The sequence below is a fragment of the Trachinotus anak genome, unplaced genomic scaffold (assembly GCF_046630095.1).
Source record: "Trachinotus anak isolate AG129_WGS33_773 ecotype Australia unplaced genomic scaffold, CSIRO_AGI_Tana_v1 ptg000010l, whole genome shotgun sequence".
In the NCBI taxonomy this organism is placed as follows: Eukaryota; Metazoa; Chordata; class Actinopteri; order Carangiformes; family Carangidae; genus Trachinotus; species Trachinotus anak.
Window position 1 is genome coordinate 26,749,167 of NW_027273861.1, and position 285,521 is coordinate 27,034,687.

The window sequence follows — 285,521 nt, forward strand, 5'->3', positions numbered from 1 at the left end:
GTTTACCAACTCGCTCATTTTATTTCACACAACCAAAGCTACTGTATGTAATGTAATATAATTTATTCTGTCTGCCTCTGTACTTATCTTCTGAGGGGAAAAGGTCAAGCAGTAAGCAAAACCCAAAACATTAGAGGAGTTGGAATGTGCATAGCAAATCTTATGGTAATATGCATTACAAACTGTGCAAAATCTTTTGTGTACAGCTGACATTTAGGCTGGTTAGTGCAACCCAGATAGAAATAATTTGTCCTCAGGGGAAGCATGAATGTGCTCAGTTAATCTTATGGTGGTGATGCTGGAGAAAAGGTCAGAGAATAATCAAAACATTACAACTGACCATCTGGGGGACTGTGAATGACATCCCGCTACTAATTGTTCAGATATTTTAGTCCTTTTTGAGACGCCCTGCTCTGAACAGACGAGCTGATCAGTATCTCCGTTAGGTTCTGCTGAGGACAAAGTGAAAACACCACTTTACCTTGAAAACAGGGATTAGAGCAACAAACTATTTAATATCTATGGAACAACCAGCACTAACACACTTGCACATCCATCTTGTCCAGATGCTGAAAACAAAAAACTGTCACTGAACTCCCCACAGTATAAACCCATCCTGTTAAAGAATTAAAACCTACTTTTCTTCATGTAGTCAAGAAGGTCCAGTGTTTGGAACTGATGAAGAGCTGATTCAGGCTCAGAGAATCTGTAGAGGATTGTAAGCTTGACGAAAAGAGAAACACCAATAACTAAGAGTTGTTCAAGAGTTGTTCAAAAATAAATACAATTTATTTATCATTTGTAAACATGTTTTAAAAAATCATTATGAATAGATCCAGCATATTTCATTCAGCACCGCAGATCATTTGAAATACTGAAAGACTGTTAAATCAGTTATATTCACTGTAAAAAAAAAAAAAAAAAGAGTTTGACTTAATTTACATAACATTACATGATCTAAACTCAGTTTCTTTATAAAATGTCACTTCGAATAAAGATGCAAGTCTCATTTACTGACGTGAATCAAAGAGACTGAAAGTGATAATCATCTCAACAAACAGACACCAGAAAAAGTGACACACAGCTCTACTGCTACTCTATGACTCAGGCCACAGTGATAGTAGCAGTAATAGATTACATACATAACTGAGTATGTAAACATACAAAAGAGAAATCTAGTAAACACTGATAGTTAACTGTAGTTACACATGGTAATAAAATCAATCAGCTGAATGATGAAGCTGAATAAAAGTGCTCACAGTCTAATACGGACATTACTTCTTTACATTTCATATGATTTTGCCTTCAGAAAGATTATAACATCTGCAGAGGAGATGAAAGGGGGTTAAGTGTATCTAGTATCCCTGAGCACAACCATCACCTCTGGGATCTGATCCCGCCCACAGCACCCTGGTTGGATGATCAGCTTGATTGACAGATGGGTTCCACCAATCCCCCACTGTGATGATCTGTCCGCGCCCAAACTGAGACCTCTTGTGGCCTGTGTGTTTGAATGAAAAGATAAATGGAGACAAGATGCACTGAGCCAATTAAACTGTCTCATTATTTATCTGTCACTATGTGACGAATCAGCTGATAACTATGCAGCACGGTATTTTTTCTGTGTTACAGAGTTTCTTAAAAAATGTTGTGTTGTGTGTCTAAAATGTTGCCCTGAGTGTGTTATTCCTGTTTTGATTCATATAGAAAATCCTGGATACATCTGGAGAAACCTCAGAACTAATATAATCCATACAATAAAAATAATGTTCATCACTGTTGAGTAGCACACAATAAGACAAACTATGCTTCCACGGATACAATATGAGATATGATAAATTAACAAATAAAACAAGATATGATAAAGAGAACGGGTATGAATTCATTTCCGAGTGAGACAGAAACATCGCTTCATAGGAATATTTAAAAATCTTAGAAGTTGTGAGATGGTGGCAGTTGGTGGTGAGGAAGACATTATTCTTCAGTGGTGTACACAGTGATGAGCAGTTTGACATTTGGTTCCTTAAATTGGAATTTCTTGTTAATGATTATCAAAATGTACAACAATTAGTGTCATAACTTAATAAATAAATAGATAACATTTAATCCACACACAGGCCAGAGAAATACATATAACCAGCTTCACTGGTTAACTTTTAGTATCAAAAGTTTACATCTAGTCAATTTGTTTGCTAATCATCAATATTTTTTCTCATACCAACATGTTTGTCTTTGCATGCTATCAAACTGAACCTGTTGGCTCGAGGTGTTAAGGAGTTACAGCAGTTTCTGGGAAATCTGTGTTCCCTCATCAATATGCAAAATTATTCAGACAGTTGCTCCAAAATCTAAGATCCTCTACTCCATGTTTAGTATCTGTGGTGTAAGTACAATGTTTTCCACTATATATCATTCATAAGGATGTTCATGTTCATAAGGATATGTTTACACAGTCACAGAGTCATGAACACCAGCATGATGACATAACATCCCTCATTCCATGCACCATGGTAGCAGGACATAATGACAATATAAAAAGATGATGGCAAATGCGGAAGAACTGGTTAATTTTGCTTTGTGTTTTTCTATAGATGACACCTAAACAAATTAGCAAGAAAGAGGAACAAATGAAAACGTCCTGTTTGCAACAGGAAGCAACAGTGTTTTGGGGAACTGTGGTCTAATCCTACTGATCAGAGACCACCAGTTTCACCGCCGGTCTTGTGTGTTTATGGCTATTACTATAAAACAATATAACAATTAATGTAACACATTAACTTTTGAGCAGGCTACATGCTCCACCTATTCATTATTACATATGTCACCAATGAATCAAATGATAAAATCTTCACTTGTATGAACCTGAGTGTAAAATTGTCCTTAGTTTGTGAACTTGCAGAACTGTTTGCAAAGATCTTTATTGATAAATGAAAGAGATAGTGATCTTTTTCCAATGAAATACTTCACATGTAAAAAAAAAAATAAATACTAAGCAAGCATTCAAAACCAGTTATTTTATAAATAAAGTACCTGTGACTGGCCAGTTGACTTTTTGACCCCGTCTTTTCAGCTCCTCTGCCACCTCTTGGTCAACCCCCTCCTCCAGATTAACCAACCAGTCCCCAGCTAGACACAGAAAGTTTGTGAAACAGGAGACATAGCCATGTTCATTTGTTTTTTTTATATTTACACAAAACTCCTATAATTCTCATTTGTTTACTAATGCTGTAGAGGGAGAAAAGCATAGAGCCAGGAAGCTGAACTCATGATTGGATAAAACTATTGGAAGTGAATAGAAATCACATTTATACCAACTCACTGCTTTCTGTATATGACTCCGCACGTTCTGTGCTTGTTAGTTAATCAGTTGCACCATGATGGACTGTTTATAATGTCAAACCACAGCAAATATAGGGATAAGTTACTTAAATTAATTCATCTTAAACAAATGTTGTGTCTATATACAATGTATTATAACCACATTAAATAAATGTCAGAATGACTTATCTAATCATGAGGCCTCACAAGAGGAAGTACACCACCATACAGTATTTTGACTAAACACATATAATCTTTAATCATTAATCAGGACATGGTGCTCAGCTGTAGGTAAGACATTTGAATGATGCTAAAATCAGTTTGAAGTTTGTGTGCATTTGTGTGTGCGTACTTTTTTGGTCATACTGTACGTAGACTCTCGGTGCATCCAGAGCTTGTTGAGGATTCATCCCGAACTCCAACATGTTCAACAACACCTGAACACAAGATCAACATTAGTGAATTAAAACACTACACATGTATGGCTGAACCAGAACCACCAGGGTTCCACTGTGAAAGCAAATGCAAGTCCCGCTAATGTGATGCACAGAAGAAAATTAAGTCATACAATGATTACTGTTTACTGTTTCTCCCATGCCTGACTACTGTGTGTACCTGGATGTGTCCTTGTGGTTGCATAAAAGCCCCCATCACCCCAAGTGCAGCGAGGAGTCTGGGTTTTTCTGACTTTGTTGCAGAGGCAGTGAGGAGCGCAGGTATTATGGTGTGATATGGCCGTTTCCCCCCAGCAACACAGTTAACATGGTTACGACGCAGAGAAAAGCTGGCACCGCGATTCTGTGAGAGGCAGGAAGAGTTTTCGTGAACATGTTATAATAATACTTACCATATATGAAGCTTTTCATTTTGTCCCTATGCATTTTCAAAGCATTTAAAGTTCATTATTTATTACCATTTATTACCGTGTTGCAACAACAGTGTGTCCTCATAGGTCTGGTTCATGGTTACCAAAAATATTTCCAGGTTGTTCCACTCACCAACACACTATTCACTCATTGTCTAATGTTACTATGTAAATCAGCATAATAAAATATGAAAAACTCCTCTTCTTCATTCATGTCTGGTGTTTTACATTTCCTTTCTGTCTTCGTTTCATCTAACACAGGCTGCACTCAGCTTGTCATCAAACAGTCCCACAGTTATGCTGTGGAACTGACACTTACTCTGCTCATCTAGTACACGACCGCTGTACTTCAGCATCACGCTGGAGTCCACCTACTGTGTTCATCTGTTAATACTGAGCATGCTTTGTTTATAGTAATATAATTTGATTTAAATATCATATGGAGATAAGCTAAGAAAACCAGTTGAAAGGGCTGTTTCCACACACTATCTTAATTATGTCTGTAGGATACTAAATTTTAGTTTTAAAACTGATAACTATTGGTATTTTCTGTGATTTACGGGCATTCATAGACTTTCAGTGAAAAAGGAACAAAAACAAGTTATGTGAAAATCACTTTACATTTAAATGGACTGTATTATAGTTTGATGTCTTAGATTCTTCTGTTGGATTTGTATCTATAAATACTGAAACTATATTTTCTACAACCTTGACATGTTCCATCATCATATTTTGAGGGATTATCACAAAAGATAAGTATACTTTTATAGGTGCCTATGTCATTTTTTTTATTTGTCTGGGGATCCTGCCAGCTTTAAAGTTTAGTTTTAAATGTGCATAATTGGCCAAAATTAACCAAAATGAATCAGACTTATTCATTAGATGTTGCCATCTACTCTGCAGTGACTCAACAGCTTGTTATTTTTTCACACACCCATTGCTACCTTTGCACACACACACACACACACCCTTTCTAACCCTTCAGACCTGGAGTGAGAATCCACAATCCTTCGGGACCAGCCCGCTCCCGAAGCCCATGTAGGTGCTGTTAACAAATGAGCAGGCATTCCCCTGACTGTCAATCACACAGAAATAGACTGTGTCACTTCCTGTCATTAGGCCAGGCTCCACTCCCTCCATGGCCCTACAAAAACACACACACATACAATTTAATATTAAAGGTGCAAATGATTAATGATGATTAAGTTTTTATCTTAATAAATAGTGGTGATGTTGTTATCATTATTATTATTATTATTATTATTATTATTGTTGTTGTGTTAAATCCAGCCAGAAATAACAGAACAGACACCATAGTTATATGGTCATAGGATGTTTTAAAAATGTCCTTCTTTTTATAAATGTAAAAAACCCTTTTGCAAACATAAATCATTACTGATGCCACATTATGTGCTTTAACACACTTAATAATTCTCTTTAATGATTTGCACAGTAGAAAATTGACCGGAAGGAATTCTTTCAATTGTTGAAATGAGGAGTAAAACATCATTTAAAGACTCTCTGTGGTTCAAAATGAGTCAAAGCTGTTACCTCAGTGGTGACTAATGAACCCTGTTGTATTTCCAAGAGAAATGTAAAGGAAATATTTTTACTGAATATTCTTTAGAGGAAGCACAACTGTTATAAATTGGATCGTCTTTACGACTGTGTGCTTTCTTAATACCGAGCCTTTTCTCCCCCAGTGTCATCAGCTAAAAATAAACGTTTCAGCATCATTCACCTGCAGCATCATATATTGCTAATAAACTATATGCGACTCTTGATTCATTGTAAATGAAGTGGGGCCAAGCTGCATGCAAACCCAGGTTTTAAAGTAACCAGGTTATTTCAGTGGAGGTACACATGATTTGTAATTTCCTGCTTTTACCTGATTTCTCTCAGTTACCTGGTTTATTATGAGCATGTAAACATAGAGACTATGAAGACAAGGACTTTCTTACAGTGTTAATGAGAGAGTCCAGTTTCCAATTCACATTTAATGTTGGGTTGGTTGAATCATTACAGTTGACTTATGTAATACTGGGAGTTGTGGGGTTAGTGTAAGTTGCTTAAAGCAGAAACACACCCTCAGTGATGTACAGTTATTAGAATATAAAACAGGACAAACAGCAGGTCTTTGTCCCACAGAGTGTGTGTATATGTGTGTGTGTGTGTGTATATGTGTGTGTGTGTGTGTGTGTTGAGAGATAATTATGTTGTTTTATACTTTTATAGCCTGTTTGTCTATTTGTCTTACAAATGATAAAGACTAACAGTTCAAAGTCTACAGCAGTGGACAGCAAATACAAATTGCTGCCAAAATATACTCAGAGACAGACACACACACACACATACACATACACACACACACACACACACACACACACAGCAGACAGAGCAGTAGAGAAGAAAAGAGGCATGAAAGGATGCACACTATGGTTGTGCGGAGGTAAAAGTCTACTGTCCTATCTTAAGTCAACAGGGCACGACTGGTACACACTGGTACTAATGCACACACACACCCATAGACACACACACATGCACACACACACACATACACACCTTTCCATGCTGATGAGCTTCGCTCGCTGACGGCTGTAGCACTTGTCCAGTAAGGTTTCCAGAGGCGGGGTCACATGCTCTGGATCGCCCAGGTAACGCAGAGCGTCTGTTAGAGCCAAACGCACAGCCTCCACCATAACATGGATGTAGTCAGAGCTGTTATGGCCCATAGCTACAGACACACACACACAAAGATGTGCACACAAACGGATGTGTGAATTTGTAGTACTGCAGTAATAAATCAACTTCCACAATCCTTTCTCAAACATCGCAATATTTGTGACTATTTTTTTATTTTTTGATGATAGGGGGAAGAGAAAAAGACAACAATTTCAATTATATTTCACCTTGATTTATCTCATATGTATTCTTAATGGTCCTGAGTTGCTGCATCTTGAAATATTTATCACATCATTTTGCATGTGCCATAGGATTCTTCCCTTGAAAGACCTACTAGACACCAAGTGTTGACAACAGCAACTTTGAATTAGGCGAATCACTCATTTGTTATATTGGCAATAGACAGAATAGCCAAACACACAGTTTACATCTGTAAATCTGTCCCTCCACTAGAACTCCATCAACTAAATTAAATAATGCAACAATACAGCTTCACATAAGTCTGTCCTCTGTCAGATCTTGGACTGTTTTTCATAAACTGTAGAAAACCTGATCTTATTCCCACAAAGAGTCAGCTGCATGTCTAATGAAAAGATATGTGAAACTGAAAAATCTATATGAGATACAAAAAAAAAGAGCTTGTGACGGTCACATTTCTTTAACTAGACATCCTCAATATATAACACTGATCCACTGGTCATCAGCTGACCTCACTCAAGGTTTTATCTGTAAATGTCTTGAGCTAATTTGTGGACCAATCTACCTCTTCACTCCCCGAGCTCTGTGTATCAAAAATGTGGTGTTGTCATGTGCAGAGATAATACTGCAGCAAAGTCTTCAGCCCAGTGTTTGGTTTTTTTTTCCCCGACCAGTTTGAGATGGTGGTCCAGTCAGAGGTGGATCAGAGCCAATAATGACACACACAACATGAATCATACACCTGATTGTATCACGCCCATGTCCACACAGTGAGTCCAGACACTGAGCTGGCACTGGTTTGTTGCCCCGAGTCAAATTCCAGGGCTGTCAGGATGGAGTCATGCCTAAGTCAACTGTATTTGTCATACGGCAATAATCGTAAGAACAATTAAGATAACTTCTGTGACTAATTGATCAATGTTGTGGGATATGTAACGGGACAAATGGGCCTCACTTTTATAAATTAATCATCTGAGGAAGTTGGTCCTGTGCTGTCATCTTCAAACACTCAGTTGAGGACATATTCTTCCACTTAATCCTATTGGTGTATAGCCATGTAGATTTTTGGTTTTATGTCTTTTGGAATGTCAACTGGTCCTTGCATAAACACTCCTCCCTCTACTCACTGTGGATACACTGCTGCTGAGCCTTTTAAAGTTTTCAGCAGCAGAAACAGAGGCCCATTCACCTATTGGGCTGGAGACATTAGTTTCAGGGGTGGAAAGCTGAAAATCTCTGTGCGTAACACTGAGCTTCAGTGTCCCTGCGGTTACCTCTGAGAGGGAAGTTCTCCAGGATGTTGAGCAGCAGCAGGGCAGCCAGTCCCTGACTATTAGGAGGGGGCTCCCACAGACACACGCCCTGAACACACAATGGCATCATTCACTCTGATGACCATGTCATTAAAACACAGATTCAATAAGCGTCTATGGATACCCACGTCACCTTGTATTCTGTGCTTATGGGGGTGATGACCTCACTGCTGTGGCTGCTGAGGTCATCCAGGGTCATAACTCCTCCATGTTGGCTGATGACGTCAACGATGGCTTGGGCGACTCTGCCCTGGTAGAAAGCCGGTTTTCCCCGTTCACCCAGCTCCTGTGAATACATCAGTCCATCACCGTTACAGTCAATCAATCTACTGGTCAATCAATTAACCCGCTGGAGAGTTTATCTCCTTGCATCCATCTTCATGTTTTCACAGCAGAAAGCACAAAAACATTAAAATTATAATGACTGGTATGATGTAAGGCCTGATTAATCCAGAGTTTTAAAGTTATACAGGTGACGTGTCAACTATTGTGAATACCTACTGATCAATCAATGTTATTGAATGAACAGGAAGGGGTGTGTGAATGTGAGATTTTGCACCATGAGGAAGTAACACACATCATCATCATCGCTGAGGAATGACCGCTATGATTCCATGGAAACTATCCATCAAAGAGGTTGAGGTCACTGCTATTGTTTCAAGTGTCAGGACCATGAGTGTGTGTGTGTGTGTGCGTGTGTGTGTGTGTGTGTGTGTGTGTGGAGCTGTCATAGGCGTACTTGGCAGTTTTCATGCATTATTGCATTCCTAATGAAAGAGTGTTTGATGCAGTTCTACAAAGGAGCAACAGCCAGTGGATGTTTTAATGGTGAAACACAAGCAGACAAACACACACACAGTGAGGTCAGCCATAGTTCGACTGAAGTTTCACTGACAGGAAACTACAGAGTGAGCACGGTTTTATGAATATTACATTGTCCACACATAGAAACAATCACGGACGCACATTCACAAAAGGGACGGGACAGTAGAAGACTGAATCTCACAGTGTCATTCATTCATATTTTGCTATAACTCAGAATTCCATATTGGAGTAATTATAGTTTAACAGTCTACATTCTTGTAGGTCACGTAAGTTTTATTCTAATGTTGCTGAACAGGCCAACTCAGAAAGGTGCTAATGTCTATTCACAGTTATGTGAAAATTCTCAATCAGGTTGAAATTAATGGTATATAACCTTAAGTTTTTTCTATAATTTACACACAGCCTTAGGTGATAATCCTCTTAAAATGCATACTGTATATAGTGCATGAGGCTAACCAGTAATGTGAGCTACAAACAGAGGGAATGTATCTTACCATATTTGGTGAAAACTTGACTGTTTGATTTATACTCATCACAGAGATAAGCTGTGGAAAAGAGGCTTTACTTATGTTTTCATTCTTTTCTGGCCATGGCCAAATTTGTCACCCTTGAAACCCTTTGAAATTCATTACAATTTGTTTTTTACCACCTCCTTCTTCACCCCTACTTATGTCCATCCCCTCTTCTACTCTCTTCTATTCTATCTCTCTCTGAACCTTCTCACTTTTGTTTTTTTTTTTTGTCCCCTCCCCATCATCTTTTCTTTGTCCTCCTTTCACTCCTTCCCCTTCACTCTTCCCTTTCTATTTACATCATTTGCTGCCCTGTCCTATTTTGCTCACCCCTGTCCAGTCTATATTCCTCCCTTCATTTATGTTCCTTGTTTTTCTTTCATGTCAGGTCCAACAGCCTAGTGGGGTCCATCCAAGGTCTTCCAACAAAGAAGACTAAGTCAAGGTTAGAAAAGCAAACAACCTCTGGGGGGATGTGCAAATGAACACACTCTCTGGTGGGTTCTACATTGTGCTGTTTCCTTTTTGTCTAAGTTCAGAAAAAATGTCCAATTGCTCCTCACATTCTGTGTTTTTCTGTTTTTTTTTTTTTTTTTAATAGTATTTCATTTTCAAGGATTTACCTTCAGTGTCCTTGCCAGGGCAGGGTTTCTAAATGCTTGTCCACATTTGGGCGCATTATGGTCAATCAGCAGGTCCCCACCTAGTTCCTTCCCAGCATCTCTCAGAACAGCCACCCAGCTTGCCCAGTGGTGAGCTGTTACCTCAGCAACAGGAAACCCCACCTCTGCGAGCTCCACCGCCCCACTCAGCACCTCCTGAATGGAGAGCTGGGGAAAAAGGCAGAGGAAACACACACTTATTACCTCACAGGAAAGCTCAGCGAGCAGGAAGTGTGAGTCATTGTTTTGAGAAGAAATATGTGAAGACTAAAACTGGTTTGTAATTTCCTCCAAACGATTTTCCGGAGAAGAAAAAAAAGGCATTAAATTCATTGTTAGCTCGTAGTTGTAAGTGAGGGGAGTTATTTTGGGATGAAGTCTTGCTGATGTGCCAAATTTACTTCAATATACATCAGCTAACTACAGTTCTACAACACATTTTGACAGGCCACTGTTAACAGTAATGTATTCTTCATTATACATATGTATTTGTGGACAGACACAACCTTTGTAATAGTAATAATGTATTTGCTCATTTCTGCCTCCATAATTGGAAAGAATCTTGTTTGTGTTTGAGGGACTCACATCAAAGGTGGAGCTTTAATGTTGATGTTTTACAGAAATGAACAACTGCTATCAAAAATCTATTGTAGCTGCACTGTTGCGATCACATTATCTACATTTATTTTTACATTTCAAGCAACAGTAAAACCTCTTAGACACCAAAAGATGGATGTGATATGCCACACTGATGATGCTTTTAATGTTGAAAGAGCTGTGGTTAAAGATTTGAGGAGGAACAGTGACGTTTGTTCAAATGCATGACGCATCTTATTTCCATGAGAATCTGACTGCATTTTTAAGAGGAAAAATACTTAATCAAAGTTCAAGTTTGTTTTTGTTTCTCCGCCACCAGATGTGCTTTCTTTGGAGCGGGTGGAGGTGATTGTTGCTTCAGCCATTGTCACATTTATAAGACAAGAGGTTATAATACAGGGTGTATTATAACCTCTCTACACTACAAGTAAAGGAATTCAGTTTGACGCTAAACTCACTCGTTTCTTGTTAGGTAAACACCCATTCCTATTCATTCAAGAATGTTGGCTATGTAGCAATGGCAAAACTTACTTATATCAATTTAAACTGAGACCCCTTCTTTTTTAAACTTTACCCATAGTTTTAAGAACATGGAGAAACGCTACCATAAATGGTTATATAACTGCTGTTTTGACCAAATATCGAGAGTTTGTCCACTCCTTGTTTATATATCCTTAAATGACCGTCAACACCACTGTTTAGAACAAACAAGAGTCAAGTGTCCTACTTCCAAGTGTGTTTGTGTTGGTGGTATGTGCCAATATGGCTCATTTTGCAGTGTATTTACATTTAGGTTGTTTATGAGATGTAGATGATTTTGTAAGATGGGCTGTTGGCTACCTGAGTGTTGCATAAGACACACACCCGCACAAACAGTTCTGCACAATGAATCACACAGACACACACAGCCAAACCTTGTGGCTACCAAACAGCTGTACAGCGTCACACCAACACGCAGGAGCCCCTGGCACTGTGACATTCAGTGCATCGAAAGGTGAAGGAGGGGCCTCTGCGGTGTAACCGAGGCCTTCCAGGAACTCCAGGGTCTGAGCTCTGGGCGAACGACCACTGAGGACAAAGAGAGAGGCTCAGCCACTTGTTCTGTATTAGGAACAACAACAGCAGCAGTGAGAGAAGAGTCTCCACCTGCCGTTAATTCCTCTGAGTTCTCCTGTGTTTCCATTGTAGAACAAGCAGAAGGCGTCTCCACCAGGACCGGTGCTGCTCGGCTCTGTTACAGCCAGTGCCGCCGCTATGGCAACTGCAGCATCTGCTGCATTACCACCACGCTTCAGAACATCTGGATGCAAACATACAGAGCCTTGGATTTACAGATGTGTTAACTAGTTTCAAGGCAACCACTGCTTCTCACCACCCAAAAATACAACAACCAAAACATCTTTTATCTCCCAGTTGTATTTATCTATGCAAACAGTTTAAGTTATGTTTGGCATATTCACTGCTGAGATGTTTACCCCTACTCTAAATTTCCCATGATTAGTTTGTGAGCTGCACAAACTTAATCCTATTTGCCTCCATTTATATCTTAAATCACAGACAGCCCTTGCTCAGTGAGGGCCTCTTTTATGGTGGAAAACAGTATCTTCTCCACCAGTGGCAGTGATTCGTGTCCATGCCTTCTTAATGAGGTTAAATGAGGTTAAATCACCACCACTACAGTTTCCCCAGTGGCAGCTGCTAGTGTGGAGGCTGCTCCACTATCCGCTCCCCGGCTGGGTTCTGGTCTCAAAGTGCTGCTGCTTGTGTTCACTCTTTTCTGTTTTTATGAACTGAAACAGAAAATGAACTTATCTGTTTGGAAAAACTGTGAAACATTTCCAAGAGACTGTTGTTTTGCTGCCTAACGTCCAACATCTCCACGGACCGGGTCAGTTTACACTCACCCAGTCCTGCGCTCGAAGCTAGCGGCTGGCTGGACGCTGCACAGCCGTGCAAACACACCACAGGAGACCGGCGAGAGGAGAAAGGCAAGTCGGTGTCCATCCCGCACGGACTATCAGCCACTGTTGACAACACCAGGGCGAAATAACAGGGGAAAACTAACCGCGCTGGAGTTTCAACTTCTGATCGATTACTCGGATATCCATTGAGTTTGGCTCAACAAGGACGGAGCACAGAGCAGCCGATGACTGATGACATCGATCGATGAATGCGGAGTTAAGAAAAAAAAAAGTTAACTTTTAGAAGGAGAAACAATACAGATAAAAATACTGATTTCTCACAGCATAAAAATGCAAAAAAAAAACAAAAAAAAAATCACAGTTTTAAAGGTAAATAATGTGATTGATCCTAAATTCACAAGGTCCAGAGGAGTCGATTTTAAATTAGGTATCCTGCAGCCTGTAGCATTTTATTTTTGGCTAATTTTCATTGACATTATAAATTTAAACAAAAAGTTATTCAGGATCATGATGGGATGACTTATATGTTGTGAAATATTTTGTCATCTATTGGTGCAGAAGTGTGTATTGCGTTTCATAAAGGCCATTAAGTTGTAAAACAATAACTGGAGCTCTAATGATTTTAAATAAGGCAGATACAACCACACATGCCATTGCATTTGGATTAGATTCTCATATAACTGTAAAATCAAAAATTCATAGTACAGTCTATTAAGTTTAGGATGGATGGCAGAATTTCTTAAGGACTTTAGCTCAACTCATATTTGCAAACCTTCTATTTGAAGTTTAAGTTCAGTTGGCTAACTGGTCATTTCATCAAGAATTTAGGTTTTTATACAGCAGTGTAAAAGAGTCTTCAGAAGTCTGACAGCCTGAGGGAAGAAGCTGTTGTTCTTTCTGGAATTTTAATCATAGACACCTCTCTGATTAAGAGATCCACTGATCATTAGGATACAAAATCTGAAAGTGATTTTATCTGCAGGTTTGTCTTTTTTACTGCACAAAAACCAAATAAAACTATAAACCCATTCTATTCTCATCAATGATTTTATGATGGATATCCTAATTTTCAACAAATATTAATTTTGAATTAAAAAATCAATGTCCAACTGTCAAATGTCTCAAATCAGGCAGTTTACACCACAACATGAAACATTATTTGTGGAAAATTAGTTGAACCCAGAGCGGAAAAAAGAATTAGACAATCTTAATGAATAACTAATGAAGAAGTCCTTCTTGTTACTCACTAAACGTGCGGTTGGTGCACATCAGCTCTGAGGGCCCCACTGTATCGACCAACACTGTCACTTCCTCTTCTGTCTCCATGTTAACAAAACACCTGGTGAAAAATTAACCACTGTGTCTTCACAGGTGTGTCTGTGTGCACAATCCCACATTAATGGATCTGTGGCTGTTTGCTTGTAGCCACACAGCGCGTGCGTGTGTGCCGGTAAGTGTGTGTGTGCCATTTGACAGCTGGCTGCTGTAAAAGTGAAGGAGTGAGATGACACAGGGAGAGAGGTGGGTGGAGGAGGGGGTCTATAAAGCCTCAGCTGTAGGGCCAGTCACATCTCTAGATACAGGATAGGTGAAGCAACAGCATCATTCAGTAGATACAGTAAAGAGCGCAGAGCAACCAAGAGATAATACGACAGTCTAACTCAGACAGAAAGGGCAACAGGTGGAGTTTTAAAGCAGATTTAACTCTGAGTGGAGCTTTAAAGCTCACAAGATACTTTAAAACCCAAGGAGTTGTTTCTGTCAGAGGAGGTTTGAGCATCAGTGTCAGAATGTGTTCAGGCGGTTTTGCCAAGTGTTTGGGGATCACTCTGATTCCTCTGATGCTTGTGTGTGTGCTGTGCAACATCCTGCTCTTCTTCCCCAGTGGGACATCTGTGGCGAATGAACACATCACAGTCCAGGTCTGGTACTTTGGAGGCATTCTGGGATCTGGCGTGTTGGTGAGTGCCGTTAACCAACAACACTGCCCGCTCACAGCTGGTGAAATCCACTCTGCCACTATTGGGTCATGTTTATCACACAATAGAAGCTGCGCACTGCATGATATCATCTGCTTTTATCATCAGTTAAGACACATTTTCTGGATTCTTGTGATGTTTTTGTATAGTTTTCCAAATTTTATTTCTTAATTCAATAGCACAATACTTTTTTGTCACCATGACAATATCTGTGTGTCTGTGAGGACTTATGAACACAGTAAATTATAAACCACGCAATGAAAATTCATTAAGCCTGAAACTAACAATTCTTTTAATTATAGATTAATCTGCCAGCTATTTCCTCAGTTGATACACAAATAGTTTATTCTTTAAAATCGGAAAACCTCAAAAAAACCTCATATAAAATTCAAGATTCAAAGGTGGTGTCTTCAGAGTGCTTGTTCTGTCTGATCAACAGTCCAAAACCTAAAGATGTCCAGTTTTCTGTCACATACAACAACTGATCGATTAATCAACCAAGTGTTTCAGCTCTAATATTTCTAGGGACAGACGTGCTTTACTTGACTTGTGTTTGACTTTGAATGTGTTTAAAATGTCCTTTAAATTATTCTGATGGCATGTTTGCTGAAAACTGAGGATATAACTTACTGATGATGAAGGGAAGTTAGGCTGTTTAGTTTCCTCCCGCATATTAAGAACACTTAATTCATCATCTGCCGTGTGTGTGTGTGTGTGTGTGTGTGTGAACTTGGGATGTGTTTTTTGTCAACAGATGATCTTCCCAACTCTGGTCTTCCTGGGTCTGAAGAACAATGACTGCTGTGGTTGCTGTGGCAACGGAAACTGTGGGAGGAGATTTGCGGTGAGGAGTTTCACTGTTCAATTTCTCATCATAATCAAGTGATTATTTACAGCTGTGGCTTTTAAAAACTTTGTGTGGGTGGTTCCAAATTAGAGTTTCAGGACGGGAAGATTAGAATGGGTCCCAAAACAACTATGCAGAAAATGATAAACATTCAAGTATTTAATGTGCGTGTCCCACTGCATTCTCGGGTACGTGCAGCACTGTAAACTTCATCATGCAGGTCAGGCTGTGTGGTAATTAGCGAGCACACAGTCTGAATGGCAGGTCAGTAGATCCACTAAATGCCTGTAAATCTATGAAGATGTCCTGAGCATCAGACATCTTCATAAAATATACTTTGAAGAGACCAAATAATAATATAAACCATTCAAATTTGCATTAAGATATTATTTTTCAAAAGTGTGCCGGCTAAACCGGAGACACTGTGACATTTAACCGTTGGAAAGCTGTAGTCAGTGGTCAGTTTCAGGGTTCTCTTTTTTCATGCTGGCTCACAAGTCAAAAGGTCTGTTAAGAAAAAAAACGTCTATGCACATGCTTTATGGCCACAGGATGAGCATTTTTTCCCTAAAACATAACTTGAGTGGTAATAATCTAATCTATGAATCTGATTAATCACTGTGAAAGTTTAATCCCTCCCCCAAAAAACAGGCTAAAACTGGATTATCATTACCATTTAGCTTGTCCTTTTCCTTCTTTTTAAATTCATGGTCTCCACATTTTTTTTCTTTCTATTACAAATAGAATATTCTGAGCTGCACTTTCCATGGGATTATTATAGTATTTGTTCTTGCTGCAGAAACAAAGCAGTGATATGAAATTTTAGTGAAAAAGAGTTTAAAACCCATCTATTGCTCTTAATAGTATTTTTGGTGAAATTGGATCTCAATGGTGACACTCACTGTGGAGCTGCTGTGCCTGTTATCTGCAGAATCAAATTGCTTTTTATCAGAAACAAATACAATTTCACCATGTACAAACACACACACACACAATTGATGAGATTTCGATCACTGGGATGAAAAATTCCTCTGATGGGAGTTTCACATGACTTCTTCGCACAGAGCGGGTATTGTGCCGCAGCAGACACACATACTGATCGATACTTCAGGAATGAGTAGGTGTGAGGAAAGAATCAACAAACAAAAGTCTGTCAGATTACCGCGAGCACACACACACACGCACCATCTCAGTGGCTCTGTGTTGGCCGTGCTCTGTTAATGACCCTGGGCCTGGTCTCTGCACCCCGAGAGAATAACCTCATTGTTGCCATTGTTTAAGAAGTTAAAAGCTGAATGTATTGATTCCCTTTCTCCACTCTCTCTGCAGATGCTGAGCTCCATACTGTTTGCAGCTGTGGGAGTTTTGGGGGCTGGTTACTCAGTTATAGTTTCTGCTGTGGCTATCAATGACGGCCCTCTATGTGAGACTAACTCCACACTGGGCCTGTGGGAAACTCCCTTCTCAAATGGGTGAGACACACAAAAAGATGAAGTATTTAAAACATTTAATTGTTGTTTTATATTATCTGTGTAACCACCGATGTACTGATGGATATGTGCTTTCTTTCAGTTAAGAATTTCAACCATATTCTCAGTTAATTGTGGATGTAAACAAAAAAAAAACATTTCAGAGTTAAAGATGTAATGGTTTAGAAGTTGGTTTATGCAAATTACAAAAACATGTATGTTTTTAAACTTACTTCTTGTGCAATCTGTGCTTGCAGATGCTTATGGTTTTATTTGCTCAGGTTCTGAGATATTTGTAAAATAATAATGATTTTAAAATTTCCAACAACATCCCATTACAATCGAGATGAATGGAACTTCATTTGTTGTGCTTAAGATAAACAGAATTTTAAAAAACTAGCGGTGAAAAAAAGGCATAATCTCCCTCCAGAAACTGTGTCCCTGTTACACTGGATAATCCAAAAACCAAAACTGGATTACCAAACAGGTAACTACACTGGGACCCCACATCCTCAGGGGCCCAGGGGACATTAAGTGTGGCAGTAAATGCAGAATTTGTTTGGTAATATTGCAAGAAATTGTGGGGACTTTAAGATGTCACATTATTATATAAAGTCCTGTCTTGTGGAGGGGCCTCAAGCAAAAATCTATGTTTAAATCTTTAATTGTTCTAGTTTTAGTTTAAACAAATGTTTGCTTAGTGAAGTTACCACAAAATAATTACTAAGAATTAAATACACAGTGCACAGACAGTGGAAGAAATGGGCGGTCAGCCGGGCTCTACAGCTCATTTTAGGCCTCACTGTCAACAGTTTCCATGTTGGGACTATTTCTTTACTAGAAAGAATTTCCAAAGGAAACTGCTCACAGTGTCGTGTGGCTTATCCAGAGTAACAGGAAACAGAGTATCTGGAAAAAGATGATGCCATTGCTTTTGTTGTGGGCAGCACAAATATTCACCTCTATTGTACTGAAATCTCAAGCACAGATATCTCTAGAGAAGAATCACGTTACATTCGTGTCATTTTCTATTCTATTCTTTACTTTACTTTAAGAAATAAATCTGTTTTTATAGGTTCTACCTTTGCTATAGTTTTAAACTAGTGTAACTATGATTGTAGCTTGACTATTACAGTGGCTGTAAACCACTGTGCTCACTCAATAAATAATTAGCTTGCCACCAGATTTTAAGTGTCCTCAGATAAAAATGTGTTGTGTCTTTCTCACCCTCCCTCTCCAGAAACTACCTCTTCAATACCTCTTTCTGGTCAGTGTGTGAGAAGCCAGATGACATAGTGTCCTGGCATCTGTCTCTGTTCTCTGTGCTGCTGGTCATGGGCATAATCCAGGTGGCACTGTGTGCTGTGCAGGTGGTGAACGGCCTTCTGGGAGCTCTGTGTGGGGACTGCTGTAGATGCTGTGACCAGGTCAGTACCTACTCTTATATGACTTAGTGTAGTTAGTTTAGTTCAGTTGAGTCTATTTATGAGAGGAATTAGATCAATTTGAGGGGAAATCTGAATGAATTCACATAATTTGTGTGTCTGTAAATCAGACTTTGATTTCAGTTATACTTTTACCTGGTTACTAAAGGAAAAAAAGAAGTAGTCCTGCGACTATGTGAGGATCTGTCAGGAAGTTAAAGAAGGTCACAAATACTCCATAAACCACTTACACATATAAATACTAATGATTAAAATCAAATCAATATACTGTCTATTTAATAACAAATTTAATAAACTTGGGTGGTGATTTGAAATGATCTGAGAGGAACTCACAAACTCAGATCCAGTGTATTATGTAACGTGTCACTTGAGGATTACATTCGTGTAAAAATGTTAATGTTTGTCTTTCAGAGCGATGGAAATGCCTGAGCGCTTCCTGCAGCTGGACGGAGAGGGGAGTCTGACGGTGGCTGATTTTCCTGTATTTATTTAGATTCTTGCTGTATCTACTATACGCTGCTGCAACTTGAGCTCATTGATTACAGTGTGTGAATTTTCTGTCACACGGGTGAAATGACAGAGCTTCAATTTAAAGGGTTTCACGTGAATGTGTATGTATCTCTTCTTGTCTTTTTAGTGATGTTCTGGAGTGCGATGGTGATATTCCATTAAACAGTGAATAAAGATCTTATTTTTATATACATATGAAAAGTAAATAGGAGAGGATAGGACCATGCAAATGTTCTGTTTTTATTATCCAGACAAAATTTAATTAAGAACCTGCTGCAATATGCTGAATTTCCCACTTCCATCTCATGAATGCCACCTGCTGGACGTTTTTAGTGTGTGTGTGCCGCCAGCAGTCTAACCACCCTGACCAAGCTCCAGTGTCCCTTACATTTTAAGACAGGTGTACAAGAAAGCTAAAATCACCACCTGTCAACCACTTAAGCCTACCTTTTTTGACATTGACATGCTGTGAACATTCATTACAGCCTGAATGAAAACACAAAAGGGTATATATTAAAAGTATTTATTTAATGTCTTATTTGCATATTATCTGTTCAACAGTGCTTGTTACATTTTATTTTCATTCCACACATTCTTTTCATTTCATATTGCTTTTCTTTCACAGTTTTTCTTTTCATTTTTACTCTTTTTCCTCTTCAGAAACGAAAATCCGCTGTTTACAGGACGGTTTGGGGTTTTTTGCAGGAGGAGTTCCCTCTCTGTCGCGTCCATCCATCTTTTATTATCGCGAGGCTAGTGACAGAGCTCAGGGCAGAGGTCAGGGGATGTTTTTTGTTTTACTCCGCCCGGGCCCGGTATTATTATTTTTTAATAACGCAGGTTAAAATACGGGATATTTACGGGAAAATACTAATACGGGAAAGAAGGGTAAAAACAGGAAACTTGACAGGTATGACCTATGCACTCAGACATCGTTATGCAACTGCCGCACAGCTGCAGGCCCGTTTACCAGATGTGAGGGGTACTAGGGTTTCCAGACAAACCGCCAGCACACCCCCAACTTTCTGTTCATGGACGGTAATGCTCCACCACATCGTGCCAGAATTGTCACAGCACAGTGCCTCATATGGTATGGCCAGCAATGTCCCCTGACCTGAACCCCATAGAGCACGTCTGGGACCAGCTGAAGCAGAGACTGGATGATCGTGCCCATGGATGTATTAAAATCAAAATCAGTACATACATTATCGCTTTAAATATATAATGGTGGGAGAACAAACCAAGGAGATTAAATGTACCACTGAACAACAAAATACACATGACTTAAGGAAATATAATGAGATAAACGACTCACTCAGGAACAAAGGTGAGGACGTCACTTCCTCGTCTCTCGTCACTTTGTCTGGGGCAGTGGCAGCAGCTTGTTTTACCGTCTGTGTCTTATATCAATACAACTCAATGGAAATTACCAGACACATGATTTAAAGAATTGATCTGTGGGCGTGAATCTCCATCAGCTGAGTCTGCTCCCTCTGCAGCTCCACCTTGATCCCTCACCTAAACGCACTCTTCTTCTCAGTCAGCAAGAGCTTGAATTCATTTCAGATATAAAGCCTGTAAAATGATATGAGGTTGATGAGTGTTTGATCACTTCCAGTGGTGGTTGCACACACAGTAAACTCAGAGTAACAAACCTAAATAAATGCAGGTGAAAGACCTTGTAAACATGTTTGTTGTCTCCATTGTGCAGCACTGAGAGTCACTCAGCAACAGTTTCTGACTGATAAATCAAAGTTTAGGAGGATGTGCACACAATGAGCCCACAGGAGGAAGCTCTTCTCTGAGCTGCAGGTCTGTGGTGACCTCTAGCGACAGGACTGAAGTGTTGCTCTGTGTCTGAACTATGTTCAACACTCAGAGGAAGAAAACAAGACAAGGTTCCTACTATTAAACCATAACAACCATATCATTTGAATAGGTTTGTTTGTTTGGTGTGTGTGTGTGTTTGGGGATTTTTGCTGCTAAAGCTGAGTAATCTTGCCCCAGAAACCTGCGAACTACTGTTGATTTTCATACGATTTTTAAAAAATATTAAGATGAGTGAGATTTTTTTTCCACAGGTGACCCACAAACACAAACTCCAGACTAACTGACCCTCCTTCAAAATAAAGAAAAGCCTCTGCAGCAAACTGAAAACGGCAGCTGTGGTTGTCCTGGATTTCAGTGGTGTCCAGTTTACAGTTTGAACCTCATCTGACACCTTGCATCGATCAAGACTTCACTGTTTGGTCATAAAGTCTGAGTGTGAAGTGAACACAACACAACTGCCAACATCTGAATCTCAAGTGAGTAACTAATCCAGCTCACCAAGGAGATGAGATGTTCAACAGGATAAACATGACTTGAGGAAATATAATGAAATAAACTACTCACTCTACACACTCAGGAACAAAGGTGGAAAGATGGAGGGAAGCAGCTCAGCTGAAGGCCAATCAGAGAATGAGCTCAGGACACAGAACAAAGAAAACTCAAGACACCTGTTCGAGCTGCCCAGTCAGCTCACCTGTCCTGCTCAGGCCAGCAGTCATGTGACCCCACATCCCACAATACACACCATTTAATGACAAAGAAAATGAAAAAGAAAATCTCAAGACGTTCCCAGGCCAGGTGGGATAAGGGATACTCCTCTAACAAGTCCATAACTCCTCTTCTCCAAGTTCAACATGCCAGGAGAACCTCTAAAGGAAGGTGCCCAGGGGGCATCCTAATCATATACCCAAACTACTTGAACTGGCTCATTTCGGTGTGAAGTAGCAGCAGCTCAACTCAACCTCCCTCTGAGCTCCAGGTCAACTCACTCTTATCTCTCAAAGATCAACTAGTAAATCGAGAGCTTTGTCTTCTGGCTCAGCTTTCACTTCACCACAACGGTCCAGTGCAACATCTGCATTACTGCTGATGTTGCACTGATCCGTTTGTCAAACTCCTGTTCCATCTACCCTCATTCATGAATAAGACCTTGAGATACTAGAACTCCTTCACTGGGGGCAACAACTCACCCCCAACCCTGAGGGAGCAGTCCACCATTTTCCAGCTGAGAACCATGGTCTCAGACTTGGAGGTGCTGACTCTCATCCCACTGCAAAACACCCCAGTGCACACTGGAGGAGTGGGAACGGTGTTCTTTGTTGTTAAATAGCTCTGATATCCCAGCTAACTGCTCAGCAAACCAAAATGTCATGTTTTCTGTTTCTGTGCATTAAATATACAAGATACCATGTGTAAACAGCTTCAGAGTTGTTGGAAGGCAGCTGAGAAGTCACTGGGCTAACAGTCTCCTGATTTAATCAATCTGAGGGAGTCTCTGGTCTTTAAGGACAGATTAATTCACCTCATCACCTAAAGAAAGACATATTTTCCAAAATGTTGGAGTATTTCTTTTATCTGTGGCTGTTGCTTTGTATTATTTGAAGGTGTACTTGTACAGTTACACACCAGAAATTTGGAGTCCAGGTGTGTTTGAAAACCAGTGGAAACCTCTGACGTCTTCTGGTGAACTCTGTGGAGAAAACATGATCCATTAGTGATGATGACTGGACTGATTCTATGTGTAACTGACTTACCTATGATAGCAGAGAAGAGAGTGAGATGCAAATATTGATATCAATCTCATATCATAACAGAATGAGGGACTTATAAAAGGTCAACAGTATACAGAGCTGTGGATGTTCTGGTCAGCCCAGCCTGTGTGGAGCTCAATGACTCTGACCGGAATCAGCTGCAATATAAATTTAAGATTCATAAAAAGTTTTTATTTTGGCTTTGTACTCCAGCACAGAGACAGTGACCTGAGTGTTAATGGTGTCTGACCACACTGTACTTTGTGATGATGTGTTAAGACACTCATGGTTAAGACTGGCAGGGAAGGAAGAGGATACAGTAAGAACCAGGCCTTAAAGTGCCTGTGATCTATGAGGTACTTCTGTGAAGGAAAATGAATAAAAAGAAACTTTAACTAGAAATAAAGTTACCAGGTGCATAATATTTAAGACAGATTGTGATAAATTAGAACAACGATGAAATGGAAAATGAGTCTGTGATGATAAACTACAGCCAGACAGATTTATATAAACACTTCAGTAATGTTAGAGTATAATATAATATACTTTCCCTTTCACAGAGAATTTGTGCTCAAAAAAAAAAAGTTCTGTTGACTTACTTTGAAGATGAATCCCGCTCTCTGGAAACAACAGGCGCATCTATAGACCTGCTACTGGCTATGGACTCACAGCCTGGTGAAGGAGAATTTGCTCCTTCCTGCTCCAGCCTGAAAGAAATGGAGATTTGCCAAAAGACATCCAGTCATTCCTGGTCTGTGGACTTGAGGCTCTGCTCATCAATATCAAAGCACAAAGGGACCTTTCATTGTAATTCCTTCTCAGTCAAGTAATCCTGTGAAAACTATCCTGAAAGTGAAAGGAAGCAATGAAGAGAGGCAATCTCTCTTTGTTTGAAAGTGATGCTGCAGAAATATGGACGTGCTGGAGTCCAGCTGGTGTTGGGCTGCATGTCCATTTAGTCACCGATCCATTTTTGGCAGGAGACCTTGGCCTGATAAGGTGTGTTTCCACCCAGCTGTTTTAATACACATGGTTTTGCTTTGTTTGAGATTTGACTGGTCGTCTTTTAACGACAAATGCAAACAAATTTGCATTTTCTCCGCACTGATTTTCTTTTGATTAAAATTTGCAATATATTTGGATGGAAACCAGACTACAGTGTCTGAAATCTATGAAATACTGTTGAAGAGGAAGATGAATAAAAAGAAACAAAGAAACTTTAAAATATAAAATAAACAAATCAGAATAACAGATGGAAACGAATTATAAACTATGGCCAGACAGCTTTAAAGACACAGTTCACTGTATTATATAAACTGTATTTATTCCTTTCCCAGAAAATTTGTGCTGAAAAATGTTCTGTTGACTTACTGTGAAATTAAACTTTGCTGTCTGAAGAAAATAGGCGCATCTTTAGACCTGCCACCGACCCCGGACTCACAGCTTGGTGAAGGAGAATTTGCTCTTTCCTGCTCAGGCCTGAAAGAAATGGAGAATTGACAAAAGAAAATGAAGTGCAAGCAAATGTTTAAGATGCTTTTAAAAAATGTCCACTGATTCCATCTCTCTGGGGCTTGAAGGGGACGTGTTGTCAACTCATGTAGCAATGACGACACATACCTCATATTAGGCAAGGCAAGGCAAGGCAAGGCAAGGCATCTTTATTTATATAGCGCATTTCATACCAAGGCAACTCAATGTGCTTTACATAAAGACAAAAAAAAGAACAGCATAAAACAGCATAAAAACAAAAGAAAACATAGAGTTAAAAGCAGGGGCAAAAAAGTAAAATAGAAGAAAATAGAGCTTTAAGTTCTTAAAAAGAGCTCAGCTATAAGCACATGAAAAGAGAAATGTTTTTAACCTGGATTTAAAAGTGCTTACAGTTGGGGCTGATCTCAGTTCTGCTGGTAGTTTGTTCCAGTTGTGTGCAGCATAACAACTAAATGCTGCTTCACCATGTTTGGTCTGAACTCTGTGCTCCACTATCTGACCTGAGTCAGTAGATCTCAGAGCTCTACTGGGTTTATACTCTACTAACATGTCATTCATGTATTCTGGACCTAAACCATTCAGTGATTTGTAGACCAGTAGCAGAATTTTAAAATCTATTCTGTAGCTGACTGGGAGCCAATGTAAGGTCTTAAGAACTGGGGTGATGTGATCTGATCTCTTTGTTCTGGTTAAAACTCTAGCTGCAGCATTCTGAATGAGCTGCAGCTGTTTGATACTTTTTTGGGGGAGTCCAGTCAGAAGTACAGTAATCAAGTCTACTGGAGATAAAAGCATGAATCAGCTTCTCCTGATCAGTTTGGGACATGAAACCTTTAATTCTCGATATGTTCTTAAGTTGATAAAAGGCTGATTTGGTGACTGATTTGATATGGCTGTTGAAGGTCAGATCTGAGTCTATCAGCACGCCAAGGTTTCGGACTTGGTCTTTAGTTTCTATAGACAGTGACTCAAGGTGTTTGCTGACAGCAACCCTCTTCTCTTTATTGCCAAAAACAATGACCTCAGTTTTTTCTTGATTTAACTGAAGGAAATTCTGGATCATCCAATTTTTGACTTGCTCTAAACAGTGACACAATGACTCTATTGGACTGCAGTCATCTGGAGACAGTGCAAGATATATTTGTGTCATCTGCATAACTATGATAGTTGACATTAGAATTCTGCAGAATTTGACCCAAAGGCAGCATATACAGGTTGAACAGAAGGGGTCCAAGGACTGACCCCTGAGGAACTCCACATGTCATAGCCACTCGATCAGATTGATAACTACCGATGGTCACAAAATAACTCCGCTCCTCCAAGTAGGACCTGAACCATTTTAGGACTGTCCCGCCGAGTCCTGCCCAGGTTTCCAACCTGTCCAACAGTATACTGTGATCCACAGTGTCAAACGCAGCACTGAGATCCAACAGGACCAGAACTGACACCTTGCCTGAGTCAGTGTTCAACCTTATGTCATTTAACACTCTAATGAGCTGTTTCTGTACTGTGGTGAGGTCGGAAGCCTGATTGAAATTTGTCAAAGAGTCCACTGGAGTTCAAGAAATTGCTGAGTTGATTAAAAACCACTTTCTCAACGATCTTGGCTATAAAGGGAAGATTTGAGATGGGTCTGTAGTTGGTTAAAATGGTAGTATCCAATGTTCTCTTTTTTAAGAGTGGCTTGATGGCAGCTACTTTTAGGGCTTTAGGAAATGTGCCTGATTGAAGTGAGCAATTTATTATTTGCTGCAGATCTGTTTGGACAGAGCTTACAATAGTTTTAAAAAAGTCAGACAGCATTGTGTCCAGACAACATGTCGATGTTTTAAGATGCTGAACTGTTTCTTCTGCAGTTTTTTGGTCAATTGCGTTAAACTCTGACATTACAGTTGATTTATTCCTAGGTGATTTTGGGGATTGCATGATTGTATTATTTTTGCTGGTTTGTGTTGATATTTAGCCTTATAGATTAAATTTTTTCATTGAAAAAGCAAGCAAATTCATTGCATTTTTCTGTGGAAAAGTGTTCTGAAACTATCTCTTTTGGGGGGGTTGTAAGCTTATCAACCATAGCAAACAGAGCACGAGTGTTGTTGATGTTCTTATTAATCATTTCAGTAAAGTGTTGCTGTCTAGCCTTGAATAACCCATGGTTAAAATTACAAAGACTTTGTTTGTAGAGATCATGGTGAATTTGAAGTTTAGTTTTTCTCCATTTACGCTCTGATTTCCTGCATTCTGTTTTCAGAGCCTTTACCATCAAAGTGTTCCTCCATGGTGTTTTTTGCCTGGTCAAGGTCATCTTAGATTTAATAGGTGCAATGGTATCAATGACATTTGAGATTTTGCAGTTTAAATTATCCAGGAGTTCATCAACTGTCTCTGCGCTCACAGATGGCAACATGGCTACAGCCTCCATAAATTTAACACTCGTATTCTCATTTATGTATCTTTTCCTAACAGACACAGAGGATAACTGAATGTTTGGAGTTATCTGTAAGTCAAAAAACACACAGAAATGATCAGAAAGAGCCAAGTCCTTGATATCAACAGAAGTAATGTCAACACCTCTAGTGATAACCAAATCCAGAGTGTGGCCTCGGGTGTGTGTGGGCCCTTTCACATGTTGGAAGAGGCCAAAAGTGTCAAGAAGAGAGCAAAGTTCTTTGGCATTTGTGTCCATATTATTGTCTATGTGAATGTTAAAATCCCCTGTTATGATAAAAAAGTTGTAGTCAGTACAGATAACTGACAGCAGTTCAGCAAACTAATCAAAGAATTTTCCAGGGTATCTTGGTGGTCTATAAATAATTAGGAAGAGAACTTTTGGGTCCCCCTTTACTAAAAAACAGAGATATTCAAAAGAGCTAAAATCACCAAATATAGTTTCCTTGCACTGAAATATAGATTTAAAAATGGCAGCAACTCCCCCGCCTTTCTTACCACTTCGACACTTATTCATAAAACAGAAATTTGTTGGTGCTGCCTCATTGAGAATAGTAGCACAGCTACATTCAGTCAGCCATGTTTCACTAAGAAGTAAGAAATCTAGATTATAGGTCATAATGATGTCATTTACTAACAAGGATTTGTTGGCTAGTGATCTGATATTGAGTAGAGCTAACCTTGTGGAGATAAAAGGACGACACTGGTGAGTTTTGAGGTTGACAAGCTATACTCACTAGATTGTTAGATTTAATTGAACCCTTTTTAATTCTCACCAGTTTGATCACTTTTCTGTTACCCGTCACCACAGGGATTGAAAAGGCTGCCTGAAATCCATAGGGCCCTGACTTTTCCTGGGGAAGAACATTGTTGATATCAGTATTGTAGCCTAGACCCGGCACATATCAGTCAGACTCAGTGATATGATGATTCAGAGGGGGTGGGGGGGCTCGGTGACTTTTGGTCGAAGGTGGCTTCTGACGTGGTGAAATGGGAGGGGGTGGGGTGGACGGAAGGGGTGGACGATGTGGGAGGTTAATGGGGGAAAATATGGGATCGTGGCGTGGTGTTAGTTGGATTCCAACTCCGAAGCTCTTCATCCTGTCAGGGAAATCCAGGAATGGGGAATCAAGACTGAGTGGAGAGAGTTGGGGGCTGGGTGGGGTCTTGGGGGGTGAAGGTTGGGAGTCTCCTGTTTGGGCTGGGGGAGACTCCCCTTTTCGGGCTGTTGGGGCTAGGGGAGACTCCTGGTGTTGTGTTGTTGTGGCTGAATCCACTTGTTGGGGAGAAGATGGTGACTCTGCAGGTTCTTTCTGAGTCCACTGTCCTCCGTTGTCAGTCCTTATCTCAGCGCCCTCACTAGAGCGCTGCCTTATCCGTTGTTTTGGATTGTCTTGTCCCTTGTCCTTGACAGAGACTGCTGGTGCCTGACGCAGATGATAAAAAATGTCGGAGCTTAGCAGCTGTACTCCTGACTTGTTAAGGCAAAATCCATGTGCCTTAAAGAGGTGCCTGCGTTCCCAAAAGATGTTGAAGTTGTCAATAAAGTTCAGTGATTGAGCAGTGCATGTATCTTTCCGCCATCTGTTTAGCATCATCAGCCTGCTGAATCTCTCATCTCCTTGCCGAACTGTTGGCAGAGGGCCACTGAAAAACACCTCAGTATTTAAACACTGAACTTTGTTTATCAGTTCCATGAAGTCTCGTTTTAATACCTCCGATTGTTGTTTCACAACATCAAGGGCTCCTGTGTGTATGATGAGAGATTTCAGTGTCGGATGCTCAGCAGCAATCTTCAGGATCTTTTCCGAGACATCAGACACCATGCCAGCAGAGTACTTTGGTGTTTTTCTTACTGCAAAAGCGTTTTATGTCATTCACAGCTCCGTCACCCACTATCAGAGTTTGAGGCCCAGTGGTTCGCTCTCTCTGTAGCCCTTTAGCATTCGATTTAGCCTCATACCTTTCTCTGGTCCTGGGAGATGAGCCTTCTTTGGGGGAGTCTGGGTCCTGTGAAAGTGGAGCAAATCTGTTCTCTAGTAGAATCCCTGCATCTTCTTGTTTAGTACAGCCAGTACTGGGTCTTTCATGTGGCTAACCCTCCTTCTAACCTGGAACCCTTTAGCCTACATGAATTAGCCTCAAGCAAAGAAGCACACTCTCCCTCTATCCCACACGGCGTGTGGCCCCAGCAGCCATCTTTGAGTCTGTGATTCGGTGTAGCTGCCTTTGTTTAGGCCATGTGGTAATAAAACTAATATCAAATATAGTGGTACATAGTTATAATATTACATAACGCCTTGTCTTTTAGCTGCCCTGAGATGGAATTTGTCTTTGTCTTAAACAAAATGCTTTGATTTGATCCGGCTGCTCCTCATGGACTCAGGAGAACTGAGGGTGGAGTCTGATCTCTGCTGCTGGATCCTGATGGAAACAAAAAGAGTAAATTAAAAAAGCAACGCTGAATCCAAAAACAAAACAGAAATATCTGCAAAAGTCCCTTCAGGGCTTCGATACAGACATTTCTGAATCACGACCGTTCTCATCTTACCTCTGAGGTTCGGTCTGGCTGTCATGTTCCTCAGGCGGAGTGGTGTCTCCCTCCCCTCCTCCACCTTTATCCTCAGACTGACTCATGGTAGAATTTTAAACCTTCACACAAACAAACCAAATATGCTGTGATAATTGTCATCAATCCCATCAATAAAATTCCCTTGAGAAAAATAACAAAGGTCTCTGAAAATAACAGCGTGAATTCCGTCCGTACACTGATGGCAGTGACCTACCATGCAAGATAACTGGACTTACTCAAGGATGCTCCCTCATCCACTGTCCAGTGTCCAATGAATTCAACTTGACACAAGTGGAATAAAGCTCTTTATACACTTGATGGATAATTAAAACAAAGAGGGTGCACCTGACCACAGTAGGGAGGCAAACAGTCTGACTTCTTCCGTAGAGTGATTTCTAATAAACATTTATAAAAAACATGTTTTCAAATCTACAACACTACAAAACCAGTAATTAGAAACTACACCTTAAAACATGTAGTGGAGTCAAACATATAATATTTCCCTTTGAAATGTGGTCAAGGGGGGAAAGAGTACTGGAAAACTGGAAAAATAAACTCTAGTCAAGTGCAGGTAAAATTACTTGTGTAGTACTCATATACAAGCACAGAGTATATCAGTTAAAAAGGTACAATGTAATGTTACTGCATAACATTTTAAAAGGAGGAAGAGCAGGTGTAAAACGTATGATGATAACAACAACATATGATAAAACTATTCAAGAACATCTTTAGGCTGCAGATGTAGCTATCAACATTAATATTTCATTACACCCTTGCCAGGTGAGGAAACGGAAAGCAACCAATGAATTCCAGCCAGGCACCTGCAGCCTGTGCACACTTTCTGTTAAACCATTAAACGATCGATACTTTAACTCAATAATTTGGGGTAAATGTGTCTTTTATCGTCGACAGGGACACAGTAGAAAGTAACAGCACAATCACCGGGACTTAGTCTAAATAATAATACCTGGCTGATAGGAACTACTTCTCCTTCCGCCGGTCATAGTCATATGAGCTGCGGCTCTTTGTGTTGACACCGAACACAAACACAGAAGAGTCTTTTTTCTCTGAGTGACGTCACCACTGTGTACGCGCACTCTACCCGCGGTCCCGCTGTGTCTCGGGAACGAGCATGGTTGCTAGGTTACTGCCAGCGTCGTCAGGACGAGAACGAGTTCGTGTGAAAAGTGAATAAACAAACAAAGGCGAGTTTTCTTCTACACAAACCGAGTTCATTGATTTTGTGATTTTTTTGTCGCATTTATTCGTCACTTCTTACACTTTTTTTCAGGAATGTAATTGTTTTTAATCGATATATTCGCCGCATCACTGGATTCACTGAGACGCCGCCATGATTGTTCTTCCTCCGTCAGTTTCTTCAGGTGTTTTAATTTCAGTCCCTGAGCTTCTGTGATAGTTTGTGTGATGTGTGAGCAGCAGAGTCTCCTCCTGACTGCAGGTCACCACCTGTCATCCGCCTCAGTATTTATAGATGAGGGACCTTCACTGTGTCAGCGGGTTAAACTAGAACTGAGTCCGGCCTGGACGCAGCGTCCTCCGGGTCAGCAGCGGGGGCCTGAGCCGCTGCAGCCCGCGGCCCCTCTCTGTCCCTGAGGGAGGAACCGTCCTCATCACCGCCTCTACCTCCCCACGTCCTTTTAACACATCCATGGTGGACAGTCTTCATCACTCCGGTCTCCAAGATTGAACTTATCCTGTTAGCACAAAGACAACAACCTGGTACTGAAGGTGAGTCCGACGGAGTTGTGGAAAGTTGTATCGACACTGAATAAAGATCCACTGAAAAATAAACGGGCATTAAATGAAATTACGGTTTTCAAGTGTTATTTAATTTTGATATTTTTATTATTCTTTTTATTCTGTGTAAATCCTGAGATTTTTTTCACTGTGTTGGAGCCCTCGTCATCTGTTACTTAAAGTTATATTCAAACCCCATTTTTGATCATATTTATGGCCCACGCATTTCTGCAATAGCTATTCATTGTATTTACATTCTGTAATAACCTTTATATATAGTAGTTTTCATCATTAGCAGTAGAGTCAGACATTCCCACCAACCAGGGCTAAAAGTTTAAGGATACAACTAAAAATACAGAAGCAACATTTTTCACTGCAACGCACAGTGTGCTCAATATCTTACCTGTTTGTTTTTTTTTGTTTGTTTTTTCAAAGATGGGATGTAGATGTTTTTAAAGATGTTGCAGATTCTGCAAACCTCAGATCTTCATGCAGAGATTTTTAAAGTTGATTCTCCAAAGCTCATCACTTTTAGTCATGAGGGGAGCAACCAGTGAAGCATTTAAAACGTTAACATTCACAGTTAAAATATTCTAGACATAATTAGAAACCACTGTGACAGCTCACCAGTCACTGCCGCACTGATATTTAAATGTATTTCTTCTTATTTCTGTCTGTAGGAACCTGACAGCGGCGGAGACAGCGGGTACCCCAGCGAGAAGAGGAGTGAAGGTGATCCAAATGACCACGTAGACGGGGTAAAGATTTCACCTTCCTTTGATCCGGTTTGGACGGTCAAGATGTTTTCTAGCAGTCAGTCAGAAATGGACAGAAAAAGGCCTTAATCATTGACATTATGGGCTCATACCCCCCTCCCTCACTTGACCTTTACAGAGATGAAATGTCTCACAGTTAACAAGTATTCATATTAAAATATACTTTAGATATATTAAAGCTCATTTAGATGTGTCTAAATTACATAGAAGTAGAAATATTTCTATTTTTTATACTTTTAGACACATTTCTACACATATTCTGACATTTTATTATCTTAAACAAATTAATTTTAAACACGAACTTAACTGACACGTTGGACTTTTCTTGTTCCCGTATGTACTTCATTCTTCTTTGTTGTCCGAGTAGCTGTTAGTGTCTGAACATTTCTTCTTCTCCTCATTGAGTGTAGACGTTTAGACTGACAGTTCTATAATGCATGTTGTATCGTCACACAGGCCCATCATTCATACCAAAGACATTGTTCCGAGTCGGATGAGGACAGCGTCAGACGGGTAAACAAACATAGAGGCATCAGTGTGCAAACGTCATCCTCACCTCAATCATAATCAAATAACTCATCCTCATCCTTTCCTCACTTTGTCTTCTCCCCTCTCGACCCTCATCACTTCTCTGAGAATCAAATAACTTCCTCACCTTTCTTCTAATCCAGCTCCTCCTGCTCTTTGTCTTCCCTCACTAGAGGAAGATGGCAGCTCCTCCAGGAGTCTCTGCAGACCTAAATTCAGCCACTCCTGACAACGAATGGGTGATTACTTGTATGGGGGCTCGTCAGCCAGCGCTGTGCAGTTTTGTTGCTACAAAGCTTTATCTTTGCCCAAAAAAATGCATCAAGCTTGAATCTTAAATTTAAGATCTGAGCCACTGAATTCACGAGCTGCAGCTGTTTCTGTGTCCGCTCCGCTATCTGTTCAGTTCAGTGAACAAAAACAACCCGAAAAAGCAAAAGTGCAGAGAAATTAAAACTGACGTTTGGAAACCGAAACACCATCTACCTCCGTTTCACCAGCTCTGCCATCTTGCTCATGATTCCCACCATAATAATTGTGTGTGTGTGTGTGTGTGTGTGCGTGCTCCTGCTCTAATGCTTTACATGATTTTGAATTCACTGAGTGTCGAGCCAACAGGGGTGTACTCCTCCAGCTCTGAGTGCAGGATGGGTACACCCCTGAGAGTGAAGTGTGATTTTATTTTTTTTTCATCACGATTTGTTTTCTGATCACTGGGGTGAAGAAGGGATGGTCACTTTCTCCTCCTCGTGTCTGTGTTCTGCTCTGTTTCTACCCAGCTGACAGAGGAGAAGTGGAGCAGCTCACACTCTGATGCAGAAGAAGATTGGCCAATCGATCCTCAGAAAAGTAAGAAAACTGAAAATGTTTTACTTTTTTTTTTTTTTTTTTTGCACGACAATCATTTTAACTGAGTCTTAACTTGTCTTGTGAGAATCTGAATCCACCTGTTGCTGGTTTTTAAGACGAGGGATCTCGTTCCAGGTCCAACTGGCGATGGTGCGGTACCACGAAGCGGGTGGTTTCTGTGAGAAGGATGAGCAGTGGGATCAGGACTCGGCCATGTTCCACCTGGAGAGGGCGGCGCTGTGTGGGGAGCTGGAGGCTATTGTTGCCTTGGGACAGTGCTGTCTGCAGCTGCCTCATCACATACTGCCAGACGTGGAGCTGCAGGTAACATGCATTGTATATTTTGCATTTTATTCCTCAGCTGCAGCTTTACTTCGTGCATTCTGACATTTTTGTGTTGTCGGCAGGATAATGCAGGAAACAGGATGAAAGGCTTCAAGTATCTTCTGCTGGCTCCTGAAGCTGGTGACAGATCTTCTATGATTATTGTGGCCAGAGCCTTTGATACAGGAGTCAATCTGTCAGCTGAGAGGTCAGTGAAGTCATGATAATCCTGCCCCCTGGTGGGGTTTTTAGAACAGGGTGAATTTGAAGCTGAAGCATTTTTACAGTTTCTGTTTTTATTTAATGTAGATTTGTGAAATCTTGCTTTTTTTTTATCTTTAATTAATCAGAAAGCAGGATTGGTACGACATGACGGACTATGACGAGGGGGGAGAGTTCGACGGGACGCAGGATGAGCCCCGATACCTGCTGCTGGCCAGAGAGGCTGAGATGTACCAAGTGGGAGGCTACAACCTCGCCGCAGACCCACAGAGAGCGGGTTCGACTCCACGCTGCCTCAACAGACCTCACTGTGCTGAACATACGACCATACAGAATACACTGCACTGACATCAGCCTGTGTCCTCACCTCTCATATCCTCCCCCCCTCCCCGCAGGTGATCTGTTTACAGAGGCAGCAGAAGCCGCCATGGCGGCCATGAAAGGCAGGTTGGCTAACCAGTACTACATGAAAGCTGAAGAGGCCTGGGCGCTGCTGGAGGAGTGATTCTGGACACAAGCTTGCATGTGAAAAAATGCTACAGGAGCTCATGTGTCTGACTGAGAGCCAGGCTCATTTTCACACATTCAGGACACAACCTGGATGGTTACAGTTTACATATTTTTTTTAATTTGGCGTGCGTGTGCGTCCGTCCTTACAGCTCCAGGTTTCTGTTCTCCCTTCTCTGTCTTTGTGAAGATGGTCCCTCTGACTCCCCTTTTCTTTTATTACCTTCAGGCTCATGACTGTTGTTGCATGATAGAGAGCGTCTGAAATCAAAGCAAAGAAAATAGTTTACTTAATTTGCCCCAAATGTTAACACACTTATGTTGGAATGTATGTACAAATGCTTGGAGTATAAAACTGTAAGATAAAGATTTAAAGATTTGCTTTTTATGGGTCAACGTTGTCATTATTGCTTCCTGTTGAGCTTGGTGGTATTAAAGTTCTGCAACAGTATATTACAGAAATGCTCCAAATCTACTTCAGTCTGCTTATTAGGTTGCTGCTAAAGCAAAGCCACTGTCTGTTCTTCTCAGGTTCAGAAATTCTTTATTATTCCACCATTTCTTGATTCGTATCTCCTACAGACATAGAAACTCCATTCAAACTTTAAAATGTTCAGCTGAAGTAGGACATTATTGGATGTTTTCAGTTTTTTGATGTATTTCATACTTTTTTTTTTACCATTAAGATGAATGCAATGTTCAAAATCTCCACTTTTCCACAACTTTTCATGCATTTTCAACCCAGTCTGCTCATTCATACTTTCAGGTAGCAACTCCATTCAAAAGTCAAAATGTTCAAAAACGTTCCTTCGTTGTTTGTTGTATTTAACCTGTGAATCTCAGTCATAGTTTTTACAAAGTGACAGTTCAAGTTTCATGAACATTCTTGGACCTTTCCAGATTTTTCCATTAGTGTGTATGTTGAAGAAGTGTTGGACTCAAGTGCTCTGTTGTTCCTACGTTTTGGAACGTTAAAAAAATGGTAAAAAAGGAAATATAATAAACACAACCACAACCTCAAAAAAGACAAAAAATAGATAAGTAAATAAACTTTGAAAACCCCTGATTTAGAAAATTCACCCAGATCTTATCATGAATACTTACTTAGATACTTCTGGGTCATTTAACTCAGTTACTAATCTTCCTAAACAAAAAAGACTAAGGTGTGAGTGAAAATCTGAGTGTTCTGAACATAATATTCTTACAGATGGACAGAGGTCAGTGGTTGGCTCCTGTGCAGAAGAGAGGAGAGAGGTTTAGATTAACTTGACTGGACCATTCAAACCAACAGGAAACGGACATCTTTGATTTCAAATGATAAAAAGAAGCAGGAAGATTAGTGGATGGAGAGAAAAAGAGGTGTAGTTTCATTTGAAATTAAAGGAAATACTAAGAGTGAATCATTTGTTTCTGAATCACTAAACTTTTGCTGTGATAAGTTCAACAAGCTTTTGGTTGAAGTTGTCTGATTTTCAGGCAGACAGGAGTTTGTCCACTTCATCGACCACATCTGTCCAGGTTTTTACAGTATTTTACAATCACAGGGTCAAAACCTCATTCAACATGGACACTTCACTGTGTTGATGACTTAAAAGTTGCAGAAAGTGTTTTTTTCACAAGGCAAAAATAAAATATCAGTTTCAATTTGCAAAACACAAACTGCTGCACTCTGAAATGAAACTAAAAACAAAGGATCTTTAAGGATCTTAATTTGACCTGCTGAGGATAACGCCATCAGCTTCACTTTTATAAAATTAAATGATGCTAAACATTGAAACATGTAAGAAAACCCAGGGAAATAAATCTTAAACATAGAAGATATGTTGAAAAACACAGTGGCTGATGCTGAGTGGTCAGTTAGAGAGACAGTGAGCAAATTTAGGTCCCACAAAATAAAAATAATTAATGCTTAAGTCCTTTGTTAATGTTTTATCAATCAATTAATAGTTTATGCAGTTAATGAAGATTATAATTATAACTAGAGCTGTAAATGTGAAGTGTTGATGCTAAGAGTTGTTTACTACTTTATTTTTAAGTTCCCATTCTGTTGTTTGCATGAAGACTCTCTTTGATCAGTGTACTGTGTTTAAATAAGATGTTTTGGCAATGACATGGCTGTGTTTCCATTCAGTGATAATGCACTGAATGTTGGTAAACCATTCATCATCAGATTAACAATTATAAATGTCAATTTCAAGTTAAAACACAACATTGTGTACAATACACTACATGCTGATGTGGTGGCAAATTATATTACCTTGCTCAATAATAAGAAGATCTTCACACGTCAGCTGTCTTTCTTGAGTTTAATAAACATTCATGAATGGAGTCACACAAACACTACCGAACAGCAGTACAGTCAGTGAGTGAGTGGCCTGAAGATGTTTTCCAGGGCCACAGTCTTATAGTCCCAAAACACATTCCACAAAGATGAGATACGATCCTCTCTTCCACCTGCTTGCCTCTCCCCAACACAATGTCACTGTAACCCACAGCTCTGTCTCCGCTGAGGTCGAACGAGACACCCTTATCATAATGACTGCTTGTGATTGATTGCTGTAACGGGCGTCAAGTGCTTAGCATTAGCATTTTGGGGGGCGCGAGGCTGGACGAGCCCGACCCCCAGGCGGCCCTGCGCCCAGCCGTCGGGCTCGTCCAGCCTCGCGCGAGGCTACTCCCCCGACTTACTCCCCCGACTTACTCCCCCGACTTACTCCCCCGACTTACTCCCCCGACTTACTCCCCCGACTTACTCCCCCGACTTACTCCCCCGACTTACTCCCCCGACTTACTCCCCCGACTTACTCCCCCGACTTACTCCCCCGACTTACTCCCCCGACTTACTCCCCCGACTTACTCCCCCGACTTACTCCCCCGACTTACTCCCCCGACTTACTCCCCCGACTTACTCCCCCGACTTACTCCCCCGACTTACTCCCCCGACTTACTCCCCCGACTTACTCCCCCGACTTACTCCCCCGACTTACTCCCCCGACTTACTCCCCCGACTTACTCCCCCGACTTACTCCCCCGACTTACTCCCCCGACTTACTCATAGGCTCAAATTAGGGTCCAAATGATTTTGAATTTGGGAAGTAATGTTTACAAATAATTCCAAAAGTTGTAGTTGTAAATCAAACTTCGTAAACCTGTAAAATAAATCTGCAGGAGAAATGGAAGTTTGTGTATGTGAAAAAAATGTTTTATCCTTTGACAGAGACATTTGTATTTGCTACAAAGACAGACTCTCTGAATAAAACTACACAAATGGTCAGTGGTGAGGGTTCAACACATAAAAAGAAATGCTTTTGTAAATATCTGTGTACAGATAAAAAGCAGAAAACTGTAAAACTCAGCGGGTCACACACACAGCAGAGTTTCACAGTTTCCTGCTCTGTATCAGCACAGTTGTTGACAAAACCATTGATTGAGTGTTTTTGTTTAACCTCAACACTGATCATTTCTTCATAGTTTTGAGTCACAAAGTCTTTTTTTTGTTACAAATACAAATGTCTTTGTCAAAAGGAAAAAATAATTTTCCCATGCACAGACTTGACTTTCTCATACAGATTCATTTCACAGGTTTACAAAGGTTGATTTACAACTACAACGTTGGAATTATTTGTGAACATCACTTCACAAGTTCAAAATCATTTGGACCCTAATTTGAGCCTATATCGGTATGGGGTGGAGTCATGAATATGACTTACCATTTTTGCTGGTTGTGGAGGACGACAAGGTGTGGTATTGGCCCGAGTTGGATTCCGGCTCCCTATGAAAACATACAATGGTACTGTATTAAATAAAATGACTTTCCATTGCAGGGCAAAGTTGTAGATAAAGTGGTATTTTACACCTTGTAGAGTCTTGGTCAGTAAAGTGATAAATCAAACAGAGTTGTTACTGAGTAGTTCCTCATTAATTCATCATTATATCATCAAATAAGTTCCTTAACAACCAATCAGAGACAGCAAGTTTCCAAACAAGTATATCAGTTGTCATCACTAATTTATCAAAAAACCAACATGGATGTGATTACAAAAAATGAATACTTGTGTTCAAACTTGCCGTCTCTATTCGTTGTGAAGTAATTCATTGAGATATAATGACGAAGTAATGAGGAGCTACTCTGTAACATCTGTTTGATGCACCATTTCGCTCACCAAAGCTATGCAAGCTGTAAAAAAAAAAAGAAAAAAAGAAAAAGTTCCCTTTAGTTTACAACATAGTTCTGTTCTAATGTGTTGTAAATTACCCTAAGAACATAATTCCAGTTTTGTCTAATTTGATACCAAGTACAGCTTGTTGTGTCTTATTAGTTTACAGTGAAAAGTGCAAATAAGATTTGCATTTGTAAAAAGAAAAACTGAACTGAAAAATAAAAACTGAGCAGCTGATATCAGTGGTGAGGAAACACAAAGACACTGTGGAAGACAGTGCTTTTGCCAAATCTGTGAACAGATACAGAGCAGCAAACTGTAGAACTTGATGCTCAAAATTCCTTCACAGTGTACGACCCTGAGGTTACAAGGACAATTTTGACTCCATCCTTACACTTTAAAACTGATTGGACAAAGACGGTCCAATCACAAAGCAGATTCCACTCAGAGGGCAGGTGGTTCTGTTGCCTTCATCTGCCGCAGATCTTGAACGGTGGAGTAGATTTTAAAGCCAGCGCTGTCGTCCATCTTGAAAATCTACCACATCTTTCAGGATGTGCGACAGATGAAGATACCAGAACCACCTGCCCTCTATTTGGACTCTGCTTTGTGATTGGTCTGTCTTTGTCCAATCATTTTAAGGTGTAAGGATGCCGTCAAAATTGTGCATGTAAATTCAGTGTCACACACTGTGTAGGAGCTTTGAACACCAAGTTTTACACAGTTGTCTGCTTTGTATCTATACACAGACATTGACAAAAGCAGATCTTCCACGGTGTCTTTGTGTTACCTCACCACTAATTTCATTTGGTCAGATTTTGAAATCACACGGTCTTTTTACAAATACAAATCTCCTCTACACAAGCACAATGTCTTCACGTGTATATACTTGAGTTTCTCATACAGATTTTGCAGGTTTACAAAGATTGATTTCAAACTACATTTGGAATTATTTATGAACATCACTTTAGTTTAGGTATAGGTATGTGATGGAGTCATGCCCATGACTTACCATTTTTTGCTGGTTGTGGGGCACCATACAGGGTGTGGTCCTGGCCTGAGGTGGGTTCTGGCATCTCTATGAAAACATGCAGTTATATGAAAATAAATTTTCCATTGCAGGGCAAATCAAGACATTTTAGGCAGCTTTTCACAAAACAATATTGAGAAACATTTGTACTTTAAATAATTCATTTCACTTACCATTATAAACTCAGTCAAGTGCAAGTTATGAAGTTAGCTCCCATCAGTTTCAAAGGAGGTTACCGCACACAGCTCCAACCGCAGATACTGTTCACAGGAATCCTGGAAAGATTTTTAAAACCTTACATTACTTGGTTGTGGTTTAAGTGGCATTTACTGGTGCCAAAAAAAAAAAAAAGAGATGTTGTTTTTTTTGTGTTTGTTGTTTTTTAAAAATTACTGATTGGACAATGACAATCCAATCACAAAGTCCAGTCAGAGGGCAGGTCATTCAGTTGCCTTCAGCTCCACGGCAGATCCTGAAAGGTGCAGTAGGTTTTCAAGCCCATGCTGTCCTCCATCTTGAAAATCTACTACACCTTTCAGGGTATAGGCAGAGATGAAGGTGAAGGAACCACCTGCTCTCTGATTGGACTCTGCTTTGTGGGATTGTCGCTGTCCAATCAGATTAAGTTTTAAAAAAGTCAGAATGTGTACTTGTAATTTTTGAGCATAGGGGTGGGCGATCTGGCCAAAGGTCATATGTCAATCGTTCGAGCTTTATAACGATCTACATTGTTTCCACTGATTTTACTGTGAAAGTCCCAACCGGAAGTAACGACGTCTTTTTCCGCCGCTTTGACACCAGCTCCAGATGTTAGCTAGCTAGCAGCTCTTCCTCAACAATGTTGTCTTACATGTACAAACTGTGCCACAGCCAACCACATTTCTCTCTGAGCTCATATGGAGGATTCTTTTGGACAGCACAGTTATTTATGAGGTGTTTATATATATATATATATATATATATATATATATATATATATATATATATAAAAATAAGCGCTTTGATTTGAAAGTGAAGTCGCTGCTAACGAGCTGCTAACCAGCCGCTAACCAGCTGGCCCGCCTCCTGTGTGCCGCCTTGACCGCAGGTGTCTCATTGGCTGGTGACATTAGCTCTTGTTCTGCTCAGATGAAGAATATAATCATATATAATATAATATAATATAATATATGTCTGTGAGCCAAATGCTCCAGGCTGCAGAACAAGGGCCGCTATCGCCAGCTGCGGTTAGCAGGCTAGCCGCGGTTAGCATGCTAGCTGCCGTTAGCAGGCTAGCTGTTTAACAGGCGGCAGTGGGCAGGTTAGCAGCATTAACCCTGGACATTAACCAGGGCTGTCTAAATATAGCAGCTTTAATGAGGGCGTCTGTACATTCACATTAAAAGTTGATCATGTGCCAAAGTCAGATCACCCGCCTCTAGTTTCACAGTTGTCTGCTCTGTATCTGCACAAAGATTTTAACAAAAGCACAACTTCTGTCTCATCGTCTCTGCATCAGCTCACCACTGGTGTCTCCAACAATAAAATCACTTCTCAGAGATTCAGCAGCTACAACAACTCTGTTCAGTATATCCAGCGTCTCATTTGTGCCGAGTTTCCCTCTTTGCAAACAAAACAACAAGCATCAATATTTCAGTTCATTTCTCTCATGATGCAAAGGCCTCGTCCTCCAACCAAACAGGCTCTGATGAATAAAGTGAACTCTCTTACCTTCGGTGCTGCAGAGGAGCAGATCCGCTGGAGGCTGTTGACAGAGCAAAGCCTCAGTTTCTGCCTCATGTTTGTTTGTTGTTGCTTTTTAAAGAAGAAGACGCGCGTTTTCTGCCCAATCAGCGCAGGAGGGCAGCGGATAAACAGCGGCTCTCTGCGGCTCTGCTGCTTCCTCTTCCGGTTCAGGATCAGCTGTTTCTGCGAGTTTGTTCCCGGTTTATGTTTCTGACTTTACTCACATCATTCTGGCAAAGACTCGACCGAGTCTGACCAGTTTGTTTCCGGTTTGTCTCCTGGACACACGGGAAATATTAAAGCAGAAACATGAAGGCCAGAAACAACAGGAAGTGCCAGGAAATGTTTAAAGTTCATAAACTGCAGCGGTGAGTGAAGGTAGCAGCCCCACAACAGCTGTGCACAAAGTTTAACTTACTAGAAATAATAATCACAACATTCAGAAACATACAGTTCATTTTGAATAAATAAAAGGCTGAAATGCCACCAGTGCTTCCTGGGCCCCAGGAACAGTGAAGTCTGTGTCTGAAAACACGTCACTGTCCTAAAGCTGGAAACCAGAGAATCCTCCAGAGACAACACAACAACACTGACTGTGAAATGTTAGCAGCTGTGTCTTCCATCAAAACACTGATTAAAATCTGTGAGTGATCAATGAAAATGTTTAATGCAGGAAATGCATCAGTCTTTAATTGAATCACTCACATTGAGAGCAAATGAACAAACACAGCAGAAAAACAGACTCTGGAGCGATCGACTGAAAAAGTCAAAGGTTTGTTCTCATCATCTACAGCTGAAATTAAATGAGTTCCCTTACTGACCCTATAATCTACAGTAGCTGGGTTGTGTCTCATTTGGCTTTAAATTGGGCGCAAAATGTGAAATTTGAATCTGATTTCGGGCCGAGAAATGATATAAACATTTTATGGCCTCACAGCATCAGAGCCCTGTTCATTGTTAAAGAGCAAACCGGGTCGACATCGAACATTAATGTTCTCTCTTTGGTTTCTAACTTCAGTGAAGAGCTGCATGTTCACAAATACTGACCAAACTGTTCTGAGGCACAGGAATAAGAACAGTGAGTTCTGTCAAAGGGTCGGTTCTCCTTTAAATGCACAATCTGGATTATGATTGTAGCGTCCAATCCATGATTATAGTGGTCTGTCCTCAAAGCAGAAAAATAACAGACTCAATTATAAACATTAAGGTCATTACAAAAGCCTGTAGAAGACTCCAATAGAATTATCATATAAACTTGAAACTGAAAAAAAGTCCATGATAGAACTGAGATTTCTGACACATGTATGTGTTCTAGGATAAAACACTGGACTGAATGAATGTGAGCCAAGCAGGACAAGCAGGTTCCAGTTGAAGGTTTTTAATCTTTTGCTTGCAGTCAGTCGGGTGTGAGTGGTTCATGTCTACAAATGAAAGGAAGCGAACACACAGGTCAGATTCTATCACTTTATCTTGAATAAACCAACAAACAGTTCTAAATCAAAATCAGTTCATACATAATCGCTTTAAATATATAATGGTGGGAGAACAAACCAAGGAGATTAAATGTACCAGTGAACAACAAAATACACATGACTTGAGGAAATATAATGAAATAAACGACTCACTCAGGAACAAAGGTGAGAGCAGCTCAGCTGAAGGACAAACAGAGAATGAGCTCAGGACACAGAACAAAGAAAACTCAGGACACCTGTGTGAGCTGCCCAGTTCTCCACCTGTGCTCCTCAGCCCAGCAGTCATGTGACCCCACTTCCCACAGGACGCTTTATTTAAGTATCATTTAAAAAGAAAATGCAGTACTCCATTTTGCATTTTCATTTTCACATACTCGTGTGTGTACTCATCTACCAACATACTAAAATGATGATGTTCAAAGACTGAACCTGCTCTGCAGCGACAGTATTTGTTGTAGCTTGTTCCCTGTAAGGAAATGACCAGAGATGAGATTTAAAGCTTTTTAAATGTTTTACAATAAGTGATAAGATGCTGAGAGACAGTCTCATCTCATCAGTGAGGACGTCACTTCCTCGTCTCTCATCACTTTGTCTGGGGCAGTGGCAGCAGCTTGTTTTACCGTCTGTGTCTTATATCAATACAACTCAATGGAAATTACCAGACATATGATTTAAAGAATTGATCTGTGGGCGTGAATCTCCATCAGCTGAGTCTGCTCCTCTGCAGCTCCACCTTGATCCCTCACCTAAATGCACTCTTCTTCTCAGTCAGCAAGAGCTTGAATTCATTTCAGATATAAAGCCTGTAAAATGATATGAGGTTGATGAGTGTGTGATCACTTCCAGTGGTGATTGCACACACAGTCAACTCAGAATAACAAACCTAAATAAATGCAGGTGAAAGACCTTGTAAACATGTTTGTTGTCTCCATTGTGCAGCACTGAGAGTCACTCAGCAACAGTTTCTGACTGATAAATCAAAGTTTAGGAGGATGTGCACACAATGAGCCCACAGGAGGAAGCTCTTCTCTGAGCTGCAGGTCTGTGGTGACCTCTAGTGACAGGACTGAAGTGTTGCTCTGTGTCTCAACTATGTTCAACACTCAGAGGAAGAAAACAAGAAAACAAGACAAAGTTCCTACTATTTAAACATGTGTTTTCTTCAAGACCATGAACTCAAATATTAAACCATAACAACCATATTATTTGAATAGGTTTGTTTGTTTGGTGTGTGTGTGTGTTTGGGGATTTTTGCTGCTAAAGCTGAGTAATCTTGCCCCAGAAACCTGCAAACTACTGTTGATTTTCATACGATTTTTAAAAAATATTAAGATGAGTGAGATTTTTTTTCCACAGGTGACCCACAAACACAAACTCCAGACTAACTGACCCTCCTTCAAAATAAAGAAAAGCCTCTGCAGCAAACTGAAAACAGCAGCTGTGGTGGTCCTGGATTTCAGTGGTGTCCAGTTTACAGTTTGAACCTCATCTGACACCTTGCATCGATCAAGACTTCACTGTCATAAAGTCTGAGTGTGAAGTGAACACAACACAACTGCCAACATCTGAATCTCAAGTGAGTAACTAATCCAGCTCACCAAGGAGATGAGATGTTCAACAGGACAAACATGACTTGAGGAAATATAATGAAATAAACTACTCACTCTACACACTCAGGAACAAAGGTGGAAAGATGGAGGGAAGCAGCTCAGCTGAAGGCCAATCAGAGAATGAGCTCAGGACACAGAACAAAGAAAACTCAAGACACCTGTGTGAGCTGCCCAGTCAGCTCACCTGTCCTGCTCAGGCCAGCAGTCATGTGACCCCACATCCCACAGTACACACCATTTAATGACAAAGAAAATGCAGCAATCCAATTAGCATTTTCATTTTCACACACTCATGTGGCCGTCCTATGACCATATAAAATGAAAATTGAAAAGTGGCAATATTCAAATACAAACTTTACATTTACAATCACTACACTCTGTAGGGGTCAAAATGAAAATTCAGTCAGTCCGTCACCTCATCAGTGAGGACGTCACTTCCTCGTCTCTCATCACTTTGTCTGGGGCAGTGGCAGCAGCTTGTTTTACCGTCTGTGTCTTATATCAATACAACTCAATGGAAATTACCAGACATATGATTTAAAGAATTGATCTGTGGGCGTGAATCTCCATCAGCTGAGTCTGCTCCTCTGCAGCTCCACCTGGATCCCTCACCTAAACGCACTCTTCTTCTCAGTCAGCAAGAGCTTGAATTCATTTCAGATATAAAGCCTGTACAATGATATGAGGTTGATGAGTATGTGATCACTTCCAGTGGTGATTGCACACACAGTAAACTCAGAATAACAAACCTAAATAAATGCAGGTGAAAGACCTTGTAAACATGTTTGTTGTCTCCATTGTGCAGCACTGAGAGTCACTCAGCAACAGTTTCTGACTGATAAATCAAAGTTTAGGAGGATGTGCACACAATGAGCCCACAGGAGGAAGCTCTTCTCTGAGCTGCAGGTCTGTGGTGACCTCTAGTGACAGGACTGAAGTGTTGCTCTGTGTCTCAACTATGTTCAACACTCAGAGGAAGAAAACAAGAAAACAAGACAAAGTTCCTACTATTTAAACATGTGTTTTCTTCAAGACCATGAACTCAAATATTAAACCATAACAACCATATTATTTGAATAGGTTTGTTTGGTGTGTGTGTGTGTGTTTGGGGATTTTTGCTGCTAAAGCTGAGTAATCTTGCCCCAGAAACCTGCAAACTACTGTTGATTTTCATACGATTTTTAAAAAATATTAAGATGAGTGAGATTTTTTTTCCACAGGTGACCCACAAACACAAACTCCAGACTAACTGACCCTCCTTCAAAATAAAGAAAAGCCTCTGCAGCAAACTGAAAACAGCAGCTGTGGTGGTCCTGGATTTCAGTGGTGTCCAGTTTACAGTTTGAACCTCATCTGACACCTTGCATCGATCAAGACTTCACTGTCATAAAGTCTGAGTGTGAAGTGAACACAACACAACTGCCAACATCTGAATCTCAAGTGAGTAACTAATCCAGCTCACCAAGGAGATGAGATGTTCAACAGGACAAACATGACTTGAGGAAATATAATGAAATAAACTACTCACTCTACACACTCAGGAACAAAGGTGGAAAGATGGAGGGAAGCAGCTCAGCTGAAGGCCAATCAGAGAATGAGCTCAGGACACAGAACAAAGAAAACTCAAGACACCTGTGTGAGCTGCCCAGTCAGCTCACCTGTCCTGCTCAGGCCAGCAGTCATGTGACCCCACATCCCACAATACACACCATTTAATGACAAAGAAAATGCAGCAATCCAATTAGCATTTTCATTTTCACACACTCATGTGGCCGTCCTATGACCATATAAAATGAAAATTGAAAAGTGGCAATATTCAAATACAAACTTTACATTTACAATCACTACACTCTGTAGGGGTCAAAATGAAAATTCAGTCAGTCCGTCACCTCATCAGTGAGGACGTCACTTCCTCGTCTCTCATCACTTTGTCTGGGGCAGTGGCAGCAGCTTGTTTTACCGTCTGTGTCTTATATCAATACAACTCAATGGAAATTACCAGACACATGATTTAAAGAATTTATCTGTGGGCGTGAATCTCCATCAGCTGAGTCTGCTCCTCTGCAGCTCCACCTGGATCCCTCACCTAAACGCACTCTTCTTCTCAGTCAGCAAGAGCTTGAATTCATTTCAGATATAAAGCCTGTACAATGATATGAGGTTGATGAGTGTTTGATCACTTCCAGTGGTGATTGCACACACAGTAAACTCAGAATAACAAACCTAAATAAATGCAGGTGAAAGACCTTGTAAACATGTTTGTTGTCTCCATTGTGCAGCACTGAGAGTCACTCAGCAACAGTTTCTGACTGATAAATCAAAGTTCAGGAGGATGCGCACACAATGAACGCACTCGTGAACGCGCAGCGCCAGATCGAGAACGTTTTTCGCTCGTTCTCATTGCCCAAAGGCATGATGGGAGTGACACTGCTGCGCAGTCTCTATGGGCTGCTGTGAGCTGCTGTGACATCACCACAAACACCGTCAGACACCTGAGAGGTGATCACATGACACAGTATCACCTCAGAGTTACTGACCCTGACCTCTGGGCTGTGTTTGTGGTGTTTGGGAGGTTTTTTTTTAATGGAAATATAAAACATTTAATATGACTTGTGGTTAATTGACTAACAGAATGTGCTCTTTTAGGTGTTGGAAATTCTGGTGTTATTTTATTCATATATTAGCTCTAACTACCACATATCAATGACTGCGCTCACCATATATGGTTTGTTACTTAACTAGCAAATTAGCCTGAAAAATGAATTAGCCTTTGGTTAGCCTTTAAGCAAGATGCCCAGACACTCAGCTGTGCTAACGATGCTAACAGGAGAGCATGTTTACCAGTTATTAAGCGTTTTCAAGGAAGCCTGATTCAGATGCTGAAGTGTCAATTAACATGCAACTTTTAAGTGTCTTGGTCTGTGGGACATCTTCTTTTGACAATTTGAAAGTGCTAAATGGTGAACTGGATGTATTTTTCTTTATTATTAAAAAATAAAGAGTTGTCTGATGTCTTATTTGAAATGGTTATAGCCTACTTATTGTTTCCCTCCTCTGAACATATTCAGCTTTTGTCCCGGTATCATATGGATATCGGCGATACCAGCCTCGGTATCACTTGGTATCGGGTCGGAAAGGAAATCAGTGGTATCGCACATCACTAGTTGGCACCAGAGGATGCTGATGAAGTGTCAGTGTTGAAGTCACCTTGTTTGTTACACTGAAACAAAACGAAATAAAATAAACTAAACTTGCTGCTCGTTAGAGACGACATGTACAGCAACTAAAACACACTTTTACCCCTAAAAATAATAGTATTTTGGCGGAGCTCTGTACAAACAACCTACCACAAGGTCCAGTAACTGAATCCACATATTTACTTGCAGTTATTTGTTTAAAACAGACCAAATAATTATAATTACATATCAGTATGTTTGGTCACATTCACAAATTAGATTGTTAGATATCATATTAGAATGTTTCTTCAGTGAAAACAAAGAATTACAGACTAAAAACAAAGTTGGCATGTTTCTAAATGTATGATTATTTATTTATACATTATTTATACATTTATACATTTATTGATTATGATTTATGATTTAGTATTGCTGTTTGGATCTTAATTGCATTAGATTAAGTGTTTGTGTCAATCTGCCCAGGAATTGATATGATAAACTATGCTAGACTAATAATTGCAATCCATTAATATAATATAAGCTTTATCCTTCATGTCATTCTGCACATGAACTATTTTTACTTTTGTACTGTTGACTAAACTTTTAAGTGCAATACTTTTAGCAGAGTATTTCTACACTATAGTATTACAACTTTTACTTAAAGATCTGAGTATTTCTTCCGCCACAGCTGGTACGCCTCTATATATAGTATTGATCATTTTAATCAGAAACTTAAATGTCTGAAGAATACAGTTTCACTGTGTGGCTAATGTGGGTTTTACTTTTCATATTTTCAATGCCCCAGAAAGACTGATGCACCCTCTGGTGCCTAGTCAGGAAGTATATTTTTAAGTCTTAAAGACAATCTGTTAAAATCTGTGTCAGAGTCAGAGTCTGCTGGGATTTCTTACCGGGTTGCAGCTGTCAGGGCGGTGGAAACCTGAAGCAGGCCAGTGTGGTTAGGACTGACAGGGCATAAATGACACAAAGACCCTCTGAGATATGCAGTTTTTAGGGTTATTGGAAACTCTGTGATCTCCCAGTATTCTGAGTTTAAACAATGTATGATTGCACAACAGAGATTTCTAAGAAAAAAAGTGAAATAATATATACATATGACAACATTTTAGTGTATGTAACCATGGGAAAACAAAAATGTCTCGTGTTTAGGTCCTTCCTGATGATTCATTGGGACAGGGAAATGAGAAAAGTTGAGAAATTTTGATCAGAAAATGAACAATGTTTACAACACTTGAAACTACTGTATGATTTATGATACATTGATAAATCAAATCTGCATGTTAAGAGTTGCTTTTTAAAACAATCAGGCCCCATTAGGAAGGTACTGAACCTGCCAGAATTCTGTGCAGAGCAAATGCAGATGAGGATCAGCAGGTCTACATTAGAGCTCTTCTCTGTGTTTCCCTCACAGAGAACTATCACTGGACTCAGCTTCTATCAGGACATCTTACAGTGATGAATCATGAAGAATCAAGGGGAGATTGCTTGTATTTGTTAGTTGTGTTTGTTATGTTATGTTTTGTATATAAACATCTTTCACCCGAATGAGTAGTCATGTGCATGTGCAGGAAGTACTCCCATTCAGTGATGTTGCATTCATGACAGATGTAAAACCTATCCCAGTTTCAAAAACATGAAGCTGATCCATTTGTTATGAGTTTGGATTCCTTTAATTGATTTTTTTTTAGTTTTTTGGATAATAGTCTCTTTGTTCGTTTTTAGTTCTTTGCTTATTTAGTACAGATGGGTTTGGTTAAGTAGTTTTTTGTGTATTTGGGTCACATCAGGGGCACATGAGGGTATTTAGGTAGGTAGAATGGTTTAGGACCAGCATGCACCTGGGTGGGCGATGGTTTTTTTTTACCAGAGCAGGAGAGGCAGAAGGAGACATGTTCCTTTGTTTGCTCGCTCATGGATAAATAAATCAATGAGGAAAACACAAGGAAGTGATTCTTTTGCCTGTGTAAACCACATACCCATGGTGCACCAGTGGCCATTTGATTTAATCAATTCAATTCAATTCAGTTTTATTTGTATAGCTCCAAATCATAATATACATTATCTCAAGGCACTTTACAGGGTAAGGTCAAGACCTTACTTTGTTACAGAAAAAAACCCAACAGTTCCCACAAAGAGCAAGCGCTTGGCGACAGGGGGGAGGAAAAACTCCCTTTTAACAGGAAGAAACCTCCAACAGAACCGGGCTCAGGGTGGGGGGGGCTGCCTCGACCGGTTGGGTTTAGGAGGAGATAAAAAGAGGGGGTGGGGGGAGGAGAGAGGAGAGAAGAGAGAGAGAGAGAGAGACCAGGAACAGCTGTGTCGGTAATGGTGTTATCAATAATAATGACAGGTAACAGTGGTTAATGGTAAAGATGAGTAGTGGTGGATCTGGATCCTGCTGCTCCCGAGGCAGAGATACCTGCAGAATGAGGACAGAGAGAGGGAGAGAGAGGAGAAGCACAAACTACGGGAGAGAAAAAATACAAAGTTAATGGCATGAAGTTATCGAGAGAGAGAGGGGGAGAGAGACAGAAATAGAGAGAGAGCGCCCAGTGCATCATGGGAATCCCCCAGCAGTCTAGCTCTATAGCAGCATAGCTAAGGGATGGGTCAGGACATACCCGAGCCAGCCCTAACTATAAGCTTTACTAAACAGGACAGTTTTAAGCCTGATCTTAAAGGTAGAGAGGGGGTCTGCCTCCCGAACCCACACTGGGAGCTGGTTCCACAGGAGAGGAGCCTGATAGCTGAAGGCTCTGCCCCCCATTCTACTCTTACAAACTCTGGGAACCACAGGTTGACCTGCATTTAGAGAGCGAAGTGTCCTATTGGGAAAATAGGGAACTATAAGCTCTCCAAGGTACGATGGTGCCTGACCATTAATGGCTTTGTAGGTGAGGAGGAGGATTTTAAATTCTATCCTGGATTTTACAGGGAGCCAATGCAGAGAGGCTAACACAGGAGAGATGTGATCCCGTTTCCTAGTTCCTGTCAGTACTCGTGCTGACGCATTCTGGATCAGTTGGAGGCTTTTTACTGAATTTTTGGGACATCCTGACAATAAAGAGTTACAGTAGTCCAGTCTTGAGGTAACAAATGCATGAACTAGTTTTTCAGCATCCTTTAGACATAGAATGGGTCTGATTTTAGCAATATTGCGCAGGTGGAAGAAGGCTGTCCTAGAGACTTGCTTTATATGTGAAGTAAAGGACAAGTCCTGGTCAAAAATGACACCAAGGTTTCTGACTGTAGCTCTGGAGGCCAAGGTGATGTCATCCAGAGTCAGTATATTATCACATAGTGTATCTCTGAGGTGTTTTGGGCCAATTACAATAACTTCAGTTTTGTCTGAATTTAAGAGTAAGAAATTACTGGTCATCCAGGTTTTTATGTCCTTAAGACACACCTGAAGCTTGGCTACCTGGTTAGTCTCACCTGGCTTCATGGATAAGTACAGCTGGGTGTCATCTGCGTAACAATGGAAATTCATCTGGTGCCTCCTAATAATGTTTCCCAGAGGAAGCATATATAGACTGAAGAGCATTGGTCCTAGCACAGAACCTTGTGGAACTCCACGACTGACTTTAGTTATGATAGAGGAGTCATTATTAACATGAACAAACTGGAGTCTATCTGACAGATATGACTTAAACCAGCTTAGTGCGGTTCCTTTGATGCCGACCATATGCTCTAGTCTCTGTAATAAAATCTTATGATCAATGGTGTCAAATGCAGCACTAAGATCTAGTAGGACAAGTACAGAGACAAGTCCATTGTCTGAGGCTATGAGGAGATCATTGGTAACCTTAACCAGAGCTGTGTCTGTGCTATGATGGACTCTAAAACACAATCACACAATCAAACACGGCCTCAGACAGAACATGTCAGTACTACATATAAATAGATATATAAACAACTTATTTAAAGTTCATGAAGTTTACTATCATTCATAATCATGTATAGCACACCCTCTTTGATGCTCCAATTTTTAGAAACCTGTTCTGCACCCATCTGGACTTTAAGCGAGTTCATTATCCTAAGAGACTGTTCTGTCACATAAAACATGTTCAGTTTACTTTTTGAAAATAGAAAGCTCACCACAAAGTCAGATACAGAAGCAGAGCAAGACTGACAAAGTTGCATGATTGAGATTTTTAAAAGAACAGAAAATAAAACCATGTCAGTCCATGAAGCAGTTGTAATTTAGAGTTGTAATTTAACTCTGTGGTTTAACAGTTTTATAACATAAAATGCGCTCATTTAACAATGCAATCTTTAAAATTTAAACAAATGTAACATAAAGGTGAAGCCTTTTTTAAAATAATTTAGTTGGTTCCAAAATAACATTCATCAATATGGCTGCTAATAAAAGCACAAGTAAAAACAAAAGTAACAACAGTAAAAAAATAAAAAAAATAAAAAAATATTTAAATGTTTTTTTTTTTTTTTTAATACTTATTCATTAAACTAGCCTGCTTCAATCAGGACTCGCTGTATTGTGGCGGAACTGACGGTAGGGAGACCGGGACGGACCTTGGCGAACACGGAAGAAATAAACCGTGGTACCAGCTCAAGCTCGGCCGGCTTCCTACTGACTGACCCCGCGGAGGCTGTTAACTGTGTCTAAAGAATGAAGGTTTTATCCTGAAACAGAGGTAATTGCAGTGTCCGTGTTACAAGAGTGTGGTTTATATCGTGAGGCTTCAGCTGCGCAGCGTTAGCCGTTAATTTAGCGACGTCGTGGGTCAAGGGTCAAACGCTGAGACAGACGCACCTCTGTGTGGAGGCGAACAGGGTTGCTCATTAAAGGGCACTATTTTCTAGATGCACAAAGTCCTGTTCAAACCGGAAGCATTTTTAAGTCGTTTGTTTGTTTTTTTTTGTTTTTTGTTTTTTTTTGCGGGATTTGGTGTAAAATATTTAATATGTCCGTTTTGTTCTCATTTACATGTAATTTTTTTACATTCATTTCAGATCTGAATTAATTCATCAGTTACCCGATAGACAGAAAAATAATCTGCAGTGAAGTAATAAATTGTTAAGGTACATTTATAAAGAAAAAAAAAAAGCCAAAAATCACTGCTTCCAGCTTCTTAAATGTAAATATTCTCTGGTTTGCCTTGTCTTCTATGATAGTAAACTGGATATAATTGGGTTTTTAGCTGCTGGTCGCACAAAACAACCAACTTGTACACGTCAGATTGGGCTCAGGGAAACTATTATGGGCATTTTTCACCATTTCTCACAATTTGTAGACCAAATAAGTAATTTCAAAACTAATTTGGAGATCTATCAGTACTTAAAATCATCATTTGTTGCAGCCCTAATCCTTTGTACATGTCATTCTTTTATATTCTTATTTTAATTTTCATGTCTTTTTTTGTCTCATCTGAGTAAATTAGCCTTTATTGTGTCTGTTCTGCCTAACTTGACCTCTGTTTTATTTTTTAGATGCTCACTGTCATATTTAGAAGAAGCATCTTTGGTGCCCAGAAGGTAAAGGAACATTTTTTATATACCAGCTTCCAAAGCACCATTGTTCACATTCTCAAAAAAATAATCTTAAAAGTAGAATTTAATGAATGATTTTTTATTTTTTTATGTCTCAGGTATTGCACTGGGCAGGTCCTCCACAAAGATACTGGACATCAGCCCTGACTGGAGCTTCTGATAGCAGATCTGGCTTCCTGCAGACCTGCTGGGCCTCATCAGCAAGGCTGCCATCTACAGAAAGAGACAATGGAATTTTAAAATCCCCTGGTGTCCGTGGTTTAGTGAAGACTGAGCCCTGCATGAAAACTCAAACCCATGTTGCTCCATTTCTCACGAGGAACCAACATTTCCACTCTTCTGCTGTGAGGTTTAAGAAGCGACTGAAGCCTCAACCTCCTCCCAGAGAGCTGGATCTGCTGCGCTATGAAATGAAGCACTTGTGGGATGGTCCCAAACCTGCCTTGTACCTGGGGTTTGCAGGACTGATCCCCTTTGTGTGCCCTACTCTGCTTATGGCTGTGACTGAGAGCTACGTCCCAGAACTGGCCTTTGCACAGTCAGCCTACGGGGCCTCCATCATTTCTTTCCTGGGTGGATCACGCTGGGGATTTTCTCTCCCCGAGAGCAGCCCAGCCAAACCGGACTGGATAAACCTGGCCAACAGTGTGGTTCCCCCCCTGTTAGCCTGGGTGGCCATGCTGATGAGCGACAGCATCGTTCCTGCGACTACCATGGTTATTATGGGACTTGGAGTCACACTGCATTATGATCTGTCTCTGCTTCCCACTTACCCCAGCTGGTTAAAAGCCCTTTGCGCCATCGTAACCACTGTGGCATTTTTTTCTCTACTGGGTACACTCATAATAAAGGGAATCTATCCAGAAAAGAGATTTTTTGCAGATTAAATTGTAAAAAAATGTTTACAACTGTAAAGCTGGACGAGACTCTGTAAAATCAAAACAGAACAAAAAAATCCATTTCATGTGCGCCTGTCTTTCACAAATCGGTTGCAATTACATGATCTTACTTTCTCCATAAGGACAACAGTATGTTTCCTCATTATACTAAAGACTCTATGTGTAGAAGATCATTCAGTCAACATTTTTTTTTTTTTCAAATCATTTACAAAATGATACCTTGAATCTGTTTTTGAGGACACCTAGAGGTGGTAAATAAGGTTATGAAAACAGAACACTTACCAATGTTTGGTGTTTTGACCGAAGTTATTCTGTTGATTAACTTTGTACAGCAGCAACTGGATGGATGAAAACCAATTCTTTTCTCTCAGTCCCTTTGTTAGTGTAGTATTACAAATTAGCTGAGCTACTCTGACTGTGTCCTTTTACATGCTTAGGATCAGACAGCTAAAGTCAGGAGTACTGACATCACTGGGGAAAATTGTATTACATAAGATCTGAACTGGAGTAATCTGTGCTTAAAGCCTCAGGGTCGACTGCACACTATCAGATGGCACAACACACAGGGCTCCGGTTAGAGCCGGTGCTCAGTTTAAAATACATGGAGGTTTGAATATATTCATTAAAATTAAAATACATTTGAACCATAATGAGCTAAAAAATAAATGCACTCACATCTTCTCGTGTGTATTCAAATGCTTTTATTACTGTAAACACCAGCATCTAATTAACCAAATATTGGAAAGAAAGGCAAGAAAAATGGAGGGTGGAGAAGTCCACAGACATGTGAGAGAAATCACATAAGGCACATTGCTTCCCTGGTTACCAAATTCACTGAAAAGGTGCCATAATAATGTCCGATACAAAGGAGACCTTTGGTTTGTGGGACCAACAACACTTGAGTGAAATCAATTCTCAAAAAAAACACATACCTGTCTCAAACATTAACAGCAAATGTCCAATGTGTAAATACATTATTGCACTTTGAAAGGTCCCTCAGATTTCTGACACAATATTCAGGGGAGCTGTATAAAGCTGGAATTAAACCAACAATGAGACATTTTAACCTTTGCTCTGATTACTTTTGACAATCACAGAGAAGAGATAGAAAAATTTTGTTATTCCAATTCAGCAGGTGATATCTTGCCATATCTTCCCATCAGAATCAGGACTGGTACAATAAGGTGCTTTCTGGTCAAATATCAGGAACATGTGACCCATTTCTGGTGAAGTGACATCAACAGGATCCATACTTAAATGACTTTTATAAAAACTGTGACATTTCTACTCAAACCAACAATTAAACCAAACAAAAATGTCTTGAAATAAAAAAAAAAAAAAAAAACCTCTCCAAGTGTTTGTGTTTCCAAAAAATCTCAATATCCACTTCTTTGGTTGATTACATGGAAAGTCTGTTGACCCAAACTCTGCGCTGAGACCCACAGTGCATTTAAATCTTCGGGTGCATCATAAATGCAGCCTGGATAAACTCCATACAGATGGAAGCACTGTAGGAGTCTTATTTATAATTATTATGCGAGTGCTGCAGGATTTTCTAAACAGCGTTTTTGTGGGGCTCAACAGTTTAGCCAAAGTCCTGCAATCACTTTAAAACTTCTACAGTGGCTCTATCTGCAGCAGTCTGAGTCCAGAAGTCGGTGAACTACAGGTAAACAAGTTCTTAATATGACAGTTTCCCTAACGTGTAAGTAGGGAAGTGTTTTTGAAATACGACATTGCTGCACATCATTACACACTCAGGACTCTGCTGCCTACTTCTGAATCCCCAGGCCCGACCGCATGTACTCATACACCACGTAGCTGATGCTGACAGCCGGTATGACCTTCATGAAATTGGGGAGGATGCCACGGTAAAGTCCAAAGAAGCCTTCCTTTTCCAGAATCTTCTTCACCATCCGGTTCATCGGCAGCTGCTCTGAGCCCTCCAAAGAAGCTGGGAAAAGAGATTTCAAATCAGACAATAAAGGAAAACTGAAGTTTGTGACACTTCTGGATTCTTGTCATGTTCAATGCTTATATATTTGGACTGTAACATATTTTATTATCTCCTTATGGCAGCACAGTGGTTTTTAATTGAAACAATAACTGACATTACAGAGCTGTCTTTAAGTGTGTTTACATCCACATCATCTCCCCAAACAGGACAACAGCTGACCTCCAAATGACCTAAAATGACCTCCAAATAACAGTTTTAAATGCCCTCAGATTAAAGAGGAATGTCAGCACTATTCTCATTGTTTTATTCCAAATCCATCGTGTCCAAATACGGAGCACAATCAGTCATTTTTCTTGCGGCTTATGAGCCATCTTTGAACCTATCTTGTGTAGAATAATGAAACACACTCCAGCCTGCCAACAGAACACTGTCAGAGGAATATATACTGGCTAATTACATATATAACACTGAGTGGTGTTTACTCAGTTTTTACCTTAGCAACACTATATGCTTTTCCCAGGCTATTCCCATCCGTGGAATGTAACAAGGTACATTTACTCAACTCTATTTAAGCATGATTTTGAGGTACTTGTACTTTGCCTAAGCAATTCCATTTCCTCTGTTACTTTATACTAAGTTTGGTTCATCATACCTTGTGCCTGCATCCTGGTGCGGATCAGGGCCAGAGGGTAGCTGGCTAACTGGCCACATGTGCTGGATATGGTACCACAGCCAAGCAGCACCAGAACACCTGGGTTAGCTGTGTCTTTGGCGTATTTGGACAACCACAAGTTCTTCAAGCTCTGAGGATGGATACACAGTATGTGTGAGAAGGGTGTCTCAGCTTTTCCATACATAACAAACTCATCGTATGGCTTCTACAGAATACACCACATGGCAGCTTTTTATGTTTATAGACAAATGTGTATGACAGTGGAAGTTTACATCTATATTCTCCAGGTGAGATTCGTTCAAATACCTCGTATACTGCCAGATCTATCCCAGCGTAGGGAATGATGCCCAGAATATTGGGAACGTAGCCCTTGTAAAACGCCTTCACTCCCTCCTTTTTCAGGATTTTCTTGGCACAGTCAAACATTCCTGAGTACTGCCCCGTCTTCCTCAGGGTCAGACGGGTTTTCATCACCTGAATAGACAGAAATTATCACTATGTTTCACCAGGCAGCACTTTGACTTTGGCCTCCATTCTCCATGAAGGACACTACTAACCTTTTATAGCCACAGCTCAAAGATATAGTTAGTGAGCACTAAATACTTAACTGTTCTAATACTAACAACAAAGCTTCTTTATCTTAAAGGGGAAGATATCTGTGTTACTTTTCACTGTTTCACATTAAAGGCACAACATACAAAGTTATTCAGGCTAAAAAAAAATGTAGACCTAACTAAGATATTTATGAAAATACATTTTCTATAAAATAATGCCACATTTAGCAGTCATGTCTCCACAAGTTGTAGAAGGTTGTTTGTCCTGTGGCGCCTGTAAATATTGCTACCACAAATACAGACACACAAACCCTCCATATTTCTCTGCTGTTGTAGCTACATCTCTGCTCACCTCCATGGGGTAGATAGCAGTTTGCGCTGTGGCTCCAGCCAGTGATCCAGATATGAACCTCTCGTGGGTCTTTATCTTCCCTGGCTCACTGGACAGCAGTTTCTTATACTGATGAAACACAGTGAACACAGGACTGAGGCATAACTACTCAATAACTCTATTCAGGATCATCAAACAAGAAGTGACAAAAAGTCAGTCATCAACTCCAGCTGAAACTGCATTGCTATGGTAAAACATGATGATCTTTGATAGTAAAAAAGTTACATCACCTGATATGTGCTGCTCAAGGAAATTGATGAATGATGTATCAACATTAATAGCACCATTAAAAAGCAAAATATAATTCATTTTTATTAGGGTGACTGCAGACAAACAAGCCTGAGGTGAAAGTGAAATGAATTTACCTGCTCATAGGCCATGAACTTGATGGCCGTCTCGGGGGCGATCTTCAGCACGTTTATACCGTTTCCTCTCCACAGAGACGTCACACCTCCTTCTTTTAACATTTGCTTGAAACCACCGACCAGGCTGATTTTGTTGCTCTTAGAAGCATGCACCTGTAAATAAAAACGCCTTTAAACTGTAAGCCATGACTTAACCTCCAAAATAAGGGAATTATTTGCACTTTTGCTGCATTATATACTTGTACATCCTCTTCATATTCTATTGTAGCTCTGTGCCATTTCAGAAAACAACACAAGTATGATCATACGTGGTACCATTATATTTTTATGGCACGCTCTTCAGCGTATTAAAACTGCACCCTGTTTTGATTAAACCACATTTTAGTCTGGTCTGAATGAGGTGTGGTCCCATTAAGAGTGCGACAACATCATTCAAAATATGATTTATAAAGTAAATGATCAATAAAAAGCGATAAGACACACCTGCATGAAGACCTTCATTCTGTCCAGTGGGGCGGTTCCTGTTCGGGACACAGCACCGGCCATGGCTCCTGCCGCCAGCTGCTTCCACCACAAACCAGTGGTCTTCTCCTCCTCGGTGAACTCATCTGGGATGGTGAGGCTGTCCCCAATGTCCAGCACCTACCCACAACAGAATACAATTAAATCACAGTCAAGGGCATTCGTTGGATACTGGGTTAAACGTCTTAAAGTGTTCATTTGGGCAACTGCTTTTGATTTAGTTTTAGTCTTTTACTCTTCCAGGCATTAGTTTTGTCATTTAGTTTTTCGTCATACATTTTTAATTGTTATGTCTTCAGTGCTTTTTGAGGCCACAGCAGCCGCCATCTTTGGGATACAGTTACCATGGTGACACGCTGGCTCACCTCGGTCAGTCCAGTTAGCATTTCCAGTGAGGAGAACCACTCCAGCATCTTCCTGCTAACCCAGCATCACTGCGGCTAACTGCGGGTCCACCCAGGTAAAAACACTCCTCACTGTTTATGTGAGAGTACTGTCGTTCACCGTGGTCTGTGTTTAGCTAACACCTGGAGGACGAAACATTAGCATTCCCGGAAGTAACGTCGATGTTAGCTCCGCATCCACAGCACCTGATGAGCTACATTAGCTCACCTGCTTATAAATGCCATCACTGTTTTCTTAGTTTGTCACAGCTGTTTTATCGCCGCCTCTCGTCTCATTCTCAGCGAGTTGTTTTCTTGTCAACAATAGCAAAACAGCTCAAGCGACCAAGTCTTCCTCTGATCATCATAACGGGAGATAGTAGGGGTTTTATCTGCTGATGAAAATTGAATATATTTTCATCATTTCGAGAAGGTCGCTCTCTTTATGTAGTTTTAGATAGATGTGTATCTGAAATCCTCACCTGTGGTTAGGTTCTCAGGGACTGAGATGCATTTTAACTCACCGCCTCCAAACCACAGTTTGACTCATGGCTTCACCTTGAACCTAATGCCAGGCACACACAGTGTCCTCATCCAAAATCTTGCATAACTGCAGGACCTTGCTGAGAGATTAATGACATCACTGCAGAGCGTTTTAGAAAACTGCTTGTATCAGTAAAATAAAAAAATTTAAAAAATGTGGACAAATTCTCATGTGACAAGAAGGCTTTCTCTTAGTTATTAATTTACTATTAATATTTTTATAATATTTTCCTGTGCACTGACTACTCCAGACTACTGGCAAAGTCTTTTCTGTCAAACCACAAATAGACATGTGACACATGAATAACACACGAGCAACTACACTGAGATTGGGAAATGGAATATAATCTGTTATCATATATACACAACCAACAACATGAACATTTGCGGGCCTTGTGTGATAAAACACCAACTTTGTGAATCTCAAAACGTTCCTGTGAACTGAGACTTTGACAGAGATGCAGGGATCTAATTCTAAGATGATCTGTGTGGCTGTTTGTGAGTGTTATAGATCAGTCCAAATAAACTGCTCCACAACAACTACATCCTCAAAATCAGCTGAATGAACATTTTTCTGCTGCAACAAGAACTTAACATTATAACCTGTTGTATTGGAGTGCGACAGAATAACTTAAATGTTAATGTTGCTATTACCATTTCCAGTATACTCGGCTATTAGGGAAAACAAACTCACAAACTAAAGGTCTTCTAGAACTAGTATGTGCATTGTGATTATAAAGTGGAGTCCACCCACCACTGGAATAACAATATATATATATATATATTCATGTTCAATATTCAATATTCATTGTAGACATAGTCAGACATTTTTGCTAAGGATCCCTTAAATTAATTTAATATAGGATTGTGAACAGGAAATGTGTTGGGCGGAATATTTTACAATGAGTCACTATTTCTGTATTAACGTGTACAAACATATCTCTGGGATTTCTACACTGCAGATTATTGTTAATTCCTGGCTGACACATACACCAATTCATGCTAAACCAGAATTATTGTTCACCCCACAGCTCTACTGTAAAAATACTTTGTGTATTGACTCTTTCATTTCAGTTTACCACCTGGTTATTAACTCAAACACACCTACCATGTCCACCTCCACCTCATAGATCGCCCCGTCATCTTCAAAGTCGATGAAAAACCAGTTTCTCTGGTGTTGCTGCTGCTGAGGCTGCAGCAGAGCCATGGCCATCTCACGCCTTTGCTAAAGCTGCTAATCCGGACGATGTAGTTCCAGTATCGTACAAGCCCCCCCTCTAAACTGATCTGGAGCCTTTAAACGATTCGAATAAGGTGCCCAGTCAGATGCCAAGTGTCTGCAGATCCAATCCAGCCTGAGGTGAGAAACGCTCTATACAGAGTGGCTAATAACCATCGGTGTGAATACTGGAGGTGATGAGAAGCTCTCACTGCCATAGATGTCACAAACCACTGTTTCAGTCTCACGGATCCCTCATCTCAGCCTCCTCTCTCCTGGACTGTCCTGTTCTAGACTCACTTCCTCTCTCGTCGACCTGTCCCAATCCCGCTGACGAGCTAATCCCCCCCACAGGTCAGACTGAAATTAGCTCATCTCTGCCAAGCTGAGCAGCTACGGGTTTATTTAACCTCTGAGGTTGTGCCAGTGAACAGAGGCAGCGAACGTCAGAGATTAGCCATTGACTGGACCTGGCATGCAAGAACTGTACATGTCACAGTGTTAGTTCCATGTAGCCAACGATCCACACTTGGAAATTCGTCTAAACGTGGTAAGAGTCGCAGCCAAGGTTGTCATTAATAAAATGACTTGTGAATTAACTTCTTTTTCCACGAAAAGGTCATCATTAAAATGTCAAACTTCTTCACCAGTGTCACCCTCTTTTTCTTTACAGTACAGACTTGATCGCATCCAGAAATTACAAACTCTTCATAGTCTCCTCCTCCCATCATGCTCTTCTCTACGTCTGCCCCTCCTTTTCTCACCTCTCCCCTGCAAATGAATGAACGTAATCTGTTGACGCAGAGGTACTGATCTGCTGCCAAAACCCTCAGCCAAATCCTGCATCAGCTCACAACTCTCTTTCACAACTTTCCCCTTCAGTGCTGGGCTGGATCCCAAAGTGAGGTCTGAGACACGAAGGACGCTGAAGGAACAGGTTGGACAATAAACTGTTTTGCCTCCACGTCGTTTCAATTTTAATTGAAATGGCGTTTCTGACTTGTGATTTATTTTTCAACGTGACAGCATCCTCAACCTTCTCAGATTAGTTTTGGCTCCAGAGCAAAACTAAGGTTATAAATTAAAATACTTTTTAATGACAAATTCATTTTCTGAGCTGTAATCATGCCTCTGTTCATTGAGGAGAATACGTGACTGCAAAATGACTCAGCATGAAGGAATTAGGATCAGGTTACTGTCTCTTCCACGGAAAACAAAACAAATATTCATTAGCACCATCCCTTCATTGTAAGCACATAAAAACGAAGGAGACATTAACAAGGAGTTAATAAATACTCGCTTTAAAGTTGGGTCCACTCCATGAAAACACATCTTTACTCAGTATTATTCTCTGTGTCATTCATTAAAAGTTATACTGTAACTAAAATTATTTGCAGGATACTGAGTTACACCTTAGTTTTCTTTGGTTGTAAGTTGCCATTATTTTTGGTCTGTGTTTTATGTGTGTATTGCTGTGTTGAAAAAATAAATCCATCTTTATGAACTCTGTTCTCTCCCACACTCACACGCACTCTAACATATGGACACAGAGTAGTTCCTGACTGATGGCTGCCTCTTACCGTGGTGTGCTTCCAGTAGCGGATAATGTCCTGCAGGTTGGTGGCTGGGTTAAACAGGAAGTGCTCCCTCCATTCATTCCAGTCCACAGTCATGGTGCCGTCCACATCGATACTGTATAACAAAGGTAAGATCGGCTGAGATGTGTTCATCCTCCTTCATCTAAAATTTTTATTTTGTTTTAATATCTGAACTCAATGGCCCATTATTTCAGACTCACATAACCGGAACCATCTGTTTTGATTATGAGGCAAGTAAAAAAAAAAAAAAAAACAACTTTGATTAGTGTTAAATAGATTGGAGCACACAGGCAAACACCACCAAATAGGGCTGGAAAATAAACTGATTTTATTTAAAAACACATTATGATAAAGAATAGAGAGAGCTGACAAGAGCAGAGGGGGGTAGAGTTACAACAAAGGTCCCTTGTCTGACCTGAATCAGACATGTTGCTGTTGTGGTTAACACCTTAAACCCCTAGGCCATCAGGACAAGTTTTTCCATAAATACATTGTCAGAAGTTTAACCATCCAATCATGCTACGGTCCAGAATATTTGAGACAAACATGGAGCCCATATCAGGGACTAATTTACATTTTAGACAACGTAATTACCATTAAATTTATTAAGATAAAAGTGACAGTTTATCTTGAGTTTATCTTGTAAACTTCATGTCATACCCTCAAGCTCTCTGCCAAAGGAGACAGACAACTGGTTCAGTAATGATGCTAATACTCTGCTGCAAATTCCATTCACTTTTTAGACCAGTTAAGTTGCTCCTTACTTCTGCTCAGTCAGAGAGAGAGAGAGAGAGAGAGAGAGAGATTTGCCAAATGCTTACAGATAGTAGTGGTGAGAGACATGCAAATAAGAATTAGGTCACAAGTCATTCAGAGTAAAGTCATGCAAATCACCACCAATTTTAACAGTAATAAGCTTTATATAAAAACCTATTAAAGAATAAACGATACAAAATGAAAGACTGAAATATTTCTATGCTTATTTTTGTATATTTTCTCACAGATTTGTAAGAATATGGAAACCTGCTCCTCTACTTCCCCTTTGCTCTCTTCTACAATTAATCTCTGCCTTCAGTGTAGATCTTTTATTTCCCCCCTTTGTGTCAGTTCAGCTGAGTGGCACATTCATCAGTTACCCTGAGGTTTTCAAAAAAATCTTTCACTCTGGGTCATTGTCATGCACATCCTGCTTTACTTCTCTTTCTCACTGTAGCGTATACTCCCGTACAACTGCAGCTTCAAACTTTGTATATGCAAATACATGACACTGCTCAAGCCTCTGCATAAACCTGGACTAACTTGCAGAGCAACAAACAGTATGATGTTATATGTTGTACCTATACCTACACTTATGGTGATAAAATAACCTGTTTTTAATCAAATTTAAAAATTAATGTGATTTTGCACAGAAGTAAAATGATGCCAGGACTTTGGAGTAAGCCTTAAATATGGTATATATCCTCTCCACGTTACTATTTATAAGAGGGGGAATCTAAATGCTGGAAACTAAATGTTGATTTGCCTTTGTCCAGAATTAACTTAACATTACCAAGCAAGCAGCAAACTTGGCTACTGGCAAGTTTCATTTCAGTAAAACAGACAAAAGGTCATTTTTCTTCCACATAATGTACAAGTGCAATGGAGGAAATTAAGGTGTGACAGTTTTTTTTGTTTCCCCCGTGGCAACAGGATCTAACCAATCACTTCAGTCAACAAGTATCTTGATTGGATGAGAGACACTGGAATTATTATTGAAAGGATAATTAAAATATATCTAGTACTATTGGCAGTACAGATACCAGATATTTAGGCCCCTTCATTTAGCATTTATAAGCAGTGTACAAACATTTAATAAATGGTTTATAACACAATGTAATGAAGCTGTAAGCAGATACAGTGTATAAGTACATGTTTTGGCTGGACTGCAGGGCCCAGCCTTACAGATGCAAATATGACACCATTGGTCATTGCTCTATCAAAAATGATTTGTTGTGAACAAGCAGCGGTGCCAACTAAGCCTATATTAGTGTTTAATTATGTATTTGTCAACAACTGTAACTCCTCTGATTATGATGATAATTATTATTGATTGGGAAATATCAATCTACATTTAATAAAAAACAAATAAATGATTTCTGCTAGCAGGGGTGCAGGATGGAAAGGTCACATCACAAGAAACTATTACCTTTAAGCACATCCAAATGTTAATAATTCATAATATTCGGTACAGAGCAAAAAGTTAAACTATAAATAAGTATATTTACTAACATGTATACAAAGAAAGACAGAAAGAAATAAAAATAATATCAATGTTATTTTACATAGATGTGTAAAAGCCAAAATAGGCTGCGATTTCACATGACTGCAGTATTTTATAAACTGATCCCTTAACTGATGGAGGAAGCCTGTGGACGTCACCACAGCCTGTTTACCTGCGCTGACATGTTCTTTCAGTACAGAAAGCAGGGAATCGAATTTTATACCAACAAAACCGTGTGACTGATTAGTGTCACGGTATCTTGAAGACCTGCTCATCCATATTTACCAATAAAAGTTTTAAAACTGTCTGGCTGACTATAATAGTTTGGTCAACCACTGGGATCCAGTCCTGCAACATATACATGACTGAGCTACCTCTGCATTTACAGTGGGGTCCAAAAGTCTGAGACCACTTTCTGCACATTAGCGTACTGTCTCCAGTTGGGTCAGACTTCCTTCCAGCTCTTTATCATGTACCATGTACACTCTGAATGGGTTATCAGCCCCTCACACTGGCCACCCCCTTTAACCTTCATCTTGAGCTTCAAACTGCTTTCTTTCACTTTTAGTTAAAGATTATGAGGTTTATACTATGATCCACATTTTACTCACGTTCATGTTGCAGAACTCACCAAATATTGCAAAAGGGGGACCTCATTTACAAGCATCTACAAAATAAGCAGAAATACCTTTTAAGGATCTTCTCTGCGTCTTCCTTGGTGATTTCCATTCCCAAATCTGCAAGCGACTGCTTTACCTCCATGGAGTCTATTCGACCTGTTGGAAATAAAAACACAGTAGTCCATGACAGGTTATGTAAAATTCCCAGCATTTAGTTTTACTTCTCAGGTAATTTTTCAACATTAATTCAAATACTGTTTGTACTGTGGTTAAATCCGTAAACATGAATTTTCCTGAAAAACAAAATTACACCATACCATCATTGTTTTTGTCCAAGCTCTTGAAGGTCAGCCGTAATTTCTTCTCATGCTCCTTTAGGTATTTGGTAAACTCACTGAAGTCAAGCCCTTCATCTTTGTCCTGGTCTCCAGAGGAAACAATTTTCTGAAGAAAATAAAAACAAAATATTATCAATCCAGTTTGTTCATGTCATAAAGCGTCCAGGTCTGTTAGCTGTTGGGTGTCGGACCTGCTCACTGAGGGAAGGCAGAGGTTTTGGTTGTGCTGTTACATGAGGTAAGTCTGCCATCTACTCCTCAAACAGCAGCTGCCTGCTTCTGCCAGTTGGTGGCAAAATAGCGCTGAGAAATGCTTCTTCACTTTATGTGCTCTCACTTCCTGTGTAAGCTCCATGTCTTGGCCTAATTATCTGTCATTATGTTTCCCTTCCATGCTTTACGCTGCTGCCTTTTGATTTTATATTTCTTGCTTTACTTTCAATGATTTATCTCTGATTTTTGTTCTGTAGATAAAGATTGTGGTTGTTTGTAGAGGAAGTTGTTTCTTATCCAAGAAAGAATTTCATTCAGTTGTCTTGCTACACTGTAATGTTGCATAAAAATGCGCTGATTCAAGATCAGTTCCTCAAGAGATCAGCTGACGCCAGTCCTCTGTGTTACTATTGAACCGTTTCACAAGTCAGCAATTGATCCAAGCCGCGTGTCTATGAGCAATCCATGCAGAAATGAATTAATGGGATGAAAAAATAAGAATTACTTTGATGCATAAGGACTTTACTGGCCAAATCAGGCTGTTGGAAAAGCAGCCAGTGCATATGTTTGTTCCCTCTTTGTCATATCATTATCATGTAATTGCACAGATAGCTCCCTGATAGGGGAGCAGCTCTGGCCTCTTCTTTACTTCCTTCCTGGCTCATACTATTACAGGTAACAGGCTCACTAATGAGTGTGAGGAATGCAAGATTATTTGATTGGTAAAGGTGGGACCGTCCCCTTTAAGTCACAGCCCACAATAAAAAGCTCACCTACACTTAACAGTTTGAACTTTGACACAGTTTGAGAAATCCGTGCACACCTTTTCATCACCCACTCTGCTCTTTACCAGCCTGAGCTTGCTGTTATCTAGTAAGAGAAAACCAGATTACTGAGATACAGTTCTTCTCCGGGTGATTTATTACCATTAGGAAAAAATATGTGAGGAAAGCCTGAGGAAACTAGACTTAAATTGAGGTTATGAGTCTCTCATGATGGCGTAGCTTGAATTTGGATATCAACTTTACAACTTTGGATTTCTCCATTTGCTTCACTGTTAAGAAATTCAGGACAATGAAGACAAAAGATGTGCATGAAAATAATGAACTCCCTCTCTCCTCTTCATATTACACTCATGAATGTGAGAACATCATCATCATCATTTCATTAAAGGGACTGTTTTCAGTTTAACAGTCTGGGTTTACGTTCAGGATTAAAAACATAACTGATGGAACACAGACTCCATTACTATTTATAATTTAACCTGGGAAGACGGGAATGTTGCACACTCCCATTTATACACCTGCAAACTTCCCTGAACAACCACAGTCTGTTCGACACTGAGTAGACTCTTGCTCGAGGGCACCTCAGTGGTTGTAGTGAGGGAGAGGCAGAAATAGCTGTTTCACCTCCCTGCTCATTACAACTCATGAACTGAAGATTTTACTGCATCAAGGAAAATTCCCAAACTTAGAAAAAATGTAGTTGAAGATATAATTAGCTTGACATGCTAAAAGTGAAGATCATATGATGTAATGGAAAAGCTCCAACACAGATAGTAACTGGACTGTTTTCCTAACTGATGTTTTCGATCTCAAGAAGGAACCTCAACTTTTAAGCCGACATGGACAAGAAGTTCTTAAAAGTGCTCATAAAACATCAAATCTACATTTCCATGACAGCAATGGGCAAAGGCTGTCTGTTGATAAAGGTCATGTAATATTAAAGGAAGCTTCAAAACAGCCACTAAAGGGGCCTTGTGCTGAGACACTGATACCTCAGCTCTTTAAATAAAAAGTTTTATATTGCAATGGATTGTTTCTGAATTAGTGACATTGCAAGTATGTGGCAGCATTTTAAACAGCTGCTGTGAAATACATATAGTCCGAAGTGCAGTGCAGTAAAGTAAAGTAAGTAAAGTTGATGAATTAATAACACTTTTTACCACTGAGTAGTCATTTATCAAGCAAAAGTGCCAAATATTTCCTATCAAACATTGAACCAACACAGTTATTAATAATAATAACAACTACCTGCATTCTTGAACTAAAGTGAATGAAGTACAGTATGCAGCAGTATCTTGAGTACATGTACTTCAGTTACTTGATCTGAGGCTTGTAATTGAGGTTAACAGTGAGGAACCAGCCTGCTCAGTTCATTCAGGAATGCAGTATTTGGGACAACTTTCTCCCCCTACAAGGCCTTTACGTGCACACTGTGTATACTGTGTATTATTGTTATTATTATTATTATTATATTGTGCACACTGCATCCATGGCTCTACCTGAGCTGCTCCTTTCCCGGTTTTGATGCCCATGGCAGCCAGGCCTGCCCTCAGCTCCGACACATCCACCTTCCCATCCTGGTTGGCGTCCAGCTTGGCGAACAGCTCCTCGTACGTTTTGGACGCATCTTCTGCGCACCGGCAGTCCGTAAAAACCAGCTTCCTCACGGCTGTGTACATGGCTGAACAGGGTGAAGTCTGCAGAGGCCTTCTCAGCTCCTCTCTCTCTCTCAGACAGATTGGGAAATTGGACAACGCACTCTCAAACCGATTCCTGTGGTTGGCACTTCTGGTTTCAAGCAGCCGGACGGTCCCGTGTTTGCTTCAGAGAGATTTCCGCAGTGAAAAAAAAGAGTCCTCATAAACCGGTGCAGAGTCTTATCCGGTCAATGAGCGATATAATGTAGATTTACAGAAAGCTGTCTGACGGATGAGGTAGGTCGGTGGCGCTGAGAAAAAGGGTGGAGAGACTCGGTTCAGTTTGTCTTAGAAGACCTCCTCTTTTACTGCACACACACACACACACACACACACACACACACACACACACTGTGGAGACACACCCTTCTACAACAACACACACTGTTACTACAGGAGTTTTTTTTCATTTCCATGTATTGCTGCCTACACGGATGAGGCAGCTGCTTTACTTTTGAGTCATAGTTTCATTCAAAAAAAAAAAAAAAAAAACTTCTCTTCATCATGTGTTTTATACTTTGTGCGTTTTAATGCTTGTTGTTGTGGTTTTGTGACAACATCTACACACAACCACACACACGCGAACAGGGGGCAGTTTTCATATATGTAGTCATCCCTGCCCCCACCGTGGGCTCCCTGGTGCAAAGCTGAATATGAGTAATGTGATTCAGTGCAGTGAGTCATGCTCACAGGAATCTGACAGCTGCTCCAAACAAACGTATCCACATACGTTTGTAATTGGGGGACCATTATTTTGAAGGCGAGAGCGGCAGTGAGGCTGGAAGTCCTCAGAAATATCACCGCTCTGGAAATGTTGGCATTTTAACTAACACCGGAAACCTGATCAGCTACAGTCTGATTCATCTCCTAAACTTCTATTTAAAAAAAAAATTTTTATTTATTTATTTTATTGAAATGATGCATATAGTGAGTGTCTATTTGATGTAACTGTGCAGCGTGTGCCAATGTGAGAATATTATAGTTTAATGCACAAGAAAAAAAAAGAGTAGATGAATGTGTTTGAAATGCCTTTGCAATTATTAAAAAAAAAAAAAAAGAAAGTTTATAAAAGATTTGTCTTTGTGCTTTTTAAGTGTCACAGCAGCAGCTGCATTGTACCACAAGGTGGCAACAAATATTATGTAACAGCAGCTGGTTTCACTTTGTTGTTACTATCTGATCAATCAGTGCTGCTGTCGTCATAACTGGCCGCCAGGAGGCGATAGAGGAAGGAGGCGGGCTTTATTGAACTACAATCAAGGTAACAGCTGACATCACAGTACATCCGTTAAATTGATGCTTACTTCAAAATAAAAGCACAGATAACAGTGAGAGAAAAACAAATTTTCGCTCATATACTCCAATAAGGTTTTCTGTTATTCTTCGAGTGAAATGTGATGAAACATGTATATAGAATATATTCTGCTATGTCTGATATTGAGATTTCCATGTACCGCACAGTTACTTTAAAATGCTTATTTGTAAAGATGGAAAATTAAAAAATAATGAAACAGTAGTTGATCGCAAGACCAAGATATTTATAACATTTTCATTACTCAGTTTTGAGTTTCCTGAACCTTTGGTTTTGCATTGGCCATCACATTCCCCACAACTGGAAATCTCTGGTTAGATCTCAAAAATAGATCAAACGCAAGATAAATATTTCTAAATTTAAAATGTTGCATGAGAATGGATTAATTGAAACCAAAAGCTTTATCTGGCTAAAAAAAAAAAAACACTGGAAGTTGTCATTCTTGCCACAGGTCTTATTGAAAATTTAATAACTTTGCATTTGTGACTCTCTCCTTAACTGTTAATTATCCAGATTATGAGAAATTGCATTGTGTTAAACCCGGCAGCGATGTGATGCTCACTTGCAATGGTCTTATTAACTCATTTCCACTTGGAGACCTTTTCAGGAGAATGATGGCCATATCCGCTCCACCATCCCTAGTTTGTTGCAAGTTAGTTTTGACACTGACAGAAGATTTTAAGGGGAAAATACAGGCTTCGTACTAATCTTGTCACTACCAGGTTACCAATGACAGGTGTTTTTATTACTTTGTCCACCACATTCAAATCACTGAACAATAATCACTAATGCATTGTAGTTGCATTAAGGTAGAATTTACTCCAGGATTGTTTTATTAGACCGTTTTAGTTTAGGTTCTTAGTGTTCCTAATAAACTGACCACTGTGTGTAAGAAGGACATGAATATGATTGAGGTACATTTGGAATGACGTGCTTTTAGAGGTATAAGTCTCTAACAATATACATTTTTTAAGGAAAGAGGAAAACTAAAAGCTTCTATTTTGAAAATTCACCACAGGAAGTTGCTCTGCTTCGTCGCTTCGGGCGGAGGGGCGGTTGACGCCGCCGTCCTCCCACAACACAACACCACACTGTAGCTGCGCCGCGACACAATGGGGCTGTAATGTCCGCGGCGGGAGAGATTACAGCACCTCCTCAAGAGTACTGAGTCTGTGTATGGATTTAATGATGATGAAGAAGAAGAAGTTCAAGTTCAAGGTGGATTTTCAGCTGGACGAGCTGTCGTCGGTCCCCTTTGTCAACGGTGTCCTCTTCTGTAAAGTCCGGCTGCTGGACGGCGGCTTCTCCGAGGAGTCCTCTCGGTGGGGTTTGGTTTTCATACACATTTTAACGAACAGGACCTGCTTTCTTTACCTGGCAGGTTAAAGTGGCTCAGTGACCTCAGCCTGTTAAACTGTGTTCATAGCTAACCACCGAGCAGGCTCCATGATTAACCTCACGGAAACTAGCTAACGGCTGTCAGTCGTTTCGGTGTCTGGTCGCCAAAATTCAACCGTCCACTCAAAGCTAATTTACCTGAGCTAATTTACCTGAGCTAATTTACCTGAGCTAATTTACCTGAGCTAATTTACCTGAGCTAATTTATCTGAGCTAATTTACCTGAGCTAATTTATCTGAGCTAATTTATCTGCTGCAGAATTGTAAACTATGTGTTAGCATCGACTGGAGAGAAAATGTCTAAATCTAACAACTAGTGCTCAGTGATATCCGTTAATTGCTCGGTATCTGGTTGTATTTCACAGGCTATAACTTCCCCGCCGGGTTGTGGAATTGATTGATTGATTGATTGATTGGGTTAACACATAACCGCCATAAACCTAATGTGACTCCTGTATAGCTGTTGCTGCTAAATCAATAATGGCAGTTATGCACTGGTTTGCCTTTGGTCTCTATCTGGTTGTAAAGTTATCATGTAAGTAATTGGAAGTGTTTGACTGTATTGCTTCGTTAACCTGTTATTGATTATAACTGATCGGGGCATGTCAACTAATTATTAACACCCCTTAAAGTCATTAATAATACGACAGTACTGTCTCAAATCTCTTCCGTCTTATAGTTGGAAATATTTTCCTGTGTAAATGAATGGGAAGAGTGTAAAGCTGCAACTAATACATGTTGTGATCATTGATCAATTATCCAATTATTCTTTCAAGTAATTGTTTAGCCTGTAAAAGGACAGTAAATAGAGGAACATATCCGTTATAATTTAGTAGAAACAGTAAATATTTGACATCTGTGCTTAAAAACGGACTAAAACAGTTTTTCAGATTTCAAAATAGTTGCAGATTTACTTTCGATCCATCTACTGATCAATAAATGAATTAACTGTTGCAGCTCTAGAAGATTGTGATGCTGTGTTTGTCACCTACTAGAGCAAATGAATCTGTGAATTCGTTGTCTACATTATAACCACCGTGTTGCCACCAAATTGTTTGGCATGAAAGGAAATTGCCTGTACTCATTATTCAGTGTCACCGTGATTAACCAGCCATGGCATGATAATGCTATTATTGCTGTCAAGTTGAGACAAGCAAAGACAGTGTTTAGGGCTTTCACTCACAAGTTACAGCTGAATTGGAAACTATCACCTGTCACATTATAGTCTAAGCAGGTAGGACTGCAACAAACAACTATTTTCATTCTCACTAAATTCATAAACCATTTGATACATAAAATCTCAGAAAAATGCCCATTACAGTTTGATAAAAACCCACACTGAAGTCCTCATCACTAATTTGTGATTATTATTGCTGTAAGACACAGGGAAGCTGCAAACCCTCACAACTAAGAAGCTGGGACTGTAAAACTACCAGCAGGACAACTGCACATGATGTGTAATTTTCCTGTTCGTCAGTCGCTGGAAAACTGAGACAAAAGTCAAACTGTCTTGCTAAAACTAATGGATAAATGGCTGAAACGTCCAGCTTCTGATATATACAGTGGCACTAGTACAAACTGAAACTTGTCTAACCTTAAACATCAACAATATACAACTACAGTTTATGACTATATGTTATTTAACACCAAAACTAATAATGTTAACAAACATGACAGGAGGTGTCAAAGAAAGGATACTTGAGCTCACCTGAAGGGGCCGTGGGGTTTGTGAGACAGAGCAGATTTGGAACCACTGCACGATGGCAAATGAAGCTGAAATGCAGTGCTTTACAAAATACAGGCCATGAAAAGAGGCTGTTAAAAAGAAGAGAAATAATCAGACATGAAAGGAAATTCCCTCTACCGATTATTCACTGTCACCCTGGGGTCCACAGCAGTGTCATGATAATGCAATTATTGCTGTCAAGTTGAGACAGAGACAGTCCTCTCCTCTGTAACCTGTTTGGGTTTCACTCATAAATCAGACTGGCTTCTAACATTGGATAGAGGGAAAAGCATTGTTTTGGAGGGAGGCTGTAGGGATTAGATGGCTTCACCCTGATTGTATAACAAGCCTTCTGTTTGCTCCACAGTAAGTAGCTCTTATAAAACAGAAAGGTCCAGTGTGTGCTGAACTTTCTGAATCAGGATGCATCTAAGGTCATGGCATTTAATAGAGCTACAGTTTCACTGTACATTTCTTTACACTACAGCTAAATGAAATCAAGAGAGACTATAATCCCATAACCCGGACAGTGAAGTTCTGGCTCTCATGAAAACATCCTCTTCTGCCTCTGTAGTGTTTTATACTCCAGCTCTTTGTTGTTTTTATGTCTCAGCCTATAGATTTTACTCAGAAGAAGATGTGATCACAAGTCTTAGAGCTCTTAAATCATATTTTTCTGCAGCAGTTAGATTTGTTAGACCCCCAAACTAGATTTCCTCTGACACCCTTTGAGTCATCCCAACTGTGAGTGTAGGGAAGTGGAGATTGTTGTTTTATTAGACTTTTTTCCCCTGGTGTGGCTTCTCTTCAGGGCTGTGCCATTGTTTCAGCCCCAAACAGGTTTTTCTTGTTATATAAGTTTACTTCTTTAAAAAATATAACATTTTATGAACAAGTTCAGACTTGATGTTTTTATTGCGGCTGGACACAGGAAAGCCTGGCATCAAAATCCTAGATTTGTTTTCTGTGGAGCAATGTTTTTGTGAAAGTTTATGTCTGCAGTCTGACCACAGCTGCATTTAAAAGGAGAACAGCTGTAGTTTAACAAGATATGTGACCCATGTAGAGAGATGAGAGTGACGACCTCTGCTTGAGCTTAAAACCAGACTTACTCACGCTCGCTAATAGGATTTTGCTGTGCTGAGAACTGCTGCAGGCTACAGTACATGTAATCAAGCCAGAATTCCTGAAGCAAACCGTGTCCAGCTGGCTGGGAGTTCCCTCTCCGACTCTGGGAGTTGACTGATATTTCTCGACCTCAGGATTAAGTCAGTTTTCGTAAAACTTTGGTCACACATCTGCTGCTTTTTATTTATGATGTGCTGTGCAAGATAGGCCTGTATATACAGTTCATCTCAATCGTCTCCACAGTAATCCCAGCACCCTGTTAATTGTCTTATGTCATCAACACTCCTTGCACTATTTTCTGCATGTATCCATCCGTCTTTTGTCACTATTTCAGATGCATACACTTGTCAGATTTGTTTGCTAGTATTGAAATCCAGCAGAGTTGATTAAAATGAATGGTGTGTGGGCTGTCTCAACAGAAGGGAGTTGGTTAGGTGAGTGGGAGAGAAGACGATGCCAGTGAAAGAGAGGCCATCTGGGCCATCGTAATGCTGCCCACGCGCGTCTTTCTCTTTCACTCCGTCTCATCCTTTCACTGAGAGTAGGCTACACCTCACAGTCATTTTAACTCCTAGCTTCCCAAGGATGTGTATTTCTCTATTTCTCCCATGCAGACACAAGCCACTGCCATAACCTTTGAATTCGCCAGTTAAATGAATCAATAGGTGAAAACAGGGCTGTAATTAATTAGATCATTTATTAAGTGGCCAGGGAAATCCAAGGATAAGCACATAAGCTTATATTGGCAGTTTGAATCCGTAGCCTTAAGCAGGGAAGCGACATGAGCAGTGATAACCCAGTAGTCTTTCAGACCAAGAGGTTGCCATTGTTATGTAATAGAGATATTAAAATGAATTAAATGGCAGTGTGTGTGGTTGTGAATAGTGCTGCATGAGTAGGGCTGTGTGTTGCTTGAAGTTTCTTGATACTATTGTGAATACAGTTTTCCATGTATATATAAACATTTCTTTCCAAAACCATTTTTCCCATCTCACAAAAGAAGCAGACACTATCTGAAGGGAGAATAAGATAATAACAAAACTGTTTGGATATTCAGTACCAGCCTTTGATATTTTCCAATACTCAGAGTCTCTCTGTGGACAGACGTTACCAGAAGGTTTTGAGGTTTGATGCCTACGTGTTTTTTTTTTGTTTGTGTGTTTGCTTTCTGTTCTGTTTTATAGTAATAAACATAGTTCCCTGTGTGCAGTACGTGATGCATTGTTATTCTGACACTGAACCGAACAGTTAACCAGTGGTTATAGTTTGAGTTGTCCAACTGCTAAAAGAAACAAACTAGTTTTCAGTTGTACAGTGACATGCTCTAATGACTGAGCTCCATGAGGAATTAAACCCCGTTGTTGCCAGTGTTTGTGACTCTTTCTGCCTGTTGAATCTGAAAGAATTACCTGATTTTTCTCAAAGCTGTTTGTCTAAAGTGTGCAAAATCCAGTTTCAAAACTGTCTTTAGGCAAACAACATTCAGACTGTGCTCCATATAATCAGATCTCAGCCTGTGCTGAAAGACATGTTTGTGATTTCCTCTTACAGGGAGCCAGTGCAGGCCAATTGTGTTCGTTGGAGGAAGCAGTTCTCTTTCCCCTGCAAGATGAGTGCCAACGCAGGGACAGGTGTACTGGACCCCTGTGTGTGTCGTGTTTCTGTCAGAAAGGTACAGTATGTGGCTGCTGAGCTCCACCATGACTTAAGATACAGATACACTTAAGTGTTGTTGATCCACAATGTGATGCTTTGCATGTGAACAAACAATATCCGGTTAAAGATACAGCAGGTAAATGCAGCAGTTTTTTATTTGAAACTGGAGATGAAACATGAGGTCTGTGCAGTCTAATCATGTCACTTAACACAGTGTTTAAGGGTACAAGGGATAAAAACAACAATAAAACAAAGGAATGAATAATCCTGAACAAGCCGTCCTGGTGACATGAATCTTGTTTATCCACATTGTGTCTGCAAGATGTTACTGGAGCCAAATGCATAAAACTGTGTAGATTCATGACTAAAACGGTGTTTACACTGAAAGAAAAAATAAGCATACACACTGCTTTTGTGAGATTCATAAAGCCACATGTAAGCCTGGTTCTCTTTGTAAATCTCAGTCATTGTGGAACAGGGAGCACATGCACAAGCTGCAGTTGGCTATAAATGGACGTAGAAACATCTTTTAATCATCTGTGTGTCGCATCAGAGCAGCTGTCAACCGTTTACATAGCTGTGGCTATTTATACCACCCATACCATTAACTTATCACATTTATCTGTAAACCACTGTAACATCTCAATCATCATTTTCAAAAAATAACTTAACCAGGGAGACTGGAAAAACACCTACACGAACAGTTTAAGCTTATGTCTTTTGTATTTAATCTCCTCCTCATCATTTCACCTGCAGCTGGCTCTAGAAAACTGTGTGCACACCTGGTCTGAAGTATGCACGAGATGCGCACATTTTCACCGCACATTCTTCTTTTATAAATACCAATTTGTTTGTGGAAAACGGCATATGTGTGGTTTTTGTGTGTATGTTAAATATCAAACTCATGTGACAGGCAGATGGTGATGACAAATCATTTTTAACTAAATCATACTTAAATGATTTTTTTTTTGCGTAGCCTTTTAATCTAAATTAAATGCTTTTCCTCTCCAGGAGCTGAAGGGTGGGAAGGCATATGCAAAGGTAATATGCTCACATACTTGTGTTATCCAACCCATAAACTCTTACCCAACCTCCAGGTCACCTACATTTACAGTAATCATCCAGATTGATGTAGTTAGTCTTGTGAGGCCATAGCAAACAGATGGCCTTCACTGCCTGCAGGTTGGCTCATTATCTCGTGTGTTCTCCCTTTCACAGTTTGAAAGTAATTATGGATGTAATTATCACATTCCTTAAATGTTAAAACTGTAGAATGTTCCCAATTTGTCATTGTGGAAAAACTTGGTTTGTAACGTGTCAATATTGTTCAGTTTCTCATTTTCTCTCACGCTGAGTCCTGTCTTTTCACATCTACAGATTGTCACATAGCTGACTGGACAAAAGATCAGTCCCCTGAGTCAAAACAAAGTTCACCCCAAGTCATTCTTTCTCCTTCAGCTTGGTTTTGCAGATCTGAATTTAGCAGAGTTTGCCGGCTCAGGGAATACAACCCGCAGATGTCTGCTGGAAGGCTACGATACCAAAAATACTCGTCAGGATAACTCCATTCTCAAGGTAACATTGAAGCAGCAGTAAAGTATCCACAGCACCCTGATTTGGCTTCTTTGGGAGGATACCTTGCTGTTTTGAATATAAGCATGGTATTTATCTCAACAGGAAATGAGTCAGGGAAAAGGTTTTTGCATAAACATCTGACATTGCTAACAACAATGACCAGGTGCCCAGGTAGTCCATGAGATTGTAGCCAGAGAAAAACAAGAGCAGTGTCATCTGTGGAAAATAACTGGAAAATGTTGAACTTTTCCTTTACTCTACCATTATTTGTTGCATTTCATGAAGAATTATTTAAAAAAAAAAAAAAATCCTCAACTAACATTTTTAATAAATAAGTGAGTGCAGATTTTTCATGGCTTTTTAAGATAAGATTATTTTTTAGTTTTCCTGTGACTTTTGGAGTTTGCAAATTTGATACTGGCAAAACTGGCATAAAGTACAACAATGCAGAACCAAAACACATTTCCTTCTTTTCTTTTAACTAAGAATTCATTCTAATGGAAACCTTGAATGCAACTCAAACCTGATTCAATTAACAAGTATCTTTTTCTTGTCTTAGGTTATCATCAGTACACAGCTCATGTCAGGGGATCCCTGTTTTAAAACGTAAGTAACTTTTTTCTGCCTTTTTATGTGTTGTCATCTGCAGCTGATACCAGATTTATGAGATTTATGCTACCTTTGAGAAACCAGAACCAACCTACTGACCTGTACTCTAACTTAAAAGTCCTCCCTGTTCTTCTGTCTGCTTCTGTTGAAGCAGTGGATTCAGGTTGTTAATAACTTCTAATTTACTTATGTACTTCCTATCTTACTCTGTTTAGGGATACTTTTTAAAAAAAATAATTCTTTGCCAAAGTTATGACATCAAATCTGCGGCTGTCTGCATTAGTTTGAGAGCTGTTTCAAGAAGGTGTGGTCCTCACAGTTGTCAACACTGTGCTTTGTCAGACTGGGGAAAGTGTCATGAGTATTAAAAACTACAGGATTATGCAAGTCTGAGTAACTGCTAGACGATCCGATCTTCACATTTCAAAAGCACAGACTGATTTCACTCTGCAAGTAAACTATAGATCATCGTACTAGTTCCTCTTGTAGAAACATGGTTTTCAGTTAAAGTATGTATCTGTACAGAGAGATAAATGCTGCTTTACCCAAGGGCAAAATTTGACCTAAAAATTATTCAATAATCTGTATTTTAATGCCAAAAGCTGAATGCTATTCTGAATGCTAATAGTCTACGACCTGAATGGTGTTTCCTTTGATTAAACTTTACTACTTTCTCCCCATTTCCCTTTTTTTTTTTTACTTTATCACTTAGCGTTGCTCTTTCTGAACTGATTTAAATAGCTGACACACTGAAATACAAGAAAGCAACCAAAGCCTCATTGTCTTTCCTCTGTCCTCAGGCCTCCCTCCACAGCCACAGTGATCGGGATCCAGGGTGACGGAGAGAGCCTGCTGGAGGAGAGGAGGGGAGGAGACTCGCAGAAAGGCTGTTCTGGTGAGACCAGCCACATCATATTACACTCCTCTGCTCTGCTTAGTCATGCCATTTGCTTCTCCAAACAGTTACAGGAACCTGGTAAAGAGCGCTCCTGTTAATCACCGGTAGATATTTACATTGAAATGATAAGAGATATATTCCTATCAACTTGCAGGAAACCTAGAATGTCAATCCCAACCATAGACTGTATGTATAAACATCTTTTCTCTTTATCTACATTCTGTGCTCCTGACATTTTGGATTGTGTCACAAGACTGAAACAGGATGGATCCCATCTGCACAGTTGTCTGCTGTAGACAAGCACAGAGTCAGCAGACTGTAGAGAAAGCTCACTCTGCGGGAGTAGATTCGCTCAAAATTACTCCATTGCTTGTCATTATTGAAACATCAGTTTCTATACTGTGTCACTGTTTAGATAGCAGATTAACCAATGATGATGAAAACAAAATAAAAGACTGAACTTTGTTTTGGTTATAATCCACATTTACTATCTAAATTCAGATCAGAGAAGGGTGTAATTTACTGTCAGTAGTACCATCTCATAGGATCCTCCATTATAATATAATATATAATTTAATATAATTATTAATACAAACTGAATATTGCTCCTGCTGCTTAACATTATTAAGCATTATTGTAAATGACTGGAAGGCTTTTATTATGAAGCAGCTACAAGAGCAAAAGCCTTGTTTGCCATCAAGACTAGAAACTAACATCGACATTAAATCTGATATGAACCAGATAATTTCACAGTTTTTCTTTAGAGTACGAGTTAACTGATCTGAAAAGTTGTATGGGACAGCAGGTGCACACCGCAGGTTGGTTGTTGAACTCAAAACCTCCACCACATCAAGCACAACTTCTGACTGTGGTGTCCTGTTGTATTGAAAAGCATACATAAACAACATCCTGTGATTATGATGCAGTTCCTCTAACTTTATGAGAATTGACTATTGGAAAGTTCTTTAGTAAAGCTAGAGATAAAGATCTAGTAACCCCTGTCTGATTCTTTTTGTGTGTGCGTGTGTGTGTGTACTTGTACTTGCTACATAGTAAGGACCAAAAAAAGTATTTTACTAACAGAGTAAGGACATTTTGGGAAAGTGAGGACATTTTGACCGGTCCTCACTTTTTGAGACACCTTCAAATCACATTTTGAGGCTTAAGACTTGGTTTTAGAGTTATGGTTAGAATTAGGTTTAGGTTTATGTTTAGGTTAGGGTCAGGGTTTAGGGTTAGGCACTCAGTTGTGATGGTTAAGGTTAGGGTAAGGGGCTAGGGAATGCATTATGTCAATGAGTGTCCTCACAAAGATAGAAGTACGTGTGTGTGTGTGTGTGTGTGTGTGCGTGTGTGCGTGCGTGCGTGCGTGCGTGCGTGCGTGTGTGTGTGCACTCACATCTCTACAGAATGATGCATTTCCGCTTCATCTAACTGCTGTTATATCTCCCATCCACTATTATGAAAATATCTCTCTTGCAGCTGTCCCTTTCTGCCACATTTGTCTCCCTTGTTTCACCCTCTCTCTGTCTCTCTCTCTCTCGCTCTCTCTCTCTCTCTCTCTCTCTCTATTGCTTTTAGTGTGTGTTCATGTGTGAACACGTCACAGTGTTGAATGCTTGTTCCTCCTGGAAGCTTCAGAGTGTAGTGCAGCTCTTTCATGTATAATTTAAACTAGCTCTCCTCTAGATTAACTACAATCTGCTCTGACCCTGTGGGCTCTTACATGGTTAAAAATAGGACTGTGTGCAACTCTGTCTAGAGGGGTTGTGTGTTTGCATGTGCACACTACGTGTATATTTATCTGCTGTATGCAATGCTCTTTCCTGTCAGCATCATCGGTTCTCTGTTGTGCATGTTTGCAGTGTATGTGCAGGTGTCTTTCATGTGTGATCAGGTCAAAGGAAGGTTTGGTCCACTATGAGAATTTGAGACATTTGTTTTTATGACTTTATGTTTCTTGATCCTCTAAGACAAGCAGGAGTGGGACAATTAATCTAATGAGATATTTTGTTAAACCGTAGATGCATTTGAACCTACACTCTTCCGTATGTGGGTCAAAAATAATTCCTATTAGAATCAGTAGTTTTTGTTAATAATACATTTTATCAGTATTTTATCATAATTTTGCACAAGATAATTATTTGAATTATATACAGGAGTTAATGATTTTGCTTTCTGGCAGCTCAGCCCTTTGCCAGTTTAGCTATTTGACATTTAAATGGTGGCACGTGTGATTCCCAGCCATTCCTCTGAATGCGATTATTTCTGCGCGAGCAAAACTGATGCTGTGTCCACACATTTGCCAACTGTGGCCACTCGCTTATTAGCTCAGGGGAGTTGAACAGAGAGAAAGTGTGTGGGAGGCAGAGAGGGGAGTTTTCTCTGCTCCACTGCTGACAGTTGACAGCAATAAGCTACAAATCAACAACACATTGATGAGGTCCAGGCTGCATGGAATAGATCACTGTGTTCTCTACATGTAACAAAACAGAAACTGGCTTTATGTCTGTGGTGTAGGCTGCAACCATCAACCACAAATGTTTCCCTTCAGACGCTCTGGATCACTTTGTTCAGCTGAGAATGAGCATGGTAATAAATAAGTACACAGCCTGTGCCTCGACAGGATACTTACTTTGCCCTAGTTTCTTTCTGACTATAAGAAGAAGAATAATAAAAGCTGTACATGTAGTATTTTTACACAGATGATGGCTTTTGATGGTTTTTTGCAGTAGAACAGATTTTTTTGGGAGCTTTCAGTAATGTCTCACCCCCTGTCTTTATTTTCCTCTTTCTAGCAGAAAGTCGTGAAGGGAAGTGTCCAGTTGTTTCTGATGAGCTGGGGGGCTGCGGCCACTCCCGGACATCCAGCTACGCCAGCCAACAGTCCAAGCTCTCAGGTAGGGACACCTTGCATCTAAAAAAATGTATTGTTGCTGGCCTGACATGGATGGCAGACAATCATACAGACCAGATGTAATATAACATATATGTACTTATCCAAGCTGCTGAGAGACAGACCTATAAACCAGTTGTTACAGGCTTCAGCTACATAACACTAATCTTTTGCTCTCCTAAATCATTTTCTTACTGGAGGAAATCTGTGTGTAAGAGCAAACTGTAAAAACCTTTTGACTAAGCAGGAGGGAAGTGATAAAATTATTTTCCAGTGACACTTCACCAGAGCAATTCAGACCTGAGGCTCAAGTTTCCATTACAGGCAGATCAGATGACTGTAACAAAAGACCACGGGAAGTGGAGAGATGCTCTGAGCACAGCTCTAATGGCTCTCTAATTCTGAATTTGAAAATGTATTTCCTGCCACAAGTAACTCTTGATAGATTCATCTGAACCTTGTATTAACGGGAGTGAAATTTGCTCTTTCATGGCTGTAATGAACTGATTTCCTGAGATCTTTTTTGCTTTAAATGGCTTGTTGCAGACATGAACAGCACGTGAGTGTGTGGGTGTCAACGCAGCCCTGCTGAACTGCTAAATCATTAAACACACTGCAAGTTGCAAATCAGGTCTACGGGACAGCAAAATGGGGTTCACCTGAAAAAATAATACTGTATAATGCTCAATAAGAACTGCTAATTATTGATTCATCAATTAATATTTAAATCCTGATATGAGGGAGTAAATCAGTATCTTTCTCTACATTTGACTTCCATAAGTAACATAACAATAGGACATTTATTTGCATATGAGATCAAATATCCATGTATATCCATTATCCTCTTTCATCAATGTTTATATACAGATTGGACCAATAGTGCCATTACACATAAGTGTGTAACAGCATGAATGTATCTCAGTTGCAGGCAGTTACAATCTCTCAAATGCTACTACACATCTTTGTAGGATTTTGCAGGGCATACAGTTTCTTAAGATTACTTAGAATTACTTGCATTAGTCTAGTGAGAGCAGAGATGGCAAAATTGAAAAAACCAGTCTAAGATAATTTTTACTGAATTTAAGATTTAAGATAGGAAAAATGAGATCAGTTTCAACTGAAATGTCAAAGCACCCTAGAGGTAACTCCAAGAGCATATTATTTAGGAACTGTTACCATTGAGTAGTTTTAAAACCATTGCCAATCTTTTGCAGGCTACAGCACAGGTCACTCCCGTTCCTCCAGCATGTCAGAGTTCAGCCACCGGAGAAACCATTCAGTGGGCAGCGCCTCAACGGGCATTGGTAGCATTCCAGAACCCAGCGAGGACCGAGACAGAGAGTCCAGACCCTGTCCTGCACTGCCTGAACACCCAGTCCCCACCGCTACCACTAGCAACCCACAGGGCACACCAGTACGGAGCGCCTCATCCTGTGAACGACTCAATAGGTGAGTCTTTAGGTAGTTTGGCAAGTAAAGCTGCAAAAAATGAAATTCTTCACAGGTGCTACTGACTGAAGAGAAAGCAGTCAGCGAGTCAAGCATGATAACTTCTTTTTATTGTACCTAGTATAATGGTAACCCAGTAGTGGGGCTTTTTCTGCAGGGAAGTTAAACTGCAGACATAATCACACCTGAGACCTGTGTTACATTTCAGGAAGCAGCTGTCAAGCAGAAAAATGCTGCGAAGCAGAGCAGCGGAAGAGTATCTGTGGTTTGATCATGTGGTGTCAATAAGGGGCTCTTATTGTGTATTAAAAAAGTTAGTCATTGTGTTGAAAGCAGCATGTTAGCAAAGCAGCAGCAGCAGCTTTGGTGCCCACTGTGTCTTTTGACTGTGTGTCTTCACACGAAGCATTTAGGCACAGTACTGAGTTGAGGGTTACCCATGTTTTGGAAGCATTCAGAGCCCAATATACAATCATTTACAGGCTATAGCATGATTACAATGCTAGCCATTACACAGCCTGTGTAGACAGCTTGATTAAATAGGAGCATTTGTAGTCTGTACGCATGAGCAGCAGAGTAGATCTGGCAAGTGTGTGGTTGCTACCAAAAGCACTTGATAACAATGGGTTGACAAAAATGGGCATAATTTTCATCTGCTTAAATGGAATCCCATGGTTCCCTGGTCAACCACATCACTGATAAGCACACAATGAAAAGTAAAATACAGGAAACAAACAGCATTTCAGTTTGCAGTGGAAACCATTAATGGTCAAATGGACGCAAAACGATTCTCCTATATCTTCCCATCAGACACCCAGTGAAACAAGACTCCATGGAGTCTCAGTTGAAGAGAATGGACGACACACGGGTGGATGCTGACGATGTGGTGGAAAAGATACTTCAGAGTCAAGATTTCACACCCAGTCTACTGGACTCTAGTGCTGAAGGTAAATTGCACACACAAAGAAACACAGCGTTCGGTCTTTTTATAGTCTTTTGGAATCACCGTGTCTGTAGGTTGGTTTCAGAATAATCATTTTGACAGTATTCTGTTACCCCATGAGTCAGTCTGTACTTAGTTTTTTATCCAAGGTCTCATCCTGCTCAAAGCTAGGAAAAGAAAGCCGCTGTCAATATGTGATTATTTATAGATTGCCTAGCAACTGGCTTCTCTTCATGACAAGAATTATACAGGAGGATGCTGGTGTTCTCTGCACTGACTGAATGCTACTACAACTGTGTCTGTTTCAGAGGAAGGATTGCGTCTGTTTGTTGGGCCTGGGGGAAGTACAGCCCTGGGAAGCCATCACCTTCCCACCAGGTGAGCCTCACAAGCCTTGAGATAGTCACTGAATTGAAGGCACATTACGTGATTTGTTCTTCAGTGTAGATTTAATGTGAGCACAATAGCTGCTTACCAGTACGGTGTTTATTTTACTATTGTACCAAAGTCTTTTAAGTTTAGTTAATGAGACTCTATAATATACATTATGTTGTATTTACTAAGTCTGGTATTATGCTATATTTTTCTTATTGTCAACAAATCCCATAAAAATACTAAAATCAATGAGGCATTACATCTGTTGCCCAATATGTTCTGACTTTCCCATTCTGTCTGCAACTGTCATCCCTAAGCTCACTGGTTTCTACTTAAGATGTAAAAATTGGTCATAAGAATATTGCATCTTTTTTTTAAAATTAGTTTTAGTTGCCCACACAGGTGGGCACTCTAGCATTTACCACATGCACTCAAAAGGAAGTAAATAGTACTTTAAAGTATTTTAGTTGTGGATTAATACAAGTCCTGGTGTGGTGCAGTTAAAGAAACTTTTTAACGACAGAAAAAGAGGGAATAACATGCATTAAACATTATGACCTTTACTCTGTCATTTCTGAGTCTGTAATTAAATATTATGGCTAATTTTATTCTTTGTTTTATCCTTTCTTGTCTTCACAGGGTTGGTGCTGGAGCGTATGAGCAGGTGGTGATAAAGCGTTAGACCTGCAGCCACTTTATGATGGACTGACACTGCTCACATCCAAAAATGGAAACAAGGTTGTGTCCATTTCAGTCTCCATTTATACAGCTCGTCACCTGATCAGCACTGTGTCTGACCTGATCGCTCAGTGAACGGTTGACATTACAACAGTGCCCTCCTGTGTTCATATCTGCCACTTAAAACAGTAGCTTGCTGATAGATTTTAAACAGGCAGAAGTGGGCACTTGTCATCTTAATGTTAACACACATAGCTGTGAATTAAGGATAATGACACATTGACCAGATTGTTCAAATCATTTAACATGTATCTTAACAGAAACTGCCAACATCTCACTGTCTGGGCATAGATTATCTCTTTGAGGTCAATTTTGTCACCCAGCATCCAAACCCAAATCATAAACTGTTAGAAAATAATTGACCTTTCATCTCCAATGGAGGACAGAAGGACGGGCTGTGTGCATCATCAAAATGAAGAGAGATCTACACTGAAGAGGAGTATGCCATATGTTTTCAATACATTCCTTTGTCTTGGTGTTTGTTTAGACATCCTTCTCAGATCGGATGTTCTACTTAATATTCGCCTATAAGCTGCAGTTGTTGGCACTCTAACAACCGTTGGTGTTTTGAAGCTGAGAATATTTTACTACAAAGACGAGGCGTCAGACTTGAGCTATTAGATGTGTGAGCGTGGACTGTGTGCGTGGTTATGTGTCTGCTATGTGGTAAGACTACTTTTATTAGTAGTAACACAATGTTTCCCATAGGTTGACTGCTTTGGCAGTGTGGGGGGGTTGTTGGTTTCTCTTTGTAGCTGTAACAGCAGGAGAACCGCTACGGCTCTCAGGACTACCTTTCCCACCATTAGCAGCAGAGCTGCTAGTGTCCTTGCCACTGTTACACTGATATTTTAGCCCGACTTTCAGACGTTTGGGTTTGACGCCAGTCCATCTTTGGTTTTAGAGGGATTTATAACAGTTGTTGGAAAGCTTTTATTGCACTTACTGTGACGAGATGTCAACCTGTGTCTACTCCACTCCATCCCCTCCTAGGGGAAACACAGATTAACAGTTATCCTGTTATCTTGGATGAGTGGAGGGATATATGATTGTTGTGAGAAATGCTATGTTGGTACTTTCAAAGAGGAAATGGGGGAATATGACAGTTTGCTTGCTTGCAATAATAGAGGTCCCTGTTTGCTCTTATCTGCAGAGGATTGTTGTAGAAAGTCCCACAGTATTTATCTGCTCTACAGAAGCAAAAAGCAGTAACAATGTATTTGGTTAAAACTAAATCTAACCTTCTGAAATGTACATTGCCATATAAACAAACAGTAGAAATGCAGATTTCTGTTAAAACAGCTTTTGAAATTAAACTATAAATATGAGTTTAAAGCTAAGGCAAAACACAGATACTGCATTCTGGGCTTGTACTGCTCCTCAGTTTGGCCTCTGTCATAGGCAGCCTACTTGAAGCCACAGCAATACAGCTATGGATATAAAAGCTAGCTGGGGACATAGCCACACCGCCTAAAGCTAAAACAAATCTACTTTATCCCTTGTTATGAAAAGTATCAATTTTGATGAACTAATATCTTAGTTATCCAGTGACTTATTCCATAAAGCTAAACGAGGCAGAAGTGACTGAGAAAAAAACCCAGCAAACAACTGCTTATAGTAATTAGCTTAGCAGAATTTAGTGACTTCCATTTTTGCTCTTGACTCAGTGAAAGTTGTGTGATTTGATGCAGTTAAGCTGCTCCTAAATCACATATTTTATTGTATTAACTAGTAAATTCAATTATGAATTTAGTTTTACAGATACAAAACAGATTCCTGTAAGCTATAGACTATAAATAATTGGAATAAAGTGTATTTTCTTGAATAAACTGGCTTAGAGGAAGAAAGCTGAAAGAACACATTTTATTGGTAGATCCTGTTTTTTCATTACATATTCCCTGAAAATAATCCAAATGCAGAATCTATGGCAATGATTTTATTTTATTTTTTTCTCTACGTGTTCCGTACTTTTCAAGCCAGCCTCAAAACGTGTTTATCAAACGTTTTATCTTGACTTTACTGTTTCTGTAAATTGCTGCTCTCTGCCTATGTAGGGTAGTAAATGCTGAACTGCAGATGGGCTCTTATGATAAAACGCTTTAAAGGATACATTTAAACCCCAGTGTTTCAGATGTGTATCTATTGTATGTCTACGCTTTTCAGCTACATCTCTCTGAGCTCGCCTGTTGACCGGGAAGCTTACATCAGTGAACAAATCAAAGCTCCTGTTGTGCATCAACAATTTCAAGAATGACGGATACTATAGTATACAGTACAGTGAAGGACTAGATTAAGTAATCCACTGCCATAAAGAAAACACTTAACAGCACTTAACACTTAATAGAAACAACATATCAACTGTTGGTTCCAGCAATCAGATACATAGATGATAAGTTCTGCAGAGATAAATCTAATCTAACAATAAAAATCCGCTGAGAATTTTGAGATCCTGATCGTGTCATGCATGTAGACTATTTGCATTTGTAGTCTAATAGGGGATTAGGTGTACAATTAGTTAGACTGAGAGAAAATTAGCCAAATTACACAACACACTGATACTCCCACCTGGGACCTTCTCAGGCCTATGCATAACTTGAAATGACAATATTAGACAAATTATAACTAGTGAACAGACTATACAGTATCTGCAGTCTTCTGTCTCCTGTTATAACCCATAGCAGATGTGGGATACATCCTCCTCCAGATAAACTATATACATGTTATATCAATATCTGCACAAGCGTCATCAGTGTGTGGAGTTTTAACTATGCGCCGGTGTTCTCTGTTTTTATGTTCATGTGTTCTGCATGATTGAGATGTCCTTTTGTTAGCGTGCAGAACTTGACACATCATCTTTTTCCTAATTTGATATTGTGCCATCTTTTAATCTTAATATTTCCACACTGAAGGAACAATTTCGCTTGACTGTTTAGCATGTAGTCATTTTGTTCTCGTTACTTATTGTTAAAAAGCAGGTTTCTGCACAAATGTCAATGTATAACTGTAAATCAGTGTTCTCATTTTGTGTGCGTGTTTTTTTATTATGTTACGCATGGTTTAAATGTCCTGTGTTGAAAGTCACATCTATAGGATATCATTGTCTTTGTTTTGAATCTTTCATTGATGATATTGTGCCATATTTTAGCTGAATATTTTATTGTTTAGGGAAAAAAACATTCGCACTACATAATTGAGACAGTGTTAAGTATATGGCTACCAAATGTCAACAATTTTTTTTTTTTTTTTTGTCTTTTTGGATAAAAATCACTTGTTTTACCTGTGTGACACAGGTATGTTCATCTTGGTACCTAACATGTTGTTACAAACATGGTTGCTTCTTCTCTTCTGTGAAGCTGTTGTCTATATAAAACTGTAAAACGTATCCTCCTGTAAAGTGATGTTCTGCGCTGTTCTGACACTGTCCAGTGTTAACTGTTACAGACTTGTTCTTTCGACCAACATTTGCTTCCTTAACAAGTGTACTGGATGCTTCAAATGTGTACCTTGCACTGAATAAAACCGTTTAAAAGCCTCAGCAAATACATATCCCCTTTAAACCTGTGCACAATTCACAGCACTGATATTTTCTCACATTTAGAGTTTTATTGTGATATTTACATTTGAATTGTCCTTTCTCTGTACACTCATATTTTTGAGACAGATGGATATTCTATCTTCAATAACCCATTTTTTTCATACTCAAAACACAAAGTTGCAGTCCAAACAGGCCAGCTAACAAATCCAAGTCAAACTTTTCACAGTGCATCCTAGGATTTGTGAATTCAACTTGCACTGTAAGGCAGGGAAAGCCTTTTGCTTACTTCTAATTTTCCTTGTTAAATCTAACCACATCACCTACTTGTCCTGAAAACAAAGCTCCATCCTCCAGATCAAACATTTGCCTCCCAGTCTTCTTCTTGTTCAGCGGTGAATGAGTGCTGGATGGCCTCTGCAAACCCGCTGTCCTCCAGATCATTATAATCTTCCTCTTCAAGCTCTAAGAACACAGATGAATGACAAGAGTCACAACCACAGAATTATTCAGTTTTTTTAATAGGCTGATGCTACATTGTTTTTGTAAGTTCAATGAGCTGAGCTGTAGAGAGTGGTGATTGTGGAGACTAAGCCTGGTAAACCACTACACCACCATGGGGCCAATTTACAGTCAAAATGGCGACATCAGCTGGACTAACCTTAGTATTGCATTTTTACATTCAGTGTCACCAAAACACATTGAGTTTTTCTTTGAGAGCTAATAAACATTTAAATGAATTTTTATTGTAGAAAAACATTTGCAGAGCCAATTTTCTAGCACAAGTATTGTTTACATCCATCTTTACAAGTTCTTCCCTGACTTTGTGGTGCAGTGCAGCACATCTGGGCATGTTACCACCACTATAGATCAGTGAGTACTGTGCCACCATTGGGAAGACTGAGTATCATGTGACATCACCAACAACATCACTAGTGGAGAAAAAATATACACACCACTAGAGGAATAACTTGCTTAATAAATTTCACATTTTACCAAACACGTTCTTTCCCTTCTAATATATTAATGTGGACATTTTAGACACAAAAAGACAAACTAAACTGATCAAATGGCAACAGCACCTTGTTCCTGGTAATTTATGAGCACAGCAGCACCATCCTGGCTGAGTTTAACTTCTGGGTCATCCATCAGCAGATGTCTGAGATTACTGAGACTTCCACTCAGGGCACTGACTTTGGGGCAGCAGGACCACAGCACATCAAGAGGTACAGACACACACCTTCAAGCACAGATAAAAGGCAATAAAAATGAAAGTGGTAGGGATATGGCTGTGTCTCAGCTTAATATTAAGAATAAAACTTGAAGAATAGTTTTGGTGCCACACATTCAGATCAAGAATCAAGAATGAAAGAAACACAGCTCAACTTACAAAGTTTAGTTGGGGTTTTCAAATAATGACTGTCATGGCATGAGGATTATTAAGAAAACTGTACTGGAAGCAAAGACAGTATCTTCAAAAACAGAACCGTAGGTCTGCTCATGGTCTGCTTACCACAAACTGCCTTCTGACTTACTATTCTACTTCTTCTTCTTTGAGGAAACTCACCTGCGCAATGTGCACGAATTCTCTTGTCTTTGGAAATTTGGCCAAAATACTTCTTCATCCTTTTCCTCCTGATCCTCTGATACACTTTTCCCACACTGCTCTACTAGACTTCTCATCTCTGCTCCACATGCTGTAAATTAGAGATTTGATTGGGTTGGTAAAAAAAGAGAAACATATGTGTTTTATATAAGCACAATTAACCAAGTTCATCAAAAACACCTATATTCAACTCTCAGGCAGTACAAACACATTAGTGTCTTGTAAAAACTCTGTTGGTTATTCACCTGTCTGATTCTCTTCCATCTCCATGCATCGCTCTGAGAGACATCCCTCTCCTCCTCCTGCGGTCTGACACAGTGTATAAGTGCCGTTCCTCTTACCAGTCTTCTCCTCCATCCATCCACTCTTCAGTTTTTCTGCCCAATACAACACCTCGCACACCAGGACCCTTCGCAGGGTGTTGTTGTCACGCAGGCTGGGATAGTTTATACTGTACAGCTGGTATAAACACATAAAGGAAAAGGATTAAAACATCAGAGCCTGGACCTGTACACATGGATGATCTGAGAAACTTTTAATGTTTGAGATGTGATATTTGCACTGTTTGTGATTTCCCAAATCCCACTGTGATCATAAAATATCTGAAGATACAGTATTTATTTAGAGAAGTGAAAAAAATCTGACCACTGTGTGAATTACAGGTTTCCATCTTTCGAGGGAACACTGAGGGAGAGCGATACAGGGGTCAACTTCAACCTCACTGTAGTTCATAGGAGCCACCACCAGAGGCCACTAAAGCTTAAAAATTACCCAATGCTGTTAAAAAAAGCTCTCTTCAGCCAAATCTGATCAATTTGTGTTGTTATGTCCATAAAAGAGAGACAATTATTTTCCCTTCATCTTTACTGTCACACTGAAGTTCATATATACCGACAATGCACAGAGATACAAGGCTGCATTCCCCAGTGATTTATAGATATAATAAACACACTGGAATGACTAATTTAGACTGACAGAAGACTACATTCACATCGGTCAGTTCTCAAAGTTCAACTTTGTTCAACTGGTCATGAATTAGTCACATAGTACTTGAATAGAGTGCTTTCCATTCAGCTGAGAGGGGCTTCTGCCCATGGCCCAGAAATCAATCTGAAATCTGTCTGCAATCACTTACATTGTTCCTTTAAATGCATCTCAGAGGAAAAGAAGTGAAGTGACAAGAGGTTCTCAATGGAGCTTAAAATGAGGAACCTTAAATGTATCTTATATGAAAGTCTTACTAGACAGCAACACCCTTTCAACATGAAATCTGTTTGATTGTTCAGCTGATCTGATGGATAAATAAAATATCTCTCTCTCACATCCCTGTGGGGAGGAGCTAAGACAAGAAAAAGAGATGCAAGTGGTGCAAACAAGGTGCCACTTTAGCCAAATGGAAAGCACCTATGGTTCGAGCTCCGGGCCACCATAAAATCCAACACATTTGGGAAGCAGCCATTTAAGAACCAGTTATATATAAATTAAACATACACACCAGTGTGTATGTAAAAACATCCTCTGCATTGTCACCAAGCAGCATGTTGCAGCCATCTCTCCCCCCGAGCTGGCGAAACACCCCGATCTGAGTGCAGAAGCCGACTCTCTCCTGCTGGCCTGACGGTGCTTGTCCGACCCCAGTGAACTCCACCTCATAACCGAACTCCAAACACACCTTCAGAGCCCTGAGGAGGGATGTTATCTTTAACAAAATTCAGTTCAAATCATTTAACAGCACTGACGACATATTTTCTGTCACTACCATCCTCATTAACACATCATCCCACATCAAAAATCAAACGCGTCTAAACATGGATCTTTCAAAACAGCGTATTGTACCAGGTTCTGAACTCTTCTCTGGTCCACTCAAACTTGTGGTCACTGTGCCTGAAACCTGCCAGTCCAGGGAGAAGGGGGTTGAAGTCAGAGTTTGGGGTGCTGACGATGGCCGCCACTGGGGCCATGTAACCAAACACCACCTCAGAGAAGCTCTCCACATCTGCAAGAGTGAGGTGCTCTATGCTGGACACAACCAGGGAGGAAACAACAGACAGACAGCAACAGAGAGATGAAATCGACACAGAGAGAAAGGAAAAGTTAGAGAATCAAAAGAATAGAAAAATATGAGAAAACGACTCATGTTAATAATGACACTGAGCCTTAATGTTACACAAACAGCCACTTACAGCTCTATACTGGTCACCAGATCAAATCCTCTGAGTCGGGCGTCTCTTTGTGTGACTGAGCCCTGGTACAGCTCAATACGCAGCTGATCATAACTTGGCTGCAGATAGTCAGTTGATATGGGAGCTAATCCATGCCTGACAGAAGATACAAGCAGAGTGTACACAATATCAGTCCACACAGTGACGGTTATCACAACAACAAGACCCACAAGGCGATTGAGGAGTCAAAGATCAACTGATGCTTTGATAATCACTTGGTCTTTTTAACTTTTTTTTCCAGCAAGCAGATGAAGAATAGGTTAGTGAAGTCAATTGTCTTTGAATGGGGCTATATAAATAAACTTGACTTGCCTCTTTTCACTCAGTTTCTTGACTGACAGCATCACATTCGAATCCAGAATTTACTAATATTTAGTGGAATCAATTCTTCCCTTTATCTGTGTAATGCTTCCTGTGCCACTCACAGCCACATAACCCCAACACACAGTATTTTCCTCCACTATGCTCAACAGTTGGCAAGGGGAGGTCAGGTCAGGTCATTTATTTTTTGTCCACTGCAATTATCAACAGAATATGTTAACTTTTGCATACAGCTGAATGGTAAACTGCATAGTTTTGCAACACACTTCTTAAATTCAACTGTAATTTGACTATGGGTCATTGACAAATAAAGCTTTTAAAAATGTTTTTTTAAAAAAGTCTTTTTAAAATGAATATTATGCATATATTTGAAATTAGAATAATGTGTTTCAACAAGCCTTATTTGTGTTCAGTGAAATGTTTGACAAGTATACCTGAGTGTGTCTATAGTGGCTAACACATTGTTACTTCGTGGTTGAGTTTTTTGTTAACTATAATTTAAGATTCTTGCATTTCAGTGGCCAGGTATTTAATATTTTTAATATCCAATTTTACATTTTAAAACTTGTATATAAATATAAAAATCTATTTAATACAATAGCTATATACCTCATAGTCTTCAACCATTTGTTCACTTTAACCTATCATTTATTGGTTTAAATAAAAATTTTACCTGGTCGCACCACCTGACGATTCAGTTGTCACCTGACTTTTGCAGCTAATTTCAAATTAAACAGGCTTCTACTTAGACACCTGTTTAACCTTTAGCCTTTGCTAGCAAGTTCACACATATAGTTTTTTTTAATAAAATGAAGAGTCTTATAATAAAATAACATTTTCCTAGTTTTACCTTGGTTGTACCACATGACAAGAAATGTGCACCAGCCCAACTATGAGTTGAAAGTAGCTATTTTTATCAATATTTGAGAGAGCTCTACAAACCTTTTCACTCATCAATAAAGATCACCTGGGGTCCTCTGGCTGATGGAATATCCTGTTTGATGTTGTCACTATTCACTTCAGAATAAAAGATGCATGTTTCCAGTTGCACCACCCTGACATTTGACAATACACAAATTCCCGGACAAAAGTTTTTGAATTATCTTAACACCTTTAAAACTATTAATATTTGTGAATTTAGTTTATTTGAAAGGTCTCAAACATGAAATCATGCCAAGGTATCTATTTTGAATTTATTATTATTATTATTATAATATCATATTTAACACTTTTCTCAGGCTGTTCATTAACTCAGACGGTTGCGCCACCTGACATTTTGGTGGTTTGAGAGGCCAAAATATAAAATATATACATTATTATAATGTACTGAAAACATGGTCAAACTACAGCAGTTTTATAGAATAAAATGATGCATGTCATGAATTAATTTAAATTATTTTGAAGGAAAGTAATGCACTGGGACACAAAAATATGCAGGTCATGTCAATGAGCCCTGTTTGAAGTAACTTTTCATCCATCTAGTGCTGTAAAAAGCGTATTGACATTAATGTGCCAATTTTCTTTTATTGATCAATTAATTATTTAGACTTTGAAATGTCAGAAAATAATGAGCTCTACATAATGTGCACCTGACATACCGTGATATACAGCATATACTGACAAAAAAACTCTTACTTCAGCTATAAACTAAAAACTATTCAGTCAGTCACAGCTTTCATTTACATACATACATCTTTTTTCTGACTTTGGTCCCGTTGATGTCCACTCCAGCCAGAAGTTCAACTTCACGGTGAAACTTGAGCTTTTTGAGGAGGCTACACTCACTACACCCGAGGTCCACCACCTAAAGAGGGCAAGGACAAGGTGTGTGAGAGGCTGAATCAGCCAAAGAAGTTAACATTTGGCGACAGAGACCAGAATATTAAAGTTATCTCAGCGATGGAGAAGCGTCGGAAGAAACAGTGGATGCTAAACCCGCCTGTAGCTAACGTTAGCTTGGACTGGTTCGGTGGAAACGGCGCTGTGGTGATTAGCTTTGCGTCGCTCAGACAAACGTCGGCATTGAAGCTAAAGTGTTCAAAATGAATATGTTTCTCATTCAGATGTTAGGTACCTTTTTAGGTTTGTTCCTTTTGACAAAATCGATGACAAACTGATGCCTTTGCCTGTGAAGCGGCGGACTGAACATCTTGCAGGTTAAGCTAACGTCCACAGCTCCGCCGGCCGTTGGAGGGCGCTGTTGTTATTCTCTGTCGACGCGTTTTTTTCCATACAGAAAGAAATGGCGACAGAAATATACAAACAAAACATGGATGTATTATAAGAGTATAATATAAGGTCTTATAATACATCCATGAAACAAAACTGCAAAAAGATGCAAAATTACTCCATGGGGACAAATAACTACAGAGGCAGGAAATGAGCACAAAGTGTCGCAAAAGTGTCACAAAACAACCTCAAAAACTAAATTGAGAACACAAAGATGTGAAAAGACCACAGAGATATCAAACAACTACAAATAGACACAAAACAGACATAGAGATTCAAAATAACCAGAAAGAGACAGCAACTACAAAGGACAACAAAGAGTAACAAAACCTATACAAAGAAATGCAAGATGGCCACAACCAGACACAAATTGTCTACAGAAGATGCCTCTGATTTCAGTTTTGGGGTCTTGTATCTATGTATGAGGGGCTGGGGGCCAAAAAAATTACTTAAATAAAAAAGCAATTATAAAAATAGTTGCAGAATATTTTGCTGAGTGGCTACAATTTCTTGTTAGAATTTATATTTTTCTGTTTTTCCTATATGTATGATGCAATAATATGAGGCAATTAGACAATATGTTATTCAGAAAACTGACAAACAACATGTCATCATGCTTCACATTAAGGGCCACATTGCATATCACAGTGCATTCACACCTTCTTGATAAATAATGTCTCAAACCTCAGGGCATACCTCCAATCAAAGGTGTTAAGAAAACACACCGCACAGCATAAACACAGCATTCAGTCTTCTCTCATCAACACATGATGTAATACAAGCTTGTAAACAATTAGTGTTGTATTCCCAAAACAGTATGTGTTGCTTTGCCTTTCAGCCTCTTACTCCAAAACTGGGATACAAGGCCAACATCATAACAATGACATGCAAAGTCTAAACAATATGAAACTTTACATTGATCCAAGATTATGTTAACTGTTGAAACTTCCCAATTTTGATATATTTATGTCAGGATTTTCCTTTGCCATTATTAATGAGATGGTGACATAACAAAGTACAAAACAAAGTCATCACTGTTGAATGAATGTTGAATGAGTGCTTGATATATTAACACTGACAGATTTGTGAACTATTAACAACAAAACAGAATATTGCTTTTATTTATTTTGAATGAGGCAGAGATTATGACAAAAAATAAGATAAAGAATTAACATGTTTGTACATTTGCTGTGCATAAAGTCAAGCAAATTAAAAGACACTTTAAATCTAAATCAAAGTATTATAAGTCACTATCTATAGATGAAAAATTGTATTCAAATTAAACAAAAAATTGGCTTTTTAAAAATTATAATCAGTACCTCGGATCTTTTTACTTCCTGTTTACAATTATTTGTATTGACATTACACATCTTGTCAAGGGCAGCATGGTGGTGCAGTGGTTAGCATTGTCGCCTCACAGCAAGAAGGTTCTGGGTTCTGAGTAATGGCTAAAAAGTGTTGAGGTCACTGTGACCTTGACTTTTGACCTTTGACCACCCAAATCTAAACAGTTTGTCCTTGAGTCCAAGTAAATGTTTGTGCCAAACTTGAAGGGATTCCCTTAAGGAGTTCTTGTGTTTACAAGGCCAAAATCCTGTTTTGTAAGGTCACTTTAACCTTGACCTTTGACCTTTAGGCACCAAAATCTAATCAGCTTGTCCTCGTGCCCAGGTCAACGCTTTTACCAAATTTGAAGAAATTCCTGTTAGGCTCGCAATGATGATGGCAAGCAGAGTTAGTACAGAGATATTGTGTTGACAAGGCCAAAAAACGTTTTGTGAGGTTACTGTGACCTGACCTTTGACCTCTGACCACCAATATCTGATCAGTCCATCCTTGAGTCCAAGTGAACCTTTGTGCCAAATTTGAGGAAGGACAGGATGGCAGAGATTGGATCAGTACACGGTGGATAGAGGTATTTTGAAAGAGGGAGGGAGGTGCAGGGAGGAACAAACTGGAGTGGGGGGTGAGTGATGAAATAAAAAAGTTAGTCGTAGGAGCCGGGGGAAAAAAACAAGCTGATGGGAGGCAATGTGTGTGGCGAAACACGAGTAGGGGAGGGAGGAAGGATGATACAAATGTAGATGATAAAATGTCTCAACCTCAGCAGTTCTCTGCTCAGTCCAGCAGTCACTCCCTCTGATGATGGCGGACACACTGGGGGGAGATTACCTCTGTACCCCAGCCCTCAACTCCTCCTGCAGGTTAATGTCTGTTACTCCTGATGCCATCCTCATCAAAACACTGATGTACTGCCTCTCTCTGCTCACTGTGATGCTCAACTTGTTGGTCATCATCTCCATCTCCCACTTCAGGCACAGATGCTTTTCTTGAATTATAACAGTGTGTATGAATGTGTTTGTTTAACTGCTTTGTTTTTAAGTCAAACCATAGATGTCTGTCCTTTCACTTATTAATGAAAATGTCATTCTCTGTGGATTTGTCCTGTATAAATGTGTCACAATAGCATTAATCATGATAAACTTTACTTAATAATACTGGTGTAGTAATTAGTTCAAATTGTGGTGAGCCGATAAATATCACACTGTACAGCTTTATTTGGCATGTCTGGTTTTCATATTGCTGTGTCTATAAAAGTACAGTTTCACTGTCCATATTCTGTCTTTATTCTCACAGCAACGGCTGAATATGAGGCCTTGAAGAAATATCATTAATCACATTCTTCCCCCCCAGGCAGCTCCACACCCCCACCAACCTCCTCATCCTCTCCCTGGCTGTGTCTGACTTTCTCCTGGGCCTTGTAGTGATGCCACCTTCAGTCATCTTGTTGCAATCCTGCTGGTTTTTGGATAAAATCACATGTGCTCTTTTGTACCTGACAAGCTTAATCCTCACCTCCGCCTCTGTCGGGACCATGGTGCTCATCTCGGTGGACCGTTACGTTGCTATCTGTGAGCCTCTGCATTATTGTTCCATGATGACAGCAATCAGAGTTAAAATATGCGTGTCTGTGTGTTGGTTCTCCTCTGTTACCTACAACTTAATCATAATGAAAGATTTCTTGTCACAAATAGATTTATCTGATTCCTGCTACCAAGAATGTTCACTCACCATAGATTACATTTCAGGGGCAGTAGATTTGATTCTCACCTTTTCCGGCCCTGTTGCTGTTATCATAGTTCTGTACATGAGAGTGTTTGTGGCGGCTGTGTCACAGGCACGAGCCATGAAGTCTCAAATTGCCAAATCCAAGACTGTGTCTGTCAAGAAATCTGAGATGAGGGCTGCTAGAACTCTTGGTATTGTCCTTCTTGTGTTTATACTCTGTCTCTGTCCATACTACATCCCCTCTCTGGCAGGACAGGAGACCACAGTTCCTGAGTCACCAGCTGCAATGTGGCTCTTTTACTGTAACTCCAGTTTCAATCCTCTGATCTACGCCTTTTACTACCCCTGGTTTAGAAAGACAGTTAAACTCATTGTCAGTCTTCAGATACTGCGGCCAGGTTCCTGTGAGACCAAGATAATGTAGAGAAAAACAACTTTACTTTATTATGGAAAATTCAATCTAATTGAGGGTGAAGTAAAATGTTTGGTTTAACTATATACTATCAGTTCACAATAATTTTGAATGAATACAATGAAAGCAAAATGTCACTGTAAACATTCAGAAGTGAAACCACATTTGAAACAGCCTTTGCAATTGAATTTAATGGAGTTTTGTCAGCCTTCTTGGTTTAGAAAATGTTCTGAACATCAATCATTTCAGTGTAGTGTACTTTAAAACCTGAATAGTTCTCCATAATGAATGAGGAACAGGGGAAGCCTTAACATTGCAAAAGAAAAAAAATATGACATTGTTATAAATCGATTGAATGGCCAGACTTTAATGTTTGATTTGGGTTTTTTTAATGATCATTTTTAATATTTTTTTAATTTAACAAGTAGAAATGTAGGATAGGATAGAATCATGAGGTCAGCAAACATTAGTGAGAGATACAGTACATTATACTAACTGAGAATTATTGCCTAATGGTAAAGATGAAATATATTTTAAAAAAATGAAAGATCATTGTCCATTTCTCATGAATAACAATTGCTTTTCATGTCATATTTTTCACTTTCACATTCCTTTGTTTGTATTTATAACACATAAAAAAAAATGTATATTTATCTGCATAGTTTAATGTTTCCTGTAATTTAGTGAGCTAAATAATATGACCTTGACTAGTGAGGGCTCCTCATCAGGAACTTTTCATTGATGACTTTCTGTGCATAAACGATACCGAGGCTTTTTTTCTGTGTGTTCGAGAACATTGTTCCCCCTACAAAATATTAAATGATGTTTGAAGTGTACGTTCTGAGTGCTCTGGAGCTTTACGTAGCAGTCCATTTCATGTAATCGATCAATATAATCATATAGTCTTTTATTACCTCAGACAAACTGAATAAAGATTCTGTTTGTCAATTTTAAAGCGAGAACAAACATGTTAATATGACACTGTCTCACACAGGGAGACAACAAGTCATTTCATCGCTTTGAAGTCCTGTGAGAAAAGGGAATCAGTGACATACTGTGCATCTGCCTTATCTTACACTGGTCTGCAATTTGTTTTGTGTGCATTCTCAAAATTAGAAAATGAAACATTTACCCACAAGATATTGAGCTGCCATGATTAGCTGATTAAATAATTGATCAATCCACACAAAATCAGGAAACTATTTTTAAGTAATCTTTCAAGGAAAACTACCAAACATTTGGTCCTTCCAGGTTCTTAAATGTTAATAAAATCTGATTTTGTTCTGGCCTCAAATGACAGTAAATTGATTCTGTTTGGATTATAGACAATTTTTCACTTGTGTATTATTGTCCAAATGATTCACTGTGACAACATTAAGCATTTTTACCATCAGGGAGCGACTCCACTGTTGCAGTCTGATTGTATTGAAGTCTATGGGGAAATGGCTCTACTTCTCACTTTAATTATTATCTCAGCAAATCTTTTCTTAATGAGTCTATGGTCTCAATCTTTAGTTTCAATTCTACTCCAATACAACATGTTGATTTTTTAAGCTAGGATCCATTTTAGAGGAAAATAGACAATAAAGCAGTGTATATATTAGGGCGTGGCTACAGTGTGATTGTCAAGTTATGTGGATGTTACGTTTTTCCAGCTCTGCCCAAACTTGAAAATGGCTTGTTCAGCACAAAGATTCAGGGACAACTCAATTCCTTTTCTTTTCTTTTTATTTTTTCTAGATGGATGTTGAATTGAATAGCTTGAATGGAATAGGTTGATAACCTTAAAGTTAAACATAGAAATATATATATACGTTAGCAAATTAACATAATCCATGTATTGTTTAAACTTAAATAGTCCAAATAAAAATGGTACAATTTTACTATTGCACAAAAATTAACTACAATCAGCATTAATAAATATGATGAAAGGGCCTGAAATGAAATGCAGAGTCCAGCATTGATATCCTCCTACCGGTTGTGCCTTCTGTGCTGACAATGAGCTGTTTTCTCTCTTGCTTTCCTGGCAGGAGTGAATCCATATGACACCAAAGATTTCTTCCCATGCTCTTCAAAACTGGTGTGCAGGTGAACTCAGTCCCCCTATGAACACTGACTGCTGTTTTCAGGTTCCACTGATACTTGTTACTTTGCCCCCTTCAGGCCTTGAGCGCATTTGCAGATTGTGCTCTCTGGTTTCTAACACAACAGTGATTAACAGACTGGATTATGGACAATTTTTCACTTGTGTATTATTGTCCAAATGATTCACTGTGACAACATTAAGCATTTTTACCATCAGGGAGCGACTCCACTGTTGCAAAAAGAAGTCTGATTGTATTGAAGTCTATGGGGAAATGGCTCTACTTCTCACTTTAATTATTATCTCAGTAAATCTTTTCTTAATGAGTCTATGGTCTCAATCTTTAGTTTCAATTCTACTCCAATACCAATAACACATGTTGATTTTTTAAGCTAGGATCCATTTTAGAGGAAAATAGACAATAAAGCAGTGTATATATTAGGGCGTGGCTACAGTGTGATTGACAGACTGTATCACACAGGGCGACCTGCCTGAATATCAGGATAGAGAACAGAGCAGGTCAGATTCACCCCTCACTCCACCTCAGCTCCAACTTCTCCTCCAAATATGCTTTCCTCTGGTTTCAAAAAACCAAGATGGCGACAGCCAAATTACAAACTCCAGGCTTCAAAAATAATACATCCATGCTTCAAAACGGCAGTTCACGAACCAGTGGGTGACGTCACGGTTGGTTGTCACTTGGTTCCAACAAATGGATTTCAAAATATAGCAATATGGAAAAGAAATGACTGAATCAAAAACTGGTTGATCTTTGCAGCAGTGAGGGAACTGAAGCTGTTAAGTAGGAAATGCTGGGCCTTTTCTTTCTGTGAGGACCAGTCAAATGCTTTCATAGCTTTTGTGTTATCCATTTCATATCCGTGCAGGGGTCGCGTTAACCATCATTGATAGAATTCTTAAATAATGACAAAAAATATTTAGAGGGGTTCATTTCAACAGATTAGAACAGAGTCATACAGCAGATTCTGTGGCATCACGTTCCTGCACGGACCCTTTACTTACATGGGCCGGGGTCATGTGTCTGCCTCATCCCCATGCCTTTATAATGTGAGTTGCGTTTTTCAGAATGAAATGCTATTAAATAGGATATGTCTCATTACAATTAAAAATGAAAATGACAAGTAAAAATTGATTTTTTACGATCCTGTCCGTCAATATGAAAAACTAGAAAATCTAACACCTCTGTGTCCATGCCCGCTGCTGCAGTATTTGGTCTGTGACTTTTATTTATCATATCCTTCTTGCAAATGTAGAATCCTACAATGTCTGGAAGATACAGTAGAAGGAGTAACTACACATTGTAAAGTTGAACTAGAATTACCATCTTGCGGTTGTATACCTCCGCCACTCAGACTAGTTCCAGATTACATCCCTGTTTATGCAGCGTCATATAAAATATGAACAATTTGTGTTCAATTCTGTCATAATTGCTGTGTGAAGTCTTGAGTAATGGCTAAAAAGTGTTTTGTGAGGTTACTGTGATCTGACCTTTGACCTCTGACCACCAATATCTGATCAGTCCATCCTTGAGTCCAAGTGAACCTTTGTGCCAAATTTGAGGAAGGACAGGATGGCAGAGATTGGATCAGTACACGGTGGATAGAGGTATTTTGAAAGAGGGAGGGAGGTGTAGGGAGGAAAAAACTGGAGTGGGGGGTGAGTGATGAAATAAAAAAGTTAGTCGTAGGAGCCGGGGGAAAAAAACAAGCTGATGGGAGGCAATGTGTGTGGCGAAACACGAGTAGGGGAGGGAGGAAGGATGATACAAATGTAGATGATAAAATGTCTCAACCTCAGCAGTTCTCTGCTCAGTCCAGCAGTCACTCCCTCTGATGATGGCGGAGACACTGGGGGGAGATTACCTCTGTACCCCAGCCCTCAACTCCTCCTGCAGGTTAATGTCTGTTACTCCTGATGCCATCCTCATCAAAACACTGATGTACTGCCTCTCTCTGCTCACTGTGATGCTCAACTTGTTGGTCATCATCTCCATCTCCCACTTCAGGCACAGATGCTTTTCTTGAATTATAACAGTGTGTATGAATGTGTTTGTTTAACTGCTTTGTTTTTAAGTCAAACCATAGATGTCTGTCCTTTCACTTATTAATGAAAATGTCATTCTCTGTGGATTTGTCCTGTATAAATGTGTCACAATAGCATTAATCATGATAAACTTTACTTAATAATACTGGTGTAGTAATTAGTTCAAATTGTGGTGAGCCGATAAATATCACACTGTACAGCTTTATTTGGCATGTCTGGTTTTCATATTGCTGTGTCTATAAAAGTACAGTTTCACTGTCCATATTCTGTCTTTATTCTCACAGCAACGGCTGAATATGAGGCCTTGAAGAAATATCATTAATCACATTCTTCCCCCCCAGGCAGCTCCACACCCCCACCAACCTCCTCATCCTCTCCCTGGCTGTGTCTGACTTTCTCCTGGGCCTTGTAGTGATGCCACCTTCAGTCATCTTGTTGCAATCCTGCTGGTTTTTGGATAAAATCACATGTGCTCTTTTGTTCCTGGCAAGCTTCATCCTCACCTCCGCCTCTGTCGGGACCATGGTGCTCATCTCGGTGGACCGTTACGTTGCTATCTGTGAGCCTCTGCATTATTGTTCCATGATGACAGCAATCAGAGTTAAAATATGCGTGTCTGTGTGTTGGTTCTGCTCTGTTACCTACAACTTAATCATAATGAAAGATTTCTTGTCACAAATAGATTTATCTGATCCCTGCTACCAAGAATGTTCACTCACCATAGATTACATTTCAGGGGCAGTAGATTTGATTCTCACCTTTTCCGGCCCTGTTGCTGTTATCATAGTTCTGTACATGAGAGTGTTTGTGGCGGCTGTGTCACAGGCACGAGCCATGAAGTCTCAAATTGCCAAATCCAAGACTGTGTCTGTCAAGAAATCTGAGATGAGGGCTGCTAGAACTCTTGGTATTGTCCTTCTTGTGTTTATACTCTGTCTCTGTCCATACTACATCCCCTCTCTGGCAGGACAGGAGACCACAGGTCCTGAGTCACCAGCTACAATATGGCTCTTTTACTGTAACTCCAGTTTCAATCCTCTGATCTACGCCTTTTACTACCCCTGGTTTAGAAAGACAGTTAAACTCATTGTCAGTCTTCAGATACTGCGGCCAGGTTCCTGTGAGACCAAGATAATGTAGAGAAAAACAACTTTACTTTAAAAAGGAAAATTCAATCTAATTGAGGGTGAAGTAAAATGTTTGGTTTAACTATATACTATCAGTTCACAATCCTTTTTTAATGAATACAATGAATTCAATGGAGTTTTGTCAGCCTTCTTGGTTTAGAAAATGTTCTGAACATCAATCATTTCAGTGTAGTGTACTTTAAAACCTGAATAGTTCTCCATAATGAATGAGGAACAGGGGAAGCCTTAATATTGCAAAAGAAAAAAAATATGACATTGTTATAAATCGATTGAATGGCCAGACTTTAATGTTTGATTTGGGTTTTTTCATAATTATTTTTAATATTTTTTTAATTTAACAAGTAGAAATGTAGGATAGGATAGAATCATGAGGTCAGCAAACATTAGTGAGAGATACAGTACATTATACTAACTGAGAATTATTGCCTAATGGTAAAGATTAAATATATTTAAAAAATTAAAAGATCATTGTCCATTTCTCATGAATAACAATTGCTTTTCATGTCATATTTTTCACTTTCACATTCCTTTGCTTGTATTTATAACACATAAAAAAATTATGTATATTTATCTACATTGTTTAATGTTTCCTGTAATTTAGTGAGCTAAATAATATGGCCTTGACTAGTGAGGGCTCCTCATCAGGAACTTTTCATTGATGACTTTCTGTGCATAAACGATACCGAGGCTTTTTTTCTGTGTGTTCGAGAACATTGTTCCCCCTACAAAATATTAAATGATGTTTGAAGTGTACGTTCTGAGTGCTCTGGAGCTTTACGTAGCAGTCCATTTCATGTAATCGATCAATATAATCATATAGTCTTTTATTACCTCAGACAAACTGAATAAAGATTCTGTTTGTCAATTTTAAAGCGAGAACAAACCTGTTAATATGACACTGTCTCACACAGGGAGACAACAAGTCATTTCATCGCTTTGAAGTCCTGTGAGAAAAGGGAATCAGTGACATACTGTGCATCTGCCTTATCTTACACTGGTCTGCAATTTGTTTTGTGTGCATTCTCAAAATTAGAAAATGAAACGTTTACCCACAAGATATTGAGCTGCCATGATTAGCTGATTAAATAATTGATCAATCCACACAAAATCAGGAAACTATTTTTAAGTAATCTTTCAAGGAAAACTACCAAACATTTGGTCCTTCCAGGTTCTTAAATGTTAATAAAATCTGATTTTGTTCTGGCCTCAAATGACAGTAAATTGATTCTGTTTTGATTATGGACATTTTTTTGATATTTTCAGCTGCAGATACATGTATTAAACAAGCAGCAACACACACTTGAAGTTAAAAAAAAATAAAGTTTTCAGCACTCATGTTTATACAGAGGGGTGTTTTAATGTTTCACAGATTTTTTATTCCTTCATTTCTGGGATTGTTAAAAAAGATCAGTCAAAGTGTTCACAAAATGAGAAGAAATATAGTACATCATAAAGAAAATATACTGCATGGTTTTAAAAATATTGCTTGATAAATTATCCGTTTATTTGTTTACATTACTTTTTGTTTGTTTAACAATCATCCAGAGAATCTAATAAAACTATCTCAAAAATAAAACCATTTTTGATAAATATAATTTCAGCAATACTTTGTTAGACAGCTATAAAGCCACATGCTGCTATGATACCAGCCACAATTATGAGAATGTATACAACCTATTGCTAACAAAGATTCATAAGCACTCAAATCTAAAGGTTCTCCTCAGGTTTGATCAGAATGTATTTGTGACATGTAAGACGCCCCCCAAACAGAAGAATTCTCTTATATCTCTGTAGTTTTACTTACTTTATTTTTACACTTTTCCTCCTCAAGTTCTCAGAGATTGAACTGGTTACAATTCTGTTATGGATGCTAAAGAGTGAAGACAAACATATAACCCACATGATGGTGTTTCTGCTGAGTCCAGTGTATATTTTAATTGATCTGAGCCATTTCATTAGGAGGCATTAGTGGTTCTGCACTCTGGCCTGGAGTAGTTGCTTTGGCTGATGGCGTTCTTGGCTGCGAGCCTGATGCAGTAGGTGGTCCACGGCTTCAGATCAGTCTCTAAGTGAGAATCACCCTCCACGGTTCTCACTCTGGGTGGCTGATTAGCCTGCTGCTCTCTCTGTTCCTCCTCAATGACCAGCGTGTACTCGGTCGCGTCCTTCACCATCGTCCACTTCACATACAAGGAAACGTCACTTACTGTTACAATCCGCAACTCTGGAGTTTCAAGATCTGAGAGAGATGGTTGATAAATTAACAGTTGTTTTATAGTACAGACCTTTCATCTGATTGATTATTATGATTAACAATATCTCTAGGTTGTGTAACAGTATAGTTACCTTTGTCTAATTGGGCATAGACTTGAGTGGCCCGCAAATCTCTTCTTCTGCGAGATCCTACTGGACCTGAGGAAGGTGAGAAATATGTGTTACAAATGGATTTCAAACTATAGCAATATAGAAAAGAAGTGACTAAATCAAATAGAAAGTTGATGGTATTTAAAGAGTGATGAGGTTACACACAAGTCCTGGATGTTATCAGAGAGTCTGTGTGTCTGACCTGTAATAATTTGGTTGGCGTTGCTCTCTCCTACAGCATTGCTGGCTGTCACTTCAGTGGCACTGGAATTGAAGTTTGTCAGCTGGCAGGAGAGCCCAGTGGTGCTGCAAAGCTGAGCACGGCCTCCTCCCGATATATTGTAGACAGTGTACGTGGTGGCAAACACTGACGCATCCCAGGACAGCACAGCAGACTGTGTGGTACCGCTGTATCTCACATTCTGCGGAGGACAGGGGACTGGGAAGGAAATAGTGAAAATGCTGTTAACAAATGAACAGGGGGGTGCTGAAATATGTTAACAAGAATAGGTCAAAATCTAAATATATGGCTGGGCTGCATAGTAGTTCAATTTCTCTACTTAAACCTAAACCCAAAAGTAGAAAGGAAGGAAAAGGAATTTTACATAAACATTTAAAGGTCACTAGAAACTCTGCATAACACTATAAAATGGGGGATGAGTAGAGCATAAAGTTACCTGTGACTCCAGTGAAGGCGCTGGAAGGTGAGCTGACCCCGGCTGAGTTTCTGGTGCGAACAGTGAGGTTATAAGCTGTGCTGCAAGGCATCAGGAACTCAAAGTATTTCATTGGTAGCCAGTAGGAAGTGACCTCCATCAGGGCCTGTGGGCTGTTATTGATTCTGCCGGTTATCTCTGCCAGGTACTCAACATCAGAGCAATTGACACTGTCCCATGACGTCATGGCCCAGAAAGTTTGGCCTATTTTCTGCATCCGGACATTCAGAGAGGTTGGAGGACACGGAACTGAGGAGGAGAGAGCATACTACATGTAAAATGACTCAACCTGATTATTGTATTTGACCTGAGCAAGACTATACAACATTTTTAATATCTATGTTCTATATTTAATCAGAAATCTTGTTGGTATTAATCACTGAAGTGCTAAAAAGGCCTTTCCACAAATTCTGCACAGTGAACTAATCTGTTGTTAGCTTCAATATTTACCTGCTCCCGCCTTCAGAGGTGCGCTGAACGAGCTGTTACAGGTGCCATCAGAAGCTTCCACAGAAAAATTGTACATTTCCCCACACTCTAGGCCTTCGAGGGTGCAGGAGGTAACGGTGCTGTTACAGTAGAGCGTGTCTCCATCCTTAGACTGAGCACAGCCGTAATACTCCACGGCGCCCTCGCTGGCATTCCAAGACAAGACGGCAGAGTTGCTCCTGCAGTCGAAATCCACTGCGAGACCAGACGGCTCACAGGGCACTGAGAGGAAAGAGAGAAGAGTCCTGTCAGAGATTCAAGCTCGGAGCTGGCCTGCAGTTTATAGATGTTTAGGACAAAGGTTATCTAAGGTTATCTCTGCCCTTTACATGAATAAAATCAAATCAAGAGAAAATCTAATACACTTGACTAAAACTTCAAAGCATCAATGTTTCAAGTTTGCCTTGAAATTGAACAGTGGAAATTGAAATTATAGAAAGAAGCAGCTACATAGTGCATATTACAATTATTATTGATTTGTACAATAACAACAAGAACAATAGGAAAAGCTACTTTTTAAACAGTCACCAAACACTAATGATTATAGCATGAAATGAAAAAATATTATTGCAGTATTTTGCATCATGAGAAATGATGTTTCTGTTCTAATTACCAAGCTTCCCCTTCTATCCTGAAAATATGACTTTTATGACTTTAGTATGACTTTTTTAAAGGGGTGCAAATAACACCTTCATACTTTGTCAATTATCTGATTGTTTGTTTTGTCTATACAATGTCAGAAAATTCAGAAAAATGCTTGTTTTTTTGTGGAACCAGCCGAGTACTGGTATTGGTACAAAAAATATGAAACGGTTATCAAACTTGTTGTTGATTAATTTTCTGTCAATCAAATTCTCATTGAATCGATTAACCACTGCAACTGTAAACGTTACCATCCAATATCATTGACACACTAACTTACAGTATACACAGTATAAGTGCTGCTATAGTTAAATTAGCACTGAAAGCCTCCTGAAATTCCTGTCAACAGAAGAGAAAACAGAAAATGTGTCATTGTGTCTCGACCTGTTCTGAAGGACGAAGTGCTGGGCATGCTGGTGCAGTTGTCTCCCCTGGCAGTGATGCTCAAGTTGTATGACTGGCCGCAGCGCAGATCAGCCAGGCTGCAGTTGTTCACTGAGGTGCTGCAGCTGGCGACGTGTCCATCCGTTCCTGTGGCTGTTAGCAGGTAGGACGTGGCCACAGCGGAGGGTGCCCACATCACCGCAGCCCCATGCTCCTCACACAACTGTACCACGGTCACATTGTCTGGGACACAGGGTGCTAAAGAAGACAGAATACATTTCAGCAGGTGTTGAGTGAGTTCTGGTTTTGCAGGGAAAATGTAATATGTATGAAGCTGTTACACAGAAAGAAAAAAAAAATACCTGTTTTGATCTTCTTTGGTGGACTTCTGAGGCTACTGCACTTATCAGAGGAGGCTGATACTATGATGCTGTATTGCATGCCACAGCGGATATCCTGGAGTTCACATGAATCGGAGGAGCTGTTACAGGAAATAAGGGTTTTGTCGTGACCCTCAGCGGTCACCAGGTAGAGGGGTGTGTCCACTGTCATCTCCCATTCAACCAGGATGGTGTCACTGTTGCACTGTGTCACTGCACTGATGGATGTCAGAGCACAAGGACCTAGAGGATGGGCCACATACGATTCAAAATTTACTCCAAATTTATTTTTTCTAAATCTTTCCAAACCAAAAGTGCGACAATTTATTTTATTATATTTATTTTCCTTTGAATTTCAATGGCGCTGCTTCCTTTTTGCATCTTCCAGTCAGTGGATAGAGGAAAACCTTTTCAGTTTCAAGGCCTCTGACAATCTCATACAGGTAATACAGTTCAAAATAGGAGCTCAGAGTAAATCCTATATCGCTGACAATCCTGTGTAACACCAAAGCACTTCCCCAACTGGTGTCCAATCTAGAAGTCGACACCCCTCCAGTGGGTTACAAGATGATTATTTCGGACAGAAAAGGAGAAAATGCATTGCTTTGCTCCACAAACTGGAATTCATTTTTTGTTTTTTACTCTCATACTTGCATTTTGTGAAATATCTGCGAGTTTTACTGCTAATAAATATTCACATACAACCTGAAAGTCACTGTTTGATTTACAAATGCAAACTGTGCAACTAAACACTATTTCATTTTAAGGGGTCACACTCCGTGCCAAACAAGATTAAGTGTTTTATTTAGTGTTTGGTTGAAGCAATAATGTAGTAAAATGCTTACTAGATAATTTTCCAAATGACCTTTCAAAGATAGTTATCACTTCACACTGGTTGTATCTTGAGAGTACAGAATCATTTTGAATACCTGTCTCCAGCTCAAAGGTGGTGCTGTGATTACTGCTGCAGTGCTTGTTGACGGCAGTGACGTGGAAAGTGTACAGCGTCGCACATTTCAGATCGGGAACACTACAGGGAGAGGAGGTGGAAGTGCAGCTGGAGTTGTGTCCGTCCGACCCTTGGGCGTGCACAAAGTAGCTGAGAGCTCCTTCTGAGTCATCCCACGTCACCCAGGCTTCGTTCGATACACAGTCCAGACCACCCTTAATGTTCCTGGGCACACATGGAGCTGTGGATGTGGAGAAGAACCTTAAGTGTCATGTGATCCTTCTTTGAGGGCATGTGAGCAAACAGCTGAAGTTTACCTGAGGAAGTCTCCACCACAGGGCTCGGCTTGCTCTCACAGCCGTCTCTCACAGACAGCGCAGTAACGTTGTAGTTCTGTCCACATGGTAGATTGTTTATGGAGCAGGTGGTGCTGGTGGAGTTGCAGTAGAGTCTCGCTCCAGCGTTGCTCACTGCTGCCACATGGAAGTACTGGGCATCAGGGTTGGGAGACCAAGACACAGTTATAGCACCTTCAGCACACTGTGCATTAACAGTCACGTTCTGGGGGGCACAAGGGGCTGAGGGAGAAAGAGAGAGAAGGGAAAAGCACTTTTAGACACTGCCACTCCACTCCATTTTACTTTAACAATAATAAGGTGTTTACAGTACCTGTCTGCACATAGGCCTTGTCACTCTCCACGCTGGAGCAGTACTCATCCTGGCCGAACACGCTCACGTTGTAGGTCTGTCCACACTGGAGGTTGCTCAGGTCACAGTGGGTCATGGTGTTGTTACACTCAGTCTCGTGACTTCCGTCTGCTGTGACACCCACTGCAAGATAGGATACTGCCCCACTGGCTCGCTCCCATGTCACTGCAGCGGAGTTTGAGTGGCAGCGTAGAGAGGCCTTGACGTTAGTGGGACTGCAGGGCACTGGGAGAGAGAAAGAGGAAGATGTTAGTGTTGGTTGATAATGGACATATATGAGAGATTAGACAATTCACATGTCACAACACATTTGAATCAACTTTTAGAAAGAACACTTTGAATATCTTCACAAGTTTAACTAAAAACAGTGTCAAAAGGTGCCGTTTGTGGTTTTAAAACACGTAACAAGGTTCTGTATATGCAAGAGAGCCTGAGGACACTGAAGGACAAAGATTATTATTAACCAATAATGTGCTGCAGAGATGATGTATTATTTTAGGCCAGCCTGGGAGTTAGCATCACCCAGGTTCTCTCAACAAAAAGCCAATTGGATTTTTCCACTGGCACAGATTCTGTGTTCACCGTGATGATGTTTAACATCTCTGACAACGACTGTAGTCTCATTTAGCCAATTGTTAGTAACTGGCATTTTTTAAGAGATGTAAAAGCTTGAAAAAAAAACACTTTTAAATATTCACGGATGAAATAAAACAAAAATAAAACTCAAACAACAGCTCTCAACTCATGGAAAACACCTGTCATACTAAAAAACTTCACTATATATATTTACCTGACTGTAGGTTGAGGTAGGCGCGGCTGTTGTCACACAGTCCATCCTCAGCTGTCAATGTCAGGTTGTAGAGCTGACCGCAATGCAAGCTGGGTAGCTGACAACTGGTTTCGGTGCTGTTACAATAAGTCTTGTGACCATCGGGCCCAAAAGCTCGCACTGTGTAGGAGGACACGCCCTCTTCTTCCTCCCATGACACCACTCCTGTGTCATTACTGCAGATCATCTCTGCTGTTACCCTCTGTGGTACACATGGCACTGCAGACAGACAGACAGACAGACAGACAGACAGACAGGTAAGTACTGTATGAGTAAAGAAAGATATGAATCGAGCTCTAATATAACATGCAATATGTCTTAGAGCTGCACTAAATGCTTCTGTTTAGGAAAGATGTCTGATGAAGGTGCAGCATTATTATGATAAATTCAAAAGGTCCCATATGTTAAACTTTTCCTGTGTTTTATTTGAAGTGTTGATCTCCATAAGAAGATATATTTGTGGTTTTACGAACCAAAAACCACCTCAGTGTAGTTTTACATCTCCTCTCTCAGGCTTCTCTCTGGAGCTCCGGTAACAACAGTTTGGTGAGCCAATCAGAAGAGAGAGACATAGAGCCTCTCTTATTATTGGCTGACTGTTCTCTGAGTGATTTAATAAAAATTAAGCAGATTTCAAGTAAACACTCAGAGAAAACAAATCTTGCAAGGTTGGATGGTGGGTCCAGGTGGGCGGGGCTTGGAGCATGGCTGAAAACAGTGACTGCTTTGTTGTGACATCACAAAGTTCCAGAAGTCCTGACGGCTGGTTTTAAGGCTCAGTTTCTGGATACAGGCTGTGTGCATTTCTCTGTGGACTGAGGCTTTGATACTTTCACAGTATTAATATAGAACCTAGACCTGCTTTATAATCACAAACACATGGACATCTACCTTTATATAATATGGGACCTTTAAATCTTGATCTTACATGTGTTGATCTCCACAGCAGAGCTTCCAGCGCTTCTACACATCCCATCTGAAGCGCTGACAGTGATGGAGTAGTTGAGGCCGCACAGCAAGTCCCCGAACAGGCATGTTGTGTCGCTGCTGTTGCACATTGATGCATAGCCACTGTTGCCCTGGGCAACTGTAGTATATGATGTTGCCCCTTTGCTCGGCTCCCAAGAGACCGCCACAGCACCTGACTCACAAACCACCCGGGCCTCCACCTGCTGTGGTACACAGGGCACTGAACAGACAGAGAGAGAGAAATATTAACCTTTCATAATGATTCAGGGTCAATACTGATCTATCAATACAAGAATCAACACTGATAATTTTGCTCAAATCAGTTTCATGTACTGAATATGTGTAATATCCCAAAGATGGAAATTTATAAAATACAGTACAAGTTTTCTGTTTTCCTTTTTTATGACTATTTACATATCCTGACTCGGCAATTAAAATATTTTGCTATTTCCGAACATGGTTTTAAATGAGCTTAATCTGGAACATCTATCATGCTGCCAGGCCCCCAAATGTTACCTGCTTGTAGCTGTTTAACTTCACTCTGCGACACATTACATATGCTGTTAGTGGCGATCACACTGATGTTGTAGGTGTAGCCACAGTGCAGGTCTGGGAGGGTGCAGGACTGTGAGGTTGTCTCACAAACAGATGCGTGCTCTTCAATGCCGAACGCTTGGACAATGTAGGAGTCAGCCCCGCCGCTGGCCTGCCACTCAACCCGGGCTGTGTTATCAGAGCAGTCCAGTACAGGCACAACATCCTGAGGAGGACAGGGCACTGGTGGAGGGAAGAGAAATGAGAGGAGAAAACATTAGACAGCAAAATAGATGATTTATGGCCAATTAATAAGTCATCTGTCATTAAACATGGATTTTTTTTTTATTATTATTTTTTTTTATGCAAGGATAATTTAACACACTACTAAACCTAAACTGAAATACTTTATTGAATGACTTCTTCTGGCTCCTGTATCTCAACCACACTAAGCATTTAGTGAGTGTGTGTAAGGCATGATGCATTTTGATTTTTATTTATATAAAACATAAAATACCCCCATAAATACCCCCCATAAAATACTTTTTTCTTTTCTTCCTTAAAAGAACTAATAAAAATAATCAGATTTTGGTTTTATTAGTTTTTATTTGCAAATATTTACAAAATTCAAAATGACAAAATCTAAAGTTTAAATATGTTGTGTAAATAATGACAGTGATGCCAAGTATGTGCTGGACACATCATAACACTGTCACTGCAGCGAGATGAGAATTTCAGCCACTAAATGTCAATAAAACAAGATTTTCAATTGCCATAAAAAATTTTTTTGCCAAAATAAACTATGTTTAAAATCATTGCCCCACAACTTAAAATTTAATTTAAAATTTCTTGTATTTAAATTTCATCAAAAGTGCTCACCTGAGTCCACCTGCAAACTGGTGCTCGGGGGGCTGCTGCAGTTCTCGTTTGAGGCTACAACCTTCACACTGTAGGTCTGACCACACTGCAGGTTCTGCAGCTCACAGTTGGTGTAGTTGGTGTTGCAGGTGGAAACATGGCCATTAGCAGACTGTGCTGTGGCCGTGTAGTCCAGGGCACCCTCGGCGTAGAACCATTCCAAGATGGCGGAGTTGGTGAAACAGTCCAGAACCACTGAGCCAGTGCTGGGTGTGCAGGGAACTGAGGGAGGGAGGGAGGAAATGATATGTTCAGATGTTAACACTATGGCATCCAAAAAAAGATTCTGTTATCCCAGTTATTCTACCTGATGTGAACACTGCAGCTGGGCTTGGCAAACTCGAGCAGATATCATCTTGCGCCACCACCTGGACAGAGTAGGACTGCCCGCAGGTCAGGTTGGTCAAAGTGCACATTAGACCTGTGCTCTCGCAGGAGGAGACGGCGCCCTGTGTGCTCTGAGCCCTCACTTTGTAAGACAGAGCCCCGTCGCTGGCACCCCAGGACACGAGAGCTTCATTTTTGGAGCAGTTGACCTTCACATCCACATCAGTAGGAACACAAGGCACTGGAGAAAGCCAAAGGGAAAGAGGAGTGATTATCTGATCCTACTGTGACGACAAAAACCACAGCAAATCGCAGGAAAATGCTGATGCTGATGCTTTCTCTCAGATGGTGAGAAGGAAATGAGACAGACTTAAAAACTGCATAGAATATACTGTATATTATGTTTTTTCTTTGAAGACCTATTATAGGTCTTATAGTAAATCCTTCTGAGGAGTGGCCAGACATTACAGAGTATAAAGATTAGATGACTGTCTGGTCAAGTAAGAGTGGTATTTATTTATTATTATTACATTAAAGCCACCTAAAACATTTCACTTAAACTATTTACACATCTTGTTTAAAGGATAAAAAAACCATGAAAGAGGTACAAGAAGACGAATCAAGAAGTACTGAGAATAACATGTTAATTGTTTTTAATACCTCTTTGATTTATTGACCTGGTTTGTTCCCTCTCGACTACTGAGATCTGCTGATGGAGCCCTGCCGGTTACTCCCGGGTCACAGTTTGTGACAGGGCCTTTGCTGTTAGAGCTTCCTCACTATTGAACTCTCTGCTTACTGAACTCAGACACACAAAGATTTTAGTATCTTTGAAGTCTCTTCTTAAAACTTCTACCTTTGTTTAGGCTTTTGGAAATGTTTTGGAAAGGTTTTTGTTTTTGCTGTTTTATTCCTATTTATTTCATCTTGTTCATTTAATTGTTTTTACTTCCTGTGTGCCCATGTTCTTCTCACCTGGTCTGGTTTTATTTCTTTTTGTAAAGCATTAATATTTATCATTATTATTACTATTATTTAAATTACCTATCTTCACTGTATGTAACTCACCTGACTGTAGGGTGTCGGCCTCACTGGGGTCAGAGTTACACTTCTCGTTGGAGGCGACGACAGTGACGGTGTAGTTCTGTCCACACTGAACGTTAGGCATGCCACACTGCTGGCTGTCAGACCAGCAGCTTGTCGACGGGCCGTCTTCCTGCGTTACTGTGGCGATGTAAAACTCTGCCCCGGCTGAACCCCTCCACGACACCACAGCAATGTTTGAGAGGCAGTTCATGAAGCTGGAGACGCCGGTGGGTGGGCAGGGCTCTGGGGGAAAGAAGGAGAAAGAGTAGTGTTTAGAAACAAACTGGTCACTTGAAAAATGGTTTCAGGGTATAAAATAAGAACCTACCTGACTTCAGTTTAATAGGCCGACTGGGTTGGCTTGTGCACACAGAGTCTACAGCCTGGACAGACAGGAAGTACTCCTGGCCACACAGGAACTCAGAGATGAAAGTCCAGGTCTCGTTGGTGCTGAGCTGCACTTTGTGGCCACTGTTGGTCTCTGCAGTCACAATGTAAAACTCTGCAGTTTCACTGGCATTCCAGGTCAGCGATGCCACCTTAGAAACAGATTACAGTTTAATTTTTAGTTTATAATATAATCACAGTTAACTTATTTTGTATCAACATTTTCAAAGTAACAGTTACAAATTGCTCCACAGAGCAGAAGGAAGAAGCGAGAACAGATTCTTTAATATTTCCTGAGAGAAAACTTTTAGAGAAGCAGGTAAAATATTCACCTTTATAGAGCAGTTCAGAGATGATTTCAAGTTCTCAGGTGTGCATGGTGCTGAAAACACAAGACAAAAGTTTAGTTGTGATTATGGTGACAAATTAAATTGTTTTCATTACCAATTAATCTATTATTTAAATTAATCTATTCCTCAATAAAATCCCTGTTACAATCTCCCAGAGGCCAAGGTACTGTCATTACTTGATTTGTTTTAGCCAAATAAATAGCCAAAGTTGTTATTTTTCTAAAGATTTCTGATCACTTAATTGCCACAGCTCTACACAAGTGCTTTTCTATTGACATTATGTAATTTCAGAGCAACACTCAAGTCTGATTTATTTGCTCAGTTCTTAGTTAAAGTGTTTTTTCATTTCCATGCGTCACCTATAAAATTCTCCTTCAAGTCCAGCCCAGGTTTTCATATAACATTCATGGGTTCTTTGATATCCACTGATATACACTCTAAAGTCACATTTACCCATCCGTATAGAGGTGCTGTTGCTCGGCAAGCTGCTGCACAGGTGGTCGTTGGCGATGACATGAACGGTGTACATCTCTCCACAGTGCAGGTCGTCCCAGGTGCAGGTGGTGGCGTTTGTGGCGCACTCGTGGGTATGGCCGTCCTCTCCCGTTGCGATGGCCAAGTAGGACTCTGCCCCGTCGCTCATGGCCCAGCTGACTGAGCCCAGACTGTTTTCACAGTGCGTAAAGCTCTGGACGTGCACAGGGACGCAGGGGCCTGCAGAGAGGGTGAACTGTTGAATCATCATGAACCCGCTTATCTGCATATTTTAGGAGATGAAACTATAAATGAGACATGTACCTGTCTTGAATTCTCCAGGCAGACTCACAGCGCTGTCACATTGATCATCCTGGGCTTTTACAGTGAAGGTGAAGAGTTGTCCACAGGGCAGCTCAGCTTCTATCGTTGTCTCATTGGTTTGGAAAGATGTGACATATCCCAGGTCTCCTGCAGCTGTCACCATGTACATTAATGCTCCTTTAGCCACCCACCAATCCAGCACCACTGTCTCATTGTAACATGACCCTTCGACTGTCAGCCCAGTGGGCTGGCAGGGTTCTGGAGAGCAAACAAACATCACATTACTACACAGTATGCTTCAGTGGAGCTTAAATTATCAGTCCACCAATCAGTCAATTAACAGAAGATTACACACTAATTATTTTGATAGTAGATTGAGTCACTTTCAAGCAAAAATGTCAACACATTTGCCAACTTCTTAAACATGAGTTTTAGCTTCGTCTATCTGTTTTATTTAATTGTAAAATAAATATCTTTGGGCTCTAGGAAATTGAAAATTGTATAATTATTTTCATCATTGTTAAATCTGAGAATTATTGTCTTGATCAAATTATTAATCATTCGTTCTAAAAAGTGTCTGAAACATATTCAAACAATTTGTTTTGGCAAATAAAGGCTCCAAAACCCAGATGGTCAATTTACTATCAAAGAAAAAAAAACTTTTCAAAATACATTTTCTGTTGACTGACTAATTGATTAATCAACAAATTGTTTCACCTCTGTTTCAGTAATTATTCACTTCTGAACAGACTGTTAAGGATAAATGTATTATACAGTAACAGCATAGAGCTGGTTGGAGAGACAACAACTTAATGACAAATATTTGGGGTGAAAAGATAAATAAATGAAATCAATAAAGAAAATATGAAAGTATTTATTATTTAATTTTGTTAGATTGTAAACAGTATAAGGTATTAGCGCAGACAGACAGACATTCTAGTTCCATAGATTGTCTGTGCATAAAAAAAAGGTTAATATCAATGAAATTAAAAAAAAGTTATAAATAGCAATGACATAAGAGAAATATAGTCTCCTGCACCGTCAGAAGGACAATGAAGTCTTTAAGGGAGGCTAATCGACGTGTCACTTAATAGATAACAAAGGAGAACTGTCTTTTAATCAGCCAACCAACAACTAAGAACCCAATCTCTCAATCAGTCAATCAAATCAATCAATAAACTCCCTAACCAGTTAATTAGTTGATGGTAATAAGCCGTACCTGTCTGAATCTCCACAGTGCTGCTGGCTTCACTGTAACACTTGTTACCATAAGCAGTTACAGAGAATTCGTAGGTTTCCCCACAGTTCAGGTTGGAGAACTGGCAGGTGGAGTTGGTGGAGTTGCACTGCAGAGTCGCTCCCATGCTGCAGGTGGCAGTAGCCAGGTAGAGCTCCACTCCCTCTCTTTCCTCCCAGTACAAGTTGGCCGTACTCGTCCCACACTTCAGGTCCACTCCGACATGTAAAGGTTTACAGGGACCTGGAGGAGACGTTTCATTTAGTATCACAAATCAAAGAGAATCTAATGAGCCTAGTTTTAAATTGAGGATCAGTGGTTTTATTCACTTCCTTCACAACTGATCTGGGACAAGATGTTGCTCCACTCACGTGTGCTGAAGCTGACATTAGTGTGGGTCACAGTTTCACACTGGTCGCTGATGGTTGTGAGGCTGATGTTGTACGTCTGACCACACTGCAGCTCCATCACTTCACACTGGCTCTCATTGGTCCTACATGAAGCCCGGTTGCCATCGGCTGATACGGCAGTCACCGCGTAGGAGCTGGCTCCGTCGGCCAAGCTCCAGGAGATCTCAGCTGTGCTGTTGTCGCAGTCCAGGTTAGCCACCACGTTACTGGCTGCACAGGGAGCTACACACAGAAGGGAAGAGGGGCAGGGAGGGACACGGGTCATGGATGCCATTTCATTATTGACACTATAAAGTTGGACTAATCTTCACACATACAGATACTTTGCTCAAATCATAGTTAACATTTGAGAACTATCCTCCTCTGATGGTCACTAGAATTGACTTTCATCAAACTGCAAACAATCCATTGTGGAAAGATTTGCTGATCAAAATGTGTGTAAGAGGGACAAAGTTTTCTGGCTTGGGCTTTCCTAGCTCAGAGCATTTCTTGGAGGGTGCAGACGTATCCATTCACACTATCAGAATTTAAAGAAACACTTCTAATGGTCAAGACTCCAGGGTAACTTTAATGTAAATAAATAGAGTTCAGTTAGTGAGGATTAGGAATTGATAACAAGAGGGTCATTTTTTAACATGAAAATTGGAGAGAACAGGAGAGATGGAGGAGTCAATTTTTAAACTCAATGTTAGTATATGTTGAATATATGTATTTTCATATTCTCTAATATTTTCACTTCCAACATCTCTCAAACAGATTCAACTAAAGGAAAAACTACATATTTTCATAGACTGAAGCAACCATACCTGAGGCCAGCAGGATAGTGGTGGAGGCGCTGCTGTTGAGCGTCTCTCCGATGGCGATGACATTGGTGTAGTACACGATTCCACAGTGGAGACCTTCTACGTTACAGAACGTGTCGTTAGAGTAGCAGGACACCGAGTGGCCGTCGCGCCCGGCGAGATGGACCTCGTAGCCCACTGCGCCAACACTGGCCTCCCACGACACGGTTCCCATGTCGCTCTGACAGTTGATGTTGGTTTCCACGTTGTTGGGCGGGCAAGGCTCTGAGGGCAGAACAAGAGACAGAACAGGCTGAATGATGCAGAGCGGATGCTGAAATTATCTTTCATGTATGCTGCATAATAAAATCTATGAATGTACATTTAATTTTTGAACATAATACTTATATATCCACAAGTACTGAAACATTGCCTGTTGCAATTTTCTAAGCTGAAGATGTTGCTCTCAAATGTCTTGCTTTGTCTGACCAACACCCCAAAATCTAAAGGTATTTAGTTTACCATCATATAAAACTCACCACTGAGAAGCTATAATAAGGGAACGTTTGGTGCTTTTGCTTTAGAACTGACTAAAATAATTGCATTTAAAAGTTCTCAAGCTCTCAAGTCTCCTCAATCGTGACACAACCACATCAAAGAAACTCCTCAGACTGTTTATGATGCATTTTCTCTCCCATGGAGAGAGGCTTCAAGTTTTCTCACCTGTTGCAATCATAGCTGTCTCAGTCGACATGGACATGCCTTGGCACACATGGTTGTTTGCCGTGATACTGATGTTGTAGAACTGGCCACAGTCCAAGTTATACAAGGCACAGTAGGTGTCGTTGGTCATGCAGGAGACTGTGCGGCCTTGCTCTGTCACCCCGTCCACTGTGTAGTACTCAGCACCAGCAGCCAGGTCCCACAGCACCTGTCCGATCCTCGGGCTGTACTGAGTGGTGATCTGTTCAGGGATGCATGGAGCTGGAAGGATGGAGGAAAGTGTTGAGGATTTAACAAAACAAAGACAAATATATAATCTGTTAAAGTTTCTCAGATGACGATGGAAAGTGGGCAAATGAAATACAGATGGTAAGTAAGAAGTATGGTTTCAGAAGGGAATGGGTTACTAATGTAAAACAGATCATATAGTGCATGAATATTCAGGATAAATCAGAGTCATTGTAGGATATTTGGTTTGTTAAAATTATCTATATAAACTACAGTTATTAGTCCAAATATGTCTTAAAGGGAAGAAAACTGTACCAGCAAATTACTGTAGGTGAACCTTAGAGGCTGATGATAAATAAAATCACATTCACATTCTTGTAAATTCTTCCACAGCTGTATTTTCTTAAAACAAATGGAAAATCTGGAAGTTCAATAACATAATTTTAAGCTCTTTTCACCACAAAACACAAATTTCCACAATTTCAAAGAATACAGTGTCTTTTTTCTGTATTATAGTTATAGTGCAATTGTTTCATATTAAGAAAATGCTCATTAGTGGAGAATAATTACTTGGTAAACTGGAGATGTGTTAGTGGTGTATATTGGTGGTGAAAATCACTACATTTTTGGGGGGTATCCACAACTTAGAAGCTCAACAGTCTGATATTTTCAAGTGGAGTTAAGTTAAGCAACACTCACTTTTATAATATATAGATTTAAGCTCACCTGTGACCAGCTGTCCTGTCATGTGAGCGATGCTGCTGCAGGTCCAGCCCACAGCTTTGACAGACACAGAGTAGCTCTGACCGCAGCTCAGCCCCTCCAGTTCACAGACGGTGGTGTTGGTCTCACAGGTGATATTGTTGCCTGATGCGGTGGTGGCCGTCAGCACGTATGACAAAGCTCCATCACTCGGGTACCACGTCACCATGGCTGTCTTTTTATAGCAGTCGTACACTGCCTTGATATGTCTTGGTTCACAGGGGACTGAAAGAAGGACACGATGACAGTCATGACTTTGATATGCTTCAAATTAGGGCTGCACGATATGCAAAAAAAAAAAAAAAAAAAAAGATGTTGCAACTGTTACAATTTCATTTTCACTGACAAAAATTTTCAAAATAATGATGATGATGTGATTTTAAGCATGATCCCTTATGTCTGGAGAATATGATTTGTAGGCCGGGACATCTCTGTAGCACCACAACTTGTATGGTGCTAACAATACACAGCGATGTACGTGTGACACATTTTACATTTTTATCAAAACGACTGCAGATCCTGTGATTTGGTTATTGCATATGACAATATTGCGATTTCGATTATATTTCCATGATTGTAATTGTGCAGCCCTACTTCAAATAAACTCCTACATGAAAAGCAAAGACAAGCTTGTTAATGATGATAAAAGTAAGTGTATATTATAGTGTATTATGTATATAAAATTATATGTGAAAACAGTAGAAGTACAATATAGAGACGGCAAACCTTACTGAAACTTTACTGGCGATATGAATGTTTCACACTTGACAGATATAAAAGATATTTACTGCACTGGTACAATTAGACTTTAAAATACTGAGTATAAAAGCTCAGCTTTTCATTGAACTGTTCTAGGTTTTTAGATCAATGTGCATTTCACCTACACACTAAGATTTTAAAAGGGTCTCATAATCCTAAAAGGTCAAACAGTCTCTTTAACCCCCAAAAATCTATGAATCCCTTTCTTTTAAGTGTAAAATGAGAAAAATAACAACCATATTAAGTTTTTGCACAATAAAGGTTAACTCTCAGTTTGCTAGTTCAGTAAAATGTAGTGCCAGTTGTAAGCACAATATTTTCCTCGTCATTTCACAGCAAATCTGTTTGTAGGTTCATTTACACATCTGTCCTTCACATACTGTACATCTCTGTCTCTGTCTTTCCTACCTGAGGGTGTGTCAACCATAGGGGTGGGCGGGCTGTTGCAGTAGCCATCAGAGGAGACTACAAAGACATGGTAGATCTGACCGCAGCCCAGTCCCGTCACGTTGCAGGAACCCTCCATTGTGCCCTGACAGGTTGTCATCCGACTGCCGCTATCCTCCAGCGTGGCAATGTAGGAGTCGGCTCCTGAACTCTCGGACCAGGACACAGTCAGAGAACTGAGCTCACAGTCCACCTCAGCAGAGACATTTGCAGGGGTGCAGGGCACTGGTGAGAGAAGATGGAGAAGAGGGGGAGAGAAGGTTTAGTGCAGTGCTTAAAGCCATTTGTGTCACCTTAAAGAGTTTTTGATCACTGAGCACTGAATGGATGAGAATATAAATTACACCTTGTGTAGAGTTTCAAAAACAGTTTGACACATGAAGAAGATTGATCCACTATCTTGGCTGTATGCTTAATATAAAGCTAGCACCAACAGCTAGTTAGTTTAGCTTAGCATTAAGACCTGAAACAGGGAAACAACTTGCCTGGCTCTGCCTGGAAAAGTCCCCCAACCAACACCAAAAAAGACATTGATCTTTAAAACCCAGTGACTTCCTGTAGTCTCTGCTGGTCGGTTGCTAACAACAACTTGTTTTTATCCTTCATCTTTTTACAGACTGAACAAACAAGGTACAACACAGCTTTATATTTACCATTCATACATTAGATTCCTCTTATCTAACTCTCATCACGCGTAGTTCCTAAAATTTCACACTATTCCTCTAGAACAAAAATCATTTGATGTCATGAAATTTGTTTAAAAAACTTCTTATTGAATATATATGTAACTGCAAATGTTGCTCTAATGAAAAGAAATGAGCACTAAAAACATGAAAAAAAGCAATATAAAAAAAAATCAGATGATATTAGCATAGATGTGTAATTTTTTATTTGCTCTCCCACAGAACTCTGATAATTTGTTGTATGCAGCTCTGGATATATTTACATCTTCCACGTAAAAACTAAATACTAGCAGTTGCACATACTTGTAAATAACAGTACTGTTCAGCGGTACACACCTGTCTTAATCATCACACTGTCACTCGGTTGGCTCTTGCAGTCTATGTCCTCTGCTGTCACAGTAGCTGTGTAGTGCTGCCCACAGCGCAGACCTGTCAGTTCACACTGGTTCTGAAGGGAGACGCACTCGTCCTCGTGGCCATCAGGAGCCACAGCTGTCACTCGGTAAAGCTGCCCTCCTCTGCTGTAGTCCCACGACATGGAGGCCACATTGTCGCTGCAGCTCAGATTGGCTTTGAGGTTCTGAGGAGCGCACGGCACTGGGGGAGAGGTCAATATACAGATTTATTTTACAAATCCTGAACAATGCAGCTGTAGTTATTTTATTCTCTAGTTCTTTAGTGTGTATGTCATGTGTGTGACGTTTATTCCACACCTGTCCTGGTGATGTCCCCTTCACTCTGGGAGCTGTTGCACGTTCGTCCCTCAGCTGTGACGTGCAGGATGTAGCTTTGTCCACACGGCAGCTCAGTGATTTCACATCCAGTGTCTGATGTGGTGCAGCAGGCGGTGTGTCCATCTACCTCCTCCAGCGTGGCCATGTACGTCACAGCACCAGGAACAGCGGACCAGGCGATGCTGATTGTGGCGTTGGCGCAGTCCACTGAATTTTCTACATCCTGAGGAGCACAGGGAGCTGGGGAAGGAGAAACACTTTGAGGAATAAACCCTGTAGCTTTACATTTATAACTAGAAAAGCAGAATTGTTGGTACCTCACATCAACTTATTGCCAAGAAAGACATAAAAAGGTGACAAATGAAGCTGCAAATTAGAGGCTATCTGTTCTAAAGAACACATAAACAAGAACACATTTCATTTGAGAGCTAAACCAAATACGACTTAAACACTGAAAATAGTTATGATGAGTCAGAACAGCCATTGACCTTCAAGAGTTCATGTTCTTAATTTCAAATATTAGTCGCTACTGTATGCATAGATTGATTTATTTGAATGCATCTTTCAAGTTATTATAACAGCATTAACTTTTTTTGCAGAAAATTTTGACAATGTGGATTAAATTCAGCTGTTTCATCTCAGAGTCTCTAGGTTAAATTTTGAGGGAGAAATGCATTTCTGCCAAATCTGAAGCATCATGTTTTAATTAATGAAGAGTAAACATGAGTAAACAAAGCTATATTTTAATGATGATTTCACATCCGCTTTTCCTCCTAATGGTGAATTTTAATTTGCAGCACCTTGTCTCTTGCTGTTTGATCACAAACCTTACGAAGCTTTAGTAAAATAATTTCAACAAAGCAGGAGCCATTCAGAATGTTTGGAGGAAACCAAAATTAGAAATTCAACTTAATTAACACCCACTATGTGGTTGAACATTGACAATATCAACACCTACAGCACAATATGTCTGTGTTTGATTGTTTGAAAATATTTCCTGTTTTCTTGTTTCTAAAATTAGGAATAATTTTTATTGTTCATTTATAGTTTTATTGTGTTTTTCATTTACCTGTCTCAGTCGTGACAGCGTTGCTGGGTGGACTAGAGCACTGCTGGTCACGGGCCTTGAGGCTGAAGGTCAGGTTCTTGCTGCACTCCAGCTGCGGCAGAGCGCACATCCCCTCTGACGTGGCATTACACTCAAACATCTGGATGTCACCACCATTGTCTGTCACTATGGCGACGTAGTCTTCAGCCCCTGCAGACTCCTCATACATCAGCCAGGCTGAGTTTGACAGGCAGTCGATCTCCACCTCAGACAACTCAGGTACACAAGGAACTGGAGGTAACAAGGGACAGATCAGAAAATTAGTTGTGCATAATGCACATATTCACAGATTTAAATGTAGATACATACATACATTTTAACATGTGCTGTGTTAAAATAATGACTACACACTAACAGAATTTAACATTTCTGCTTGGTTAAAATGCAGGGTCCATTCAGACTTACTTCTACAACCACCACCAGTCTATATAATTCAGGGTTATGAGCTAAAATCATGCAAAGTTTTAAAAATAGCCTAAAAATCTTTGCAGAAGAAAATCTGTAAAGAAAAATATTTTGACAAATATTCTTAAATAATACAGATGTGAGAAACATGCAAAAGTCTTCAAAGTGCTGTACAAAAGACAACAAGAAAGACACAGAGAGACACATAAAATAAATAAAATAATAATAATAATTACAATAATAAAACATAAGGAAATATAAAAATACATAAATAAGATTTAAAAAGTGTAAAATAAATTAGAAGATAAAACTGAATAAAACAAGTATAAATTAGTCTATAATAAAACTATTATTGATCCTTGCCTGCCGTGATCACTTTTGTGGGGCTGTCTCTGCCCACACATCCGTTCCTAGACGGTGTGATGGTGACGTTGTACTCTGTCCCACACTCCAGAGTGCTAAGAATACAACCGCTGTCTGTGCCGGTGCAGTTGTGTTGGTGACCTGTTTCATCGACCGCCGACACCATGTACAACACTTCTGCCACGCTGTTGTTCCAGGTTACAGACACAACTCCAGTGCTGCAGTTCACAGTAGGAAAGAAGGACGACAGAGGACAGGGAGCTGAGAGTGGAGGGAGAAGAGGAAGAAAAGTTGAGGTGAGGATAAAAGATAAGGAACAGAAGAGAGAAAAGCTCATGTCTAACTGCACAAAAAACCCTTTCATGTAAGAAATAGAAATGTAGAGCCAAGGTTTTATATCCATTTGTTTCTAATCAGATGTACTTTAACTATCACCTGGAGCTGTACCTACCTGTAAGGACCTGCTTTGTGGGGCTCTGGGAGCTGTTGCAGCTCATATCTTCGGCCACCACTGTAACACTGTAGGTCTGATCACACTGCACGTTGTGCACTACACAGTAATGCTGGTCCGTCATGCAGGTGCTGATGTGACCGGCGCTGCTCACAACGGAGGCGCGGAACTGTACAAAGTAACCTGTCGACTGCCAGGTGACATTGAGGACACTGGACACACAGTCGAGGTTGTTCTGTACGTTCTGTGGCACACATGGAGCTGGAGAGAGAATTAAGAGCTAAATCAGTGCTCAACAGGGTATTCTATTTCTATTCACTTGGTATAAAAGAAATAAAAGAATCAATGTTTGTATTTTCTAAAATACTTTAATAATAATATTTAAATAATTAAAAGATTTATTGGTAGTTATTATGGCATCTTTAAATTATTCTGATGCCACAAACAAATAAGCTGAAGTATGCAGTAGCATGCATTGCTGTTTGTCATAGTTTCTTTTTTGTTGCTGCCACTAGGGGCCACCAAAGATGAAAGTTTTCTTCTACCACATCATGGCTTTAATGAAGGACTGAGACATATGAATCAGATAAGAATATCACATCATCAAGTTCTTTACTCAGTTAAATACACAGTAAATGTGAAATAAAACTTATTCAGAACTTGTTGGTGAATATGACTTGGGTTTAAATACTTACCTGTGTGAATCATTTTACTGGGGCTCTTGGCTCCCACACACTTTTCATCAACACCAACAACATAGACCTGGTACTGCTGCCCACAGAGCAGAGCAGATATCTGGCAGCTGGTGCTGCTGGTGTTGCAGGACCACTGGTGGCCCTCTGCATCCTCAGCCACAGCCATGTAGGAGACCGAGCCCTGCGAGGCCTCCCATGACACCGAGATATTGTCTGATTTGCAGGAAGAATTGACCCTGATGTTGGTAGGAGGACAGGGAGCTGGGGAATGAAAAAAGAACGGTCGGTTAGGTAATGTACATGCATCAACCCATGCATTAAAAGAGCACATATAATACATCTTGGGTTTATTCTTAAAAGATAAATGCTAAAAAAAAATCTGTTGATTTGTAGGAATGTTTCTTCTGCTGTCAATTTATTCAGCTTGCATGCTGTACAATTACTAGGTTGAGTTAGCAGAGAAGTTGAAGTAGCTAAACATGCACTGGATATATGGTAAAATAGTTAACTAGGAGGGTAAAAGTAATTTATAAACAGTTGAAATAGTTAGATGATGTATCTAAAACAGTTAGCCAAAAGTAATAGAGAAACACTAAAATAAAAAAAAACTAAATAATTACTCATAATTATTCAATAAACAGTTGAAATAATTAGCTAAGTGTAAACTTTTAAAAAAGGCAAAAAAAATAATGAAAGTGAAATAGTTAGTTAGTTATAGCAGTAGTAATACATAAACAGCTAAAATAAAATGTTTGGTAAAAATAATCAATAAACAGTGGGAAAAGGCTCAAAGATAAATTGTTCTGTAGATATTAGCCAACTCTTAGTTACTTAACTTAGTTAACATAAGTTACCTGTGTTGATTCTGTGCCAGTCCTGGGCCGGACTAGGGCAGCTCTGTCCCTGTCCGCTGACGCTCACCCTGTAGCTCTCCCCACAGCGCAGAGAGGTGATGTTACAGGAGGAGCCGTTGGTGGAGCAGGTCTGCTGGTGCACGATGGCAAAGGCATTGGCCGAGGCGTTGTAGTACCGGATACCACTGCCGGGCGTCCAGGACACCACAGCTGTGTTGGTGCTGCAGTCCAGCGTCGTCTTCAGACCACTGTGGGGACAGGGACCTAGACAGAGAGGGGAGGGTAAATACATAGACAGAGGGTCATGTGGATATGCACTGCGTAAAATAAAATCTAATTTGTTAGTTTTATTTTCTGTTCTGATTGCGTTTTCTTACCTGTAGTGGCAGTGATGGACTCACTAACCAAACTGACGCAGGAGTCGCGACGAGCCACCACTGTAATGTTGTAGTCCTGCCCACAGGCCAGGTTAGGGAAGTCACAGTTGGTGTCTGTGTTGTTACATTGAGCGTTGTGGCCGAGGCTGCCCCGAGCATAGACGGTGTAAGATGTGGCGCCACGTGCGGAGTCCCACGTGACCACAGTGATACCGGTCTGGCAGTCCACTCGTGCTGTGAGGTGGGTGGGAACACACGGAGCTGGTGGAGGAGACAAGGAAGTAAATATGTGACTTGGCACAGGTGTTCCTAATAACGGCGTCTGATCAACAGGAAACCTGTTCTAGTCAAGTCTCCCAGTGAAGTGTGACAGCATGAGCCTGAAACTGGAGCAGGAAGAGAAACTTCACCCTACATTTATCTGACAACTATAGTTACTAACAGCACATCAATATACATATCAAATGAACTGCAACATAAATTAAATTACAGAGCAGTATAAAGATGTTCCTTCTCCCATCCCCATCACCCACATCATGAAAATGCTCTTTACACACAAATGCATCAGTAATAACTCAATAAAAATTGTACATCTACTTTAAATGCGTCTACTTGTAGTATTGGAGCATTTCTGCTTTGTAATCAAACTAATTTGCAACACCTTGTGCAGAAACCACAGATAATAACCTAACCAAGGTAGGAAAACTTAGGTTCTTTATGGTCCCAAATGTACAGATGAAACTATATTTTCACTCATAATGAAGTTTTTTCATTTTGTTATAAAAAATATCAATAAATAAGCATCATCTATCTCACTTGTACAATGTAAATACATTATTTTCAACAGAATCTTTTCTCCACTCCTGTTTTTGTTCCTCTAAATATAATTCTCAGTCACACTGATATGCATGGAACTATGCCATCTTTGCATGTGTTTTTTTTTTTTTGCAACTGTGTTATTCCTGCTTTAGTTTAGACTATAAATTTATAACTAAATTTCAGAACTGCATTTGCAGATGTAACTTATTTACCTGTGTTGAACCTCTGAGCAAGAGCTGGTTCACTGCTGCATGAATTTGTGTAGCCGACCACGCTGATATCGTAGCTCTCCCCGCAGGTCAGCTGGTTGAAGGTGCAGTTGGAGCTGCTGGAGTTGCAGGTGACAGTGATTCCTCTTCTGACCACTGCTGACACCACCTGAGTCTGGTCTGGGCCTGAGTTTCCCCAGGTCACTGATGCCATGTTAGTGCTGCACTGCGGATTCACCGACACGTTGTCTGGTTTACAGGGGGCTGGTGGTTTAGAGGACAGGTAGAGCGTAAGATTTATTTAAAGTAATGGAGTGAAAAGAACAGGAGATGTGAGTTTTACATAGATTAAGGGTCTAGACTGTCAAAAACAAGGTTAAAATCCTCCATCTTGACAAGTCATTTCTGAGAAGAAGAAGCCTTAATAAAAAAATTTAAAAAATAAACAATAATGCAGCAAGTTCATCTCAACCTGTTTCTAATTTCACTCTACTTCAAATCTTAAAGTAATAGTTACACAGTTTAGAAAATGCAGCACAAAACCCCAACAAAACAACAATGTACAGACTCAATATATATACACATAAACATGGATATATTGATTGTTTTCTTTTGTTACCTGACTGCACTCTGTAGTCGGAGCCCTTGATGGTTCCACAGTCGACTGATGATGTAGTGACGACGATGCTGTAGGTGAGGCCACATTTTAGGCTGTTGATGGTGCAGTTAGAGCCTGTAGAGTCACAAGTCGCACGTGTGTCGTCACTGCCGATGGCTATCGCGGTGTAAGAGCCAACGTCCCCGATGCTCCCCCTCCACTGCACGGCAAAGGAGTTGACGTTGCAGTCCAGCTCTGCTACCACCCTGTCAGGCAAACAGGGAGCTGCAGGAAGGAGAAAACATTCAAGTCATTCACTCATCAGTTTTGAGATTAAAAACAAAAAGGAACATTTACAGTCAAATTCAGACAGTCGCAGGGAGAAGCAGGTTTCATTTACCTGAGGTGAATGTCAAGGTGGCCCCTGCGCTGCTGTTGCATGTCGCACTGGAGGCAACCACAACTGCAGAGTACTGATGTCCACAGTCCAGCTTCACCGAGCAAGTTGTTGTGTTGGAGGAACAGGAAACCACGTGGCCGTGGGTACCTGTCACTGTAGCTGTGTAGGAGATAGCGTGCATGCTCGGTGCCCAGGTCAGCGTCCCCAAATTGGTGCCACACTCAGCAGTGGCAGTCAGGTTGGTTGGTGGACATGGAGCTGGCAGAGAAGAGATTAAAGTACAAATATTTTTCACTTTAGAGTCAGTTTTTGTTAATCTGGTCAATGTAGCCACAAAAAATATATATATTTTTTTTATTTCATGGGAAAAGATATTATAACATGTATGCATTACTCTTTAACATGAGAGAAGAAAATATTGGTGAGATAATGTTTCAGTGTATAACATATATCCTGTTTGCAGATGTATTATAAAAAACTACTACTACTGTGATGATTACTTCATCACACTGTGATAACTTTTGAGTTTCTGGAGATAAGGACCAATATATCCAGATATTAACCTGTTTCCGTTTGTATGGGCTTGCTGAGGATGCTGGTGCAGTCAGAGTCCCTGGTAGCGACTGTAAACGTATATAACTCGCTACACTGCAGCCCAGTGATGACATGTGACGTCTGGGTTGTGGAGTAGTTGGCGCTGGCACCACCATCTTCTTGGGAGTGGAGGAAGTAGGTAACACCACTTTCAGGACTGGGATCCCAGCTCACTGTGATGTCGTTGTTTCTGCAAGTTGTCACTCCAGTCACATTGGTGGGAGGGCAGATAGCTGAGAACAGGAGAGGGATGAAGACAGAGATATTCTGAAAATACTGTACCACCTGTTCGTGCATGCCCAGTGTACATTAATGGCAACTTGACGTGTGTTTTCAGGTGTAATATAATGTTGAGAGGAATTATAATTATATATAATTACATATATATATATATATATATATATATATATATATATATGGTTACAGCTACAGTGACAATATATGGTGATATTATTAGGTGTGTTAGTATGGTCGTCTGGACGGAGATAGTTAAATTTTAAAACACAGAGTGGTAAACCATTCAAACAGTTTTATTCTCTGACCTGTTTGGAAAGTAAAAGGCAGGCTGGGTTCGCTCCTGCAGCCCCGCTCGATGGTGACCACCGTGAGGGTGGACGTCTCGCCGCAGTGGAGGTCTGTCAGGGTGCAGCCTGTTCCATTGGAGGTGCAGGTGTGTTCGTGATAATCCACGGCCGTGGCCACATACATATCTGCTCGCAGGGCAGAGTTCCAGGTCACATGACCCAAGTTACCATCACACTGCAGGGACACATGAACATTGGTTGGAGGGCAGGGGCCTGGGAGAGAGAGGGGCATGGAAGAGGAGTGAGCATGTGGCAAAACAGTTGTTAATATTTAAAATAAAAATCAATATTTGGTATAATTACTCAGTATTTGATATAACAGTTATTAAAATAACCAACAGAGACAATATAAGGTGTGAAATTAGCTACTGGGGTCCTGTGTCAGAGGGTTGATGTCGGCATCTAGTGGCAGGTAGAGATATTCTTAATATTTGCTTTGATAAAGATGACTCAGTTCAAACTGATTGTGTGGTTTGGTTAGTTTAGGCTGGTGTGAAACCTGACAATTAAATTCTAGCGCAGCCTAAACCACCTGACCAAGACCACCTGACTCTTGTGCAGTTGCTTATCGGTGTAAAAGAAAAGCAGAGTAACCCCAGAATAACTGTGTTAGAAGGTTTACCTGATACATCATAGAGTAAAAACTGGAGTACCTTGTGTATTTTATAATTAAGGGAAAGTGAGATGTCAGGGTAAATAACTACCCCTCATAATATTATGGGAAAAAATGCCCCTTTTTCAATCCATTTGTGATAAGGTAATTTCTTCGTAAGCTCTTTGTGATACCAGAGATTATATATAAACATACATAATGGGCAGTGAAGAGCTACATAACTTGCTGTCAATCTCCAGAGCTTGATTTCCTCTCAACAAAACATCAAAACTGTCTAATGAATCAGTTACCTGTTGCCCCACATTATATTTACCTCCTGGGTTATAATCAATTGTAAAAAATAAGAAAGTGCAAATGTGAAATTGTGATTATGTGGGCTTCCTCACCTGTAATGTAAATGTATGGGGAGCTGTCAAAACCCTTGCACTGGCTGGAGAAAGGGGAGATGGTGATCACGTAGGTCTGAGAACAGTGCATGTTGGGAAGGTCACAGCTTGTGTCATTTGTGGTACACTGTTTGATATCTCCGTCTCTTCCAAGTGCCTTGACTTTGTAGGACATTGCACCGGGGCTGTGTTGCCAGCTGACCGCCGCCGTGTTGTTGTCACACACCAGGGAGGCACTCACATTCATGGGAGCGCAGGGGGCTGATGGAAAAGCAAAAAGGGGGAAACATCATGCATAGAAATCAATCATCAGGAGGCCTGAAATGGTGGGAAAAGTTACTCTTCCCCCTCATCCACACTCACACCATGCAGACGTCCCGTTCCTCTCTTACCTGTTTCTATCTGTGTTACCCCAGGCACGCTGCTGTTGCAGTGGTCAGCCACAGCTATCACAGTCACATCATATACATGACCGCAGAGCAGCGAGGGCAGAGAGCAGTCAGTCTGGGTGGTGCTGCAGGAGGCCATGTAGTCTCCAGAATGGGCATGGGCATAGAAACTCTTCCTGCCCAAAGTCTCGTCCCAGCTCAGGAAGGCGATGCCGGTGTCACAGGAGTATGTGTACTCCACGTTTGCAGGGGTACAAGGTGCTAGGTGACAGAAGAGTACAGTCAGTTCCTGAGCAACTAACTTCAACCTACAATTTATTATAATCCATAATCAATATGAACTCTATAGTAGACAGAACCCACCACATAAAATAATACTATGTGCCATTTTTAAAAGATCACCCGTCTTCATTATAACTTACAGGTGACAATCTGAAAAGTAGCACTGGGTTTGCTCCAACAGTGGGCTCCTCGTGCTACAGCCTCCACAGTGTAATTGTGCCCACACTGCAGTTCATCCAGGACGCAGCTGCTGTTGGAGGATGAGCTGCAGGATGTCGAGTGTCCCAGGCTGGAGGTCGCGTTGACTCTAACACTCACGGTATCCTCATCCTCGACCCAGGTGACCCAGGCATGGTTGGAGACACAGTCCAGAGAGTGATCCTGGATCACTGGAGCGCAGGGAGCTGGACACAGGGTTGTCATACATTACATCAATAAAACAACCTTAACTTAAAACAGCAATCTTAACACTTCACAACAAGATCTACTTCTATCGTGTCTTTCTTTACCTGTGGTTACATTTGTTTTGGCGAGTACCGAGCTGTTGCACTTCCCGTCCCCTGCCAGTACCGTCACAGTGTAGTCCTCCCCACACTGCAGCTGGGTCAGTTCACAGGACATGCCGGTGGAATTACACAAGTCGATGTGTCCGTTGGCCTCAGCCAGGACTGTGTAATAATTTGCTCCAGCGCTGGCCCACCAAGTCACTGTCACCACACCAGTGAGGCAGTGCAGGGCAGCGGTCACGTTCGTGGGATCACAGGGTGCTGGAGAAGGAAGATGAACATCATGACTGTCATTATTTTATGACTTGATAGAAAGGAATATTTTCAACTTGTGGAATTCATATGTTAGCCTGCGAGGATATTTTGGCGGTTCTGGACTGACTGCAACGTGAGCTCTACTTCGTCAGCTGTAGACTCAGCTGTGGTTTGAGCTGAATGCAAACAATGTTTCCCAACTTGGGTTCTAAAAGTCTCCAGGAACATGTTCACTGTAATGAAGGAACATGTCTCCTAATGTACCGCCATGGCTCATTAATGTGTTTTAAATAGTTTTTGGAACATCAGTGGACCTCTATGGCACAGAAGTATAAGATATCAGTTGTTAAAAATATCAGCTTCATTTCTATTTCTTATCATGCTGATGATGAGAAAAATACAGGATATCTGTAATTAATATGCCAAAAATAAGAATCTCAGATTTACTTGTGACCAAAATGTAAATTTACCAGTTCTCGCTGAGATCATGGCGCTCTTAGAGCTGTTGCACTTGTCGCTGAGGGACACCACACTGAACACATACGTTTGAGCACACTGGAGGTCAGAGAAGAGGCAACTCTGGTTATCTGTCGGACAGGAAGTAGAGAAACCTTCATCTCCCTTCAATGTGGAGATGTAGGACATTGCGCCCGCAGCTGCATCCCAGGACGCCCTCAAAGTGTTAGTGGAACACTCCACAACGCCTTGGACATTCACAGGCCCACAGGGAACTGAGAGAGAAATGAAGGAAAAAGCAGGAAAAAAATAAATATTAAGACAGATTATGTCCTGTAAAGTCAAAAACTTTAGTTTGCTGCATTTTCTGTATTTCCATGTAACACCTCGCTCTGCTGGGTTCCAACCGACAAACTCACCAGAATCAACAATCTCCGGGACGCTGCTGTGTCCCTCACATGTGCTGCTGATGGCTCTGACCGTCACGGTGTACTGTTCTCCACACATTAAGTTTGTCAGCATACAGCTAGAATCCTCTGTGATGCAGCGAAGTGCGGATCCATTTCTGGCCACTGCGGTGGCGCTGTAGTTTACTGGCACAGATCCCAGGGCCCAGCTGATGGTTAGTATGTTGGTGGTGCAGTTCAGGGTGTTGAGAACGTTCTGAACAGCACATGGGGCTGAGATGAGACATAATGAGTTAGACTGAGTGGTAGTTTGATCACAACTGTGGCAGTTATGTAAAACTGCATTCACTGATTTAGATTTTTTGCCACTTGGGGGCAGCAAAATGTAATAACACTCAGATACTCAGTACTGAAATCATTTTTATTCACTCACAAAATACCTATGCATTTATACTTGAATATATATTAAATAATTACACTACACTGTGGCCACGTGATAGAAAAATACTGTCAGGTTAACGGCTAAGTCGATTTTATTTTCTCTTTCAGTTTTCCAACAGCACTGGAACTGAATGTATGAAGAAATGAATGAATGTAAGTGTGAACAATCTTGAAAACAGCAATTGATGAAACAATACACAAAACAGTCTATTAAGAAGCTGTTCAGGATTTCATCAATTGCATCACGTGATCTTCCCCATCAGCAGATGGACTTTGCCAAGCTGTCGTGGAGCTCCATAACAGCTACTACATGGATCTTATAATGTTTTTTGAAGTTTTGAGGAGGTAGAAAAGGATGTTTTTAAATTTTAGGACACATCCAGGAGGAAGCAAAGGGAGAGGCTAAAAACAGGATAGGAAGATGAAGAGAAAAGTTAGAGACAAAAGTAAAAGGAAGCTGTAGACCAGGACCAGATAGACAGACTTTAAGGAGGGACTAAGAGTAAACAGAAACAAAGCAGAGATGCCACTTCCTCTCACCAGTTGTACGGATGACCGGCATGCTGTCAGGACTCTGACAGTCGCCATCTGACGATGACACAGTGAAGGTGTACTCCTTGCCACAGTGCAGACCCTCCAGCTGGCAGCTAAGCTCCGCTCCTGCGTCACAGGTCACATTATGTCCGTCTGTGCACACCGCCCTGCCGGTGTAGGACACTGCATTGGGGCTCCTGTTCCAGTACAGCACTGCAGAGTTGCTGCTACAGTTCACTGAGACGCTGAGCTGAGAGGGAGGGCAGGGTGCTGCAGAGGGAGACGGAACAGTTGGATAGTTTCAGTTGTTTAGATATTTCAGAGTTTAAAAACACAGATCTTTACTGATCCTTACCTGTCGGCCCTTCCACTGCAAGGCTCCATGCGCTGGTGCAGGTCTCACCCACAGCAGCCACACTGACATTGTAAACCTGGCCACACATTACACCTTCCAGGACGCACAACGTGCTATTGGACACACATTCCAAGCGACTGCCGTCTTTACCCGAGGCCACTGCTGTGTAGTTTTTGGCGCCACGGCTTGCTCGCCACATCACTTCCATAAAACTCTGGCCACAGTTTTTCTTCGCTACCACATTAGTTGGCACGCATGGTGCTGGGAGAGAGGAAATCTCAAATCAGCTCAGTTCATTTTGTTCAATATATTTCAGTTACTGTCTTTCTTGCATTTGAGTAGACATATTTTCTCTTCTTGACTTGATACAAAATGTCTTAAATCACTTTAAATCATTTTAAAAGATGTTTTTGTTTTTCCAGCTACACACAGCACACAGATCAAAACTGTAAACTCTTTACAAGCTGAGCTTCTCTCACCTTCCCTGACAGGTAAGACTGAGGGAAAACTGACACAGGTGCCAGTGAAGGACGTCACCCTCACTGTGTACTCCAGTCCACACTCCAGTGTGTTGATGCTTAGCCTCGGCTCTGTGGTGTTATAAGACTTATACGTGTTGCTGTCTGAGATCATGGTGATGTAGCCTTCTGCGTTTCTGGACACATTCCAGCCGATGGTCAGTCCTCCTGACGCACAGTCCACATCAGCCTGCACGTTGGCCGGCCCACAAGGAACTGGACAAAAATAAGGAAAGGTAGGTGAAGGCAGACACCTAAGAAATTAGGTGGTTACTCTGGCAACATGAAAATATGTAGAATTTTTTTTTTTTCGTGTAATTCAATATTCAAATAATATGTTGGGCTCATACTCTACTCGTGCAGGTTGATCTAGAAACTGTGTTTAGAAAAACTGAAATGTAAAATCCAGTCTACATGTAGCCAGGCTCTAATGCTTGTTACACACTAAATAAAAAATGTAGTACGGATGAAAAATACAAGCCGAACATTGCAGTTATTAGATCCTTACTGCTAGTGGTGCAAAAAATAACATTTTGGCCTGAAGGTGGTGCCAAATGAAAGAACATGCTGTTAGAGTAATTAAAAAAAAAAAAAGGCATTTTTTTAGGACTTCACAGACTGAATGAGATTTTACTTGGTTTTCACCTCTCTGAGCTACAGTTTGTTCATTTCTGCTGAATACTAATTTGCTAAACTAGAATTTCATACAGGGCCCCACAACGAGACAGAGGTGAGGTGATAAAGCAGAGCGCATCTCGAAGGGTAGGTTCACCCAAATCATAAATAACACATTTTATCATTTAACCCAAGTAATAGTATCAGCACATGGGAATTCTTTAAACGCAGATATCTTAAAATCTCAGCAGATACTCAGACAGGCTGCTCAAGTTGTCTAGATCAAGTCCTTTTAGTTGTTCCAAAGCTTGAAGTTTTTATGATCCAAATCACTGGATCAACCCACCCAAGGATCTGAGAGCAGCTGAATGTGCTGACATCCTCACATGTAAACTTTAAAGTTATTTTTTTCTTGATGTCTGCATGTAGATCCCAGTGGGTGTTCATGAGAGTATCGTTCTTATTGTGATTTGGATGATCTGACCCTGTCCCTGGCATTCACCCTAAACCACTTTGATTTAGTAATGGGGTTACGTTCCAAATCCAAACTACAACAAACCAACAAACACACAGTGAGTCTGTGGTTTCAGGTCTGCTGAGGCCATAACCCAAATAATTTGTGTTGTATTTATCTTCTCTGAGTGTTTTTCAAAGGTTTACTGAGGAGATGAGTGATACACTGACGTGACGGTGAGTCATAGTGTAGATGAACGTGTTCCTACCAGACTCCAAGTAGATGGCCTGAGAGGGCATGCTGGGGCAGATGCCATCGTGGTGGCTGACAGTGACAGTGTAGAGCATGCCACATTTCAGGTTTGGTACTCTACAGCTGGTTGTAGTGGAGCTGCAGCTGAGAAGCCCTTGGTCTTCATCCAGAATGGTGGCAGTGTAGGAGTTCATCTGGGGCTGGCCATGCCATGAAATCAGAGCCTCGTTGGCTGCACAGTCCAGGGAGGCAGTGACGTTATCCGGGGGGCAGGCAGCTGAAATGAGACAAAGAGACAGTTAAGCAGGAGAATGAAACAAAACATCATTAAACTTGGGATATTTTGAAATGAAGCACTGATACAGAATTTAATCATAAAAAATTAGCAGCTTAAGATTCTGATTTTAAAAGGAAGAAAAACTTTTAAAAATGACAGTGAGCTCTCTGTATTCAGTCTGATTTAAATTGAAAATAACCAGCTATATATCTGAAATTTATAGATTTAAAAAAACTGCTTTCCAGAAAAGTGGCCAACTTTCAATATACTGTATTACAGATCATAGATACAAGTTTGTTCAGTGCTTTAAGATAAAGATATTGACACTTCAGTTCTTAATACTGACTCAAAACCTCTTTTAGAGTAAAGATGCATATTCCTCCTTCTCCTTCACCAAAGCAGCTTTACTGTAAAATAACCCAGAAGAAGGAAAACAAGCATCCTCTCAGTACCTGTCTCTATGGTGACCGCCGCGCTCTCAGAGCTGTTGCACATGAAGTTGGAGGCAATGACGTACACTGTGTAGTTGGTGCTGCACTTCAAGCCCTGGATCTTACAAGTCAGATCAATGGAGTTACAGTTGTGAATGACGCCGTTGCTGTCCTTTGCCATGGCGACGTAGAAAATCGCACCAGCAGACAGCTTCCAGGTGGCGGTGATGGCGTCTGCTCCACATTCCTTCACTGCTGATACGTTCTGAGGAGTGCATGGGACTAAAGACAGAGGGGACGAATCACAGTAAGAATAAATTCCACCTTTAAACCCTTGAGGGGAGTCGAAGTCTATTCAACAATCAACTTAGTCTCAATCATACCTGATGGATGCCTTAAATTCTCCTTTAAGTACGTTAAAAATTAATTTCATTATTGATTTATCTACCAGTTATTTTTTGCCAATTAGTGAATTCCTGGTTTGTTGTATAAAACACCAGGAAGTAAATGAAGAAGTCTTTAAAGTGCTTCTTTTATCCAAACAACAGATAGATATGGAATTTATTATGAAATGAATGGCAGCAAACCTCCGCATTTGGGAGGCTAGGAACAGTTTGCTTGCAAAACGAAAAATGAAAATCAGTGCAAACACTCTGAACTGACACTTTCCCAGAATCCGGATACTTTTTCCATCACTGTTGGCATCTAATAAACAGACACTACCAGCTTTTCCTCACCTGTTTCAGCCACAGGCCCCAGTGTCCTCGGGCTGGCACATTCATCGTCAAAAGCCGTGATATATACGGTCAGATACTCTCCACAATGCATGCCCTCTATAGAGCAGCTGTTGGACATTGAGCTGCAGTTGTAGTGGGCGTTGTTTCCCTTGTTGCCAAAGGCCTCCACAGTGTAGCGCAGAGCTCCCTCTGCGAGGTCCCACTTGCTGAGCAGAGAATCTGACTTGCAGTCGGACGATGTTTGCAGATTCTGGGGAATACAGGGAGCTGGAGAGAGGGAAATTAATCCGTTACTCCGTGAATTACTTTATTTAATGTTTTTATTTGCAATTTGAAAAATGTAGGCAGAAAAGAGGTGGGGGAAAATATAGTTTCCAATATCCTCTCAAATTTTGACATCAAATGCTTCAACTTCCCTGTTCTGAATTAAACAAACTGCTTTATAACATACAATATTACTCATCATGACACATCATTATTCATATTTTGTACAATTACTCCAATACCTTTTTTAGATCGTGTGTGCTCATCTAACCAGCTTAAAAGACCTCTCAAGAACATTTTATATCATAATAAATTAATAAATAGATTTTATTCTGAAGTTCATTCTTAGCACTCAATTCTTACGTTTGTGAATAGCAGTAAAAGTAAAAACCTTTCATCTCTATTAGATAAATAAGCAGCCTGATTAGATTTTACAAAAAGCATCCACTAGAGGGCCCCAGAGCTCAGATCAGCTCCTCAGAGCAAAAAGTCATATTTCAAAATGTGTTATACACAAGTTTTAGCAATATAAACTTATTTTTTTATATAGCTGTAGAGTGGATGTGCTGTAGATATATGTGGTCATACCTGTGCGGACATCGACAGTAGAGCTAACGTCGCTCCTGCACTCCCCTGAGAGTGAAACGACTGTGAAGTAATAGTGTCGACCACACACTGTGTGTGTGAAAAAGCATGTGTTGTCCTGAGTCAGACACTCCCGGACCTCTCCCTGGACACAGAGAAATCGCACAATATTTCCTCTAATTACAGACTGTGGTTGGAGACTCACTGTTCCCCCGCTCTCCGTCCGTACGGTAAATATGAAGCTACAGCTATTAGCTAAAGTGTAAAAAACCACAGGTTGCAGTGGGTTGGTTTGCAGAAACCCCAGAAAGTCATGGCTCCCAGCCAGGACATAGTCAAGCCCATAACTTTCTGTAAAACCACAACTTGTCATTTTCACTTTCTGGGTTTTGAACAGATAAAATAATCAGCTGTGTAGAGTTTTTAACCTTTAGGCAGAGCCAGACTAACTGTTTCCCTCCATTTCCACTCTTTATGCTAAGCTAAGCTAACTGGCTGCTGGTTGCAGATTTAACATACAGACACAATAATGGTGTCAATCTTCTCATCTAACGCTCATCAAATATCATTTCCTAAAAATGTCAAACAATTTCTTTAAACTGACTTTACTTTTTATGGCGTTAATCTCCAAAATATATTATACATTATATTTACATTTCATAAAATGTCCAGCACTCATAATAAAAGCTCATTTTTAGCCCAGGAGACAGTACCTTGGAGTCCACCGCTCTGGCCAGGTAGAAGTCTGTGTTGTTTGTGTGCTCCCAGGAAAAGCTGATGCCATCGCTGGAACATTGTCGCACCAGCTCCAGGTTCTTGGGAGGACAGGGGACTTGAAGGAAATAGATATTTATAAATTAATTTATAGATAGATAGATAGATAGATAGATAGATAGATAGATAGATAGATAGATAGATAGCATTATAAGGGACAAGAAAGGTAACAGGAAAAAAAATAAGTAAATGGGGTTAAATATCAGCATCAAAGGTGACGTCTCAAATCCTGTCTCAGGTTAAAACGCCCAGATACTGAAGATTATGCTCCACTGTTGCTTTTCACTGTATGAGGTTTCAGGTTTAACACAAACACAGGCTCATTCTAAGCGACCTGAACACAACACAATGTGATATAGACAGTAGAGCTCAAAAGGAGACCCAGTTTTCAAAGGAGACACCTCATGATCCACAAAAATAAACGTGTGAACTGATGCCAAACAAAAGTAGGGGGAAAAAGTTGTAAACAGCTATTCCCAAATGACTTCTGACTGATGTGACCTCAGTAAGTCTAATCCTGAGGTAAAAACAAATAGGGTTTATTATATCAAAATAAGGATTTAAACTTGACAGGAGCACTTTAATTCTGACAAAAAACATCTTTATCTTAATCTTTATCTCAAAATCCTGATCATTGAAGTCAAATCTACAGTTTAAACCTGCATTATATTATCAGCTCTGTGTGATTTTAATGTCCAAATTCAAATGTGGATCGTTATGCCATATTATTCTGAAGTCAAAATAGTGTAAAAAGTCTTCAGTGAGATAATCAGACACTTTATTCCAACACCATGAAAGTGCAATAAGAGCAGTATTATTACAAAGACAGATCAAAATGATCTAAAAATGATGCTGTTTCCTTTTTCTTGTGCCTTAAGGCTTTTCTAAAAAGGTTTTATATCACCAGATTGACTGTATTAAAGTCTCAAGTATTAAATGGTTGTTGACATGCAACAATCGCTTGTCATAAAATCATATTCAGCATCATCCAAGTCACAGTAGCTCAACACTGCACAATGTGGCCCCAGAGGTGTGGTTGGACAGAAAATCTCGACCGGGCTCTTTAACAGAATAGAGTGACATGTGAGATGAGAGGATTAACTGCCTGCACAAAATAGATGGCAGGGTGGAGCGGGAAGAAGTGTTCGTCATCCACAGTTTTGATAGACCGGTCCCATTCAGTTAGTCAACTGGCGATGAGGCGCTGGTTTAGTTTTCTCTTCTGCAAAATCGCAACTGAATCCAGAGCTGGGTTTGAGTCTGTTTCTCTGGTTTAATCTATTTTTTTCATGCATTCGACATAAACTTTTTTTCTTCAAACTTGTTTTTCTGCTAACCTGAAAACTTAGTGGAGTTGAGTCAAACTGCCTGTAATGATCATATACTCTGTTTTATGGTCACCTCAGGAATACGGGCATTTAAGTTATGGATAAGTAGCCAGATAATCACTTAAAAAATCAAAATATGTTGGTATGAAACCAGATTATTGAATAGGAGGAATACTTAAAAATCCTCATTCTGAGTCAGCAAAAATATATAAGTAAACACTAACTAAAGCAACGAGGTGAATATGTTTCACATGACTATTCATTGCTATCAGTCCTTCCAATCCTTACCCTGATGATGTTATAATGTTGTGTCAGAGACTGAAGGCTGTGGGCGTTCATCAGGTGATGATGGTCTAATGAAAGATGCCAGTGAGTTGTAATATGGAAATTGTAGGATGGGTTTCAGGATATCCCGGCCTCTGCTGCGTGCCTGTCACAAGCTTCCCAACTTAGTGGAAGTGAGGCAGCATCATCCAGATGGCTACCACTGTTCCTGTCTCCATGTCTTTTTCTGCCTGCCCTCCTGTTTTTTTTTTTTCATGTAAGTATATGGCAGTTACAGTAATATGCTTATTTAGATATACTGCAGCAGCCTGCCAGCACTGGCTTTTCAATACTTTACCACTTGTGAAGAAAATTCTCCAGACAGACTTTAAACAGAGGCGTGAAGAGAGTCTTTCACAACAGATCCTGCTGAGTCACTGAAGGAAAAAGCAGCCACTTCCTCATGAAGAAAGGCCGACTGTACAACAATGGCTCAGCTGGCTGGTTATGAGAGGGTCACATTGTCTCTATTGAACAAACTTGATCAAAATGGTCTTTGGATAAGATGCCAGTGAGTGTGTGTGTCTGCTTGTGTGTCTTCTTCTTTTTTGTATGTGTGTTTATACACGTTTATGTCTGATCGGTCTCCTATTACTCTTTGTGATTATTTTGTCTCACCAGTCTGAAAAGCGGCTGAGGTGTTGTTCACCGTGTTCTTGCAGTTCTCTGATAATGGCGTCACGTGCACCACGTAGTTCTGACCGCAGCTCAGTCCGGTGATCTCACAGCTGGTGCTCTGGCTCGTGCACGTCAGCTGCGTGCCGTTTTCGCCCATCGCCGTGGCCCTGTAGGAGTCGGCCCCAAACACAGCAGACCACCTCACCTCGGCAGAGTGGGTGGTGCAGGTGTAGTCCACCGATACTGACGAAACTGGTGTCAGCTCTGCAAGCAACAAAGAACGTTAGAGTATTATTTTTTGGAGTTTCAGTTTCAGTGTACCTCACAATTACAAAAGCAGAATGTAGAGGACAATTGATAATGATACACATGACATATTTTAGATAAAATAGGGGGAAATTTGGGACTGTACTATCGTGGCAACGATGGAAGTTTCCTCAAACTACATTTTTAAGTATTCACTTGTTAGGTGGTGATTGAATGTTGTTTTTGAACTCACTGAGTTGACATTGCTCTGTTCAGAAGTATCACATTATCTCTGGTTGGGGCTAATGGACAGAATAAATGCTGTGATAAAGTGAGTACAGATCCAGGTCACATATCTCATCATTAATACACTGTAAAAGGATCTTAAAGCACCTTTTGATTTCCGTTTTTTCTCAGGTTTATGTTTACGTGACAGCCTCAACAACAAGTAGGTTGTCAGGGCATCTGAACCTTTTTCCCCCTGAGGATCATATTCTGCATGTCTGAAAGGAGCACCTCGGAGAGAATAGCTGACCTAGATTCTAATCACAAAGTTATTGATATTGGTTTGGCCCTGCTGACTCACTGTTGGTGGAGTATGTGTGGTCCGTGGGCTCGCTCGGCAAGAGGAACTTGTCGAGTGAGGACACTGATATCAGATAGGTGGAGCAGGGGAGGATGCCATGGACATCCAGCTCTGTGTCTGTGACGTTCTGCACAGACGGACTGCTGGTGGGTTCGTCAAGGTTCTGGATAGCGACTCGGTATATGAGGACGTCCTTCACCGGCTGCCACATCACCCTCGCTGTGCTGCGGCCAGTCTGTGCCACCGTAATGTTCGCCGGAGGCTGCACCACTAAAAGCAGACATAAGCACTTAGTTAGAGGGAAATATCATACAATGTAACAACAGATATTATTGATTTATTTCTATGTTGTAATAATTAATAAAACATTGAAGAAAAGGTCTGAGCTCATGAAGCAAAGCAACAGAGTCTGAGTCACCATCAGTTTAGGAATCTTATTACAGGGAATGACAACTCAAGCAGTTTGTTAAAGGATCAACTCAACCAAACCACAAAATCAAGACCCTGGAGGTGTCCAAACATGGGACAAAGGTGTTGGTTTTATGTGCCTGGGTTTTGAGATAGCTGCCGCTGAACCTTGTGTTGTCAACCCAGTACAACGGAGTTTAAAACAATTAGGTTTGTGCAGCTTTAAATGAACATTAACATCTTTCCAGAAGCAATGTCCCTATTACAGATAAACCACACACCTCACTGCAGTCCAAAGTTTTTCTAAGGAACTACTTCCTCTCAAGAAAGTAGAGCCAAGTAGTTTTTTGTGATTTGTATGAACTGGTCCTTCAGTAAACATTAATGCTGTAACTTTCCTAGAGTAAGAAATGAAGACTAGAAGAATATTTGATATTTGTGCCAGAACCATAAATATTTGCCAAAGTAGTATGTTTTATACACCAGTGATCACATATGTAGGCCAACCCTGAAATGACCTTTTAAAGAGCTTTTTATACCTGTATATGACCAGTAGTAATCTAAATCAACAGACCTGAATGGAAAATTGAAGAACTTTAATCATTTTTGTCATACTGTACTGTAGGTAAATAATATTTCAATAGGAATTTGTTGTCATATGGATGCATCAAACTCAAGTGTAGTCACTGACAATAAAACATAAATCTTATAAACTTGATTTAGTTACTTGACTACAGGAAGCTTTTTCAGGCATAAACTGATTCAAGAAGGACCATTTGTATAAAGGAGTTCTAACATCCATCCATCCTTTAACTTTTCAGATCTCCACACGGACTGAAACCGGTCACTCACAGGTCGTGATGGTCCTCACTTTACTTCCTCTTCCCAGGCCGGCCTGGTTCACTGTGAAGACGTAGCAGTCGTAGTTGGTGGAGGGCTGCAGGTTTCCCACTACAGCGCTGGAGTTGGTGAAGGTGAGATTGAACGCTTGTCCGGTGGACTGGGAGCGCACCAGCAGGTGGTAGTACTCCGCCGAGGGCACCGTGGTCCATTTCACAAGGATCGAGGAGCTCGACAGTGCCCGGCCAACTTCTATCTGCGCTGTGTCGGGGACTGAGAGGAAACAGCAGGAGAGGAAGCCTCGTTTAAGATGCTACAGAGCTGCGGTGCGTCAGGGCTCTGCGCGTAAAGGCGCAGTCCGGGCATGGATCATGACTGTTCGGCTGATTAAGTAACTGTTTTGGGAGCATTTCACATATATGTTCATGTTTTTTATGTCTATGTCGCTTGATATATTAAGTTCTCTCACAATTTGACCCCTGAGGGCGAAAGGCATGATGATGCTGCCCAAACCAAAACAGCAATAATTCCTTTCACCACCACGTTTAGAAAACTTTGTTACAAATATTTCATGTACATGATGTGTTAAGTGTCTTCTTCTGTACCTGTGGACGCCATCGTTGTGTCCACACACACCACGAAGTAGAAGTGGAAGACTTTGAGGGTCACACTGTACTCGGTTCCCGGTCTCAGACCCTGGACATCCCTCTCTGTGGCGGTCGCTGGCAGCGTCACCACCACCGGTGCAAAGTTTGTATTGTTTTTCACCCGAAGGTCCAAAAAATAGCTTGTTGCCATATCATGTTTTTCCCATTTTACCAGAATCGATGAGGGGCCCGAGGGGGTGGCTGCCAGGAGTTTACACCCTGTAAGAGATGGAAAGACCTGACGCTGAAAACAGGAGCTTTGGCTTGAGAGGAGAAATCAAAGGTCACTGAAGGTTACTGAAGAGTGAACATTACAACTGAAAAGAAAAAAATGTCATTATTTTCTCCTGTTTATATTAAACATAGTGATTTCTATTTAGTGTGACACCTTTAACTTGTTTGGCAAATATAATTATTATTTAATCAAAATAAATCAAATTTATGCAACGACATGTGGTGCCAAGATCATTATTTCAACTACATTTCTATGCTCACTTACCTTCTGCACTAGTAGGTATCTGTAAATAACAATAATAATGTAATCAGCAACATGGTGAAGATATTTTCAGACTGCATCATATCCAATCAGTTTCACAGGTTTCAACATAGAATCATATTTACCTGAGTTAGAGATACCAATGCTAAAGAAAACCATATGGCTCCCAACAATCCCATCTTTGCCATTGACTGCAGGATTACATTTAGTTTAGTATACAAGGGAGTCAAATACAAAAGGTGTTCTGGATTCTTTTGAGCTTTAGCCCGGTGTGCGTGGGAACCAATCAGTAGTCCCCAAATGGGGACAGGCTGTCCCACCAGCAGCCTGGGGGCAGTCAGAGCTGCCCTGAGAACACAACAGGAGGGAGGGATGGAGGGCGGGATGGATGGAGGATGAGAGTTTGATGAATTTACCTGAAGTGAGTTTGAAAAGGAGGTCCCCCTCTCTCGCTCTCTCTCTCTCTCTCTCTCTCACACACATACACACTGGCTGTCACACATCTGTCTCCATCTCCATCAAGGTAGTTTTGCCTCATAATTAATGTCTGCATAAAAGTTAACAACAGTTTCCAGTAGCATTAATATATTCCCAAGGTACTCTTAGTTTTTAATTTATTTTGAAACTTGAATGACTCTTGTCTTTGCTTTTTCCACACATTGGTCTCAGACACCTTGTACAACATCTCTATCATCTATTATCTGAGATTGTTGTATTCTATTCTGTTTTACCCTCATTTTTTTGAGGTCCTTATGATCCTGCCTCCTCTTTCACAGCTAGAAAAACATCCTTCTGATTGGTTTATTATCTCATTATGTCATGAATCTATCACATTTTTTCAGATATAGCTGTGATTGGTGTTGACTGTACCTTTTTATTCTGCACTGCCCAAATCCAAAGAACACACTGTATACGTCTGTGTGTCAGTTGTCTCAGTTTCTGTTGCTGCCGTTTTCTAATAATTTGTCACTGTGTATGTGTGTTAATTATGTTCATGCACAAACCCGTATCAGAATCAGAATCAGAATCAGAATCAGTTTTATTGCCAAGTATGTTTCCACATACAAGGAATTTGTTTTGGTGATTGGTGCAATTGGAGGTTCTTGTAAACAAAAGGTTTACACAGTTTTAGTTTCTGCCTGTATGTGGGAATCAGGTGGACCATGACATGGTCAGAGTGGCCCAGTGCAGCCCGGGGGACGGCGTGATAAGCACAGTATAACACAGAAAATATGAAATACTGACTTAATGGTCAGTTCTGTCTCTTGTCACTTTAATATTTTTCACACATTGAGTTTAATCAGGTCAGAAAAAAAGAAAAACAGAGAAAATTTGGTTGACTTTGCAGCTCTTCTCATTATTTTTACATATACAGTTTGGTATTAGAATCTGTGGAATCCCAAATAAGGAGGAAGTAAAGCCAACATTAACAATTTACATGGGTTAAAGTCTCTTTTCATAACCATCAAAGTTTACTTGACTTGTGTGAAAGCTTTGGAAATAAGTCAGTAAGTGGACTTTTGAGACTTTTTGAAGATTTTTGTTTTTATTTTTTTTAAACTTGTGTATAATGTGTATACATTATCCTTACAATCCCACACTCCAAAAATATTTTGAATTTAGTGAGAATAACAGATTGTGGAAAATAGAGAGATCAAATTGTCTGGGTTGATCGGTTGGCTGTAAATAACATTTACACAGTGGCAGTCACAGTTGTTGTGACATTTTGGTGCATATATCAACAATAATGTCGTGTTAGGTGAAGAATTTTTGGTGTAAAATTTATTGTTGTTTTTGTTGGGCTACAATATGAGATAGAACATAAACACAATAACCATCGAGCTTCAGATCAAACACAGATAAAATGTAAAAAAGTCTGAGCTGGGTCAGTGAATGTAACACTGGTGACAACAACAAAGGACTCGAGAGAAAAAGTACAAGATGATCCACTTTGAACATATGTAATTCAGTGCAAACTGATCACAGGTGTCTGACCAACATTGATCTTATCGCAGCAATGTCATTACTTTACTGACCTACTAACACGACCCACCGTCACTCACAGCGTCACCCGAACAACAGTGTGTTGCATAAAAACAGTCCAGACATTACATGTTTCATCCATTTGTTTTCTCGCAGTCTACTTGTGATTGTTTATTTCTTTCTATAGTCATTGGTCCACATTTTGTTTCTGTCTCTTTCCACCCTCCCCCCCATCTGAGTTACTGTAAATATCAGAAATCTGAAGGCACGCTGCGACTCCACACATGGACATGTTTCTGCCTTAACTGTTTTTTTTTTTTCATCGTTGTAACAGTGAATGAGAACACAGTGAATGACCTGAACTAAAGAGATAAAGGCTTGGGAGGGGCCGCCCAAGCAAAAGAGACAAGTGCCACTGAAACCAAAGTCAAGAATGCAAACTTGGGAATTGGGACTTCATCTAAATGGCATGTACTTACAAAACACATCTGCCTTGGGACTGTTACTAAGTTTGATCTTATTTAAACTGTTAGCTTTCCAATGTTTGAATCCATTTTGTAAACAGATTTCGATGAAAAATGAAGTTAATTTCCTCCTGGACAGACGAATCCCGAAGCTGGCTCTATGTAGGCTACATGCTGGGCTGAAAAGGATCTTTTATCACAGGAGAATAAAAGCCTATCACCTCCTACTTCCTCATCATGTATTAGAAAAAAAAGTCAACATGAAAGTCGATACGGGCCATAAACCTGGCAGGAAACTTTAGCTCCTCCACTTAAACAAAAGAGCAATTTTGAAACATGGTGAATAAGGACAAGTGATGTGAACACCTTGATATTTCATTGTATTTTTATGATATTGTCCTGAAGTAGACACTGTTACAGGTCACAGGCATTGAACCACTTATGATGCAATGTCCCCAAATCTCTCAAGTCATTTAATTCACAATGCTGTTCACACCTGTCCCTAAACATTACATTAGAAGACAGAAGGGATAAGCAGTTGTTTTTATTGCTGCTGACTCATCTGCAGTGTCATTAGAAAAGATAGACACAAGTGTAGAGACCATGTGCTCACTTAGTTTCTCACATTACAAAACATCGACAGAGTGAGTGACTCTGAGAATAAAAGAAGATGGACATTTATGATGCAGCAAAATTGTCTAGCTTAAAAGTAAACTCAAAGCTAGCACTGTCGAGTCAAGACTGATTTGAGTTCTTCAGGTCAAGACTTCTACAGGGTTGAATGAGCTTGACAACTGAGTTTGGGGCTGCTTTGAAATGACTAAATGTCAGTGTGAAGCACAGCCTTTGAGGCTGCGGTTAATGGGTCTGTTAGGTCAGTCCACGGGCTTTACAGTGTTTTGTTTTAGGCACTTTAGATGTTTCTATTTTTATTCAATACCATCAGGGAGGCGTCTGATTGGAAATTTATGCCAGAATTTACTCCTGAGACCATGTGGCTAAATTAAATAAATTACCTGCAGTGGGATCATCCCTCTGCTTCCAAGCCCTGCCTTAAAGGGTTCTCCACTGAGATCAAAATGTTTGAGATGAAACTCAAAAATGTAGTTTTCTCTAAAGCAATTTTGTGAACATTTTCACACAACCAAAAAAAAAGAAAAAAAAATTTGAATGTGAGAGGCATCTGCTCAGATTACACATTATTCTTTGACAATAGCTTTCACCATATTGGTATGAGATCAAGTCAGATATCTTCAATAAGCCCTCAGGAGACAGAAACTCATCAAAAGCAGGTTCAAAAGCACCAAAGAAAATGAGTGAGGTTTGAAATGTATTTGTCATTTTTCAAGGAAAGCAGAGACTTCACACAATAAAAAGAAAATCCAAAAAGTTGTCTACATACATGTGTATGTGTCTGTCTTGTCAGGACACCAGAGAGAAATGTTATATAAAAAATCTCACCAGATAGTTTTTCCGACAGTGGGATGTTACATAAGCTGCTAAAAACCTCCAGGTTTGGGTGGAGAGATCTCCAAGATCTCAAAGAAATGCCATCGTTTTGGCTGAGTCATGCTCTGTGTTTTAACTGTGAATGGCAACTATTCCCCACTGAGAGCCACCGCGGTATCATTATTGATAACCTATTCTGTTTACAGTGCTCTCAGGATAATACCAGAACCACACCTTTTTTGTTTCGAGGGACAACTGAAACCTGTGTTGTGAAAAAAGGGCAGGGTGACAGAGGATTTGGTGCCCTGTGAAGGTGGTGGCTGGGTGGGTTTTAAAGGACCAGTATGTAGGATTTAGGGGGATCCATTGGCAGAAATCGAATATAATATTTATAATTGTGTTTTCATCAGTGTATAATCACCATAAAATAAGAATTGTTGCGTTTTCATTAGCTTAGAATGAGCCCTTCACATCTACATAGGTTGCACCACCATGTTTCTACAGTAGCTCAGATTGGACAAACCAGCCACTGGTTCTGGAGGGGGCGTTCTGCATTTTTACATTACCTGGAGGCCAAAATAGGGCTTCCTACAAACTTGGAGAGGGAGGGGTGAGGGGAGGGGTATTGAGTTTGTTGTGATCTCCAGTCTCACCACTAGATGTCACTAAATCTTACATGTCAGTCCTTTAAAGGAAAAATGCTCTGAAATAACCAGACATATTTAAATTATCAGGGTTGCATTAGCTCAGTTTAAAGGCTAATGATGTGATTATTATTATTATTACTATTATAAGTGTTTCAATATTGTCATTCACATGAGCTCCAGGAAACTGCAGTCTGAACAGCAAACTCCTTGCTGACTTGACTTTTGTCATCATTTCTGGGAGGTGTATACCGATGCCTAGTAAGAACTAAATATCAATGTGTGGATCAAGATAATTGTCATAGGTAAAATCTTTGAAACACGTTTTGCTCTGCATCATGGTGAGGATATGCATATAAATTCCTATATAGAGTCTAAACACCAAACATGGGATAAAATAGTTTTCAATATATTTCTTAATAGTAGTGGTCCTCAGAAGACATGGTAAGAAGGGTTAAGCTGCAAGCAACATTTATCTTGAATTTTAATACTTTTGATTGTCTCTCAATATATTTTATGAAGAGATTTTTTTAGGTGCTGCTTGTTATTAGACTGCACAAACCAAAAAGTGATTTTAACGTCAGTAATAACTAATGTCCAGTTTCTTGTCTGACTTCTTTGATTGTATGAACATTAAACATGGCGTTCCTCAAGGCTCCATTCTTAGACCTCTGACATATGCTCTCTAAAAGATACATTTATTAGGCGGCACAAAGTCACTTCAGTCAATATGCAGATGACGTTCTACTATAGACTGTTTTTCTCAATAGATGAGTGTAATTCCGCAAGTTTAATTTATTTATAATGTATGTTGCATTTACTGCAATTGAAAAAGGGTAGAATGTAAACTTTGCTGACTGAACCTGAAAGAACGACACTAAAAAACGTATTTACCTTCATTATCTTTTTAATAACACTCTTCCATAACACTGAAAACTGTGAGGGATCCCCCCTAATAATGTGAATGAATGATACCCCACATCTATTGAATAACTTTGCTTCATACTTTTTTACAGTATGTGCATTATACAGTTTCCCACAGTGGGTATTACTATTAAGTTTAGGCACAGGTTTGGAGATTTGGGGTGTTGCTAATATCCCAATGGTTTGTTTGGTTTTGCTGTGACAGTTCTGTAGATTTTTTATTGTGAATCATTTCAGGTCATTTATTCAAATCTGATTGGTTGTTTCCTCACTTAACCATGAGCAGGCTTGCATCAGGTGATAGTGGGCAACGCCTTCCCATCTCGGTGTCTGATGTCTGAGCAGACAGAAAAGTTATGAGAGGATAAATTACAGAGGTGAGAAGCAAAAGGTCAAATATAAACATACAGCCAGGCCTTTGCTTCCATCATAGGAGAAAGAAGTGAGGACAGGATTGTGCACAAGGTGAGATCTCCTTTGTAATCATTTTTCCTTATATATAAATACTGATCAATGATGGCAGATACCTCAGGGGAGATTTGACACAAACATTGTGACTGTGACTTCAACGCTTGGTGTCATATATTGTAAAGTTTATGTCAATGTGCAAAACAAACCACAAAACACACAAACAATGCTGGGAACTTCTTTATTATCAGAAATATGCGTCAGGTTCACACAACCACAGTGACACATATTCCAAAATGTTTAATTCATCCTGAGAACAAGCAGCAGCACGTTGAAGAAGCTGGAGGCACAGATCATCAGGAGGCTTCCTACTTAGGGCTGGAGCTATGAAATTTATTTTAATTTGGTAATTTCTCAAATGAATATTTCTTAAAATGAAATGGGCCAAAAGGTTTCATGTATGATGTCAAATGTTCTGTTCAGACACTGCTATTGACTTGCTTATTGATTTTTGTCAATTAGATCATTCATTTGTAGTTTTTTAATCCAATAACTTTGGAATAAGATCAATTTGCAATTACTCAAAATTAGACCATCACAACTTCATCAGTAAAGCATGTAAATTTAGGTTTGTTTGTTTGTGGATAAAGTGTTTTATCATAAGAAGCCTTTTCACTTTTACCAATTTCATACCATAATCTGCAGCAAACAAACGTTCTTCACTTGTCCTTGTTTTTCTCTACTGTAAGTACTTGATCATGTCTGTCGGGGCACAATAATGTATTTTCTTGGCCATGATACTGAGCATGAACATTATTTAAAGACAGTTTCATAATATCTCAAACATTTATATTATCATCATTTTATATCATGGCCAACATACAGGCACGTTTACTTGGTTAACAGTTGTTCTTTCATTTATTTATCAGATTGGCTTCATCTTCTTGACCAAGGATGAAGCAGGAGGAAGGGGAGGATGAAGAAGTTGGAAGTGTTTGTTGTTTCTGTGGTGAAGAAGCTGTGAAGACAAAACAACAGATATTACCTTAAGTTTTCTGGATTTTTACGTTTATTGTAGGACAGTTACTCAAATTTGACATATTATACGAGCAGAGCATAAAATAAGTTTCAGTGTGGTCAGCAGAGGGAGACAGCAACCTACAGCTGAAGGACACAGTTTTAAAATTACAACACTTACTTCACAGTTCTTATTTTAAACCATGAAAAAAAAGATGGAACATGTGCCTTATGTCTTGTCTGTGTTTTCTTAACATAAAATTGTGTTTTCATAAAACCTCACCTCAAAAACATCATAAAATCATATGTTTTCAGTTTATTGTTCATAAAAAAAATAATCCAAGGAAGTGTAATTTCTTCAACTCCACAAAACTTCACACTTTCTCTCTGAAATCAGCCACAAGGTTTTTACTGTCAATTTCCATCACTCATCATGAGCTAAATATTTACTTACCATATGCTAGTCCGCGCTTCTCTTCCCTCTGTAAATGACTGAACAGATTGAAGTGATATTAGAAAAATCAGCTATCTGCAGGTGGTATCTCCTCTTCTAAAAGGTTTTGCACAATATTCTCTCATAAAGTATTGAAAACCATTGATTTCAGTGATCTAAAGTTTATACTATCAAATAAGTCAGTCTATTCATTCTATTACATGATGTTTCTGTATTATATACATATTATTCTTATATATATATATGTCTGTATATATCTGCATTTGCTGCTTTCTGCACTTCTGGTTAGATGTCATACTGCATTTCGAGGTACCTGTATTATGGGAATTGACAATAAAGTTAAATCTAATCCAGTCTAATCAAATCTAAATTTACATAAAAGTTCAACATGGTGACATACTCACCTGTGCCAACGCTGCTGTCTGAGCAAGTGACTACAAGAGCAGAAACACAACAAAAAGTCAGATTTGGTCAAAATGTTGTCATCCATGTTCAAGTTCTTTACGACCAAAGTGTAGTATTACACATTTGTATCATAAAACATCATGAAATATCTATTATTGAGATACGTATATGTGTCTTCACCAGACATTCCTGTCATACCTGAGTACAGTCTCTGGGGGCAGAACAGCACTTTGCTGCCCTCTGGTGTGAGCGGCGCCACCACTACATGATAGATGTCCCCGCACTGGATGTTGCCAACATCACAGCTGTTTTCCCCGGGGGATGCGGTGCATGTGTAGTTGTTGCTGCTGCCCACCATCTCTGTGACGTAGCCGTGGCTGCTGCCAGAGCTGCGCCAGTACACCCGCAGGGAGTTACCTGCCATCTTGTAGAGCTTGACACCTGAGGGACAGCAGGCACCTACGGGCGAGAGAGCGGTCATCAAGTGATGTGTCTGTTGTGGCTTTGTTCCCTCAAAAATGACCAGCATTGTTATTCTGTGAGGACAAGGTGTCATTTAAAGTTAACTGCTTAAAAACCATTTTTTGGTTTTGGGCTGTCTTCCTTCTCATTGGTGGAAAACATCCTCACTCACTGGACGAGAAGCCCTGATAGGTGCAGTTGGTGCTGCGCCCGCTGTGGCTGAACGCCTCCATGGTGACGGTGTAGTTCGTCCCACAGGTGATGCATCCCATGAGGCAGTGGGAGTCCTCGGTGTGGCAGCGGGCATGACCACGCGGCGATGTCAGAGAGGTGATGAATGAACGCGCCCCTTTGGCGTGAGACCACGAGACGTTGGTCATTGCCTGAGTCACCTGAGCCACTGTGAGATTCACCGGGCAACAGGGTTCTGGAAAAGAAGATGATATATGTGGATGTTAAGGCTGTAATGTTTCTTTTTATGTAAGAACAATGTCTGCATCTGAATTTGGATTATATCCTGAGAGGATGTGGTTTATAACTGAAGTTGTAAGAAATGGTCTAAATCAGCTTCAATTTCTGAATTAAACGGTTTTCAATGGCCTATTTACACTCCTCATACATATATCCATAGGTTTACCATAGGTCAAATAACATTTCATGTTATGTTCCATGTACCTGAATCAATGTAATAAAATATTTTTGAACCCCACCATCAAAAAAATAAAAGTTAAGTCTTAAGCTGTCAAAATAAAAGCTGCAAATCTATTAATGGTTCCTTGAATGGAAGAGATTAGTGGAACATGTCAGATGTTGCATGACTTTCTTTAAAAGTGGAGTGTAAATACAGGGAGGAGGCCCAGATGGACATAAAATTGATCTTAAGTGTCGAAGATATTGAGAAAAACAAGTCATAATACTTGATCCCACTGCTTTTTAAAGGAGATTTTGCAGCGAGGGGAGGTTAAAACACATTTTGTCTGCACTCTTTAATTGAACGGATCAGTGTGAACCTTGGGCTACTCGCCTGTCTCCAGAGAGTCAGAGTAGCTGGGTAAACTCTGGCCAGCGGCGCTGCTCGCTGTGACGGTGACTTCATAGGTGGAGCCACAGGGAAGCTCAGTGATGTCACAGCTGTTTCCAGCGGTGGTGCAGGTGTGTTCGCCGCCATCTCCCATCGCGCTCACAGTGTAGGTAGCAGCCCTGTTGCTCGCCTCCCAGCTGACACTGACACAGGAGGAGTTTTTCGGGTTCAGCATCAGATTCATTGGCATGCAGGGAGCTGATGGGAGACGAAGGAGAGCAGTAATTAAAAGCTGACTGAGTTTACTGAGTATGTTCATCCAAAGCAATTACAGTCATTCAAAATTATCAAGTTCTGGTCATTTAAAGAAGCAGTACATCAATCATACAGTTATTTAAACAAAACATACAAGCTTTTATTATCCACACTTTTTTTTTTTTTTTTTTTTACAAAGCTCACTGGTCACTTTATTAGGCACACATGTGCAGTCTTATGCAATCCAACACAACAGCTCTGCCACAAGGTCTACTTTAAGGAAGCTTTTATATACATCAGTGAGTGGTGGTGTTGTCCTGGACTGCATCATATTGAAAGGTGTTTCTAATGGTGTTGTGTTCATCCCATTTACATTCATGAGAGGGGCAGAATATCAGAAACACCTCTGAATACAGTGCAGACCATCACCCTCTACAACCTCAGTAATAACCATAAAGTAGAATCACCACCTTTCTGACAGTGTCAATAGAAACAATCATTTTTGAACTTTATTTTGTAAAAATAAAAAATAAGAATTCACAGCAGAGCTGTTGTATTGTAATGCATTAGACTGCACAGGTGTACCTAACAAAGTGGCCAGTGTGTGTGTGACTCTTCCTAATGTTGTACTTTATACATAAAATGTAATAACCCCAAGTTTTTGCCTCATATCAGTATGAAGTATTTTGTGAAAGTTTTTATTAATTAATCCTTCTGACAGAGGAAATATTTTTAGCTTTAATGGAGATGAAACTTGAAACAAACGTGTTTTATTTCAGACACAATTTGTGTTTTAATAAATATGGTCAAGCATTTCTATTGTCCTCCATATTGAAATTAATGCAAAGTTTCTAATAGGATAAAGATTTTGCTGCATTTTTTAAATCATTTTATGTGAAATTCAGGAAACAAAAAAGTAGTTGGCCGCAGTGCAACTGTACAAGACAGATAAACAGAACTTAACTGAAGTGGATATTTGCTGAATACATGCACATATGTAAAGCAGTTTTCTACCTGTGTCTCTGGTGTGAGCTTTGCATGCACGGTTGCATCCGCTGATTTCATTGCAGGGTGTCACCACAACGCTATAGGCACTGTCACAGCTGAGGTCAGACAGCGCGCACACCGGGGCCGTGTCGTTACACAGAATGACCTCTGAACTGTCCGCAGCCTGAGTCTGGTACAGCTCTGCCCCCCGTGAAGCTGTCCACGTGATCTCCAGCGTGTCAGTGCTCACCAAGGAGACGGATACACCCTCTGGACAACAGGGCACTGAAAGATGCAGGTGATACACAGGTAAACACACACAAACATGAAATTATGATGCACAGGAAGAGAAGAAAATCATAAAACATGTCAACTCTGCTGCCACTTACAGGTGGTGTAGTTGAGAGTGTTTCCTGGAGGACTGACGCCGGCCTGGTTGAATGCGAGCACAGACATCAGGTATGTGTAGCCACACTGGCAGTGGTAGGTACAGTTGTTGCTGGTGGTGTTACAGGTCTCTTCGCCACCATCACCTCTCTTGATGAAGGCCACGTAGCTGTCAGCGTGAGGCACCGTGTCCCACCTCAGCGTGCAGTTTCCTTCTGTCGACTCCACAAGATCCAGAGACTCTGGGGGACACGGGACTGACAGCACAGGACAGCAGGGAGTTTAGGTGCTTTCAGAGTTGCCTTTGTTTTTGCTGATGCTGAAGTGTAGTATGTTTTTTTTTTGTTTGACCACAAAGAGGTGGTAGGTAGGTTATTTATTTAGTGAAACTATGATGGTAAAATAAACTAATGGCTGTCTCATAGGTAAATCTAAACTGTGCACAGACTGCTGCAGCTGTTAGAGATGCAGAACTTTTTTTTTTCCACATCTTATGTCTGTGCAGTTTCCAGAGATCCATAGATTTATTACAACACTCAAACTGAATATCTGCAGATCTGCTTAACAAAACCATTTTGCAGACTGGTCAAAACACTGCCCCATTGTGCTACTAGTAGTAAAAAAAGAAATCTTCTCAGGGTAACTTTAACTGTGTGCACTGCAATTATCTCTGATGTAAAATTGAGCTCTAAAATACTCAGATTTTTGGCTACATTTGAAAGGCTGTTTTTTTATTTCATACCTATTACATTTACTATTAAAGGCTAAACAAGATTTTTGGTAGCAGGCATGAGTCATATGGATAAAATCATTAGCTGTTTGGTGGAATTTTGTTTCATGATAGCAATATCTAGGGTAATAATAATGAAATATCTGGTAATTAATAGATAAAATAACCAGATGTGAATGAGTTAAACACCTGACAAGTCAGTGTACTGTATATCAACATGCTGATGCAAAAGTACTGTAAATCTTCATTTAATCTAGAGCTTTTTCCAGAAAAACGCCTGCTCTTTGATTTTCCACCACATCTAATAAAACCTTGGTGGAAACATCATCTATCTGTTTCTATTGTGTCTGTTGTCTCTATCATCTCTCAGCCCCATTTGATCCAACTCAAATCTGTGTAACATTAATGTCAAAATCAATATCAGGTAAGAACAATAACAGCAAACAAACCACATTAGCTCTACGACTTACAGGTGATGAAGACGTTGGGGCTGGAGGGGAAGCTGGGCCCGGCCTCGTTTGAGGCGGTGACCTGGATAACGTGTATCTCTCCACAGCCCACTGGAGACAGGGTACAGGAGGTGGACGTGGAATTACAGGTGAGGTTGTGGTCACTTGTCACAAAATACTCAAAGGATCCATAAACCTCTGGATCGAGCTCCCAGGCCACAGAGAGTCCGGCCACGTCGTTACTCATCACCACAGAGACATTGACAGAAGATGGTGTTGGAGGTCCTGTTGAAAGACAAACATACAGAACACACACAAACACCAACACGGTCAAAAACATATGTAGATACAGTCTTATATACTTGATACTACTGTGAATCTAGACACTGTGTTATTAAAGTATTCTATGTAAGGATGAATTGATCAATTTAAGATGTAGGCAATAATGTGATAAACTACGATGAATAAATAGTATTTGTTTACTTTTATTTTGAGCCTCTGTGTGTAAGATTTATTTATAATTGCAGCACCTTTCCTCTGATGGTGTGTGTCTTTATCCTGAAAAAAACTGGTGCAATCTACATTTGCTCTGAGCCAATTAATGCTCAATATCCTCAATGTGTCTGTTTTGATATTATCACTAGGAGGCGCCAAAGTTTTCTAATATGACACAAAGTTAAACTTTAAATGCAGAACTTTTCCTGTAATTAAGCATTTTTCCTGGGGCTCAAAGCCAATAAGCTACTTTCTATGATAAAATGGGAAAAAGAATGAATTAATGGTATTTAGAAAATAGATGTTTGTTTACTTTGTGTTGGTGATGTGATGCATCATGTGGTGCAGTTTGAAAACACACACAAAGTGCGTCCTTACGTGTTGTCTGGTTGATGTGCAAACTGCCCTCTCCCTTTCGGCCCTCAGGGTCCCAGGCGAATCCCTTGATGATGTAGAGTGAGCCAGCATCCAGGCCGGAGATGGTCAGATTGGTGTCAGAGGTGTTGTGCTTCATGTTGGTGTTTGAACCAAACTTGTATACAGACAGGGTGTACTGGACAGCGTGAGCAACGGGGGCCCAGGATATAATGATGCTATCGTTGCTAGGAGAGGAGGTGGAGAGCTGAGGAGGAGGCAACACTGTGGACGAGAGGAAAGTAAATAAAATTGTATCTAACATATTAAATTTACCTTTACTCACTGGGCAGACATTTAACATATGTGCATAGCAAGTTAAAAACTATATGTAGAATAGACATTTCTTTTCCCAACCTCTTTGTACTTTTTCTTTGTCTGCTGTAACATGAATTTGACACCATTAGAGTCTTATGTCGACTTAGCTTAAATTTATTTTTTAGATAGAGAGCGAGATCAGGTACTCTCAAAGGAGAGGAGTTTGGAGTGAGATATGAAGTGACCTTTGTCCCTGAAATAAGATGAAATTCTCAGATCCATACTGTCAAACTGTAAAAAAAAAAGTGGTGAAACTGCTCGTTGCATGTTTTTTTAGTCCATCAGGATCAGATTTTCCCCTGGAGGCAGAAGTGGAGGTGAGAGGTGACAGCTATGTACTCACGATGAGGTCAGGTCTTTGTGTATTCGACATAGAAGGGTCAGGTATAGTTTTCAGGCCCTGAGGGAGGCTGATGCATTTCTTGGGTAAGACAAACCTGGATTTGCACAAACACTGAAAGCGCATTTTTCTATAGACGATGCATGTACGTTCTCTCACAGAGCCGTATATAAAGGCTCTGGTATGGGACAATGAGGCAGATCAAGTGACTTCTGCAGGGCACGAGGAGTGATGACAAAAGTGCTCAGTGTTTCTTATTGAATGTGTGACTCATTTCCACACATAAACCAGCCCTGGGGTGTTATTTTCCCCCATTTCTGAAGTTTTGTTCCCCAACAGTGGAAGAGAACAAATGTGAAACTCCAACACACAAATGAAGATAATGCGAGAAACACCAGTACCTGTCTTTGCAGTCACAGGAAGAGACGGCTGGCTGCGGCCCCCACTGTTCACAGCCATGATGCTGAGCGTGTACTCAGTGTACGGTGTGAGGGACTGAATCTCAGTGGGGGACGAAGACACTGTGTCCTCTCTGAAAAAGCCACTGGAGTCCTGGATGCGTATGATGTAGTGAGTCGCTCCCGTAATCAAGGTGAACTCCGCCATCAAGGTCCTGCTGTCCTTTGGCTTCACTGTCTGGACGGGATCCATCGTCTCAGGGGCTAAAGACAGTCACAGTCAGTTCAGATCAGTAATGACTCCCAACAAGAGGACACTTATTGTAAGATTCAACTACAAATAGCAACATTTTGGTAGTTGGATGCAAGGACTGACCTCCGCATGATCTCCCACGGTGACAGCAGAATTTAGGGGTTAATTAATAAGAATCATCATTATGTCTGTTTTTTAAGAGATTTTCATAATTGAAGGCTACTGGTATCTAAGTTACCTTTACTCTCTGGTCATCTGCTCAGTGTATGTTGGCAACTGCCCACCACCAGCCTGCAGCTTTTAAAGTAACATTTAGGTGTTTAAAAACACTTTATATTATTACGCTGGATCCACTCTAACTTTTTCCACACTTCCTTCTATATTTTGTAAATTGATTGAAATTTTATAAGTAATTTAAAACAAAGCAAAAGACACACAACACCAGAATATGCACTAAAAAATATCTTGTTTTTGAAATAGAAAACCAAATATAAGTAAGACATTCTGTTATTGAGTGCAGGTTGAGAGCTCACCTGTTGAGGACTCAGCAGTAGCAGTGCTCAGTGTTGTTTGGGAATTGTCCAGAGCTTCAACTGTGAAGACATAGTTAATGCGTGGGGACAGAGAGTTGATGGAGCCCATCACCGTGTTTGGACCAAACTGGGCAAAAGCAATGGGGTTGCTTGGTGAGCTTTTGGGAGCAACGGAGATCTTGTATGAGCTGGCTCCAGAGTGCCTGGTCCATCTGAGAGTTACAGTCTTGGATGTTGTTGAGAACACAGATACTTGGATAGCTGATGAGAGAGATCAAAGAAAAGGAGCTCATTATGGCACATGCTTATCGCTCTGAGACATGGATTGTTTTACACATACAAGTATAATACAGTATCATATATGACAGTGATAAAACATCTGCAGTGGGATATATGTTAAAAGAGAACATGCAATACCTGATCCAGTTGCAGCCTGCAAATATAGATGAGAAAATATCATTAACAATAGTATTATGTATTTATATAAAAGTTATTACTAACTTGGTAACCACTTTGAATGCTATTTTTCCATTACATTGTGCTCTTCCCTTTCTTCAACAAAGTGTTTGTGCCTCAATTTGAAATGAGCTGTTGATGACAACAAACTTGATTTCTTTACTGTACCTGTGAGTATATGCCCAGCAAAACAAAAATCCCGAACCACTTCATGGTGCCCAGTCTTCACGTCTGTCTTTGGAAACACTCCTTTCACTTTTTCTCACAGTTCGCAGCTTCTGATTGTTTTAATGCTTCACTCTTAACTGTTTTACTTTTTCTTAAACATATGTGGTGTCTGTGTTACTTAAAATACCTGCATCTGGCTCCTCCCACTGGGAGCAAATATCCAATCATAGTGAACCAGAGATGTATAACTTGGGGCAAGTGCAGGTTGAATAGCATGAGAAGGAAACACCTTTGTAGCTACTGGCATGATATTCTATACTCAATGACATAGACGCAAAAAATACAGGGTTTGGTAAAAGAATTGGATTTCCCCTACCGAGCACTGCTTTTCACACTGATGTGTGGAAGAATTGAATACATTCTTTAAAATTTGTAATTAGTTTTCATGATTTTAGAAGCCCATTAGTGCCAGATGTCACTAAACACTTAATACAAACAGGCTGTAGGGTACACACATCCCAAAAACTTTTAAAGGTGCCGAAAAAAAAACAAGAAAAACAACCAAAAACCTTTAAGTGAAAATCATAAAATCATCTAGGAGACACAATTATAAACACTAAAAGTTATAAAATTGTACGAGTCATCCCTGACTATTCCATACATTTGAGTACGAAGACTCTAAATTTTGTCATAATTTTGACTTATTGTCTCATATCTCTGACTTACCATGGATATTTGTTATTTTTAATGACTTAATTCTTAATTCTTCTTAATTCATAGATAGATAGATAGATAGATAGGTAGGTAGATAGATAGATAGACGTAATACGCATTAAAAACAAAAACAAACAAAAAAACTACAACAACGGTCCGTCGCGTACTTGTTGACGCGGTTGACGTCAGAGTCCGAGGACACGGGACAGGAAGAGGCGCGGAGGAAAAAGAAAAGATGGCAGCGGGTCCAGAACACGGGCTGAAAAGGATTGTTTGGAAAAGTAAGTTCAACCCAGTGACAGAAAGTTTACTGTACATGTGAAACGGCCGTAACACCTCGTTTTCACGAGTTAAAGGGTTAACAAGTAACTACGTTCTGTTTTTACTGACAGTTTCTTCCTCTGTGACTTTGCATCTTGGAGTGACAGTGAACGCAGTTTGTCATTTGCAGTTGTTTTTCCGTCAACGGAAGTTTTTAAGTGTGTTTTGAAGGAGAGACTCGACGGGACTGTGACTGCAGAAGACACCCGGGTTAACACCTGGAGCTGTTGTTGTCTCGTAATGTTACCGGTGGTGGCACTTTTAGCTTTTAGCTCAACACCGATTCCTGTCAAACCGACTCAGACCTAACGTCAACTAATGTCGAGGTCTGTTTCCTCTGCAACCAGCGTCTGTGTTTCCCCTGGCGTTGTCCTCTTTGTCAAGGCTTTACTTCATCATCTGGGTCTACATAAATAATAAATCCAGAACAGGAAGTGGAGGATTAACTAACACTATGCCTTGCAGAATGTCTTTGTCGAAATCTACTTTCAGGCCTAATTTACTGTTTAGATTATGTTGAATTCGTTTGTTGTTAAGATGTGTTTTATCATTCATTTTTTCTGTCTGTTAACACACAGAAATAAGGTCGTGTTATTCAAAAAACTACTAACTTTCTCAAATAATGGATTGTTTAGTGGATATAATAATAATAATATGATAATAATAAGGTGTATTTACGTTGTGCTTCACAGAGGAAAGCAAAGATTGAAACAGAAACACACATCACTGACAAAAAAGAAAGCACAGCTCAAAAACTCAAGTGGTATTAAAGTCCAATAAAAGCCTTTTTTAAAGATAATGTTTTAAAATAAGTCACTGATTAGGTCAGCCTCAGGTCCTCAGGCAGGACCCTGACGACAAAACCCACTCAACTTAAGTTTCGCGCTGGGACTTAGGAACAGAGCCCAGTCTGAGGAATGTTTTTCATATAAAAATATTCACTCTCAAACAATTAATGAATTACAAACCTCATTGCCAATTGATTTTTTTCCGCCAACAAATCAGTTAAGTAACTAGTAACTTCAGATCTACAGTACTGGTTGATTTCTGTGTGACAGGGAATATAGTGTATAATGGGGTTCATCATAGGTTAATCCAGCCATGAGTTTAAGACTGGGTGGGGTTAAGAACTTGGGTGGAGGTTTGAGTAAGGGAAAACATAATATAGCACTCAGTTGTTTTGCCATTAGGTAACATCCAGCTACAACAATTTCTGAAGCAGAAAGAAGTAAATACAGTTTGAAAGAGGGGATTACTAAGCACTGACTTAGTCACAAAGTAACAATAGCTTTTTTCCTGGTTTTAGTCATGTTGTTTTTCATGATTCATGTTCTGTGTCACTTACAGGAATAAAAGACACAATTATTACAGACTGCAGGAAATCTGAAATATGGAAGGTAGGACAACCCTCAGTGCAGCGTCCTGTGATTTTAATTGCATGGACAGTTTCCACATTAAAGATCCACCTTTTTTTCATGATTGATTTGACTGATGCACTGTGACTCCAAACAGAATTTATAATTTCTCAGTTTGACAGTGCTGTTTCTTTTAATATGGAGCTCTATAGCCCAGCAGCAAATTCCAGTGTAATACAAGATTTGACTGACTGCTACTGATGTATCTTCTTCACAGATATTGATTCTGGATCCTTTCACCACCAAGCTTCTCTCATCATGCTGCAAAATGTCCGATCTGATGACAGAGAAAATAACAAGTAGGCCACGTTTCCATAACAGTGAAGCACTTATTTTTACATCATACTGGTAAAAGGCTGAATAACTGATGACTCTGTGTGGATGTCTGCAGCTACTCTGTCAAAGTAAACATGTTGTTTTAAATATCTAGTTGTGGAGGATCTGTTCAAAAGCAGAGAGCCTGTCCTAGAAATGAAGGCCATCTACTTCATGTCACCAACCGCAAAGGTTAGTCATTATACTCCTGTAACTGTCATCTTGCATTTGGATCTGGGTTTTTTCATTTCTTTAAAACTGTTGTTTATTCTGATGGTGTTTACAGTTTCACTTCAGCAAAACTGTTTTCTGTTGTAATTTCTGAAATTACCTTTCATTTTATAGTGTGTCGACGCCTTTATTGCGGATTTCAAGCACAAACCCAAGTATAAAGCAGCATATGTTTATTTCACTGACTGTAAGTAACAGAAAGCCTTTTTAACTAACATGATCAACATGATATTTATAGTTTTTTATTTGGGTTTTTTTTGGTAGTTTATATGCAAACTAAAAATATTTTGGTCCCATAGACTGTCCTGACGACCTGTTCAACAATATGAAGCTGCACTGTGCAAAATACATACGCGTGTGTAAGGAAATCAACATCTCCTTCATGCCACAGGAGGCTCAAGTGAGTGGTTGCAGTGTGTGTTCTTTTAGGTTCTTTTGAAATGCTCCATTTCCTCTTTATGTGCAGATTCTGTGCTCACTTGTTAACTGAGGGAAAATTCCCCTGAAAGACATGTTGTTGCTGGGAGGACCTTTAATGGGTGTTGGCTGTTTTAAGCTGTGGTGTAATAATTTTACAAAATTAATATTTTCCTAGTAACTAGCCGTTTTCTTTGAGATTTTTACAAATTAAAATTCCTATTTATGTCTGCTAACATGTAGGCATTCAATTCTGGAGTCAGAACATTATTAGAGACTAAAAAGATCCACATGCTGCTTTATTATTTGATTACATGCACATTGTTCACTTAAACAATAGTTTTTTGTGATTTTTTTTTTTTTTTTTACACTGGTGTGTTAAACGGTTTTCAGGTGTTCACATGTGAAAATCCGAGGGCTTTCAAAAGCATCTACAGTCCAAACAGTCAGGACAAAAAGAAGACACTGGAGACACTCGCAGACCAGCTCGTCACACTCTGTGCCACGTTGGATGAGTACCCAGGGATCAGATACAAGAAGTAAGCCAGAGAAGATTTAGTTTCTCAGCTTAGAGCACACCTCAACGCCCGAGCACAGTGAGACCTTTTATGAGAAAAACTTAACTGAGACCATAGAATGTGTTACCTAACTGCTTAGAGCAGGGTTACACTACAAAAGAACTAGTTGGTACAAGGTGTTGTCCGACCTCATCAGGAATTAAATGAGTTTCTACCTGTTCTACTCAGCCACAATGCAAGGTGGAGTAAAAATATCACAGAGAAGGGGGAGAGATGTTGTTTAAATATGGGGATAGCAGTGCATATTTTCACACTATCTCGACTGGAAAGCATTAATATTGTTGTCAGAAAACGCCACAGACTGTATATGAAAAAACACCTCAGTTTTTATAAATTCCACCCAACTTAACAGAGACGGCTCAGTCTAACTAATTCAATGTTTATTGAACATTCACTCAGAGTCGGCTCCAAAGTGATTGAGAAGAAGAATTTTTTTGATCTGGCTGCAAAAAAAAGCCACCAGGCTAATGGGGGTCATAGTGCACTCAGTGCACTACTAGCCTAAATAGCTAATGTACAGATTTTTTTTTTCTCTGTGACCAAGTGATTGGTGGAAGAGCAGGTATGACTTCAAACAATAAAAGCCCTATAACCTTTAGTTATTTAAATAATATTTGATTTTCTTTGGATATATCTCTGCATTCACCTTTGCATGCATGAACAGGTTAAATTTTCATGCATTTATTTCCTTGGTACAAGCAAGTTTTGTTCATTAAAATTTGCTTCATCGGCACAAAGTGAAAACACTCTGTCTAGGATAATCAGCGTTTTTCTCCAAAGCCAGTTTGATGTCTGGTATCTTACAAGAGCTTTATTAACTAACACTGGTATCAGTGCAACCTCTATGTATTAATGTGACTGTGATAACTCATGGAAAGTGATTTATATCATAACTAGAGACAGCAACATGGAGAACGCCAAGACCCTGGCAGAGCTGGTGGACAGCAAACTGGCCGTACACTACGAGCTGGATGACAGTGGCAAGAAAAAGGTGAGACTCCTGCTGAACAATGAATGTTGACAGAATAAACAAGGTCTTAGACCAAGGAGTAAATGGAAACATGGAAATACAGGGTTTTTATCCCCCACTGTCAGCTTATCAGAAGGTATCGTGTAAAAGACAAAACTATTCCCTCTTTTGCCTCAAGCGGATTAAAGTGTTGTTGCCCTTCACTAGAAATTTGAAAAGGGAAAAGTTTGCAGTTGCTTGGTAGCTGCTGAGTAGTATTGCAGAAAGTGAGGACAAAGGTCACTGTCAAGATTTTATGAAAAAAATGCATTGTTATATTTCATGTTTTTATTTGTATATTTCCTCCTATCACCAGGGAAAGACCCAGGCCCAGCTGCTGATAGTGGAGAGAGGTTTTGACCCCGTCAGCCCCATCCTGCACGAGCTCACCTACCAGGCCATGGCCTATGACCTTATTGATATCCATTACGACACCTACAAGTAATTTTTTTACAAGCTTTTCTCACTCTATTTCACTATATTCACGCTTATACATAATATACCCATATGACCGACAAACTGTTTTTCAAATGTAGACAATACACTTTATCTGGTTATTTTTGTGGTCAGGTACAAGTCTAAAGATGGCGCAGAGAAGCAGGCCCTGCTGAATGAGGACGACATGCTTTGGGTGAAGCTGAGGCACAAGCACATTGCTGAGGTCTCAGAGTAAGTGTGTAATATCTGAGGAATGGGTGTGTCCCCTTCTTGTCTTCCTCACCCCAACAATGACCCTTTTTTATTTTGTTTTTAAACTTAACAATAGACAAATTCCCAAAATGATGAAGGAAATATCTGCTAGCAAGAAACAGCCAGATGGGAAGGTACAGTGCTTATGTGTTGCCATGATCTCTAGAACTGTGTATTCATGTGTATATTAAAAATGAATTCCTTGAGCAATCACTTCATTTCATTTTCCTTCTAGATCACAATAAGTAATTTGGCCCAAATGATGAAGAAGATGCCTGCATTCCGTAAACAGATGGCAGAGGTATGACGTGTCAATATCTCTAAGACCTTGCAACCACTTGTAACCACAGGGTTGAATGGGCAACATTTTTTTCAGGGGCAACATTTGGGATCTGACATGCCACAACATAAGGACATATGCAATATGTAATCTAACTCTAATATTATTTGCTTCCTTGTAGTAATTATAGAGCTAAGTGATCATTATGTTGTGGTTGGGCGTGGTGCTTTAAAAGCCTGTCATCAAGTGTGCTTGACTTAAGCATGTTTTTAGCAGCAAGTTATAACTTCTGCTTTCTGTGATAGGTGTCTTTGTTTATCATTTTAGTGAATCATTTTGAAACTCTGGTGACAATAAGTAGACATCATTCTGGTCACACTGTATTTCACCTTTCTCTGCGTTTGAATTCTAGAAAACCATTCATCTGCAGCTGGCTGAGGACTGTATGCAGCAATACTCGAACAACGTGGAGAAACTCTGCAAAGCTGAACAGGTCCGTTGTCTGTTTTTGGTGGTGCCAATAATTTTTACCACTCACTGAGTAAGTCAGTGAGTGGGCAGTTGTTTATTGAGTAATGCTCACATTTTACAGGTAAAAAGCTTCATAACTGCAAGCACTGACGAGTTTAGCAATACATAATTTCCAGTTTGACCTCTGACCCTCTAAGGAGAGACTCGATAGAAGTGTGATAGTTTTCAAAGTTAAACTATGTTTTTTTTACTCCATGTAGGACCTTGCAGTCGGGGCAGACATGGAAGGAGTGAAGGTTAAAGATCCCATGAGGACCCTGCTGCCTGTGCTGCTCCACCCATACAGCACCCACGACAAGATCAGAGCTGTGCTGCTCTACATCTTCAGCCTCAATGGTACAGCAGACTGGTCCCCTTTCACTGTCTGTGCATTAACAGGCTATTATGTAGTCTTTGCTTTGTAGGGATATATTCCCAGGGACCACTCAGAGTGCAGACTATCAGAGAGACACAGAGCACTACTGCAGTGAGACTCAGTCAGTCAGCCAGGGTATAAATTGTGGAGGTGTCCTTTCATCAAGACATCCTCTTGTGACTAAACTTTTCAAGTTTAGATTAATAGTGAATTCCTTTCAAAAACAACTGTAAAATGAACCTAAAATCTAGAATTTCCCACGATCCAAGATTCTCGTGGCCAGTTATTGGACTAAGATGATACAGCCCTAATAAACGATTGTAGATTCTCTCACTGGTTTGTTTGTTGAATGTGTGCAAACAGGAACAACAGATGAGAACTTGAACAAACTCATCCAACACGTAAAGATTGAGGATGAACGAGAATTTATCTTGAACTGGAAAGAACTGGGCGTCCCTATCATCACATCGGTATGTGGAGAAGAGGAAAAGATTGATGGTTTTGATGTGTTTGATTGCTATTGATGATGATGAGTTTTTTTTTTTTTAATCCTTTGTGTCATCGTGTTCTCATCTTGTTCTATCATGAGCCCTAACTCAGTCCTGCTTATTGTTTCATGTACTTTTGTTTCTAGCCTAGTATCTTCTCTCGCAAACCAACCAGACGGGATCGTTCCCAGGAGCAGACGTACAACCTTTCCAGATGGACTCCTGTCATAAAAGATGTGATGGAGGTCAGTGAAGGGAGATTATCATACTATATAATATATGTATTATATTATTTTTTTATATATGGATGATTATTTATTCTGTCAGTAGTTACCGTTTTTGCTTGATCAAACAGCATTTATACCTTTTTTTTTTTAATTTTAGTTACATACAGCTCTGTGAATAAATATTATCTTTTGCTTTGGTTAACAGAAAGTGTAGTTACTATGGATACCTTAATGAATGAAGTGGCATAACACCAGAATAAAAAATGATTGGGTGCAGCTAGGAAACAGTGACTTAAAGTGGGTCTAGATAGGATGCAGGATAGGAAGGGAAAAGAAGAGGAGTCAGACATAATGTAAGTTATGTTTTTACAAATCATACCTGCAGCTGGATCTAGGTCACTGTGCTATCCCACTTCCCTCTGAATGGAATTCGTGAGAAAAATGATGAACAGAAGTGTGAAAGCACAACAAAAGGAGGTTATCAGATTCGGGTCATCCGATCGGCAGTGTTACTTACAGTATACTGAATGTTTGTGTTGTTTTGTTGTTCTGCTTTATCCATTTGTAAAAGACGGCATCTTAGCATCTCTAAGGCAGAATAAAGCACCACTTGTGTGTTGATCCCTTGGGGTGATCGTTCTCTTTCAGCAGCTTCCCTTTGTACTAATCCTTAAATGCTTTTATTGTACGTGAAATGTGTCCCATGTAAGAGGTTTTTATAATAAGGTGAGATTATATTTTATGTGAACACAGAGGCAGGATGTCACAGTCACCTGCTGCCTTGTTAAAGTTTGTATTGTAAAAAGAATCATATTGAACATGCGGTTCTCTCATTTACCTTTTCACTCTGTCCTGTGATGAAGTTTGCTTGTGGCTGTTTGTTTTGAATCCAGTAAGTTAAATGAGCTGAAAGCCATAAGACATGGAGGGAATAATATGTTTTTATTATTTTAAACTCTGCTGTTAAGTCCAGTTCTCAGAAGTGGACGAGGAACCAAGACGCAGCGATACTCCAGTGACCCTTGGTCATAAACTTAAGTTATTTCTAAACTCAGCAATTTACTGAAACTCAGTTCTGTAATTGTACAATTCAATTCTGTAATTCTGTAATTAAACAGAACTTAGATTCCAAATGTTGACAAATGAAGCCTGATGAACACGTAAAAGGAGAGAGAAGTAAAATCTTAAATCTGTGGCTCACCAGTTTGTTTTGTAAATTGGATTTGTATGCCCTAATTTTTATGTACAATCTTATTTGCTTCTCTGCTGATTAGCTCTGCTCAGTGTAAATGATGTGATGTGGGTCTTCTACTTGAGGTAGTTTCACAAATGATGTTTTAAGTCATTAGAATGAAAGGTCAAAGTAAAAGACAAATGACAGATAAATGAAAGATGTGTTTGTATTTTTGTCAGGATGCTGTGGAGAACAAACTGGACACCAGAGACTGGCCCCACCAGTCTGAGTGTCCTGCTGCCTGGAATGGCTCCGGGGCAGTCAGGTGGGTTTCTGTGGTTGATCACAGTAGAACTGTAAGTTGCTGGATGTAATTCTGCTAGAGATGTTCTGATTGGCCTTTTTTTTTTAAGTGTTGATCCCAATCACAAACTTAAGATCAAACACGCACAGATTATGTGAAAGCCAACACTTGTATCAAAGTGTTACATACTACATATTTTCCAAGTTTAAACATGGCTTTTACTTTATCTTCATATTCTTTATATCACCAACTACACTAAAGAAATAGGCAGCTGTGTTTTCATTTACATCTGAGGAAAATGCAGGACAAACAATCCTCGGGACATGGACACACTGAATGTCCCCATTTGATTTTACAGACAAATGTAGACAGTGAGAGGATGATGAGTTAGCGCCCTCCAGTGATAATTTGTGATACTGCATTCAGCTCTAGCTTTATATTGGGATGATATTGTGGGAATGTTTGAAGTGTCTCTGTCTGCTTTTGTGATCTAGTCTTAGTTTTGATTATCTGTCCATCAGTCGTTTCCTGTCTTTCTTGCCAGGATGTTGATTTTCTGGATTCTCTCCATGATTTGGACATGTAGCCACCAGCCTTTTTGAATTTATCTTAGTGAATCCATCTGTGCTCTGCTCCACAGCGCCCGTCAGAAGCACAAAGCCAGCGCTCAGGACGAGCGCCGGAGCGGCTCTCGTCTCATCATCTTTGTTATTGGAGGAATCTGCCACTCTGAGATGCGCTGTGCCTACGAGGTCACCCAGGCGGTCAAATCCTGCGAGGTCATCATAGGTGAGCATTAATATAAGATTACGCAGGTTACAGGTTAAATCAATCAATCATTGAAGTACTTGCAACACTTTGACTTCACTTTATATCTCATGGTAAGTTTGTACTCCGTTAATATGGAAGGAAAATCTCTGTAGCTCTTAATAAACCTGGTTGGCAATAGGACTGATTTGTCGACTCACTGAGTTGTGGCCATTTAAATAAACTGAAGGGGGCTCAGATACTGTGGAACAGTCACTTCCTGTTTTTATTTCCAGCTGTTCCAGCTGCACCCACTGCTGGAGCTGGTCAGAAACATGTCAGGGTTTTATGCTCTCATTCGGGACCTAATTGTTCTTTATACTTTGATTCCAGGGTCCTCTCACATTTTGACCCCCACCAGTCTCCTGGACGACATCAAGGCCCTGAGCAAAGGCCCCATGGAGACTTTCACAATAGAGGAGAGGAGCAATGCCTGAGAAGTCTGACCCTCCATTTAACAACCTCCCCAAACCCCTACATCATCTCCCTACATCTCATATCACCCTGCATAGTGCACTCGACTTCCTGAATGGAAGACTGAAGGGAATTCACCTTACACTCATCTTTATGTTTTAATAGTCTTTTCAAACTTAATGCACATTTGCCGTAGGTATGAGGACAAATTCTCTTCTAAGCAGATTTCCTTATTGAAAAGCTGAGTGTGGTCTGCTCATGGTGTTTATACATAGCTTGATGTTGCCATTGATGATTATAGATCATATTAAAAGTAAATCGACCTCATCCTACTAAGAGTTCTTTAAGAAAAAAAAAAATCTGCCTTTGCCTTTTGCCTTTGTCCTTAAGAAAATACTGGTGGTGTTACGTGTTGACAGACCTGACAAACTGTCAGAGACAGAATGGATGGAGGGAATTAGCACAAAGCTAATGTATATACTTGTATGTAAGCACTGAGTCCCTGCTCTCCCTATTTGACTATTTCAGTCGCTGCTGTTTATAAACACTTAATGTAATTTTGCAGAGTGTTTTTAACATAGAATATTTTGTTTTTTTCCTGTATTGAACAACTGACTAATAAATGGATGACGTGGTTCAGAATTTGTCAAAGCTACAGTAATGTTGCCTTCTTTGTTGACAGGGAAGGAGTTAAAAATATCAACTGTATGTTAGATAGTTAAAGAATAATTTCTGTAGCTTCACTTTTTTTAGTAATAGTGGTGCCCCAGACCTGAAGCAGAGATGTGTTAAAAACAGTTATGGAGGGTGGGCGTTAATGTGTTTTGTGGGGAGTTAAATCCTCAAAATAAATGTTTTGCTTGCATTTATGGCAGAGCCAAAGGGCGGGACACAGATCATGACATGATTTCCTGTGATTCTTAAGACACACAAACACGATACTTTTGAAGGTATCGTGTTTGTGGGAAGGAGAACATTTCAGAGCTCATCAGATGTTATTAAACTAGAGGACAGGGCAGCTCTTTTACACTGAGCATTAAATCAGAATTGTATCAAATTAATTTTTTTGTCCACCTGTAGCAATAAAACAATAACTTTATTAGCAGATTTATTTTAATACACATTTTATTCTGACTCCTGTATGTTTTTTTTCTAAACATAATTACAATAAAGGGGGGTAATTAAGCACTGAGGTTGTGTCTCAGGAATATGTCCTAATTGCTGCTGAACAAATGCTGTAATGTAGCCTAAAACGATAAATACATAAAATAAGAGAGATGACAGCCTGTCTGATGACTGGTCCTGGCCGCAGCATGTTAACAGGATGCAGGAGCTCTGACTGTGGGGATCACTGCAGACTTTCCATCATTTTCATGTTTTCACAGCTGCACTAATGCATGTTAAAAGTTTCGGCTACTTCTTGGGCCTATTTTATGACACTTGAGCAACAATTATCCGAGGTAGGAAATATTAAAGGCGCAATATCTATCAGAAAGAGCTCCATCATCGACCACCGCCAAACTCCCCCAACATAGGCTGAAACCGAGCACAGCAGTGTCAGTTACAGGAAGAAGTGTCAGGTAACACACTGTATGAATGCACACACTCACAGGGTGGTCCTGCTTCACTGGCCCTATACAGAGGGATACTTACCTTTAACAAGGTGACCCTGCACTCTGACCCTTTCACTCTCCTCTCCCAATTAGCCCACTCTACTTCCTTAACAAACTTTTACAGATGAAGCTCTGTTTGTGAGAAACCTACTGCAAAATGTGTGAATGCTTAATTTCTAATCTATAAATAAATCAGCAACCTGCTGTTAAAGCTGCTCTAATCTGAAAACCCCTTATTTCTTAGGCTGCATCACCAACTAAGCAAAGAGTGCAACTGCCCAGGGGTCAAAAAAACACTATAGTAAATCAACCATGTATCAAAAGCTATTACTCAATATAATATTTAATATTACTCTACAATACTCCACAATTTACAATATTGTAAAACAAACTACTCGGTATTATTGCAAACTGCTGCAAATAAATGCTTGAAATGATTTTTTTTCTCAGTAACTTGAGTGTGTTGTGAGGAAGCTGGTCGACAAAATGAACTTTGCATTTACTTTAACCCTCCTGTTATGTTCATTTGTCAGGAACAGCAATGGTCAGTTCGACCCAGTGCATGTTTAATTATCCAAAAGATGTCCAAAACCAAAAGAATCCTAACAAGCACTGTGAATATTTCATCACTAACTCCATTACTAACTATTCTATCAATATTTAGTGCTGTGGTGTTCCTTACCTCTAACAGGTGATGGTTCAATTAGGATAATTCACTTGTTTTTCATTTAAAAAAAATGCATGTTCAAACTTTTTTAAAATGTTTCACCACTTCATTGCTTTTGAAAGACCAACATATGAAACACAATAACACTGAGACATAACATTTAAATGCTGATATAAACATGCAGGGGGTGGTGAGATGAACCATTTTCATATTATATGTTGATTACACTCATTAAGGCGAGCAGAAGACGTTTCATACTGAAAAATACTTTTAACTATTTTTCCTTCAAACTTTAAAACATAACAGGAGGGTTAAGAGCGAATAAAATATTATAATTGAGACTAGAGTGAAGTGTTTTGAACTGTTTCGACTTCGACGTATACGCATGCGTGAGAATCTACTGTTGTCATGGCAACCTGCGCTTGAGGTCACGGCGGGGTTAAGGTGTAAATCTGAGTGTTTCCTCCTTCCCTTAACTTAACTCTAAACTCATGGCTGCCGCACCTTAATGGATTCAGGTGAGTCGCTTTCAGAGAGATTAGTCCCCGGTTAAAATGCTGTCGACGCCCCGCAGAGGTGTGGAGGTGGAGAGAGGAGGAGGAGGACGAGAGGCGGGTGCGGAGCCGGGGGCAGGGAGACGGGTCCCCGGCCACAGAGGCGCTCAGAGCGGGGGAGAGAGGCGAGAAGGCCTCGGTGTTCAGGAGTGGTCCGACGGATCCAGATACGAAGGAGAATTTGTGAACGGGTTCAAACACGGGAAGGGAAGGTACACCTGGAGAAACGGAGAGGTAACTCATGTGAAAAAGCCCCTTTAGATTCATAATTGTATAAAGAACAAAACAGTAAAAGCGCTCATTATACAGAATGGCCCATTTCAGATTAATATACATCATAGGCTGCTTTGGATTATAATTATTGATGAGTTCATGCATGAGAGTCACTTGTTTCAGCTGGTGAAGGTGGGTCTATAATAACATGATAATTTAATTGTTTATATTTTATATTAATTTAAATCTGCAAAGTAACTAGAAAGTAAAACTGTCAAATAAATGTTAACAATTAAATCTGAAATCTAGTGGAGTAGAAATATAGAATAGCATAAAATGGAAAGTACCCCAGCTTTTTACTGCACAGTGGTTGAGTTAATATACTCACATTCCTTCCACCACTAAATGATAAACATTCAGTATGTCAGAGCATTTATCTCAGTTTACATCACTGAGCTAGCTGAGTCCATTTTTAGGAATTTACTGTACATTTTTGCAAAAATAGACACTAACAGGATGGTCGACATGGTATGGTCTGTCCTGTGACTTAAGTAAAACATGATGACATTTTTTCACTGTCTCCTGGAGTTACTGTCAATAAAGCAAGCCGCTCCTTTGTGCAGTACTATGAGGGCTCTTTCTACAAAGACTACAGGCATGGGGACGGACTGTACTGCTGGCCCACGGGCCACAAGTTCGTTGGCAAGTTCTACCTCAACAGAAAGGAAGGATATGGACAACAGTTGTTCCCTGATGGAGCCACTTTTCAGGTAAACTGGATGGATGGATGATGGCAGATATTTGGGTAGGTTTTTTGTTTTGCTTTATAAGTACTAGTGAATAAAAAAGAACCTATCCCCTCCTCTCAGGGTTTGTACTATGCTGACCAGAGGTTTGGTCCAGGTGTGGTTAGTTATCCAGATGGCCGTCAGGATGTGGGTCTATGGCTCAGGGAACGCCTGCTAAAGCTCTGCACCACTGTAGAAGAGGGCTTTAGCTTGAAGAACTTTCCAGAATATGCTGCCTACATGGACCCAGTGGCCAACACAGATATGCTGACTCAGGTACATGCTGACCACTGTGTCACCCACAGGGCAAGTGACACAAACATCTGCATTAATATTTGGTTACAAATCATGTTTTATTGATTTTAAAACAATGACCAGGCCAAGATGCAAAACACCTCCTGAGTGTAGGTCCAGAACCAGAATAATTTTTTTTTTTAGCTCCACTGATTTCTTTTTTTCACACTTGATTTTGTCATCAAACCTTTGTAATAGTCAGCCCCCACCAGACAATGTAAGCAAAATAATGTTTTACCAACTCAACTCTCTTCTCCTTATCAGCCTCCGCCTCTCTCTAGCAGTCCACACACAGAAGCCAGGACACACTCTGAGGTAATATAATGCTATAATGAACAATTATATGAACTTTGTGACTTAACTCAAAGCAGATCAATTAGTTCCACATCTTCTTCAGGCGCAAACAGACAGAGAGCTGCTGTCAGATGAGAATTTTATCCTTCCCCATGGCATGGAAAGTTACTCAACAGATGGCGACCACTTGCCGCTGCCCCCCGGCCGAAGGAGAGAGTTGGATCAGTGCTTTTATGGCGAGCTGTGGGAGCCGGATGTTAATCCACACCAAGGCTATGAACGAGACCCACTCTCCACTCTGGCCTTACAGGCCCGAATGCAGGCTCACATACACAAACACAGGTCGGACATTCAGTTCATCATAAAAGTGTTGTTTGAGCATTGGTACCAAAACATATTGTAAGACCTACACATACTGCACAGGTATGGCTGCAGTCAGTACCGCAGGGGACTAACATGTCGGTATTAATGTGCGTGTCTCTCAGACTACAGGCTGAAAACGTGGGCTGGGATGTGGCTGCCGTTCTCTCCCTGAACAGGGAAGGCTTTGGTCCCAGAGGGCCTTTGGAAGTCAGCTCAGAGCAGATGATCGAGCACGCCTCCCGAGGGGAGCTGCAGGCTGTTTCTCAGATCCTCCAGACTGGTTCGGTCCACCCCGATGTAGCAGATTCACAGGGACACACTGCTCTGATCGCTGCCACAGTAACACAACATTATTCATTTCTTTTGCCTTTTGTTTGTTAATTCAGTTTTTTCACTCTTATTCATTTCATTTGGTGTTAGTTCCATGTCTGTCTCTCCAACTGCTTTGTGCTTGTTGTCTTTCTTGCACCTGTCAGGTAAACTGCCATAATGATGTGATCCAGCTGTTGTTGGATATGGGTGCTGATATTGACAAGTTGAACTGTGAAGGCATGTCAGCCCTGGTTGTGTGCCATGTCCTCTACTACCCTTTTCAGTCTCTGCACACCACTCTGGCTCAACCACCTGACAAAACTCAAGTAAGACTGAACTTAATGTATTTTTGGTCATGCTAGAGGCACAGCCCGAGGGATGGCAATGTCAGTCTGTCTGTTAGTCCACTACTTTGATCCCCACTGAAATATCTCAATAACTACTGGAACGATTGTCCTTCCATATATGCCTATATATGCCCCCCCCCCCCCCCCCAGGAGTATAGTTTGGGTTCTATTCTATTTTTTCTCCTCTCCTCTCCACTTGTTTTTCCCCATTCCTCCTTTTTAAATGGCGCCGCAGATGGCTGCCTCGGTGTTTTGGTGCGCCCTGCACCATTCACTAGAACAAATTCCTTGTACGTGAAAACATACTTGGCAATAAACCTGATTCTGATTCTGATTCTGATTCTGATTCTGATTCTGATTCTGATTCTGACATTGTGTGCAGATGTTTATAGTAAGTTAAGTTTTTTATAAAGCAAACGGTGCAAAGTGCTTTACATTAAAAGCATCAAACAGGTACAATAGTAACACTAAGGTCATATTTGCAAAAAAAGGCCTAATGACTTTAGTGATCTTCTAGCACCATTATCAGGTCAAAATTTGAAATTTGACCTGATACCTGCAAAATATTTTTTTTAGTGTTGCAGGTATTCCCATCGTTCAACAGCTGTTAACATGCTAACAAGCTAAATTAAGATGGTAAACATTATGTCTGCTTAAGAGTAGCATGTTACCATTGTCTGTGTGAGCACATTAGCATGATGACACCACTGTGCCTAAGCATGATAGTAGACTCTTAGTCTTGTTTCTGAAAGTTTTCCCATAACCCATGGTTCATATGTATGAAACTGTGTTTAGCACAGGCAATTTAAATGAATCAGCCTCTACTGCAATGTGTCATCAGGTTTTGAGGTCTCCTTCTGCATGTGGCAGCAGTCCCCAGATCAGCCAAGTGGGCTTCACTACAGACACACCTGGGCTTCACGACAGACCTCAGACCACTAACCAGACCAACCAGAGCCAGTCTGACCAGTAGGGATCTAGCTAACCACCGTTCTCACATATCATTCAGCAGAACCTATATTGCATCTCCTGTTATGCATATCACAAAGTGATAATCATCATGAAAATGTTATATTTAGAGATTTGTGACTCAAACAAGCTGATGAATTAATTTAAGTTTCCTATTTGTTGTATTTTTTCAGGACAGAAGAAGAACTGACAGAGCACATCTCACATCACAGCAGTAAAGTGTCCAATGACTGCGAGCTCACCACTGAGCGCTGGTCCGGCCTCAATGAACCTGAGACCCCTGCAGACACTGAACACCAACTGGAGGAAGAGAGGGAAGGGGACAGCAAGGAGACACAAAGAGAGGGAGAGGTTCGAGAGACAGAAGAAAACAGCCTTAGGGAGGATGAGGGAGAGAGCAAAGGCGAGGAAGGAAAGATCCTGGAAGAACATGATCAAAAGTGGGAAAGCGAAAATGACGGAAAAGGCCAGGAAAGTGTTGTTGAGTCAAGAAAGGAGGATGTGGAGTTGAGCGAGGCGGTCGAGGAAGTTGTAGAGGAGAGAGCGAGGCATATTCATGAAGAGGATAAAGAGGAGAGTGGAGGTGTGGAGCGCTCCCTTCAGGTGTTGGATGGTCATATTACACTGGGCAGCGTGCAGTGGAAGGAATGCAGAGCTAAGGCCGCAGCAGTAGTTCAGGTATAAAGCACAGAGATCCCTTCCTCTTACTGGTTTTTAAGTTGGCACTTGTTTGAACTCATTGTTGCCGTCTCATCTGTCTGTCTGCAGCAGGGTAAAGACACAGAACTGACCCAAAATCAGACCTTTGACTCTGCCCGCTCTGTCAGCAGCTATAACATCCAGGTCACAGAGGAAGCGATGCAGCGCTCGGCAGAGGCTCTGAGTCGCACAGGGATTCCTCTGCGCTCTGACACACAGGAGACTGTTCGCAAAATGGCTGCTATGAAAATTGAGTCAGTTCTGTTCCACTCTGTTCTCTTTTCCTGTGCTGTTTGCTCTGTTCTGATGATACCTGCTTTATTTGCATATGTGTGTCTCTGTGGGAGTTTTATGTGTTGTGTGCCTCTCTGACCAGACACCGTCTTCGGTTGAACACCATGAAGCTGTTATTGGAACGGGGAGCTGACCCCAACGTATCCAAGGTCCCGATGCCTGTCCTCTTTCTAGCAGTTATGGCAGCTGACACTGAGGCCGTCAGGAGGCTGCTGCTGTGTGGAGCTCGTACTGACATTCCCCTTCCACCTGAGGTAGGAATTAGTGTTTTGCTTCCTCTAGAGGAAAAGTTTATTCAGGGGGGGGTTACAAGTTTGTTGAAATCAAATGAACAATATCTCAAAATAAAAATTCATAAACACATATAAAACAAAATGAGATGATCTATATTATGCTCCTCCCTCTCTCACATAACCCTCTGTCCATCATTTCCATAAACCATAAAATTCCCCTCAATCTCTCATCCTCTCTGTAGAGGAAAGGCCTTTATCCCCTGCATGTAGCTGCAGCACTGCCAGGTTCACCAGGTCCCAGAATCACAGAGCTGCTGCTGCACGCTCTCACTGACCAAGACGCACAGGCGGGCGACCAGGACGAGATCTACGAACCGGACAGGGTGTGTGTGTTCTTCCACATTAAGCTTCGTTTGAATCCTTGGTAGTAATTGTTGGTGGCGATAGTTAAACTGAAAAGAGTTTCACTCTTGGTCTTTTACAGATTGGCATGAAGGCTCAGGAACCACTGAGCACACTTGAGAGGCCACATCTCAAAGAAGGAGGCAGGACAGCCCTGCATGTGGCCTGCCAGAGGGACAGTGACTACAAGGTCAATACGCACTGTGCATTTACACGCTCACAACCACATAATACACACAATCACTAATATGAAACATGATGCTAAAAGACTGTTCAAATCTGAAGCAGGTTGCACACATGATGTGATTATTTTGAATTTACCCAATGCCAGAGAACGACAGAGGACACATGTTAGAAGTAAAAAAAACATGCAGAGCTCAGACCATATGTTGTTTCACTTTAAACAGCATGACTTGCACCGTGTCTGGAAAAAATTCAAAGCAATAATTTGGCTATGTAGATATTCCATATTCCATTTAATTGACCTATGTGCGTTTTTGCAGAATGCCAGTAAGGTGGTGGCCCTTCTGCTCTCCCACAGAGCCAGCACAGATCTGCTCTGGAGTGGACACACACCTCTCTCCCTGGCTATAGCAAGTGGCAATGACCTGGTAGACCACACACACGCACAGATTCACATATACACATACTGCACACATGTGCACAAAACCTTTTTTCTCTGCTTAGGCAGCAGAGGAGCTGTTGAAAGGAGGCGCAGATCCCAACATCCCCCTTGGCCCAGGGGTGGGCAGCGCCCTCTGTGCCCTTGCAAACATCAACTACCACTTAGGTGGCAACAGAGCTAAGCTGGTACCTGAAAAAACAGCAAACACACACACACACACAAATATAGAGGCAAGAGAGAAATTTCATTCCTATGAAACTGTCTTTTGGAAATAAAAAAACAAAAAATCCAAAAGAATATTTTGCAGTCTTTCAGAACATACAATTATTTAGCAGCTGACTTTTGGTAACTGTTAGTGTCACACATTTCTAAATTTCCAACATGTGATTTCCTAATAAATTGACAGTGTTGACAATGTGTTTATTTTTGAGTTCATTCATATCTTCTTATCTTCCCAGTTTTCATTTACACTTTTTTGTCTATATGCAGGCACCTATAGATTATTTTTCAGAGCCTGTTATTGAAAAGGTTGTAGGCCTCAGTATTACAGTTTTTAAATAGTAAGAAAGAAAATATGCTTAGATCTCCACGTAAAGTTCACTCACTATTTTGAGTCATTCAGTGATTTGTATTTGTGTCTTTGATGTAGTTGGATGTGTTGGCCAAGGCTGGTGCCGACATCTTGATGCCAGTTATGGTGGGCGATGTTGTGGGAACCGCAGTCGACTATGCACACTACTCCTTTAACCAGGTAACGCCGTTTGTAAGAACACTCTGTACATTTAGCTGAATTCAATAAACTTTATTCATTCTGTACAGGCATTGAAAAAGTTAGATACACACATACTGTACCATACAGAGTTACCTCTATATTACATTATGTACACCTGCACAGTCTAATATATTACAATACAAAAGCCCCGCAGTAAGACCAAATCCTACCTAAGTTCTACCTTTGTGACAACTGTAATGTCTATTTGTTGTTGAGACTGCGTCAGAGGTGTTGATCCAACTTCGCAGTACTTTTTGAGGCTGTAGTAAGAAAAAGCTTTGAGTAGGTTTCTGTTTTGATTCCTTGTGTCTTTGCTACATGATTTCACGAGTAGCTGTCTGTGTGTTACTGTCCAGGACTTGCGTATTGCTAACACTCCCTTCCACGCTCTGAACATGCGGGAGAGGGAAGCATTCAAAGAACGGCGCCAGCTGCAGAGCTTGATGAGAGATCTGCTGAGGCGGACGGCTGCCCGCTGGGAGACAGAGAGTTTAGACAGAGAACAACAGCTCACACTAAATGGTCAGTACAACCTGTGTCTTTGATGGTAAAAGAAAGATGACTATTGTTTTGTGTTTCTGAGCATGATTGGAAATCATAGTGGGTATACGTGTGTGTGCATGTGTACTGTATTAATCTGACAGGTACAGGTAGCGCAGAGAGGTTTGGCAACACGGAGGCAGGTGCCACTACCTCAAACGGGCCCCTCCACAGGTATACACACACAAACATTCATATGAGGCACCTGCATATTGTCCCTTCTCTGTTTCAATCCCCCGTCGTACTCATTGCTAACTCAAGTCAAATTTCAGTGCGAGAGTTGAGAGAGAAAATAAAGCAACACAGATCGCTCAGGAGCCTGTTTCCAACTCTATGTGTGTGATTTTTTTTTTTCCTTAGGATATCATTGTTTAAGTTCTGCTATCATTGTGGTCGCTCTGTGTCCGTGAAGCTGACCGCTTGTAACCGCTGCCACAAGGTCTTCTACTGCTCCAGGGCCTGTAAAATGAAAGCATGGGATGAAAGACACAAGCAAGAGTGTATCCGGGTGTCAGGTGGGAAACAGGACCTCTCCTTCCAACAGTTACAATCCAGCAAAACCAACCCCCAAATCCAACCTCAGCAGCACAGAGGCTCAGACCAGAAATATCACAAAATAAGCTTTTAATAAAATTACAATGTGTAACTTTGTCATAGTGTTTTGAATCTGTGATATCTACAGGATAAATTTATGGTTTGGACAAATATTAATCATGGACAGTATCTGGGAAACTTGGTTTTAGATTTTGGATGATTAGAATATGTAAATACTTTGTCTATCTGTCTCTCTCAATCCAGCATCTGCTGATGGCATCCAGAAGAGACTTGCGTTAAAATCCCAAAGAGGCCCCAGGCCCTTGAGTGTCAAGTTGAAATCCCAAAGCCTCTCCAAGCCCCTGAGAATGGCAGAGAAGGTCTTGGAGAGCCAAGTCAACCTGAAGGAAAACTACAGCTGCAACTGATGAACACTAAAATTGAACTTTGCCTACCTAACATTGCGATGCACTTCTGTTACACCATTTCTTTCTCTGATTCTGAGTCTTAACTTTTTATATCTGGCTCAATGATGATGACAGTCATTTCCCTTTGGCATATTTATACCTGTAGGTTTGCAATCTGTAATAGTATTGTAATAATGTGTGTCTGTATCTATGTTATTGTCACAGAAATTGCCAACATTGAATGGTTACATTGACATATTTACAAAATTAATCCAGTAGGAATCAGTGCCACATTTTGGCTTTTATATCACATTTTTTTAATGCTGTAACTGTTGTTGATCTTCATTTACATAATGAGCAGAGTACGTCAGCTTCACCTGCTTCTTCACATGGTATATTCATTCACTCACAGCCTCCTGTTTTTCCCAGTCAATAGAAAGTGAAAATACAGTAATAACCACCACAATATTACGCTGCTTCACTAAATTTGAATTGTAACCCACATTGTGAGGACTGTCATCATTGGCTGGTGACATTAGCTCTTGTTCTGCTCAGGTGAAGAATATAATAATATAATATAAGTCTGTGAGCCAAATGCACCAGGCTGCAGAACAAGGGCCGCGGTTAGCAGCTGTTTAACAGGTGGCAGTGGGCAGGTTAGCAGCGTTAACCTTGGACATTAACCAGGGCTCTCTAAATATAGCAGCTTTAATGAAGGCGTCTGTACATTCATATTAAAAGTTGATCATGTGCCAAAGTGAGATCACCCAGCCCTGGCTTCACAGTCTTCTGCTCTGAATCTGCATATAGCGACCTGCCTGTCCCTGTGCAGTCCTCCGAGAGGATGAGGTGAAAGATTTTAACAAAAGCACAACTTCTGTCACATCGTCTCTGCATCAGCTGGTGTCTCCAACAATAACATCACTTCTCAGAGATTCAGCAGCTACAACAACTCTGTTCAACATTTGTGCAGTTCAATTCAACAATTCTAAATCAAAATCAGTTCATACATAATCGCTTTAAATATATAATGGTGGGAGAACAAACCAAGGAGATTAAATGTACCACTGAACAACAAAATACACATGACTTGAGGAAATATAATGAAATAAACGACTCACTCAGGAACAAAGGTGAGAGCAGCTCAGCTGAAGGACAAACAGAATGAGCTCAGGACACAGAACAAAGAAAACTCAGGACACCTGTGTGAGCTGCCCAGTTCTCCACCTGTGCTCCTCAGCCCAGCAGTCATGTGACCCCACTTCCCACAGGACGCTTTATTTAAGTATCATTTAAAAAGAAAATGCAGTACTCCATTTTGCATTTTCATTTTCACATACTCGTGTGTGTACTCATCTACCAACATACTAAAATGATGATGTTCAAAGACTGAACCTGCTCTGCAGCGACAGTATTTGTTGTAGCTTGTTCCCTGTAAGGAAATGACCAGAGATGAGATTTAAAGCTTTTTAAATGTTTTACAATAAGTGATAAGATGCTGAGAGACAGTCTCATCTCATCAGTGAGGACGTCACTTCCTCGTCTCTCATCACTTTGTCTGGGGCAGTGGCAGCAGCTTGTTTTACCGTCTGTGTCTTATATCAATACAACTCAATGGAAATTACCAGACACATGATTTAAAGAATTGATCTGTGGGCGTGAATCTCCATCAGCTGAGTCTGCTCCTCTGCAGCTCCACCTGGATCCCTCACCTAAACGCACTCTTCTTCTCAGTCAGCAAGAGCTTGAATTCATTTCAGATATAAAGCCTGTACAATGATATGAGGTTGATGAGTGTGTGATCACTTCCAGTGGTGATTGCACACACAGTCAACTCAGAATAACAAACCTAAATAAATGCAGGTGAAAGACCTTGTAAACATGTTTGTTGTCTCCATTGTGCAGCACTGAGAGTCACTCAGCAACAGTTTCTGACTGATAAATCAAAGTTTAGGAGGATGTGCACACACATCAGGAGGAGACACTGCTGCTCACACATCACAGAAACTATCACACAGAAGCTCAATGACTTAAATTAAAACACCTGAAGAAACTGTGATGGAGGAAGTGATGAAAAATCATATGGGCGTCTTAGTGAATCCAGTTATGTGGCGAATATATCGATTAAAAACAATTACATTCCTGAAAAAAAGTGTAAGAAGTGACGAATAAATGCGACAAAAAAAAAAAAACATCACAAAATCAGTTAACCTTGATGTGTGTAGAAGAAAACTTGCCTTTGTGCTGTTTATTCACTTTTCATACTAACTTGAGTGACATTGGTGACGTCACTCAGAGAAAAAAAACTTTTCTGAGCTTTGAAAAACTTTTACACAGATTAAAACCCCATGCCTTAAAGCTGTAGAATAGAAAGATTGGTACTGGGCTGTGTGCACAGCTGGAGGGGTCCTGTTCACAGTTTCACAGGCCTCTCTTTTACTATTGCGCTCTATGGGAAAAATGCTTTTTGGGCCTCAGGGGGATTTTTCGCTGCAACACCACAAGTGGCCCCTGGAAACAAGTGGCTGCGGTGTCCAGGTCTGATAATACATCCATGGTATGAACACTGACCTGGAGCTCCCTCATCAAGAAAGCTCAGCAGAGGATGTATTTCCTGAGGCAGCTGGAGAAGTTCAACCTGCCAAGGACTATGATGGTGAACTTCTACACCTCCATCATCGAGTCCATCCTCACCTCCTCCATCACCATCTGGTACGCTGCTGCCACGGAGAGGGACAATAACAGACTGCAGCGTATCATCCACTCTGCTGAGAAGGTGATTGGCTGCAATCTTCCGTCCCTCCAGGACCTGCACGCCTCAAGGACTCTGAGGCGTGCAAGGAAGATTGTAGCTGACTCCTCCACCCTGGACACAAACTGTTTGAGACACTCCCCTCTGGCAGGAGGCTGCGGTCCTTCAGGACCAAAACCTCTCGCCACAAAAATAGCTTCTTCCCATCTGCTATTAGCCTCATCAACAAGGCTAGAGAGCCCCACTGTCACTGACCCCCCTGATCCCCAACTGCACCAATCACCGGCACAAATTCCTTGTATGTGGAAACATACTTGGCAATAAAACTGATTCTGATTCTGATATAAACAGGCCCTGATCTGAATTTTCTCATATTTCCCATCTGACACATCAGTCATGCAGATCTGTTGTGTGGTCCTTCACAAAGTTTCACCTGTTTAAAAGTGTCATAAATATTATAAAATAATATATAATAATAATAATAATAATTTCTTTTGGATGTCTCACCCAGATCTGCATGACAACATAATAATATTTTTCTTTGTTTGTGCCAAGATAAAGCTGTCAAACATGATTTCCGCAAATGCTTGATAATAAACCATGATGACTAATGTTTGGCCTTGTTGCTGCTGTGTTCCGGGTCTTGCGTCACACAGGTCGGGCAGCCGTGGACCAGACTGCACAGCGCGACCTGCCCAGCACCTCTCACCTCTCACCGCGGGCCACAGAGCTCCAGAGAGGAAGGAACAGCTGCAGCCCCAGTCCGTCGAGCTCACAGACAGAGTGAGGAGGAAGTTACAGTGCTGGAGGCAGGGAGAATGAACACCGACCTGGAGGACCAGGAAGACGAGCTGCTCGCTCTCCACAGTATCCTGGGTTTGGAGGAGTTTGTCCGGAATGAGTCGAACCCTGCCGGAGAAATCCGAGTGTCGGTTGAGCTTCCAGCGGACTTCACTGTGTCTCTGACAGAGGGTAAATAAGCCGATTACAGAAAAAGAGCATGTTGTAATTAATATGAACTAACAGTGGCATCTGTTAGTTCATATTAATATTTAATATGAATATTTTAAAGGGGCAGGCGATGCAAACTATCTAACATTAAATAAATATAAATGATGGCCTGTGTAATTAAAGACATTATTAAGAAAGACAGAAATAGAAGAGACAGTCTTGAGGAGCATGGTTCAGTGTTTGTGTGTGGTACGTTACTCCTGGTAACGTACTTCGTTCATGTTGTCTTTTTTTCCCTCGAAGGTGAAGTGGTGAGGCGATATGAGATATCATTCCTTCCACCTCTGCTCTTGACCTTTGAACTCCCTGAGAATTACCCATCCTCCTCCCCTCCCTCCTTCACCCTCGCCTGCAGCTGGCTGACTGACACACAGGTCAGTAGAAACAATGTGGGTCGTGTGTGTGAGCGGTTGTAGAGAATCTATAAAGATTGCATCAGTCTACAGTCTTGGCCCTTTCCCCCTACAGCTCTCTGCACTGGGCGCTCAGCTCACTGATCTCTACCAGGCCACTGGAGGCGCTGTGGTGCTCTTCTCCTGGGTGCAGTTTCTTCGAGAGGATGCCCTCAGGTTCCTGGACATCAGTACTCACCTGGAGCTGCCCTCTGACGAGCACAGCCCTCAGCGCTACAGCCAGGACTCGCACAACCCTGCACTCTCAGAAACAAAGAATAATCAAGATATTCCGAAGTCAGGATCCACAGATGTCCAAAGCTGTAATGGCTCAGATCACCCTGCACCATCCTTGGAAGTTCAGCATCCGATAGTGATTCTTCCTGATGGCCAGAATCCCCCAACTTTAGACGGGAGCAGCACAGACTCTCAGGCAGTCAGCAAAGTCAGCCGGAGTGGCCTAAACTCGGGGTCTACTAATGATTCTAACCAAACTGCACAAGCCTCAGATGCAGAGGAGGCTGATCAGACCTTGCAAACCTCTGAGCTTAAGGCTAACGTCCAGAAGGATCTGTCTTCAACAGGAGGCGAATCCAAGCTTCCTCCACTTTCTGAGTCTGATCAGATTCACCAGGGATCCTCGGGTGGACAAGAAGCTGCTCCTCTGCCAGTCCACCCTGGAGAATCCTTTCAAAATAAAGAGCAAACCGCCTCTGGTCCCTCTTTAACTCCATCACAAACTTTGCTGTCCCAGCTCTTGATCTATGATGCAGCCCAGAAACAGAAAGCGTTTGCCACCACAGTGTTGGACTGTGGTGTGTGCTTCGTGGGCTGGCTCGGCTCGGAGTGCGTGCAGCTGCCCGTGTGTGGCCACATCTTCTGCAAGGCTTGTCTCGCTGAGTTCTGTAAGCTCCAGATAACAGAGGGGAACGTCCGGGGGGTCACCTGTCCTCAGGCAGACTGCACGGGCAGCCCCACGCCTGCACAGGTACAGCCCTCCTCTGTCTGTCTCTCTGTGTCTGTTCTAATTGTCTTCCTGCATTTTAAGACTTCTGGATGTTGGGCAAGAATTAATTAATTTGTTTTTGTAGAGTTACTTAGATCCTTATTTAAGCAAAAATAAAACAAAACTAAAATAATCCATTACAAATGAAAAGCTTCCATTTTAAAATTGTACTTGAATGAAGTATCAAAAGTGAGTAGTGCATCAACATGTGAGTATCCTTTTAATGGTGCATATTGTGGTTGACCTGGAGCAGATTATAACTACTACACTACAACAATTTCTCTTATTTTGTAAGATGATCTGTTTGGTATTCATTTTTTAAACCTGTGGAGAGATTAGTCAATTATAGCTGTTATATAAATTATACATTTATAAAAAATAACTGTGATGGAGTAAAAATATAAAGTAGCTTAACATGGCAGAGTTACCTTCCACCACTGTGGATGTGGCCAGGTGTGTCCTGAGTGGGACATTTTCCACTGTAAAATTAAACAGATCAGGTGGTTTCAGGTGGACAGACTGTGATGTTGCTGCAAGGGCATTTCTGACATGCACTTTCTTGTTACCATTAAACAGATGCACTGTATACACCAATGCTAACATATCTGCAATAAACTCACATCGGCTGACATATTTGTTTTAGCTCAACAAAACAACCAACTATTTTTGGCAAAAGAAATCTCCTGGATTTTCATTTAGATTATCTGACTTCTTTGCCTCCTTGCGTCTCTGTTTTTTCTCTTTTTAAAGGTGAAAAGTCTGGTTGGGGAGGAGCTGTTCAGCCGCTATGATCGTCTCCTGCTGCAGTCTACTCTGGACCTCATGTCTGGTGTGTTTACTTATATTGTTGTAAAACTCACAAGATCCATTCGAAGCCTTTATACAGCAGAATGAGCGGAGAAAAGAATATACAGTAGTCATTTCTCTTGGGGAGTCAAATAACCATTCCTGTCTCTTCTCCTCTCCCCTCCTCTTCCGTGCAGATGTGGTGTACTGTCCTCGCCGTTCCTGTGGTTCGGCCGTCATTCAGGAGAAGTCCAGCACGGCAGCGATGTGCTCTGTGTGCGGCTTTGCTTTCTGTGTCACCTGCAGAAAGACCTACCATGGAACAGATGACTGTCAGACGAAAAAAAAGATAGAAAACAACCTCCAGCAAGGCAAGGCACAGCTGCCCCAGTCACAAGGTGCGTGGATATGTGTGTATATGTGCTTGTGTGTAGTCTTGTGCTTAAAATAGTCCCTAAAATTGGCAAAGTCTTGGCAAATTATGTGTTAATGTTACAGTATACGTCAATCATAAGTCATTACAACATGGCTGTGGCAGTAATTTCTTAGCCACAACAAAAAAAGTCTGAAACAAGGAGCTTTTAAATTCTTCAAGAAGAATCAACAAAACTTTAATATGCTACTGTTCTGGTAATAGTTTAAGTCATTTGTCCTAGTTTCAGCTATTTCTTTGGTCATACATTTCATATCTTTGGATTGATCAATGAGTTGTGCATTTTCCACTGTTTGATTTTCTTTTAGATCAAACACATAATTTGCATCATTTGAAGAGACAGTAAATGGCAGATTAAAGAATAATATAAATATCAGTTTTTTAAGGTATAAACTGAGATTTCCATGTGTTTAAATTTTTTTTTTAAATCATAAAACAGGTCTAGGTTCTATATTAATACTGTGGAACTATCAGTCCACAGAGAAATGCACACACTGTAACTTTGTGATGTCACAACAACGCAGTCGCCGCTCTCAGCCAAGCTCCGCCCACCTTGATCCACCATCCAACCTTGCAGGATTTATTTTCTATTATTTATTTTTTTACTCAATCACTCAGAAAACAGTCCCCTGGTGTTTTATTTAAAGGGGACCTTTAATACGTTCAAAAATGATAAGATCTGAGTTTCACTGATTCCATGTCTGAACTTTTGCTCCATTCATGTTGGTGTCAAAACTGACAACACTGTAAAACTGTAAATGTGAAAAGAGCTGAAGATATAAAGCATGAGTCGTGACAGCAACGAACACTGAAAGCTTATTTATAAGTCAGTGCTTTTAATTTATGATTTCTCTGCTCAAAATGCACAAAAGCATTCAACTTTTCCACATCTGGCTGTGTGTGTGTCTCAGAGGGGATGAAGGCTCTGTGGGACGACTATGCCGGCGGCAGCAAGCAGAGGCGGCTCCTCCTGCAGAGCAGGTACGGCCGCGGGGTACTGGAGGACAGTCTGGAGGACAGCCTGAGCACGCACTGGATGGAGTTCAACAGCAAGTATTGTCCTCACTGCTTCTGCAGAATACAGGTATTCATTCATTTATTTATCTATCAGCACTAATTTGCACACATACACCTGAACTCATGAGTTCAGACCAATATGTGTTAACAAACACATTTTTATTACATTTAAGTGACAGAGCTGGGCCATTACGTGACTGTTTTTCGGATTGTTTTGGAACAATGTCTTGTCTAATACATATGTTGTTGTGCTTTATGTTGCAGAAAAACAGAGGATGTAACGTGATGACATGCTCTCAGTGCAAACAGCGTTTCTGTTGGGTCTGCCTCGCCAGACTGCCAACAGATGTAGGCACACACTTTGCGGAGAGTCCTTCCTGCTTACTAGAGCACAGAACCTAGTCCTCCAGCCATCTGACCACCAGCCACCGGCCACCGGCCACCGGCCACGGAGGAAACAGAGTCAACACATTATGCGAATGTTATGCTACGTTAAGTGCACAGACATCCGCAGACACGACAACACACATAAGTGCTGATTTAATGAAAACAACATGCAAACATGTAAAAAACAAAACATGATAATATGGAGCATGTTCTCAAACAATTATAATCTCACCACAGTTAGGAATCTATTCTCTGTAAACATGAGATGCTCTGTAGTCTTTAGCTTCAGATTGGCCAGAATGATTTTTAGTCAGTTAATACAAAAAAAGCAAAGACCATACAAATGTCATGTAGTTTAACTTTCAGAAATGTACATAATAAAACTAAATATTTAACATCTTACTGTCACTGGACATTCACAGAATTACACCTTGTGCCATTTACTGTAATGACCAGTAGATGGCGCTAAACAACAGGAAGTAAAAAACAGCTCTGAAGTCACTTTACAAGTTTCCCTTTAGAATTAGTGTCTGCAACTGATGATTGTTTTCTTTTCTAATCAATCTGCCAATTATTTCTTTGATTAATTAAATGTCCATCATACTGTTAGTTTCCAGAGCACATGTTGTCTTTAAATGTTTTGTTTTGTCCAAAGAGTCGAACACCTGAAGCTTTTCCATGCACTGACATAAAAGACAAAGACAACAAGTGAATATTCATATCTGAGAGACTGAAAATGGTAAAAACTTCCCAATTTTGCTTAAAAAGATGACAAAATTGTCAAAATTGCTGCTGTTTGCTTTTCTGTTGTTCTGTATCGTAGCTCCAGTACGTAGGGAGTCACTTTTTAAACCCTTTCATCTTCCTGTGACGTTTACACCTTATGCATAATCACTCTCTATTCCTCAGAATCGCACACATTATACCTGTCTTCAGAGGGCACCCTGCAGGTAGTTTATGGGGAATTCTGGTTCCCCTCACTGATTGACTTCCTGTTTTTGAACCCCCCTGCCCCCCCCAACAGTGGAACAAAGACCAATGTTGCATGTCCCCAGGCTGTCTGAGACATGATTGGAAAGCTACAGCTGTCTCTCATATGAAGCCAAGAAATACTGGCCCTCTCTCTTGTTGTCTCTCTTTGTGTCTGTGTGTGTGTGTGTTTGTGTGTTTGTGTGTGTGTGTTCCTGTGTCTCTTCCAGGAAAAATCCAGTTTCCACACAGGGGTCATCACTTCCCCATAAATGTCTAAACAACTGTTTGCCTTACTGACCCGCGGTCCCCTAGCAGGGCCTGGAGGACTGGAACTGAGGAACTGGGCATGTGTGTGTGGTTGTCAAGGCTTTTTTGGTGAAACACGTGAGACAGAAAGTACAAATGAAAAGGCACACACAGAGTTTACTATTGGGCACCACGGCACTGCAATTATAACATCTCTAAAATGTCAGGAAATAATGCAGTGATTCTTCTTCTTCCCATGAATCTTAACAAGATTTAAACTCATGTTGTATTATCAGGGAGCTTCGGCATAACTTCATCTTAAAAATCTGAACGCAGGCTGATCATACTTCTCAGGAGGGATTGTCAAAATATTAAGTACACGGCTCAGACGTACAAGGGTGGAAACCACTGTCAACACAGAACCATCTGTTACCTTCCTGCTAAAGTTTTAGACTTCACTCCTGTGGCTGTTAAAGAGCTTCTCAAATCCACACTGAACTACATGTACTTGTAGCCACATGTAAAACAATTATTTGTCAGTGGCAAAACTCCAGCAGTGAAATCATCAACTGGGGCCACATGTGCAACAAGGATGAGCCCAGAAAGAGCACAGCAAACTAACTAACTGATCTCTTGAACTGAGGCCTCAGAGAGTCTTCACTTCCTTTCACTTTTTTGCACATTTCGATAGCTGTTCAGACACTTTCCTTCCAATCTGAGGGATCTTGAGAGGATCTGCCTGGATAAATGGGATAAACTGCCCAAATCCAGGTGTGCAAAGCTTCTAGAGAGAACTGAAGAACTGAAGCTGTAATTGCTACCAGTGGGGTTTCTACAAAGTACTGAATTAAGGGTCTGGATACTTTTGAAAACGAAAGATTTTAGTTTTTGATTTTTATTGAATTTGAAAAAAAATTGTTGTATATTTAACTGTAATGGACAAAAATGGCAATTTTATCCATTACAGTTAAATATACAACAAAATAACATGCGCTAAAAGTGAAGGGGTGTGAATACTTTCTGAATGTACTGTGTATCAGATTTTCGCTGTAAGATTTGACCTAAGAAAACACCTGCAGTGAATCAGTTGAGTCCAGGCAGGTGTCGAATCTACGCGCCCTTTTTCAGCAGAGATTCTGACCTTCACAGTAGAAGGTGTTTCTGATGAAATCATCTTGGCATGGAACAAATTGCTGATATGATATTAATTGAGTGCTAGTAATTACAAATCTGAGATGATTTGGGATCATATTCAAAATGACACATTGGTTTTATCTTTTCCATCATGTTTTTTCTGAGAGGGCGACCTGACAGCTGAGCGGTTAGGGTGCATACCACGTTCGTGCAAATTCTCTGAGCAGCGAGTCCCTGGTTTGACTCCCGGCCAGCCAGACTCTTTGCTTAATGTCATTCCCCTGCTCTTTGTCCCATTCCGTGTCACTTTTCACTTTCCTATCAAATAAAGGCTTACAAAAGCCAAATGCAAATACAAATGTGGTACAGTACTGTAGTCACACACACCCAGCCCCCACATACCCTCCATGTACTGTGTTGTGTGTATTGTTAGTGCTGTATAATCTATTTTCTCTTGATATTCATCCAAAATAAATGCAAACATGTGTCTGTGTGCAAACATGATAGATATGCTGTAAAGTCAGTATGGTTAAGCAGCTGCATGGCACATTTCTGGCCGTACATCTGTTCAGATACTGATTCCACTGGAGTGAAGAACCAAAGAGCGATGACAGCCCAGTGGTGTGTTTGTCCAATCTGCTCTACAGGAAGTGTTCATGTTGATGTCCGAGTGAAGGATTGAGCTGTCACTCATCTACTTGAACTGTCTGCTTGAGGCAAATTCTTACTGAGTCCTCGTGACCACAGTGACAGATGCAGCATTATGAGCCTGGTGCTGCATGGCTAAACATTTAGTACAGACAACTAGTAAGTAATTGAGTCTGTTTATCTTCTAGTTTCATTCAGTGCTTGAAACTACATTAAAAAAAAGATTGTATTGTAAGATTGTATTCTAAATCAGCAGCAATGCACCTGCAGCATTTAGAGACATGGATTTTGATGAATATTTAAGATCATAGGTACAAAAGCCCCATGTAATATAAAGTATTAGTAGTAATTAATGTATATGCCCCTGAGAACAGAGTATTTATGAGCAGAGGATTTTGGACGGTGGAGCAGAAATCTATGCTTTTATTTTTGCGTCCTTACATTTTTGGTTTGAGTAGGAAACAGGTTTATATTGCACAAGACTTATAATAAATACAGTGAAAACCCTTGTTACCGACACACGTTCATTAAATAGTGGCAGCACTGAGTAAGAACAGATATCTAATGCACCACTACTCCATAATGCAGCGTGCTGGCCCAATTCAAGCACTGATTTTATAGTTACAAAAAAAAAAAAAACATCTAGTTGCAGAAATTAAAGTTTGTGGTCCATCACTAAAAACTAATAACTTAAACATGAGGCCAGTACAACACATTTTAGGCAATCTGTTTTGTGAGATATCCTGCTGACACACAAAGAAACTACCAGGGGCACAAGAACAGCTTTCTTGGCAGAAGTAATAACAGGACTAATGAGTAAATCCTGGTTATCAGTGCAGAGGAAACTAGGCTATGTAGAGTGTCTCCTCCCTGTGAGCCAATAACAGCGTCCGCTAACAGAACAGTTATTTCCCCCAGAGCGGTGCGAGCTGAGCCGAGGGGGACAGCACACACGAGACACACATTTACTGTAATAATCATCAACTCAGCTTGGTTCTTTATATCATCTGCATGTTTATTCATCTGTCAGAAAACGCACACACACACACACACACACACACACTCACAGCCTCAGATATCAGTGTATCAGTCATCCATTCAGTCAGTCAGTGGTATATTGGCAACGTTGTTCAGAGGCACTGAAAGTGTGCTGAGGTTTTCACAGAGAGAACAGGAGCATATTTACTGTCCTGCAGGGGCTTTGCTAGGAGGTTTGGGGCCCCTGACAATAGATGGTGGTGGTGGTGGCGGTGGGGAGGGGGTCCTGAAATCTGTCAGTGTACAAGACTGACTCAGTCTGCAGACCAGGATACATGGGCTTTTATGTAAGGCGAGCATAACCCATCCCACCCTGTACGTTGTGAATGAGTGACATTAAAAACCAGTGTAGCTGCCGTTGATATAACTCTCACACCTGTAAGCTAAGTATGAAACTAGAGCCATATGTCGACACTGAAATTCTGTCCTTTCATAACTTTATAGACTCGCTGCAATAATTTTACAAGCTCCATCTTCTCTTTGTTTTGTCCAAAACCCTATCAGTGGTGTCTAATTTCATTGCAGTCACGGATAATCATCTTTTGTGCCTGATTTCACAGGTTACAGTAATTATATTTTCTACTTAACCTCACAGCGTCGCCCATCTACCCTGGTCTGATTAGTCCAACAGTGTAACACGTGAATAAAACACACAGAATTACAAATATGCAACACATCCAGAACAGCTTCAACTTCTCATTTTTGTAAACATGGCAAATAATGACAACGGTAGCAAAGTGTTCACTTGAACTACACAACATATGGTAGCATCATTTTCTCTATAAACACCAAGTTGTTTTTTTTTAATGTTCAGTGCAAAATAGGTGATTCTATCCAATGCCCTTTGGAGCTTCAGCACAGCGTACAGACGAGTCAAACCAACCAGTCATTCAAACCTCGTAAAAACAGTCTTGAGCAGATTCCTCACTATTATATTTTCTTCTCAATGGTAGAAACATCTCAGCAGTTATTAACGACATGCACAAAATAAACCAGATACAACACGGTGCGATATGTAACACTCCTCTCTCATTTACAACAAAGCACGGAAGTTCAACTTATAATTTATGGTGCTGAAACACATCAGCATTCAGATACCAACATTGGTTCATAACAGTGAAACCAATAATTATCAGTATGCTATAAATATCAACCGTTATAGTCTCTAACAAGTAAACACAGTTAAAACAAAGCAAACAGAAGCAGAACCCTGGGTCTTTGAGCTATTCCAACATGTAACCAGACCAAACAACAACTAAACAGTTCTTTTGTAAGGATTAATGCCGTTTACAGTTTTCAATTTCAGAGCAAATAAAAGTGCTGATTGCCAAAATATTAAACCTTTGAACAGTTACTGGCCGTAGATGCCTTTATTTACCACAGTGGTTTCTTGATTTTGTTGCCTTTCATTGTGCAGTGAAGATCCTTAGATGTAGAACGGTGTTTCACTGCAACAAGATCCATCCAAAAATAGTCTTGTATAAAAGGAGTGGAGGTTCAGCATGTTTTACTCCATTAACCACAGATTGCATTTACTATGTTATTTCAGGCTTTTTAATTTCTTTTCGATTAAAGCCTGCTGGGTTTAAGATTTCCTTGAATCGAGTGAAATAATCTTGTTTAAAACACCATTAGATTGAAACTTCCCTCTCCCCCTTTGAAATATTTGGATAATTTCAAATCTTCCCATACAGAAATGTAATATATGACAAATATATCTCTACATCAAGAGTGATTTTGCCATATACAGTATGTCACCTTTAAGGGGATATATTATTATATATACTCTATATAACCAATATATATATATTTTTGTATATTTGTATCGACCTATGTACATATATTGAAAATATCTAGGATTAATTTTTTAACATATAACATACAACATGGCATAATGAGCATAACAAGCAGCATTTATTTTAACAATATATTTAATTTATATATGCAAGTTTAATAAAACAACATCCATATAAAAATTCTGTATGTTTTTCTTATTAATTTCAAGTTAATCTTAATGTCTAGGGAAGTGGTCTCAGACTTTTGGACCCTCCTTTATATAATACCAACATATACTGACAGGCTGTGGGATGGATACATCCCACAGCATACATATTTATTTTTCTATGGGCTAGACATATGTCAATATATTAAATTGTTCCAATTTCTAATTTTACATGTATGTTTTTATTTCATATGTACATATATGTATATGGAAATTAAAAGATTGTACACATATTACATTTGCGTATGGGATTCGGGGCCTATGCAGTCTTTAAATAACCTGCCAGAGGGCCCCAGGGCAGAAATTTTCTATTGGGTTTCTATTAACCCTCCACCTCCCTTTCTTTGTGAATTGTGTAGGTGTCCTTTCATCTCCGAGTGCCCATTAGGTGCAGTGCGATCAGCAGACGTGGCAGTCTTATTATTTGTCCAGAGACCCAGAATCCAACCAACCCTGTACTTTGTGGTGTGCACCTTTTGGACACAACTAAAACATAAAGCACAGTTTGCCCAGCCTTGTTCAAATGAATCTGTCAAACAAATATCAATCTTTGGTTGAGCTGCTCATAACTCACGACTGACACTAAGGCCTTAACCTGTGATGAGGGGTCTTGAGTTAATATCGCCACATTTTAAGGGGTCATCAGCCAAAAAAGATTAGGGAACCACTGCTTTAAAAGGTCCCAACACCTGACTGAACAGAAATAGAAATAGTTTCCTGACTGCTGTCTACAGTATCTCAAAGCCTCTTAAGGCCAAGTCTGTAGGAGGCAGTTCATTTCCTACAGTCTCCTCATTTCCTCCATTTCCTTTGCAGTTTATTATTTCATGCCCTTGTTGAAGGTGTTCAGTAGCAGCACTGGAGTGTGACTCTTGTGATAAATCCAGGAGCCTGTCAACATAATAAAAGGTTATGCTGCCAGTGCTTTCATGTAAGACAAAGCCTGTTATTTCTAGGAGGTGGAGGAGCTTTTAACAGACTGCAGCTCTGTGTTAACGGAAGGATCTCCTCCACTAGCTGTGTCTCACCCACAGCTTTGGTTACGGCGCCGCTTTCATCAGCTCCTCTTTGTTCTGCTCTGACTAAACCGTACTGCACAGTGGGCTAACAAAACAGCCAAGCATTTTATTTTCTATTTTTTGTTTGTCTCTCTATCTCTGCCCCCCCCCCCCCCCTAAATCCCTGAACACCACAGTACTACCTCACAGTGCTATTCTCCTGAGTGTCCTCATGTGTGTGATCAGGTGTGTGTTTGTGCTCTAGAGACACATATACGATGTAAACAGCTGCCTCTCCCCACAGCTAAGCAAACCAACCACAGAGAAAGCCAGGATGCTGCTTTCATTTCACTTTGTAGCACATCTCTGTGTGTCACCTGATCAGGCCTTTGACTGATTGAATTATGTGGGTGTGTGTGTGTGTGTGTGCATGTGTGTATGTGTGCGTGCACTGCTTCTCTGTTGGAAAAGTTAGAAATTTAAAGTGAAACAGGAATGACACATCTACTCTATTCTTGTATGTTGTATAGGTGAAACATGTTGGCATCTGAAAAATGAGATGGAAAATACTTCTAACCGCTACATAAGATGAGGCATAAATCATTTTTTTGTGTATTTAAAGCATTAAAGAAACATCGATCTATAAATAACTATTTAAAAGACAAATATAAATATGTAGGGGTTTTTTAAATTCTCTATTAGTGTTATCTTCAAATGCCATTGAGTTAAAGGCACAGTACACACTTTTACTCATTTGAAGCGTGTACTATGTAGCTTCAGCTCAGCACCACTGACCTGGAACAGAAACTCAAATAAACAGACACAGAAAATCAAATTTGATTCAAATTACATAACTGATCTTTTCAGGATGGGTGAGACACTGAAAAACAGCTGGACCTGGGTCATCCAGGGTAAAAAAGAAAAAAAAAGAAAAACAGATCTGTCTGCATATCCAGACAGAATCCATGTCACTCCTTCACGGACGTTTCACTTATACACGCAGTAAAACCTGGTTACATCCCCTCTGGGTTGAATCAAGCTGGGACAGTTAATTGATATGTCTTACAACCAGAAACATCCATAAGCTCTGTGTTTGCAATTTGCAAACTAATTAGAAGTTTGGAGTTAAATGCTTTCGGCTGCGCGCGTCACTGTGAGTTTCCAGCGTGTTTGAGCATTTCTTCCTCACAGTGCCAGCTTGGCTGTTTGTCAAGACAAAGATTCGGCTTGTAAAGAGGTTTCAGCTTCAGAAGCAGCCTCCCCTGGCATGTGGTGCTCCTGCACAGTCAGAAATGATGAGACTAGCAGCTTTTAACTACAGACGAATGGTACCAGAGTTACTTTACCAACGAACAAAGGCACCGCCCACAGTGGCATGGAGGGCCTACAGTTAAATCCACACACAAACATACAGGGCTGACAGGTCGACATTCAGTCAGTGCACACTTTGTACGAGATTCCTGATAATTGTTAAATAGATTATGAGTATTTACAATATATGCTAGGCTGACATTAACCAAAGAATCAACAGTATTCATGTATATTATACTTATATTTACATCTATAATGTATATTAATTTGAAGATATTTACATAAGATTTGTGTGGATTTATTACAAGAAGAAAGATGACACAGGATATAGAAAAACCCAATCAATACTGTAGATTGGTTTCTGCTATATTGCCAAATGGCCAGCCAAAGCTTACTCTTTAGCCTTATTCCCACTAAAGGCACAAACAAGGCTAGCCAGGGCTTAGCCTTTAGCCTGATACACATCAAAGGACCGGTAAGAGGTTGGCTAAGGCTAACAGACTTGTGTAACACTGTTTCTACCAGATGATGTTCATTGTGCTTTGTTTTTTTTCAATTAGCAAATAGCACTTTAGATTTTATTTCCTGTATTATGTTATAAAGATGTTGAATTTGCTCTTTTGTGCCCTGTGGTCACAAAGTGGTCCCTGCTGCAGGGCCTGTAAAAAAAAAACCAAAAAGGCTGTGGGGCTGAGTCACACACAAGAACTGAAAAACAAGTCTCAAATTTAAAGTCCTCAGTGATTGTTTTCCCAAGAACGAGACTCGTTCTGACCTTAAGTGTTTGCCTCTATGCTTGTTTCCTGCCTTTTATGTCTGCTACCAATGCCTCTCTATTTTGCATTCTCTCTCTGCATGTCCTTATCTTTTCGTGGATCCCTGTGCACCACTAGTCCTCTGTCTGTAGCTCGAACAAGCTCAAGATTTACTTGCAATTCATTTTCTTTTGCTTGTATCATGTCAGAATTGCTACCCACTCAAAGCAATTTAAAGATTGTGGCTCAAAAGCTCTGCATCAAAAATCCACCATTTTCTCGAATGCACGGTTCCTGTTCCCCGTATACATGTTGCGGCCTGGTTTGTTTCTAAAGACTCACTTTCAAAATAAGAGTAATACCAACATCAAACAGATTCAAATTTAGTTATAGCTTCATATGGTTGAGCATTAGGCCAAGTGTTCGATCCATATATCAAATGAATTGCAACAAGATCTTGAGGCCATTTGGGCTGATGCTTTTGAATAAATATGCCCCTCAAACACGGGGCAGTATTTGCTCTCCTGCACTTTGGTCTTGTATCATCTCCCCACCTATTCTGTCTCACTCTATTCTCTCACCCCTCCCTCTCCTCACGTGTCCCCTTAGCTGTAGCCGAGGTTCTCCATCTCGTGGCGGTATCTTAACTCCGACACTTTAGCTTTGTGCTGCTTGCTCTCCAGATGCTGCCTGAAGTCCGTCTCCTGCTCGGCTCCACAGTTGCACATGGAGCAGTAGAACTGTCCGCTGGGAGTCACACACATGGCCAAATCCCTGGGGATGCGCTGCCGTGGTCTCGGGTTGTAGTACGGCCCTGGAGGGAGAAAGACGAGAGACGACGGACGGGAGAGAGAGAAGAAGTTACGTATAATATAACTACATGTTAAGATGCTGATTCATATCAGATTTATCTATCATGACAGCTGGAAAGATGCTCTGATGTGGGACTGGTAAAGATTATATGAGCTGATGGGCTACAACAGACCATTGTTTTTTATCATCAATCATCTGTCTTCATTCATCCTTTAATAATCTAGTCAGGAAACTGTGACTGTGAAAAATCTGCATCCCAACCAAGGTTACATGTTTAAAATTTCTTGTTTTGCCCGGCCCAAAATCCTCACATTTGAGAAACTAGAACCAGCAAATATCCATTGATCCACCACCTTGGTCCAGCAACCACTGGATGGATTGCCATGAAACTTTGTTCGCTGTAGTGCCACCGTTAGGTCCACATCTGTGGATTTGAGTCAAATGTTTTCGACAACTCATGGACTGACAGGATGAATTATAGTAACTCACAGTTCATCTGACTTTTCATCTGGTACCACAAGGCCAAAACTGAATTTGTCAATTATGACCAAACACCTGCAAAACTACTGACATTATCAAAAGCCTCAGCTGCATGTTGTGTTCACTGCTAACTAGCAACTTCATGCTAACATGCAAGTGATGAACATGATAATAATTATACCTGATTCATATTCAAGTGTTAACACTGTTAATGGGAGCATGTTAGCATGCTAATGTTAGCCTTTAGCTCAAAATACTGCTGTGCCTAAGTCTATAGAGCTGCTAGCATGACTGATCTGAGGCGGCGGACACACCCAAAGCTACACTTCACAACCGATTCTGAATATAGATCAGCATCATTTAATCATAACCTGATGTATCACTGACATGTGTGTCACACCACAGTGTGCGGAAAGTCATCCAGGTGGGTCATTGGAAAAAGAGCATTAGTCGATTGTGTGTCTGTTAACACGGCAGAAAAATGAGAAGGAGATAGGGAGCGAGATAAAAAGACAGCGAGAAGCAGCCGCAGGAGAGAGTGCAGCTATTCTGGGGTTTGTCCATCAAGAAAACTGATTAAATCAGCAGAACGTCGTGGCGTGTGCGTTCAAGTGTGTGTGTGTGTGTGTGTGTGTGTGTGTGTGTGTGAGACAAGAGAGTGAGAGAGGAAAGGAATTGGCTCAGCTGTATGATTTATCCTGTTTTATACCGAGATGAGGGGCCAATGTTTTCGCTGTGCAAAGAGAGAGACAGAATGAAACACGACGAGACAGAGATGGTTGTTTGACGTCAGCAGAAAGTCTGACATTACCTGGTCTGTATCTGTTTACACACACACACACACGCACACTTATCTGCTAACCTTTAGGTCACTTGTAAAAATATATGTATCCATGTTAAACTCAGTGATACAGGGGTGCAGATCTGTGTGAGCTTTCCTGCAGCATCAGAGCAGATTGATAAGTGAGTGCTCCAAAAAGCATAAAACACGAGATCAAATAATGATGCTTTATGTGAATAAATCCAATATTTACAACATTGTGTCTTAGATTTTCTGCACCGTGTCACACGATGATACAGCGAAGAAAGGCTGCCCTCAAAGGCTGCTAAAAATAATGTAACTATTGGTGGAGTGCGCTTGAACGAGCCAGTAAATTGTTGCTGACATTTTCATGACCCCCCTGAATAAATTTGTTTTCATTACAGATGTTCTTTATGTGACAGTCTTCTGTGACGTATTCTGACGTCAGTATATGGAAGAACTGCTTCTGATTTTTATTATATTCTGGATCAATTCTGGATTATATCACATTTATGATGGGAAAATAAAGTCTAAGCAGCTAGAGGCCAAATAGTTGTGCAGTTGCTCACCATGCTGGACAGTTTTAGTGCGGACTGGTAGATTCTGCCTGTGCAAAGTGAGTCTGACTCCTTAAAGGGAACAACGGAAACTATAGTGTAACCCTAAGTGATATGTTTTATTGAATACATATCAGACCAAGTATAGATTACATGAACATTACAGTTTCCTTTAACAATTGTTTCTCTGACCTGACTCTTTGTATATGGTCAGATAATATTTACCATGGTTATTATTGTGTGACGAGGCTAGTTTAGCTGCTAACAGTAGCTAGTTATCATGGCATAACTGGGAAACTGCACAAATGTGGTCACTGTTGGGTTAATGTGTTGTTGCAAATTCAAATCCTATTGTAGCGTATTTGTATAATGACAGTTTGGCTGTTTCTTATCATTAACAGCTCGGAACTGAGCAGATGTTTGCAGGTTGGTCCATTTCAGTCTCTCTCACCATTTTGAGGTGGAAGAAGAGGAGGAAGGAGTTCAGCCTGTTATTTGCCTACTACCACATTTCCACGGCTACACTGTAATATCACACAATATCCTGATAGAAAAACTGTTTGACTTGCTTAATCATTACTTAAAATAACTTCAGACCCTGAATTGATCTAACTTGAGTGTTTTTTAGCTACAGACCACAGTAATGATTAATAACTCCAAATTATACATTGACTTTTAATTTCAATATATGTTTTAATAATTTACCTGGCATGGAGGCAGGTAGCTGTGGGCTGCGGCGGTTTTTCACCAGTCTGTACTCGCTGCCGTCTTTCCTGTTTCTTCTTGGGGCTGCCTCACTGCTGCCTTCACTGTAACAACCAGAACCAGAGTCAACATCACTTCAGTTTGTTCCCAAAGGCGAATAAATCCCAGGTATTATTATCTTAGATAATATCAGCATAGCTAGTTTAGGTGATTCTTGTCAAACTGCAGCTTGGTTTTGACTTGATCAATTGATCAAGTCCAAGACTTGCATCTTGTGACAAATACTATGTTTCTCATTGAATTCACTTTTCATTTTAACTGTATGTTAAAAGCTGCGCAAAGCAGCACGACGATGAAGCCATTAATGTTTCATTGCCCAAACCTACATGTTACTGGAGTTCTGCTGGGCCTCAGCGAGCCGTAGTTTCTTGGCGTGGTTCTTGCCCTGGTAGTGGGCCTGTGCGACTGCCGGTGAACTGAAGGAGGCGTCACACAGCTTACAATAGTCATTCTCTGTGGCCAAGATGACTCGGGTCGCCCCCTTATACAGCGCCTGCAGACACAGGACAAAGCAATGCAGTGTTTGTGGTAGGAGGCCTTAGGGAGTAAACAGCAAAGAAGCAGAAGAAAGAAATGTTTAGTGTTGGTGGGAGGAAGAAAAGAAATTCCCCGCACAATTTTTTGAGATTTTGAAGTGGAAAATATACCCTGAGGAAAGTATTTGGTTCTGGAAAGAAATCACAAATCCATACACTCGAGTTCAAAATTAGTTTGAGATATTTAGAAGACTCTTGCAGGTCATGTTGCCTATCATATGATTCTTTTAAGGCTTATTCGTTAAATTCAATCATGTGCAAACTGAGAACACACAGTAAATCGTTCAGTGGTCAGAGGACGATGATGATGATGATGATGAGTTTCCACTGTTCAAATGAAGCAGAGTGACTCTGCAGTTCCCTACCACCTCCTCAGAGGGAGCCGACCTCTATCAGCAGATTCAGCAGCAGCACACCCATCTCCTAAACTAAACTGTAATATTTAGGTAGGCTGGTGTTGAGTCGCAGAGTTTGAGCCTGACCTGCCTCCCTGCGTCACTGTCGCTGGACCCTGAGCTGAGGGCTGTCTGTCCAGCCGCATCGAGGACCTCTGGGATCCGAATGGCTGGTGGCTGTTGACTGCCAGCGTAGAAATTTCTCAGCTTTTTACTGTGGTTCTTCCCCTAAACACACAGATAAGGGGATAGAATTATGTGTTTATAAATGTGCAGCATCTTAATATTCAGAAAGTGCTGTTTGTTGTATTTCAGCTGACCTGGTAGTGAGCCTGTGCCTGCTGAGCGGAGTTGAGGGTAACGTTGCAGAGTTTACAGTACAGCGGTTTACACAGTTCCTCCAGCCCCAGAGAGTCCTCCTGCTCCTCCGCCCCCAGAGGAGAGCCCTCATCCTGGGGCTGCTCGCTGGCTGGTGCTGCTTGACCTGGAAGATGACCAGGGATGAGGCTGGACACCTGGGATGGGATGAGGGCTGGTCCTGGGGGCCGTGGGGGCAGATGTGAAGGGTCTGGGCCCGTAGCAGGAGGGGATGAGAGGGGACTGGGAGGGAGGGGGAATCGGCCGACTCCGGGCGCCACTACAGGTGGGGGCACCAGTGCTTGTGCAGGGTTCAGAGGTGGGGGCCCCAGGGGTTGTGTGAGGTCCATGGTTGGAGGCACTATTGCTTGTGTGTGATCTACAGGCGGGGGCCCCAAGGTGTGTGGCATTGGTGGAGGCCCCATTGGCTGAGCTGGGGCCATTGGAGGGGGGCCTAAGCTGTGTGGTGGAGTAATGGGGGGAGGCCTTAATGTATGAGTAGCAGTTATGGGAGGGGGCCCTAGAGTCTGGGTGGGGGCCATAGTTGGGGGTCCAATTGCCTGAGCAGGGGAGATGGGTGGAGGGCCAAGAGGCTGCGTCGGCGCCATTGGCGGGGGTCCTAGCTGGTGCAGAGAGTCCATGTGTTGGAAAGGCTGCTGGGGATGACTGAAGAGACTCAGAGGAGGCTTCAACATGTTCTCCGGACCTGTGGACATCAGAGGCAACAAAGCAAACACACATAATTACAAATTCAGAACAATTCAATAATACATGGAAAAGCTCTTTATACTGAGTTCCATTATTTGTTTGAAGTCTGGATGGCCGTGGTGGCTTGTGTGAACATTTGTATTACCATATTAAAAGAAACCAGACAACCATTAGAACATGCCCACACTAACAGAAAATACTCTGGATCAGTGGGTCAACCACTTTGGTCCAGACTGAACTATCTCAACATTTATTGGTTGGCTTGTCATAAAAATTTTGTACAGACACTTATTGTCCACAGAAAATTAATCCTAATGACTTTTGTGCTCCCCTGGCTTTTGGTCTAGCACCACGATGAGGTTGATTGCTGGTTGGATTTCCATGAAAATGAGGTCAGATATCTTGACGTGTGTCTGCATCAAAATACACATTGTAGATTATTAGTGCTGCCTCTATTAACTTATATCAGAAAGCTGCAGACCTATGTTGCTCATCTTTGCACTAAATTTAAGTTGAATCTTCCTACTATGTTTGCTACTAGTAGGAAGTAGGATACTAGATATCCTACTGACTAACAGACAACCTTAACATAAACAAAATGTCACTTCCTTGACAAAGGAAAGAAAATAAATATGTATTGCAATATGTATGTGGTTGGACTGTTAATGATGCTGCAGATTTAAGTGAATACTGTGATCATGAATCGGACAGTGAGAAGGAGCTCTCCTCTAAAGCCACAAAAATCCAATGACCAATGTGCAGTGACACCAAGAGAAGACATCCTCGTCTCGGAGCCCTCAGGCCGCCGGATGTAAAGAGATGGGCGAATGGAAACACATTCTCGGACAGAGGAGCTTCACACTCCAGTGGGCATCAGAAAGATTAGGCTGAGCCCGCAGCGCCAGCAGTCATGCATGTGGGACATCACATACACATGCATGTGTGTGCACACACACAGCGACAGTGACAATAAAATCCTCAAGCCCCTCTGATCAGAGGAGATCACAGCCTGATGTGTGACTGCTCGAATAGGCTGAAATAGTGTGTGTGTGTGTGTGCGTTGTGTGTGTGTGTGTTTGTGTACGCATGGTAGGCATGGGTGTATGCATAAGAAAAACAGAAAGAGACAGCGTGATACGAGGACTGGCGCTCTGCTGATTTGTGCGTCTTCGTTTGTGCTTCTCTAATGCTCCATTTTGTGTTTGTCTGTGTTTGTCTGTGTGTGTCTGTGTGCGTCTGTGTGTGTGTGTAATCGCATACATTGTCAGGTCATTAATAGGCCAACAGCTGTGTCAAAACTCACTGTGGTGGAAGCTTTCATCTGGAATCCAGTGGGACGCCCAATAGGAGTGAATCATGGACCCAAAATAACACCCGGGGGTGTTTGTGTTTCCGACTGCTGCTCCCTGTCAGTTTGTGTGTCCAGTTTGTCTGGCTGCCTGTCTGTCACCTGGCCTGGCTGACCTCAGGAGAAAGGTATGCTGCACTCACTCACTACTATAGTCCTGTCAACTGCAAGATGAGACTGTCACACGGTCAGCAGAGTGGGGTGTGTTACCTTTATAGTAGTAAAGTCAAACTTTGCTATTTTCATTTCAGTAAATATAGTTTCACTGTGTAGAGACGTTATGTGGTGTGTTAACATATCCTGCTCATGAAAGCTTTTTCATTGGCTGTTCTCAGAAGCTCCTTTTAAGGAGATTTTCCCAGGCATCCTTTGAGAGAAGCAGCACTTATTTTTCTGTAATAAACAGAGGGACTGAGTCAGCGCTAAATTGACAAAAACAAAAAAAAACGATTCTAACACATACTTAAGCTTCGTCAACAGGAAATCCGAACAAAAAGACTCCACACTTCAGGGCACACTTGGACTGACAAGTGATCTGAGGGAAATGCAGAGCGCAGCGACGCCACACCGATGACAGCTGTAGCACCAAAGATGGAGCCAATGTAAGAAAGAAATATTGATGTAATGTTATAATAAACATGCATGATTCAAATGAATGGATACATTTAAGACATTTATATTCAAAACAGGGCCAAACAGCTATGACAAAAGGATATTTAAGTTTAATCTTTTTCCTGCTACTATTGAATGAGATCAATACAAAAAAGCCTAATTGCTCAACAATCACTATCAACTCCATCCAGAACCACATCCACCAATCGAGCTCCACATACTGCACATCATCCATCTTGCTGGCAGCAGCCTCATGAGAAACCTCCGACCTTCGACTGATTGAGTCGGCCTGCACAGCAGTTAGGAAACCTCACTGCAGGACAGCTGACCCTTTTTTTCTTGACACGATCCATTACGCAGTTCAGAGGACACACTGTGCTGCCACACAATAGATATGACTATGTGCGTTCACTGTGTGTCGGTTGGAATAAGCTGGAGGTCGTTATTGTCAGCTGCCTCCTTACTGGATGTTTTTTCTTTCCAGTTCTCCTTCAACATCTCGGTGATCCTGCCTCATATTCCTACATGGAAACTAATGTTGCATCATGATATCATACTGTGTACAGGAACCAAAAAATGCAGATTTTTTGGCATGATGGTGATCAACACGACCTCGTTTTTGTTTGTTAGGCTTTGTTACTGTGACTGACAGACCTCAAAGACCTCTTTTCCTACAATCCTGACTTCAAGTCCCATATTTCTAAAGCTCCATCACTAAAGTAAACCCTTAAAACATGGTCACATGCCGAAAACAATTAATTCCTCCTGAAAGAATGAATGAACCACAGAAACAAAAGAGAGTAGCCACACACATTAGACTCTAGGTAGGACTGCCTTATTAGATACACATTGTGAGAAATGATTGATTGTTTCTTGGGGAAACTGGGCTTAATTAAAATGCGCTTTAGGAGAAACACAACAATAGTAAAAGTGAACGAGCAAGCATAGACCTCAGTTTGCTTCATGCCAAAAAATGCATAGCTCTGTTATGGAAAAATATTCACAGGCCATGTACTTCTCAATGGATAAGCCAGATGTTATCAAGCCTTCCTTTAGAAATTATATTCTACATATTAAAGGCTTAGCAACATATATTTGAGAGCATATGGAAGCCCTTCATTAATCATGTAAAAGATTTAGATTTGACAGAAATCTGAGTGAATTTCTGTGAGCAATGCAGATTCCACAATTTTATTATTATTATTATTATTATTATTATTATTATTTTACTTTCTTCTTTTAAATACTTTTAATATATTGTTATATATTATAATGAATATACCCCATATTATATAGTTGCATATATTGCCAATTGTTAAGATAAGAGGAGCATTTGTTTGTTTGTTTTGTGTTTTTCTTTGTAATTGTTTTGTTATGTACGATTTTATCTTTTATCTTTTTCTCTACATCCTAAGTGAATTTAGTAATTATGTGCTGAAGTATATAATATTTTGAGTGAATATTAAAGGATGTATTTCATGTTAAAATTTAAATAAAAATATTGTGCGAAAAAAGAAAAGCTCTTTTGATCACATTTGTGAACACATGCAGGTGAGGAAATCTTGCAGTGATTGGCTCATAACTGACTTTAAATCAGCCGACAGGTGACAATGTAGGAGAGGAAACATGACCTTATTATCCAGGAGTAATGTAATGTATAGTTATCAGGGTGCTGATTACAAATGGTTCTTAGTCTACACCAAGAATTGTCCTTGACCTTTACTCAGAATTTCACACCTTGACTTTTAGTCCGTCTTTGACATGCAAGGACAGAATTACCCATTTCGGCTGTTACCGTTTCATAGCTTTAATGAGAGCTTGCACTGAAAGTAGATAGGCCAAGGTCAGTTTCCTCCTCTCCTCACAGACCCAGATCCAGGCCCACAAACTGCAGTCTACAGAGATGCAGCACATATATGTAGTCACAGCAGTGGACCTTGCTGCAAAGTCGAAAAACCTTTTTGCATTTGAGGCTTTGGAGCTGTCACAATCAACTCTGCAAGTCAAAATCAGGCTTATGTAACGCTGCTCTGAAGTACGAGCCAGAAAGTGATCTCCAGATTGACAACAGAGCAGTGTTCATCGTGATTTTGGTGAGATATTGTTGGCAAAGTCTTAAAAAAAATTGTCAGAGTTGAGGAAGAATAAATGCCTTATTTCAGTTATTCATCAGTTCATCAGATTTTTATTACCTTGACTCAAAAGTTCTTGGTTTGCCGATTTCAAACTAAGCCAGAGAAAAACTTTCATCCTGGAGCCTCATAATCTCATGGCCTCCACTGAGAATCTCTAAATAGGCCAAGTGTTCTTTTTCTCTAGAGTTTCTCTTGCCGTACTTTGTTGTGTCACATCAATTATAGAGCAATGAGAAGCACATGCCTCCTGCACTTATTCCATCTGCTTCACTGGGCGGTGGACGAGCGCAGAGAGCACCGAAGACCGAATACGTCTTACTGTCCTTTGCAATTTATGTCCTGTACCATTACAGTAAAGCCTAGCTTCCACTTTTATATCTCAGTAACTCTGAAGGTCCAAATCCCATTCAATCAACTCCACCACCTCACCACATAATAACGGAGCTGCCCTTGACCCACAGGCTTAAGTTTAATAATTAACATAAAGTGGATCGCCTATGCATTAAGCTGCTATTTCTATATTGATTAGCAAATATTCATGTCTCCTTGTAGAAAACAACTGGACATCCTTTTGAAAAGCTACATGTCTTGCTCGGAAACAATGTGCATATTTAGGGCTGCAATTATTGTTGTGTTTCATCTATTGACTGTTTCTTTTAATAACTTCTTGAACCTTTAGTCTTAAGAAATACTGACAAAAGCCAGAATCCAAGTTACCAGAGTCCAAACTATTATCTTAAAATTCTTTAAAAAAAATATGGTTTATTTTGCCAAATGTTAAAAATAGCAAAGGTATTGAACTGATAATGGTATTAAGGCAGAAAGGAACACATATAGCCACATTTGAGAAGCTTAATTCAACAAATACTTTGTGCTTATCAATGATATACATGATTTACTGTATGTATAATGAAAACAGTAATTCTTTTCCCGTTGATCGATCCACTAAGCAAGTACTTTTCCAGCAGCATATACATTTAATTTCCAAATAAATACAATTACTGTTAGTCACAATGCCATTTTACAATAATAGAGACAGAGATCTGAGTAAAGATGACAAGTGACTATTTAAAAGCAGGAATATTACCAGGCAGGTACATTGATGAATCCCATGCTTTTAATCTTCATTACCATGACATATGCTGGACTCATGTCCCTAAATCCAACATGAAAGCCAGTTTTTCTGCAGCGACTGTGCAGGTGCAATGAAGAAACGCTTATTGTGTAACTGCTACAGTGCATGTCACCCTCAGCTGTGCAGATCGAGCAGTGGAAAAGGCTGGAGTGAATGATTCACTTTCTATTTCTTCACTTGCTCTGAATCGAGTCCACATGATTGACTGCCGAGTGAGGAAAGTGAACATTGCATTGGGGCTATATGCTGCCTCAAATTACAGACAGACAGACATCAGCTCAAACCCGGCGTCTCCCTGAAGCATGAGATATAGGGCTACAGTGCCAGAGCCCATTAGAGTATCCCGACAACCTCAACACTTTGCATCGCAGCATCCATGCTCTATAGGATGAGCAGAATGGAGGCTGGACCACCCGTCTACATGACAGCATGATGATGACAGCAGCACCGGCTTCAGCATCCACCTTCCTCTGTGCCATCTGCAAACGCATCCGGCTGCATTTTCTCCATCCCTGCACATCAGCGCATAAAGGACGGCTGGCAGTCAGAGATGAAGCGGGGGGGGGGGGGGTTATATATGGTGAGCCTCTCCTTACCTGGCAACCGGGCAAGATAATGGCTGCTGTCACCGTAGCTGACCGGCGGCGAGGTGTAATTTCTGCAGTATTCTGCGCTGTGGTAGTACGCGGCATCCCCGGTCTTCAGCTGCATCATCGCAGGCACATCCCTTCTCCAACTTCTTCTCTCCAGAAAAAAAAAAAAAAAAAAAAAAAAAAACCCAGGCGGCCGAGCAGGATGAGAGTCTGTACCACTCGCTTGCACGCCGTGGCTTTCACCGGAGGAGTGGTTTCCAGATGGGAGGGGGCGAAATGCAAACGGGGGGGGGGGGGGGGGGGTCAGCACCTGAAGACACTGATTTACAGCTGGTGGACACTCCGCATTTAGGTTTTCACATCAAATATCAGTGAAGACGCTCCCAGCGGGGGCGTGTTAGTCTGCAAGAGCACCATCCGGCCGAGGCTCCTCCAGCCCCCCCGGCCTCCTTGGTACAGTCCATTTCCGATGCCACCGCTGCTGATTTGCATGGGAGGCAATCATGACACATCGTGCAAATATGTTACACCTCTGTGCCACTCTCACATCACCAGTGCTGGCTATTTATGAGCCTCAAATCTGCTGGGAAAACAACCGGTCTGGCGTTGAAATGACAATGTTACTATGATATGGATAGAAGTGCTACTGTATTTAGCCCGTGGAGACAGGATAGAGAATAGATAGGCCTATAATAATAATAATAATAATAATAATAGTAATAATAATAATAATAATAATAATAATAATAATAATAATAACAGTAATAACAATAATAATAATAATAATAATAACAATAATAATAATAATAATAATAATAATAATAGTAATAATAATAATAATAATAATAATAATAATAATAATAATAATAGTAATAATAATAATAAAAGTAATGTATTATTTTTGTGCTGTCCAGGGTGGACCAGCCTCTCTCCCCATGTCAGCTGGGATTGCATGTATGACATATATCACTCATATCATTAGTATTTATAAGCTGTAGCCTTTACAAACATTTAGTAAATGGCTAATAACACACTGTAGGCTATATGTAGTTGTAAGGTGATAAAGTGTTGTTTTTAAGTCTTTGTCAACAACTATAATTACTCCTGTGAACACATATTTTACATGATTACAGCTGTGGTTTCCTGTCTCGTCATTCATTATCTGTTTATGTGTTTCTGAGTGGCCACAGGAGGAGAGGCGTCAATGTTGCAACCACATTATAGTGTGTTATAAACCATCCATCTAGTGTTCATATGCTAATTATGTAAGTAAGTAAAGTGTTGCCATATATCTAACATTTATTATATTTATTATTAATGTTGATAAAATGCATAGTACATAGTATTAATACGGCAGCAACAAGAAGAACTAGGAGTCCTACAGTGGAGGATAAGGCCCCCACAGAGTCCTGATCTCATTGAGTCAGTGTGGGACATGAAGAGACAGAAGACAGCGGGACAACTTCAACCCGCAGAGGAACTATAGCAAGTTCTCCAACATGCTCAGAACAACCTACCTGTCAAGCACCTTTAAAAACTGTGGGCAAGTGTACCTAGGACGCTGTTATAAAACCAACGGGTGATCACATCAAACGCTGATTCGATTTAGGCTTTTATTGTATGAAAGCTGTTGGTAAATAAAAACAATCGTGGCATTACTTTTTAAAAGCATCTTCACTTTACTTTTAGCGCCTAAAACTTCAGCACAGTACTGTATATAATATGCATATGTTTTAGTTCAGTCACAAACAAGAGGCGTTTTCCCAGCCTTTCCACAATCTGAAATGTTGTGTTTGGTGAAATGCCGTCGTGTTTTGATCCTCAGAGCCACCGTACCTACTGCTGCCACATTAGGAGAGGATGTTTTAAAGGCCAACAGGAAAAGGAAGATGACAGCAAGAAAAACCTACATATGGAGACTTGACAATTGCTTTAACTGTGAATATATCCTTTAAATATCATGTATTTGATTTAATTTAATGTTATTTTGAGCTCTTTATCTACACTCTACACCCTTTATCTGTGGGCTGTGTAAAGTGTGAACTTCCCTCTCTGGAGATCAACAAAGTCTTCTCTTGTCTTCTTATCTGATCAAACTCTGGGCCACTTTGCAAAAGCAAAATATTCTTTGGTAGAGAATCTAATTATCTCTGAACCCTGGTATGATGTGATCTTATTGTGGTTTAAACTAAACTGTGGTGACATCTCATACCACTAATGGTGTCAGGCCTGTGTGTGTGTGTGTGTGTGTGTGTGTGTGTGTGTGTGTGTGTGTGTGTGTGTGTGTGTGTGTGTGTGTGTGTGTGTGTGTGTGTGTGTTGGAGGAAGAGAGGAGGGCCCCAGACAGACAGCGTGGCTGCATTGTCGCAGCACGGCAGCTCGTCCAGTCCGGCAGCGGCAGCAGCAGCAGCAGCCCCGCCGCTCACAACTCCCTCTGGTCGAGCCGCTTCTCGCAGGACATGCGGGGACTGTCTTTATTTTCTGTAACTGTACAACTCGCAAGCTACAAGACGAGGGATTTATCGCCGCGGAATAACGGGGTGCAGTCGCAGGGATCCGGCACAGAAGCCGACAGGCGGCAGATACCAGCCCGCTCTCCCCGGCGCCGGGTGCCACCAACCGGCCGCTGGGAACCGGAGGGGTGGGAAGGCTAGCTAACTGGCATTAGCCGGGGGGGAGAGCCTGTCGTACCAGCATCCTCAAACACACATCGCTGCGTTGACGCCGACTCTAAAGAGTGGGTTAGTATGCTAAATTAATAATATTTAGTAGTAGACGAATGACTTGTGTTTAGATGTTGACAATACATTTTCCAACAAGGGGATGACAGGTTCAGCATTAGCCGTTAGCTAGTGAACAAGAGAGCTAGCAAACGTTAACCATCCCAAACATTAGTCGAAAGGGATGTTTTGACACGGTTTGACTGGTTAACTGATTATCTCTGTTATTTCACTCTTGCATATGAAAAAATGTACCAATTTGCCAAAAGCCTGCGATGCTGTGTAGCTCGCATCTCTGTGCTGTCATCCCCAAACAGCCAACGTTAGCTAGCCCGCTGCTAGCCAGCCTGCATTACTGAGACTGCCACAGATGCAGACGGTGTGTGGTGGTGTTTGTGTTTTAATTTCACCTCCTCCCAACACACATTTCAGGGACAGCGTGAAGATGGATTGAACGATGAAGGGTGGAAGTGGCCCATCGTCAAAATAAGAGAAGTCCTCTCTTAGGTATGCTTCACTAACTCCTCTCCCTCCACCTGCATCCACACAGCTTCTGTTGACTGTCCAGAAAATACTTTTTTTTTTTTTTTTAATCAAATATTATCTTGTTTCTTGTAACTGACAGATACAATTGCAAAGCTACTGTAATTTAATGGAGAAAGCTAGATTGAAAAGTAATCTTGAATCACAAGTGTGTCTCTCAAAACCACATTGTTGTGTAATGTGGTGCGACTGGCCGACCCTCTGTTTACCACAAATACAAAGTGTGATGTAGAGACTGAGCATATGTTTGATCTCACCAGTCAGCCGTTGCTTGCCCACACTAATTGTGCAGTTGTGTTTCAGTATTCAAAGCAAGCCTGTGTCTAGGCCAGTGTTTTCCCACTCCCCACATCCTGTGTTGTGAGGAAGCTTCCTCTTTTGTCCTACAGTGCTTAGCTGCATCCTGATCAGGGTCACAGATCGCAGAACTGCTCAATGGGTGGTTTGTTCTAACTCAGGGTTTTCTGTTTTAGCTTGTTTTTGTACACACTCAGTGCTTCCTTTTTTGTAAATGAAGTTTGCTGTTTTTCTTTCTCTTTGATCATCGATTCTCTGCACTTTTTATCCTCAGTCATAACTCTAAACTTTAACTGGGTGGACAGTTTCCCATCAGTTGGAGGATTAATGTCAGAAGTTGAGAGGGTTTACTAGACTTACTTGCTCTGGACTCCTCGTCCCTCTTTTTAGTCGTCCAACCACTCAGCAACTGGATGCTTATCCTGGATTGTTTTGGCAGCAAGGCAAGCAGAGCTGGCCAGGCATTGTCCTTTTCCTCACCAGCTTCCTCCAGCTCACTAGGGATCCTTTAGGGGATCCCCAACGGCTCCTTGCCTGATAGCCAGATCATTCCCATTTCATGTTGGAGTGCCGGTCATGCTAATCAAAGATATATGCATATTTAAGAGTTTTTATATTTACAAGCTGACTTTAAACAACCCGTGCAGCTGTGTCACTGACTTCTACACTTGTTCTTATTTTTGTGGCCATTTTTCTCTGGACATTATTCTAGTTCTGGCGCAGGAAGATGACTTTCCCATTCTTAATGCTGTCTAAAAAAAGCTCAAAGCGGCTTGGTTATATTTCCATCTGCAGAAATGTCAATGACCATATTGACAGTTCTGTTTGAATTTCTGGAAAAACCTTAGATGTCGACAGTGAGTCTGGCTAAAGCGCCCTAGAGCTAGTGAGGAGATTTAAATCTACCAGCATGTCAGGGGGATGTGCCCGGTGGTGTCCCCCCAGTTAGTAAAACCCCCAAAACATTTCCAAAGTCTGGTGCAGGAGGGCATCCTGCCAGGTGCCTCTACCATTCCACCTGATCCAGGAGCTCGTGGGCAATTTTGTTGGGTACTTAGATTCCTGGTAGATGGAGCTGGAGGATATGAAAGCACTATTAGTACTGTAAATGAGACAAGATATTATGTGGGCTATCGTTTATATTATTGACAGATCTTAAATGTTGTTCTGTCCTGGTCTGAAATGCGGTACAATGGCCGCAACATATTTGAGTGCTCTAGCTGATTAAAATAAACAGTAAAGGCTTCTACCTGCTTGGCCACTACATCCTTATGCTGTTTGCTAATGATTTTTTTCCATTATACAGTAAGTAATAAGTGATGGGTTTTTAAAGCATTTCATTATATTACCTGGGGATGTGTGTGATTAGTCGACTAGATCTTTGTGATGACTAGAAATCCCTCGGTCTCTAACATAATGTCCTGATGGTGGACCATAGGCCACAGGAAGTGCACATTGATGATTACTGTGTTACAGTACTAGTCCAAGTGAGGAAACACCAAAAAAAACACATGCGAGTACAGTGCTTTTTTTTTTAATGGAAATGCTTTGTCCTCTAGATTGTTTACACTGGAGTAGCTTGCACAATTGCAGCCGCTACACTGATGAAGAAGGAGGCCAACAAAACACTGAAGGAATGGTTTTCATTTTAATCAATGTTGAACAATACATTTCTTCTCATTTTGACTGTTTGTGGCTGTAATCTGTCTAAATATTAAATTAAGGCCTAATGTTGTAATTTCCTTAAAGCCCATACAAATGCATAGTTTCCCATCACTGTGTTACAATCTGCAGTTGACTCACTGTGTTGTTTAGTGTTTGTGAGTGTTGGATCTGAGAAATCTGTCTGAAATAGTTGAGTCACTGAAGTCCCCAAAGACCGCTAATTTCCCAGTACTTCTTGACAGAGGGTTGGATGAGCTGATCTTGACTGGTAAAAGTACAGCTACAGCTAGTAAGCACTTATCTTGGCTAATTTTCCTTGAGAAAGTACAGATACAGTATTATACTGGTTATTGGCAGACATTAGGTTAAAACAGTAATACTTGTCTATTAATGATAATGATTAGCTGATCATGAAATTGACATTTTATAAATATCCTTTGTTCACAAGTTGTGCATTATTTAATTAAATGTCAGATTAACCCCAAAATAAAAGTTTTCTATATATTATTTCAGAAAACATGATTGTTTGATTAGGTCGGCATATCATATTTTACCTGTTTTGGACCATTCCAACATGTGGAATGGCTGCAGCAATCGAGGCGCAGTGCACCAGTAACAGGTCCACCAAGCCTGGTGTATGGATATATTTTGCATTTTAGGCGGATCATCAAGGACGTCATAGTCAAACAAATACCAGTGTGCAAATGGTGCCACAGAACATGTCAAACTTACCTAAGACAGAGGTCCAGATCTGTACGCAGAATTCAGGGTGAGTGAGTTTCAGTTGTTAACTTTATATTAACAAAATCTCGGCAAAATGTTCATGTTTATAACATAACATCGGAACAACCCAAAGAAATTAAGGGCATAATACAAAGTTCATCTTTTCATGTGATGGTTCGACCCAACAGACATGATTTGAGGGATAAATTAAAATGTATTTTCTTTCAAAAGGCCACTGGGAAACCAGGAAACTATTTCTACCTTAAGTAAATTGTTCAGTGCAACAGGAGTAGTAAGATAAAGTCATTACTTTGATTTCAGTAGTAAGTTCATGTTTAACAACACAGAGATGTAAAACTCACATTACTTTGCCTCTGGGGACAAGCATGGACACGCATGCAAATCTTTTCATTTTTGAGGACACGCAATGTGGGTCTTTGTGATCAACCAGTTAATGTGGGTCTAAAGTTATGTTTTGATGAGTCACATTTGTACCCAACAAAAGCATGGGTTCTAAGTGTCACCTGTTGGTAAGATACACCTGAGTGACAAATATAAGTGAACCATGTCAGTCTAACACATGCCATAGGTGCTCTGCAGTCAGTCATTGTGCTAAACAGTCTTGCTACTGAGTGGCTGACTGAACATGTTTGTTGTGACTCCGTGGCTGGAGGCATTATGCTGTTGGGTTATCTCTCCATCTGTCCCATTCTCATGAACGCAGTATCTCAGAAACAAACATTCACCTGGAGACAAGGATGATCTGATTTGGTGGGCAAAGGTCATTGTGACCTCACACGACACGCAAGAATTCATACGTTAATTATGACAAAAATCCAAAAGGTCAAAGGTCAACTGCACCGTGATGCCATAATGTTGCACTGCACTTTTCTGGCCATTTTTCAGCGGCATAAATTTTCACTGCATATATTACGAGTCGGGACAGATATTGATTTAAAGTGCAGCTTTACTGGTTGACGGCATACAACTGCAAAGCGTTACTTCTAGTTTGACATAAAAATTAATCCAGAGCAGTTACAGTTACATTGGCAAAATTGCAATTACCTAATTGGGTCACTAGATTTATATATACATTTTATAAATGAAGTTCACACCATGAGTGGTTTCATATGCATTAAAAGTGTTGCACATGCACCTTTGAACAATGTGATGTGTTGATCATTATTTAATTAACATACTGCTCTTCAGTTTTTTTTTTTTTAACCTCAGGTATCACGACTGGGGCTTAAATGAACAGGGCTTTCAGCCTGTGTTTGACACCATCAGGGTCAGAACTTGTTTTTAAGTGTTGTTGTCTTTCAGGTTGTGCTCTGCAGCTTGACTGTGTGACTGAGCTGGGAGACAGAGAAGAAGATGCCTCCCAGGCCGTCCTCAGGGGAGCTATGGGGCATCCACCTGATGCCTCCCAGGTAACACACACTGGATCTATCTGTCTGTTTACTGTGCAGACTGCTAAGTGAAAGAAGTAAGTTCATCATCACCATTGTATGATAATGGTGGGTGTGTGTGCAGGATCCTGGTGGACTGCCTGCTGCCCAATGGGATGATTCTGACCCTGGAGTGTCTCCGTGAGGCCACGCTCATCACCATTAAACATGAGCTGTTCAAGGAGGCCAGGAAATATCCCCTCCATCACCTCCTACAGGAGGAGACATCCTACATCTTTGTCAGTGTTACACAGGTAAGAACTTAAAATCTGAATTTTAGAGTCTGTTATGAAGAGGTGTCCATCTAGTCAGCGGAGTGGCCCAGACAACAGTTTATCTAAGGGAAACAGAAACTGTCAAGGTGGCCCTAGCAGCTTATAAAAAGAAATAAGGGCTCTAAAACTTATCAGATACTGTGCTTGCAACACAGCCAGTGTGTTCCTCTTTGATGAATATTGTGGGGAATCCCTGCCTCTACATTGTTGTGATTGAAGGGCTCTACAAAATTGAACAAATATTAGCTTTTAGAAAGTATTTCTCTGTGCTTAAAAAACACATTATGATTTCCACATTTCTGCAACAACAGGACGACTGTCAGCTTTTACCCCTGATCACCATTTCATGAAAAACATTAAGTGGAATATTGAGCAGGCTCTGTTTTTTCCTGCCTGCAGGAAGCAGAGCGGGAGGAGTTCTACGACGAGACTCGGAGACTGTGTGATCTCCGACTCTTCCAGCCCTTCCTCAAGGTCATTGAACCAGTTGGCAACAGGGAGGAAAAGATCCTCAACAGAGAGATTGGTGAGATATTAAATATAAAATTTTGATTCAGAGCAGCAAAATATTCATAACATTTTCAGTGTGGGATTATTCTTTAATTTGCTAGATACTTTATTTATGGTTAATAGTTGCTGTTTTTTGTTAAATGGAAAAGAAAAAAGAAGCAAAAAAGTTTCCAAATTGTTAATAGTTTAAGAAGCAAGCTAAATAGAAATATTCAACTGGATCTGCTGGGTCTATCCACAAGTTAAAGTTGGAAAAAGCCAACTTGAACTGTCATTAGACTCATTCAAAACTTGACATGATAAGCAGAATCAATGTACTAAAGCTGTGTACCTTTTTGTTTTGTATGTTTTATGAAAAACACTAGATAGAGGAAAACATCATTTTACTTTATCTGTAAATAAACAAATCTAGTCAAGATTCCCTTAAAACACCAAAGACGACACTGACTCTGCTTTCTGTTCTGTCAGGTTTTGCCATTGGGATGCCTGTGTGTGAGTTTGACCTTGTGAAGGACCCTGAGGTTCAGGACTTTAGGAGAAACATCCTGAACGTTTGCAAAGACTCTGTGGAGCTGAGAGATGCCAGTGGGCCACACAGTAGAGCGCTGTATGTTTACCCACCCAATGTAGAGTCCACACAGGAACTTCCCAAACACATCTACAGCAAACTGGACAAAGGTAGGTGGCAGCTTCAGTCTATTTTTTTTTCACTGAATATACCAATATCACAGGATGTTTGTAAAAAGTGGAAGAGGAGTCTTTGGAAATAGAAAGCCTTTTTTGTTGTTGTATCAAGCCTATGATTATTACTTCTGAGAAAAAAGACAAAGAAAGCATTTAAAGAAAACAGGAGGACGTGAGGGGGAAGAAGTGAACAGCTTAGCCTCCCTTCAGTCACTAGTAGCCAGGCTTTACAATGGATAGGAACTATACTAATGAGCATGGCAATCAATGAATTGATTGAAATGGTGCTAGTGTGATTGTGCTATTGTAGTAAAACAATACTTAGAAAAGAAGTACTCAATACATTAGCATCCTGCTGAGAATAATTAATGGTGGGTTTTTGTTTCTTTGTTGAAGCTCGAGTAAAATTTTAATTATTGATCAAATGTCGAACTGTTTTTTGTTTTTTTTTCTAGGTCAGATCATTGTTGTGATTTGGGTGATTGTCTCTCCAAACAATGACAAACAAAAGTACACACTGAAGATCAACCACGACTGTGTACCAGAACAGGTGGGGTGACCATGAATTGAAATAATAAGATCAGTCATGAGAGCCATAGTGTGTGCAACATCTCATTTGTATATTCAAGATGAGAAAATGAAAGGGTCACTGTAGAATTATGTACATCAGCAGCATAAAACAGCATCACCTTTATATTTGGTGCTTTTCACTTTAGAAAGCCAGTAATAAATACTGCTTTGCCGTCCTGTTGTGTCCCTAAAGGTGATTGCAGAGGCCATTCGTAAGAAGACACGCAGCATGCTGCTGTCCCCAGAGCAGCTGAAGATGTGTGTTCAGGAATACCAGGGTAAATACATCCTCAAAGTTTGTGGCTGTGATGAGTACCTGCTGGAAAAGTACCCCATCAGCCAGTATAAGGTAAGAGACATGAGCAAATTTATTATGATTAAGTATCCAATGATTACATTTGTGAAAATGAAGCCCTTAAATGATATAAAAAAGTCTAAATTATAGCTTTCATGGGTATTGAATAGTTTCTCTGTGGTTTCAGTAATTTATCAGAAACAAAAGAAAACTAAACTTTATATTTGATCCTGTCTGAAGACCAGTATGTACAGGAAGCTTAGGTTGGTTGGGTGAAGAATGGGAAAGTGCAGACCAGATGTTCTGACCTAGCTCAATGGCTCAAAGAGAAAGATCACCAGGCATATTTAGAGGGGCATACTTTACAGTGTGAAAAAAACCCTTTAAATTACTGTATGTTCTATGGTGAATCATGTTGTAAAGTCAAGTGTGGGATACCAGCCCAGATTTGTCAACTTCACTGGGTTTCATTAAAACACTGAAACCACTTCTCCATTCACGACGTTATGAGCTCATGCTCAGGAGAAATTCCCTGTGAGCCACATCAAAGCAGAAGATGCACACAGTGTCAGTGTTTCCTCTACAGTGAGCTGCTGGAAAATGACCAGTTGACATCACTGGGTAGACTTACGCACGTTGTAACTCTACCAGTGCCGGGTGGACTTTCGTTCTAACTGTCCTCCTCTGTGTCATTCCCTCTCTCTGTCTGTCCCTCTAGTATATCCGTAGTTGCATCATGCTGGGCAGGATGCCTAACCTGATGCTAATGGCTAAGGACAGCCTGTACACCCAGTTGCCTACAGATAACTTTGTCATGCCGTCATACTCTCGACGTATCTCCACGGCAACATCCTACATGAATGGCGAGGCGGCCGCCAAGTCGCTGTGGACAATCAACGGAACTCTGCGAATACGAATCCTCTGTGCCACCTATGTTAACGTCAATATACGGGACATAGACAAGGTGGGGACTTCCAGTGCTTACAGGGAATATACCAGTGCCTGTGTTAATCAGTCAAATTAAACAACCTCCTAAACAAGATTCTTGACTCCAATACTCTATACTAACACCTCAGTGAACGCTGAGCTCACTGGTGGAGTAAGGAGTTAGGCCAAAATAAGAATGACCTTTCAGTAAAAAAATTAAATGTTTTTTAGTGTATTATGTGCAGACTGATGAATAAAAACAAATCTCTCTGTATGCTAAATGAAATGAAGATTTGTTTTTGAGCAGAACAAAATGACTGTTTTTCCAGTTGTGCACAGTGTCCCACCTTCCAACTCCATCACATCCTGTGGAAACAAACAGTCATTGTCCAAGTCTCATGTGAACATAGACCTTCACCAAGGGAAAGCAGTTCTGGTATCTAACAGTGGTGTGTTGTCTTGAATCATCTTTGTAAATGTAACACATCTTCACAAAACCCCCACACTACATGTCACCTAATTGTAATGATCAATTATCTTTTACAGGTTATCAATCTTCCAGTCTCAAGATCAAAAATTTATCATGATAACCTGTCAGATTTTTTTCATTCTTGCTACTATTTTTTTCCTTAAATTTCCTCTTTGGTCTATTTTGCTTCTCCTCTCTGCTTGTAGATTTATGTGAGGACTGGCATTTACCATGGAGGTGAACAGATGTGTGACAATGTCAACACACAGAGGGTACCCTGCTCCAACCCCAGGTAACTTACCACCCTTCAGGAAAGAAGGGTCTTAGGTCACTACAGCAGCCCTTAATATAATAACAATGACCTTATCTGTAGAGCACTTTCCTGACCAAGAGCATAAACATGAGAAGCTCATAATAAAATAAAATAAATTATGAAATGAAAGTAAAATGTGACAAATCAATGATGGTATCCAATAATAGAAATGAATACTACTTTAATACACTTTTACTGAAATACCCCTTTACATAATCTACACAGCTAATTTATTTTAAGCAACACAGGAGAGTAAATTAACAGTTTAGTGCTGGCTAGTAACACTAAACTGCTCCTGTTAAATTTCTTGTTCCTGTTAAACCCCAGTCTTGGTCCTCATTTAACAGATATGCCGCCCAGACATATACGTGATATACCAGGCTTCACATGAAAACAGTTGTGGTGACACATCTGAAATTTGTTTTGCTTTGTGTGTGAATAAATTTTTATGTTAAAGTCCATGATCAGATCAGCTCAAATCAGTTTTCTGTCAGGAAACATTGGAAGCAGTTTGGTGGGAATAACTCTTCATTTCATGTCCTTTTTTAGTGACAGTACCTTGAGCTGAAGGTCTACACGTGAGATTGTTTTTATCTTGTTATTTATCTTTGTGTGTCCCTCATTATTTCTGTGCAGGTGGAATGAGTGGCTCACCTATGATATGTACATCCCAGACATTCCCCGTGCTGCAAGACTCTGCCTCTCCATCTGCTCTGTCAAGGGCAGGAAGGGAGCAAAAGAGGTAGGATAGAAGGCAGTGAAGGGAAGGACTCCACAGTGCAACTTTACTTCATAACACACAGGAAGTGGACATGCAAAAACAGGAAGTGTCTTTCTAGGCCAGATATGGAATAATTATGGAAAAAAAACCCAAAACTTTGTCTCACAGTTTTGCTGAGGGATCGTATTGGAAATGTAACAGTAAAAAAGTTGAATTAGGTTGTTTGGCTTATTTATGAAAATGTCATTTTGTGATTTAAAACACAAAAAATCTGTAGTAGGGCACGACCAACCAAGTATTAACTCACGTTAACCTAGGGAAACAATACCTGATCATACAAATACAGTAGTTGTATATGCTATAGATATGCAGCAGATAGGCAGCCAGTGGTACAGTTGTCACACCCTAAAGATAGCGGATAGCAGATGACCTTCATGTGTCAAAATCCCGGAGGGACTTATATGTATAGATGCCGTGTGTGTTAGTGTGTTCAGCATGTGCTGGTATTGGCAAATGAACCTGCCCTACTGTGTGTCAGTCTGAGTATATGTGTCCACAGTGAATGGGAGCTGTGGTATCATCTTTGGCTCTGTTTAATTACTAATCAGCCATGGGCACTGTGATGGCAGAAAACATCACCAGAAACACGATCAGCAGAAGGGACTTTTCCATCCATGTCAGGATATGTTTTGCTTGTGTAATCCACACCGAGGGCATGTTGTGAAAGGGGCTAATTGTTCCCTCCCAGACTCATATCAAAGTATTTAACAGCAGACAAACAGAATACTTGGACAGTGCAAAATCAATACATTGAATATAAAACTTTAAAAGGATAATACTTTCTATATATAATCCCGGAATAATTTGAATAATTTGTTATGTTATGTAATTTGTTATGTACCAAGCAATAGCAATGATAAACTCCTGGAGTGTGTCAGTGTTTTTGTGTATTTGGTCTGTTACTTGTAACAGACACCCACACTGATTTTTCTTCCACCCTCTCTGGTGGAAAAGCTGAAGGAGAGAGAGAGGTATGTGTGAGAGTGTGCGAGTGTATCAATGAATGCCAGACATGGATATTGTAACAGACACCTGGGCTGAGTTGCCTCCCCCGCTGCGCCATGCTAGGTTCAGGTTGGGTTAGCGGATGCTCTTTCATGCCCCAACTGAATTAAAGATACATACTTCTCTACGGCAGCCTTTTGTTCCAGCGCTTACTATAAATAGGTGCATTGTGACTGGCTGTCTGTGTGTAACTCTGTCTACCTCACCTTGTTCCATCACTGCCCCTTAGTGAAGACTCACTCCAGGGAGCAAGATGTTATCTTGAGCATTTCCCGAGCCTTTGTGAAGCTTTGGTAGAAGCGGCACAGTTAAAATAAGCAGTTTGAAAAGCTTTATATCTAAAGATGAAACTGTTATACATATTCACAAGCAATAGCCAATATGTTCAGAAATTATATTAACATTAATCAGTACGTAATCTTTTATTCGACTGTACCTTGTTTCAAATTGTAAGACAAACATTCACAGAAAGGCTCAGTTCAGAGTTTGGCTGAATTATATTCTGCCGTGTAAGTGAAGACAATGCAATCATGAATCTACAGGACCATAAAAGACGCGCTCACATTCACTGACATGTTTACCTACTCAACCTGTTAGGGTCATTAACACTGGGTGTTTTAGTTATGCAGTTGGCATCCTATTTAATCTTTTTAAAAACTGTCAAACCCCATTAGAAGTAATTACAACTTGTTAAAAACTGCTTAAACTATAACAAACCAATATAATCTCTTAAAACCCTTCAATATCTTATAAGACCTAATAAAACCCATGTGTGTAGGTTATGAACTGCAAACTAACTAACTGAAGGCAAATAAACAGCATCCATCAAACAGCATGCCTCTGTCTGCCTTAATGAAAACAAAAGAGTTTCAACAGCTTTGATAAGTGCACTAACTCAGAAAAAAAGTTGTGTCTCGACCAGGTAAAAGGCAAGTCTGGCCTGACAGAGCAGATTAAAACCTGTGGATGTGTTGTCTTTGCCTTTACTTGGTGGGACCTTTTTAATTTATGTAAAAACAATGGATTTTGTGTCAATGATTTGACTAATATGCAAATATGGACTTTTTCTCTGATTTAGTGCTTTCGATGTGTCTTTAGTATAAGGAAACCTTAAAGAGACTTAAGACTTTCAACTGTGTGAGTCTCAGAATACATTGGTGTTAAATGCCTCTTTGATTCAAAATGATTCACCGTCTGTGCTTGTGTCTGTCTTTGTTTCCCATGAGATTCTCACATTGAAACTAATTACATCAGCCATCTGAGGGTTTCTCTCTCTGTCTCTCTCTCCCCCTACTTCTCTCTTCAGGAGCACTGTCCATTAGCTTGGGGTAATATCAACTTGTTTGACTACACTCACACGCTAGTGGCCAATAAAATGGCTCTGAACCTCTGGCCTGTCCCCCATGGCCTTGAAGACCTCCTCAACCCCATAGGAGTCACTGGCTCCAACCCCAACAAGGTATTAAAACTCAGGGTCCTGACAGTTTTTAACTTGCACTGTTTCATATGGGGACTGTGCCTAAAATAGGGCATAAGAAAGTGACAGGTTTCCATGTTTCATTTAGAGTTTGACTGTTTTGTGAGTTACTATAATTTACACCGTGTAATAATATTCATTTAATCTCCGTTGTCCAGGAAACGCCATGTTTGGAGCTGGAGTTTGACCACTTTAGTAGTTCAGTCAAATACCCAGATATGAATGCAGTAGAGGATCATGCAAACTGGACCATCTCGAGGGAACTGGGATTTAACTACAACCTCTCTGGACAGGTAATAATCTACCCACCTGCTTCTAACAAGTGGGTTGAAAATATGCAACAACACAGAGTTTATCAGTGAAGGCTTTTAAAAATGTAGATTCTTCATTAAAACCTACACACCTCAATTCCATCATATGGACCAGGGACATGTTTGTTTTCACGCGACTGTTTTAGTAAAGAAATCAGAATAAATGTAGGTTCAATAAGTGATTGGATAAATGTGGTTGATTTTCAGCCTACAGTTCATTATAGAAACTCATTGTTGACGTATACGTTGTTAACTGAGCTGGTCCTTACACTTCTGGTGTGACACAGCAGCGCCACTTTATGTTGCTGTGTTCAGTTATTCATGATGGTGCTGGTGATTCAGTCTCATCAGATTTCTAGATGATGTGTGGCATCATGAGAACCACGGCTTCTGACGTGATAATGAGACATGTGGTTGGAGTTACTCTGCCATGTGAGAGGATGTGAAGAGTGTGAGTCGACGTGTTAAGTTATTCATGATGTGTGCGTCTTATGTAGTGTGAGTGCCCAGCTCAATACGTGGGGTGATAATTATATCATTCTGCTTAATCCTGACCAGAAAATTGTTTGATTAAAATTTACATTAACATCATAATCCAGTCAGAAATCAGACTTGGTTTGTTACGGAGGGTGACTGGGCAGGAAACAGATCAACTTAACCACAGATTTTATGCTTTTATCTTATCAAAGTTAGGGTCAGCAGAGAGAACTTCAGATTCAGAGGATTTCAGGGCTCTGCTCCAGCTCTGTCACAGCTCTGTCACAGCTTTGTCACGGTTTTAATGTCAGCTGGAAGCGATTCAGAAGCAGCCCGTCTGTTATTCTGCAGCCACATTTATAATATAGTTTAGAGTTGTTTTTCTGACAGTTTTTGTGTTTTACAAGCATAAATAGACACTTGCAGCTCATTCAGATGTGGTAACAGATGCCTCTTCCTTGTATTGAATACAACAAACATTCTGTTGGTTTTACAGCTTCTGTCATCACTCATTTTAAATGTCAGTGTAGCCTCAGCACTGCTCCTCTCATTAATATGAATTTTGATTATTTTATCGGATGATGTCGATGATCGTAAAGTTGTGATTTTATCTGCAGCTCAGAAACTTGGCAGACTGCTAGTCAACATTGTATTTAAGCTGTGATCAGATATCTTACTTACTTACTCACAGTGATGGTTAATTCATTTTTTCTCTCTCTCTCTCTCTCTCTCTCTCTCTCTCTCTCTCTCTCTCTCTCTCTCTCTCTCTCTCTCTCTCTCTCTCTCTGTCTCTGTCTCTGTCTCTCTCTCTCTCTGTCTCTGTCTCTGTCTCTGTCTCTGTAACCACAAACTCAGTAACAAATGAAATGCATCACTAAATTCATTCGTTTTAAGCCAACTGGCAGTAAATACAGACATTTAAATACTTTCACAGGGGAGTTTCACATTTCAGAAGCACAAGCTGCTCCTGCGACAGACATGGATCTTTATTTGGACACACAAGATGTCCTGATTTGACTTGAATCATATCTACTATGACGCTTGTGCACAGATTCCTTTATCTGTAACTTGAGTTTGATAACCTTCCCTTCTAGTACTGAGTCTTAATGAATTATGATCGTTAATGTTCTGAACTACATTTGCTGCCTGTAGTGACTGAAAAGGGATCACATCCAGCTTGGCAGACGTTTCTTAGACTACAGTATAAAATACTATAATACAGACTTTTACAAATGATGGATCTAAATTGTATCACATTTTACATGTCTTTACAAGATATGAATACTGGTAACAAATTTTCATCCACTTGTTACAGTAATTAAGGAATTGTGTGAACGAGCTGCCCCTTTGTCTCTGTGCAATTTCATATTTATTAGAATCTCTACAACCATATGTTTAATTGGTAAACTTTAAAATTTCTTCACTGTAATTTTGCACACTCATTTATGTGTTATAAAAAGGTTAGATAATGTGTTGTTTCCAAGATGAATCATACAGCCAGAAAGTCTAAAAGGCAGTGACATGAAAGCAGATAATGATATAAAGTCTATTGGTTGGTAATATAATGACTTACGATTAGAGAGGTTAGCAAATATAACATTTTTATTGTGTTTTACTCTGGTGTAGATTAACATAGAAATCAGGGCTTGGCAAAGAAATTTAATGTTCAAAATTTGAGAATGTATTGTTTTGTTTCTGTTGTGTCTCAGAGCAACCGTGTGGCCAGAGATCACGCCCTGACGGAGAGCGACACCGAGCAGCTGAGACAGCTGAGTAACAGGGACCCTCTGTCAGAAATCACTGAGCAGGAGAAAGACTTCCTCTGGAGACACAGGTAACCTCCCTTCATATAGAATATAACACTATACTAATTAACCATACAACATGTAAAGTACAACTGTATGTGGAGCAATAGATTGCATAGCATTCCACAAGTCTCATATGCAGGTATGTGTAATTCTAGTGTATGTTAGATTTAATTCAAGATTATTTCTGTAGCTTGACAGATGAGATATATTTATGTTTTCTTTTTTATTTCTACTCCCAAACATATGTTTTGTTGTTTTTTTTTGTAACTTATTCTTTATTCAATTTTTCTTTCAACAATTACAGTGTCAGGGCACATCATACATACATGGTTAAACACTCATCCTTATATCAATGTCCTTATTGTTCAGTGGCAATGGTGGTGTCCTCTTCTCGTCCTCTGTAATCAGTCCATTTTTCGCATTTATCCTCAAATTGTGTCTCTTGTAGTCTCAGTTTATGAGTGATTTTCTCCATTACAAAAATCTCTTCTACAGTGCATATCCACTGCTCCTCAGTCGGTGGGTCTACCTTGTACCACATTCTCGTAATTGTTTTTTTACTGGCTGACAGTCACATTTGTTTTAACCTTGTATACAGGATATACAAAGGTAAAAGCAACTGATTAAGACTTGCAACACCCAGTAGTTCTCCCCTTTGTGTTTCTCCACCAGGCACTACTGCATGAACATCCCTGAGATCCTTCCCAAGATCCTTCTTGCTGTCAAATGGAACTCCAGAGATGAAGTAGCACAGGTATGGCCAGGCCATTTCTAACACACTTTGTATCTAAACACTCTTACATACTTAAGCTGTGTCCAATAAACTAAGAAGGAACAGAGTTTAAGAAAGATTTACTCACTTCAGATGTTGCACAAATTACTTTGTTTACTGGATTTTGGAAAATGAAAATGAAAATGAGACTTTTGGTTTTCTGACCAAATGCAAAGCATGTGACAGTAAAGATTAATTCCATAACTGCTTGTATGACCACTCCTGTTAATTTCTTAGGATATTATTTTTAAATATTTTTTGTTTCTCAGCTTGGATGTACTTTACACTTAAGTTAAAAAAAAGAATTACCCTAACACACATTAACTGTGTTCTGAAACCTGCAACAGGGCTGCACAGAATCAAATTTTGCATTTTCGTCATTTGTTAATAAAATGTGTCTGGTTAATTGTAATCCTGTAAATTGTATAAATAAGTATTAATTCATATGCCTTGGTTTGTATGTTTCCTAGATGTACTGTCTGTTAAAAGAGTGGCCATCTATCCGTCCGGAGCAGGCCATGGAGCTGTTGGACTGTAACTATCCAGACCCCATGGTCAGACACTTTGCTGTACGCTGCCTTGACAAATACCTGACTGATGACAAACTGTCCCAGTACCTGATCCAGCTTGTACAGGTGGGTCTGACACAGAGTTGGAGCTACTGAGTTCAAGGAGCTGATTGACAGAAGCACAGGGGGAAAAGGAAGATAGAGAGAGAGAGAGAGTGCTGTGGATGAAGCTAAGCCTCTATGTGAGATGCTTCAATTGTTGATTGTGTGTTATTTCAGGGCTGCAGCTCACTCTGTCATCCCCGAGCACAGTGTAGCCTCCGTGTCTCTAGTTTAACAGCACAGTGCTGGGCAGGTGACAGGTGTGTCCACAGTGTCTGTGCTTTGAAAGACGTTACAGCACAGAAAATAATAATAATAATAGTACAGTTGCTTTTCCCTTGTTCACAGCGTGGGCATGCAGCAGGCACAGTACTGCTACTGGTCCCTTGTCCTCATCTGTGACACAGATGTGTTGGGCATGTTATTATTTTAATGTTTAAATGCAAACTTGGTGAAATGATTATTCCAGGTTGCGTGTTATGACTCTTTGAACATTTGTAGCGGCTTTTAACAATACCATGAATACTGATAACCTTGATCTTTTTGGTCACTATAATCGTAATTTTTTGTTTGGCCCTGTTCCTGTGTCGAAGAATGAGTGTGAAATGACTGATCTGAACCTCATCTCATCTCCTCTTGTTCTTACTTTCCAATCTTCCCATCCTCTCTCTCCTCCTGCTCTAGGTATTAAAATATGAGCAGTATCTTGACAATCCCCTGGCACGCTTCCTCCTCAAAAAGGCCCTGACCAATCAAAGGATAGGACATTTCTTCTTCTGGCATCTCAAGTGAGTCACCACCCACTGCTTTTTCTTAATGTTTATGTACCTTTCTTTCTCTCCGTCTTTCCAGAAAGCTGAAAACTCATCTTGCCTCCCGGCCTCTCACTTTCTGTTCCCCCTCACTTCTCTTGGTGTCCTCTTCACAGGTCAGAAATGCACAATAAGACAGTGAGCCAGAGGTTTGGGCTGCTGCTAGAGGCTTACTGCAGGGCTTGTGGGATGTACCTCAAACACCTGAGCAGGCAGGTAGAGGCCATGGAGAAGCTTATAAACCTCACTGACATCCTTAAACAGGAGAAGAAGGATGAGACACAGAAGGTAAGGAAAGCTGCAACTCACATACAAACTTGTACATGCACAAACACACACAGGAACATATGATTTTCACCGTCCTTTATATCTTAAAAACCGTGGCCCCATATATCATATATGGGACAAATTGTGGTGATATTGGCATTTATCTAGATCATACAAACAAGTGCCTTAATTCTTCTACTTAGTCACCACTCAAACTTTACAAAGTTACAATCTAGGAACCATCAGTGGTTTTGATAGAACCAGCGATATGAGGTTTCAATCTGCTGATGCTGCAGCGCTCCACGGACATTGCGTGGGTTATTTTCTCTGTTTGGTTTCAAACTCCAGCAGACTCCTGCGTGTTTGTTGATGCAACATATCAGTGGGCAGACAGGCTTCTCTTATCTGTATTGCTGTCACTGACAGTATCAAGTAGGGAAGTAACCATGACACTGCACAAAATAACAGGATGTTATTTATTTAAATATGTGTCAAGCCTCATGATGTATAAAATACATATCACTGCTGTGTTGATCAGTTTCCATCCTTCTCCAGTTAATTTACCCTGTCATGAAAGCAAATTTCTCCATGACTGCCCACACATTAAAATGTAATTATTTATAATTATACGTTGTTATATAAAAACAGCCTGAAAAAAATAAACAGATTTAATGTGGTGTCTGTGTTGTGTTACTCATTCAAATGCAGTCATTTTTAGATGATTTCTTTGTGGTGGCGTGTGTATTTGGGTGTGTGTGTGTGTGTGTGTGTGTGTGTGTGTGTGCGCACATTTATGTGCAAATGCACATGTGTGTGTTGTTGTGGTTATGTGTGTGTCTCTTGTGGAGGTCCAGATGCGGTTTCTTGTGGACCAGATGAAGAGACCAGACTACATGGATGCCCTGCAGAACTTCACCTCCCCTCTCAACCCTGCACACCAACTGGGGAACCTGAGGTTAGGTTAGACACAATGGTGAATGAGTTAGTGTGTGTGTGTGTGTGTGTGTGTGTGTGTGTGTGTGTGTGTTTAATGTTGTATATATTCATATGCAAATAGGGTTGTGAAAAAGAGTTTGACATTGTTTAATAACTTGAATACATTTGTGCACAGGTTGGATGAATGCAGGATCATGTCATCAGCAAAGAGGCCGTTGTGGCTGAACTGGGAAAATCCTGACATCATGTCTGAACTCCTCTTTCAAAACAACGAGATTATCTTCAAAAATGGAGACGGTAACACAGACAAACAAACACGCAAAAGCACACATGACCTGATAAACCTCCTTTTGAACCTCCAACCACTCCTGAGCATGCCTACAGTTTTTCTTGCCCTCTTAACAGACCTGTTAGAAATCAGCCCGTAACCACAAACCCAAAATAATATTTTCCTAAGCATACCCACCTAAACACTGAGGAAAGTGGGAATCTTCCGTCTCAGCCTTGACTCTCAAAACATGTCCATTGTTATCATAAGCCTGTTGTGGGAAAATTAAACAGCTTTAAAAAGGCAGAGTAAAGGGTATAAATGACTAAGTGTAGTTGTAAAATTTAATCAAAAGCCATGACAAACAGATGTGTCTTTAACTGTAGGTTTGTCAGTGGTCAGGATTCTCTCTGCTCTGAGATCTTCAGGTAATTTGTTCCAGATGTGAGGAGCATAAAAACTTAAATCAGAATCATAAGTAGACCTGAGGGGTCTGGAAGGTTCATACTGTATAAGAATATCTGAGATGTATTTTGGGCCTGAAACGTTCAGACTTTTAAGGACAATCAGTAATATTTTAAAAGCAGTTATTAAACATAGGGAAAGTGTTTGCTCACTCCTACCCTCTTTGGCCGTTGTGAGAGACTCTGAAAGATTTAGCTGTGTTTGCACAGCACCAGCTGTTCACTTGTCTTGATTTATGCTGTAAGACGATAAAGCAGTGCAGCATATTTCCCAGTTCCTGTCCTAAATACTGACACAAGCTGTAAAGAACTGTGATTAGAGGCTGCAGAGCTTCATGGCTGTCTACTATAATCACACTCACGCGTCCCTATGTTATGCATGTGTCTAATCTGTCGTTATCCCAGGAGCATATTAATTAACATTAACTGTCATTCTGTGTGTGTGTTGTAGACTTGCGCCAGGATATGCTGACGTTGCAGATTATTAAAATCATGGAGAATATTTGGCAGAATCAGGGACTGGACCTAAGGTATTATTATCTCAGCCCATATTTCTCTTGGTCTCTGTACCTTTCTGCTTCAGTTTCTTTCTCACTCGCTCTTTCTTAACCTCCTTAATCTCTTTTGTCTGTGTTTCCAGAATGCTTCCCTATGGCTGTCTGTCATTAGGAGACTGTGTGGGTCTCATTGAGGTGGTTCGCAGCTCCCACACCATCATGCAGATTCAGTGTAAGGGCGGCTTGAAGGGAGCCCTGCAGTTCAACTCAAACACTCTGCATCAGTGGCTCAAGGACAAAAATAAGGGCGAGATGTGAGTTTTTCTCTCCTGATATTATTTTTACACCATCTCTGCATCATTAGTACACAGTTTGACAGTAATGAAACACAGTCCATTAGAATAAACTGTCTGTGGGGCCTAACAGATCATTTAGAGCTGCAGCAAATTTACCTCATTCTGCCTTCAGTTTATATATATATATATCTCTCCATATGTACTGTTTTTAAACATTTACCGGTACTTGTTTTTAATTTCATTTTCAAATGCAACATTAAGGGCGTCGCTGCTTACCTGTGTGTGTGCTCGTGCAGGTACGACATGGCTGTGGATCTGTTTACGAGGTCCTGTGCTGGCTACTGTGTAGCTACATTTATCCTGGGGATAGGAGACAGGCACAACAGCAACATCATGGTCAAAGATGATGGACAGGTAACTTGGATGCACACACACATATGTTACACAATTTTCACACGTGCTGCATATACATGGTTTGCATTATTCTTTTAATTAAGTCTGATTTCCAGTAGCCTTGCACCTGCATGTTCAGTGCCAGTGGTGTCAGTGCCTTGTGTTTTTCTGTGGATATACATTTTATGGATTTGACTTTAGAAGAGGTTTACTTGTAAGAAAGAGGGACTAAACTTTCACTTCCTGTTTTCCTGCTCTTTGTTCTGCTTTCCTTCAGTTGTTTCATATAGATTTTGGCCATTTCCTGGATCATAAGAAGAAGAAATTTGGCTACAAGAGAGAGCGAGTGCCCTTTGTACTGACGCAAGACTTCCTCATTGTCATCAGCAAGGGATCCCAGGAGTGCACAAAGACCAAAGAGTTTGAGAGGTACGGCAGCATCTTACATCTTCTGTTCTCTCGTCATTGTTTCTTTCACCTTCATATTTTATCTGCACCACTCAACTAGTATCAGTCACTCTCTTGGCCAAAGTAATCTGTTCTTGTCCTGTTGTGAGATATGACAGATAGAGACAAAGATTTGCAATAGCTGTGCTTTGCAGGTTTAAAGGATGATATAATTGTCACTAATGTTGTCAAGCTGGAGACCACACACACTGGTTTTTATTTTGGAAATACATGGGAATGGAATTTATTCAGTAGCACAGTTAATTTGTGTTGCCTCACTTCCCTCAGTTGGGCAAGTTTCCCCTGAACTTACCCAAATGACACTCAAAGCATGATAATGTCTGTCAGACTTCTGTGGACTGGTTTTGCGTCACAGGTTACAAAAGACACATTGTGATAGTCTAGCATCCTTCCTGTCTTCAGGTCTGGGCACATTTTACAAAATTTGCAACATGTAACCTGCGATTTGCTACATGAGAAAATTTATGGTTGTTTTCATTTTTTAACCAATACCTGATACTTGCAACCCCTGCATGAGCCTGCCAGAGCTCTGTGGGAAACGTATATGCAGTTTGTCATGACAGTCATTTGTGAACCGTCTGGCTGTCAGTATCTGTGTAAACATCACAGCCCTTAAATCTTCTTCAGTTGGCATCAGACTGGAAGTGAAACAGATGTGCTCAACCGGCTCTGGGAGGGTGTAATTCATCAATATTGAGCGATGTTTAAAATGCCTTTTATCCCTTGTTGATGTGGCTGCACTGCAGCCGCTAAGCAAACTGAATATAACAATGTTCACTATTTGTTCTGTCTTTCTCACACTGTGTTTTCCACGTCCCTCCAGGTTCCAGGAGATGTGTTATAAAGCCTACCTGGCCATCCGGCAGCACGCTAACCTCTTCATCAACCTGTTCTCCATGATGCTGGGCTCTGGCATGCCTGAGCTGCAGTCATTTGATGACATTGCCTACATCAGGAAGACTCTGGCCCTGGAGAAAAGCGAGCAGGTATGCAGGCTTTTCTCTGTGTTCATATCCATTCTGTTCTCATATTATTTAAATATTCTCATGCTGGTTTTTCTGAAGGCAGATTATTTTCATCTACTGATGAATCCCTTGTATTTTTCTTCTGCTATGTGCAGGAGGCGTTGGACTACTTTATGAAACAGATGAATGATGCTCACCATGGAGGATGGACCACTAAGATGGACTGGATATTCCACACAATTAGACAGCATGCACTAAACTGATCTCCTGCACACAAACAAAAAAACACCGGTCCCGCCGTGGAGTACTTTTGTCAGCATTAGTCTTTCAAGGAATTTTAGTTCTGTCACAGCAGACACCACAAACAGCTCACTGACGATGGAAGTTCACAGCTTGATTTTTTTTTTTTAAAACAGCGTTATCGTTTTTATTTAAAAAAAAACTATTCTCTTGGCATCATCATCTGCCTTTTTGTGTGCTCCTGATGATGCTCTCGCACTACCCGCTGCTTGTTACGGGGACTACAAGAGAGTTTCCCTCGTGTCCTGGTGAAGATGTGCCCTACCTGGCTACTATGCTTCCTCTATTTTTTTGCCTGACACAAATAAACTGGGTAACCAAGGAAATTTTACCCACTGATCTGCTGCTTCTGGAGGAAAAACACAAATTGGACAAAAAAGGTGCATCGACAAAGCTGTAAATGTAGCCACAAAGGGAGTTTGCCTTGCTGCCCTTCTGCTGTTGTAGTGCTGCATTGTGGCTCCATCCCTGACAGGAGGCGCTTGGGAAACTTTTTTTGTTTGTTTTGTTTTTATCTTATCACTGCTGAGAGGATAACGGGCACAAGGAACCGTCTCACTTACCTTACATAATACAAGTGTTACTCAAATTTGTTGTATAGATGCAGGATTACTGGAGTAACGGCTTCTATGATGACTACCACTGCACAGTCTTCCACCATCTTTGTGGTGAAGTTGCCCCTCTGAGCTGATTTGTTGTCAGCTTCTCACCTCGTTACCCTTTGTGAGGAAATTTCAAAGCTCAAAAACTGCACTGCGGAAGAGTGTCTGTGTTGTTTTGCACAGCTCTGCAGTCTCACGTGGCCTCAACGAAAACAGCACTCCACTCTTGGGAACATTTGTTGGTGGTGCAGCTTTAGACTCCTGCATAAACTTCAGGGTGATGATGCCTCTCCATCAAAAAAAAAAAAAAAAAAAAAGACAGCACTTAGAAATACCAGAATAATATACAGATTTATTATGACTTTTTAAATTTATTTATGTATTTAGTTTCTTTCAGTTTCTACACAGACAAAACTCAGCCCTCCAGAAATACACCATTGTTTGTGTAAATATATTTGGAGTTTTTTTTTTTGTGTTGACCTGTTTGCAGCTTCTTCTGGCTACCACGAGTGCAACCGCTCCCCCCTGTTTTCACCATTATAGAGTTTTGCTTATATTCATAAGTTAAAACAGCTGATGCCCTTTTTCCTTCAGTCACTTTAAAGTTCAACATCTCATTTGACTGTGTCAGTTGCCCGGTTAGTCTCATTGTGGCTAGTTTGCAGCCCTACCATGAACTAAAAGGATCCATTTGTTTTGGGAAGCAAAATGGCAAAAGTGAAAGTGCCAGTCTCACGTTTTATGAATAATGGGACCTATTTTAAGCCTTGGGCTGTCTGTCTGTCTGTCTGTCTGTCTGTCTGTCTGTCTGTCTGTCTGTCTGTCTGTCTGTCTGTCTGTCTGTCGGTCTGTCGGTCGGTCAGCGAGCAGAGGCCCAGGGGAATGTCACGTCTTCCTGTTGATAAAATGCCTTGGCGTCACAGCACAACACTCCACCACACTGCACACTGCTAAGCCCTACAAACTCTGCCTAAGCAAGTTGTATTAAGCAAACCATGATGGCACTGTCAACATAACAAGCATGGCAGTTTTTAGAAAACGCTAGATTTGACCTCCATCGTGTCTTATTTGTATTTCTAATTGTGTTAGGTCTTTAGCATGTCCCTTATTAGAATGTCTTTAAAATGTTGACTCATGGACAAAGTGCATTTTAACTTGTTAATCACACATTTGTGGGATATTTTTTTTATCCAGAACAACTTTCTCTGAGCCTTTAACCCTGGCAGTATTTGAGCCATGCCTTCTGTTGCCGGGGACTGTAAAAGCCATGCTCTGCACCTTTCTGTTAGAAACTTTTGTTAGCGACGCAGGATTAGCTGATCGTCAGTCACGTCTCATTGGATTAATTTGTGTATACGAGTTTAAGACAAGTCAATAAGAAGATTTTAATGTTTGACAGAAAGAGGGAAATCGAAGGATACTGATTTAAAATTAATCAGTAATTTTTTTTTTTTTTTTTTTTTTTTTATATATGTATTTGGCATATACCATGAGGTAACAGAACAGTGAACACAGGCAGGATTACAGCTTGAAAAATGCATTTTTTTCCACTGTCTTCAGAGCAGACTATAGCTGGCTGGTATCTGGAGATGGGTAGTTTGGGAATTTTCTCACAAATGATCATTAGAAAAGCTGTGCAGAACCATGAATGGCGTGGTTTGTCATGTGCTGAGAACCTCTCAGATGGTGTGCGTCGCTGAGGAGAGAATGGAGTGTTTTAGAAGACGAGGTGCCTCACAAGCCCCTCACACCCTCACCATGTATTTGGATGCGTGTTCAGCTAAATTATTATCTAAATAACCCGACAATATGAAACTCGAATCTTGTCTTTGGAGAGGAAAGCCTGCACTTTGCCAGTTCAACCGTTGATTGTACTGAAAAGCCAAAGTTGTGGTCTGTTCTGATGTGGCGCACGTGTGATGTCGGATTACCGCAGCATTAATATTGAGTTAGAATGTATTTACCTGCTAACATGGACCTTACGTGCACACTTTTTTTTATGTGTTTGCATCAAGTCACGTCCTCGCTCTGAAGTCAGACTCAGTGCCACTAATCAGACGGTTGGTTTTCAGCAGAGAGCACTTCTCTCGTTCACCATTAGTCCATTTTCTCAACGTGCCAAATCAGGCATCACTGAGGCCTGTGAAAGCTAATGCTGGACCTGCATCGTGCAGTCAGGCATATTAGTTACAGACATAAATAAAAAAGGAAAAGGGTGGTGTATGCACTTAAAAAAAAAAAAAATCAAGTTCTCAATGCCTTTTCAAAAGGACTCTGTAAGAAGAAAGGTAGCCTAGTATGCATGTTTCTCAAGCAGCATAACCAGTGTATGATGTACATTTTGAAGCAACAATAAGCAGTATGTATGTACAGTTACAGTCTAACCTCTTTTCTATGGTAGGCTTCATGTGTGACAAACCTGTAGTGTTGTTATCTTTAATATCCTTTGCCATATATCCTCCATATGATAGTACGAGTGTGTGTGTGTGTGTGTGTGTGTGAGTGAGACCATATGCATTAATTGTCTTTCTGTACAGGTTGCAGAGCTTCATTGGCAGGCCCCAATGAAAACCATCACTGTGTGTGTGTGTGTGTGCGCGTGCGTGCGTGCGTGCGTGCGTGCGTGCGTGCGTGTGTGCGTGCGTGCGTGTGTGCATGTACGAGTCCATGTGTCTGTGCGCGGTGACACTTAACTTGCAGTTTTTTTTTTTTTCTGCCACTGGCTCGTCTAAGCCAGATGAAAAAACAAAATTGCTGAAGCTTTTGCCGAAAAGCTTCAGGAGCAAGGAAACGTAAAAGAAGGGACAATTTTTTTCATACATCAGTTGTAAATGTTTTACTTGAAATGTCATGAATCGGAACCACGGCTTTGCTGGTTTAGAGTTGAGATGCGAGGGTGCAGTATCTATTTAGCACTGATTGTGATAGAGTGCGTGCATGTGTGTGTGTGTGTGTGCGCGCATTTGTGTACAGGCTGTTTGTTTGATACTGGCAGTGAATGTTATTGATGCCGGAGTCCTACGTTTCAAAGCGAAGAAGCTCAACTATTTCTTGAACTATTGAAGGACTGAAGTTGTGCTCGAGTCCATGTTTCTAAGATCAGGTGCAGTGAGAACTGCGATGAAGTATTTAATGAGATTGGATTTTCATTTTCAGCCTCAGAATCATATGAAGTGATAGCTGTCGCATCTGCTCAGAGCATGTTTGTTTGATTGTTTGAAAGTTCTCCTGGTCTCTGTCTTTAGAGCTGAATCGGTGCAGGAATTCTGTCATGATTGTTGCACTACTTTTTCCTCCCTGAAGCGAAAGGCTTTGACTGCACCCGTTCTTTATCCCTCTCGCCTGTCAAAAAGCTCAATAGTGAAAAAACACAGGCCCATATTTACAAACCTGCTTGTCACAGGGCCACTTTAACCGGTTTTTTCTTGATTTGTTGCTAAGCCAGCTTTGTCTGACTTTGTGGATCAACAGTCTGCAGGAGATGAAGTATCATATGATGATACATAATCACCGTGCCTGCTATTTTACCAGTGCTGAGAAATACTGATAGAGTTTCTGTGAAGTGACAAAGAGGAGGGATACACTATTTTCATTCATCATCTCGTCAGTTTACCTCTGCTAATACAATCACATGATCTGATTCTAAGACAAACAGTGGACATAATAACATGAACACCTAGAAAACATAATGCAATTCAATGCAATATCCATGTAGTTAATACTACATACGCTTACAGTGTAGTAGTGTTGTTTTTTTCCAGTGACTGTCAGACATGTCTTTATTCCGAGGTGTTTATGTTACTGTTTGTGTTTGTTCACCTGATGGACAGGTGTTCATGTTGCTGTGTCCACCACCTGTATGAATATGTGCCCTGATATTTAGTGAATATGTTCACAGACCTTCATCTGTGTTTGTTTCTGTAGAGCAGTTAAAAACACTGTTAAACCCACAGTTAGGATCGGTTCCTTTTTTAAGCCTTTGACTGGGCTGTAAACAGAATGAATGTCGGGAGGTTTTAAACTCTACTTGCAGGAAAAACATAATAATAAATCAACCTCGGATCAATACGATGAATCATTTAGATTATTGATAATTTGTGATCATTTTGTAAGAATCTCAAATGTCCCAAGTTCTCACTTTATACAGGAACATTGACTCAATAGTCTGTGGTTTCATCTTCTTTTCTGTTTGCAGTTCTATAAACTACTTTACAGTGTGTTACTAATATATTTCCATAGCATACCATGCTGTCAGAACCTTAACCTATACTATGAATGAATGTACAACGGGCCAATGTATTGTTTTTTTACAGCCTACCTGCATGAGATTGAGTAAAGATGACTATTCTTCCTCTTGCTAAATTGTTTGTTAGTTTGTTTTTTTTCATTTAGTCTTCTAGGCAGCCACACAGATGTTTATGAATTAATGCCTTAAGTTTGCTCCCTGTAGGAAGAAGTTCATCCTCACAATAACCTGCGTTTTTATTTATAAGTGTATATTGTGTTTTCGTTTCGGCTCCCTGGTCACAGAGTAAAGGTTTGTACCCTGACTGGCTGGTCATCTGAGTGTTCTGTGAAGATGTACAAATAAATTTGTTAAACATTCACCCAGCTGTGTTTGCTCTTCCACTGTCTCCCTCTTTCAGTTTGACTCCTTTACAGAGTCTTGCTTTACTGAATAATATAATGTGGGATTGACGGTGAGTATTTTGTAAGGTTTTGTCTGCCATGTAAAACCACAATGACTTCCATTGTTTTTTTTGTTTTACTTCCAGTGTTACGGCTGTTAATCAAAATCTCTTAAGTATCTTGGAAAATTAAAAGGTGAATTCCTGAAAAGGAAAATTCCGGGAATTTGTTTCTTTCCTGGGGAAGACGTGTTTTGAAGCGCTTTGACTTGCTAAGAGGAATGTGATGGGACACTGTGCCAGGGGAAGAACAGTGTGAACTCTGCATCTTCCAAAAACAGCTCAGTATTGTTTGTCCATATGGAGGCAGGTGATTACAGGGAACGCTCAGGAAGAAAACCATTTAGAGGCATTTATACTCACACAAAAAACAGCACAAAGAACAGTTTTATTTCACTTCCTTGCAGATTTTTTTTTTCTACTTTCTCACATCTCGTTAGATATTGACACCGAGGGCAACTAATCGCTCATTACTTTCATTTACTCAAAGGAAACTGACACCTGTTCTCCTCTGTCATTTTTATGATAACACTCCAGAGCTCTGTCATTATTTCAGTCCCTATTTTTCCAGTGCTTTCTGATGAGTCCATCTAAACTGGTCGTTTTATGAACTTAACCCTCTTACTTCCATAGTTTTAAATCTCCATAACACCCCTGAAGAGGTTTCTTCCAAAAAAAAAATCCCTGCAATGCAGCTAGAGGACTAATCTACAAAACAAAAACATAATCTGTTGGTAGAGTGTGAAAATTATTTTGAACATAAATGTGGAAAATTTTATGCCAGCAGGTCGGCATCACTGAAGCCGGCCTCTGCAGCTGACTGTGGGGAGCCCGCCTCTACGGTGGCCTTCGTAGGAGCTCCAGGCACAGCCGGAGGGACTGGGTTGAAAGTTTTCCAGGGCTTCGACGGGCAGTGGAAGGGGTTGTCATTCGCAGCTCCAGCAGCCTGGGTGCCGGCTTTCATGTCCTCCTCAGATGATTCTTCTTTGGCTGGAGCGTTAGCCGGGGGTTGTGAAGGTTTAGGTGAGGCGTTGGCTTGAGATTCATACAGGATGTGCCTAAGTGGAGACCAACCAGGAGGACGACGCCTGGTGAACTCCTGAAGAAAAGAAGACAGCGTGTAGATGAACGCTTAGATTCTTGATAACCTACCGTGTGTGACTGGCAGGAAAATGGTGTTAGGTGTAGGCGTTATTGTACTGACACTCCTGCCTCATCATCATACAGGTATATGTAACCAAATCTTTTCTACTGTAGTATTTTAGTATAATTTTCAATTTTTGTAATTGAGGATTCACTGTTAAACAGCATTTATCTTGCATATATATTGCATTGTTTAACATTACTATCATTATAAGAGTGCTTCTTGGATTTAAATTCGTCAGGTGGCCACAGACACAAGCACAGATGAAGGCTAATGTTGCTAAATGTCTGCTGTGTGTGTCGTTAGGGAAGCTGGGGTGCAGGGCTTTACCTATAACACTGGTCCCAGATGCTGTTATATAGTAAATAAGTACAACCTTTTCAAACCAGGGTTACAAAGTGCTTCAGTTACAGGGTAATAGAGTAATATATAACCAAAGGGGTCTCACCCCAGACAGTGCACCTGGTTCACACTCTAACTGGGGGTCTGGCTGCTCGAGTCTCCATGGAGCTACATCCACTGTAGAGTTACAGTTTGCAAACTCCTGCACACACACACAAATAAATACACAAATAGATACATCAAGTTAAATAAGCTCAGAGAAGATATCATAACATCACTGGTCATATGTATTGTGTTTTCATATTTACCACATCCTGATCATCAGGGACACACAGTTCGTTGAGGTCTGTGTGCTCGGCCTTGGAGCAGGTGGTTTTCTGCATATCAAATCTCATCTTGAACCTGAAACCTGCAACCACCTGCAGGGACACAGGCACACAGCAGGTAGAAAAGAAAGACTTTCCCCACCTCATGTCCCTTCAAATCACCCAGTTTCTACCTGTCTGGTGGCGTGGCCGACAAAGTTCAGGTTGAACAGGTGAGTTGAGTTGGAGATGGAGTTATACTTGGAGATGGAGACAGAGAGAGGAACTTTAAGGTCCTCTGAGGTCTCTTCAATCTCCTCAGGGCAGCCCAGACAGGAAGCCTTCTCTGGAAAGATGTAATCATCTGGAGAGGAAGCAAGATGGTGAGAAAAAAGAGGAGACAGCTGTGGCTACACTTTAAAGGAAACACTGGCCCTCATTTCTCATCACTTCTGCTGCGTGATACTGTTTAACTTTGTTGCTGGGATCTGTTAGAAAACATATGAATAATACACAAGATTTGATTAATTCATTACTTCATTTACAATATTTGTCAATAAAAGTGAAAAATTTCACTAAATTGTAAAAAACTAAGAGAGGTGCGAGAGAGAGAGAGAGCGATACACTCGTAGTATGAAAGGTTAAATTAATATACCTTGAAAGAATGTAACTATGGTTTTTAAAAAAAAAATGTTTCACACATCTCCCTCTGGAACCACAAAAGGTTTTCCATAACTTTTTTCTATATACGCAGTAGTTGCTACTCCCCAACAGATGTGAACAGTTTTTAAAAGGCTTTTGTTCAGCAAATCGTTAATTTATAGTCAGATGAGTTTAAAGCGTTAGTGTCATCAGGCGTAACTGAAATGTAAAACTCAGCATCATCAGCACACATGTGATAACTAATGAGAGTCTGTGTTGTCTCGTCTAATCGATTAAGAACAACACATAAATGTTCATATGGGGGAAAGTCCAGCTTTACTATTGCAGCGTGTTTACTCAGTCTATTTTACCAACACTGTTTCAAACTATGTTTCTTTAAGGCCTCACCCCCACTTTAGCTTGAGCTGCATCATTAATCAGTTATTAATTATTAATCATGATTTTGGCTTCTCTCAACACAATTAAATGAACATGACTGAGTGTGATATTGATGTTTAAAATGCCTGCAGAAAACTGCCAGCACATCAAATCAAGCTCTTCCTAAACTAACAGCCAGCTACCAGGGGGTGATCCAGATGTTTGGGCTTCACTTTCAGAGGCCAAGAATTGTTTCTACATTTTACCTCTAACAGATGCACTGTGAACAAAGATTTGTACTTTAGCACTTATGTGGCACAACATGGAAGTGAAAGCAGAGCTCCCCTTAATTAACAGTACAATAAAAAAATATTTTGTCCGGGATTGTGTTCTCAATGTTGATTAAAATCATTGTGATTATCATATTGGCCATCAGTGTGCAGCCATAACTGTAGCAGGTAAATACTACTTTAATACATAAAGGAATTTTGCCAGCTGAGCCTTTAAAACTTGCAAAACATTTTGGAAACATGAGAGGCACCTCAGTGGGCTGGTTAGGCAAACAGATTAAAGTCTAGACTAGGCCACAGCCTTTTATGGTTTGAGGAGTTAATATTGTGCTCTTCCTATTTGCAGATAATGTTGATATATTACACAATCAGGCTCCCCCCCCCCCCCCCCCCCCCCCCCCCCCGCCCCCGCCTCTGTGTATCCTCTGCACCCACCAGTGTACATTTTCCTCAATGACTCACTGTTTGAGAATTATGCCCTCCTGTGATAAACAGTGTCATGGTGGGCTACATCGATACTGCAGAGAAAAAAATCCTCCCCACAAAAACTGTGGATATTACTGGTTTCAGTTTCAGACGTGAAATGGGTCAATTTCCCCCAGTGGGGTTCATCAAATGACAAGAGACGTAACAAGTAGCAATGAGCCACTGGTTCCACAGTCAATGTCTTTCATGAAGTCCTGCGTTGAAGAAGTTTTTAAATAATCTTTTTTACTGAGAGCATTTTGAAAGAATCTTTACTTTAAATTTGGTTCAAGTTCAAGTAAAATCAATTGTCCCTTAAGTGTCTCAGATTATTTCTCACTGCAGAAAACATGAAACAAGGTTTTCATCTTGTATTCAGATTTTCTGTACTTATTAATTTAATGTTAATATTTATAGGGATTGTTTCACTTTCTTGTTAAGACTTATACTGCATTCAAGGAAACGTTGGCAGGATGGAAAAACACAGTAAAAAAAACACACCTTATTCCACCGTCCAGATGTAACAAAAGTTTACTAAAGTTCACAAATTAACATGTTTCTTTTTTTAATCTGTACAAAAGCTGAAGCGTGAAAAGTTTTGGTTTTTCAGGAGATTATATGCCAGACTGTCATCTCTTTCCCCTGTTTTCAGCCTTTATGCTAAACTAAGATAACAGTCTCTCACAAACATGACACTGCTCAACCATCTGCAAGAAAGCAAAATATGAAACTATATCTCGGCTGTGCTTGTGTCATAGCTGTTCAACAACAATCCAGCAAGTTCATCCACCCAACTCCTGATGTTCATCCATTCACTCACCGAGCAGACAGTCCACCTGCTTAGTGTCTGTTTCCGTCTCTGTCAAGTAGACTGTGGCGTTGCATGAAATTGGCTCCTGGAGGAACAACAGGATAGATGAGGCTTTGATTATGGTCGATGCTATAAACAGCAAAAGAACTATTGCCACCAACTTTGAGAAACATAATCTGCTTTCAATGCTCTTTATGTTCCAGTGAATCTGAGTCTGCAGCTTTGTTTATACCTATATATTTACTTTTATTCTTAGTATTTTCTCCACAGAAGTGAATGCAGAACAGAAATGTGAGTGGAGACTGTGGATATTAACATCATTATCTTTACCTTGCGTCCAGCAGGCAGATAGTCACATTCTGTCCAGGGTTTGCTGCTCGCAGCTGCACAGTCGCTCCTCCTGCTGGTGAACTGCAGTGAATACACCGAGTCTGAGCCGTTCTCTGACTGTGGAGGGACACACACAGAGCCACTCAGCGTGTATCAGAGGTCAAAGCATGTTTTCCCAGAATTTCTGGGTCATCACCCCACAGCTTTGGTTCCTCTTGTTTTATCATCTTCCAGTTTCAGGCCTGAAATGAACTGTGTATTTTTTTTTTAAAGAGGGAACAACCATCAGATCTATTCACATCTGAACCTTTAACACTGAAAGAATTTTGTTTTTAAATTCAATAAACTGTTTTACTTGAAGACATACAACTATTATTTTTACTGATACATAGAAATTTACTTTTTATACTCTGCATTTCTTCACTACATGTATCTGATGAGTAACTAATATTGTAAAAGTAAAGGATTTACATTCAGAACATAGAATAAGACAAATTATTGTGAAGAGTTAAATTAAAGTGAAAATGAGTTGTATAACAAAACTTCTACCTTCTCTGTTGAACAGTCCCATTAATGTGACAAACTTCCTCCTGTATACCACTGCACACACAAAATGGTACTGCAGCAATAAAGCACCACTGTAGTAGTGACTAATCTTTGGTAAAACTATAGTATTTTAAAGAATTAAAAATATGCTGAGAAAAAACAGGTCAGGTGAATACGCAGACAGTCGCCTGTTTTTGTCATCACTGTACCTTGCTGGCTGTTAGTATCTGATAGAGGGCCAGCTTGTGTCCAATGCTCAACCTCTCATTGATCTTGTGCACTGCACTGTTGGCAGCTTTCTCCACAGTCGGGTCGTCGCAGAAGATCAGGACGCCTGGCTGGACGTCCGCCGTCTCCTGGACAAGAAGAAGAAGAAGCATTATAACAATGGAGAGAGAGGTTTATCAGTAAAGAAAGAAAGATGGATGACTGCGATGAACTAAAACAGAAACAGTTTTGCATTAGATAAGATAGTTTGAGGGGCTGTGAGCTGATCAGTGGGGGGGGGGTGGGGGGGGTGTGTGTGGGGGGGTCTATAGCAGGTCTGACCTTTTGACTTTTCTGTAATGCTTTTTGCTGAGATAGTGATAGTCTTACCTCTAAAGCGCTTTTATGAAAATAAAAAACACTCTTTAACTTTAACTGCTAACATGCAACTAAATACATTTACTCAAAAAAGTTGATTATTTCTATTTTCTACTGTTTTAAAATTCTACTGCTTCTGCTACTTCCACTGCATCACATTTCAAATGTTGTATTTTCTTGCCTGGGACTGACTAAAATAAACGACTCTGTAAGCAGGTCAAAGTCAGTTTTCAGAGCGGGATTTACATAATCATCCAAATGCTTGTAATCCAATATCAGACATGTCAAAATACATTTACTCAAACACAATGAGTATAATGTTTAAATACTACTTTACTTTATCTTATGCTCTTTTATACTTAGCTGTGTACTACATTCATTCTCCACATCTGAGCAGGAAACAATGTAGATGTAGGCAAACAATGGTTGACTTGCACTTAGTCGTATTAAATAAATAATCAACAAACAAAGTATGATGCATTTTTATATGTAAGTAAGTTTAGTTAGACCTACTTCAGCAAGCTACAACACTAAAATACTGCTTTAATGGTATTTTATATATTATATAATACACTTAAAGTTACCATATAGCATTATGAGTAATTTTACTGCATTTTGCAAACATAATTCTGGTGTTTTACTCTTTACTTGTAATCGAGTATTTTTTAAAATGTGCTATTACTACTTTTACTTCAGTGATGTACCTGAAAAAGTAAAGTGTCTTCCTCCAGCACTGCTGTAACCCCTCAGCAGCCTGATAGCTCACCTGCTCTCAGAGTGTCACCTTGATTTAATGCCAGAAAGGCAGGTAGGACTCGTGGTGACTGATACTTTCTCCTTACCTGCCCAAAGACGGAGCTGTGGAGGCACAGCAGGCCCAGCACACACAGGCCCACTCCACTCCTCATTGTCAGATCCTGATGGATGTTTAGCTCTTCTGTGTGACAAAGCATAGAAAACAGCAAACAGCACATCAGTTGAACACTTTCAGGTACAGTTGATTAAAGCAATGTCAGTGCATTTCATGTCCGGTGACCTCCTAACTCTCAAATTTCTTACTTGTGGCTGAGAAATAAGCATGTTTGTAACTTACGAGGTTTGATGGAAAGAAGTTAGAGATACGGTACTTGCTGTTTCTGAAGGTGGAGCTGCTGCCAATCCTGCCAAGCGTGAGGGAGAAAAACTTGAAACCTCTCCACACGAGGGATGGACGACTGAGTGAAGTTCTCCTGAAACTGTAGGTGGGAATCCTGAAAGAGATGATGACACACAGATAGACACATACACAGAGGACAGGAGGGCACGAAGGACGCACACACACATTAATGCTCAAAACGCTCAGTCGGTAAAAGGAGAGTAAATGTTTGCTTTTTTGTTTGCCCTCCTACCTGTTGAGTCAATACAACAGTCATTCTCAGAGAGAGCTTTTGAGGATATGAACTACCTTCCCTCATTAGTGATGCCGGGAGAGCAAACACCCTCCTACTTCAATCCAGACGCACACATGTTCACAAAATAAAGAACATAAAGTAAAGTTGATTGGCATTGACTGTATGGTGGAAAAACATTCCTATAGGTGTTTAGGAGACCACTCTGTGTGTGTGTGTGTGTGCTCTGTGTGCGTTTTGTGTGTTTTAACTGGTACTTTGTCCCTGTCGACCTTTAGTCTGTACCACTCTGACTTCCCCACTGCTCCTCTTTAAAATGAGGTGAAATGTGCTCGGATGTTTCACTCCATATACTGTAGATGTGTCACACAGACGCTATGTTTGCTTCATCTTTGTGTGATTGTGCAGGGACACACCGAGTTCAGTGAGTGCACAGGGGTCACCTTACCTGCAGACTGATGACAACATGCCAAAATCTTACATGTGCCTAACAGGTCACTGGCTCTGCAATCACTTCACTGCCACGATCTGTACACATCTGTGCACATCTGTACACATCTGTGCACATCTGCAATGGTAGACACATGGGGTCAGTCTTACAGTGGTGTATTTTGTAGAGACAGCAGATAGAAATGAATTGTGCTTGTATGAAAGAAGAAACAAGAGTAGATTTATAAAAGTGTAATTCTGCCCTCTTGTGTACAAAGACCTACTGGGCTAACCGGCAACACAGCTACTGAGTAGCCTACACACATATTCTGAGGTAAACTTAATCATACATGATAAAATACACAGTGTCTGCACATATACATGTAATTTACATAAACATATGTTTAAATCTAAAGTAGTACACACAGTGTACAGTAGATGCCACCAAAGGTAAGAGAGAAGACCTTTTCTTTCTTTCTTTTTGGGTGAACCGGCCCTTTAAGGACAAAAGGCAATGAGAAGATATTTAAGGCTTCACTTGAACATTGAAGAGGGAACAAAGTAAAGATGACAATATATTTAACAATAAAATACATTTAATAAGATCAAAATCAATAAAACCTCCAAAGAAAATTCACTTGACAAAGTGATTTTCATGTAATTTTGAGCATTTGGTTGTAAGCGCAAGGTGAGATAATTTTATATTTATATTTTTTATATTATAGCATTTTGCAGTTGTGGAGTATAATTTCTTCAGAAACTGCAATTTGTGGTTTAATGTGGAAGTTACCATGTGTTGTATATTTTTGTTACAGAGCAAACACAGTTTTGGTTCAGCATTCCCTGTTAAAGTTAAAAATGACATGAAAGAAACGATATTTATGCTGAATGATACCAAAGATCCACTGAATGATGGGAAATTAGACCAGTAGTTCTACTCTATTAAGTTACGTTGTAATATATACTTTTGGAGATATAGTTTCTTCTGGACAGCGATATTAGGACGATTTACTGCACACAAACAATAAGAAAAGTGCAGTAGAAAATACAGTTTCTGTGTTTGCATATGATTATATTCTGTTACAATAACAGAGAGAATAACAAAATAACAAAAAGATGAAACATCAAACAGCTTTTCAGTTTTCATTTTAAGATGGTCATAGAATATGTGAAAATGGAAACGCAAATTTAATCACTGCTGGTGTCACATGACTGCTGACCTGAACAGCACAGGTGAGTTTTCTTCGTTCGGTGTCCTGAGCTCACTCTCCGTTTGTCCTTCAGCTTCCCTCCATCATTTCACCTTTGTACCTGAGTGTGTTGAGTAAGTAGTTTATTTTATTATATTTCCTCAAGGCATGTTTATTTTGTTGTTAACCTCCTTGGTTTGTTCTTACGATTATATATTTAAAGTCAGAATGTATTTATGCTTGTTGCTTTATTCAAGAAAATATGACCTGTATGTACGTTTTCTTTCATTTGTAGAAATATACCCACTCAGCTGTAACCTGCAAGAAACTGCAAGAAAAAGATTAAATCATTTCATTGGAACCTGCTGACTGTTTCTCTGCTTTGCTCATATTCTTGAAGTCAAGTCCAGTTCAATACTAGAACACATACTTGTGGGAAATTACATTTTCATTTTCAAATGTGCGTGATAATTTAAACAGAGCATTTAAACAGAGCTTGTATAATGGCTTGAAATTTATTCCAAGTCATTATTTTTCTCATGAGGGTTTATTTCATAGACTTAGAAACTTTGAGATTATTTGTGAGGAGGGGTGGGCGACCTGCCCAAAAGATCATGACTTTTTTTTGGGTGGAATCGCAGTTTAGATCTTAATCACGATCTGTATCCTGTTTCCGCTCTGGTTTTATTCTGAAATTGCTGACCGGAAATTGTCTTTCATATCCCCCCACCGCTTTGACACTTCTTCCGGATGTTCCAGATGTTTGTTTGCTCATCGCTATTTTTCACCCACAGTACTGTTTCCTGTTTACAAACTGTATCACAACCAATCACGGTAGCTCCACCATGCTGGACCGCCGCTTGTGACGGTGGTTCTGGTTCTGCTCAGGTAGAGAACAGGTTCATGTGTCTCCTGGAAAAACTCAAGGAGGCCGCAGAGCAGAACAAGGACTGCTCATCCAGAATTTGGACAGGATGAAATAGGCTCTCATTTTCCATGGCACCAGTAAATACCATTAAAACCACAACCAAGGAATGTGAGGTTTATCACAGCCTGTTTTATGCTGAGAAATGTGCTGTGAACATGTTTATGTTGTTTAAGTTATTAAAGACTGACTCAAACTGTTAGTTGAGCTACTATTAAATGTCACTTTTACTGGCTGTTCTCAAACTAGTCCATTTATATTGGTCAATTTTTAGATGTTTCTACTTACAGTATTAAATGAATTTAATTTAAATGGATGATTGATCATTTTACTGTCGAGTCATTCTGTCACTTAAAAGGAAACTTTCAAATCTTTCCAGGATTCCTGTCAGCAGTACCTGCAGTGGTCGCTGTGTGCAGCCTCCCTCTGTGGAACAGATGGGAGCTTCCTGCACAACTTGCACCCGGCTGAGTTAATATTGGTAAGAGAAATGAATTTTAAGTAAAATTTTACTCAATGTGGTTTTGTGAAGAGTGTTTAGTTTATTTAGTATAACTGCGTGTTTTCACCTTATGGTCCCTGACAACCAGCAAGAAACGGTAAGTCATTGGCATGACAACACCCTACACCTGTACGGACTCAAATTAGCGTCAAAAATGTTCTGAACTTGCAACGTGATGTTCACAAATAGTTCCAGATGTATTTGTAAATCAACCTTTGTAAACTTGTGAAATAAATCTGCATGTTCAGGTTTGTACATGTGAAGAAGCTGTGCTTGTGTAGAAGAGATTAGTGTTTGTTTAAAAAAACTGATTTAACATCTGAACAAATGACACTAGTGGCGAGGAACCACACAGACACTGTGAAAGTTGTGCTTCTTTAAACATCTGTGAACAGATGCAGAGCAGAAAACTGTTTGTAAAACACACAGACACACACACACACACTCACACACACACACACACACACACACACACACACACACACATATATTGCCTATATATGGATCTACTTATGTACTGGTGTGTGTGAGGAGTGCTGCACTGGGTCAAAAACAGTAATACTGTTATTGTCAAAGTAAAAAGTTTGTCTGTGAGAATAGGGCCAGTAGTGAAAATAGAAAATGAAAAAGGATTGTTAGGACTAAACTAGACAGGTTGGTTGTATTTTTCTACTCTCCCTCAGACTGTTTTCTTCTCAGAGAGCAAAGAAACCTCAAGAAGGTGATTGATGTCAGTTCAGTTGATCCCCACAGGGCAGGGATGGCATCCATGTCATTTGTTCACCAGGTTGGTGGTTTGTATTTTATCTGCGTTCTTTGTGTGTGTGTCCCTGCTGCCCTGTGATCAGTCTGGCAGCTACAAACTGAGCCTGTCTGTGTCTGTCACTCCCTGTTTGTTTTCTCAGGTCTCGGCGGTGCGTCTGTACCCTGAGCTGCTCGCAGAAAAAAGCCTTCCTCTGGATGTCAGGCAGAGGGCGATGGCGCTTCTGGGAGTCTACGGTGGGGGGAGTGTGGGTAAGAATAAATAACATTAGTTCATCTTCTCAGATTTAAAAGCATCTTGTCCAAAATAATTCATAGATTTCTGATCTGTCCCCTTTGTTGAAGACAGGTTCATACTTGACAGTCTCCAGTGGTTTACCACATGTCAAGAAAAACATTGGTGAGTTCATAATGACATAACATTGGTTATCAGGGTTGAAACTGGTGCTGTACCAGCTGAAAGAGGAGGCGGGCTGACCTGTAGACCCGGATAAGCTGCAATGAGCTTTGAAGGCCGCCAGGGGGCACTGTCAGCCCAGAGCCACTTACATCAGCAACCAGCAGCTACATCAAGTATATATATATTTTAATATCTGCCACTCACTGTTATTTGTCCTGTAAGTCATGTGCAAGGCAGGAGGACAATAGAGAAATGAATTTGCTGCAACAGAGAGCCTCGTCCTATTGGCTGAAGAGGTGATTATAAGCTACACAGTGAAACAGGCATTTAAAAGCCTTTTTTTTTTTTTTTTTTAATGACATGTTTAGATTTTTTCTTCTTTCTGTGTTTACTGTTTTGCACCAAAACACCAAAGTGATTTTTGTATGTGAAAACCTACTTGGCAATAAACCTGACTCTTGAACCCTGTGAACCAGTGGACCAGGACTGTGTGACAGTTGTGCTTGTTAATGTTCATGTCGATTATTTTCAGTTTTGCACTATTATTGGGAGAAGCTCTGTGTTCTCTTGCAACGAACCTGAACTCCGGCGCTCGACTGACTGGGCTGACGAGGCCTGAGAGATTTGCTTGCCATGTTGCGTGCTCATTGGTGCAGGGTGGGTGGTCAACATCGGTTCACGCCTGGCTGAAGGACCACTCATCACTGTCTTATCATCATGTCAACATTCGTTTAGCATGCTGATTTCATCTATTTTATCATTAACCTAATTCAGGAACTTGTAGCACACTCTATACACAGCAGGCCAACCTGGAAACAACTATCAATGTATATATGTGCAGACTCGTACCATCCTGTGAATAAACACGTCCCGACAGTGTTAGCAAGCTGTTGATACCTGCAGCAGCTGTATTTTTCGCTCTGTTTTAGTTTTCACTAACTCCAGACAAAAACCTGACTCTTGAGCTGCTAGCTGCTCCAGTATGTCCACTAACTAGCCACTAGCTTCGTCTGTTGGGTATTTGGTGCAGAGCTGAGAGTGTGCAGTGGATTTATCTGCCTGCTGCTGTCGATGGGAGAAGACTGAACCAAAAACAGCCTGGTTTAACTAAAACAATGAGCTGAAAGATGCTAAAATGCCCCACAGAGTTGGGGGAAACTGCAGAGTTTGTCACAATGAGCGAAATGTTTCACATGATCGTCATTTTTTTCAGCTGTTTAAAAACTGTTCATTAGTGCCGCTTTAAATTACTGTTAAATGAGTTTTTTCAGGTGTAACTGGTATCTGATAACCAGGATCTGTCATTGTTTCCTCCATCGCAGGAGATTCTTCACAGTCAAACAACACTTTCCCAGAATGCTCAGCGGGCTTGTGAGCTCTTGAATCGTCTAGCAGGGATAAACTGTCGACCAGCGAAGGCAGGAGTCCGTCTGTGTCCCCGTCTGCAGTTACCCCTCAGGTTGACAGAGGTCAAGGTGAGAGAGCAGCGTTCTCCTCTGCACAGGTTGCGCCACAGTGTGTGTCTGTAATATTTTGAGTTTATGTTGTGGTTGATTTGGATCCAGCAATAATGTTTCACATTCATATTTTCCATTATGTTCAGTTGAAAAATACAAAAAATTATTTTACTCTTTAGTGTTTTATCTTTAATGCTTTCTGATGTTGCTAAAGCTTTGTATTTGTTTTTAAGGTAAAACTTTCTTGGGCTCATTTTAATTGTAATTAAATATATGTAAATTAAACCTACATGGTAAAAAAAACACACAGATTAGCCGGCTCATGTTTTTATGTCCATGTGTTTCTATAGATGCATAAAAATTATATATGGTTTTACCTTTAACATTTAACAACAAATTGAGGAACAAAAGGGAATATTTTAGTGAAAATAATTCACATGCAGAGAAAGATTTAAGCAATAATTTAATCACTTATTCAGAATTAGACAACAACATGTGTATAATCTAAACCTTCAGCAGGTCATAAATTAGGCCTTCACAACTGACACCAATTGCTAATCTCCCCTTTAATTCCAGATGTTAGAGATGCAGATGTGCTTTACTGTCAGAAGCTACTGGAAGAAGAAGGTGTGTGTGTTGCTTTGTGTGTTTTAGATTCTACAGTGAACTTCATGTCTGTGTTTGTCTTTAAGACCTTCAGAGTGAGGACGTCTCAGGAAAGAGGGGAAACTTAATTACAATAGGACACAAGACACTTCTGGAAAAGTGAGGACATCTCTTTTACGTATGGTATGAGAGGACTACTTTTTAAGTGGACATTTTTGAAAATACTGAACACTGATGTAAAGTATTAGAACATGAGGACATTTTTACTATTCAGACACTTTTGGAAAATGAGAACATTTTGAGAAAACCAGGAATTTTTCGGAGAAATCAGGATGTTTCAGAGAGTGGGGTTCTCTCTGAAAAGAGTGTGGGGACATTTCTGGACATAAAGGAAATTTCTGGAAAGAGTTAAGAATTAAGGACAGTGTTGGAAAGTGAGGGTGTTTTGTAATTTGGGAAAGTGTAAACACTCTGGAGACAGTTTTGGAAAGAAGTCACTTTCTGAAAGGCTCTGAAATCTATATATATATATATTCTCTCAAGGTGAGGCCATGGTTATGAAGCAGTGTCACAGTCTGTTTTCTGAGCTGCTGTACAAATAAAGGTATTGGTCAGTGAGTCTATGCAGGTAGTCCATGATACACTCCTGCCTGAGGACTAGTGAAGGGGTAACACCTGGTAAACACGGTCGCAAACAAGTCTGAAGTCAGAGGATGTTCAGGTCGCTCCTGCTCTAAGCGCAGGTGTGTCAGTGTGTACATGTTATGCTGAGGTGTGTGTGCCCCCCCCCCCCCTCAGACTGTGTGTTTTGGCTCCTCCTGACACTGGAGGAGGTCTTGGCACACCCGCAGCCTTTCCACCTGCGCCGGCTGTACAGGTTTCCCTGACAGAAATGTCAAGGACACAGGCTGTGGGAAAAAATACCGAAGCATGGTTTTCATGGTCGTCTCTCGGCGACAAACAACACATTGTCTTTTACAATGAATCTTTAAAATCAACACCGTAAAGGGAACATTTCTTGATCCTGAAAAGACGACGATACACCTCCTTCGATAAGAACTAATTCAGTTCTTGACGACATAATGTTCCCTTATGAAAATAATATAAGACCATTCAGCAACGGTTGAGGAAGTGTCCTCAGCCATCCTCAACACGTGATGCATCATTTGGACAGGACTGACGTTACATTCAGAGCTGGGGAACGACACATTCACTGTGGAGGATGACGTTTCAACCATCACAAAAAACAGGATATGGTCTGTAACTGACATGAACATGAACCAGGACAAAGACAAAAGCCCCCTATGCAGCGCCCCTCTCTCCTAGTGGCTGCAGTTTTTTTCTGTCACCATATTGGTCCCAAATAGACCTATACTGTTAATTCATACATTTCAATTTATTCATGCGTTCACTTGTGTTATTGTAATATCGTGTCATTGTCACATGTATTAATTTAAATTTAATTAAATTAGTTGTGAGTGAGGCAATTCAAAAATATGTGCAAACATATACAGTTTGCATGTTAACAGCCAGTGGGCACTTCTGTAATTTAGGTTATATATTAGACAGTGCAGTTTCCAGTAATTCATTTTTAGGAAATGTATTTTTTTATCTAGTCATATATATTTGAAAATTGTTTAAAATGTGGTTAAAATTTATGCAAGCCGAGATAAAATATTTTTTGTTTCTCGACTTCTGTTAAAATGACTTAAGATGATGTTGATTCTTTAAAGTTAAGAAGTGTATTAAATTATGAAAACATCAATACAGTTTGAAGATTGTTTCAAGGAATAAATAAAAAAATGTAATCACATTTCAACAGTTCTGCATTATCAGTTTCTTCTCTCAGCTTTTCTTCAGGTCTGATCCCAAATGCTTCATTAAGTTAAAGTAACTGTCAGTTTATTAACATCCATTGTAGCCTATTTGAACATGAAAAGTCTTTTGAATATTTTGTTGTATTTCTGTATGCGTGTCTTCATTTCTTCTCCTTGTGCCTGGGGGGGTCGCGTGAGGACAGGTGAAACAGATGCAGCGTGGGACGTTGGTTCCCAGGTCACAGATTGGACTGTGTTTGTGTTTGCGTGTGTGAGCTCTGAATACTGAGTGTATTTTGAGAGTATAAAAGACAGACGGCACTCAGAGCGTCCACTCTGAGGACGTCATGATGAAACTGGCCCTTGTCCTGCTGTTTGCTGCCTATGGTGAGTCTCTGTTTAACCGAACCCAAATAAAAACGGACATTTTCCACCTCAGTCAGGTTCGGGTTGAAGGATTGGTCTGGTGTTAGTCCGTTTTTCTCGTTAACATTGTAACCCATGAAAAGATGAACATCAACATTGTGTAAGTTTGTCTCCTCCATCCTGATTGTCCATTCTGTAAATCTACTATATTTTTCTGTTGTGTACACATTCATTGTGTTTTTGTCCATCCCTGAAAACGGATCCCTCCTCTGTTGCTCTTCCTGCGGTTTCTTTTATTGTCTTTCCCTTAAAGTTTTTTCCCTGTCTGATTGGAGGGTCTGATGACTGAGGGATTGTAAAACCCCAAGAGGCAAATTTGTGACTTGTGATACCAGGATTTATAAATAAAATATCACTTGATTTGACCTGATGAAAGACAAAACCCCTCACAAAAAAGGATCATAAATATATAGTTTCATTTTACAAAACAGCTCAGCTGGACACAGTAGATTTTAGTAAGCAAACAGGAGGAAATAATAAATTCTTCCAGCATGTGTGGCTCAGTCAGGTGTTAACGTATCTCAGATCTGAGCCTTTATAACGTCCACCTCTCTCTGTGGTCCAGCTCACGGGTGTGGCAAACCCACCTACGAGCCCTCTTTGAGCCGCGTGGTGAACGGGGAAGATGCTCGTCCCTACAGCTGGCCCTGGCAGGTGAGCTGATGGTAAAGATTCAGTAAAGATTCAGGGTTCGGCAACAAGATTTGCCAAGTGATACAGATTTTATTATTTCATATATCTTAATGTAGCTTTAAATATGTTTAGGTAGAAATAAATGAGCAGTTCTTCTACGTATATGTAGTGGATACAAGGGTGTGCTTTATTAAGTGTGTGTGTGTGTGTGTGTGTGTGTGTGTGTGTGTGTGGTCACAGATCTCTCTGCAGTACCTCAGCGGCTCCACCTACCGACACACCTGTGGAGGAACTCTGCTCGCTCCCAACTGGGTCATGACTGCTGGACACTGCATCGGGTGAATCACAGTTTGTGCTTGTTTTTATGTTGTAATGTGACAGGATGGTTTCATCTTAATTGTGTGTGTGTGTGTGTGTGTGTGTGTGTATCAGACCTCGTACCTACCGTGTGGTGCTGGGAGAGTACGACCTCACCAGGGAGGAGGCCAATGAGCAGATCAGAGCCGTGGAGAGGATCATAGTTCACCCTCGCTGGGACGATAACTGCCTGTCTTGTGGGTAAGAACTGGATTCAGAGCTGGAACAGATTACCTGGAGAAAAAAACTACACAAAGTCTCTGAACATTTATATACAACTAAACTGAAGCAGCAAATATACTTTGTAGGAAATTTAAACAAACTGACTTTTCACAACCAAATTTAAAGCTGCATGAATTCGCTTTTTGGCCACTTCAGGGCAGAAGGATTCAACAACAAGCTCAAAACACACACCTCTGATGTATGACAGTCTTATGATGTTCTGATCCTGATCCATTCTTGTGATTTTCTTCCTGCTCAGTAATGACATTGCGATGATCAAACTGGCCTCCCCCGCCGTTCTGAACGACAAGGTGCACCCTTCCTGTGTGCCAGAGAGCGGAGAGGTCCTCCCTCACAACTACCCCTGCTACATCAGCGGCTGGGGGAGACTCTACAGTGAGTGTTTGGTGATGTTGGTGTGAGAGCTCGAGGCTTTGAGGTGCATGTCGAATACAGCTGAGCTTTTCTGGTGAGGCGCCTGTCGACACGTGCATCATGTTTGACGTATGACGTCACTCACGACGTGTGAAGCCTGACTCGTATGTACCATGTGACAGCTTCTGGTAGCAGTTTGAATCATGGACATCTGACTGTGAATATTTCATAGTTTTTGGTTTATAATCGACTGGTCGTATTTGCGATGAATCCACTCAGGAAAACTAAGACTTCTCATTATAGATACTTTAAGTTAATTAAAATTTTACTTTTTCATGCACATATGTTGATTGCTTTTACAGTAATTATTATAAAGTTATGATTAGAATAAAAAAATACAATCATTGTTTCCCTTATACTGATACTTTGCAGTACACAAACACTTTCTTGAACCACTTTGCTGGATTGATTCAGTGCTTCATGAAGCTTCATCTCACCATCACTAGTAATAACGTGCTGACATCTGTTCGACATGCAAACATGTCGCGGTACGGATCCAGTAAAATCATGCACTGTTACTGAATTGCAGCTGAGCAATGAAAGAATTAATATTTACCATTTAATTTTATTGGGAATTGTTAAATGCTAGATTTGTGTTCAGATTTAAGACCATGCAAACATAAACACTAAGAAAACAAAATAACTTTATTTTCATTTCCCCTTTTTATTCCTACATTCAAACACTGTTTCTGCTTGTGTGTGGATAAAACATTTAGGAGCTGTAGAGTTGCTGGAGGGATGATGTTTTAACTTCGGACAATGTCAGGCTAGCTGATTCCCAGAGGCGCAGGAGAGGCAAACCAGGCAAATGCTTGGGGCCCCCAAGGGGTAAAAGGGGCCCCAAAAAAACCTCCCATAAAGACACTACACAGTGCACTGCTGTTTCCCCTACTGATAGTCTGCATGTGAGGCGTTTAGAGGACATCTGTAAATTAGAATATTTGGCAATATCTGCTTGTTGGATGGGCCATGGGGTCTATGAATTTCAATGGACTTCTCTGCCTGGGGCCCCCCAGAGTCTAGGATCGCCACCGCTAATTCCCTGTTTCCAGTCTTTATGCTAAGCTAAGCTAACAGTCTTCTGGCTATTGACTAATTTACTGTACAGACATGAGAGTGGTATTGTTTTTCTCAGCAGATGGTGTTTGCTAAAATGTCAAACCCAGTCCTTTAATGATACACTGTTGCCACGGTTACTGTTTATCCACCTCCACACTTCTCAAGAAGTGTTTTACTTCTTTATTACATTTACTATTTTCCTTCCTTTCCTGAGCAAACTCTGCATGTCAAAGTCTGCCTCTGTATTTTAATGTTTCAGCCATATTTGGATTTTTAATTGGTACTTTACACCATGTCTGTCCTGCAGGCGGCGGGCCCATCGCCTCTAAGCTCCAGCAGGCTCTTCTTCCTGTGGTCGGCCACAGCGTCTGCACCAGCGGCGACTGGTGGGGGAGCTATGTGAAGACCACCATGATCTGCGGTGGCGGTGACATCCGCTCTGGCTGCCATGTACGAGCCGCTCCCTTAAACTAATCACTGCAACACGAGCAGGTTCTGGTTGCATCGAGCCTTCACTTGTGGTCTGTCTGCCTCTGCAGGGGGATTCAGGTGGCCCTCTGAACTGCAGGGGAGGTGATGGCAAGTGGTACGTGCAGGGGGTGACCAGCTTCGTCTCCTCCATGGGATGCAACACCCTGAAGAAGCCCACAGTGTTCACTCGCTCATCCTCCTTCACCAAGTGGATCAGTGACGTGAGTCTCCACTTACATGTGAAACAGATGGGGAGGAATTTTTAAATAGAGAAGTATCTCCAGGTGTTGGACCCCACACCTGTCCACAGCAGCTCCAGTGATCCTCTGTCTCCACTTCGAGAACACAGCCCCTCATTTAGTGTGTTGATGATAATAAGAATCTCACCGCAGCCTGTTTTTATCACACAGCTTAAGTAAAAACTGGGGCTTTTTCTTCACTTTTACTTTTTAGAAATAAATATAGTTTATGAAATTTCCTATGATGGTAGAAAAGAGTTGCAGGCGCCTCAGTGGCTCATCTGGTACCATTAAGCCTTAATCCTGACCACAGTGGCCCAGGTCTCTCGCTCTCACTGCAGCTATAATAAAGGCATAAAAAATAACAAACAAAAAAACAAAAAAAAAAAAAAAACAGAGTTGATCCTGGATGACTGCAGCACAGTTTTGGCCAATTATTTCCTTCTGATTTGGACATTGACAGGATTGACAGGTGTGTTTCTAGAGTCTTGTCTACCATTAGGCCGACTATTAATAGACAAAGGATTCAATATTTCCCCAAGACAGTTAGATCTTCCTGGCAGTAAACAGGCCTGTTGGGTGTAAGGTGCAGAAAATATATCTCATATATATAAATATATAAATCAAGCCCCAATAATTACACATCTCTGGAACTTTTTTGTTGTATGGTCAAATTGTCTGATGGGTGGGTTCTGAGGTGAAACATGGACTCCTGATCCTGATCTCAGTGAATCTAACATCCTGGTTGCAGCTTTGTATGCATCTTGTAAACTTAGTCATGTGACCTGCAGAGGGAATCTGTTTTTGCTAAATGCATGTGTTCTTACTTTTTAATCTTCCAGACGATGCTGCAGAACTGAACTGACCCCGGAGCCTTTCCACTGTCAATAAATCAAATTCATCAATCGCAGAGAGTCTCAGGTGTCTTTCAGTTTCTTTTTCTCCCCCTAATCTGTTCTGCACTGAGTGATGTTTTCACACCGGGAAAGTAGAAACTGAAAACTGAAGACACACAAGACACACAACTCCTCACAGCAGGAGAAAAAATGTAAAGTCTGAAGTCACACCTTGATCCTCTCTATATGGTGCTTGTATTGCATCATTTCCTTTCAGTATAAAATAGTAAAGTATGAACATTTCTTCTATACGAGAGATAAACTGAGGAAAATCCAGACTCACTGTGGTGTGGTAATGCCTCACAAACAGATAAAACAGGAGAATAATTTATTTCAACTGAAATTAAACAGCTTCCTGGATGTTTGGATAAATGCCTCACAGGTATGAATTTGTGGGTTTCTACAGTGTAGTGTAAAGATTATTACATAGCCATGGACAGATTATGACACAATGGGCCCCTGGGCACAGACACAGACATGTAAATGGCCCCTCACCTGTAGTACATAGAAGCAAGACAATCTGACTCAAAGAGACACAAAACAACCACAAACCATGTGTCATTTGTGTTTATTTTGTGTCACTTTGTAGATTTTTGCCTCTTTTGTGTCTATTTTATGGATAGTTATTGTCTCTGTAGATCTTTGTGTCCCTCCTGATGATCTGTATCTCTTTTTAGACGTTTTATGTCTCTTTGTGGACATTTTGCATCATTTTCTGCCTCTTTATGGTTGTTTTGTGTATCTGTATTAATAATTTGCATCTCTTTTTGGGCATTTTGCATAATTATTTGTCTGTTTGTGGTTGGTTTTGTGTCTCATTTTGGTCCTTTTTTAAAATCTTTTTCTGGGATATTTTGCAGGAGAAGAGCAGGGGCACCTTGGTCTCCTGGGGCTGTACAGTAATCAACCATATACTGTGTACAATTAGTATGCATGAGTCTGGGACACAGCCCGAACCTACTGTAGAGCAGGAGGGTGTAGAAAGTGAAGGTGGGGTAATGTCAGTGTGTGACCACAGGGTGTCAGTGTGAGCTCTTGCAGTCTGTGGGCAGATTGTGTTGTAGGAGGCTGGTTGGCTTTTGCTGATGAGAGGAGGAAGGAAACATGAGTATGGACCTGAATGTGAACATAAAAAGAAAAAAACATCATTCATTCAACAAAATGAGTCGAACGAAGCAGCACATGACTGAAGAGAAGGTGCAGGAGGAAGCTGAGAAACCTGAGGGAACCGAACGAACTGATCCTCCTTTCTACAGGTACGAGCTACACTTGAGTGCAAGAGAATAAAGTGAGAAATAACAGGGGGATCTGGCTTTGTTTGCATCTCAGGGGGGTGGGGGTGGGGGGCTTCTCCAGCCCTCTCCCGCCTGGAGCTGAGCCCAGCGAGTGAATAAGTGAGCCTCAGATCACAGGCCATTGGCTGGCTGCTCATTACTGAACGATGCATTAAATCCTGGGCTGTAAATAATGTGATAACTGCCGTGCAGGGCTCAGCTTCACCCACAGGAACTGGTGGCCATCTTTCTTCTTTTTTTTCTCCTCTCTCTTTCTTTTGCTTCAGTTCTCTCTTTATCACTCTACTCTCACCATCCTTTTACAATGAGTGGAGTTCAATTTTGTACATGCTATGTAATTATTTCACCCCAGTTCCTCCAGGGAAGGAGAGAGAGCTTGGGCTCATTCCTCAAAAGCAAAAGCCCCACAATCCTCCCCCCTCTCCCTGCCCCTTCCCCCCGCCCCCCTCCCCCAGCCAGAGCACTCTGCTCAGGGTGCTCCGCTGCAGGAGGCAGAGGGAAACCACAGCATCATTTCCAGGGCGTCACAGAAACCGTAGAATCAGCAGCTTCGCAGGAGAGAAAACCAGAGCAGGAAGTGAGTGCTCATGATGCTCGGCTTTACTCCACACACACAGAGTCTGAAGACACACAGGAGGAGGGACAGTAAACATATCACAGGTATGACACAGGTGCGTTTACTGCGCACAGTTTCTTTCTGCTGTCTTTAAATAAATAACTGAAGACGGATGTGACTCTTTATCCTTTATTTCATCTACTGCATGTTTTTGCCAAATTCTTCCTCGTCAGAGTTGATGGAGTAGGACAGTGAGGGTTGTATATACGACAGATTATGAAGCTTTTCAAGGATAATTTGCGACAACAAATAAAACTGACTTGACTTAAATTGACTCCTGCTTTTTGCTCAACATATTTTTGCCTTGACCTCAGGTTTTTATTGAAGTTACAGGTCGATTTGCACCCACATACACGAAGCTGTTACATAACCATCCTACTTAGTGGCTTGTTTCCCCTAAAATGAGTAGATTAGATAGGGAGAAAAATAACGGAGGTTTATTGCTTCTTTACTAAAAACTGTGAGACATGAAGAGCTCCTTGCTGAGGTCAAACTGTCTTGTGTATAAAATTTGTCGTCTGCAGTCTGTGATTTGGAAAATATGCAATATACAGGATAATGTTTCCTTCGCTTCTGAATATTATAAATGTGCATCTTTAACCTTTTAAAATCCCAGGCACGGCAGCCTGGTAGCATCACTGTAGGTGTGTTTTGGTCTGTACTGGACTCTGTCTTCAGCTCTAAGTCTCCTGATTCAGTCAGTTTAAAGATCCTCACATCACTGCAACAGCTGTTCACACAGATCTGCTTCAGATTTATGGCTCCAAAGTAGAACTACAGACTTTATATTAATTTTGTTATGCCAAGAATTAACAACAATAAAATAACTAATTAAATAAATAGAAATTATAAAAATCAAAAACATGTCCACCATGTCTTAGGTTCAGCATCTATTCTGACTTTTTGGGTGGAGACCAGGGTTATGAGTGGTGACAGGTTAAGTTGAAATACTTTATTGCATTGAATCTATTTGGTTGGGTTCTACTGTTCAGTCTCAGTTCATGAACAAACACATCTTTAACACCTCAAGATGAACCTTGTGTATTAACTGACTATCAAAATCACCAAACTACATATGTTTTATTGAGAAATGGTTTCACTAGTGAGCTTCCACACACTTGATAAAATGCAGTCTCTTTAATTTACATACAGGCTGCAGTCACAGACACACACAGCACAATCAGACTGAAACTACAATTAGCTGCATATACAGGCAGTGCAGTAATTAGGCCCAAATGAAGAACATCTGTATGTTCCTGACACAAGACCTCCAGGGTGTTGTAGTTGTACACAAAAACAAAAAGATAAAAGACACAAGACAAAGACCAGAACCAGAAACAGTGAAAAACATCATCAACAGTGTTTAAAGTCAGATTTTTTATCTGGCTACTGAAACTACTGAGATATTTGGTTTAAAGCTGCAGTTTGTTTTTCTTTATTTTTTAAAAATATGTGGACATCATGTTAGCGGCGGCGTCCTCTTCTTCCTTCAAGTATCAAACATCTGAAATATAGAGTTCATGGAGGGATGTGATTTTATGGACATTTTGTAGAGAAATGACAATTTAAACATCTATCTATCTATCTATCTATCTATCTATCTATCTATCTATCTATCTATCTATCTATCTAGTCTTAGTTTCCACAGTGTTATGAATCATGATTACTGTAATAACCTTCAGAGGAAATCTGTTGTAAACTGTTCTTGTTAGTGCCAATGTTGCCGTGTAACTGAGCCACCGTTCGGATGCCACTTTTAATTTCTCCTCATGAGCTTTCTCTGGTTTCTCAAATGCAATTAGATACTCCTGTTAATCCAATCCTCAGCACCGACTGTCTGTCTGTGTGTTTGGCCATCTGCCTGCTGACCCGCCTGCCTGGATTTCCACTGCAGCCATGATGGCGGTAACATACACACGGTACAGTAGAGCAGATCTGACACGCCTCGGTGTGAACACCATATACAAACAGGAGGCGACATGCGAACACTAGAATAAGACATCAGCAGGTGCCGAGCGTGCAGGAGCAGACTAAATCTGCTGTCGAAGAGGAGGCGTGCTCCTCCTGTACGGAGTTGCAGCGGGAGCTCACAAGCTGTCGCGATGCTCACCATGGAGACCTGACAGGACAGGCTGCTTGTTTTCATTCTCCTCATCTCTCCGTTCTCTCCTACACCTCTTGTTTTGTTGACTTTTCTTGTATCTGTTTATCTTTCTTTCTCATTCCCACTGTCAGTTTCTGAATTTCTCTCTGGCTCCCATTTCAGCTTCTCTTTACACTCAGATTTCTTTTACAGCAGTGGAAGGAGTCACCCCCAGAAAAGCTCAAGTTTCTCTCCAGTCATATTTTAATTTGCTTTTTTTCCCCAGAAAACAATTAAAGGTAATTTAGAAGTCATGGTAAATGATTAAAATGAAAACTAAGAAGCTGAACAAAATGATCAACAGTAACACCACAAGTTAGTTCCCTCTGTCGCCGCCGGTCTCTTGTCTGCAGTCCCAATCAATCCCAATAAAACTACTGGCAGCAACAGAAGCTCCTCTCTTTCCCCTGGCTCTCCTTAAATTGGTGCTATCTGTTTGCACAGTGGTTTCCAATTGGGCCGACAAACCGTTTACAGAAAGGTACAATTTTGTTGAAAAATTTAATTAGAAAAATATATGTATATATATATATATATATATATATATATATATATATATATATTAATGTTTAAAAACACTTTAAAAACATTGTTTTATTTCCTCATATCAAGACCTATCATTGTTATAAGTCACTGTGGAGGTTCCTCCATGTTTCCCCTGCTTTCGGTTCAGTCTTTATCATTAAAATAAAAGTGCTCTGAGAAAGAATCATTTCGCCTCCATATTGTTACACAAGTGGTTGGAAACCACTGATTTAGCATGTGCTAGATTTACTGTCGTCTCGCTTGCACTCCCATCTTCTCCTTCCTCTTTCCCTCGTTCTGTGCACAAGCATGAACTGTTGCTGATTGGCTGGAATAGTGAACCGAACCACTTTATTTATTCCCCATTAACAGGGCGAGAGGATTTTTATGTCTCTGTGACAGCGACAGCCAGAGCTGGAGGCTTATCGTCTCAGGGTTGTCCACACAAACGTGCTCGTGGAAACAATATCTCAGCAACACCTTGAAGGAACTTCTTCAAATTTGGCACAAATGTCCACGTGGACTCAAGAATGAACTGATTAGGTTTTGATGGTCAAAGGTCAAAGATCAAGGTCAGTGTGACCTCACAAAACACTTTAGCTCTTACTCAACTGTGAGAAACTTTTCACACAAATGGTTAATATTATGTATGACTCAGACTCTGGTCTCGCAGTGAGTTTGTCAGAGAGGTGCTACACTTACTACTACTCTTCATGTATTTCTATTGTCTAATCTGTAATGACACAGATATGACAGGAAGAGACATCACCACAGATATCTTTAGATAGAGTCTCTGCAGGTTGCACATGAACTGTGGGAGGATGCTCATGTCGAGCTGAGTGGTGTGCACAGCTCACAGCTTCTGAGAAGTGATGCTTGACACTATGTGTTGCCATGGATACCTTCTATGAGGGCTTTGCTCCATCTCAACATGTTATTGCTATCAAAGACATTTAGATCGCGTGTATTATGTGTATTTTGAAGATATATATATTTATTTTTTCCTGGTTGACATCAAAAGTGCGATTGTTAAGACAAAACAGCGCACACACACACTGACACACAAACCCCGCCTCTTTTTTCCCTCTCCCAGGTCTGTCTGCTCTAAATATCTTGGCTGTGGCTGCTGAATACCAGCAGGTGGTGGAAGGTGTTGCTGGGGGGGGTGAGAGGTGCCGGCTGGTGGGCAGCGGGGGGCTTGATGGGGCTCTGGCAGGTACACCTGCCCCTGTGGGCTCCATGGGGATGAGTGACAGTAAGAAAGGAGCACCTTGGAGACCGGGGTCAGGGGTTGGACAGTTAGCATGTTGTTCACAGAGCCTGCGGGAATACATAATCTTATTAGTGTCAGAGGAAAGCAGAGGAATACACCCGCAGGTGGCTGCAGGGTCGAGCTCTGAAATTCTGTCAGAGGTCCAGGTCCTTAAACCGGTGACTGTCCTGTGATCTGCTCTGCAGGATTCATTCCTCCTTCTCTAAATCAACATGCACCGATTCGGACAATTCTGCAGAACTGGATTAGGTCCATTGCGAACATTTTTAAAATTCTTGCTTCGTACAATATCTGCTCATGGCAGCTGGTGTAGGGTTAAAGTAAGGGATGTGATCAGAGGGACGGTGAATAAATTACGCTCAAAGTCACAGTGAAGTGTATGTTTCTAGCTTCAGTCATGTGACTCAATTCTGAGTAAAACCAGAGGTTATGTTTACGGTTAACAAAAGCACAGTGTACACAAACAGGTCTCCTGCATAAAAAATCTAACTCCAACCAAGTTTTATTTTCCTACAATCATCCATGAATGTGATTCACAGCGATGCAGATTTAAGATCTTGGGCTTTGTTATGTGCCAAAAAAGTCAAAGCCCACCTGAAGCACGAGACCTGACAGACTTATCCCAATTCAGGGACAAGAAAAATGCTTGGTGTATTGTATTGTACAGTTCTCATATGATATAATAATACTGATATTACCCTCCTGAGGTTTTCTGTCTCTTAATTCCCTGATGTGCAGAAAAAAATTGAAGCAATTTGAACAAATGAGCAACAAATGTAGAGAATATAACAAACAACATAAACTAACACAGTCAAGTTTTGACAGAGCGCCTCTACATGGGGCCACAAGATGGAGGACCCCTCATGGTTAATAGTGGACGCATAGAACAAATCAGTTATTAATCAAATTATGTCAACACTGCTTTACCTGGTTGGTAATCCAGCTTTACCTTAACCAAGCATTTTAGCCCAAGCATTCACAGTATATCACTGCAAGACAGAAATACTATTCTAACTAGATTGGAAAAATTATTACTGTATAAATATATTCTGTTGGGAACAAGGCTGAGCCCCAAGCAACAGGTCAGTGCGTCCTGAGTGAGTTTTGCAGGGAAAAGCTGCGAGAATGATTTTATTTTAAATGACGCTGAAAGAGACGTTGCCTTGTCTCTTCACGCAGGAGAGAGTCTCAGCCTTCTGTTCCCATAAGTGGCCTGTGTTTGCCCCTCAGCTTTGTCTCTCCTCTTTGACTCTCTTGGCCCCGTGCGGCTCCTCTCCTCAGTGAAATGGTGTCTCTTTCACGTAATGTCTCCCTGGGGACGTTTTAGTCTTCATACATTTCCACCTCATTTACTTTGCCAGCCTGGGGACTGCAGACAGGCTGTGACGGCTCACTGTGTGTGTGTCCGTGGTTTTTGCGGTCGAAAAAAAAGATTCTCCTCAGGGCAAAAGGGAGAGTTAGACGTGTCTAACTGTGCATTAGGAAATGACATCTACAATATACACATCATAGAGAGTAATCACTACAGACACACGACACAGAAATAAAGAAAAAGCAGTCATGTGATCCTGGCTCTGTCTCCACCTGCCCAGAGTCTAAAACAACCTGAGGACACACTGTGTGAACTCCTCCATCTCCTGTGTACAGCGAGTTATCAGGTCCTCCTCTCTCGCAGGCTGTAGCTCCCACTGGGAGCACATATGGTCATTATTTCCCTACAGTATTTGTTTAATTGTTTGTGCACTCTGAGGGCATTGAACCAAGGCAGATCTCTCACCCCATCAAGACTGGAAACAGAGGGGAACAGTCTGGCTTGGTTTATGTGAGGGTCAGAAACATATATACAGACACGAACTTAACCAGACATTACGCGGAGGAGCTGCATGTGAGCTCATATGAGAAAACGACTTTATTTACCTCCTCATTTAACTCTCTGAAAGAAAACAAATAAGTGTCTGTTCTAAAATGTTGAATTATTCCTTTAACATTTTAAGTTAATTTCTTTTATTTTTGGGCGTCTGGCAACTTTATATGTTGTTAAATTGACACATCAGTCATGTATTTGTGGAAAACACAGAGTTTTAATTAATATTCTTTATTTCAACAATGAATCAAATGTCTTTGTATAATATAACAGATCATTTGTGCAAACCTGACCATGATTACTGGCCAACTTTTCAGCCCTACAGAGCTTTTTTTAGCCTCTTTTAGCTTATTGTTTTGGTTTAACGGGGCACCCACTGTCTTTAGCTGCTCTCTTGTCGTCATTTTTCAGCTGCAGCAGCGGTTTTCATTAAAGAAAGCTCCAACAGCCACTGGCCTCTACCTGCTCAGCAGCAAACAGCAGACAGACACAGTGAGAGGACCTTCGTCACCATGGTGACAGCAATAACCGCTCATGGCTCGGTTAGGTTATGTAAAGATGGTGATTTGGGTTAAAATGGGTACTTCATCAACATTAGATGGTCTTTGTTGTCATGGTTGCAATAATAAAAACATGGTTAAGTTTGTTGAATGGATAAAAGAAACATAAACTGCTGGTTTCACAGGTTCATCAAACACAGCTGGACTTTGTCGCTCTATAAACTACGTACCCGCACTTTTCCCTTTGCTCCTGTCATAATTAATACGACCACTAGATGTCGCCTAGCAACAGAACCTAACTATGGGTCATAATAAGCTGCTGCACAGACGACCTATGGACTCGTTTTTACGGCGTTTGGGGATGTTTTTCCGCCCTCTGTTGGCCTCGTCTCAGCCTTAGATAAACTCTTAGGAATGACAGATGCTCTCTAACCCACAGTTGCTGTGTATTAACACACACACACATTGCGACTTGTTGAGTTTTTGTTAAATACCCCACATCATTTAGTCTCCACTCTGCATTTGACAGAATCAATAAGCAAACATTAGGTGGGTTTTTCAGCACGGAGGCCAGTCCTTTAGAACAGGCGGTTCCTTCATCGGCTCCTTCCTTAATTGTTTTGGACAGACTCACTGGTGAGCGGCCGTGTACAGTTTATTTATACATGCTATCAAAAGCAGCGCCACACGTCATTAGGCTTTGTTTTGTCACTCTTCCCGCCGGCTGGCATTGATTGCCTCTATGAATAGCTACGCTTTGCTGGATGACAGACGTGAGGCAAAACACAGCAACACAAATACCAGGGTAACTGGTCGACTCAAAGCTGCCGCCGCCGCCGCCGCTGTGTTCATGCCACAGTGACATCCTGTGATGTTCTCCTGATATCTTCTCTTAAGAGTAAACGGGCGGCCGAGACACAGAGAGAGTGTGATGCTGTGAAACGATTGTTATTCCAAATGAGGTGATGCTGTTGGGAAGAAAATGTGGACCCTGTCGGTTGCCATAGTGATTAGTGAACTGTAGGTGCTGCAGGGGACATTATGTTCAAATGTGTATGTTTGTGTGTGTGTGTGTGTGTGTGTGTGTGGATTATTGCACATGTGTGTGTTTGTATGGAAGCAAATAGCAGCCTCACGTTTTGAAATTTTTATGACGAATGCTGACATTTAAAACAGGAAGGATTAAAAGTCTGTTACCTCGATCTTTCTACAACTTTAATAACATGTTTATTATTGTAGCCATGGCGACACAGGTCCTCTAACCTCAACAAAGTACTTCTTTTAAACCTTTACAGTAACACTGTCACATCATAAAACAGGTTTATTATTTTTTCGCCGTGATTTGTAACAGTTTGTCTGAGGCCTATCTCCTGGGAGAGGGGCTCATTCAGGGAGGGGGAGGGACAAATATGGTTGTTTAGGTTTGAAGACAAACCATCTGTCTGAATGTATGTGGTAACTTCTGTAGATCATTTCTAATTTTGCAGTTTCAAATATGTGGTTTTAAACTGGCTATAATCACACTATATGAAAACAATGTGACGGTGTTAAAGGAGTCGCTGGCAGTGATGAACCTGCAGAGAATTATCAGCTGACTCTGCAGCTCCTCTCAGCTTTAATGACCTTCAGAGTGAGTTTCAGTTCATTGTTTACCTGTCTCCGCTCTCACAGTGTTGTTTTCACTTTTACAGCTGCTTTAAGAGAAAAGTCGCCGTCAGCAGACAGACTCAGTGAGAGAGCGGCTGGTGAGCACACTGGAGCTTTTAGCAGCTGAAGAGCCAGATGTTTCCCTCAGGAGCTGGTGGAGACCAAACACAGAGCTAAGAGAGGGAACACTGGACTGAGATTCACCAGCTGGACACAAGTGATCATGTTTCTCAGTATCTGCCAAATTAGTAAATAAGTATAATAACTGTCTGCAGGTTACTCAAAGGTAATCAGTCTAATTGTTGGAAAATCAAGCTGGATGTTGGGTTAATTCAATTCAGACAACAAAGTCAAAGTTGACTTATTGCATTAAGGTTGTTTTGTATTTTATGCAGATTAGAGGCTTGAACCATGTGACCTGAAGTGTAACCTGAGTGGACAGAGGTGTCTGATCAATTGTGTGATTGCTGGAAGCTCAGTTGTTAAAGTTTGATTTTTTTTTCACCAATACAGTTTGAGCAAAATCAACTTTTGTACTTAACTTGTTTTTCTTTCTGAATTCATAAATCTAAAATAAAATAAAGTCTTATAAATTACATTATACTTGAAATGGCCTATAGGAGTTTTTAAAGTAGACATTTTTTTTTTTAATTCCGGCAGATTATTCTTGCATGGCTTTACTTCCATACTTTGCATGCCGACGTGTGTGCTTGTTGCTCATCTTTGATAAAATAGTTCCGGTCGACGCTCACTGCTGAGCTGAGTTGTGTGTTTTGCACGTGGATCCCTCTGCTCCCACTGGCCTCTTTCTTTCTGCCTGACCCAGCTTCACGTCTCTACAAACCAGCAGCAGTGCATCCACCAGCGAACCTCATCTGTCTGAACCTGATGTACAGTGTTAATTAGTCCACTGCTGGAAACACAATGTACTTTTATGTGGGTTAAAGCACAGTCACTGAACAATGTGAACACACCCCGTGAATCTTACACGATGTCAGGGAACTAATATTTTTTTGCTTATGTGCAGCGCCTCACTTGTTTGTCAAGACAACAGCTGACTCTTCAGATTTGTGTTTGTGGTACTGTGACGGAGTTTGTTTAATGAATCTGAATTTTATCCATATTTTCTTTCATCTTTTACACAGAAACTGAGCACATTCAGTCCAATGTTGATTTTTTTTTACTATAGCGTGTGGAGCTCAGTGTGATAGATTAGCAAAAATGCTGGTAGCCGACATCAAAAAGAAGCGAACCATTTGTGATGCAGTTGATCCAAAGACACACACTCACACACACACTGCTGCGGTGGAAACACCTGGGAAAACATTGTCTCAAAAAATATTTGTTTCTGAGAGCAGAGTTCTGGAGCTTTGGTGTGCAAAGGTCTTCAGACTGTTGCCGTTTATTAATCCGCCTTCAGGTTTTCCCCATTTTACCATATAGAAGAGCATCATGTCGTAGTAATGTTGCTCTTTTCATTGGCAGACTAGTTAAAATTAGAGGTGTTCGGTTCAGGAACAGATGAATCAAACACTAAATCACTGAGCTAAACCGAGTGTGGTGAATCATGTGTGTCACTGACCGAATCAGGTGACTGAGCTCCAACAATCAGCTGAACCACGACACTTACAGTTACTTCTGAGCTGAAACGTCACTAAAGACCTGATAGCTTTTGAACAGAGGGCTGTGGTAAGTGGTTGATGAGATCGTAACCACACAGACGGTGCTTATCTAAACAGTTTGGTACTGAAGTTAACAACAAATCACCACGAGTCATTATTACTGCTTCAACTCTATTTCTCTACTTTTATCTACAAATGATCTCCTTCTCTGCTCTCCCTCTCTTTTTCCCCTCTTTTCATGACTGCACCTCCCTCTCTCTCCCTCCTCTGTTCTGCTCTGTTTATAGCAACATTCCCTTTTTTCCGGGCCCCTGCATCTCCAGTTGGGGGCCAAACCCACACATGCCTCTGCTGAAGAATCACATATTGCATGACAGTAAACAAATGACCGCACTCAAACCTTGTTTTTCTTCTGGACAAAGGGAGCTAAAAGTGTTTTGAGTCCCCTTCAATAGAGGGCACTGAGTGAGGACCCCTGTTTGTTAACGGCCCCTGACCCAGAATGAACAAACACAAACACCACAACAGGAGCAGGGAGGGGAGGGGGCAAAATGGTATGTACCATAGTGGGTAAAACTGGCAAAGTCTGCCTCATTCCAGTTTTGTTACAAGCCTTCTCCTCCCACTCCCCCCTCTCTTTTCTGTCCTCCTCTACCCATCATGCCTTGCCTTTTCTGCTGAGTTAATGCTCTGTGTGAATGCTGGCTGCAGGAATCACCTGGACAGAGGCAGAGGGAAGAGGAGACAGAAAAATATCTGACACCAGATATGTATACAATTGTTTCAGAGGTGGTGGGAGCACAGTGAAGTCAAAACAAAGGAGAAAAAGATGGAAATTTTAGAAGAATATATAATTATATATTATATAATATATATTACATCCAAGTATTTCTATTTGGGGAACAGGAAACAGAAGCAAAGTCTGGGAAAAAAATGTTTTTCTTACACACTGTGCCTCATCAGTGGCTGCATTTGAAGACTGACTGCGTCACAGTGGCGTGAACAGACTGTCCACGTTTTGGAGGCTCCTTCAAATGCATCCTTCTTTTCCTGGAGCAAACCTTCATGGCCCAACCTATCCCAAGATTCATTGCACCCCAGTAATAAAAAGAATATGGCAGTAAGCAACAGCGACAGCCCGAGGATTACGCTTTTAAATGTTTAAGTGTTGGGTTTCAGCTCAGTCCAGCAGCTAACGGTGCAACTGCTAAAACCAAGAGCCTTAAAACCTCAAGTTTTTGTGAAAATAATTGTGTGTTGTCAAGGTTGCTAGGCGACAGGCGCCACGCCTTATGATGCAATGGGCAAAAATTCTCCCTAAGACAGACCGTCCCATTCCGGTTCGGCCTTCACAGTCTATGATGGCTACCTTCGTAGACCCTGGCCTCTGAACTGGGACACACCTTATATTACAGCCCATAGACTATATCATTACTGTTTAATTGAAAGAGTTAAAATAATATTTCCTTTCTTCCTCATTAAACATTAAACATTAGCCATGTTTGAGTCAGCTGCATGGGTAAGTGGTCTCAGACCTCTGGGCGCCACTTTATGTGTTTTATTATCTTTCCTCTGCAGAAACCTTTCAGAGCTGCGCGTTTGGGTTTGGGAAAGGGCGAAGGAAAGGTGTGTTTGTTTTTCTCTCCAGCGTACCTGTTAGTGTTGGACAAACTCTCCTGCTGGTAGTAAATCCTCAAAAACACGGACAAATTTCTGACCTCATTCTAACTCACACAGCGAAGTAGGAAACATGATAATAAATCCCTGTGTGTGGCTGTAACTGAGCTCCACTCTTTTCTATTGTATTTTCTCCTCTAATATTTTAATTCCACAAGAAAAAGATTGTGAACTTTATCTGTGTTTCCAGAACTGTACCCTGTATTTAGAGTAACACTTTGATTATTCTTCAATTATAATATAATATATTATATATAATATATATATAATAATAATATAATCATCTAGATTAAATCACCTATCATGTTTTCCATAACAATGTTTGTCTACACCCATAAAAATGATATTATTGTTAATTACTGTAAAAGAGCTCTGTCTGTTACATTATCTTTGACTAATGATCAGTTTTAACTTTTTTTCAGGGTTAGGTTCAGAGCAGTTGGATAATTATTTTTTAATAATGATGATTTTCTGAGTGATTGAATAAAAATATGGCAGATTTCAGGAAAACACCCAGACAAACCAAATTCTGCAGGGTTGGCTGGTGGGTCCAGGTGGGCGGTGCTTGGGGCATGGCTGAGGGTGGTGACATCACTTTGTTGTGACATCACAAAGTTACAGAAGTCCTGACGGCTCGTTTTAAGACAGTTTTTGAATACAGGCTGTGTGCATTTTGTTTGTGAATTACAAATTTTGATACTTTCCCAGTATTAATATAGAACCTAGACCTGCGTTATAATCAAGGAACACATGGACATCAACCTTTATACAATATGGGACCTCTAAAAAACACTGTATCTAACATCACTGACAACACAACTTTTGCTGCTGTGAGTTCCAACCCACAACCACAACAACGTTTAACGATGCTGTAGTCACTGAAAACAAATACGTTGCCAGTCAACATTTTACTAATATGTTCAGTATCAACATTTTTGCTAAATATGTAAACTAACATTTCCTCATTGTGTTTCATGGCATTATGTTTCCTTTCCAGGTTTTAAAGCAATTTTAAGGCGACAGGTTTCATCATGTATCACAACCACAAGGTGAGGACTCAAACTGCACCACTCTTAAACAGAGCTCAGAGGAAGGGTCTTTAATACAAACTTTGTCAGTACACAGGTGGTTAAACAGGTCAGAGAAACAAATCCAGGGGATGAGGCTAAACACCTGGTCATCAAGGTAACGCCTGACACAAAGGACGAAGACAGAAGACAGGGAGCGTGCAGACTAAATACACAATCACAGGAGCAGGAAACACACAATGGCAGGAAGTGTGAATCTGAAACGATAGGGAAAGGTTAGACACAACAAAATAAAACAGGAAATGCAACATAAACTTAAAGAAAACAGAAAACATGACCTAAGGTGGAGGAGGGGACATGACACCATGAAGGTGGGGCTATGTCGCCTGAGAGGCAAAATCCGGGGCAAAAAGGTCTGAAAATCTGTCACCACTGCTTCAGAAGTTTAAATCATGTGATCGCACCATAATAAATGAAGTTAACTGTGTCTCTCTGACACATCAGAGCTTCACCTGTCTGGGTGTTGGTGGCTGGACAATCAGAGGAGCCTGTGGTTTAGTCATACAGTGTTTCAGAGAAGGAAAACCCTGATATGCCTAACTAGCTATGCACTTTCAGTGCACTTCCTTACCTGATCTCCTTGCACTTATTAAATAGAGTACTACTTAGTACTTACACCAAGGTCTCCTACTGCAGTGAGGCTTTAGTGATGTCTCTCAGTTGTAAGTCTCTGGATTAAAGCGTCTTTTGAACGAGTAAATGTAAATGTAAATGTAAATGAATCAACCTTAAAGTCAAATTTATGCCCTCGAATATTTGACTTGGCAGTGAAGCAGCTTGGCTGTTAGTAATCTGCTGTGCGAGGTTGTGTATGTATAAAAAGGTGATGAATAACTCTTCACATGTGTGTGTTGGGTTTGTGTTTGCACTGGCAAACACATTCACCCATCTGCTTTATTCAGTATATAAACAACAGCAGTTGCAGAATCACGAAGCGGCGTCTCTGTCTGTGCATCCGGCTCAGTGTTACTCCTGCCAGCCTCCCTGTTCCCTCACCTGTCTGTGTTTGTCTGCACTCACCTTCACTCTGTGTGCACATTTGTCACCACGTTGTAAAAACGTGACACAGGATAACCGAGGAGGCATCCTGCAGTTTAGATGTGCAAGAGTTTGGAAAAGGAGGAGAATATTTTCAACCTGAAGCTGAGATCATCAAATCCCAAAACATGGACGGAGAGTTTTTGGCCTTGACAGATAAGAGAGGAGCCTGTAATTAATAACTGAGGAATTAGAGAAGACAGTCTCTGGTGTATTTACCATAAAAACCACAATAAAAAACGTTACCTTGTCAATGCATTCTGCACAGAAAAGGAAGAAAAACAAATAATGGACAAAAAGACCCTTAAGTTGGACGAGATCTTGGACAAACAGCATGGATTGTAAACCCTGCCGAGTTGAACTTAAGGTGAGCTGTAGCTCTGCACTCAAACTAATCAATGAATTACTAAAACTGTCAAACTGGACACAATATATTGATGATAATTATGTCCTAAGAACAAACACAAACTCATATAAACTATAATCATTTGTTTGAAAATTCATTAAAACTCTTTAAAAGTCCTGTTTCCATCTCTTGCACCAGTTCAGCCATCTGGGCGACAGATGGACAAAAGACAACGGTCTGATCTGTTGTGTGAATTAAATTCCAAAAAAATTGGCATTTAGCAGCATAACTCTGGTTTTCCTAAAATAAACTCAGGTTCAGTTCTCTTGTCTGAAGGTCAAAGGTCTGGTGATGTTCACATTCTCAGTCTTCCTTTCACCTCAAAACAAACCTGATAACATCAACGCTCAGATCCACTGGACATGTGGTAACCTGTGGACCTGCAGGGCTGAAAAACTGGGTCCCACATGGGAGAAACAAAACCTGCAGCCTGGTGCAAAAAATTGTTTTGGTCTCTATCATTAATTTCCTCCTTCATGACAATGGTGCAGTGATGAATTTTCATAAAACTCACCCCTTTACATTCTATTAAGGCTTAAAGTTCTGCACAATTGAGGGCGTGGCTGCTTTGAGGGACAGCTGGGTGAGTGTATGCTCACCACAAACTGTCATGCACCGAAGTCTCGGCTCCACTCAAGCCCCACCTCTTTGACCATTTTCGGATTAGCCAGGAGTTAGATGCCAAGATGGCGATGGTGGAGCAGCCCACTCTGAGCTTGGGTGATGTCATGGAGGCTACGTCCATCTTTATATAGAGTCTGTTAATGACACACACACCCCCCCCCCATTAAAACACTGAGCGTTTGTTTAATCTGTGCACAAACAGAAGCTGGTTTACGTCCTTATCAGCCTGACTGAACGTTCCAGCTGTATATATGGAGCAACCCCACACGCACACACACACACACACACCTCGGTTAAATCACCACAGCTGTCGCGTCGTCACCGACTGGAGGAGTTTTTCAGTTTTTTCCAGCGTCTGTGGAGCAGCTCTCCACATTACATCATCACCACATCGCTCCTCTGATCCACACTCTGAAGGACTTTAATATGTGACGTCAAATTTAGGTGGAATTTTGATTAACATGAATCCAGCTGCCTGCCTTGTTCAGTCCTGTGATTCCCCTGCAAGCCTCCTCCTCCTCCTCCTCCTCCTCCTCTCTATGCTGTCATACAGGCTCTCTGTCTACCTCTGTCCCTTTCTTACTCCCCCCTCTCTGCTCCCTCTCCCACCCCCTCTGTCTCTCATCCTACCCCTCCCCGGTGAGCAGCATGGTTTGCAGGCATGTGTGTGATCTGAATTTCAACATCAGTGTCTGTCTACCAACCACACTCCTGGGATGTTGCTGCCCAGAATTCTTGTTTTCCCTCCCATCGACTCTCCCACCCTGCTGACCCCCCCCCCCCGTCTGAATTACATCCAGTCAATCACCTAGGTAATTTGTGCAATTTGTGCAACCTGTAGCTGTCTAATGAAAGCTGGGTTTGCATAATTTTATAAAAAGGGGGGAACATTCGCCTGTACTCTCCTCTTTACTGTTATCTAACGTGCTTTGCTGCACATGTGGTTCATATCAGCCTCATCAGTGAAATCCTGCTGCTGCTGTCATGGGAGCAAAAGGCTCAGCCTGAATTGCTCTGGGATTCTGGGCTCTTATGAAACCTTGGAGGCTGGCTGATCGTTTTTAACCGAGTTCGGTGATCACGGCCGCCATCAGCTCAGGAGGTATTTAAAGACAAGGTGCTGCCGAACAGTTCTAGCCTGTACAATGATGTTACTGCTGCGGGGGAAGCAAGAACAGGACGCAGCTTAAAACCTGAAAAGAGGTTTAAGCTCATTTCAGTCAGATAACAGCAGATTAGTTTAAATAAGTTTAAGCCTCTGTTTTTTTTTTTTTTTTGGGAATACCAGATTTACTGCAGCAATAAACTTCAGATCATAAAAGGTATTCATGTTGTATAAGAGGTGTTTCTTTTATGTGACTGTGAGCAGTTTATCTAAACAACTTGTAGTTGAAGATTTTAGAGCATTTCCACTTCTTATGAGATTTTTTTTTCGTGGTATTTCATACAGTCGCCCTGAGAGCTCAACAACTGCAACTTGAGAAAACACAAAAATAGACAAAACACAAAAGAAATGCGGAAAACAATTTTCATCAATTTGACAGCATGTGCTGCAAATACTCACAACACAACTAAATACACAAACATGCTACAAATAGCACAGATGATAACAGAAGTGTCTCCAGGGGACACTAGAAATTATTTATTGTTCTATGCTTTTTGCTTCAAAAGTCACAAAACGTTGAACATGTGCGTTCCAGCCTGGTGCATCCGTTTTTAGTGTCCCCTGGAAAACGCACTGTGATCGTCTGTGCTACTTGTGCCTGCATTTTATTGTAATTTCACTTTTTATTTGACAATTTTATTTAGACAGTGAACCCTGATCAGAATCAAGCACTATGGGATATTCAATTTACACCTGAACCTTAATTCTACTGAGGCACCACCACTGCTGCACTCACCTGAATAACAACACATGTATCCTATGGTCGTCACTATTTGCATTTTGATTATTTACATCTGCAGCTGTCTTTTTCTTTTGTTTGTTGATGATTCTTAATGTCTGTCTTCATCTTACTCACTACAATTACAAGCTGTTCACATGGCTAATGCAAATTAATATTGCACTAATAAACACATGCATTACATACAGCCACACAGACTTTGATCAACTAAAATATTGCAAAGGTTGTTGCAATATTTTCGTGACGCCAAAAACCGGTTGATATCCAGGTCTTTCAAATAGCTTAAAAATAGGTGTGTTTGTCCTTCTGTCCAGAAACGTGGGCTTTTCTTTTGGGCCTTGCAAACTGTTGTGTAGTTGGTTTGTGTACGACGCACAGAGCTGACTGTAAACAGGGGAGAGGCCTTCTGTCACAAACTGCGCTAAAAAGCCCAACTGAGACATATATTCTGTATGTGCTATTGACATGTCCAAAGAATAATAACAACATATCCCACATCTATCAAAAATGCAGATTTTTATACCCAAAGAAATATGTGGTTTACTGTGGAGTATTATTGTGCATATAAATGTTTTGATTCTCTTGGTTTCACTTCTTGCTGTGCAGCAATTGGTGATTAAATTTAAAGGACTGCTTGGATTTGGTGAAGGTGTGAGCTCTCAGGTGGTGTCTGCACATCTTCATATAAAATGTCCTTATTATAATGTGGTGGCAAAATAATCTCACCGACAGTCCTGCATTTTAACGGCAGCAAAACAGCAACAGCAAAACTGATGCACAGAATATATTTGAATATATTCTCAAACATCTTTAAAAAGAAAGAGGTGGGTGCAGAATTATAGGCCAACAAAAAAAAAGCCAATTTAACATGAGTGACGAGCTCAGCTTTGCTGCTCTGGGGGCGGCTGCTGTGTGAGATGTGGATTCTGTGTGAGTGCTTTCAAGCCTGTTTTTGATTCACACTCACATTTCTGTTGCTATTGACAACAATTTACAGAGGATTTCATCTTTCCTCTTCACATTTATAGGACCAAGCATCTTGTATTAGTCTGTTAATAGATTCTGATTATATCCCTATCATCATGCATGATGCTGTGCCTGATACTTCCTATCTGGGGCCGACTCCTTGTGCTGAAATCGTCATTTCAGGGCTCATGCATTGCACAGTATTGTAAAATACGTCACTCCTGATGTGACAATAGTGAAAATGTGAAGAAAACATCCTCCCCTCTTCTCATTGAGATGCATCTCGGTGGAGCTGCGTCTCAGCTGCTGCTACAGCCGCCCCTGCAGCTTGAACAGGCCCCACTGAGACTCATATGATAGAAGCAGCAGCAGCAGAGGTCGACTTCACCAACTACAGCCTGAGGCTGGACAGACACATCATCATCATCATCATCATCATCATCTGGAGTGGGATCAGTTACACATCTTCACTGTGGTGTGAAATGAAAGAGAGATGATTTAAGACTCGGTAACAACTTCCCAACACGGCTCCTTCTGTCTGTTCTGTTTCTGAGTGTGAAAGAGGAGTGTGTGTGTGTGTGTGTGTGTGGTTGAGTTTTCAAAGACATTGTTTTGGATTTAATTTGCCTGTAGTTGCCAGTGAACTCAGACAATTCTTGAGCCCTTTTATACTGAATTTAAATTATATGGACTTTTTTTCTGTTTACTTCATTACAGAATTACATCTGTTCATTGTGTATTTCTTTCTGTTGCCATGGTTACTATAGAAACAGTTGTACCTCGGCTAGGTTTAGGAGAAGTACTTGCTCAACATTAGACAATCTTTGTTGTCATGGTTACAATAATAAGAATGAACAGTCATGGATAATAGAATCAACATAAACACCGCTCTCCTGTGTCATATTCATCCATCCACCCCAACCTCCTCCTGACGTGGACTCTGTCGCTCTATAAACTGCGTCACGGCACTTTTCCCTTTGTGCCTGTCATCATTACTACAACCACTAGATGTCACCTAGCAACAAAACCTAACTATGGGTCATAATAAGCTGCTGCACAAACGACCTGTGGGCTCGTTTTTACCATTTTTTCTTTATCATATATCCTCCAACTCGTTCCAGCCTTAATCTTTTTCAGCAGCGTCAGTGCAGCACCTTCATAATTTAATTTCCGCTCATCCTCGTCTTATCAGCTTTCTCTCGCTCCTCTGTGTCCTCAACAAAAGTCAGTTTACGTCAGAGTTACATGTCCTCACTCCGTGTTCTGAGGCTCGGGGGCTTTGATCTTTGCCTGTCACCGCCGACAGACGGCGTGGCCGATTTAATTAGTCAAACAATCCGACAGAAAATTACACCAGCCTGCACGAGGTGCCTGGTTGAGTGGAGATATCTCAGTTTCACAGAGGAATCCGCCAAACACAAACTGGATTCACCCACCTGACTAAACGAGATTCAGGCTTCCTTTCATGACAATGAAAATTAGACTCGTTGTAATTATGAATCATCCAATTATCTCATCGTTATTGGTCCATGCTACGTGTTCTCTCATCTACAAATTACACCCTTTGTTTGAATGTATGCTCACATGCGTTATCGTCATTACGAATATCACTGAGTGGTTTCACAGAGCATATTAGTGATGTTTTGGAGGACTCCTTGCACACTGCAATTACAATGATTATATTATTACATACTGTAGCAGCGGTGCGCTTCATTTTGAGGATGCGGAACGCCACAAGCCTGGATCCTCCTCAGACGTGTTCTTTTATTGAAAAGCGAGTTAACATGCATCACCTGACATTTCCCGAGGTCAGTTCAATTGTCAGTGCGAGCAGGGAGGAGGCGACAGTGGCGTCGTCTTTCACTTGAAGTGGCTCTGGTGACACCTGAAGGAAAAGATTGTGGATTTACAGCCTGGCTGCTCAGGGTTTATCCTCCACCTGTGTCGAGCTTGACTCTCCAGAACGTCAGCTTTTTCCATGCTGGTGCCGAAGATCAATTTCCTCTGCTTCATCAAACAGCTTGCACATAAACATCACTCAGTGTCTCGTTGAATCAGTTTATCCCGTTACACCTTTTGCACGTTTAATCACATTGATAGTGATCTATAACGAGAAAGGTAACAAATCTCTCCTAACCAAGTTACAGGGCAAAATGATTGAATAAGCCTTGGGTTGAAAACGGACTTCAAGTATTCTGTACAGTCCATTATCCCAATGAGATTACAGCAAAGAGGCAGCACAGGCAGCATTTGTGTGCAGGCTCCACAATGTGCCGCATGTGATTTTAAGAAAACAACACTGCAGTCGTGCCGGGCAACGATCGTGAACTCAAACTAAAACAAACCAAAATTATGGAGAAATTATCTTTAGTTTTGGTCTTTGTCAGTTTGTTTCACATAAATGGTTTGTTGAGTGGATGTTAAAGCTATCTTCCAATTTTTTTTTTAGCTGTGCCAATTTTCTGCCAGCTGTTGGCACCATCGCACACGCAGGCAGCAACTCGCTCACGGTCCGTGACGCGTTGCTAATGCATCCACGGCGAAAGCCCGGAGAAAAGTCCCATTTGAAATGAGTGTCTTTGTAGATGTCTGTTCATCTGTTCTGAATGTGAACACGTTTACATTTAAAATGTAATGAAGTTTTGTTGAGTGTTTATTGCACAATACTGTCTGACCTTTCTGATACTCTAGAGGGGTTACATTCATCTTTATTTGCAGTTAATGGTTACACATAAGCTGTGTCCAGTCTGTAAATAGACAAGACAACAGTGGTCTACCCACAGTCTGCAGGGTAATCTTTTATTGAACTTAACAGCCTGTCTACGCTCACGTAATTTCCCAAACTAAACTTTTCCAACTGAATGAATCAGCTGCAAAATCGCCGCACATCCTCTGTTAACATCCACTAATCTGTCAACAGCAGCCTCATCCTGGAGCCAAATGATTAATCAAAGCTGCACCACATACTGGCAGCAGTCTGTACCGGTGCAGACCCAGAAATCTGAAGCAGAGATTTGTTTGCTCAGTCTTTCCCAGCACTGCACTGCAGCAGAGCTCAGATCCTCGGTGGTGATGTCGAGGGGCCGAGAGCTTCATTAATCTAACTGTGAGGACGGCAAAGGCAGCTGCGCTTATATTGATGTGAAGGAGAAGGGCCACATCAGTCCAACAGCAGCGGACTCAACAGGCCGTTAATCTCTGAGCCGGCCAAGGGCATAGCTCACTTTAGCCTTTGGCCGACAGTTCCCATGGTAACCACAACTGGAATAAATAGGAATTCCCTACAGTATGCTTAACAGTACGACACCCCCCCCCCCCCCCCCCCACACACACACACACACACACACACACTGCTGAACCTGAACACAGTCACAGACACAGAGGTGGCGCGGTACAGGTGTGCCATTCGTATGCAGCGTGCTCGCCGAGGTGATCTCACTTTAGCCCATTACAGAGAGAAATGAGACACGGCCCTCACCCAGCATTACTGTAATTGGCTAAATTGCAGCTACATGTATCTCCCCACACCTGCTGCCAATTTAGCAATGAGAAACATCCGGTGCAGGAAAAAAAACCAAAAAAAAAACTGTTGTATTGAAATAAAGACGTCGGCTGAGTTTTCTCCGGGGAGAAGCTACGCAGTGATATTTATATTTTTATCTCCCTCCTACACCGACAGTCTCAGACAGCGTGTGAACTAACAACACATGCAGCTGAAGGTACAACACTGCCAGTGCTGCAGTTCTGGTTCAGCTCTCTAACTGCAGATTGTGTATTATTTAAGTTAAGTTCGAGTTCAGAATGATGTTGTACTCTTCACGACAGCCTTTTGCATGTCTAAAAATCACGTCTAACACACTGTACAGAAATTATTCTGTGATGTGACACTGGGACTATTTTGTGTCCATTTTCAAATGTGTCTTTGTTGGGGGGAGACCAGGGTGAAATACTTCTAATCTGGAAAAGTTACTTATAACTTTATGTAGTTTTTACTGATTATCCTTATCCTGCTGCACTTGTTATGGAATATCTTTACTCTGTGTATCTAAATACTTCCTCCATAACTGCAGTTATACTGTAGTATCGAACAGTGTAATTCAATCTCACTGACCTCCATTGAATTTGGGAATATGTGGCAGTTTGTGGTTTTTGCACAACCACAAACTGATAAAAGAAGTAGATTAAATATATCAACAATAAAACCAATGAATTGTTTGTTATTCTAGAAGTTTCCTAGAATAACCCTGAAATAAATGGAAACAAGCAGCTGCCTGGAAGATTGGAAATCATGCAGTTAATGTGTTAAACCCAACCAACACACACACACACACACACTCTACACTTCTCCTCCCACTTGTAGGGCCTCTTCTCACCCATTGTGAAAAGAGAAGAAGAATCTGTGGCGTTCTCACCCCTCCTCTGCCCCGGATTGATTTTATGTAGCGTTCCAACAGGAGAGCAGGATAATGAGATCACAGCATGCATTTTTCATGGACAGGATGAAAGCGCAACAGACACAGCTCAGAATCTACATTTCAAATAAACTGCAGCCCACGTCCCTCCCAGAAGAACCTTTGCCTCAGAAAATGAACTCATCCCTCAGTGTTCTGCCTTTTAAAGTGAAGACAATAACCTTTAACGACAGCAGAGCAAGAGTTGAAAGACACGGCGGAGGAAACCAGAAAGATCCTTGTTTTACTGGATTTGCTCATAAATTGTTAAATTAAATGACAGCAGGAAACACAGGGGCAATCAGCATTTTTTCACTGCAGCGTTTCTGACTGTTCTTATAATGGTTGAAACGGAGGGATCTGACCTGAGAACTGCCATCAGCAGGCAGCCTGAAAATAGACTTGCAGTCATTTCCTGTGGCCGCGTGACAGTGCGAGGGGAGACAGCACAATAACAGTGATTACTTTCTGATAAAGACAGTAATTTCATTGCGGTAGGCAGGAGCTGGTGTGTGTGTGTGTGTGTGTCCATGCAGATGTCTTGATGTAAAGGCATGTGTCAACACAGTGACACATGTTCGGCTCTGTGATGCTTTTTTCCTGAGGTTCTCACAGTTTGGGACGAAGCTGAGTGCGTCTCCGTTGACACATTAACATTAGCTGATCAGATATGACTGTGTTGAGTTCATGGACCATTAAGGTGATACTTTGGGTTATTTGATGTGGGGTTATGCATATCCTGATTGAGTGACAGCTGACGCATTTTCATGTGATGCAATGCAAAAAGAAAAAGACACTTTTAATAGCTGGGGGTTTGTGACAGTTTTCCCCATCCTCAGAGAATTAGCAAATTACTCCATCGTGGGAAGAAAGAGCTGGAAAACACACGCTAACGCATAGTCAGTGTTTTACCTGCAGTAGATTCGGATCAGCTTAGATCCTCTACCCTGGGTCTTCTTAGTGAACCGCGAACACTCTTTAAAACCCGGGGTGATCACACCTTCCAGTCAAGCTCCTGGGACAGTCTTCCACTCAGTGTGAGATCCTTGGACTCTGTGGACTCTTAAAAATGTAGAAAGCGTGTGGTATTTTATGCTTTGACCTAGCATCTTACATCTGTTTTCCTCTTGTATATTTTATCAGATGTTTCACCTTTGCCTTTATTTGATGTATTTTGATTTTAATTACATAATTTGATTGTATTAATATGATTGTGAAGCACTTTGTGACTAGTGACTGTGAAAAGTGTGGTATAAATAAACTTTGCTTGCTACTGTTAGTTCAAGGGAATAATCCTTACACTTGTTCAGGCAGGAAGGAGTGCAGAAAGGTGAAGGTGTCCAGGCAGAGAGCAGCAAGATACAGGAGAGACTTTCAGCACAGGAGAGACTAAATCATGAGACAGACCCTGAATTTAAGAGAGATTTGCTGTTGCTACTGTCATGAGACGTGGTCTGGTCCATAATTTTTTGTTGGTGCAGTAAACAACAAACACTGAAATGGTGTTTTTTTTTTTTGTCTGTAAAGGTCACCACACGCCACATTTGTTTTTCTCTCTCTCTCTCATGTGCTTCATGTCTCCACTTGTGATTTTGTTTTTATATCTGAGACTTTGTGCTTCATCTGTTAAGTAGCAGATTTGTTTGCCTGTTTTGTTGAACTTTGTGAGGAAGAAATGAATAAATTATGCAAAAAAAAAAAAGAAAAAAAAAAACCTTTGATGGTTCTGCTTTCATCTGAGCATTTCAGCAGTCTTACAGTAACAGTGTTAGCACAGTGTTGCTAGCATTTAGCGCACAGAGCTGCTATCATGGCTTTAGAATCACATGAATTTTCTTTTTCTTTTTTTTTAATTCATTTTCATTTTTTTGTGCAAATAAAAATACAGTTATGTTATTATGTTATCCAGTAGTTATAAACATTTAAACAAAAAACCCACCTGTGCAGGGGGAGGTGGGGAGCTGGAGCCCTGCAGAAATACCTCCCCTTTAAACTCAACGTCTGGTCAACAATTTATAATAACTCTAAATCATCCAAATAAAAATTGAAATATTGCTCAACAATCAGAGTCACAC

At 40.6% G+C, this 285,521-nt stretch overlaps 18 protein-coding genes and 3 long non-coding RNA genes across 30 annotated transcripts; 12 read left to right on the forward strand and 9 right to left on the reverse strand.

The window, feature by feature from the left end:
• Window positions 1-767: 767 nt before the first annotated feature.
• Window positions 768-13,096, reverse strand: LOC139626202 (glutathione hydrolase-like YwrD proenzyme). The gene is made up of 12 exons (XM_071486481.1): window positions 12,877-13,096; window positions 12,119-12,272; window positions 11,887-12,040; window positions 10,337-10,543; window positions 8,510-8,662; window positions 8,338-8,425; window positions 6,746-6,917; window positions 5,171-5,327; window positions 3,934-4,116; window positions 3,671-3,755; window positions 3,031-3,126; window positions 768-1,501 (listed from the first exon to the last, which is right to left on the reverse strand). Exons 1-12 carry the CDS (start codon window positions 12,974-12,976, stop codon window positions 1,356-1,358), a joined length of 1,695 nt encoding a protein of 564 aa, XP_071342582.1. The 5' UTR covers window positions 12,977-13,096; the 3' UTR covers window positions 768-1,355.
• Window positions 13,097-14,383: 1,287 nt separating this feature from the next.
• Window positions 14,384-19,486, forward strand: tm4sf4 (transmembrane 4 L six family member 4). 2 transcript variants are annotated; one of them, XM_071486483.1, is made up of 6 exons: window positions 14,384-14,415; window positions 14,780-14,855; window positions 15,628-15,717; window positions 17,050-17,192; window positions 18,430-18,616; window positions 19,046-19,486. In XM_071486483.1, the coding sequence occupies exons 1-6, from the start codon at window positions 14,399-14,401 to the stop codon at window positions 19,061-19,063; spliced, it is 531 nt and encodes a 176-aa protein (XP_071342584.1). In that variant the 5' UTR covers window positions 14,384-14,398; the 3' UTR covers window positions 19,064-19,486. The 2 variants fall into 2 exon arrangements, with proteins under 2 accessions (XP_071342584.1, XP_071342583.1); XM_071486482.1 differs by lacking the exon at window positions 14,384-14,415 and having other exon boundaries at window positions 14,454-14,855.
• Window positions 19,487-20,464: 978 nt separating this feature from the next.
• On the reverse strand, window positions 20,465-30,306 carry LOC139626208 (uncharacterized). Of its 2 annotated transcripts, XR_011692151.1 has the most exons (7): window positions 30,207-30,306; window positions 29,219-29,319; window positions 27,444-29,091; window positions 24,097-24,204; window positions 23,325-23,432; window positions 22,601-22,664; window positions 20,465-20,719 (listed from the first exon to the last, which is right to left on the reverse strand). It is a non-coding gene; the product is annotated as an uncharacterized lncRNA (long non-coding RNA). The 2 variants fall into 2 exon arrangements; XR_011692150.1 differs by having other exon boundaries at window positions 24,097-29,091.
• A 75-nt stretch (window positions 30,307-30,381) lies between these two features.
• On the forward strand, window positions 30,382-36,659 carry LOC139626204 (eukaryotic elongation factor 2 kinase-like). 2 transcript variants are annotated; one of them, XM_071486484.1, is made up of 9 exons: window positions 30,382-30,988; window positions 31,678-31,755; window positions 32,230-32,286; window positions 33,081-33,150; window positions 33,286-33,474; window positions 33,558-33,682; window positions 33,825-33,973; window positions 34,092-34,341; window positions 36,265-36,659. In XM_071486484.1, exons 4-8 carry the CDS (start codon window positions 33,115-33,117, stop codon window positions 34,199-34,201), a joined length of 609 nt encoding a protein of 202 aa, XP_071342585.1. In that variant the 5' UTR covers window positions 30,382-30,988; window positions 31,678-31,755; window positions 32,230-32,286; window positions 33,081-33,114; the 3' UTR covers window positions 34,202-34,341; window positions 36,265-36,659. The 2 variants fall into 2 exon arrangements, with proteins under 2 accessions (XP_071342585.1, XP_071342586.1); XM_071486485.1 differs by having other exon boundaries at window positions 30,382-30,979.
• On the reverse strand, window positions 36,591-42,297 carry LOC139626209 (uncharacterized). Its single transcript, XR_011692153.1, has 5 exons — window positions 41,104-42,297; window positions 39,567-39,668; window positions 39,376-39,441; window positions 37,914-37,975; window positions 36,591-36,729 (listed from the first exon to the last, which is right to left on the reverse strand). It is a non-coding gene; the product is annotated as an uncharacterized lncRNA (long non-coding RNA).
• Window positions 41,352-44,456, forward strand: LOC139626212 (uncharacterized). The gene is made up of 3 exons (XR_011692156.1): window positions 41,352-41,486; window positions 43,947-44,166; window positions 44,268-44,456. It is a non-coding gene; the product is annotated as an uncharacterized lncRNA (long non-coding RNA).
• A 7,460-nt stretch (window positions 44,457-51,916) lies between these two features.
• Window positions 51,917-53,972, forward strand: LOC139626215 (transmembrane protein 69-like). The gene is made up of 3 exons (XM_071486488.1): window positions 51,917-52,052; window positions 52,849-52,893; window positions 53,007-53,972. Exons 2-3 carry the CDS (start codon window positions 52,849-52,851, stop codon window positions 53,793-53,795), a joined length of 834 nt encoding a protein of 277 aa, XP_071342589.1. The 5' UTR covers window positions 51,917-52,052; the 3' UTR covers window positions 53,796-53,972.
• A 521-nt stretch (window positions 53,973-54,493) lies between these two features.
• Window positions 54,494-68,243, reverse strand: slc25a24 (solute carrier family 25 member 24). The gene is made up of 10 exons (XM_071486487.1): window positions 67,728-68,243; window positions 65,210-65,336; window positions 64,961-65,048; window positions 61,995-62,106; window positions 58,231-58,389; window positions 57,748-57,900; window positions 57,344-57,451; window positions 56,744-56,911; window positions 56,417-56,567; window positions 54,494-55,761 (listed from the first exon to the last, which is right to left on the reverse strand). Exons 1-10 carry the CDS (start codon window positions 67,905-67,907, stop codon window positions 55,580-55,582), a joined length of 1,428 nt encoding a protein of 475 aa, XP_071342588.1. The 5' UTR covers window positions 67,908-68,243; the 3' UTR covers window positions 54,494-55,579.
• Window positions 68,244-70,265: 2,022 nt separating this feature from the next.
• On the forward strand, window positions 70,266-88,160 carry fam102bb (family with sequence similarity 102 member Bb). 2 transcript variants are annotated; one of them, XM_071486492.1, is made up of 11 exons: window positions 70,266-70,559; window positions 75,041-75,161; window positions 76,157-76,186; window positions 76,604-76,720; window positions 77,280-77,326; window positions 78,130-78,224; window positions 81,029-81,127; window positions 82,338-82,572; window positions 83,383-83,519; window positions 83,824-83,893; window positions 84,530-88,160. In XM_071486492.1, the coding sequence occupies exons 1-11, from the start codon at window positions 70,414-70,416 to the stop codon at window positions 84,570-84,572; spliced, it is 1,140 nt and encodes a 379-aa protein (XP_071342593.1). In that variant the 5' UTR covers window positions 70,266-70,413; the 3' UTR covers window positions 84,573-88,160. The 2 variants fall into 2 exon arrangements, with proteins under 2 accessions (XP_071342593.1, XP_071342592.1); XM_071486491.1 differs by having other exon boundaries at window positions 70,267-70,559; window positions 81,026-81,127.
• A 66-nt stretch (window positions 88,161-88,226) lies between these two features.
• Window positions 88,227-97,532, reverse strand: henmt1 (HEN methyltransferase 1). Of its 2 annotated transcripts, none has more exons than XM_071486490.1 (9): window positions 97,395-97,532; window positions 94,001-94,113; window positions 91,950-92,084; window positions 91,603-91,785; window positions 91,262-91,448; window positions 90,012-90,225; window positions 89,728-89,857; window positions 89,243-89,400; window positions 88,227-88,625 (listed from the first exon to the last, which is right to left on the reverse strand). In XM_071486490.1, the coding sequence occupies exons 1-9, from the start codon at window positions 97,422-97,424 to the stop codon at window positions 88,519-88,521; spliced, it is 1,257 nt and encodes a 418-aa protein (XP_071342591.1). In that variant the 5' UTR covers window positions 97,425-97,532; the 3' UTR covers window positions 88,227-88,518. The 2 variants fall into 2 exon arrangements, with proteins under 2 accessions (XP_071342591.1, XP_071342590.1); XM_071486489.1 differs by lacking the exon at window positions 97,395-97,532 and adding an exon at window positions 94,384-94,689 and having other exon boundaries at window positions 88,228-88,625.
• Window positions 96,661-100,073, forward strand: LOC139626219 (trace amine-associated receptor 13c-like). Its single transcript, XM_071486494.1, has 2 exons — window positions 96,661-96,853; window positions 97,233-100,073. The coding sequence occupies exons 1-2, from the start codon at window positions 96,681-96,683 to the stop codon at window positions 98,029-98,031; spliced, it is 972 nt and encodes a 323-aa protein (XP_071342595.1). The 5' UTR covers window positions 96,661-96,680; the 3' UTR covers window positions 98,032-100,073.
• A 1,604-nt stretch (window positions 100,074-101,677) lies between these two features.
• On the forward strand, window positions 101,678-104,118 carry LOC139626218 (trace amine-associated receptor 4-like). Its single transcript, XM_071486493.1, has 2 exons — window positions 101,678-102,128; window positions 102,508-104,118. The coding sequence occupies exons 1-2, from the start codon at window positions 101,956-101,958 to the stop codon at window positions 103,304-103,306; spliced, it is 972 nt and encodes a 323-aa protein (XP_071342594.1). The 5' UTR covers window positions 101,678-101,955; the 3' UTR covers window positions 103,307-104,118.
• A 528-nt stretch (window positions 104,119-104,646) lies between these two features.
• On the reverse strand, window positions 104,647-129,369 carry LOC139626403 (uncharacterized). Its single transcript, XM_071486714.1, has 37 exons — window positions 129,189-129,369; window positions 128,810-129,073; window positions 128,194-128,454; window positions 127,163-127,423; window positions 126,786-127,049; window positions 125,932-126,192; window positions 125,237-125,497; window positions 124,786-125,046; window positions 123,979-124,248; window positions 122,889-123,149; window positions 122,512-122,772; window positions 121,454-121,717; window positions 120,251-120,511; window positions 119,297-119,557; window positions 118,598-118,858; window positions 117,753-118,013; window positions 117,364-117,624; window positions 116,145-116,402; window positions 115,800-116,060; window positions 115,329-115,378; window positions 114,938-115,148; window positions 114,592-114,852; window positions 113,504-113,764; window positions 113,158-113,418; window positions 112,261-112,521; window positions 111,704-111,964; window positions 110,737-110,994; window positions 109,908-110,171; window positions 109,556-109,816; window positions 109,219-109,479; window positions 108,272-108,532; window positions 107,910-108,167; window positions 106,845-107,105; window positions 106,356-106,643; window positions 105,881-106,117; window positions 105,661-105,726; window positions 104,647-105,553 (listed from the first exon to the last, which is right to left on the reverse strand). The coding sequence occupies exons 1-37, from the start codon at window positions 129,367-129,369 to the stop codon at window positions 105,270-105,272; spliced, it is 9,159 nt and encodes a 3,052-aa protein (XP_071342815.1). The 3' UTR covers window positions 104,647-105,269.
• Window positions 129,370-151,489: 22,120 nt separating this feature from the next.
• Window positions 151,490-160,956, reverse strand: LOC139626220 (fibronectin type III domain-containing protein 7-like). Of its 2 annotated transcripts, XM_071486496.1 has the most exons (14): window positions 160,805-160,956; window positions 160,598-160,613; window positions 160,181-160,441; window positions 159,398-159,658; window positions 158,303-158,563; window positions 157,451-157,714; window positions 156,253-156,507; window positions 155,891-156,148; window positions 154,625-154,879; window positions 153,773-154,027; window positions 153,337-153,597; window positions 153,138-153,167; window positions 152,734-152,771; window positions 151,490-152,280 (listed from the first exon to the last, which is right to left on the reverse strand). In XM_071486496.1, exons 1-13 carry the CDS (start codon window positions 160,847-160,849, stop codon window positions 152,740-152,742), a joined length of 2,454 nt encoding a protein of 817 aa, XP_071342597.1. In that variant the 5' UTR covers window positions 160,850-160,956; the 3' UTR covers window positions 151,490-152,280; window positions 152,734-152,739. The 2 variants fall into 2 exon arrangements, with proteins under 2 accessions (XP_071342597.1, XP_071342598.1); XM_071486497.1 differs by lacking the exons at window positions 160,598-160,613; window positions 160,805-160,956 and adding an exon at window positions 159,886-159,944 and having other exon boundaries at window positions 160,181-160,302.
• A 739-nt stretch (window positions 160,957-161,695) lies between these two features.
• stxbp3 (syntaxin binding protein 3) lies at window positions 161,696-171,716 on the forward strand. The gene is made up of 19 exons (XM_071486498.1): window positions 161,696-161,799; window positions 163,187-163,236; window positions 163,472-163,553; window positions 163,685-163,761; window positions 163,915-163,987; window positions 164,100-164,200; window positions 164,611-164,756; window positions 165,693-165,786; window positions 166,121-166,245; window positions 166,375-166,473; window positions 166,571-166,628; window positions 166,730-166,795; window positions 167,187-167,267; window positions 167,506-167,641; window positions 168,024-168,130; window positions 168,295-168,393; window positions 169,789-169,874; window positions 170,494-170,642; window positions 170,994-171,716. The coding sequence occupies exons 1-19, from the start codon at window positions 161,754-161,756 to the stop codon at window positions 171,095-171,097; spliced, it is 1,779 nt and encodes a 592-aa protein (XP_071342599.1). The 5' UTR covers window positions 161,696-161,753; the 3' UTR covers window positions 171,098-171,716.
• Window positions 171,717-173,759: 2,043 nt separating this feature from the next.
• On the forward strand, window positions 173,760-182,015 carry ankmy1 (ankyrin repeat and MYND domain containing 1). Its single transcript, XM_071486499.1, has 20 exons — window positions 173,760-174,142; window positions 174,745-174,891; window positions 174,991-175,185; window positions 175,468-175,518; window positions 175,601-175,839; window positions 175,983-176,199; window positions 176,337-176,498; window positions 177,361-177,488; window positions 177,662-178,166; window positions 178,257-178,441; window positions 178,564-178,735; window positions 178,957-179,097; window positions 179,199-179,306; window positions 179,620-179,727; window positions 179,804-179,926; window positions 180,391-180,492; window positions 180,870-181,035; window positions 181,158-181,227; window positions 181,414-181,568; window positions 181,852-182,015. The coding sequence occupies exons 1-20, from the start codon at window positions 173,909-173,911 to the stop codon at window positions 182,013-182,015; spliced, it is 3,372 nt and encodes a 1,123-aa protein (XP_071342600.1). The 5' UTR covers window positions 173,760-173,908.
• Window positions 182,016-185,377: 3,362 nt separating this feature from the next.
• On the forward strand, window positions 185,378-192,634 carry LOC139626224 (E3 ubiquitin-protein ligase RNF14-like). Its single transcript, XM_071486500.1, has 7 exons — window positions 185,378-185,718; window positions 186,001-186,131; window positions 186,226-187,137; window positions 187,906-187,984; window positions 188,139-188,339; window positions 189,286-189,458; window positions 189,656-192,634. The coding sequence occupies exons 1-7, from the start codon at window positions 185,565-185,567 to the stop codon at window positions 189,791-189,793; spliced, it is 1,788 nt and encodes a 595-aa protein (XP_071342601.1). The 5' UTR covers window positions 185,378-185,564; the 3' UTR covers window positions 189,794-192,634.
• A 5,813-nt stretch (window positions 192,635-198,447) lies between these two features.
• zmat3 (zinc finger, matrin-type 3) lies at window positions 198,448-210,320 on the reverse strand. The gene is made up of 6 exons (XM_071486501.1): window positions 210,122-210,320; window positions 203,551-204,293; window positions 203,318-203,458; window positions 202,626-202,792; window positions 202,240-202,343; window positions 198,448-199,696 (listed from the first exon to the last, which is right to left on the reverse strand). The coding sequence occupies exons 1-6, from the start codon at window positions 210,237-210,239 to the stop codon at window positions 199,488-199,490; spliced, it is 1,482 nt and encodes a 493-aa protein (XP_071342602.1). The 5' UTR covers window positions 210,240-210,320; the 3' UTR covers window positions 198,448-199,487.
• A 2,192-nt stretch (window positions 210,321-212,512) lies between these two features.
• Window positions 212,513-235,384, forward strand: pik3ca (phosphatidylinositol-4,5-bisphosphate 3-kinase, catalytic subunit alpha). Of its 2 annotated transcripts, none has more exons than XM_071486502.1 (26): window positions 212,513-212,859; window positions 213,271-213,345; window positions 217,390-217,496; window positions 217,600-217,768; window positions 218,189-218,315; window positions 218,768-218,977; window positions 219,439-219,533; window positions 219,747-219,902; window positions 220,567-220,812; window positions 221,451-221,536; window positions 222,194-222,299; window positions 224,650-224,802; window positions 224,979-225,113; window positions 227,318-227,442; window positions 228,089-228,170; window positions 228,659-228,823; window positions 229,484-229,587; window positions 229,728-229,899; window positions 230,727-230,833; window positions 230,990-231,111; window positions 231,998-232,076; window positions 232,187-232,357; window positions 232,636-232,753; window positions 233,010-233,161; window positions 234,024-234,186; window positions 234,321-235,384. In XM_071486502.1, exons 3-26 carry the CDS (start codon window positions 217,441-217,443, stop codon window positions 234,426-234,428), a joined length of 3,207 nt encoding a protein of 1,068 aa, XP_071342603.1. In that variant the 5' UTR covers window positions 212,513-212,859; window positions 213,271-213,345; window positions 217,390-217,440; the 3' UTR covers window positions 234,429-235,384. The 2 variants fall into 2 exon arrangements, with proteins under 2 accessions (XP_071342603.1, XP_071342604.1); XM_071486503.1 differs by having other exon boundaries at window positions 212,717-212,855; window positions 234,321-234,561.
• Window positions 235,385-240,124: 4,740 nt separating this feature from the next.
• Window positions 240,125-246,885, reverse strand: kng1 (kininogen 1). Of its 3 annotated transcripts, none has more exons than XM_071486504.1 (9): window positions 246,721-246,885; window positions 246,436-246,530; window positions 245,218-245,364; window positions 244,463-244,579; window positions 244,142-244,217; window positions 241,741-241,910; window positions 241,550-241,660; window positions 241,348-241,443; window positions 240,125-240,854 (listed from the first exon to the last, which is right to left on the reverse strand). In XM_071486504.1, the coding sequence occupies exons 2-9, from the start codon at window positions 246,499-246,501 to the stop codon at window positions 240,531-240,533; spliced, it is 1,107 nt and encodes a 368-aa protein (XP_071342605.1). In that variant the 5' UTR covers window positions 246,502-246,530; window positions 246,721-246,885; the 3' UTR covers window positions 240,125-240,530. The 3 variants fall into 3 exon arrangements, with proteins under 3 accessions (XP_071342605.1, XP_071342607.1, XP_071342606.1); XM_071486506.1 differs by having other exon boundaries at window positions 246,725-246,851; XM_071486505.1 differs by having other exon boundaries at window positions 246,687-246,823.
• An 8,442-nt stretch (window positions 246,886-255,327) lies between these two features.
• LOC139626229 (proproteinase E-like) lies at window positions 255,328-259,821 on the forward strand. Its single transcript, XM_071486507.1, has 8 exons — window positions 255,328-255,456; window positions 256,061-256,149; window positions 256,369-256,466; window positions 256,561-256,686; window positions 256,967-257,103; window positions 258,509-258,651; window positions 258,741-258,893; window positions 259,754-259,821. Exons 1-8 carry the CDS (start codon window positions 255,417-255,419, stop codon window positions 259,769-259,771), a joined length of 804 nt encoding a protein of 267 aa, XP_071342608.1. The 5' UTR covers window positions 255,328-255,416; the 3' UTR covers window positions 259,772-259,821.
• The last annotated feature ends 25,700 nt before the right edge of the window (window positions 259,822-285,521 follow it).

Coding starts and splice junctions, on each gene's coding strand:
- LOC139626202 (XM_071486481.1), bottom strand. CDS start 12,976: ATGGACACCGACTTGCCTTTCTCCTCTCGCCGGTCTCCTGTGGTGTGT. Junction 12,273..12,876: donor AGCTTCGAGCGCAGGACTGG/GTGAGTGTAAAC, acceptor GTTTGCATCCAG/ATGTTCTGAAGCGTGGTGGT. Junction 6,918..8,337: donor GGAGAACTTCCCTCTCAGAG/GTAACCGCAGGG, acceptor GTGTGTCTGTAG/CTATGGGCCATAACAGCTCT.
- tm4sf4 (XM_071486482.1), top strand. CDS start 14,685: ATGTGTTCAGGCGGTTTTGCCAAGTGTTTGGGGATCACTCTGATTCCT. Junction 15,718..17,049: donor ACTGTGGGAGGAGATTTGCG/GTGAGGAGTTTC, acceptor CTCTCTCTGCAG/ATGCTGAGCTCCATACTGTT. Junction 17,193..18,429: donor GAAACTCCCTTCTCAAATGG/GTGAGACACACA, acceptor CTCCCTCTCCAG/AAACTACCTCTTCAATACCT.
- LOC139626204 (XM_071486484.1), top strand. CDS start 33,115: ATGCAGAAGAAGATTGGCCAATCGATCCTCAGAAAA. Junction 33,151..33,285: donor GCCAATCGATCCTCAGAAAA/GTAAGAAAACTG, acceptor ATCTCGTTCCAG/GTCCAACTGGCGATGGTGCG. Junction 33,683..33,824: donor GTCAATCTGTCAGCTGAGAG/GTCAGTGAAGTC, acceptor TTAATTAATCAG/AAAGCAGGATTGGTACGACA.
- LOC139626215 (XM_071486488.1), top strand. CDS start 52,849: ATGCTCACTGTCATATTTAGAAGAAGCATCTTTGGTGCCCAGAAG. Junction 52,894..53,006: donor GCATCTTTGGTGCCCAGAAG/GTAAAGGAACAT, acceptor TTTATGTCTCAG/GTATTGCACTGGGCAGGTCC.
- slc25a24 (XM_071486487.1), bottom strand. CDS start 67,907: ATGTACACAGCCGTGAGGAAGCTGGTTTTTACGGACTGCCGGTGCGCA. Junction 65,049..65,209: donor CTTGGACAAAAACAATGATG/GTATGGTGTAAT, acceptor TATTTCCAACAG/GTCGAATAGACTCCATGGAG. Junction 57,901..58,230: donor GAATGAAGGTCTTCATGCAG/GTGTGTCTTATC, acceptor TTTTATTTACAG/GTGCATGCTTCTAAGAGCAA.
- fam102bb (XM_071486491.1), top strand. CDS start 70,414: ATGGATTTAATGATGATGAAGAAGAAGAAGTTCAAGTTCAAGGTGGAT. Junction 77,327..78,129: donor GGGGATCCCTGTTTTAAAAC/GTAAGTAACTTT, acceptor CTCTGTCCTCAG/GCCTCCCTCCACAGCCACAG. Junction 82,573..83,382: donor TCCTGTGAACGACTCAATAG/GTGAGTCTTTAG, acceptor TCTTCCCATCAG/ACACCCAGTGAAACAAGACT.
- henmt1 (XM_071486489.1), bottom strand. CDS start 94,458: ATGTTCAGTCCGCCGCTTCACAGGCAAAGGCATCAGTTTGTCATCGAT. Junction 91,449..91,602: donor AGAGAAGAGTTCAGAACCTG/GTACAATACGCT, acceptor ATCCCTCCTCAG/GGCTCTGAAGGTGTGTTTGG. Junction 89,401..89,727: donor AATTCGTGCACATTGCGCAG/GTGAGTTTCCTC, acceptor CTGTGCTTGAAG/GTGTGTGTCTGTACCTCTTG.
- LOC139626219 (XM_071486494.1), top strand. CDS start 96,681: ATGATGGCGGACACACTGGGGGGAGATTACCTCTGTACCCCAGCCCTC. Junction 96,854..97,232: donor ATCTCCATCTCCCACTTCAG/GCACAGATGCTT, acceptor CTTCCCCCCCAG/GCAGCTCCACACCCCCACCA.
- LOC139626218 (XM_071486493.1), top strand. CDS start 101,956: ATGATGGCGGAGACACTGGGGGGAGATTACCTCTGTACCCCAGCCCTC. Junction 102,129..102,507: donor ATCTCCATCTCCCACTTCAG/GCACAGATGCTT, acceptor CTTCCCCCCCAG/GCAGCTCCACACCCCCACCA.
- LOC139626403 (XM_071486714.1), bottom strand. CDS start 129,369: ATGCACGCTATCTCCTACACAGCTACAGTGACAGGTACCCACGGCCAC. Junction 121,718..122,511: donor CAGTGTGATGATTAAGACAG/GTGTGTACCGCT, acceptor TTCTCTCACCAG/TGCCCTGCACCCCTGCAAAT. Junction 106,118..106,355: donor CGCCTTCACTGGAGTCACAG/GTAACTTTATGC, acceptor TTTCCTTCCCAG/TCCCCTGTCCTCCGCAGAAT.
- LOC139626220 (XM_071486496.1), bottom strand. CDS start 160,849: ATGAAGTGGTTCGGGATTTTTGTTTTGCTGGGCATATACTCACAG. Junction 156,508..157,450: donor CCCCAACGTCTTCATCACCT/GTAAGTCGTAGA, acceptor CTGTGCTGTCAG/TCCCGTGTCCCCCAGAGTCT. Junction 156,149..156,252: donor CACTCTCAACTACACCACCT/GTAAGTGGCAGC, acceptor TGCATCTTTCAG/TGCCCTGTTGTCCAGAGGGT.
- stxbp3 (XM_071486498.1), top strand. CDS start 161,754: ATGGCAGCGGGTCCAGAACACGGGCTGAAAAGGATTGTTTGGAAAA. Junction 163,988..164,099: donor ATATGTTTATTTCACTGACT/GTAAGTAACAGA, acceptor TTGGTCCCATAG/ACTGTCCTGACGACCTGTTC. Junction 168,394..169,788: donor TCATAAAAGATGTGATGGAG/GTCAGTGAAGGG, acceptor TATTTTTGTCAG/GATGCTGTGGAGAACAAACT.
- ankmy1 (XM_071486499.1), top strand. CDS start 173,909: ATGCTGTCGACGCCCCGCAGAGGTGTGGAGGTGGAGAGAGGAGGAGGA. Junction 177,489..177,661: donor AACCAGAGCCAGTCTGACCA/GTAGGGATCTAG, acceptor GTATTTTTTCAG/GACAGAAGAAGAACTGACAG. Junction 178,442..178,563: donor ATGGCTGCTATGAAAATTGA/GTCAGTTCTGTT, acceptor CTCTCTGACCAG/ACACCGTCTTCGGTTGAACA.
- LOC139626224 (XM_071486500.1), top strand. CDS start 185,565: ATGAACACCGACCTGGAGGACCAGGAAGACGAGCTGCTCGCTCTCCAC. Junction 185,719..186,000: donor CACTGTGTCTCTGACAGAGG/GTAAATAAGCCG, acceptor TTTCCCTCGAAG/GTGAAGTGGTGAGGCGATAT. Junction 188,340..189,285: donor ACAGCTGCCCCAGTCACAAG/GTGCGTGGATAT, acceptor TGTGTGTCTCAG/AGGGGATGAAGGCTCTGTGG.
- zmat3 (XM_071486501.1), bottom strand. CDS start 210,239: ATGATGCAGCTGAAGACCGGGGATGCCGCGTACTACCACAGCGCAGAA. Junction 204,294..210,121: donor TTATCTTGCCCGGTTGCCAG/GTAAGGAGAGGC, acceptor TGATGTCCACAG/GTCCGGAGAACATGTTGAAG. Junction 203,459..203,550: donor AGGCACAGGCTCACTACCAG/GTCAGCTGAAAT, acceptor CTGTGTGTTTAG/GGGAAGAACCACAGTAAAAA.
- pik3ca (XM_071486502.1), top strand. CDS start 217,441: ATGCCTCCCAGGCCGTCCTCAGGGGAGCTATGGGGCATCCACCTGATG. Junction 217,769..218,188: donor TCTTTGTCAGTGTTACACAG/GTAAGAACTTAA, acceptor TCCTGCCTGCAG/GAAGCAGAGCGGGAGGAGTT. Junction 218,316..218,767: donor GATCCTCAACAGAGAGATTG/GTGAGATATTAA, acceptor CTGTTCTGTCAG/GTTTTGCCATTGGGATGCCT.
- kng1 (XM_071486504.1), bottom strand. CDS start 246,501: ATGAGGAGTGGAGTGGGCCTGTGTGTGCTGGGCCTGCTGTGCCTCCAC. Junction 244,218..244,462: donor ATCTGCCTGCTGGACGCAAG/GTAAAGATAATG, acceptor TTGTTCCTCCAG/GAGCCAATTTCATGCAACGC. Junction 240,855..241,347: donor AACCAGGTGCACTGTCTGGG/GTGAGACCCCTT, acceptor TCTTTTCTTCAG/GAGTTCACCAGGCGTCGTCC.
- LOC139626229 (XM_071486507.1), top strand. CDS start 255,417: ATGATGAAACTGGCCCTTGTCCTGCTGTTTGCTGCCTATG. Junction 255,457..256,060: donor CCTGCTGTTTGCTGCCTATG/GTGAGTCTCTGT, acceptor TCTGTGGTCCAG/CTCACGGGTGTGGCAAACCC. Junction 256,467..256,560: donor ACTGCTGGACACTGCATCGG/GTGAATCACAGT, acceptor TGTGTGTATCAG/ACCTCGTACCTACCGTGTGG.